The sequence below is a fragment of the Artemia franciscana genome, chromosome 3 (assembly GCF_032884065.1).
Source record: "Artemia franciscana chromosome 3, ASM3288406v1, whole genome shotgun sequence".
NCBI classification, from domain to species: Eukaryota; Metazoa; Arthropoda; class Branchiopoda; order Anostraca; family Artemiidae; genus Artemia; species Artemia franciscana.
The window spans coordinates 13,562,924-13,806,716 of record NC_088865.1 but is presented as its reverse complement, the minus strand read 5'-3'; the positions used below and the strand labels follow the sequence as shown (position 1 = coordinate 13,806,716).

General features: G+C 35.3%; 8 protein-coding genes across 22 annotated transcripts; 6 read left to right on the top strand and 2 right to left on the bottom strand.

The window, feature by feature from the left end:
* Positions 1–484: 484 nt before the first annotated feature.
* LOC136024906 (uncharacterized) lies at positions 485–34,845 on the bottom strand. 4 transcript variants are annotated; one of them, XM_065700464.1, is made up of 8 exons: positions 34,746–34,845; positions 27,653–27,747; positions 25,930–26,000; positions 23,356–23,411; positions 16,589–17,077; positions 10,871–14,765; positions 3,609–7,432; positions 485–719 (listed from the first exon to the last, which is right to left on the bottom strand). In XM_065700464.1, exons 1-7 carry the CDS (start codon positions 34,759–34,761, stop codon positions 3,637–3,639), a joined length of 8,418 nt encoding a protein of 2,805 aa, XP_065556536.1. In that variant the 5' UTR covers positions 34,762–34,845; the 3' UTR covers positions 485–719; positions 3,609–3,636. The 4 variants fall into 4 exon arrangements, with proteins under 4 accessions (XP_065556536.1, XP_065556539.1, XP_065556535.1 ...); XM_065700467.1 differs by having other exon boundaries at positions 34,719–34,843; XM_065700463.1 differs by having other exon boundaries at positions 34,647–34,831.
* A 3,646-nt stretch (positions 34,846–38,491) lies between these two features.
* On the top strand, positions 38,492–240,578 carry LOC136024916 (uncharacterized). Of its 9 annotated transcripts, none has more exons than XM_065700490.1 (8): positions 38,492–38,686; positions 83,806–83,934; positions 129,488–129,674; positions 153,375–153,561; positions 175,120–175,306; positions 211,438–211,624; positions 235,172–235,362; positions 239,379–240,578. In XM_065700490.1, exon 8 carries the CDS (start codon positions 239,505–239,507, stop codon positions 240,036–240,038), a length of 534 nt encoding a protein of 177 aa, XP_065556562.1. In that variant the 5' UTR covers positions 38,492–38,686; positions 83,806–83,934; positions 129,488–129,674; positions 153,375–153,561; positions 175,120–175,306; positions 211,438–211,624; positions 235,172–235,362; positions 239,379–239,504; the 3' UTR covers positions 240,039–240,578. The 9 variants fall into 9 exon arrangements, with proteins under 9 accessions (XP_065556562.1, XP_065556565.1, XP_065556560.1 ...); XM_065700493.1 differs by lacking the exons at positions 38,492–38,686; positions 83,806–83,934 and adding exons at positions 107,064–107,146; positions 149,119–149,188; XM_065700488.1 differs by lacking the exons at positions 38,492–38,686; positions 83,806–83,934 and adding exons at positions 107,065–107,146; positions 234,043–234,112.
* On the top strand, positions 48,292–51,490 carry LOC136024905 (transcription factor IIIB 90 kDa subunit-like). Its single transcript, XM_065700462.1, has one exon. It carries the CDS (start codon positions 48,385–48,387, stop codon positions 50,248–50,250), a length of 1,866 nt encoding a protein of 621 aa, XP_065556534.1. The 5' UTR covers positions 48,292–48,384; the 3' UTR covers positions 50,251–51,490.
* On the bottom strand, positions 57,131–106,865 carry LOC136024911 (uncharacterized). Of its 4 annotated transcripts, XM_065700475.1 has the most exons (9): positions 106,770–106,836; positions 100,340–100,389; positions 93,898–94,117; positions 88,172–88,349; positions 84,001–84,192; positions 77,712–77,875; positions 73,288–73,459; positions 60,517–60,708; positions 57,131–58,298 (listed from the first exon to the last, which is right to left on the bottom strand). In XM_065700475.1, exons 3-9 carry the CDS (start codon positions 94,053–94,055, stop codon positions 57,639–57,641), a joined length of 1,716 nt encoding a protein of 571 aa, XP_065556547.1. In that variant the 5' UTR covers positions 94,056–94,117; positions 100,340–100,389; positions 106,770–106,836; the 3' UTR covers positions 57,131–57,638. The 4 variants fall into 4 exon arrangements, with proteins under 4 accessions (XP_065556547.1, XP_065556546.1, XP_065556549.1 ...); XM_065700474.1 differs by lacking the exon at positions 100,340–100,389 and having other exon boundaries at positions 106,770–106,865; XM_065700477.1 differs by lacking the exon at positions 100,340–100,389 and having other exon boundaries at positions 94,004–94,117; positions 106,770–106,787.
* Positions 131,388–132,767, top strand: LOC136025469 (zinc finger protein OZF-like). Its single transcript, XM_065701501.1, has one exon. It carries the CDS (start codon positions 131,388–131,390, stop codon positions 132,765–132,767), a length of 1,380 nt encoding a protein of 459 aa, XP_065557573.1.
* On the top strand, positions 154,999–156,575 carry LOC136024903 (zinc finger protein OZF-like). The gene has a single exon (XM_065700461.1). It carries the CDS (start codon positions 155,274–155,276, stop codon positions 156,483–156,485), a length of 1,212 nt encoding a protein of 403 aa, XP_065556533.1. The 5' UTR covers positions 154,999–155,273; the 3' UTR covers positions 156,486–156,575.
* Positions 176,850–178,156, top strand: LOC136024914 (zinc finger protein 570-like). Its single transcript, XM_065700484.1, has one exon. It carries the CDS (start codon positions 177,190–177,192, stop codon positions 178,063–178,065), a length of 876 nt encoding a protein of 291 aa, XP_065556556.1. The 5' UTR covers positions 176,850–177,189; the 3' UTR covers positions 178,066–178,156.
* On the top strand, positions 213,253–214,342 carry LOC136024915 (zinc finger protein 239-like). The gene has a single exon (XM_065700485.1). It carries the CDS (start codon positions 213,464–213,466, stop codon positions 214,250–214,252), a length of 789 nt encoding a protein of 262 aa, XP_065556557.1. The 5' UTR covers positions 213,253–213,463; the 3' UTR covers positions 214,253–214,342.
* Positions 240,579–243,793: the final 3,215 nt, after the last annotated feature.

Below are 243,793 nucleotides of genomic sequence, written 5' to 3'. Positions count from 1 at the left end.
GAGGGGGAGGGCACAGGGGCAAATTTCCCTTTACTACTAAAAACGTATGAGCAGGGTTGAATGAGAATGAGTTAGAACAGGGGTTTGATTAAGGGAGGATAATCATCACCGGATGGTCACCAAACCCTTTTGAGGTTTACCAACAGCAAAGATGAGAAAATGAGAATTTGGTCACTGGTCCGTCTTCGTATTATGAAGCAACGTTTATCTGAAGAATTTTCAATCTGCTTTATGGTCTTACTCCACATTCCACTGGGTTGTACCTACATGCCAAAATCAGCAACCTATCCTCACATAATAGCTAGCATCGTGAATTTTGAAAAAACTAACAAAAAGACTACATTATTAAAAATTTGCACTCAACTTGACTCAAATATCAAAAATACGTCCTTAAATTGATATTTGATAGTTAATATTTCCCCAGGAGACCAACTAGTTCTCTATATAAGCTACTTATATTTACATATGATCGTAACTACCAACATCACAGAAAAAACTTTATTTGTCAAAAACAGAAAAAAAAGACAAGGCAAGATATTGACAGGAATAAAGTAAAAACTTCGCTTCCCCCACATTTTTTCAGTTTTAAGAACCACAAGATAATGACAAATTTTGTACACAAATATAGCTTTTTAAACTATTTTGCAAAGAGACGTCAGTCTTCAGACGGTGACAGAATATAAGTTAGTGGCCAAATACGACAATCCTCTGGTTTTATCCTAGAAAAAAAAAATCAAAAAAAATCGGAAGACCCTGTATAAAATAAATAAATAAATTTGGCAAAATTCCATTAATGGCAATAAAACTACAAATATTCGAATTTTTTTCATACTATTAAACACCAAGCTTTTCTATTATTTAATAGTAAATATGAAACTAGTCCCTGGATTTGTACTGACATTTCGTTTGTTAATCCATTTTGACTCACATTTGATCATTACACAAAAAAAGAATGAAGACAACATAAGAGAAGAAAAACGACTCAAAGACTACATTCAGATGTAAGCCCCAGCAGGCCCCCCTCAAATCATCTTGTACATATACATGAGCCTTTTAGTTAGAAATATGTTTAAATACAATTGTAATTTACAAATTAAGATACAGCTAGGAGGGTTCAGGGGTGGGGGCTAAAAACATTTTAACCCTCTTTATTAAAAAATTATTAAACAATTTTATAATTATTTTTCATTATAAACATTTTTCAGACGAAGCGTCAATGTTTGGACAATATCAGACAGATTATGACGGTTATTTGTTAAAAAAAACACAAATTCCCGATGCCGTTTAATTTTTGGTTTTTAATTTTAACATTTCTTTCTGATCCTGACACCTTCACACACAGTATTTTGATTTGAAAGCATTCGAAATTTAAAATATTTTTTAACACTTTGCTGGATGATTCGACAAACTGATTTTACCTTACTAATAGCAAGCCCACCAAAAGGTTAAAAAGGCGGTAATTAAAACATTATATACAGAGCTTATAGACGAAGAACAGCCCTAGTTTTGGTCAAAAAAATGTTTGGTGCTAGGTATTGCAAGGATTATCTGAAGAATGGTGTGAACCTTGATAATGAATTAGAAAAGTTGTTAATGTCTAAACCCCAATTCTATGACAATCTACACGGTAAAACACCTTCGTACCAGAAGTACAAATCAAAATAAGTGAGTTGTAGTAAAAAAAAAAAAAAAAAAAAAAAAAAAAAAAAAAAAAAAAAAAAAAAAAAAAAAAAAAAAAAGTGCTAATTGATTAGTGATGGTTCTTGTACAACCGTGTAAGAAAAGTTTCAATTTCTGGATTTATTAAGTGGACTATTTCACCTTTCGCACCACTCAAAGACCAACAAACCACTAGGATTGTTTAGGTTTTTCCATTTAACTTGAAAGCAAATTCTGTCCTGTGAAAGCTTATCTTCCCATGAATTCGCACCATTTAAGCACCAAGAGGTAACTAAGATTAGTGCCCTTATTTATTCAACTTACAAATCTATGGCTAAATTAACAGACTCGTTAAGTCTAGACGTCAAAATACACCTTTGGAATGATAATTCCATCCTGTCAAAATTGAACTTCCTATTTCTTCGCACCATTAAAATGCTAAAAAGCCACTAAGATAACCCAACGTTGATCTGCTCACTTTATAAATCGACTGCTGAACTAGCAATCTCGTTTAGCCCCTAAAAACTTGAGAGAGAGAGAGAGAAGGGGGGTCAATGAAAATGCGAAAAAGCTATTGTTGAAAAAAGTACCAAAACATTGTATTTTTTTTTTAATCTCAGAGATCGGCAAAAAAATCTTGAGGGAAGGGGAATAGGCCAAATTAACTACAAATCTGAAGTATTTAAACATGACCTTCTGAATTCAAAGCATCATCCTATCAAAATTTACTTACAGACAACCGACATTTGGTATTAAGCCAAAAATGGAACTTAGGTTTGAAAATAGTGCCTTATGCGTACACACACAGAAGGTATGTTGGGATCAAAACTATGAGGAGCGAAAGCTATTTTCCCCTTAGAAGCATAACTTCAACTTGGGTATTAGGTTTGCAATATCAATTTCTACCACTTGAAACTCCTCATAACGTCTTAGAAACATGAATTGAAATCATGTGCATTTTTATGCTTTGATAGTAATAAAATAAATCATTGAATGTATTTGCTTTTAAAATAGCGCTGTCTACGGAGAGATAAATTTCGGCCAAAAGCTTAAAAGGCTCACTATTTATAAATACTGACAGATTAAGAGAGACAGTACTGAATATTATCTTGCTTTTACAAGATCTAGACAAACTCCGGTGCATCTTTGAGCCACACCCTACCTTTTCACAACAACAAAAAGCTGTACACATTTTAAAAATTAAAGACAACATGCTTTCTATCCAAAATAAAAGACGCAGTAATGAACTAATTTTTGATCGGGCGAATTTTCCCGATTCTCAAGATTTTCCGACCCCAATTACTCGTCTCATACCTACAAATTTAGTACGGTACAATACCTTATTCGTAAAGTTATATTTATATTTAAGTGCTCAGTGACTTATATTTGAGATTCCTACGTAGGGTGAAGTTATTGTTTACCTATCATCAAAATGTTATCTTCTAAGCAAAGAAAAGCTGGTAAGGCAAGAGTAGAAATTTAAATTTTACGCAGAAATACGTAGAAAATTGCTAAGGTGTCAAATGTGTCATCAACCAAGTTTTGCACACAATTTCAAATAAAATTTCGGGGAAACAATCGGTCTTTTTTTTTATAATCCACGCAGTTATTAATGATTTCGTTGTAAAATGGCAATGTCATTACATTTACAAGCAGGAAAATAAACACATACAGAAGAAGACAAAAAAGAAGAGAGAGAGGCAGGGAGGGATTGAGGAGGAAGGAGAAAAATGCCTTCACGGGAATTATATTGATCTGAACACATTTAAAATATAAAACATTTGTTTTGAAGCATTTAATTGTATGAGTCGACAAATGGCCTTTACCTTGCTACTCCTCAAAAAGATCCGAAAATTAAAAGGCTTTTATGAACTTCGGTGTAATCCGTCAAAGAGCTTATCGTTGCTTTTATTCTTATGTTCCGTTATTATATTAGAGTAGTTACATACCTTTTTAAGTACTCATTGCGAAGCCAATTCATCTGGTATCATTTTTGAGAGACAAGCGAGATGTGCCATTGGATGAGTCACCCCTTCTCTTTTTCTTTGTCAGTGGGATGTCACTTATATCAGACAATTTGGTGTTGATAGGACTGTTACTAAACTTTTGGTATGGTGTACTTGCTATTGGATTTGGACTGCTTTCAGGACTGTTTAGTTTGTCTAACCACGGAGAGAAGAGTTTCTTTTTGGGCGGCACAAAAGGTACTGACTGGGGGGACGAAAGCGCTAATTTGTTGTTTCTATAATTTCTCTCTTGGTCAATTAAACCCAAATTTCTTCCAGAATTTACATCACGAGATAATCTTCTAGATTTGGTAAGAGAATTTGATTCATTATTTTGCATTGAAGCATAATTTTTTTCCGCCCCTTTCATTGCGCTTTTAATCCTGTCATCTCTATTACGACTTGGAAGAGGCATTGTACAATTTAATCTTTTTGTCAGTCTTGCATTAGCATGAACCTTCAATTTCTTGTACTTAAATAAAACCTTGGCATCAAAACATGGATTTTCAATTCCAATCAACGTACTTTCATCATGAGTCTGAGATCTATTTGGAGAAAATTTTATCAAAGAATTACCACGGCTTTTTGCTTTAGGTTGTTGCTTTTTCAAATTTTTGTTGCTGATACTTTCATCATGAGACAGAGTCTGAGATCTATTTGGAGAAACATCCATTAAAGAACCATCACAGCTACTTACTTCAGCTTTTTGATTTTTTGTGCTGATACTTCCCTCGTAAGACAGAGTCTGATATCTAATTGGAGAAATATCCGTTAAAGAAGCACCACAGCTCCTTGGTTTGGCTTTTTGCTTTTTCCAAGTTTTGTTGCTGACTCTATCATTCAAAGTAGGTTTTACAGCAGCTATTGGCTCTCTTTCAGCATCACCACACTTGCTTACAGTATTTAAACTGTTAACTATCTCTGCTAAAGCTTTTGATCTAGACGAATCATTCACATTGGCTGCTTTGATTACATCATCTATCGCGCATGAATCTTCATTGCAAATATTTGTACATGCTTCTCCTTGGTTTACAATAAAACCATACCTTTGGGCACTTTCATCAGTATTGGTTAGTTGTGAGTCAGAAATCTTACTCTTCTTAGATTTAATCGTAGTCCATTGACTCTCAGATGGGTAAAACTTTGCACGTGAGTTTTGGCTACCATTAAAATTATCAGAGACAATAAATTTACATTCAGCTGATGTTTTATCCGATTTCTCTACAAGTTGAAAATTGCGACTGGGATGGGAATCATAGGTGCCGAGTTCGGATATTTCCCACACTAGCTTTCTGACGACTGACTCTTCAGCCACAGCCTGACTGTTTGTTGATTTAAACCTTTTACTTGTATGACAGTTTCTATTTTTTTTATACTTTTTATTTATCCTTTCTTTTCTTTTGCCATCTTGGATTGTGGATGTAAGATGTTCCAGAGTCAATCGTTCTGTTTTTGACAGATTACCTTTGTTCTTGTTCCTTGAGCAGTCCATATTCCCCTTTTTATCAGATTCAACATTTACAATACCTGACAGTTTATTAATTTTCTTCTTAGAACAAGACAGGTTGGTTGAGACTGTAGTAGAATTGGACCACAAATTACCAGCATCTTCTTCTTCCTTGAAATTGGACGAAAGGGAGGCCTCAGCTGCATCATTGCTATTAACAGAAATTGTAGTCTTATTTTGGTTTTTACTTTTTACCTCCCCAATTTTTCCCGCTTTATTAAATTCTTCCCGAGCCGATAGTGTCTCGACACTCCCCTTTTTCTTCAATATATTAGGGGAGTTAACAACCAGTTCATCCGATGAAAGTAACTTTCGTCTTTTTTTAATCTTTCTTATTTGATTCTTCTTCTTTTGAAGAGACAAACAGTCTGATACACTTTCAGTATTAAACGTCCTTTCCTGGCACTGACGTACGCTCGTTTCATATGACCGTGAAGGAATACAATCATAATCCGTTATGTTAGTGTCGGGCATCAAAGAGCTTGTTTCACACTGAATCGCCTCAGAATGGTCATTTTTCTGCGGCAGCTTTACCAGTTCATTAGAATCTTCCTGATGGAGTAAAGCAATATCAGCTCCAATATGTTTTAAATCATTAGAGATTTCATTGTGTAATGCTCGTTTTTTAGCCCTTTTTCTTTTTTTAATCTGTGACGAAACTTTATCACTTAATGGTCTTCCTTTGTTTTGACACAGGCTAGTGCACAGTTGTATTAACTCTGATGGCTTACGGTTACTATTAATTTCAATTCTTTTGAGAGGCCTTGAGGTTATTTCTGATGGACCATCCTCAAAATCACCATAATTTGACACTATTTCATTAGCACCAGTTTTGTCTTTAATATTATCACATCCCATAGTTTCATAAGCTTCAACTTCTTTGAGACTATTATTAGCAGAAACTTTATTTGCACTTATAATTTCTTTGTCTCCACTTTTAGAACTTGAATCTTCAAACACCTCTACTGAGCTTACAGTAGAAATATTGCATCTGACTCTACCAAAATCATCTTTTTGTCTGCAACTATGTTTAGGCTTAGTTTTAGATACAGAAACATTGTCATCTATAGGAGCAAGTCTTGAAGGGTTTAACATAATGGTTCTTTTAGTTTTTAAATCCTCAGATATCTCAACTGAATTTCCAGCAGAACCGACAGATCCGACACTAACAGAATCAGTTTTTGCTCTAAAACTGTGACTACTTGTAGGCTTCTCTTTAGACATGGACACATCGTAATCTTTTGAAGGAGTTCTTGATATGAAATAGATCTTATCACCTTCACTTTCTGAAGTACTATTACTATCCTTACATAGATCAATGAAAACAATTGAAGAATCATTTTCCTCTCCTATATTATTTACTTTCACAGATTCATCAATATGGATCTGGCTGACATCCTTTCTTTGGTTAGAGTCATTACATGATAGAATGTTGCTAGCGGAAATATTAGCAGGTTCTAAATTACCACTAGTGTCATCAATTACAAGCCTAAGGTCAGGAGTTGTTTCCTCGCACAGAACTATACCAATATTACTACTAATATCTTTGTCAGCCGTAAGCTCAGGACAATAACTAGTTCCTAAATCAGCACCATGGTCTTCAAGCAAGATTTCTGGTTCACAAATATTTTTTGTATTTTTATTAAAGCTAGACTGGTTCTTATTTGCACAGCGTTCTTTCATCTCGGTTGGAGTACATTGTTTATATGCGTGTGATCCAGCTTCATCTTTGCCACACCTTTCTTCCATTTCATATCGATTATCTTCACTGGAAAGGCATACATCAGCTTTAGGGTATTCAGAAAGATTTTTATGATTAGGAACAGTTTTTTCATGTCCAATGGAAGCCTTAGCAAAACTATGGGACTCATCAACACAATTTTTAGGACAGATACTCTTTTTAATTGGATTATAGTCTTCGAGGTGAGTGACGTTGTTTCTATTCTGACCAGACTTGCCCTGATTTGTAGAATCGTCTTCCTCGATGGGTAGATATTTTTCTTTCGATAGAACTTCATCATTGATTGCTAGATTGTTTGGAATATCATCATTATTTTTGTCAATTTCACCTTGGGTAGTTTCAGAGCACGAGAACCTACAGTAAATTCTCTGACCAGACTTGTCCTGATTTATAGAATAATCTCCCTCGTTCGATATATACTCATCTATCGGCAGAGCTTCATTATTTGTCTGGAGATCGTCTGGAGTTTCATCACCATCTTTGTCCTTTTCTCCATGGATAATTTCGAAGCACGAGAACCTACAATAGATAAAATACTCAGACATTGAATACATTTTTTGGAGTTGTAGAGAAAGCGTTAAAAACTAAACTTCCAGCAAGTAGTGCGACAGCTTCCTAGTTAAGTTGCGAACATTACTGTCGTCAATAGCCAGTGAAAGTGCCAAAAAAGGAGGAGGGGAAAATCTATATCCCCTCAAAATAATACAGCGGCTTTAGGACCAAAACATCAAAAGAGGCAAAAAAACGAAAAAAAAAATAAGTGACAATTTTTTGGAATTATAGACAATCGTAAAATCTGCTAGTTCTATGAGAAAACAGTGTCAAAGACCCCTCCCCAACAATCCCAGCGAACCTGTCTTCTTACAACACCCAATAGGCAAGCCTCATAATAACCGTAAAAAGAGAATGAAGAAAGGTAGAAAGAAAGATAAAGAATAGTATTCGACGACATACGCATAGACTCTTTTGAGCAAATTCGTCAATTTATCACGTGAAAAATAAATTGCAGTTACTTCCACTTAGAATTCACATATATATTTAAGCTAAGCAAAGATGAAGACAAACCTACACTACTTTGATTTTGTATATTACTGAAAATTACAAAGAGTTAACTGTTTTTCATTAGCCTTTAAAGGAAGGAGAGAGAGAGAGAGAGAGAGAGAGAGAGAAAGAGAGAAAGAGAGAAAGAGAGAGAGAGAGAGAGAGAGAGAGAGAGAGAGAGAGAGATAGAGAGAATTTTTTGAGCTAGAAGTACGGTGGTATTATCGGTTCAAATCACGGCCTGTCTCACGTAACTTCAAAATTGCAATACCTCTTTGAGAATTTAATGCAAGCAAATAAGGAAACTCCTAGAGGCAACATATCACATTTTAGAAATAGTTTTTTAAGATAGAAAAGATGATTATAAAAAGCAAACATCAACTGCCGTTCCATGGCCACTCCGATAATTAAGAAGAGCCAAGAGCTTATATGGCACTTGTGACGAGGCGAGAAGAGCTAAGAGCCAAGAGATCTTATGGTATGAGCTCTAACAAAATTCTATGAATCAATAGATTGATTTAAAAAGGAAAATAAGAGGCTTAATGCCGGTCAGGATTTAAAATAAGAGCTCTGAGTCACGATGTCCTTCTAAATATCAAAATTCATTAAGATCCGATCACCCACTCATAAGTTATAAATGCCTAATTTTTTCTAATTTTTCCTCTCCCTTTAGCCCCCCCAGATGGTCGAATCTGGGAAAACGACTTAATCAAGTCAAATTGTGCAGCTCCCTGACACACCTATCAATTTTCATCGTCCTAGCACGTCCAGAAGCACCACACTGCTTTGAGAAGCACCAAACTGCTTTAATTGCTTTGAGACACGATATCCTTCTAAATATCAAATTTCATTGAGATCCGATCACCCGTTCGTAAGTTAGAAATACCTCATTTTTTCTAATTTTTCAGAATTAAAACTACCCCAAAGAGAGCGGATCCGTTCCGTTTATGTCAATCATGTATCTAGGACTTGTGCTTATTTTTCCCATCAAGTTTCATCCCGATCCCCCCACTCTAAGTGTTTTCCAAGATTTTAGGTTTCCCCCCTCCCACTCCCCCCAATGTCATCAGATCCGGTCAGGATTTAAAATAAGAGCTCTGAGACACGATATCATTCCAAACATCAAATTTCATTAAGATCCCATCACCCGCTCATAAGTTAAAAATACTTCATTTTTTCTATTTTTGACGAATTAACTGGGCCCCCACTCCCCCCCCCCAGGATGGTCAAATTGGGAAAACGACTATTTCTAATTTAAGCTGGGTTTGTCCCTGATACGCCTGCCAAATTTCATCGTCCTAGCTTACCTGGAAGTGCCTAAAGTAGCAAAACCGGGACCGACAGACCGACAGAATTGGCGATTGCTATATGTCACTTGGTTAATACCAAGTGCCATAAAAAAAGGTTTCAGAATGACTCCTTGGTTTTGAGAACAAAATCTATCAGTTTTACTTTTTCAACGCCTCAATAACTGGAGTTCAGGTTAAAAGTGCAGTTACTAATTATTAGAAACATCAAAGCAGATGATTTGAAGCCTAGAAATAGTTTGTAAGACTTAGATTACATGTTGGCTATTTTAAAAATTTCATTTATATGGAACACAAATAAAAGTCGTTTGACCAATTGAAACTTATCTGGAGATAGGGGAAAATAGCAAGAAATTTGTTATTAGTTAATATATTTAATTTTTATTCTTAGAGTTTATTTACGATGTTATCTTTGATTCTGTTTTGTTTAGCTTAAGGGAATTAGTAGAAAAAATTGAAAAAGAATAGAAAATTGCAGGCATCACTTGACTATTTACGGAAAAGGAAAATATGATTTCCAATGTGACTTCAAATGAAGGGCTATCAAACTTCTCAGCTCCCCATTCAATTTCTTAGTGAAAAGATACCCCCACCCCCCTTGTGGATACAAGTTTTCGGAAACCAGCAACCTAAATGACTAAGGTAATCATTTAAGTTGTTTGTAGTATAGGGGAGGTATATTAGCGGTGAAATAGCGAGGATTAGTCTTAGACGGGTGAGAGATATTAGAGTACATAAGAGGATTTGGACAAGTAAGATAGTACCGGCGATGCATTATGGAGCAGAGGTCTGGGGCTACCGGAAAGGTCCGAAACTTGAGGTGGTTATGATGAGATATTATAAGAGGATGTTAGGACTATGGGATTCGTTTAGTAATTTGGTAATCCAGGGGGATTTAGGGCTAGCATCGCTGCGATCTATGAGGCTAGTGACCATGGTGAGATATTGGGTGAGGATACTGAGTATACAGAAATTTACGGTAGCAAAGGCAGCATACCTAGAGGCGTTGAGACAGAATAGTAAAACATGGCGGCCGGCGGAGATTAAGGATATATTAGATAATTGTGGATTAGGGGGATGGTGGAATGAAGGAAAGGGGATTATGGGTATGGAGGAAATAGTAATAAGGGAGGTACAAGAGAGGTTGAAGAACCAAGAAATCCAGATATGGTGGGAAAGTCTGGATCGTTCAGGGTCGTTAAAATTGTATAGACAGATAAAGGGTAGTTGGGGGAGGAGGTATTTTGGAAGGTTTGGTTAAGTAGAGAGGATTTGAAGGCTTATTTGGATTGGAGGGGAAATGGATTTTTGATTGGTGAGAAAAGAAAGTATCAAGGGAGAAAAGGGGAGACAAATTTCCTGAGTATTAAAAGGATAGCAAGATTTGTAAGGATTGCAGCGGCACATCGGGAGCGTTTTCTTTAAATAGTATTAATTTATTTTAGTTAATTTGTTGTTTGTTTTTTGTTATGTAAATTTCCTATGGCCTACGGGCTTTTTCTGGAATAAATTATCATTATTATTATTATATTATTATAGCAACGCTTAGGAACTAATCCGTTACCCATAAGAAGAAAATTGCCTCTACCCACTTCAAAACATTTCTTACCCATTATCCATGCATAAATCAGGAGTTTCGCTGTCATCTTTACTTTTTTCGTTATCATCTCTGACTGGAACGTTTCTGACTCCCTCGTTGGTTTGGAGAGGAATCTGGGGACTGATTTCTCCGAGGATAACTTGTGATTCTTTGTTCAGATTTTGGAATGCAGAATCATTGCTGTGCTTTGGAGAAAAAGAGAAGTTTCTGGGGGATCTAGCATCTTTCATTTCACTACTGGCACAGGAAAGGGTAAGTGATTTCAAACGTTCATCTTCATGAAAAACTGATGTACGCATATTAACAAAGTTCTGTTCAAAGCTTGATAAAATCCTACATTGCTCGTGAAATTCCACATCACTCTCATTATCTTCACTTTGATTTTCAAAGCAATTTGAAGGTTGGCTAATAGACGTTCTACTATCAGGTACACAGTATTTATCACTAACATTCAATTTAGAAGATTTCAAATTATTTTGATCTTCAAGACCTCTAACACTTCCGTCTTGAGTCAGATGAACTGTGGGTGTTTGGTTTGAGCAAACTAAATATGTCTCATTATTTTCCAAAGCTACAAGAGTTTCTGATTTTTTATCTTTTGAGACCTTATCCGAAGAGTCGTCTATAGCATACGAAGAGCAATCTGGTGATGAACTTTTTGCTAAATTACTAAGAGCAAATAAACTACCTAAAACATTGTTACAGTTCGATGTTGTTCCTTCATAATTTTTATGAAGGTTGCTTACTCCTGTTTGAGTAGAAGTAGCAAAGGGCTCTCCACATAAACTCGAATCAGGAGTAGGCCGCACATAACTTTGGGGAGAAGGACACATAACATAAGCAAGCAAAGGATATTCCAAATTTTCGGACTCCTGGGACTTAATAGGACTCAATCCAATGTCAACTTTTCTTGGGGAACTGTTCAAGGTACTTGGCTCCAATTTCTGGATATTCGGAGTTTCTCCATCAATGGTATTAACTACCCAGGTAGACCCCGTGTGAGAAACAGTAAAGGGCCTCCTCTTATTGGTAATTTTCTTCCTTGCAATCACTTTTCTACCTTTAGCAATTTTAACATTTTTCCTTTTTAATTTTTTTCCATTTCCTATATGACCTTTCTCAAGCTTGTTTTCAACATCACAGCAAATCATTCCTTTTCGCTTCTTTGATGTATTTGGAATATTGCCAGGTAGTTCTAAAAACACATTATTGATCAGTTTGTCATCATTCTTATTTTTCCAAAGACTTCCACTTCCTTCAATACATTCATCATTTTGAAATTCTTGGGAGTTGATAGCATATATAATTTGACTACTTAAGTCCACAGAGCTTATAGTTGAATCAGTACTCTCAAAACAGATTGTTTCTTGTTTTTTCTTCTTGCTATGCATAGTTTTCTTAGATTTAATTCTTCTACAAGCATTAATCGGTTTATGTTGATTCGGGTTAAACTCACGGCTGTGATTATAGTCATATTTATCCTCATTACTATCATCTTCTAAAATCTTCTGAAAATTCATTGTCTTCTTTCTATTACTCCAGGACACGCCTGTTGAAACTCCTTGACATGTTACTCGATGCTGAGCTGGATGTGTAACTTCATTTTCAGAATCAATTTCATCACTCCCATCACCACTTACAAAATAATCATTAAAATTCCTTATTTTGTTCTTGTCTTTGTATTTAAAATGGCTGTCCATACTATTTGAACAACCAATATTCATTATTTTGATATTACTTTCCTTCAGTAATACTTCATCATCAGACTCTTCGGCTCCTTCATCATTAGGTTCTTCTTTTGTGAGCTTACACGAAACACTAGCCAACGATCTTTTATTATTTTTCAATGGTTGAAGAACTTTAGATTTTTCATCGTATTCTTTCCTATCTGTTTTGTGTCGTTTTGCTTTCTTTAACGAATGTTTCCCTTCAGAGGAAATTCTAACTTCAGTCTCAGAACCTTCTTCTTTTGCCGTTTCTTCTAAGAGTTCAAAGAAACTTGATTGCCTTTTTTTCACTTTTCTTCCTGCATTTAGTTTCGTTTCCATACCGACACCTCTACATCTCAGTTCAATGGTTGTGCTCTGCCGGGAGTCTTCAGTGGTATTTTTAATGTCATTTGAAAATCCAAAACCTTTTTCTTTCTTTGTAGTTTTTTTCTCGCATTGTTTAATTACTGAACAACAGCCTGGTTTGTCATTTTTCTTTTCAAGAAGTGCATTAATTCTTTTCAGATGTCTGTTTTTATTGTTCTCACTAATAGATGGTGCCAACTCATTTTCATCTGGACTTTCAAAAATGAAATCAAATACGTCTTTCTTCTTCTTTCCACTTTTCTTCTTTGATTTGTCATTTTTGTTTTCACAATGTGCATCAATTCTGTCCAGATCTCTGACTTTAGTATTTTCACTAACAGATGGAACCAAATCATTTTCATCGTGACTTTCAAAAATGAAATCAAACACATCTCTTTTCTTCTTTGATTTGTCATTTTCTTTTTCGAAACGAACACCAATTCTGTTCAGATCTCTGTCTTTATTATTCTCACTAACAGATGGTACCAAATCATTTTCATCGTGACTTTCAAAAATGAAATCAAATACGTCTCTCTTTTCCTTTACACTTTTCTTCTTTGATTTGTCATTTTCGTTTTCAAAACGAACATCAATTTTGTTCAGATCTCTGTCTTTATTGTTCTCACCTACAGACGGCACCAACTCATTTTCATCAGGACTTTCAAAAATGAAATCAAATACGTCCCTTTTCTTCTTTCCACTTTTCTTCTTTGATTTGTCATTTTTGTTTTCAAAATGTGCATCAATTCTGTCCAGATCTCTGACTTTAGTATTTTCACTAACAGATGGAACCAAATTATTTTCATCGTGACTTTCAAAAATGAAATCAAACACATCTCTTTTCTTCTTTGATTTGTCATTTTCTTTTTCGAAACGAACACCAATTCTGTTCATATCTCTGTCTTTATTATTCTCACTAACAGATGGTACCAACTCATTTTCATCCGGACTTTCAAAAATAAAATCAAATACGTCTCTCTTTTTCTTTACACTTTTCTTCTTTGATTTGTCATTTTCCTTTTCAAAACGAACATCAATTCTGTTCAGATCTCTGTCTTTATTGTTCTCACCTACAGACGGCACCAACTCATTTTCATCAGGACTTTCAAAAATGAAAGCAAATGCGTCTCTTTTCTTCTTTCTGCTGCTTACTCCGAGCTCATCACTATGTGTCATCTTATTACTAGAGCGTTCTAATTCACTTTCCTCAGAACCTTCTAAAATATCCAGGAGCACATCTTTTTTCTTCTTTTTTAGACTAAATTTACCCTCTTTAACGTTTTCATTTTTCTTTTCAGAATGTTTGTTTATCTCTTTCAAATTTATCACTTTCCCTTTCCTCATCTTTTCACTACGGGATCGTTCCAACCTACTTTCACTTGAGTCTGATCTCTGAATTCGGATTTTTAAAATTTCATTAGTTTTCACTTCCTTATCTATACTTTTATCGAGAAATTGAAAAATTTTGCCCTTACTCATACATTTCCTTTTATCTTTTCGAGGAGAACTATTTGTATCACTATCATCTATTATTTCCTTTGCACTATCTACATTTTCACCTCTATTTTCTGGATTTCTGCAGCCTCTCTTCACATCTTGCTCTAACATGTCTAAATCTTCAGACATTCTCTGACTTTCATTGTTTATATTCTCATCGATCTTTTCTTTTCCATTTTCCTTAGATTCTTTCGCATCATCAACTCCGATTTTCATATTTGTGTATTCTGTTGAGTAGTACAACTGTGTTGAGAGACTTTTGTCAAGTTCTCTACTCGTATCTTCAGACATCTCGGTCGTCTGCCCAGCAGAGGTTTCTTGGCCCACAGAAACTAAAAGAGATCCGGTTTAAACAGAGTCTGGAGAATTAAAAAGAGCTAGAGTAGCTTGCATTCATTAAACTCTGCCGCTTAATAAATATTTAAGAGAAGATAAATAAATACAAGAAGAAGTACTAGAAGTGCCTGTACCTAATACTTGAGATAAAGTGAACACAACGCAAGGGTTAAAAAAAAGAGCGAAAGAATTATTTTCAAAAGAATTACGGTTGTAGTTTTTAGCTGTATCGTTTTAAAAAAGAAATTCAAAAAAGTTTTATAACCTGTAATGTAAGTACAATCTTTGCATAATCTTCGTACTGAAATAAGAATGAAGATATTAAAATAGACTAACTAATAACTAATATATGAGCGAAAGAAAATGTTCCACAGTTGTTAAATTATTACAGCGAGATTCAATAACACGCAGCAGAAACGAAGTTTACATTCTGAGACTGAAAAGTAAGTACTCACATCTCGGCAAAACTACCAATACCGACCAGCTCCCAACACCAACTGCACTTTCCAAATCCCTTGCGTACCTCGTTTACAATATTGTTCACAGCTGCTACTTGTTATTTAACATGAATCAATTATTACAAACAAATACATCTCCAATGCTATACGAAGAAGAGATCCAATTCATAGCAAATAAATCATGCATCCAATAACAATAAATTCTTACATCGGAGAAAAATTCATCTTGAATACAAAAGAATCTTAGGAACAGAAAAAGCAAAATGAAATACAAATATTTGGAGATAGACCCATATACAGCTACTAAGTCAAGTTTTTCTTCATGCTAACTTTTTGTTGCCTCATATAAATAAACTTATTTGTTTTTATCCATTTACAAATGGAAATATTACTATTTTGGACATATTTTCAAATAAACCCTTTCAAAACAAATCGCCTATATTCCCTAGAGCTGAGCCGTCTCCAGAAAAACACTGTATGTGATAAGCCTAGTACGAGTTCCAGAACTGAATTAACACTAAAGATTGTTGATTAGTTGTTAAAACCTTAGCCTGAAATGTTCCACAGTAGCAAATTTATCCCCAAATATCTTAAAAACTATGACAAAGACGTAGTTCTTTCTGCATTTTCATCAATACTAACTGATTATATTTTTTGGCATTCTGTTGTCTTGAACGGAAGCCATCGCAGATAATTAATTACAATTCACAATAATCGAGTGCAGGAACATATACTAGTTTTGGGCACTTCATTTTTCTTATTAGATCTTTCAGGACTGAAGGTTCACTAAGAAGAATATTATACCTAAAAAAAAGAAAAAAATAGCTCTGATAACCCCAAACTATTAGAGACAGATCCTTAGGAACCTACGCTTTGAGGAATAAGTGTTTAAATCTTATTTCTTACACCTATCCCAGAACAATCAAAATCCGAGTCATACAACGATTTTCCATCTGTATCCCTTTTGATTTCTATCCCTATCCTTTTTGAAAAAAAAAATCGAAAATGAAACAAAATGAAGAACAGTTTTATGGTCAAAAAGTGAATACAGGTTTTGGGATACCCTTCACCTGCGCAGAAATCAATAACTGACTCCAAATTTTCCATAGATTAATTTTCACCTCCCAGCAATGAGTACACATAGCCCTAAGAATATAGAGATACGTAAGGAAACTCAGGCCCATGCTCCCTTGAAACTTCTACATTTTAGAGGTCTCTCCAATAATTTCTTGATATTCCACTAGTTACCCTTTTTAGAATTTTATTAAGTCATACCCAGTCCCCTTCTCCACCATAATGAATTCCCTCAGAAATTCTCTCCTACATATCCCTGATATAAAAGAAAAACACCAAGTACTTACTATTTCTAGGCACATTAGTAGTTGCGTCTTTGTGACTGGTGGAAACAGGAAACGCCAAGACGGATTCGCGATCCATCAAAGCGACGTCAAATGGAGATGAAGGACACTCAGTTCTTTGGAAGCTACAGTGCTTGTTGTCTTCTTCAACATATCCCTCCTGGCTAAGAAAACCCTCAGAAAGAAGATTTTCAAAAGATTCAACATCTTCTATCTTCCTCGCAGGTTCACTGCTCTCCACCTTCACAAACTCATTACTAACTACCTCATTTACATCTAATTTATTAAGAGCCACTTCAGACATTGACGTAAAAGATGAATTTAAACTGGAACGAGAAGGGATATATCTCAGCTTCATTGGTACGTCTCTTATGAATTGAGAGTCACCGACACGGTATACTTCATCATCTTCATCATCAGTATCACCTAATATACCTGCTTGTTGTACAGTTTCTAGAATTTCATCAGTTATTTCAGTTTCTTCCTCAAAACCTGAAAAGTAAGATAGAATGGGGTAAGTGGGAACAATTTTCTGAACGTACATTATCTAGCTTGCTATCATTGAACAGGTATTCCAACCAAGCGTTATACGTAGTGTGTCCATGGTTCACACTAATTGGGTTAAATAACTGGTAAAAAACTAGCGATACTGACATTTGTAAAAGACAAGTACATTAAAAACAATTTGACAGGGATGATCCTTCGCTGTAAGCAATTTATAAAGAAGCTTAATGCGATTGTTTCAATGTTCACAAACTGTACATATGTTGTTAACGTTCAAAACTTCACGAACTTGTAAGGCTGTTTCAACAATAAGAAAACACACTTCAGTCCTTTATATTTATTTGTTCAATCGAAAGCGTTAGCGATACAAAAAACAACTCATAACTTTAGATAAGGAAAGAAAAAAAAAGAAAGAAACGAAAAACCACAAAGAGATAAAGAAAAAAGGAAGACTGAATAGCATTCATTTATAACTAAAGATCCATGGAAAATAGGTAGGCCATTCCAGTGTTTTCATTTGAGCCCTACAAAATTGAGAACCCCCCCATTTTACCAAACAAAATCTTGTTCTTCGGAATCTCCACGAAAATTAACAGCCCTAAACAGATGAATGTTAACAGAAAATGGATTACGGGGTTCAGTATATTGACGGACATACCGACGGAGCTTGGTAAAAGAAGAAAGGAACTTTTGTCATTAGCATCCAAGCTAAAAACATCTAAAGTGACAGCTGAAAAAGTTGCAGAAACTCGTCTTGTCCAACAAGGCGTCAAAATGTGGCTGGATTTTAAAAAGTCTAAAAATTCACAATGGGCGAAATATCTAGATGAATGCTTCGACCCAGTTAAACTGCCAACTATCCAACCTGAGGAATTAGACTCAGAGTCATAATTGTGTGTGTTCCTTTCATTCATAAGTTTTGTCAGTATAAGTCGATTACCGATTGATTAGATTTCTATGTTGATTTTCCCCCATCCTTGCCAGCAGTCAGATGTTGATTAAGTTGATATATTTGAAAATTTTTCTCCTTCATAAGTAGTTGTCAGTACAAGTTGATTGCCGCTTGCTTACATTTTTCTGTCTAAAATGTGTATTTCAGTGCTTTTTTATTAATCCATGCTGTTCCATTTTCTTTGTTTTTTTTTTCTCTTTCAGAGTTCAAAAAAGTTCCTACATGTGTGTATTTCTCATGGCTGTTGCTTCACTCCAAGATATAGCCCTGTCCCCTGGAAATTATTAGGTAAGTAATAAGTTCCTATTCTTCGTCCCGGGGGCTAATCACTTCTTCATTACCAAAAAATTATAACCGGTTTAAACAATTAGAGAATTCGTTTTTGTATTTACAGAAAGTTTTTGATGAAAAAATGAGTAATGAAGATGATTTGCCGTTATTTAGTGAAAGTAATTTTCCTAGAAGTAAATATGTTGATTTAATAGATTTGACGAAGGGACGCTCTGAATCTCAGTTGTCTGTGCTTCAATTTAACTGTCAAGGATTATATTCGTCGTTTATAGAGCTAACTTCAATGTGCCACTAACTGCAATCCAACATAATTGGATTATGTGAGACATTCCTTACGGGACAAACAGATAGCCTCCTAGATATCCCAGACTATACATAAAAGTTTTTACATAGAAAAGAAGCTCGCAGAGGAGGATTGGCTATTCATGCGAGAAATGAATATGCTGTGCATATTAACAACCAACTGAGCCGGAATGTTGAAGGCATTTTGAATCACTTTTCCTTGAGCTATATAGACCTTCTAAGAAAAAGATATTGATTGGAGATATATATCGCTCACCCTCTGGTTCTGTTTCTGCTTTTATGGATATACTAACTCAGATTTTACAGCTGATAGGAAACCAGAACCAAGATGTGATCATCATGGGTGATTTTAACATTAATCTAGCCTTTCCTCTAGCAGACAGCTCAGTGGATCTTCTCACTGTTATGTCAGGGTCTAATCTTTTTCCCTCAATTACGATTCCAACCAGAGTAACAGAAAATACACACTCACTGATCGACAACATTTTTTCTACATTATATCCGGCGAAGGTATCAATCATCACCAGCGACAGATCTAATCATTTTCCAATGCGCACTATCTTCAACACAGCGAAGATGCCAACTCCACTCGTAAGAACTAACCAGGATCTACAAGTAATTAATCTTAAAGAGGAGAATCTTAAGCTGTTAAATGATGAGTTAAAAAAAAAGTTTCTTGGGACAGTGTCCTAGCAAGTGAAGATGTGAACGAAAGTTTGAAATTTTCCATAATGCGTTTGTAGCTGCATACAAAACATGCTGTTTTAAAGATAAACCAAGAAACCGTGGTAGAAAAAATACACCAATATGTCCATGGGTTACCGAAAGCTTACTCATGTGCATAAATAAGAAAAATAAGTTATGGGCAAATTACAGAAACCACCCAAACCGAGAAAACCTAGAGAGATATGAGACGCATAAGAAATGCTTTCATTCAGTTCTGAGGAAAGCAAACAGAGATTATGTGTACACCAAAATATCGGAAAGTGGAAAAGATGGACAAAAAGTCTGGAAGGTCATTAATTCGATTTTGCCACCAAATGGTAAAAGAGCAGAATTGCCTAACAGACTTTTTGTCAACGGGGAGATTGTTACAGAGCCCACTCAGGTTGCAAAAGAACTCAGTACATTTTTCGCAGGGATAGGAGAAATTACATCTAATTCTGCGAGAAGTCCCCAGAAATCCTACAAACATTACCTTGGCTCAGTATGCAACAAATCAATGGCAATAATTCCTGTGACATCAACTGAAGTAGAGCTAATTGTGAAGACCATGAAAGGCACATCAGCATCTGGATTTGACCGCTCTTAGATACACACGAAAGCCCTGAAAGCAATCCCCCCTTCTATCATAGAGCCATTAACTTATTTGATAAACCTGTCTCTATGAAGTGGTGTTTTCCTTCGATACTAAAAAAAGCAAGACTAATCCCTCTATATAAAGGTGACCCTCAGGACGATCCATCGAATTTAGTCTCACCCAGTCTAGTAGTCAAAGAAATGAAGCAGATGTTCCCCCACACGAGCCCTTCAGCTGCTCAGAAATCAAAAACGCAGTTAAAAGGCTCAAGAATAATAAAGCTGCTGGTATCTGTGGCTTCAGCTCCGAACTGCTGAAATATAGAGGTCCTACAATGTTTCTGTTCCTCAAAACTCTCTTCTCCATAATCTGGCAAACTGAGATAATCCCCAAAGATTGGCATAAGGGTGTCATTATCCCTTATGGAAGAGGATAGGCTCAAATTATGGAAGAGGATACAAGCGACTGCTCAAATTACCGTGAAATAACTCTGCTGTCAGTTCCCAGAAAACTTTTCTCAATGGTCCTGCTGGATCGATGTCAGGATGTTATTTGTAGGATTCGGCGACTGGAGCTTGCGGCTTTTATGTCGGACCGTCCAACCATCGAACAGATTTTCGTGGTCAGCAGATAATAGAAAAAGCTACGGAGTTCCGACGTAAAGCTTTTCTTGCCTTCGTCGACTTCCATGCTGCGTTCGAACCAGTGAACCGAGCAGCTCTTTGGCGGATTCTAGAATCGACTGGCCTCCCTGAGAAATACTACAGACTCTTCAAAGCTCAACACCATAGTACAGAGAGCTGTTTTTAATTTAACGACCGGCACAGCTCGTTCTTCCAAATCATAGTAGGAGTGCGTGAAGGATGTGCAGTGGCCCCAGGGCTCTTCAATGCCATTATAGACCACATAATGAAAAAGGCAACTTCACGTCTCACTTTTGGAGTCAAGTTTGGAGATCACGTCATCTCAGATGCTGATTTTTCCATCCCAACGGACTCCATGGATCAGTTGCTGGAAGCACTTCGGATCTTACGAGAAGAGGCCATAAGCGTAGGACTTCAGATAAACCGGGATAAAGCGAAAATAATGGGTACAGACCTGTTTTTTCCTAGAGTTAATTCTCCAGTAATCCTAGACAGAACAACTAGCATTGAAGTTGTCCAAAAGTTTAACTACCTGCACTTTACAATTTCCTCGGATGGATCGCTTCCCTCAATTTACAAGTAAGGATATCCAAAGCGTAATGTGCTATGGGTAGGCTGAAGCACCATCTTTGGCAGAAACCGAACATCGGTCATTCAAAAAAACTACGGATTTTCAACACCCTCGTTGTTTCTGTAATGCTTTACGGAGCTGAAACATGGCATACACCAACCGCAACACTAAGGCCATCGATGTATTCCAGACAACGAGCCTGAGATGGATCGGAAGTCTAAGATGGTTTGATTTCATGAGTAATGAGAAGCTGCTGCAGCTCACCAAGCAGTCTCGGTTTATTTATTCAAGCACCCGAGCATGCCTTACGATAGTTTGGGAGCCCATTTAAAATGCTCCAACACTTACTCTCAAAGATGATCTTTGACTTTAATCCTACAGATCCCGGTTGGAAGTGACCCCACGGCCAACCGAAGAAGCGATGGTCCAACAGCCCTTCCTAGTTGCTGGCGATGGCAAACATCAGACTGAGCGAAGCAAGGACACTCGCTCTGGACCGGAGCAGATGGAGGAGGCTGATATGACTCTCTACGCCGAGCTGCACCCAGCTGGAGGCCTAAGTCAAGTCACACAAGCACTCTACGAAATAAATGTATTTAACACGTGCAACATTTCTATCCCAGTCACCCCGTCAGTAAGATCAGCATTAAATACTCTACCAGCCAGTAAATAATGCCTGGGAAATTCTACCTGAGTCAGCTAAAGAATATCACTCATTAAGCACGTTCAAAACAATTGATTTTTTTCAAGGTGATTTTGTTCTTATTCATTTTTTACTTGTTATCTTTAGGCGCTACTGAGGTAGATGCTTCTAGGGTGTATTGATGGAGATATACGTCAGAAACATTTATTGCAAAGGGCACCTCACTCTCGTTTAGCTTACAGCATGTAATAAGTAAGGGAAGACAGTTCCTCATTCTTCTTCGATTTAGTGTGTATTTCCTTTGTGTTTTTTTAGTCTCTCTCTCTCTCTCTCTCTCTCTCTCTCTCTCTCTCTCTCTCTCTCTCTCCTTCTCTCTCTCTCTCAGCACAAGATGCCACATGCTTACCTTTCTAAGAAAAAGTTGCCGGGGAATTGTTGAAGCAGAATTGGAAGACTCATTGCGGACCTTCAGCGAACCTAATATTAAATTATCAGATGATCCCGGCTCAAACAATGGGGAATATAACAGCATTTGTGCTAGGAAGCTATCGGAGAAGAGTTTCATAGAGGCTTTGGGCCTACTTCGATCTTCTAATCATGTATATTGAAAATCTATATGTGGTTTCAGCCGAGTAAATTATGCAACATATCTATCTTTGCGTTAAAATTTGCGTTGGGAGGGGTAGATGGTCTGTTCAGGGTGTACTGGCCCATCGAGCTTTTTCAATAAGCAATATTCAAATGCTTGTATGATTTTATTTCACACAATGTGCAGTTATCCTAACTTTCTGCGAAAAATTTGGTGGTAGGTGGGGCTTGGGAGTTGGAGTCACCATGGTCCCATTTTATGTTTCTACTAGTAGGCCTACAGGGTAAATATTTTGCGAAAATCCATTTCAAATAAGGTGCAACATACAAACATTTCTGCAAAGGTTGGTAGGGACAGCGGAGGATGAGGTAATCGAGGTATAAAAATCTCACTTAGTGTCTACAATCATACTGATCTAAAATATTGTATAATATCTTTCTAATAAAAATTTGGCCAGGGAGGAGTGCTACAAGGGCCAAAGTCTCTCCTGCTATTGATCTAGTATTATAAGAACTAGATAACACTTGCATGGTTCTGATTTTAAAACGGTGAAACATAGGTGTAAACTGAATGCAACATACCCGTCATTCTGCTAAAAAGTAGCTGGAATGAGGGGTAAAACCAGGGTTGCGGACGAACACTATCCCTCCGATATTATACACAGAAAATGCTTATCTGATCTTGTTTCAGGACAAGAACGACAAGTAAAAGCCATCCTTTCGAGCCCCAGGCCAAAAGGCCCAGTGCAGCTTTTCCAAAATATGTCAAATTCCTCAATCTTGTTTGAGGAGGTCTCTTAGAGGATTAGATCTTGAGTGGTTCAGATCTCTAACACCATATCGGCGGCATAGAAAACATAAAGCAAAAAAAAAAAAAACAACAACAAAAGTGTTGCTTCCACAATGTATACAAACAATGAATAAAGATTCTCTCTTAATAATAAGCAATACATTATAAAAAAAAAAGAACTTACAGCGCATTGAGGTTATCAGCTTTATAAATTCCTGGGACGTGGTAAGTGTGCGGACTCTAAAAGAAAACAAATATAATGAATCATTGGCAACGTAAAGAAACAAGCAAATTACACATGGCCAGAGATCAACAATGGTCAGACAAGGGTTGGGGGTTCCAAGAAGAAGCCCTGGAAATCAAGTATATAGGAGACATGTTTGGTCTAGACTTGTGTTCCTTACGTTTTACGTCAATAATAGCACTAAAAATTGTAACTATAAACATTGGAAATGTCAGATACTCCTAACTAGATAAAAGATGCCTAAAAAGTCATTATTAAAAAAAGATTATTTGTTTTATATGTTTATGACAGCAACACAAATACACCATAAAATCAATTGGTAGAGTTTAAAATTTTTTAGTTAAAAAAGAAAAAAGGTCTTGTAAGAAAACCTGATCTTGGCTTTAAAAGTGACTATAACCTCCAAATCTTAGAACAAGACATATCAGTAACAGTTTAATAGATGAAGACCAGCTACAAATTAAGAGTCTTAAGTCATTCCCATCTTAACTATTTACCAATTTTTGCAAATATTTGTTTTGATGCACAATGCTCTAATATAGTTGCGACAACTCTCTGCCCACTTCTAAGATCGACCTGTTAAAAGGACCGCAAACAGCAATTTTGGCTGTAATGGTTGATCTGCTCGTGTCTTCTGTCAATCATGGCAATACTAGCCAACGGTTTGGCAATTGGATTTTTGAACATAATGCTAGATATCGTCACTTTGCTGTGGCATCTGTTCGTCATATCTTTTGTTATTTGAAAAGGACAGAGGACGAAGCTGAAGGGTAGACGTTCTACTTTCATTTTGAAAAGACAGGCTATTTCGCAATTAAAAGAAAATGTGAAATTGTTTTTCCATCAACAATTCACAACCTTTTTCAAACCAACAAATGGTCTTCCAACGAAGTACTAAAGCTTTGCTTCAGATCTTTTTTTCTTCCTTTAAGACTTTTCAGAGGAACGTAAATTCTTCCTTTAAGTTTAGTAAAATGCAAAAAAGATAAACTTTATCCTAGAAAGGATGAAGGAAAAAAGGAAGAATAGTAGCCCTGAAATAAAAACAAAGGGAAAAATAAGAAAAAAGGGCACATGCACTTCTAATTTATCATACATTTCTGTCCAACCGCTCCAATGGGGTTAAGCCAACCGCTCCAATGGGGTTGAGCAAACCTCTCCTGCCACATGTTACTCATAGTAGGAACGACGGCTACATTCTTAAATGACTTAAGTCGATGGTCAATTCTGATGCCTTGTTCAGTTTCATCTCTTTTTCTGCCAGGAAAAACTTGGACAAGCCTTTGGAATATGATTTCTTCTTTCTCCCACTACTTTTTGCAAGGAAGTGAAAAACAATTTTTGCTGGTAGAAGTAGGGGCAAAATTTCAGATATCAATCCCAGAACAGAATTCACTTTCCACTCACCTCTAGAAAACTTCAATAGCCATGAGAGGTAACGGTGATGGTTGCCACGAAGCTTATCACAAAACCGACGAAGGTGTTGGAAATCCACAACTCTGTTGAGTGACTGATGTTAGATTTTCGCTTATAGTGACAGTTCAGTTTGTCCAGAGCCATAGACGTCTTCACCATTACAGACAGTAATTCAGGGGTTAGCAATACCTTTCAGGATATTATGGAGCCTAGGTTGTAAAATTTTTTTGGAAACGTTGATGCTCGTGGCACAATCTAGATGAGTGGGAGAACCTACAAAATAACATCCGTTCTAAAGCCAAAAAAAAAATTCAAGAGGTGGTCCTAACTCTGATGTAGTTTATGATGATATTGAAAAGTTTTAACACTTCAACGAAACACTTGCGCAACCAAGTGGTTTTGATGTACCGGCCGTCAACCCAAAAACTTCCACAAAACGCAAAGGCAGTAACACTTTTCAGCATTCCTTGGGGAGGTCTGCACCTCTGGAATTGGCTACACATCTTTAAGATCGATTGAGTTGAATACAGCACGAAAATCATTAAAGGAGAAGAATACCTTCTATTAAAATACCTTTCCCACTAAATGGCAAATTGTAACGAACAAATATATTTTCAAATGGGGATAAATCCGTGTATTAACACAGTGAAAAAAAAAACACAAAAGTCCAGATGTTTCGATCACATATACAGCAATCGTTATCAATAGAATTACTAAAATAACAACTGAAACTAGCATAGTTATATAAAAAAGTAAATAGTTTATCGGGTTATTCGTAAAATAATGAACTTCTGGATTAATCAGAAAATTATTTTCAGAGAGGGTTCACTGAAATAGTTCAATCAAAGCCTTGATTGGTAGATATGTTTACTCGACATGGTTGTTAGACTGGCAAAAATAAAGCTGGTGAAAACAATGGACGTGATAAGCTCGTCAGGCAATACATCACTACTGATACAAAGCCAATAGCACATATCTGAGCACCAATGCCAATTGCTTTACTCAATCTACAGTAAATAATATCCATGCACTTAAAAAAAAACATAACTAAAAATAAGATGAATAAAATTATTTATCAGTACCAATCGTATAACTCACCTGTGCAGCGAATCAATGAGATAGGATAAACAAATATTGATGACCTTTTTGATAAATTGCTGTCGGTTAGCCTAAAAGAAAGAAACAGTTCCAAGTAACATTATTTGATTAAACAAAAACCGATAAAATATTTGGTATAGAAATTTGCATAAAGAGGTAAAACTCAGATACCTTAACGTAGAAGAGGTGCCTACTCTGTCAAAGTAAATCAGAATCTTCTTTCAAAACATGAACTTTTGGCTGAAATTTGATTTTTGATATCCTGAAACCCTTATTTTTGTAATTTTTGTCGACTGAGTTTTATCCTAAAAAGCAGCAGAGGAAAGAGAATTATCTACTGTTTATCAATATTTACACATATTTCTCATACTTCAGCAAGCAAAGTCGAAAATCTGTAATATTAACGATTACAAGAAAATTGTCAGAATGGTAGGCACACCTAATCAGAAAATGTATTCGACTGGAAAGCAAATCCAAGCCAGTTGTGGAGACAGAAGACTTTTCTTGTCATCTTTTTCTTAAAGATGGATTAAATTTTTCTTCATACTCGTGCTAGCTTTTTATCCTGTCATTAGAAAATTTACAAAACATTGTTACTTTCATGTTAAACATATATTATATTATATATATATATATATATATATATATATATATATATATATATATATATATATATATATATATATATATATATATATATATATATATATATATATATATATATATATATATATATTAATAAAGCTGTATACCACTGTATAAGAAAGCTGATAAGAGTGAGTGTCATGATTATCAAGGCAATGGCCTGGTTTCTATAGGCAGAAAATTTCTTAATAAAATGATATTTTTTGACTGAAAGATAGACAATAGACAAAGTGATAAGAGAAGAACAGTTTGGTTTAAGAGAATTGAGAATTCTTTCAGTTATCAAACACCTTTGGTTCTCAGTTTTATAGATTATAAGCAAGTTTTCAATTATTTTGATAAAAGAGCTTTAGCGAGGATCTTATTCTTGTTTGGTATATCAGACAAATATGTTAAAGTGATTAGTGCTACGTAAGAGAATAATACTGCTGCAGTTAATGCAGGAAGTGAGGTTAGCAGCAGATTTTGTATTAAATCGTGAGGTAAGCCGGGTTGTGTTCTATCCCCCTTTATATGGACTTTGTCTTAAAGAGCACAGGAAAGGCAATGGGAGAACATGGAATCAAATGGGAAGGAAAAACCTTCCTGGACTTAGATTATGCTGATGATTTAGGCATCCTAGATGAAAGTGTGAGCAAAATGAATAAACTTTTAGAGGTTTTGCAAGTTCATGCACTAGAATAGGTATGAAAATTAATGTTAAGAAGACCAAGTTGCTATGGCTAGGAATAAGTGAAGATGAAAAGGTTGCGTTGCATATATATATATATATATATATATATATATATATATATATATATATATATATATATATATATATATATATATATAGTTTCTTGAAGAGAGAGATAGAGAGAGAGAGAGAGAAAAAAAACGGGGTAGAGAAGAGTGTTTGGACTTTACTTTTAATGATTTACAGTAGTTTTGTAACTATTACATTAATTGGCTTTATATTACTCATTTACATGGCATATAATATTATTCTCTTAAACAATCCCACGTTTTTGTATAAATCAAGCACTGTATGGATTAATGAACAATGCTGGGTAGTCAGCTAAAGTCATACAAAACCACTTACATTGATTCTGTAGGCATTTTCTGCTTCCAAAATTAGCTTCTTGGCATTTTCAAATTTCTTGCTGCTAGAAGTATGTGCCTTTGTCCAGTTTCCTCCTTAAAAACATATGAATATCAAAGTCTAACTAGATTCACCAAAACGCCTTTTTTCTGTTGTAAACACAAAGACATAAAGAAATCTAGAGACATAGCTGCTACATAATAATAATCATATTAATAAATTTTTTTTCTTTTAATGCACAGGGGGGAGGATTTCACGAAGTGGTGGATTTTTTAAAACACCGAAACCAAATTTCGAACCCAATTCATCATGGCGTATTGAAAGAGTTGTAGGTGAAAACTGTTATAATAGGGAGTGATCAGGAACGTTGTGAGATCTAAACACTACCAGAAGAGCTTGGTATTGGATCCTTTCCAGGTGGTCCTTCTGGTCCAAAGACAGACTGTAAGGCCAAACAAGACAAGCATATTCTACCAGCAGTCTGACAAAAGTAAAAGAAAATACAGAATAGGTGGGGGATTGGGACACCATAACAAGCAGGGATTTTTAAAGAAAGGATACCAAGGTTTGCCTGTTTGATCATCTCTTGTTTTTCCCACATCCGGTTATGTGCAAGATATATTCCCAAGAATTTGATATCCATGTTCCTGAAATATTCTTTTAAGCAATTAGCACTAAATGAGCAATAAGCCCTGAAATTAAATCCCAGGACTAGAGCTGACAATACAAGCAGAAACCAGGGAGCTGGGCAAACAAAATCTCATTTCAGCAGACCAAATTTTGGTTGAGCTTTTGTTGATCTGCAAACTATTTGTACTACATTCTTCTTTGAATTCTGCTAAAAGATCAGGGCTAAACTGGGGCATAGCTTTGGTTGTATATACTATGAACTTAAGAAGCGCAGATAGATTGTCTACATATTTGAATTGGTCATCAATGTTGTCCTTAACATAATCAATTACCACAAGGAAAAGTAAAGCAGTCAATTTGGTGCCCTGAGGGGCTCTACATGTAATCTCTTCCCAGTCAGAGTTAAGATCATGAGGAAAGAGGGCGTAGACTTGCTCATACCAGGAACATAAGAAATCAATAATAAGCAGTAAGATATGTTTATATGCGCCCATTCTTTTAAGATTTGTACCAGCCACAAGGTGCTGAATCAAATCAAATGTTTTCCTGTAATCAACAAGAGCATCCCCAGATTCAAGCCATTGTACAATTATGTGATAAAGCCTAACTAAATACACTGTGGTGGCACACCTTTTTAAACAACGATATTGGTACAGGTCCAGTAGATCTGTGACTTGCAACACAAATTCACAGTAAATAAAGGACTCAGTAACTTTGCTAAGGTATGGCGTGATTGAAATGGTTCTTAACTGATCACAGCTTTTGGGATGCTTTATATTTGGAACAATAAGTACATAAGCTTGTTTCCAAGGCTGGGGAAAAAACTAATAATTGGAACACTGATTAATGAACAAAGTTCAAGGTTTTGCAAGAACTATAGAGCATTTACGCAAATGTTTCACTCACAACTTGCCAGGTTAGGAATCATAGTTATTTTGCAGTTTCTGTATCTCCCTGTAAACTTCGTACTCAGAAACTTGCTTGATTTCATTGTATTTGCAGTCTTCTATCTGAGTATTCAGCTCAACTTCACTCAATGATGGATACGTGGTACAGATTTCAGCAAAGAAAGAATGACATCTTGTGCTGATATTGAAGTCCCATCTGTTTCCAGCAACCATAGCTCACTACAAACAGATTTTCTGGTCATGTTTTATATTGCCAAATGCTCCTTCCGCAAATCACTATCCAGCAGGGGACAATTTTCTTAAAAACATACTTCTTTTTAGCATGTCTACTGACACAAACGATGTGGTTCCATAACTTTTTCGTAGGTGAAATACACCCTGAACTATGTAATTGGCATGATCAATTGCTTCAGGCCTTTCATGATCCATGGCTAGTCAGTTTCAAAAACCAACACTCCTTTAGTGAGGAAAAATTCATGGAACTTTTCGAGCAGCAGGGAGTTGAGCGTTTGAGTGCAGGTAGGGAGGGATTTGGAGTTGAGTGCAGAGAGTTGAGCATATTCCTTCAAATGAGTTACTTGGGCAGTGCTATTGTGCTGCCTATGATTTTGCCTCATAGATACCAAAAACAACACTCTCATCCCAAGGAAAAATTATAAAAGTTGGTTTATAGAGCTATATTAATGTGATACAATTCACATGCAAAATGTTTTTCAAAAATTTAAGTTCTACACAGATCTCCCCACATTTGCAACCTGTACAGATTATTTTTTCACATCAAAAAATCTTGGTGAATTTGCAGTTTACAACACAATTTAGCTAGGATAAAACTTAATATATCACTTGATTTTTTTTTACTCTTTCATAGTTTATTAGTTACTTTTAAGGCAATTTTCATTTGAACCCTTAAAGGCTTAAAACAGCCCATATTCACCAAAAGTATAAAAGTACAGTTTGTAAAAAAAAACTAAATAGGGAGAAAATATTGCCATTTGTAGCTGATTCAGGAAGGGCAACTATTGTTATCCTTAGTCTTAAAAGTAAAATACTATTTAGAAAACAAATTTGCCAACATTTTTAAGGAGCTAGAAACCCATAAAAAATGAAGTAGTTTTGCTGTGATGTCATTTTTTAGGGGTTTCATACAGAGCCCAACTGATATGAATTTTTGAAGTCCAATACCAATACTGATATATTGGTATCACTCCATTACAAATCCAATATAATTTGCCAGTAAATACCTTTCTGAAAAAAAAACTTTACTTAAAGTTTAAATCCTGCACTCTTTGTCAATATTCATACTCCCATGTTTCTCCCTTGTCTATTAAAAACCAAACAACAGCCCTCAATACTTCACTCTAGATTACAAATAATGTAAAAAAGATTTATTTAGAAAGGATTTAGAAAAATATTAAAACCAAATAAAGTTCTCGCCTTGACAGTGCTTAAATAAGTCCAGTATAATTAGGGCAAGTTGTAATATAGAAAGCACAGTGATACTTTTGCATTACATGCCAAACACTCAAGTTTACACTGTGTAAAACTTGAGAACAAACCATTTTCTTTGATAGTTTTTTTTTCAGCTAAGCATGAGACAAGACAAAGGCAAGTGACAGGATAGATTGGAAATAAGTAATTTCAGCTATATTTTTGCAACTTAGTGGGGGTGGTTGTAAAGTATTTGTACAGCTTGAAGTTAGAAAATATTGCTTACTTCATAATATGCAAAATAATTTTACCTATCACAATTTGTATACAGACCTGCTATACTTTACCCCCCCCCCCTTCAAATGTGCAAATATAGAGCTGAAAATTGTTTATAAAGTATTATATTTTCATAATATTTTGTGATATTTTATTAGGACTGAGCATCAAAGAAATAAGTTCTAAGTAAATGAAGCACTTGAGCATAAGACATATGATATACAAATACCAACACAGCTTTTCACCATTTTCAACACTATTGTCAGCATTATACATACAGCATTTTCAGCATTATTGAAACAACTGCAGTTTTTTCACCACTACTCTTACAGACAGTTTTATGGCACTTGGTATTTACCAAGTGACATATAGCAATCACAATTTCTGTCAGTCTGTTGGTCCTGGTTTTGCTAGTTTGGGCATTTCCAGATATGCTAGGACAATGAATTTTGGCATGCGTATCAGGGACTACACCAGGTTAAATTAGAAATAGTCGTTTTCCCAATTCCACTATCTGGGGGGGGAGTGAGGGGGCAGTTGATTTGGAAAAATTAGAAAAATTAGGTATTTTTAACTTAAAAACAGGGGATCCCATCTTAATGAAATTTGATGTTTAGAAGGATATTGGGAAGTTGGGGAAATGGGGGAGTTGGAGGAGGGGGAATTCAGAAAATTAGAAAAATAAGGTATTTTTAACTTAGAAACAAGTGATTTGATCTTAATGAAGTTTGACATTTAGAAGGACCTTGTAACTCAGAACTCTTATTTTAAATCTTGAACAGATCCAGTGTCATAAGGGGGATTGGGGGGAGAACTGGAAATCTTGGAAAATGCTTAGAGTGGAGAGATTGGGATGAAACTTGATGTGAAGATTAAGCAAAAGTCCTAGATACATGATTGACATAACCAGGCCAGATATACTCTCTTTGGGGGAGTTGGTGGGGGGACATAATTTGGTAATTTGGAAAAATTAGAAAAAATGAGGTATTTTAAACTTATGAACAGGCAATTGGAACTTAATGAAATTTGATATTTAGAAGGACCTTGTGTTGCAGAGCTCTTATTTTAAATCCTGACTGGATCTGGTGACATTGGGGGGAGTTGGAGGGGGAAGCTAGAAACCTAGAAAAACACTTAGTGTAGAGATCAGAATGAAACTTGGTGGGATGATTAAGCACATGTCCTAGATACATTATTGATATAAGCAGACCAGATCAACTTTCTTTGGGGGAGTTGGGGGATTTGCCAGTTTGGGCACTTCCAGATAAGCTAGGGCAATGAAAGTTGGCACTCATATCAGGGACCAGACTAGATTAAAGTAGATATAGTCTCTTCCCCAGTTCAACCATTGGGGGGAGGGGAGTGAGAAAACAAGATAGCTGAGAAGAATTTTATTCTCCAATAAAACAAATGATTGTTCTTCTTCAGTATGGCCTTTGGTCTAGGGGTATGATTGTTGCTTAGGGTGTAAGAGGTCTAAGGTTCAACTCCTGAACCACCCTAATTTTTACATGAAGAAGATCCAAAACTAGATATATGATCAATATAGCAATCACTGAAAGTTGCAGGCATATCAGGGACCCAGCCAGATTAATTAAAAAAAGTCAGTTCCCCAATTTGACAATCTGGGGGGAATTGGAAGGACAATTAATTTGGAACAATTTGAAAAAATGAGGTATTTTTAACTTACAAATGGGTTATCAGATCTTAATGACATTTGATATTTAAATCCCAATTGGATCCAGTGACATTGGAGGAAGTTAGAGGGGGAAACTGGAAATCTTGGAAAATGCTTAGAGTGAAGAAATCATAATGAGACTTAGTGGGAAGAAGCTGCTGGCTTCATAATGTTGTTACAAGTGCTATATGAGCTCTTGGCTCTTGTTTTTCTGTCAATTGCAGCCCTGTCAATCTCCTGTTCCTGATCAATATTATCTGCTGACTCTTCTTCCTCACATGTAGAAGTTCCAAGCATGTTATCAAACAGGTAGTTAATCAAACTTGCTGTGCCTACTCTCCTTGTTTGGTTTTCCTCCTTTTTGGTTGCAGTGGCTAACATTGTTTCTTCCAAAGTGTGACTCTTAGTCTTTCTTCTTGTAGCTTTCAGTGTTTACAACCATCTCTTTATTTAGGGGATTGGTACTAATATCTAGGATCCAGGAGTAAAGCAAAAACAAATTCCTTGGTTGAACATTCTTGTACTGAGCATGCGTTATATACATTGCTGCACCTGGTGTATATTGACAACAAGTGTACCTTAATTCAACTTGTCTCCCCTCTCCTGCTCTCTCCACCATGGTCAGATTTAGCTGGTGTCTTAACCCCCAAAGACTGGACAAACAAAATTAACCTTAGAAAATCTGGTGCCAACTTCAGGACAAGTGGTGCATAAAAAACAATCCACAGGTATTCAATATTTTTTTCTAATTCCCAATAATAACACTGGCCCCCATATTGGTTTGGTCCTTTTCTAAGAATTTGGTTGGGTTGGGCCCTAGTTTTGGCCACTTTTCAAAAAATTCAGCAAATTTGTTTTCTTTGCAAAATTTTACAATTACAAAAAGAAATTAAATAATAACATTTCTAAATTAACTACAAACAGCAATTTTCTAAAATCCCCATTCAACAAAACTAAAAATGTGTAAAGTGGGCAGGGTTTTGAAGCTGAGGGAAATGTTGGGATTGGACAGTACAAATGCATAATGACATAAAAACAATATGTAATCATCAGAATCTAGCTATATGTAGTAATTCAAAAAATTAAAATAAAACTAAAAAAAAACTAAAATATCCCCTCTTCAAACTTTTAACAGCACAGAAGCTTGCCCTTGACTAACTGCAATTCCTGAGGAAAATAGGGTTGCAATGATGAAATATCATGACCATGACAAACAAGGCTCATGGACTAATACACTTCACTCTAGCCTATAGGTAATGTTACCTCTAAGCAAAATCAGATGTTGTACAGCCTACTTTTTGTAATATTTAACTAATCACTCTGATTCACCAGTTCAAATTTTGTCACAAGCCAATGTCACAACAGCTAGTATTGTAATTGTTTAGAAACAGCTGGCTAATTTAAACTTGAAAGTGAACCATCTTGGATATTAGCATTAATGGAAGCAAGAGTTTTTCAATTAGCTATCTTTTGACTTTCTACTCTACAGAAATTACCAGTGATGACTTGAATTAGTATTTAAAACATAATTTCATTCATATTCGGCAACCCTACCTTTTCCCTTGGCTTCAAAACCCTGCCCATTTAATGCATTTTTAGTTTGTCCCATGAAGGAGGAGGGTCAAACAGAAATGGATGTGCTTCTAGAATTAGCATTTCTAAGTGCTGTAGTATGGAAACTATGCTGCTTTTCAGCTTAATTTCCAGTTTAGATAGCTTGTGATGAAACTAGTTTTATCCTGAATTAGATTTTGGGGCCTCATTAAAGGCTTGGAACAGAATTTACCCCAGAAACAACTATTGAACTATGAAAGAGCATAAGTGAAGACATTAAGTGTTGTATTCAACTTCATCCTACCTAAATTAGCCTATGCTGTATCTTGAAAAGCAAGGGATATAACATTTACAAAAAAATATTTCTAAAATAACATTTGACAAATCCTAAAATACTTACTTATATCATTTCTCATACCACTCTACTTTAACCCAACTCTTGTGTGCAAATAGAGCCAATAACAACAATTTTACATTTATGGTTTCATTCTAGGCTATATTTCTTGAATAATAGATCTACCTTTAAGCTTGGATATCCTGTACGGTAGAATAGCTGGAACCATAAATTGACACAATATCAAGAAAGATTTACCAAAGTTAATTTAATCCCAAATGTTACCATAATAAATATCCATTTAGCTGATTTTTACAACTTTAAGAAAACTTGCATGTGCTGGATGTGCGTTTTCAGAGTTTGATTGAGCCGCCAAGTTCCATTCTGAGTTGCCTTTTGATTAAAAATTAAAATCAATTTAGTCTAAAAAAAAAACTAAATATATAAATTGCATGGTCTCTTATTGGAAATAGATAGTAATCTACAATATGGGAATTTGCAAGACGTTTGAGGTGGTAATATTAAAGAAGAAAGAGGTATTCGACTATAATATGAAGTGAGAGAGTTGAGAATATGAAAATACAGAAGACTAATTGAATCGTTTCAGCAAATTACTAGAGGAGTAGCAGAAGTGAATACTATGGAGAAGAAAATTAAAAGCTAGCAATATTAGCAAAAAAATTTTGGGCTTGGTTAAAGAAAGAAGAAGTTTACACAATAAGGGTCTCAGTTTTGGACGACAAAACAAAATAAAAGTAAGAAAGTAAAGAAAGCATTAAAGTATGAATTCAGGAGATGTAATGTGGAGGTCATGGGTAGGACTTTCATGAATCTAGAGATGTAACCGAACGTTTTAGTATTCAGATATTTTATTCGCACATTAAGGATTCGAAAAAATGTAGAGTCTGAGCTTGTCCCAGTCAAAGATCAAAACAAGCTTCAATTGATGATGAAGAGTTATAAAAAGACGGGTAGAATTTTCTGAGATGATGTGATTTCCGCTGAAATACCTTATGAAAATGTCGATAAGGGGTTATATGAAATTGTTGTAAAAAATACGATACATGGACCTTGCGGTGCACTGAACGAAAATTCACCATGCATGGCCAAAGGAAGGTGCACAAAGCAATACCCTCGACTTTCAGTACCCAACACAATTACTGGCAATGATGGTTACCCACAATATAGAAGAAGATCTACTGAAGATGCCGGCAAAACAGCAATAATAAAGAAGCGTAATGGTACCACCATCGAATTAGATAACCAGTGTTCAGAAATTTATAACTACACTTCAGTTATTATAGAAGATTTGTGCGTATGTATGGCAAACAAACCTCTTCAGGATTTGGGAATGCCTTCACCTAATCATACCGCTGCTGTTTCTACATGTGTAGAATTGGATCGTGAACAAAGTTACAGTACCAGTGATCTATTGTCGTATGTACAAAATAATCTTTCCAAGTTAACGTCGGAACAAAAAGACATTTATGATACGATAATGCATTGTGTCGATAACAACGTTGGAGAAATTTTCTTTTTGGATGCGCCAGGAGGTAGTGGTAAAACATTTGTGATAAAACTGATTCTGGCATTGCGAGAGATTTCAGGCAAACATTACCTATAATACCTAGATCAACCCTTGCAGACGAAGTGAATGCTTGCCTGAAAAATTCTAATTTATGGGCACACGTAAAAACATTAAAATTAACTACAAATATGCGTGTCCAATTGCAAAACGATGACTCTGGTCAAACATTTTCAGATCAATTGCTGGCAATTGGAAACGGAAAGCTCCCAGTAGACTCAATTTCAGGACGTATACAACTACCTGCTGAATTCTGTAATTTAGTGACGTCCAAAAATGAATTGATTGAAAAAGTATTTCCGAATATTCTAAACAATTATAAAAATAATAAATGGCTAAGTGAAAGAGCGATTCTTGCACCCAAAAATATAGACGTCCACGAAATCAACAATATTGTTTTAACCAAGATTCGAGACAGGGCAGTCCTTTACAAGTCAGTCGACACAGTTTTGGAGCCAGATGAGGCGGTTAATTATCCATCTGAATTTTTAAATTCCGTGGATCTTTTAGGGTTTCCACCATACGTGCTACAACTAAAAATAGGCGTACCAATAATAGTGTTAAGAAATATCAACCCACCAAAGCTTTGCAATGGCACGCGACTCGCCGTAAAAAAAAAAAATGGAAAACGTAATAGAGGCCACAATCTTGACAGGGCCTTTTGGGGGTGAGGCTGTTCTTATTCCTCGCATTCCCATGATTCCAACGGATCTGCCTTTTCAATTTAAAAGATTGCAATTCCCAATTCGATTAGCATTTGCAATCACCATCAACAAAGCTCAAGGTCAATCATTAGAAAAATGTGGTATAGATCTTAATACTGATTGTTTTTCCCATGGACAGTTGTACGTTGCATGTTCGAGGGTCGGTAAACCTGACAATCTATTTATATGCAGCGACAATTGGTCAGCGAAGAATGTTGTATATTCGCAAGTTTTACGCAGTTAATTTGTATTGTATCTATCTATCTATCTATCTATATAAAAACGAGTTGTGTGTATGCATGTTTGATTGTTTTTAAAAAGAGCGTTTGCATATGACGTCATTATAAGTACTTAAGGCTTTGTATATGCACAGACAATGGGAAAGCCAAGAATATTGCATATTCGCAAGTTTTACGTAGTTCAAAACACATATATAAATCTATCTATATTCATAGGTGGCACACAGGGACACAACTACATTGGCGCGTAACGACTTACGCGCGCGGGGGGGCTTGGGGGGGCGAAGCGCCCTCAGAAACTAGGTGTTGGGGTGGCGCAAGGCTCCACCCCAACAGCCAGTATAATATATAATATTACTACAGGAAAATGCCTGTCTTCTTTTTACTTCTTTCGAATAGTGCTACCAGAGCAATAAAGATACGATTTATCAATTGGTAACGTATTTACAGAATAACAAGCGAGAAGTTTCCCCTCGTCGTCAAATATTGGTTTCAGACTTGCATTATCTTTGAGATATTATATCGTTGGAGATATCACTCTTCCATATCTACTGTAATAACACTTGAATCGTTATCGATACTCCGAAGAAATTCTACTTCTCGCTATCATGACAATAATAATATTTTCGTTTTTTTTGCAAGCCAACCCTCCGTGAACCCCCCGATGGAATTTTCTACCTATGTCACTCTATGACTAGACTGTGGCACCCTAAGATACAGTCTTAAGAAGGGTGGAGAGGCTAGAAGGTGTTATGTACCAGCCTTTGTGTGCTACACTGGCGCCAATAGGCACGAAACATTGGAAGTAACACTATTTTGCTTTAGGTTTAAGGATCGATTCTAGTTGAAACAGTTATTTTTTTGTTTGAAATTGTCTGAGAATGCTGTAGGCATTATAATTTACACCAGAGGGTGCCACAGACAAGTAATACAGTGGCACAGGTCGGGAATTGCAATGGAAGGTTGGCTTACGAAAACAAGAACCAATAGATTTAAAGCATGATTCTTAGCAAGAAAATGTCTGAGGAGTGTCTTAGGGAATGATTTCTCGTTCCGGAGGGTATTATGTGTCCCCCTTATTGTGCCACAGTAGCGTAAATTTGCATGGTATATCAGTGTTAGATTACAAATAACTAAAACTGTAGAATTTTTCTTGTTTGTTTCATCTATAATAAAAAGTACCTTTTGCAAATTTATATTAGATTGTGAATGTTTCCAATAGCTGATAAAGTGAGAGGCAAGGGGAAAAACTGCAAATATTTTGTAAACTAAAAAGAAAAAAGAAACTAAAAACTAAAAAGAAAAAAAAATTATTTCATCATATACCAATTCAAAAACGAATGTATATACAGACCGGGACACAGGGAATATAAATGACGACCGGGACACTCAAAGAGAACTTACAGACTTGGACACCGGGGGTGCGTTTGTTTACTTGTCCGATTACTAATCTGATTAATCCAAGCGTTTTTTGAGACACATATGACGTCAGAGGTTAGTCGGATTATCCCCTCAAACGCTCAGGATTACTTGTCCGTGGGCTGGCACTTTATAACCCCCAAATAAAAAGATTATTTGAGGATTGTGACGTCAATGCTATATATTTTTTTAAATGGATAAACATGTGAAATCGTTAAGTCTAGAGAAAAGACAAGGAAACTGTAAATAATAGAAATAATCTTAGCTTTTCAGTGACCTGTAAGTAATATTATGCATATTCCTTAGTATCTAAAGGGTTTTTGGTGTTCTAGGCCTGTCTTGCATAGGCTAAGCTTCATAAGGAGTCAGAAGAAAAGTTTTTTTGTTATTAAAAAGGTTGATTCTTAGGGAGGCAGCTATCACATTGGTGAGTTAGTCAAATGTTATTATATCAAATAGGCCTAGTTTCTAAACCATCCTATAATTTTTAGTTGAAAAAAATTTAGAATGATTAGGCTAATACCTATAGCCTTTTATATAGTCTATATTTGTTGAGATTGCTATTTAAACTGGATTTTTAAGATAAAGTAGGGGTAAAATTTTACTTTAGCTACTTTGAGCTATCTTTGAAAGAGGTTAGGCTAGGAAAATGAAACTTTCAGGGATGTGTCTACAGGCTAAAGTATGTCCCAGGAAGGTATTTTGAAGAACCTACTTCTACTTCTTTTCCCTCTAAAGGGTCCTGAAATTTTTGGGTGCCTTATTTTTTGGTTATCAGTTTCTTTTTCTCTGGCCTTAGTTCTTAATTATTCTGGCCTTAGACAACTCCTGTTGATTGAGTAGAACTTTAAGCCATAACACTGTTTTTTTCTAATTCTAGAAATAATGTTTATGCCACCTCATTATAGGTTAAATTTATGGCTTATATTATTTATTCTCCATGAATTTTTGTTTTATTTGATTTCATTGATGTCAGTTGCTTTCTGTTAAAAATACATTTATTTTTTTACATCAAGCTTCTTCTTTTGTGAAAAAATTTGAACTGTTTTTCTTTTTATATATTGTATAAAATGTAAAGGAATACCTGGCCCTTCATTTCACAGATGCAACTGAAAGTATTTGAGGCATCTTACATCAAAATTCATTTGACACATTTTAATGGTTTTTTTTTAGATGACATAGGACACCATTAAAGTTTTACATTTGCTTTGCTAAAAATTGTCTTAAAAAGTGCCAAGTTTAGAGAGTTATTTTAATATTTTTCTTGCTGATGAGTATAATCGTTTTTAAAATTCCTTCTGTTTAAAGCATTTTAGAGAGATTCTGAGCCAACCATGGGCATATTGTTGTTACAAATGATTTTTCTCAAATGGGCTTGTGGAAAACAAGTAGAACATATAATTTCTATTTTTTTATTATTTCAAGACCAGAATATCACAAAACTAAGCATTAATATTGCTGATTGTACCTTAAGTAAATACAATCCCTGTTGGAGTTTTTTTGATACCTGTTTAAAAATTTATTTGTTTTAATGAAATACATATTGTTTGTGGGACAGCAATGAGCAACTATGACTTGAGTTGTTTTTTTTTTTCAATATTTTCTTTTTTCCAAATAATTTTTGTTCTCTGGTGACATTTGTGTTCCTTCCTAAGTGGCTAGCACTCTAGGTTGAGAATCCTTTATCCAAAGGGCACAGGTTTAATTTCTGGCATTAGCAGTTTATTTGGTTTGGGACAGAGGTCAGTGATGTAACTCTGTAAGTTCAGCCAGAATTGGCCCAAACTTAACAGGTTACCTAGAGAAATCTGGGGTCAGTAAGCAGGAAGGACATGCAAAAGCATAGGATGACTGGCCCCTAGCTTCCTATTGCACTTCCTGTCTAAAGGATTACCTGGTCCTTTACTAGGCTTCTGACTTAGCCATAGGAGCTTTCTTTTAAACCCATTAAATATAAGTACAAAGGAAGAAATGCCAGTAAGGTGGTCCTTTTCAATGAATTTTTGATGTACAGACAACAGTATAGGTCATAAGAATTGGCTGGTGAATGTTTTGCAAGGTTTAAAAAATTTAGGGCAATTGCTCAGGTTGGCAACTGAGCACAAAAGTAAAATTTTGTGAATGGTTTTTCTTTGTGAATGTTATATTTATGTCTTGTCCAGAATTTTAAAGTTAATCTTCATTGTTTTGTTTTAATTTCCATGGCCCTAGGACTTTAGTGTATTAAAACCTACTATGTCCATCCATTTTCTTTTAAACAGAGAGGGGTTCTATGCTTCCTAGCTTCAATAAATTTATATGCAATTTTGAGACCAGGCTTACAAAGTAGGTCAAAACTTGCAAGTGGAACTATGATATGACTAATTAATTTGTAAGAAATGTATATCAATTTAAAGATTTAAAAAATTATGTAGAAAACAAACAAGACAAATAAATAAAAGTATCCCTTTACAACCATTTAATTAAGTTTAACAAATGCAGATCATCCCTAAGATTGAAATGAACAAAGCTTCAATTATGAATCTGTTTTCTTTAAACAGACTGAAGGGACAAACCTCCAAGCTATGACAAATTCAATCTCACTTTTGATCTCTTTCCTTTTCAATAGGAACTTTCTTTGGATTTTTTTCAACCAAGTAAAAACAGTAGGGACATGATCAGGTATAAGTGACCTTCCACTAAGCCTACATACCCAGGGGAAAATTGTGCAGCTATACTAATAATTGGTAAATTTTTTGTTGTTCACATGTTTGATTTACAAATAAAGTGAACATACTCCTTGATGCCTTTTTATATTTTTTACAAACATAATAAGTGCTTCAAGTACAAGTTTTTGAGCTCTTGAAAATGACCAAAGTATACTCAAATAGTTTTTGGGTATAAGAAAGCTTAAAACATTGGTCTCAAACTTACTGTTTCATTATTAATCCATTTTTACATGTTGTATAATCTATGAGCACTGATTTTCCACAATTTAGTTGGATTACTAAATTTTACAATATTATGCTGTATTTCTTCTTCTTTGATGCCAAATTTTCAATTAAGGTATGTGTTTTTGGTCATTTTTGACAAAATAATGTATGTTTTTCACTGCCAAAATTTGTTAGGTTAAGTAAGGTCAAAAAGTGCTTAAACTTGAACTAGCAAAATAAGCAATTATTATATTTGTAAAAAACATACAAAAAGGCATCAAGTGGTATATTCACTTTATTTGTAAATCAAAATATGAACAACAAGAAATTCACCTCTAACATGCCTAATTTGCAAACATATAGCCCAAATTATATATTTCCAATGTTTTCTGCCACCTTTTACTTGTTTATCCAGTTCTTGTTTTGCCACAGTTGCCTCAATTAACAGGCACTAGGGTTGAGGGATGGATTGGCAGAATCAATAGAAAATATGTAATTTCAGCTATAGATTTCCATATTAGGAGGGTTGGGGCTAAAGTAGAGCAGGGCTGCATGTAGAAAGCTATAATTATTATGTAAATTACAAAGAATCATCTTTTTTTTAACAGGTTTTCTTCTATAGGTCTACAGGTCCTTCTCTTGGCTTATACCACATCAAGCATTATATAACCAAAGAAGAATAAGTAGCAAAAAGCTATATATACATAAGCACATGTTATTTAAGAATGACTTCTCTAGTGCTTAACTATGACCCCTTAGTAATATTAACAAGAAACAAGGGTAAAACTGGTGCAAACAGTATTACTGGCTTTCATATAAAGTGAATATACCACTTGATGCCTTCTTTTATGCTATTTACAAATATAATAATTGCTTCTACTGCAAATTCAGATTTAAGCACTTTTTCACCTCTTGACCTCTTAAAAATGACCTATAAATGGAGTCATTCCAAATCTGTAATAGTTTAGAAACAAATTTGGGCTATATATTTGCACATCAGGGGGGTGGGGGTAAAGCATAGCTTATATTATATACGTAAACTAACCATTGCTGTTTTTTTTTAATGTGTTTGTGCACATCAAATTTTAATGAAAAGAGAAATCACCAGTGCAACAGCACACACATAAAAAAATTCAAGCAATGGTTAGTTTACTTATTTAATATATGCTACACTTTACCCCCACCCCCTGATGTGCAAATATATAGCCCAAATTTGTTTCTAAACTATTACGGATTTGTAATGACCCCATATATAGGTCATTTTTAAGAGGTCAAAAAGTGCTTAAATCTGAACTTGCAGTAGAAGCGATTATTATATTTGTAAACAGCATTAAAAAAGGCATCAAGTGGTATATCCACTTTATATGAAAGCCAGTAATACTGTTTGTACCAGTTTTACCCAATGGTAAAACTGGTGCAAACATAAATAGGTAACAGAAAAAGTAAAATTTAGTGTAAATGACTATCAGGAACTGGATACTGGATCAAGGGGGCCAAAAACAGGGCTATATAATTGGAGTTCAAAGAACGTGGTGATTTTTTAGTGAAAAAAAAACACTTCCCTGGCTAATTTAGGACTTTAAATTAATTAGCCTACCAAAATTTTCCTATCCTATGCAATTGAAATAGTTTTCCCTTTTCAGAGCATTAAGACAATTTATCACAATAAAAAATATCCAAAGCATCTTGAATGGAATGACTTAAAAAGGCAAATGACAACCACAATTTGAAATCTTACAATTAAACTTCTGGCCACACAAATTGTATTAGGCTACCCAGCTCTGAAATAATTGCTGAAGGTGTATTTGCCTGTAAAATTGGAAACAGGCCCAAAGTCCCAGCCTCTTCCTTGTCAGAACTTCACATAGCATTAAAACAATAATTGCACGTGACCAATGTTGTTATTATTCGCAATTAATCTTGCCCTTTTAAGTGACACCTGGCCAGACAAGTATTTGTTGCTATCTTTTAGGGGTTAAACCTCGATTAGTAAAAATCCCACTGGACAAGTAAACAAACGCACCCCGGGACACAAATGACGACTGGGACGTGTGTGTCGACTGACGTCATGTTTTGTGTCGACTTACGTCATGTTTGTGTGTCGACTGACGTCATGTTTGTGTGTCGACTGACGTCACGTTTGTCGACTATAAATGACGACTGGGACACACGGACACAACTACAACGGGACGCCGGGGGGCACAGGGGGATATATAAATGACGATGGGGACACAGGGAATGTTTGAATAGCAATCACCATCAACAAAGCTCAAGGGCAATCATTAGAATAATGAGGTATAGATCTGAATACGGATTGTTTTTCCCATGGACAATTATATGTTGCATGTTCAAGATTCGGTAAACCTGACAATCTATTTATATGTACAGACAATGGGACAGCGAAGAATGTTGTATATTCGCAAGTTTTACGTAGTTAAAAACACACACATATATATACTAGTTGGTGGGGGCGCTTCGCCCCCCCCCCCCCAAGCCCCCCCCGCGCGTAAGTTGTTACGCGCCATATTAGTTACGCGCCATTGTAGTTGTGTCCCTATGTCCCACCTGTGAATATAGATATATATATATATATATATATATATATATATATATATATATATATATATATATATATATATATATATATATATGTATATATAATATGTGTATATATGTATATATGTTTTTAACTACGTAAAACTTGCGAATATACAACATTCTTTGCTGTCCCATCGTCTATGCATATAAATAGATTGTCAGGTTTACCGACTCTTGAACATGCAACACATAATGGTCCATGGGAAAACAATTCGTATTCAGATCTATACCTCATGATTCTATTGATTGCCCTTGAGCTTTGTTGATGGTGATTGCTAATCGACCATTTCCTTTGTTGCCGTCGTCATTTATATATCCCCCTGTGCCCCCGGCGTCCCCGTTGTAGTTGTGTCCCTGTGTCCGGGTCGTCATTTATATTCCCTGTGTCCCCGTCGTCATTTGTGTCCCGGTGTCTCAGTCTGTGATTTCTATTTGAGTGTCCCGGGCGTCATTTATATTCGTCAGGATATTGTAGGGCATCGTAGCATCGATGAGTTTAAGCAATTCTTGTCAACTGATTGTTTCGCCTATAAAGAATATTATCTCGAGGTAAGAACTGATCACTGACCACAACGATTGCCACTTTGTTGATAGTTGGGTATCAGGAGGCATCAATTCGATTGCTGTTTTTAAGCAGAAGCACTAAATTATTATTTTTGTGGAAAAGATGATATATATAAATATATATATATATTTTCTTTTTAGTTTTTTTGTAGTTTTTACCTTTTTTAGTTTTTTTCTTCTTTTGTATTAATGCTAAAGCCAAGGTTCAAACCTGGAGCCTCTCGGACCTAGAACCTGAAACATAACGCTTTACCAACTCAGCTACTTCGGCGTGAATACATTCGTTTTAAGCAGCTTCCTCGGGTGTTGCCATTGTAGGTTCTTCAGTCATTTTACACTTAGAAATTTCTCTTTCAACGGTCTTCTTACAATTAAAAATTTGTCTTTGAACGATATTCTTAAATACCTGTGTCCTGGTCATTTATATTGCCTGTGTCCCGGTCGTCATTTGTGTCCCGGTATCCCAGTCTGTAATTTCTCCTTGAGTGTCCCGGTCGTTATTTATATTCCCTCTGTCCCGGTCGTCATTTGTGTCCCGGTCTGTAATTTCTATTTGAGTGTTTTTTCTTTTTTCAGTTTTCTTTTTCTTCTTTATTTTTCAGCTTCACTATGAAATACATATCGCCGAACCTTTATTTTTTTTAACTAAAATCTGGTAGGCATTGATGACCTTATCCAAGTCAAGATCCCAAACCCAATCATCATCGCTATCATTTTCAGTTTTGATATGTTTTGACTCTCGGTGTCCAGGTGGATCTTCATCTAACTGCGCGGTTTTGCGTTCTTAAGCCTCAAGCCTGTTTCCTTGCTGTTCTTTTGATTCCTCGGCACGCTTTCTTTTCTGACTTTCTCTATCAGCAGCAAGTTTTTTGGCATAGACTCTTTGAGCATCTTCATCGGCTTTTGCCATTGTAAGTTCATCAGTCATTTTAAACTTAAACATTAATAGATTTCTACGTGAACATATATGTCTTAAATATCTTTAATGACGTCACCGTCATAGCAAAAATGACGACAACTAACTTCATGACGCCAGTCGACACAGAAACATGACGTCACCTGATCCACAGACAGACAACTTATTTTTATATATATAGATAGATATAATTCTAAAATTGTCAGGTAATTTTCTATTTTGAAATAAAAACTAAAAATTATTGCTCAGACAACATAAATATTTTTGATATTTCCATAATAACTTTAGTGGTTCTGGACTGAAAACTAAATATGCTAATCAAATTGGGAATTGCAATCTTTTAGGTTGAAAAGGCAGATCCATTGGAATCATGAGAATGCGTGGAATAAGAAAAGCCTCACCCTCAAAAGGCCCTGTCAAGATTGTTGCCTCTATCACGTTATAACAGACATAACACGTCATTTGTGTCCCGGTCTGTAGTTTCGTTAGTCGACAAACTTGACGTCAGACGACAAACAACTTCATGACGACATACAGCTCAATCCTTATAATGACGTCAGTCGACAAACATGACGTCAGTCGACACACAAACATGACGTCAGTCGACAGACAGACAAACAACTTATTTTTATATATATATATATATATATATATATATATATATATATATATATATATATATATATCTATATATATAAAAATAAGTTGTCTGTCTGTCTGTGGATCTGTGGATCAGGTGACGTCATGTTTCGGCTGACGTCATGAAATTAGTTGCCGTCATTTTTGCTTTGAAGGTGACGTCATTCAATTTATATAAGACATATGTTCGCGTAGAAATCTATTAATGTTTAAGTTTACAATGACTGATGAAGATGCTCAAAGAGTCTATGGGCACACGTAAAAACATTAAAATTAACTACAAATATGCGTGTCCGATTGCAAAACGATGACTCTGGTCAAACATTTTCAGATCAATTGCTGGCAATGGGAAACGGAAAGCTCCCAGTAGACTCAATTTCAGGACGTATACAACTACCTGCTGATTTCTGTAATTTAGTGACGTCCAAAAATGAATTGATTGAAAAAGTATTTCCGAATATTCTAAAAAATTATAAAAATAATAAATGGCTAAGTGAAAGAGCGATTCTCGCACCCAAAAATATAGACGTCCACGAAATCAACAATATTGTTTTGACCAAGATTCAAGACCAGGCAGTCCTTTACAAGTCAGTCGACACAGTTTTGGAACCAAATGAAGCGGTTAATAATCCATCTGAATTTTTAAATTCCATAGATCTTTCAGGGTTTCCACCACACGTGCTACAACTAAAAATAGGCGTACCAATAATACTTTTAAGAAATATAAACCCACCAAAGCTTTGCAATGGCACTCGACTTGCCGTAAAAAAAACAATGGAAAACCTAATAGAGGCCACAATCCTGACAGGGCCTTTTGAGGGTGAGGCTGTTCTAATTCCTCGCATTCCCATGATTCCAACAGATCTGCCTTTTCAATTTAAAAGATTGCAATTCCCAATTCGATTAGCATTTGCAATCACCATTAACAAAGCTCAAGGTCAATCATTAAAAAAATGTGGTATTGATCTTAATACTGATTGTTTTTCCCATGGACAATTGTACGTTGCATGTTCGAGGGTCGGTAAACCTGACAATCTATTTATATGCAGCGAGAATTGGACAGCGAAGAATGTTGTATATTCGCAAGTTTTACGCAGTTAATTTGTATTTCGGAACCAAATGAAGCGGTTAATTATCCATCTGAATTTTTAAATTCCATAGATCCTTCAGGGTTTCCACCACACGTGCTACAACTAAAAATAGGCGTACCAATAATACTTTTAAGAAATATCAACCCACCAAAGCTTTGCAATGGCACGCGACTTGCCGTAAAAAAAAAACAATGGAAAACCTAATAGAGGCCACAATCTTGACAGGGCCTTATGAGGGTGAGGCTGTTCTTATTCCTCGCATTCCCATGATTCCAACGGATCTGCTTTTTCAATTTAAAAGATTGCAACACAGACAATAGGACAGCGAAGACTGTTGTATATTCACAAGTTTTACGTAGTTAATTTGTATTGTATCTATCTATCTATCTATCTATATAAAAACGAGTTGTGTGTATGCATGTTTGTTTGTTTGTAAAAAGAGCGTTTGCATATGACGTCATTATTAGTACATACGGCTTTGTATATGGACAGACAATGGGAAAGCCAATAATGTTGTATATTCGCAATTTTTACGTAGTTTGAAACACATATATAAATCTATCTATATTCACAGGTGGGACACAGGGACACAACTACAATGGCGCGTAACTAATATTGCGCGTAACGACTTACGCGCACGGGGGGGCTTGGGTGGGCACGAAGCGCCCCACCAACTAGCTGTTGGTGTGGCGCGAAGCGCCACCCCAACAGCTAGTATATATATATATATATATATATATATATATATATATATATATATATATATATATATATATATATATATATATAGATATGTATATCTATATTCACAGGTGGGACACAGGGACATAACTACAATGGCGTGTAACTAATATGGCGCGTAACGACTTACGCGCGCGGGGGGGGCTTGGGGGGCAAGAAGCGCCCCCACCAACTAGGTGTTGGGGTAGCGCGAAGCGCCACCCCAACAGCTAGTTACAAATAATTGACAAGATAAATCATGTGATTTACGTCATATTTATGAGTAAACATGGCTCTTTAAAATCCTAACATCTTAGACTCTTTGTACTTAGTTACGAATCTCTAAGGATATTATGTAAATTGCAAAAATATTTATGGTATCTTATCAAGAATTGCAATTTTTTAGTTAAAACTACAGAAATACCTAAAAATTTTAAAAGAGGTTTTATTTTCAATTAGGTGAAATTCAATAATAGCACTAAATATAGATAAAATATAAAGTATAAAAAAATAGTTCGTAAATATCTGTGAAGAAGAATGATCCAAAACTGTCCCAGTTGTTTGAACGCAAATATTTATTGTGATGAAAAAACTGGAGAATTGGCTTGTGAAGAGTGTGGGACTATAATTGATGATTTTGCCGTTGATGTATCCGTACAATTTGCTGAGAATGCTAAAGGTAGTTCTTCTGCTGAATCCAGATTTGTAGCCCATGACAGAAAAGGAGCAGGTATAGTTCTCTCCCGCCCAATTACGCTTAAAAAAGGAAGAGATCGCATCGAACACATTTCTGCACTCTTACGGATAGATGGTGACAGAAATGTTGTAGATTTTGCTAAATCTATATATCAAGATGCCGTTGATAAAAGATTAACTATAGGTCGATCTGCATTGATTACCGCAGCTGCCTGTGTATATATTGCTGCCAGATATAAAAACAAAGAGCTCATGTTAATAGATTTAGCTGAAAAATGTCAATTAGATACCACCAAAGTATTCCACGTATTTTCAGATATAAGCTTTAACCTTAACTTAAAAGTACCATTCCACGATCCTTGCATATTTGTTACTCGGTTCGCTTACGCCCTGGGATTGGGTCGACAAACCAGCGAAATAATCAAGATATCGTCAATATTCGTAAAACAAATGAAAGCTGACTTCATTACTCTTGGAAGGTATCCAACTGGTATAATTGCTGCCGCACTGATCCTTGCTTGTAGAAGCGTTGGGATAGATAAAAGTGTTGATGATCTGATCAAAGTTGTGAATGTGCACCATACAACAATCAGACGAAGAATGATGGAGTTTGCTCTAACTGAATCTGCCCAACTAACTGCAGAAGAACTTCGAGAAAGGGATGTAAACGGTCAAAATCTACCTGAATCTGATCAGCCACCTTGTGTTGTGAAGCAAAAAATCAAAGCTAGAAGACCTCATCCACCAACCCTATCATCAGATGAAATCAATGCACTGGTTAAAGAAATCAATGGAAAGCTAGATAAAATTAGAGAGCAACACGAACGAAAGATCAAGGCAAGGTACCTGACTGGCAATCTAGATAATCGAAATATGGAAATAGAAACCGAAGAAGTTATTGCGGAGGATGTGGACGCAATTCTGAATGAAGATCCAAATGTTGACGATGAGGAAGAAATAGAACCAATCAGGGAAAGGAAGGAACAAAAACAATTAGAGTATTCATCAACTCTTGTAGGAACTGGTTTTAATAATGAAGAAGCAGATAGGAGCAGATATCCAAAATTTCAAAGGCTCTGGGAATGGGCTCAAAGAGCTGACAAGAAAACATTTGAAATGTGTGCTAAGGACAATGGAGAGCTTGATTTGACTGGAATTGACGATGAGGAATTATCCTATTATCTCTGTGCCGATGAGCAGGAAGTTTCTAATAGGAAGAGATTGTTTTGGAAACCAGAATATGATTCTATCTTAAAAGAAAAAGCTCGGAGAAAGAAATTACGGTTCTCAAAAAATACAAAACGACTGACAAAGCGTACACCAAGAGCAAAACAAAGTGAACTACTCGGCAACACTAGTGCTGAGTCATTTGAGAAAATGGTGAAGAAAACCTCTTTTGGAAAGAAAATTGACAATGAACAGTACGAAAATATTATGAAGTTCTTAAACGAAGGAAAGGAACCAACAAACGAAAATTCAACTGTTACTAACCAGAAAGAATGTGTGAACAAACCAACATCCCCCATAAAACATTTGGAGAAAGTATTTCCAAAAAAGGAAGTCTTTAACTTGGTTGCAGATGACTATTATGTCCAGGAAGGATCTGCGGCAAATCCCGCGTCAGAGGATATTTCCTTAGATGATAGTGATTATTATGAGGAAGAAGAAAATTTTGAAGAGATGGAGCAAACATTTGAAGAATATTGAGTTCCCTTGTTACTTCTTATAAATGATAAATTTTACTCCATTTTATCCTGTTTATTATTTATCGTTTTGCTGTAATTACTTGGGTTAATGTAATATTCATCGATTAGTTTTTCATTTTCTTTTTTACCTAGCTTTAATGCACATGGGCATTTTCTGGTGACGTTGTTAGTCAACATTGTTCATAAGCAATCTGGTCTAGGGAGACATTGTTTATCAACAATCGTATTCTAGCTACCAGCAAAGATTTTGAAAACGAACCGAGTCGGAATTTTGATTGTCAAACTTGTTGGTTAAAGTTAAGCAAGATTTTTCAAGGAAAGCCTAAAATTTATCAAAACATTAAATCTGAAAATAATATGAATTACCGTCGAAACTATAAAAATAATTATTCTGTATCTAAAAAATTGTTCTTGATCCACAATTGTTGATAAGCAATTTTTTCTCGTGACTACTGATATGGCCTTTAGTAAGAAAACTGCACAGCTAGACAAAATTATAAATAATTAAGTCAATATTTCTTTTGTCATATTGAGGCAAGCCCAGACCAATTATTCATAACCGTTTGACCTTTTGGTTGAAGAAACCCAATAAAACGAAGCCTTTATTTTAGCAGTCAAAACAGTGAATCATTATTTGTCTATTTACTGTTTGAAGAGAATATATGATATTGTTTATGATGATGATCCATTAAATTTTTTTTGTACTGAATTGTTATGATCCCTTTATATTAGGAATACGACTACTAATGGAATGTATAAAAGTTTACACAAATAATAATGTGAAAGACTAATACTGTTGTAGATTGACATAAAGCCAAAAAACTTGAAAAATATCTCGCTCTCCCCCTTAATAAAACTAGAAGTGTCCACTGTCTTCCTATTTCTTTTCTGACGTAAAGAACCGCTTTTGCATGACCTTCCTTGTGCCCTGTATACAAATGGCAACATGTCCGTATAAACTCCGAAAAAACATGAAGCTCTAGGAAAAATAAAATCTTCTATATGTATAAAAACGTAGTGTCTGTCCGTCTGTTACACTGTCTTCTATAAAAAAGGAAAAAAAAATTAAGAAGAAAAAGAAAACTAAAAAAGAAGAAAAACATTAAAAAAACTAAAAAAAGGTAAACAACTAAAAAAAACTGAAAAGAAAAAAAAACTAAAAAGAAAAAAAGAAAAAACTAAAAAAAAGAAAGAAACTAAAAAAGAAAAACCAAAAAAGGAGAAAAAAAACAAAAAATAAAGTTGAAAAAGAACACTAAAAAAGAAGAAAAAAACAAAAAAAACTAAAAAAAGGTATAAAATTAAAAAAAAACTAAAAAGAAAAAAAAGAAAAAAACACTAAAAAAAACTAAAAAACTAAAGTAAGATTTTCAAACAAGGCGTTTCCAATAATGTGCTTTTTGGTTTGATGTGACTCTGTTTTTAGTTGATATGGGTTATTTTATTTCTTAGTATGGGATGTGATCGTCTTTGATCAAGAATTTGTTCTTTGTTATAACTAAGTTCCTTCTTTATGGTAAAATTACAAACAATCCTAAGTATGGCAACATACCCTGGACAAGTAACTTTTAAAAATATATTTGTATTATCTCAACTTTTAGTTACTATGTGGTGTAGTTTTTTCTTTAACAGGTTTCGACAATATCTGATGAAACTTACTTAGTCCCCATTTATAATGAACCATGTCGACCCTTCATGTATTTTATTTTAAAGTTATCCCTGATTATTCTAGTTTAAACGTAAAAATCATATTTTGGTTAAAACCCTAAAAAGAAACATTAAACTACACATATCCTTTATGCAAAATTTTTAAAAGATGATTTTATTCTATTATAACTTTTAGTTACTATATGCCATGGTATGTTCTTTATTAGGTTTCACACATTTTCATAACTATGGTATTGATTTCTGCATATATATTGAACTATACATATCCTTTACATAATTTTAGCTACTGTACGTCTTGGTCTATTATTTACTAGGTTTGAACTATTTTAACAACCATGATATGAATGGAACTTAAAGAACCACCATTTACAGGGAACTATACCGATGCTTTTTGTCATTGAAAATCAAATTCCATTTTGATGTTTATATGCAAGATGATGTTAATAACACTCACTACTCAATTTTCATACCAAAATATAGTTTTTGTGATACTTCAATTCAATTTAAAGCAAGTGTTTTGCTAGTTACAAAAGGTACTAGATGTAGAAATTCTCTTTAAAACTATTCCTCAAACAGCTCCATATTAAGTTCCGGTGCCCTACTAGCTGCAGACAAAGCAAACATGAACGAAAAGAGATACCATCAATGCAGATTATCATGCTTACAGCCACTTATTCTTTTTTCAAGATTAAGTCATTTCCTCGTTATTTAAGCCAAGGAATTGTGAATTTCTTGAATAGGGGTTTCAAATAAGGCAATTCTACTAGTGTACTTTATGTTTTGATCTGACTCAATATTTGGGAGCTATTGGCCATCTATTTTATTCTCTGGGACATGATTTTATCTTACTCGGTTTCCAGCTACCACTAAAACCCAGAGACTGTTGAAACTTACATATCCCACTTTTATAATTAACAGTAACAATCTTTTATATAAAAACTTCAGCTTCCTACAACCCTGATATAGATGAAACATAGTGCTTAGATTTAGCGCTGATATACTATTTTAGTTGCTGGTTGATTTCGGAAATTTTATTAAAAGTATTCTTTATTACAGCAAACTCAACTACTTGGTGAATTTCAAGTCTTTTAATTGGTGACTGAGTATCAAAAAAATAATAAAAAAGCTCTTTTGAATAGAGCAAACTCAGCTATTAGGTATATTCCGAGTGTCGTAGTTGCTGATTGAGCTTCCAAAATTTAATAAAGAACTTTTGACTACAATAAGCTGAGGGAATTGACAAATTCCAAGTTTTAGTTTCTGGCTAAGCAACAAATAATTAATAAAATGACTTTTGATTACAACAAATTCAGCTACTTGGTAAATTTCGAGTCTTTGAATTGGTGACTGAGAATTAAAAAAATAATAAAAAAGTACATTCACATACACCAAAATCTGCTAGTAGGCAAATTCCGAGTGTCTTAGTTGCTGACTGATAATCAAAAATTAAATAAAAATCACTTTTGACTACAATAAACTACGTAAGTTGATAGACTCCGAGTGTTTACATGAAAGCTGGATAACAAAACAAGAGCTCATATGGCAATTGTGACGAGGTCGGAAGATCTAAGAGCCAAAAGCTCATATGGTATGAGTTCTAGCAAAATTCTAAGAATGAATAGAGTGCTTTAAAAAGAAAATCAGAGGCTTAATGCCGGTTGGGATTTAAAATAAAAGCTCTGACTCACGAGGTCCTTCTATATATTAAAATTCATTAAGATCCGATCACCCACTCGTAAGTTAAAAATGCCTCTATTTTTCTAATTTTTCCTCTCCCTTCAGCCCCCCAGATGGTCGAATCGGGGAAAACGACTTTATCAAGTCAATTTGTACAGCTCCCTGACACGCCTACCAATTTTCATCGTCCTAGCACGTCCATAAGCACCAAACTCGCCAAAGCACTGAACCCCACCACCTAACTCTCCCAAAGAGAGCAGATCAAGTCCGGTTACGTCAATCACGTATTTACGACATTTATTAGCGTTTTCCAAGATTTCCAGTTTCCCCCTCCAACTTCCCCCAATCTAAACAATTCTGTTCGGAATAAGAGCACTGAGATATGAGTTCCTTCTAAATATTAAATTTCGTTAAGATCCGGTCACCCGTTCTTAAGTTAAAAATACCTCAATTTTTCTAATTTTTCCAAATTAACAACCCCCAGCTCCCCCAAAGAGATCAGATCCGTACTAATTAAGTAAATCTCGTATCTATAACTTGTTTTTATTCTTCCCATCAAGTTTCATCCTGATCTCTCCACTCTAAGCGTTTTCAAGATTTCTGTTTCCCCCCTCGAGCCCTCTATGTCCCAGGATCCGATTCGAATTGAAAATGGAGCATCTGAGACCTAAGATTCTTCTATATATCAAGTTTCATTAAGATCCGGTCACCCATTCGTAAGATACCTCGATTTTCACGTTTTCAAGAATTCCCATTTCCCCCTCCAACTCCCTTCAATGTCACCGGATATGGTCGGGCTTTAAAATGAGAGTTCTAAGGCACAAGATCCTTCTAGATATCAAATTTCATTAAGATCTGATCACCCACTCGTAAGTTGTGAAATACCTCGTTTTTTTCTAATTTTTCCAAATTACCCCACCCCCCCTCAAATCTACAAATGAGAGCGGATCCGGTCCGGTTAAGTCAGTCACGTATCTTGGACTTGTGCTTCTTCTTCCCACCAAGTTTCATCTTGATTATTACACTTTAAGCGTTTTCCGGGATTTCTGGTCCCCCCCCTTAATGAAACTGGATCCGGTCGGGATTTAAAATAAGAGATCAGAGTTTCGAGGTCCTTCTAAATATGAAATTTCATTTAGATACGATCACTCTTCCGTAAGTTAAAAATATCTCATTTTTTCTATTTTTTTTTAGAATTAACCCTCCCCCCCCAATTCCCCCAAAGAGAGCAGATCCATTCCTTGTGCTTATTTTTCCCACCAAGTTTCATCCCGATCCCTCCACTAAGCATTTTCCAAGATTTTAGGTTCTACCCCCCTCCCAACTTCCCCTTCACCGGATCTGGTCATAATTTAAAATAAGAGCTCTGAGACATGATATTCTTCCAAACTTTAAATTTCAATAAGATCCGATCACTCCTTCGTAAGTTAAAAATACATCATTTTTTATAATTTTTCAGAATTAGCCCCCTCCACTCCTCCAAACAGAACAGATCCGTTCCGGTTATGTCAATAACGTATCTGGGACTTCTGCTTATTTTTCCCACCATGTTTCATCCTAATTCCTCCACTCTAAGCGTTTTCCACGATTTTAGGTTCCCCTCTCCAATTCCTCCCAATGTCACCGGATCTAGTCGGGATTTAAAATAACAGCTCTGAGACACGATATCCTTCCAAACATGAAATTTCATTAAGATCCCATCACCCGTTCGTAAGTTATAAATACTTCATTTTTTCCGAATTACCCCCCCCCCCCCAGATGGTCAAATCGGGAAAACGACTATTTATAAATTAATCTGGTCCGGTCCCAAGTGCCATAAAAATCAATAAAAGCACTTCTGACGACCACAAATTCAGCTACTTGATAAATTCTGAGTCTTTTAATTGGTGACTGATTATCAAAAAGTTAATAAAAAAAGCACATTTGCATAGAACAAACTAGGGTAGTAGGTAAATTCCGAGTCTTAGTTGCTGACTGAGTATGCCCTTCGAGGTTGGATATAGATAACCATAAGTTCCCTGTAAAAAAAGCCATAGCAACTGATTCAGTGGGACACATAAGTTTTCCGGTTTACTTTACCCAAGCGATCGTCATAAGAAAAAGACTAGCAGACTTTTACCATCCCATTTGAATTAATATAAATTGGTTTACTAAAGTGTTTATATACCTCTAATTCAGTGAAGGAAGAATACATGCTAATCATGTCCAAGACAGGTATTACTAAAGTCGTCATTCCTCTTATTTAGTGAAGGTTGTATGTACATGTTAATCAAGTTCTGACAGGAATATGTAGGTCATTTACCCGATATGCTGGCTAAGTAAACGGGTTATGCTAATGAGGATCGTGTAGACTCTACAATGACCATACTAATCGCTTTTCAATTTTGTATCCAGTGCTTTCAGGACCCTTCGATAACATTTACGGAGACAGTTTCGAGATATTTCCGGAATTAAGGTTTTTGCTGCTTTTCTGGCAAACCAATATATTTTCATTGATTTTGGGGATTGGAGTTCTTTTTCCAAAGATTTGTCATTTAAACTCTCAAGCTGACCTCTAAAAACTTATGCCCAGTTCTGAGCCATATTATCAGGTAGGGGGAGTGAATAGCGTTTTCACTAATATTACCTTGGTCCTAGAATATGGGGGTAGTACTTTCGAATCGATCAGAGAAAATAAAAAATTCGACCCACTGTCACGTCCCTTAGCACTCTATGTCCTTCCAACAAAACGAGAGGTCATCAGGGAAGAATCCAAAAAAGTTTTGTATATTAGAAGGAGGAAAGGGGCAAGGGTATTTCTAAATTAAAATAAACAAAGACGTAAATGGGAAGGTATTTTACAAAATATACGGATCAAAACTCTCCCTACAATTGGCGATTGCAGAAATTAAATGATCTTACTCAAAGTCTGGTTACTTATAGTAAATGCCGCGGGATTTTACAAAAACAATAAAAAAATTCTAATTGCTCTAGAGATTACGTTTGCATGATTAAAGCCACTTAAATAAGATTACACTATATATGGGCGCCATTTTCAGTAAACCAATGTTAATTTTTCATTTAATTTTTCAAGTTTTAAGCCGACCAAAAATATTTTGGAGGGGACAAACCCCCTCTCCCTCATAGGAGAAAGAATACAACAATTGTTTTGGAGAGGGTATATTCCCAACCCCTTTTCAGAACTTGTAGACGAAAATTTCAAGCCATTTGGAAAAAGATATTGTTACCCTTGTTTGTGTCCTATTTCGGGAGAAGAGGGACCAGTTAATTATTTACAGAGCCTATTAGTCCCCATGGGCCAAGAATTGAAAGATGTAACTTTAGAATCAAACGGAAGAGGAATTTTTGGTATCTTTTCAAACTCCATTTTGGGGCTCTAATGACCCCAAACAGATTTTTTATTCAATACTAGGGTCTCCTGGGCCCGGATACTCAGAGGCTTAAGTTTAAATTAATTTCGTCAAAAAACAAAGCAAAAACAAATGGGCCCTTTCTTAAGAGGTTTGTGCCTAAACCTGTCCAGCATTGATTTATGTAGTTACATTTTCTATTACTTTTACTTTATTGTTGCAAAATAAATAGACAACATGACAGTTTATGAGATTAACATACAAGAAAATAGATTTTCCTTTAGTTGACTTCCTTCAAGTAGACGAGATTGTTCAAAGAGACAATGAAGATTTTAATAGATCCATACTATCAAATTGTCTTAAAGAAATATCCACCGATTTCCGAAGAAAACCCTAAGGATTTTGAGGATATCATTATAGTCTAACTGGATAACAAACACCGTCTCAAATGCTAAATATGGTTAATGACTAGAATACATTTATAATAATCTACTTTCTAAAATTATTGTTGATACCTCGTTTCATTTTGACTTTAAACTTCACTATCATAGAATTTGCTGAGATGGTCAATTACACTGTGACTATGTACGACAACTATGTAGATTTATGGGTGAATGTTGCGGTTGCTATCCAAAATTTTTCACCTTTGGCTCTTTAGTTCTGTGTTGCCACTTACTTTGAAAAATCAACTTCATCACTCCTCTTTAATTTCATTGTCTGACAGCTCATTTTCAAGGTGCTTTGAAGGGCCAGCTACGTCTAAATCGTTTTCCTTAGTCTCAGATATATATTGCAAATTTCCTGAATGATAGCTAGAAGACTGTTCTTTGGTGCACTCACAAGCACCCCCCTCTTCAGCTTTGTACTGAGGCTCACAGCCATGAGAAACAGATGGGGTAGCTTGATCAATTTCTAGCTTTTTAAATTTAGCGTCACTGATCGTGTCAAGCAATGCATCATCATGACTGACAGTTGATCCAGCTTCACGAGAGATTTCCACCTGGGAATCCAGATTGTGGGCAGATTGAATATTAACCCCACCTTTGAAATTTGATACCTTTTGTGTCTTTGAGAAGCTTTTGTTTTTCCTGAGCTCGATTAGACTTAAATTTCCCTTCTTTTTGCTATGCAGATTAATAGTCCTTTGCTTCTGTTCAAGCATCGTAGATTTCGGTGGTATAAATTGTTCAAGAAATCCTTTTTTAGTTTCTGGTGACTGACTTGTCATATCATTTTGACTTATTACTTTATATTCACCTCTAACATCTCGATTATTATCAAGTTCCCATTCTTTGCAAGTCCTTGCTTGCTTGTAAGATTTATAACGTTCTTGGGTAGTTAAAGCTTTTCGAACCTGAAATGAATAAAACGGAATGAGCATAGTCGACTTAAAACATAGCGAAGTGAAATGAATAGCGACTGAAAATCAAACGTTTGATAAAATCAGACGTTGATCAACCTCTTAAAAAGGCTCTGCGGCTATTAATAAAAAAAAAGTAGAGACAGAAATAAATACACTTAATTCGATAAAATTATAGTTTAAGCAACCACCTAAAAAGTCTCTGCGGTTATTGATAAAAAAGGAGGGGAAAAATTTATGATTTTCAATAATAAAATAGAAATTAATAGAAAGTATTCCAGCCAAATTTAGTATTTCCACCAGCTTACTGACAAAAGAAATTATTAATTTTCGCTGAAAGCCACACAATTATCAACAGAATTATTGGAACAAGAGCTGCTGCTGCAAGAAAAAATTGCGCCAAAATATCACATCTCGGGAGTTTTGCAAAACTTAGTTTACAATGGTGTAGGCTCTCACACCTAAATTCTTGCTGTAACAGAATCCATCACAAATTGCACGCCAAGGGTTTTTCCATTGTAAAAAGGAAGGGGAAACTTGAAAATTTAAACAAAGGAGGATAAAAAAATAGCAGCAAATTAACCCTACCCTAATTTAATATTTACACCAGTTTAGTGACGGATGCCATCACTGATCTTCGTTGAAAGTCTCACAATTATTAGCAAAATTCCTCGAACAAGAGCTGCAGCAAAATAACCTCACGGAAATTTACAACTCATGAATTTTGCAAAAATTGAGCTGAAAAAAGTATTGGTTCTCACCACTAAGTTCTTGCCTGAACAGAACTCAGCACAAATCCCCTGCCCCAGTAAACTTGAGCACGCCCATGGTTTCTTCAAGAGAACATTCCCGAAATCACAAGAAAATTGGAAGAGTGAGGTAAAATTATATTTTTATTTCAGATCCCCTTCTCAAAATTTTTATTTGGAGGCTATAAGAAATAAAGCTATTATCATGGGTTACAACATTACTGCATGCCCATGGTTTTTCAAAAAAGCCTTCCCTAATTCACGGGAAAATTGGAAGTGGCAAAACAATATGCTTTTGTTTTGCCCCCCCCCCCCAAATGTCAATTTGGTAGACCTATGAGTGCTATACAGCTTGTGATGCTATTTTTAAACCATGTTATGCCATGAAGCCCCCATGGTCTTTAAGTTTTATAGATAGTTGGAAAAAATAAGGCCCATTGACTTGGGTTGCAATTGTGCACGCAGAGTATAGAATTATACGCCCAATTTGGCGTTATAGATGCGATACTTTTCTAACAAAAGCTGAGAATAACATGCGTAACTAAGCCAGTTTAAATAAAGAATGTTTGTTCAGCAACTGTCGAAAATCTCAGAAACCGCATAATCATCGAGCCAGGAGTGCACTAATAAGGCAGTGTTTCATATATGATTAGATTATATCCCAATAAAGATTACATAGGGGAGGGGGGATGTCTTTCCAGTTGAACACCTTACATATTCAAAAATAAATAACTGCCTTTAATATTTTACTTAAAATGTGCGGGAAACCGCACATTTTACATCCCAATAAGGTTTTGAATCGTCAACAAAGTTGCAAGTCACCAATCGGAGGGGTTTAGAACTTCTATCTTTTTTTTTACTTTACAGGAAAAAGGATTAGCCCCTCCTCTATTTGTCAAACCTTCAATAATAAAGAACAATCGAATAATCGATTCCTTTTTCTCCCTATCTATTCCAACAGCCTAAAACCATTTTAAGCCAGAAAAAGAGTATTGTAAAATTCCCGAATACCAAAAACCCGACTCACATTAGCACATTCTAAGAATAGCTACTTTACTTTAGCCTAGATTGGAATATCTTAGTCGTTTCTGAAGAGAAAAAGGAAAGGACACAGACACAGCTAGGCGTTAATAGTATTACGCTGCGACACTTGAATGGCTTTGCAACACATCAGTCACCAATGATGACAGGGGACTTTCTTAGTTGACCATTCTGTGAAAGCTTATCATGTACCGTGGGGCATCTTACAAAGGAGGAACAGCTACCACAGCACTTGAATGGCTTCGCAATACATCAGTTACCAATGATGACATGGGACTTTATTAGTTCCACGTGGCCGTTCTGTGACCCCTTACCGTGTATCGTGTCATAACAATTATCATAAATAAAATATCATTACGTAACTAGAGGGGTTACTAAGCCAATTGGTATAAAAAATATTTTAGTTTATAATGAAACTATGCCTCAACAGTGTGTGATGCAACTTTTGACGAGCCTTCTTCTTCTATTGGAATAAAACCCGCATCTTGAAAAATTGAATCTTGATCGTGTTTTTCTAATAATTTCCAGTGTTGAGACTTGATTGTTTTGCCAAAATCCTTTACGGCAGTTTTTCTTACTTGTTGCAGCAAATTTTTAACCAATCTCAGCTTGCTCTGAAAAGAAAAATCCAAAAGAACTAACAAGTTTTACGAAAAATAAATAAATAAATTAAAAAACCCACCCCAAACGAACAATCCAAAAGACCATGAAAAACAAGTTCACTAAAATCAGAACTTAAACCAATTAAAACCGGAATGGACCCCGTTTCAAAATATAACATGTTTTAAATAGTTTATATTTGTAAATACATGGTTTGTAAAGCTTAGACAGGGATTTTTTTTGGCAAAATAACTTCCAAAATGTAAAAAAGCCGACTTTGTTATTTGGGTCACCAAACGTAAAGAACTGCTAAAGATAAAAAATCTCAATAAGTGATTAAATAAATGATAGGAACTAAATGTAATAATAAAATTTAAAATAGCACACAAGAATTGGAAAAAAGCTATCATAGATTATTTGAAAAAAAAAACAATCTTCATTTGAACGAAAATCAAAATATTCAGTGTCCTTTTTAAGTGACGAAAGAAACCCCAATACAAAAGGTGCAGCTATCTACTATTTTCGCCACAATACATAAATTTTGACCAAAATTGGATATATGTTCAAAAACATAAATTCTGGAGAAACCAATCGATTCTTCACAGTCTAAAACCTTTAACGGAGGGTTTATAATGCTCCGTTTGAAAATTCTTTTTTTGAATCATAGGTAGCATGAATCATTTTTCCTTTAGGGACATCGCACTAAACAAGAGTTCGTAGACAATATACGAACAATCTTCTAAACTCGTTTGAACCGAAATTAAACATTATATTACCTTAAAGTGAACGTGCTTCAACAGAGCAACATTTTCGGCCACGAAAAAACAATTTTAGCCAATTAGTACCGAAACACAGGGACAAAAAAATAAGAGGCAGCTAATCAGACTGTTTAAAAGGTATAAATACCATCTAATTTCCCCCCACAGAAAAAAAACACAAGTTAAGTTTTAAGATTAACTATATTTTTTTTACCATAAGCAGGCTTCTGGAAATACTCTTCAACCCATGTTTCAGTATTATGAAGTATCTACCTTCACCCCTCACCCTCCAAAGTGCACTGAACTCCGGTTATTTAATAAGACTTTGTGGTTTTCACACATTTCACAGACTCGTGTTTCATGACTTATATCGACTTTATTATATGAGTACAAATGAGCCATGGGGGACTTGAGATAATTCCACAGTAATTCCTCAGGAAGATAGCCAAGAAATATACATACCATTCAATCCCCAGTTAGATATTCTACCTAAATACGATGATAATTCCTATTGCAAATGATGGCATTTAAGTCTTATATAAGAAAGGCTTAATAGAATGAATAGAAAAAAATAACTTAGTCAAGTAAATCCCTTCACAGACACCCGGGGTAAAGTTATCGCTTTCTATATAAACTGTTATCAACGAAACTAGTATCATTTTCATATTCAATTATCTTGATTAACCACAACATTTTCCTCAAAGTTTTACTGAGGAATAAGTGAAATTCGAAAAAAAGTTTATTGAATTACATTCGTAATTTTTTTCAGAAATGCACTAGCAACTGCCGAAATTTATGAAAAAGAATTTTCAAATCTACGACTAACCAACATATAAACACACACACACAAATACATACATATATATATACTAGCAGTTGGGGTGGCGCGAAAGCGCCACCCCAACACCTAGTTGGTGGGGGCGCTTCGCGCCCCCCCCCCCAAGCCCCCCGCGCGCGTAAGTCGTTACGCGCCATATTAGTCACGCGCCATTGTAGTTGTGTCCCTATGTCCCACCTGTGAATATATATATATATATATATATATATATATATATATATGTATATATATATATATATATATATATATATATATATATATATATATATATATATATATATATATATATATATATATATGTTTTTAACTACGTAAAACTTGCGAATATACGACATTCTTTGCTGTCCCATTGTCTGTGCATATAAATAGATTGTCAGATTTACCGACTCTTGAACATGCAACATATAATTCTCAATGGGCAAAACAATCCGTATTCAGATTTATACCTCAAGATTCTAATGATTGCCCTTGAGCTTTGTTGATGGTGATTGCTAATCGAACATTCCCTATGTCCCCGTCGTCATTTATATATCCCCCTGTGCCCCCCGGCGTCCCCGTTGTAGTTGTGTCCCTGTGTCGCGGTCGTCATTTATATTCTTTTTAGTTTTTTTTTGGTTTTTACTTTTTTTTAGTTTTTTTTTTCTTCCCTGTGTCCCGGTCGTCATTTGTGTCCCGGTGTCCCAGTCTTCAATCTCTCTTTGAGTGTCCCGGTCTTTAGTTTTTTTCTGGTTTTTACTTTTTTTTAGTTTTTTTTTCTTTTTTCTTCCCTGTGTCCCGGTCGTCATTTGTGTCCCGGTGTCCCAGTCTGTAATCTCTCTTTGAGTGTCCCGGTCGTCATTTATATTCCCTGTGTCCCGGTCTGTATATACATTAGTTTTTGAATTGGTCTTTTTTTAGTTTTTAGTTTTTTACCTTTTTTTAGTTTGTTTTAGTTATACCTCACGATTCTAATGATTGCCCTTGAGCTTTGATGGTGAGTTGATGGTGATTCCTAATCGAACATTCCCTGTGCCCCTGTCGTCATTTATATATCACCCTGTGCCCCCCGGCGTCCCGGTCGTCATTTGTGTCCCTGTGTCCCGGTCTGTATATACATTCGTTTTTGAATTGGTATATGATGAAATAAATTTTGTGTTTTTTTTTTCCTTTTTTCTTTTTAGTTTTTTTGGTTTTTACCTATTATTTCCTTTTTTCTTTATTTTCTTTTTTACTTTTTTTTTTAATTTTTTTTATTAGTTTTTAGTTTTTTTCTTTTTAGTTTTTTTTTGTAGTTTTTACCTTGTTTTAGTTTTTTTTAGTTTTTTTAGTTTTTTCTTTTTATTTTTTTTTTTGTAGTTTCTTAGACCTAGAACCTGGAACATAACGCGTTACCAACTCAGCTACTCGGGTTTGAATACATTCGTTTTTGAATTGGTTGATGAAATAAATTTTTTGTTTTTAGTTTTTCTTTCTTTTTTTAGTTTTTTTGTAGTTTTTACCTTTTTTAGTTTTTTTTCTTCTTTTGTATTCAGGGTTGAACCTCTCAGATCTACAACCTGAAACATAACGCTCTACCAATATTAGTTAAGCGCCATTGTAGTTGTTTCCCTGTGTCTTTTAGTTTTATTATTGGTTTTACCCCCCTTTTTTTTTTTTTAGCTATTTTAGCTTTTTTCTTTTTAGTCTTTTTTCTTTTTCAGTTTTTAGTTTTTTTAGTTTTTTTATTAGTTTTTAGTTTTTTTTACGTATTAGTTTTGTAGTTTTACGTTTTTTAGTTATTTTAGTTTTTTTTCTTTTTTAGTTTTTAGTTTTTTAACTTTTATTAGTTTTTTTTTAGTATTCTAGCTTTTTTAGTTTTTTTAGTTTTTTTCCTTTTTAGTTTTTTTGTAGTTTTTACCTTTTTTAGTTTTTTTCTTCTTTTGTATTCAAGGTTCGAACCTGGAATCTCTCGAATCTAGAACCTGGAACAACTCAGCTACATCAGCTTGTTTACTTTCGTTTTTGAATTGGTATATGATGAAATAATTCAGACGTCATATGCGGACAGACAGACAGACAGACAGACAGACATAACCCACAAACAACTTATTTTTATATATATAGAATATATATATATATATATATATATATATATATATATATATATATATATATATATATATATATATATATATATATATATATATATATATATATATATATATATATATATATATATATATATATATATATATATATATATATATATATATATATATATATATATATATTTACTAGCTGTTGGGGTGGCGCTTCGCGCCACCCCAACACCTAGATGGTGGGGCGCTTCACGCCCTCCCAAGCCCCCCCCCGCGCGCGTAAGTCGTTACGCGCAATATTAGTTACGCGCCATTGTAGTTGTGTCTCTGTGTCCCACCTGTGATTAGAGATAGATACATATATCATGAAAAGAGAAATCACCAATGCAACAGCACAAACACAAATATATATATATATATATATATATATATATATATATATATATATATATATATATATATATATTTATTATATATATATATATATATATATATATATATATATATATATATATATATATATATATATATATACATATATATATATGTTTTTAACTACGTAAAACATGCGAATATACAACATTCTTCGCTGTCCCATTGTCTGTGCTTATAAATAGATTGTCAGGTTTACTGACTCTTGAACATGCAACATATAATTGTCCATGGGAAAAACAATCCGTATTCAGATCTATACCTCATTATTCTAATGATGTGTCCCTATGTCCCAGTCGTCATTTATATTCCCTGTGTCCCGGTCGTCATTTGTGTCCCGGTGTCCCAGTTTGTAATTTCTCTTTGAGTGTCCTGGTTGTCATTTATATTCCCTGTGTCCCGGTCTGTAATTTCTATTCGAACAATCCCTGTGTCCCGGTCGTCATTTATATATCCCCTCTGTGCCCCCGGCATCCCCATTGTAGTTGTGTCCCTGTCGTCATTTATATTCCCTGTGTCCCGGTCGTGATTTGTGTCCGGGTGTCCCAGTCTGTAATTTTACTTTGAGGTTCCAGGTCGTCATTTATATTCCCTGTGTCCCGGTCGTCATTTGTGTCCCGATGTCCCGGTATATAATTTCATCAGTTGACAAACATGACGTCAGTCGAAAAACAACTTCATGACGCATACAGCTCAATCCTTATAATGACGTCAGTCGACAAACATGACGTCAGTCGACACACAAACATGACGTCACTTGACACATACACACACAGACAACTTATTTTCATGGGCACTACCAGAGCAGCGCGAAACCAAGCTTGCTTCTAAAAGAGAAAGTGAAAAAAGAAGGCGTGCCGAGGAACTACCAGAGCAACATGAAACCAGACTTGCTGCTAAAAGAGAAAGTGAAAAAAGAAGGCATGCCGAAGAGTCACAAGAACAGCAAGAAAAAAGGCTTGCTGCTGATAGAGAAAGTAAGAAAAGAAAGGGTGCCGAGGAATCACAAGAGCAACCTGAAAATTATCGCCTGGCATTCAGGTACAGCCCAGTCGATGATTATAGCTTGAGTAGATGTGTTCAAATCGGGACTATGTCTAAAATTTGTCCCTATTGCAAGGCCTTGAAATTCAATGGTGAAACAATGGGAATGTGTTGCGCCTCAGGAAAAGTTAAACTTCCTCTATTGGCTGCACCACCAGAGCCATTGAACACTTTCCTTACTAGAACTACGTCAGAATCTAAGCGTTTTTTTTATCACTTATCAGAAAATATAACTCATGTTTTCAAATGACGTCGTTTGGTGCCCAAATCGAAAATCCAGATCAATTTATGCCTACTTTCAAAGTAAAAGGGCAAATTTATCATAGAGCAGGGTCCCTCCTACCATTCTCAGGCGAGAATCATACATTTTTGCAATTGTACTTCATCAGTGATAGAAATTCTGAATTGAATGCACGTTGCGAAATTTCTCCCAACGTTGAAAGGACAATCGTTTCCCAATTGCAACATCTTTTCCACGAAAATAATAATTTAGTGCGTCTGTTCAAAACAGCCATCGATTTGATGCCTACTGATACGCATAAAATTGTTATTTCCGCTGACAAAACGCCTCCTGGCCAACATGTGCGTAGATACAATTCTCCAACTATCGACGAAGTGGCAATCGTTATGGTCGGTGATCAGTTTTTACCTCGAGATATTATTCTTCATAATCGAAACGCTCAGTTGGTAAGAATTGCTGAAACTCATCGATGCTACGATGCCCTACAATATCCTATCATTTTTTGGGATGGAGCCGACGGCTATCACTTTTATATTAAATTGATGAATCCAGCCACTAACAAAGAAATGAATAAGAAATTCAGTGCAATGCATTATTATTCCTATAGACTAATGATTCGGCAGGATGAAGACAATTATATTTTAAAATGCCGTCAATTGTTTCACCAATATGTCGTTGATATGTATGCAAAAATTGAATCAGAACGTTTGCTATATATCCACCTGAATCAGACCAAGCTCCGCTCTAAACAATACATTCATTTGCGAGATGCAGTTGTAAATGACGGTAATACAACAAACGTTGGAAGATTAACGACTTTACCTTCGTCATATGCTGGCAGTCCCCGTCATATGCATGAATATGCTCAAGAGGCTATTGCGGATGTTCGTCTCTATGGTCGTCCAGGTTTATTTATTACATTTACATGTAATCAATCTTGGGACGAAATACAGCAGCTTTTACTTCAAGGACAATCGGCGGTTCATAGAAATGACATTACGGCCCGTGTATTCCGGCAAAAGTTGAAATCACTGATAAACTACATAGTAAAACTTGAAGTGTTTGGGTCAGTGCGATGCTGGATGTACTCAGTGGAATGGCAAAAACGAGGTTTGCCACACGCACATATACTAATCTGGCTACATAATAAAATTACTTCTAACGAAATTGATGATGTCATTTCCGCTGAAATACCTGATGAAAATGTCGATAAGGGGTTATATGATATTGTTGTAAAAAATATGATACATGGACCTTGCGGTGCACTGAACGAAAATTCACCATGCATGGCCAAAGGAAGGTGCACAAAGCAACATCCTCGACTTTTAGTATCCAACACAATTACTGGCAATGATGGTTACCCACAATATAGAAGAAGATCTACTGAAGATGGCGGTAAAACAGCAATAATAAAGAAGCGTAACGGTACCACCATCGAAGTAGGTAACCAGTGGGTTGTTCCATATTCCCCATTATTATCAAAAACATTTAATGCACACATAAACGTTGAATACTGTAACTCCGTAAAGGCAATCAAATACATATGTAAATACGTCAGCAAAGGCAGTGACATGGCAGTTTTTGGCTTGCAGTCCGAAATCAAAGATATCGACGAAATCGTACAATATCAGGCTGGAAGATACATAAGCAGTAATGAAGCTGTTTGGCGAATTCTTTCATTTCCGATACATGAACGTAGTCCAGCTGTTGTTCACTTAGCGGTACATTTACAGAATGGTCAACGTGTTTATTTCTCGGAAACCAACGTGCAACAAAGAGCCCTGAATCCACCGGATACAAAGTTAACTGCTTTCTTTTCGCTATGCAAAAATGATTCTTTTACGAAAAACTGCTGTATACTGAAGTGCCTTCGTATTACACGTGGAATACTAAAAATAAAGTATTTGAACGTCGAAAATAAGGGTAAGTCAGTCGACGGCCAACCTACCATCTTCAAAGATACCACGATAGGAAGACTCTATACCGTTCACCCCAATCAACATGAATGCTTCTTTCTACGCCTGCTTTTGGTGAATGTACCCGGTCCGACGTCCTTTGAGTATTTGAGAACTGTAAACGGTACTATACATGGCACTTACTGTAGTGCATGCCAAGCTCTGAATTTATTGGAGAATGACCAACACTGGGATAACTGCATCAATGACGCGTGCAAAACTTCAACTCCAAGTCAAATTCGTGCATTGTTTGGCATCATACTAACAACTTGCTCTCCATCAGCTCCTACAGAGTTATGGGAAAAATATAAATAAAAAATGTCCGAAGATATACTCCATCGTAAACGGTTAGAGACGTCAGATATGACTTTTGATTTTATATAAGAATTTATAACTACACTTTAGTTATTATAGAAGATTTGTGCGTATGTATGGCAAACAAACCTCTTCAGGATTTGGGAATGCCTTCACCTAATCGTACCGATGGTGTTTCGACATGTGTAGAATTGGATCGTGAACAAAGTTACAGTACGAGTGATCTATTGTCGTATGTACAAAATAACATTTCCAAGTTAACGTCGGAACAAAAAGACATTTATGATACGATAATGCATTGTGTCGATAACAACGTTGGAGAAATTTTCTTTTTGGATACGCCAGGAGGTGCTGGTAAAACGTTTGTGATAAAACTGATTCTGGCATCAATTCGATCAAAAAATGATATAGCGTTGGCAATTGCGTCGTCCGGAATAGCCACAACGTTGCTGCCTGGTGGAGGAACTGCTCATTCCGCTTTGATATTGCCTCTAAATTTGCATTCTACAGAAACTCCCACGTGCAATATTTCCAAATCATCTGGGATGGGCAAAGTATTGCAGCAATGCAAACTTATTATTTGGGACGAGTGCACAATGGCACACAAAAAATCGCTCGAGGCTCTGGATCAATGTTTGAAAGATTTGCGAGGGAATTCGAAACCCTTTGGCAGCACATTAATATTGCTTGCGGGAGATTTCAGGCAAATATTACCTATAATACCTAGATCAACCCCTGCAGACGAAACGAATGCTTGCCTGAAAAATTCTAATGTATGGGCACACGTAAAAACATTAAAATTAACTACAAATATGCGTGTCCGATTGCAAAACGATGACTCTGGTCAAACATTTTCAGATCAATTGCTGGCAATTGGAAACGGAAAGCTCCCAGTAGACTCAATTTCAGGACGTATACAACTACCTGCTGAATTCTGTAATTTAGTGACGTCCAAAAATGAATTGATTGAAAAAGTATTTCCGAATATTCTAAACAATTACAAAAATAATAAATGGCTAAGTGAAAGAGCGATTCTTGCACCCAAAAATATAGACGTCCACGAAATCAACAATATTGTTTTGACCAAGATTCGAGACCAGGAAGTCCTTTACAAGTCAGTCGACACAGTTTTGGAACCAAATGAGGCGGTTAATTATCCATCTGAATTTTTAAATTCCGTGGATCTTTCAGGGTTTCCACCACACGTGCTACAACTAAAAATAGGCGTACCAATAATACTGTTAAGAAATATCAACCCACCAAAGCTTTGCAATGGCACGCGACTTGCCGTAAAAAAAACAATGGAAAACGTAATAGACGCCACAATCTTGACAGGGCCTTTTGAGGGTGAGGCTGTTCTTATTCCTCGCATTCCCATGATTCCAACGGATCTGCCTTTTGAATTTAAAAGATTGCAATTCCCAATTCGATTAGCATTTGCAATCACCATCAACAAAGCTCAAGGTCAATCATCAGAAAAATGTGGTATAGATCTTAATACTGATTGTTTTTCCCATGGACAATTGTACGTTGCATGTTCGAGGGTCGGTAAACCTGACAATCTATTTACATGCAGCGACAATTGGACAGCGAAGAATGTTGTATATTCGCAAGTTTTACGCAGTTAATTTGTATTGTATCTATCTATATAAAAACGAGTTGTGTGTATGCATGTTTGTTTGTTTGTAAAAAGAGCGTTCTATCTATCTTGCATATGACGTCATTATAAGTACATAAGGCCTTGTATATGCACAGACAATGGGAAAGCCAAGAATGTTGTATATTCGCAAGTTTTACGTAGTTCAAAACACATATATAAATCTATCTGGCGCGTAACTAATATGGCGCTTAACGACTTATGCGCGCGGGGGGCTTGGGGGGGGGCGAAGCGCCCCCACCCACTAGGTGTTGCGGTGGCGCGAAGCGCCACCCCAACAGCTAGTATATATATCTATATATATATATGTATATATATATATATATATATATATATATATATATATATATATATATATATATATATATATATATATATATCTATGTATATAAAAATAAGTTGTCTGTGTGTGGATCTGTGGATCAGGTGACGTCACCTGAAAAAACTGGATCAGGTGACAAAACTGAAAACTGAAAAAACTAAAAAAAGGCAAAAACTACAAAAAAAACTAAAAACTAATAAAAAAAATAAAAAAGCTAAAAAACTAAAAAAACTAAAAAAAGGCAAAAACTACAAAAAAAACTAAAAACTAATCAACAAAGCACCGGGACACAGGGAGTATAAATGACGACCAGGACATAAGTAAAAAAAAAACTAACAAAACTAAAAAGAAGGTAAAAACTACAAAAAAACTAAAAAGAAAAAAACTAAAAAAAGGCAAAAACTACAAAAAAAACTAAAAACTAATAAAAAAGCTAAAAAACTAAAAAAACTAAAAAAAGGCAAAAACTACAAAAAAAAAAATAAAAACTAATAAAAAAAATAAAAAAGCTAAAAAACTAAAAAAACTAAAAAAACTAAAAAAAGGTAAAAAACTAAAAAAACTAAAAACTAAAAAAAACTAAAAAAAGGAAAAAACTGAAAAATAAGCTAAAATAAAGGTAAAAACCAATAAAAAACTAAAAAAAAAACTGAAAAAACTAAAAAAAGGCAAAAACTACAAAAAAAACTAAAAACTAATAAAAAAAGTAAAAAAGCTAAAAAACTAAAAAAACTAAAAAAACTAAAAAAAGGTAAAAACTAAAAAAAATAAAAAATAAAAAAAAACTAAAAAAAGGAAAAAACTGAAAAATAAGCTAAAATAAAGGTAAAAACCAATAAAAAACTAAAAAAAAAAAGGAAAAAAATAAAAAAAATTTTCATCTAAAAAACTAAAAAAAACTAAAAAAGGTAAAAACTAAAAGAACTAAAAAAGAAAAAAATAAATGACGACACTCAAAGAGAAAGCGACCAGGACAAAAGGAATGTTCGATTAGCAATGAACAAAGCACCGGGACACAGGGAGTATAAATGATGACCAGGACATAAGTAAAAAAAACAAACTAACAAAACTAAAAAGAAGGTAAAAACTACAAAAAAACTAAAAAGAAAAAAAAACTAAAAACTAATAAAAAAACTAAAAAATCTAAAAATCTAAATAAACTAAAAAAGAAAAAAAAAGGGAAAAAAATAAAGGAGAAAAACAAAACTAAAAAACGAATGTATATACAGACCGGGACACCGGGATACAAATGACGACCGGGACACAGGGAATATAAATGACGACCGGGACACAGGGGCACAACTACAACGGGGACACCGGGGGAAACAGGGGGATATAAATGACGACCGGGACACCGGGACAGGGAATGGTCGATTAGCAATCACCATCAACAAAGCTCAAGGGCAATCATTAGAATCATGAGGTATAGATCTGAATACAGATTGTTTTTCCATGGACCATTATATGTTGCATGTTCAAGAGTCGGTAAACCTGACAATCTATTTATATGCAAAGACAATGGGACAGCAAAGAATGTTGTATATTCGCGAGTTTTACGTAGTTAAAACCATATATATATATATATATATATATATATATATATATATATATATATATATATATATATATATATATATCTTCTATATATATATATATATATATAAAAATAAGTTGTCTGTCTGTGGATGTGTGGATCAGGTGACGTCACCTGAAAAAACTGGATCAGGTGACGTCAAAACTGAAAAAACTAAAAAAAGGCAAAAACTACAAAAAAAACTAAAAACTAATAAAAAAAATAAAAAAGCTAAAAAACTAAAAAAACTAAAAAAAGGCAAAAACTACAAAAAAAACTAAAAACTAATAAAAAAGCTAAAAAACTAAAAAAACTAAAAAAAGGCAAAAACTACAAAAAAAACTAAAAACTAATAAAAAAAATAAAAAAGCTAAAAAACTAAAAAAAAACTAAAAAAACTAAAAAAAGGTAAAAAACTAAAAAAACTAAAAACTAAAAAAAAATTAAAAAAAAAGGAAAAAACTGAAAAATAAGCTAAAATAAAGGTAAAAACCAATAAAAAACTAAAAAAAAAACTGAAAAAACTAAAAAAAGGCAAAAACTACAAAAAAAAAACTAAAAACTAATAAAAAAAGTAAAAAAGCTAAAAAACTAAAAAAACTAAAAAAACTAAAAAAAGGTAAAAAACTAAAAAAAAAAAAAAATAAAAAAAAACTAAAAAAAAGGAAAAACTGAAAAATAAGTTAAATAAAGGTAAAAACCAATAAAAAACTAAAAAGAAAAAAAGGAAAAAACTAAAAAAAATTTTCATCTAAAAAACTAAAAAAACTAAAAAAGGTAAAAACTAAAAGAACTAAAAAAGAAAAAAATAAATGACGAAACTCAAAGAGAAAGCGACCAGGACAAAAGGAATGTTCGATTAGCAATCAACAAAGCACCGGGACACAGGGAGTATAAATGACGACCAGGACATAAGTAAAAAAAAAAAACTATCTATATATATAAAAATAAGTTGTCTGTGGATCTGTGGATCGTGGATCAGGTGACGTCACCAGAAAAAACTGGATCAGGTGACGTCAAAACTGAAAAAACTAAAAAAAGGCAAAAACTACAAAAAAAACTAAAAACTAATAAAAAAAATAAAAAAGCTAAAAAACTAAAAAAACTAAAAAAAGGCAAAAGCTACAAAAAAAACTAAAAACTAATAAAAAAGCTAAAAAACTAAAAAAACTAGACAGTTTTGTTTACTATTGAGCGGGATCGCTTCTTATTTACAGGTCTTAACCACAAACTGTTTGATGTAAAAAAGGCCTACATCATCATCATGACTCCGAAAAATGAGTGTACATCATATCTTGCGATTTCCTTTGTGAGCAAGACATTTTATTAAAAAGGCACGCTAATAAAGTTCTATGCTTTCTGTGATTCAATCCTCTTAATCCTATCAGTGAGTATAATTACCTCATTAGCACCTTCACTTTCAGTATTTTCTTGTTCTTCTTGACTTTCTATCTTTTTCAAAATCAAATAAACTTGACAACTTTTTTCTCCAGTAAATAGCTGGACTGCTTTTTCCAAGCTAGTGGTTACTTCATCGAAGTTCCATGCATCCCAACAGCTTATGTTCTCAAACCTGTAAGGATTCACAATATACTACATATCAACACTCTACTTCACAATATGCTACGTCATATCACAATACGTCATTACACCTTATGCCCAGAAGCCTGTAAGGATTTCCAATATACTGCGAATTTTATCGCTAAAACATATCTAAATATATAAAAGTAAGTTGTAACAGCCGAGGAAGCTGCTCAAATAGTTAATTCAAAGAAAAATTTTAGTATAAATCCTACAATGGCAGAAGAAATAGCCGAGGAAGCTGCTCAAAGAGTTAATGCCAAAAGGCTATATATAAATTAAGTTGTTTGTCGACTGACGTCATATTTGTCCACTGACGTCATTATAAGGATTGAACATTATGACATCATGCATGTATTTTATATATTTGTATATGACGTCATTATAAGTATTTAAGAAAGCGTTTCAAAGAGAAATTGTTAGTATAGATCTTAAAATGACAGAAGAAACAGCCGAGGAAGCTGCTCAAATAATTAATTCAAAGAGAAATTTTTGTATAAATCCTACAATGGAAGAAGAAACAGCCGAGGAAGCTGCTCAAAGAGTTAATGCCAAAAGGCTTGCGGCTAAAGAACGCAAAACCGCGCAGTTAGATGAAAATCAACCTGGACAGCGAGAGTCAAAACGCATCAAAACTGAAAATGATAGCGATGATGTTTGGGTTTGGGATTTTGACTTGGATAAGGTCATCAATGCCTACCAGATTTTAGTTAAAAAACAAAGGTTCGGCGATATGTATTTCATAGTGACGAAAGACAAGCCAAGGTAAAACAAACCAAACAACTTGAAAGTGATACCGATGATAAAAAAAAAACGAGGTTGAAAGGACTATCGTTTCCCAGTTGCAACATCTTTTCCACAAAAATAATAATTTAGTGCTTCTGTTCAAAACAGCAATCGAATTGATGCCTACTGACACGCAACTATCAACGAAGTGGCAATTGTTATGGTCGGTGATCAGTTCTTACCTCGAGATAATATTCTTTATAGGCGAAACAATCAGTTGACAAGAATTACTTAAACTCATCGATGCTACGATGCCCTACAATATCCTATCATTTTTTGGGATGGAGCCGACGGCTATCACTTTAATATTAAATTGATAAATCCTGCCACAAACAAATAAACGGATATGAAATGCAGCGCAATGAAATATTATGCCTATAGATTAATGATTCGTCATTTATTACATTTATATATAATCCATATTGGGATTAGATACAACAGCTTTTACATCTTGGACAATCGCCGGTTCATACACATGACATTACGGCCCGTGTCTTCCGGCAAAAGTTGCTCTCCTTCATCTCCTACAGTTATGGGAGAAATACAAATCGCAAATGGCCGAGAATATACGTCACCGAATACGGCTAGAAAGGTCAGATATGACCTTGGACTTTACAACAGAAATTTATAACTGCACTTTAGTTATGAATGAAGATTTGTGCTTATCTATTGCAAACAAACTTCTCAAGCATTTGGGAATGCCTTCACCTAATCGTACTGCTTCTATTTCTACATGTGTAGAATGGGATCGTGAACAAAGTTACAACACAATTGATCTATTGTCGTATGCTACAGACCGAGACACCGGGACACAAGCAATATAAATGACGACCGGGACAAATTACGAACCGGGACACAAATGACAAGCGGGTCACAGGGAATATAAATGACGACCGGGACAAAGGGACACAACTACAACGGGGACGCCGGAAGGGCACATGGGGGATATATAAATGACGACGGGGACACAGGAATATTCGATTAGCAATTACCATCAACAAAGCCCAAGGGCAATCATTAGAAAAATGCGGTATAGATCTGAATACGGATTGTTTTCCCATGGACAATTATATGTTGCATGTTCAAGAGTCGGTAAACCTGACAATTATTTGTATGCACAGACAATGGGACAGCGAAGAATATTGTATATTCGCAAGTTTTAAGTAGTCAAAAACATATGTTGGTGCCCTCCAACTAGGTGTTATAAATTTCAGAAATGATGCTGATGATAAGCATCATCATCCCAGGGGCACGATGTGGACAAGGGTAATGGTCCTCCTCTAGTTTTCGGAAAATATCCTTTCCGGTCTTGAAAATAGCCCTTTTTGGCATTTTCTTTTGAAACTGAAAGAATAACAAAATTATTCTCTCCCCATATTTTGAAAAATATACATTCTCTTCTTCCATACATTTTCATAAATTAGCACCCTGGTACCCTATATACAAACAATTCCAAATTATACAGGTAAAACAAGGTTTCGGCTTTAGTTCATCCAAAGTGATGTTCCTATTGGCTACTTAATTATATAGCAATTAAGTTGCAAATAATATTTCTTTTTTCTTCTTTTTTTATAATTTATTATCGACTTAACTAAAATCTGAACTTACATTTTCTTTGCAGAGGAAATAGAAAAAGGAGATATAAGACTTGAAATCCAAACAAAAGTCCCTGCTGGTGAAACTGCATAAGGTTAATCCAGTTCATCTTTTAGTTGTCCTTGTTTAGTACCACCTGCTTGCTTATCTTTGGTATACAGCCGATTGGTTCGTCACTTTTTGACGCATGATAAAATTCTGTTCTACAGATTTAGAGATATAACAGAGGTTCATCACGTGTGTTCAAGTAGGAGGTTTAACCTAGCACCTAACCTTAAGAGTCCCAAGTCCAAGCTTGGCAAGCTTAATCATTTAAATGGGAATTAGAAAATGTTGATCAATTTAAATCGGAGTTGCATATGGAGCTCAGCGGCACACGTTTGAAAAATATTATTTAAACATAATTTTGTTTTCTTTGTGTTGTGTAAAATTTTTTACTTTAATTGTTATTGAAGAAGTAAAACCAATTAACAAAAAAGAGATAAATTAAGAGCTTCAAAATTGAAGTACGGGTAGCCTTGTGTCTCTCAATTCTCAAGAGACCGTCGACTGTCAAAAACCCTTCAAATAGCACTTATTCATTAGTGGAAGTAGCAGGTTAGTTATACCAGCTTGTCAATTTGGTCTGTTAAGGTGTAGCATAAAATGGCAGACAGTAACAACGGCAATCCAACGGATAAAATTAACCCTTGACTGGGCTGCCCACTTAATTCAACAATCTGTCTTGGCTTTTTTCTACAATGGGCCATGACTTCCACTTTTCGCACAACTATTCCCTCGATTGTTAAATTCAAAAATCAACGGATGTCATGAAACGATTCTTTTTGGCAAAAAACTTGTAAAAATTTCAGGTAGCAGAAAATATTCTATGGGACTGTTCGGAAACAGGAAAATACATCGAAAAATGTTACATCGAAAAATGTTTTTTTTCTAAAAGCCATAGGCTATCCTTCATAGAGTACACTTGCGAAAAAGAGCTAAACATTTTCTATGATTTCTAAGCAATTAGAGGAAACAGAGCAAAATACTAGCAAACATTTTGTAGCATCTTTAAGAAGCTACGGCCTGATTTTAAAAGCGGTATCTTCCGCCAATGAATACTTGAGTACTTTTTAAATATAAATTTTAAATTTTAACATGGGATTTTCGAGTTCCATCATTTCACTTAATCACGGCCTTAAGGTCATGAAATGTAATGTTTTGTATTTGCTTGGTTGTTTGTTTTGTTGATTAATTTTTCTATGTTTAGTCAAATAAATTAATGTGCTACTACTATCCCCTAAACCTGTTTGAAATTGAAATTAATAAAGAAAATTCGCCACATAAAAAAATAACTTTGGAGATTCAAAATCACAAGATTTGCAAAAAACTCATTTCATTCAATTTCAAAGTCCTTAGCTAAAATATATAAAACAGTTCATGGTAAGGAACTGTAGTAAGGAGCGACCCGGCTCAACAGTAAAGGAAACGATAAATAATTTTGATACTAATAGATATATAAAAAGAATCGGATTTTTATGCTGATCTTAAATATATAAGTTTCATCAAGTTTAATTATACCTATCAAAATTTAAGAGCCTGAGAAGTAATTACTGTTTTAAAAAGTAGAGTTGAGAGAAAGAGTCGAACTTTAGCGTAAAGAGCGAGGCATTGAGGAGGGAACAGCCCCTTTCACATACGGAGTAATTTCTGTTCGTTTTAATGTCACTCCTTACTTTCAGTTAAAAGAACTTGTTTTTTTTATTAAGTAATTAAAAAAAAGCATTACCATATAAACATCAACATACCTTTTAAAAAGTCAGACAAATAATGAATATCGACTACTGAAAAAAAAATAAAGAAGAAATAAAAAAAAAACTCACTTGGGAGATGCCAAAAACTCCACAAAGTTTTTGCTCAAAAATTCATGACAGTCACATTCAATACCTTTCACAAGATGTCGTACTGAGTCGGTCCAAGAAGTAGTGGGTAAACTTGTTTCGATTATATTGCATGACCTGACGACATCAAAGACACTCCTAAAAGTCTTCAAAGAGAATATTACTTCTAGATCATGCCATAGATACATGGGCACCAAATTAAAGAGGTGGTGGTGGAGGGGGTTAGAAATATCCCTGAAGTACTGGTGCTTTTGAATATTTTGGGTAAAATTCTAGGTAATTAACTTCTTGCTATCTCGAAAAGGGTTTAGGTTAGGAAAATGAAACTTTCAGGGATGAATCTACAGACTAAAGTATGTCCCGGGAAGGTGTTTTAAAGTACCCACCTCCACTCCTTCTCCCTCTAGAAGGCTGTGAAATGTGCCTACATGACAGGTCTATACCTATTGAAATATTGACAAAACAACATTTTACCTTAATTTTCAGTTACTAATTGCTTTTTCTCCACTCCTCCCTCTAGTGGGCCCTGACCTTTGATGACCTTTAAAAATATGTGTGTTATAAAAGTGAAACCTTGCAGAATAGATCTTCTGCTTAATTGAAGTACAACAAAACTGTTTTCAGCTTCATAACTTTGCTCAATTCCATTTTATAAGGTTTTAAAGATATGCAGATACATTTCCTAAATTTTGAAAAAAGTCATTGATATGGCTCAAAATTCTACTCGAATAACAGGAATTGCATGACCTGACGACATCAAAGACACTCCTAAAAGTCTTCAGAACTAAAGGCAGAGTAAAAGCAACTAGTAACTGAAAATTAAAGTAAAACGTGGTTTTGTCAAAATTTCAAAAGGTATAGACCTGTCATGTAGGCAAATTTCAGGGCCCTCTAGAGGGAGAAAGAGTGGAGGTGGGTACTTCAAAATACCTTCCCGGGACATACTTTAGCCTGTAGAACCATCCCTGAAAGTTTCATTTTCCTAACCTAAACACTTTCCAAGATAGCAAGAAGTCAATTAACTAGAATTTTACCTATTTTTGTTGTTTCTCAAAAACTACAATGTTTACTTAGATAACAACAAGATGTCATTGCACTAGAAAAAAGGCAACTCAGATCCCCTTCGAAGGAAGAAAAAACTGTACTCTTGCATGCATAAATTATAAAATGAATTGTAACAACAACCAATTAAAGAGGAATTGAAAACAACAGCCTTAAAATATAACAGAACTAAAAATGACATGCTTCTACGCTACTTTTATTTATCCATTAATCGTTATTTTTGGATGTAAAATCATTTGAAAGCACTCCCCCAAATAACTAATTATTTATTTCACTTTTTCACATTGAGTTCAGAATTTATTTCACTTTTCAGCAGCTGAAAGCATTTCCCCTAATTTCCAATTATTTATTTGGCTTTTCAGAATGAAAAAACACATTAATGACGATCAAATTCAGAAGCACATAGTCTTCTATTTGATAAAATATTCTATGTTTAGTGGTTATTTAAACTAGTTAGCCTACTAATTGCAGCAAATGATAGCTATATAGTATTTCTTTTTTTTTAATTAAGAAAGATAATCCAAAAAATTTTATATGGAAAGAATTCAACAATACAGTTTACTTGTTCCAACGACTAATTCGTTCATATAAAAACTTTTTGGCTGGTAAAATTGAACAAACATTGCTGAATTCACCAATTATGGTTTCAGATATATATGTGAGAATTATATGAAAGAAGAGCTTTATTATTGCATCCTTTCACCTGCATCCACTAAGGGGCTTATCAGATTCATTCAGGTGACAGACTATTGACTGCTGGATTGATTAACTGCTGATGAGATCAGTTAGGGCTTGTTTCAATTCTGATCCAGGTGCGCCTTCGCATCTGTGAACTTATTGTTTTACGGACGATCTATAATAGCTTTTTACCAGAGGCGCCATTTGGGCCAAATCTTGGGGTGGGCATGGGGCATTTGACAGAACTTGAGACTTTTATTATGAATCTAACCTACTTTCAAAGTTTACAATGATTAATAGCAAATAGCGTAATTACCCCAAGGGTCGTCAGGTAATTACGCTCTTTTGGCTAATAAGCGTGCAGTTAGTTCAAATCATTTGAACAGAATGGATTATGTTGGACATAATGGATAATTATGGCCGGAATAGGGCCTTTGTGGTGGAAGCTTGGGCCCCCCTGGAAAATCTGGGGTGGGCATTTGCCCACCCCTGACCCCCCACCAAATGGCGCCTCTGCTTTTTACTCCTCTGCTATGTCAGAGCCCCACCACGATTACACCTATTAAAAGAAAGCTAAGATTTATCAGTAATAGGTATTTGTCCTTGATTTTGACGCCAAACTTGCACTAAAGAAGCGAAGAATCAAAACCGAAAAAGATTGGTATGAAAAAGTTGTACCAACATCAATATGCTTCCTACTATGGCTAACGAAATTCTTACGTTATTACTACTATTACTTACGTCATATACGTGCTGAAGAAGTTGAAAGCTAAAATCTTCTATATATATAAAAATAAGTTGTCTGTCTGTCTGTGGATCAGGTGACGTCATGTTTCTGTGTTGATTGACGTCATGAAATTAGTTGTCGTCATTTTTGCTTTGACGGTGACGTCATTAATGGTATTTAAGACATGCGTTCACGGAAAAATGTTTAATTGTAAAATGACTGAAGAACCTACAATGGCAACAGCCGAGGAAGCTGCTCAAAGAGTCTATGCCAAAAAACTTGCTGCTGATAGAGAAAGTAAGAAAAGAAAGCGTGCCGAGGAATCACAAGAACAGCAAGAAAACAGGCTTGCAGCTGATAGAGAAAGTAAGAAAAGAAAGCGTGCCGAGGAATCACAAGAACAGCAAGAAAACAGGCTTGCGGCTAAAGAACGCAAAACCGCGCAGTTAGATGAAAATCCACCTGGAAAGCGAGAGTCAAAACATATCAAAACTGAAAATGATAGCGATGATAATTGGGTTTGGGATTTTGACTTGGATAAGGTCATCAATGCCTACCAGATTTAAGTTAAAAAACAAAGGTTCGGCGATATGTACTTCATAGTGACGCTGAAAAATAAAGAAGAAAAAAAACTGAAAAAATGTAAAAAACTAAAAAAAAATAAAAAGAAAAAACACTCAAAGATAAATTACAGACCGGGACACAAATGACGACCGACACAGAGGGAATATAAATGACGACCAGGAACCTCAAAGAAAAATTACAGACTGGGACACCCGGACACAAATCACGACCGGGAATATAAATGACGACCGGGACGCAGGGACACAACTACAACGGGGACGCCGGGGGCACAGGCGGGATATATAATTGACGACTGAGACACAGGGATTGTTTGAATAGAAATTACAGACCGGGACACCGGGACACAAATGACGACCGGGACACTGGGACACAGGGAACATAAATGACGACCGGGACACTCAAAGAGAAAATACAAACTGGGACACCAGGACACAAATGACGACCGGGACACAGGGAATATAAATGCTATTTATATGCACAGACAATGGGACAGCGAAGAATGTTGTATATTCGCATGTTTTACGTAGTTAAAAATATATATTTATATCTATCTCTATTCACAGGTGGGACACAGGGACACAGCTACAATGGCACGTAACTAATATGGCGCGTAACAACTTACGCGCGCGGGGGGGCTTGGGGGGGCGCGAAGCGCCCCACCAACTAGGTGTTGGGGTGGCGCGAAGCGCCACCCCAACAGCTAGTTAAAAATAATTAGCGTAAAAATTCGTACCAACACCAATATACTCCCTACTATTGCTTATGAAATGTTTACGTCATTACTACTATTGTTTAAGTCATATTACACTACAGAAGCGACAAACTAAAATGGTCCTTATTATTCCTTACGAATTGTTTACGTCTTTACTACCATTGCTTGCGTCATATTTGCACAAAGAAACGTAAAATACGAATAGAAAAACTGGCGTGAGAAGCTTGTACCGATACCAATATGCTCCCTACTGCAGCTTTACTATACATATAAAGGATATTTACGTGATTTTGAACTAAACCAAACCAACTATGAGCATGTAGATTTTCAAAAAGGTGACAAAAAAATATCTCAAGAATTATCATTGACACTTTTAAAGGAGCTAAAACGATTGGAAATTAAAAGCTCTAGTGCCCTTTTTAAGATTCAAAAGGGATTGGAGGGCAAGCGACCCTCCTCCCAAGCAAATTCATTTTTCAAACACATCCGGTCATAATTTTGAGAATCCATTTTGATCAGAAGAGTAGAACAATTACGTAACTATGTCTCTAGGGATATTTGGTATAACAACGCACCACAATTATGCAATTGGCCCATCGTGCTTTAAAACTAAATGTTGCTTTAAAACTGATTCAAAATGCACTGTGTGTATGGTTGCCAATAAGACACCTCAGAGATATATCGCGAACGACTGGGGTATTAAGATGAAACTTTCGGGGCATTACTATTACTAATTCTGCTCTTACAACTTAAATAAATCAAAAGAATGTAAGTGTATCCAGGTTTTCAAAGAGCATAAATAGGATTTTTCGGGAACGATATTAAGTTTTATTTTTCAGGTCAACTAGAGGAGGTATATAGCTAAATTAAACAATATTATTTGCGTCAGGATTAAAAATTGTTGAAAAAGTTTCTCCAACATAAAAAAAGCTAGCAAAACTATGGATTTTTATAGAAAAAATTCTCATAGCTCGATTTGAGTTTGACTCAATTATATTTTGTAATTTCTGTTCCTTGTGGGTTTCATTTATTTATTAATAGTGGTTTGTGGTAGTTTTACGCTTGGAAGATTATTTTGACCCTATTTCTGCTGATTTTTTGTTCGGAGAGCTCTTTACTTTTCTTTGAAAAACTTGCTTCGTGGAATTTTTTTTTCAAATTAATTATTAGTAATGACAGATGGTGCAGTGAAGATCTTAAAAGGAGAATAGCCAAGGCCGGGATGTTTGTTTTTTTTGATAGTTGAATTTTTTTTAGAAAAACCGGAAAATAAGTGTGCTCACCAAGATTAGAATATTTGAAGCTGCGGTGATGACCTTGGTCAAGTATGTTTCCGAAGCCTGGGTGCTCCAATAACCGGAGGAATTTTTGCTTGATGTTTTCAAGAGAAATTGCATATGGATCGTTTCGGGTACCCGATTGACAGCCGGTATTTCAAACAGTAGGCTGCACAAAAAGTGTGGTTCAATCCTACTTTCTAGGGCTATAATAAGAGAACGGTTGAGATGGCTAGGGCACGTTTTGCGGATGATAGATTAACAAAGATTTTCCCTGTCCACCGATCGTCTAGGGCCAAATGGAAAGCAAATCGTCCCCGTTTAGGTTATGATTATGTCTTAAGGAAAGATTTAAGGGAAAAGGCAACTACCTGGGAGGGTGTAAAGAGGGAGGCTTTGAATAGAGTGGGATGGGAGGAGCGTGCATAGCTATGTTGGCCTTAGGTGGTTTGGTGCTGCAGAAAGTTGTCAGTAGATGTAGTAGTATTGTTTACGAATACTAGGCATTTGCATCTCTTTCCATTTTCATCTATTAAATATGAAAACTACTGTTCGAAGATTCCGCATTTTCTATTTTCAAAAAGCTTTGCCTTAAATCTCAACTTTGATTGGTAAAGATGATTGATTGGCTTAACTTTGACTGGTTAAATTTGACATAATTGGTGCTGAAGTCAAGCGTAATTTCAATTCGGTCTACATATGACTTTCGTGTTGCTTCCGTGTTACGGAAGAAAATAGTAATCACAATTATTTCTTATCTGTAGGAATGTTGTGATAGCACAATAGATAAAACCACGCATGGAGATTATGGGGATAGTGGATCCATCCTTCCTGTTGCTAGGGATTGTATATCGAGGAGTGGCGATCTTTGGGCGATATCGGTGCTTCCTCTTGAGCACAAAAATTCGGGTATTCTCCAAATATCTCCGAAACAAAATTTAGTTTTCCAAAATCTTCCCTAAAATTAATGCTCATAAATACTCAAATGCTAACAAGAAATTCAGATAGCTAATTTTCCTCAACTTCATTTTCTAGGAACATTTTTAGAGCCTGACTTTCTGGGGGGAAATTCGAGAAACTCTCTAATCTTTCAATGAGATTGAAACATGAGTTGATTACAACCAAGAAAAGAACATGGCTTTACCCTGTGTTGGATTTATGCAAGTAAGTGCTGCGATGAGTTGTTAGTAGTGTTAGTATTTAAGAAAAAGAAAAAGGAAAAAAACTTACTAGGTTTGAACTTATATGTTCTTTAACTTTTAATTTAACCTCTTGAGGCAGAGACGCAAAGTGCTTCGATACAGCTAACTTCCCTAGATTCTTGACAACCCACACTACACAACGCTTTTGAAGCTCTTTCATGTCAAATGTGAAAACCAAAGGCATGCATTGCAGACCAGCGGTACTACAATCAGAGCAAGGCTGAAAAAGAAATTCTTCATCAAGTAAACTCAATTGTACTTAATGACATTAGAAGTCAAAATATGATATAGACCCTCCTAAGCCTAAACCTACTATCCACACAATAGTTTAATTTTGAATTAAAAATTGAGCCCCCCCCCTTCCTTATTAACCCGACAAGGGGAGCGTAAAAACGTAATCAGAAATTTTCTATGCTTTATGAGATACAAACTAGCAACTACAGATGTAAAACATATTCTATTAGTTGTAGCAGTAGGGAAATGTTCTTATTTTAGTTTATTTCTTACCCGAAACCTATTATAGACATGATAGGATGAAAAAACCAAGAATCTATGTCTAGCAGAAAAGAGAGTGGCAACAATGGGAAGATAACAGAGTTCAGCATACCTGTTGGCAAATACACGCATCCCCATCTATTTCTTTCGTTCCAAAAATGAAGAAAAAATCACTATTTAGCAAATTTCTTGAAAACATGGCAGGTCAAGATACTAGATTTTGATAGAGGGATAAATTCCCTTCCAATCAGTCAAAAGACTCTTCAATGTAAATTTTTTACCTAATCATACATTTGAGTTATTCATCGTTATGTGACCTGAAAAACTTACAGATTTACAGCTTACCTGCAAAATCTAAGCAAACTGTATCGCTTGGTTCAGTCGATTTATCTTGTTACTTTTGGTTACAAGATGATTTATCTAATAGCTACCTTATTTAGTTTCCATGATATTTACCTGTTCGTTTAAAGTTTGACTCTTTCTCTCAAATCTTCTTTTTAAAACAGTAAAACACTTTAGCGTAAAGAGCAAGGCGTTGATGAGGAAGCAGCCCCTTTCATATACGAAGTAATTTCTGTTCGTTTTAAGTTTTAATGTCGCTCCTTACTTTCAGTTGAAAAAACTTGCTTTTTTTATTTAATTTCTGAACGTTTTGAATTAATGCATGTTTTGATTTTGGCTCTCCGCAGAGGAATAATTAAAACGAAATTTGCATATTCTTTGTTTTTTTTTGCTAAATGGCTTTCTCATAATTTTGATAAAAAAAGAGCGAGGGAGGAGCCCTAGTTGCTTTCCAATTTTTTGGTTAATTAAAAAGGCAACTAGAACTTTAAATTTTTTGCGAATCTTTTTATTAGTAAAAGATATAATTTTGTCCCAATTCATTAAGAATGACCCCTGAATCACAAAAGCCGTAGAATAAATAGTTGACATTACTAAAAATACTTTAGCGTAAAGAACGAGGTATTAGGAAGAGGTGAGCCCCTCATATGGGTAATAATTTCTGTTCGTTTTAAGTTTTAATGCTGCCCCTTACTTCCAGCTGAAAAAACTTTTTCATATTTATTTTGTCATTGTTTTTTTTAAGTAATGCTAGTAAATCCTGCGCTCCCTTCATGGAAATTTTCTTCCCCCATGACAAATTCCTCGATGGAAAGCTCCCCCAGAATATCCCCCTCTTCTCAACCCCTCCCCCCAACCAAAAAATCCTCCTGAAAACGCCTATACACTTCCCAATAACCATTACTATATGTAAGCACTGGTAAAAGTTTGTAACTTGTAGCCCCTCCCACGGGGACTGTGGGGGAGTAAGTCGTCTCCAAAGACATAGTTATAAGGTTTTTCGACTACGCTGAATAAAATGGCTATCTCATCCGTTGACTTTGGGAAAATAATCAGCGTGGGAGGGGGCCTAGGTGCCCTCCAATTTTTTTGGTCACTTAAAAATGGCACTAGAACTTTTCATCCCCGTTAGAATGAGCCCTCTCGCAACATTCTAGGACAACTGGGTCAATACGATTACACCTGGGGAAAAAAAACAAATAAACACGCATCCGTGATCTGCCTTCTGGCAAAAAATACAAAATTCCACATTTTTGTAGATAGGAGCTTGTTAAACTTCTACAGTAGGGTTCTCTGATACGTTGAATCTGATGGTGTAATTTTCCTTAAGATTCTATTACTTTTAGGGGGTGTTTTCCCCTATTTTCTAAAATGAGGAAAACTTTCTCAGGCTCGTAGCTTTTGATAGATAAGACTAAACTTGATGAAACTTATATATTTGAAATAAGCATTATAATGCGATTCTTTTGATGTAGCTACTGATATCAAAATTCCGTTTTTTAGAGTTTTGGTTACTATTGAGCCGAGTCACTCCTTACTACAGTTCGTTACCACGAACTGTTTGATCAACGACAAAAAATGCGATTTTTTCCCACTAGACAGTATTTTTTAAACTTTAATTTTTGGTTACTGTGGGCCCTGGTTTGTTCTTTGCTAGATTGCAGCTACCGCTGCAACCATGATTCGTCATTAATTTACTAGTAATCATCATTATAGGCTTATAAATTGGCTGTTTGCCCAAAAAAGTTTTTAGTTATTCTCTTGTGGTCTTCTCTTCAAAAAATGAATCAGTTAATAAACATTTTTGGCATGAATTTCAAATTTAAAGAAATCTTGACGCAAATACAGCCACTATTGTTAAAAACAATCAGCACCCATTGACAAATAAAAAAAGAATTCCATTCAAAAATTCAAAGCTAAAAAAAATTTAGAAAAACTTTTATGCTTTGATTTCTATTACGGAAGTTTTTCTGGCGTCCCTCTTGCAAGAGATAATAATTCCGAATCGTCTCTGGTCAGTTGGACTGTTTCATTTGAAGTAGGATTTCTGTTTAATAATTACCTCTTAAATACGCATATTGTGAAGTTACTAACGTGATTACAACACAGAAACTGGAGGAGTAGGAAGGATTTTACTGAGTAACTCAAGTTTCTTTTCATGATAGTTTATAGACTGAAAACAGTAATTTTTCTCTGCTTGCATGATTTCAATTTAAACTGACCACAAATTTTTAACCAATGGGATCGACCAATTTATCCAGCAATTGTTGATGGACAGGTTTTCCTTGGACCGCTAATATGCTTTACTGATGAGAAGATTAATTGACGAAGCCTAAAGAGTCGATTCGTTGATTAATAATCATGATTCAATTTCCCTTTGTTGAACAGCAGAAAAAAAAAGGTTATGGAGCCTATCCAAGAGCTTTTTTTTTGTCTTGTTGGCGTTTTAACGGCCAGATGTTTGTTTGCAAAAAATGTCCTAGGTTAACTAACAGCAAAGGTCGAATAACATTGATCAGTTGAGCGTGATCATTGAGGTGCCCGAAGGAATCTAAGGAAAAGGGTTAAACGTCTCCAACACCCAGCGATGTCTGTTAGATTGTATTTAAGAGCTTTCGGTCGGGAGAAACAATGGTTATGCCGTGATGTTTCCCTTGCCTATTAACTTCTTCCGAATAATTTTAAACCCCCCAAAAACAAGATTTCGGACAGGTTCATGAGCATGCATATACGTATATGTAGAAAAGGGCGGAGATGGTTGTCACCAAAATAGGGTCTCCAGTCTCCGAGCCGGTCCATGCCTTACAGATCTTAAACTTGGGAGCTAATATTGGGAGCTAACGGCATATGAAGTAAGGATAGTCACCCAGTAATTCCCGCACAACAGAAAAATTAATAAATGAAATAGATAGAAAATGGTTCTTTTAGTTTAAATGTGGTAAAGCAACTATGGATATTTTCGAGCAAAAATAAATGTTTTGCTCTGACGAATTTACATTTTTGAATTTTGGGGAGGAGAGGAGTAGAGAAAAAAATACTTTTCCGAAGTTTCCTTCCGTCTATACTGCTAACTTGTATGTTAGTAGAGTATTAGTTTTTCAATGAGGTTACTGTTACTCTAGATAGACGGAGGTAAAATCATAGCACTTCAGGCATATATATTTTGTTCTTTAGCAACTCCATCATATACATTACTTTATTGATCATCGAAAGTACCGAAATTAATGATCGGCAAGATCAGTTTTAAATATATTTAAATATCTTGGGAAGCAGAACTAGCAAGTTGCTACCCCCACTTCAGATCCAAGGAGAATCAACCAAAGTAACGAAGAGTCGACTTTAGTTTTACCAGTGTGAGATACCTTGTGAAATCCATGAAATATTTTGCGAACAATGAATCCTTCTATATATACTTCAAATTTGTCATCTCCTACAAGGTCAGCGAAAAGCATCAGTTCTGTAAAGTTTTCATAGGGAATTTCCAGTAGTTTCTCTCCTGATAGAAAGGCTGAGTAAATCAACAGTGTTTTTGAAGAAAACCTAGAGGAAAAAGAAGCTTTTAGTGAGTAGACGTTAAACGAAGACTTTGTTCATGCTCATCCTACCTTGTCAGTGACTAACTCTTCGGCTTTTTAAATTAGTTCCATTTTCCCGTCAATTTTCTAGTGATTTATATTGGAAATTTTCTTTTTCGCACTTATGATGAATTCTCCCCCCACCCTCTCAAGATGACATCTTCAATTACTAATAATTTTTTTTACGGATGATTGGCTCTTCTATGCCTAGTAGCGAAGGCCTTAAGGGTTTTTTCACTGGATTGGTAGTGTTTCTGTATATTTATCTGTTCTCAATTCAGTTAGATTTGGATATGTTTTCTTTCGTGTATTCGAAAGCATTATAAAGTTACAGTTGAGGCAACAAAAAAAAAAAAAAGAAGTCAAGCTTTTGTAGGTTTTACGACAAAAGTCAAATAGAGACATGGCTTTAATAAGTTCCTTTTTCATTTTTTTTTTAGTGTATTTTTGAAAAATTTGTCAACTCATTTAGTTTTTCTGGTGTAAGCGACAAACCTGCATGTGATTATTTATTTGTTTTGTTTTTATGATGCTTGTTTCCTCTGACTTTTGCTTTAGTCTTTGCTAGTTGATATACACAATGAGCGGTTTTTTCCGTTAATTTTTTTTTTTAAATTGTCCTTAATAGCAAAAAAAAACTTGACATATTTTTTCTTGATGGTCTTTTTTACCAATAAACTTTAACTCATAGATACACACGACCCTCTTCCATCCAATCTATTCAAAGTCTCCCTTTTTATACACTACAAAGAAGTTCCCTTTTCCCTTAAATAATTCCTTGCGACATTTTCCTAACACATTTGAGGAGGACCTTATAATGGTGTACCACATCGGGACATCATTGAAAAGCCTAATTCCTGGCTAAATTTAATCTCCATTGACCTTCAGAAAGAATTTAACCTTGTTAAAGACAATATTTTAGTTAAGAAACTTGTCAGCGAGTTCAATATTGATCCCTTACTGGTGAAATTGGTCACCTCCTTCTTAACAAATAGATCGCAGATTGTCAAATACCAGAATCATTATTAAAATCCTCTCCCTGTCCACAATGACATACCCCAAGGTACCCTTCTGGGTCCCCTCCTTTTTTCAGTCATGACTAACAGACTCGCGAAGGCATTTTCTGACCCATGGAAATTTGTTGATGACCTAACGGTTGTTTAAACTAAATAAGCGAGTTTTAATAAGCAACCCTGTGAAATTTAAGAAATTTAATAACCCAAGAAATTTAATAAGCGACCCTATGAGCATCCTCAATAAAATTGGAGATGAGGCCTTGGACTTAGACATAACAGTAAAACCCTCTTAGTCCATGATAATGCCGATTGGTTTCCTCAAATCCTCGCCCTGTTTTCTTAATCCTATTCCTCCTGAAATTTCTTTGTCCTCGTTTAAACTAAAACGCGTAACAATTTCTTCAAATTTAAAGTGAGATATCCACGTTAAGGACATAGTCCATTTTGTTAGCGTGTCTATCGCCCTTTTTAAGCTCCAATATAAATTTAACGTCCCCTACCCTCTCCTCAAGGACAGACACGTCTTTTGTACGCCCACATCTCGAATTTGCTTGTCCAATATGGTACCATTGTATCTCTCACGAAGAATCGGAAAAAGATGGCTCAATCCAAAAAACAGGCTTACAAATAATTTTCGAGGAAGGCAAGGTACCTTACTCTCTGCTCCTAAGAAAATCTAGTTTGGAAACCCTTGAGCGAAGGAGGGTTTCGTTGTACCTCCGTTTTTCAAAAATGCAATAACAAACCCTTCGACGGCAAGTATTTTCCCAAATGTCACTCCCCATCCAGATTACAGCCGACTTGATCTTTTTGTGAGCCCATCTCTATTTTGTCCCCCATTCGCTGCGTTACTCCCAGATCTGAAAAAAAACTTTCCCCCTATATATATTAGGAAAAATGAACAAAATATCCCACTAGTTTCTCCCTTCTGTTTCTCTCTTTTTTTATTGGCTGAGGGTGCTGCCAAGACTGTTGCACTTATTTGCTTGTTCCCCCCTCTGTTATTTTAGTTTTCCTTTTAAATTTATATATTTTATATTATGTTCTCTTTTTTTGTGTTTATTCACTCATTCTTGTCCTCCCTTTTGACCAGTTTTTATCTCTTATCTCTTACTGACTTTACGCAGTTTAATCATAGACACTTTTTTAGTTTTCCTGTATAATATATATATATATATATATATATATATATATATATATATATATATATATATATATATATATATATATATATTTATATATTGTTCTTTTTTGTATTTATTTGCTTATTCTGTCCCCTTCCCTTTTTTAATGACCCTTTTGATTTTTTTCTGACTTGTATTTGTTTAAGTTTGGTTTGGCCCGTTTTTATCTTTGTAACCTTTTAATTGACTTATTACAATTTAATTATTGAACCATAAATAGTTATTCATAATGATTTTTCTTTTTTGTTGTTGTTTTTTTTTGCATTTTTGCCAGTTTTAGTGCAACTATGTCTTTGTCGACTCCGAAGTCAACAAATCATCTTATCTAATCTTTTTATTATCTTTTTATTCTAATTCTTTTTATCTAATCTTATCTTATTCATGCAGATTGTCAAAGGGACGCATAAGCAATTCCCCAAAAACTGTATACGGAAATAAGTTGATTCTTTCAGCGTGTAGATACTTGATACTTGAATACTCTCTTGTGATGGAAAACAAACTGCTCTTGAGTTAGAACTAGGTGTAATAATTGTAACTCTGTTGATTATTGGATCCAATGAAATGCCATATTTTTGGAGTGCTTCCACCCCCAAAGCACACGGAAAAAGTAGTCGCTTGCATACAATTGTTCTAGCAACAGTTTATGTGTTCTCTATACTAATTCTAGAGGGCATTCCCGTAAAATGGCAAGTTTTTGACCTCTGACTGAAATAAGACTATTGCAACAGCCATTTAGTCGATTTTGTATATTACTTGGAAATTCCCTGAAAATTTCATCGATAACCAGCGAAGTCAACACTCCAATGTCGAAAATTTAGGTCAGAATCTTTTAAACACTCAAATTTAAAAAAAAATACAATGGCTATATCTCTTTACAACACTCTAAGCTATTCAGGCGTCTAGAGAAAGATGTACTCTGATCGACTGTTACAGACTTTGTCCTTGAGAGCTATTATCTACCTGGTTTGCTAGCAAACATTTTCGAATAAGACGTTCTCTTCCCTTTCCTGGAAGATTCTCACTAGGCTTTGGTGTCACCTTTTATTTGGCCTACTGCTGCTTATATTCCTTGAGATTCGAGTTTGAGATGCACTTCTTCTAGCAAAATTTTGACTTCTATTACGAATCATGCTACGTTATTCTAACGCACTATAATTAGGCTTCCTTCTAGACATTTACTCATAACTCACGTCTCCAAATCTGACAATTTTTTCCCTTTACCACCTTTGAGATTATTTGGGCTTCAAGTGATATTTTTTTATAGCAGCTAAAAAATTGTTATTGCTTTGTCGATTTGAATTTCCCTCTCTACAAGGACTACGGGTTCCCAGAAATTTTCAAGTTTTATTAAGAGTATTAACCTAACGGAATTTTTAGGCAATCCTCGCGTAAATACTTGCAATAGAATTTTTGGACTGTTTCATTGGCTCAACTTTTACCTTGCTACAAATACACAGATCTGTAGATTTTAGCAATATATTTGCGGGTACTCATGGATGAATTAAAAGTGATTATCTCCCTTCAATCTACTTCTTTGATTAATTTTGTTTTAAAACGTCTATTAACCTGTCCATTCTCTATAGGAGACTCCACCAAGAATTAGAAATAATTAAAGAGGATCTACTGCAAGCAATATCGAGTCAGAAAGTAGGGAAAAGAAACCACAGGAAAGAAAATAAGGATTGAAGACATAATAGAAGCTGGTAAAGAAAATTTAACTTGCCAAGGACAACAATAATGAAAACTAATTCTTTAAATTGATTATGTAGAAACGTTCACAATCATAAACATTGTAGAAAAATAGTAAAACCGGTATTTTAATTTCCAATGAAGAACATCTGCAATTTTCATTTTTTTTTTTTTTAAAGCGCCCACCGATTTTAAATTTAAAGAACGCATGTTAAAAATCAGAACGTAATGAACAAAAATGTTGTCAAGGAGGCCTAGTCGTAACTTTCTTGATTAATGTAGCAGAAGGAAACACAGCCATTATTTAGCAGTAAACTGGGTTAAAATCCAGTGATTGGTTGATAACATCTAAGGCTAATTCCACAGTCGTGTTAACAAATAGAAATTGAAAAGAAGTTCATGCATCATGGAATAGCTAAAACTCAAAACTAGGCATTAATTTGTTTATTATTGAGATTATACAGCCCTCAAATTATTAGTTGTGGACTTTCCTAAAAGAGTATCTTTTTGGAAACACTAAATATCCTATTTTGCCATGTACTGGTTACAAATATTGGCTCCAAAAGCATGACTTTTATTGCTAAACTTGCAATAAAATACTTGGTAAACAAATATTTAATTTATAACTTCAGAAACCAACTGGAAGAAGTAAATACATGACATATTTAAGTGAGAGAAAGACAGGTTGAAATCCCCCTTTGGCTAGCGGTAGATACAAGATAAATAATTAAGAGTTCTCAGTGGAGGATAGGTTTGAAATATCGCGCAATGGAAAACTCAATACATGTCTCAATTATTTATTCTCAGGTTTCTGCAACATCTATCACATTTTAGGTGCATAAATGGTTATAAATTGACTGAATGAGTTTCTTTATGTCGTTCTTCATGGTTTATCTTCTGAATGGAAATTGAACTAAAAAAAAAAAAAAAAAAAAAAAAAAAAAAAAAAAAAAAAAAAAAAAAAAAAAAAAAAAAAAAAACATGGAAAATCCACATTTTCAGGTATGGATAGACCTAAGATAGAGCCAGGTGGAAAAAATATTTTCATTTTGATTTGATTGATACTCTAAAGGTTTTAGGAATGAAGGCTAATTCTTACACTATTACTGAAACTAAATAATATCCAAAAATATAGAAATAAACAAAATAAACTGAATAGTTAGTTTACAAACAAAGACTGATGAAGTCTTTTCTAAAAGATATTGTCAAGCTAAAATTATATTTAAGATGTATATTTAAGCCAACTACTCTTAATTTTAATATTTCGTCACCTGCATATAATCACTAGATTTGTATGACATGATTCACTGTATTAAATGGAGATGGTCATACAAAAGCCGTGGACAGAGAAGAGACATTTTTACCATAATTTAGACGGATAACACTATTTCCGTCTGAAAGCAGGAGGAGGACAAAACGCTCTTTGCTTAGCTTCCATTAGGTTTGACATCTACCCAATGTGCTCTAAACAAGGACGCAGGAGTATATCACAAATCGATGCCAATAGAGGACGTAGTAGATTTCAAGAATGTTTGCATCTAGCTGTCCGTAAGAATACAAAATTAGCAATTTACCACAATTTAGACGACTTAGTGGAAAAAAAGAAGAAAAAGGGCACTTTTACCCTTTGAGTTTTACAGTTCCCGTAGTTGCTTCAAGCCAATCACCAGAAAGCATAGCAGAAAAAAATGGCGATATTATCAATGCATCTTTTGCAATCTTTACGGTACCATCGTCAACTTCCACTGTCACGAGCTGGGCCTCAAGAGGGAGTCCGGTCATGATCCACAATAAATGATTAAGTCACCGTGGGCTAAGAATCTTCTTCTGCTCTAACAATTGATCTGAAATGTAAGAAAGACATTAGTTCATCGGTAAATTAGGAAAAAAACAAAATAAATAGAGTTAAGTGAGACCTTGTAATGAAATTACAAAAATTGATATAAACAAGAGATAATTTTTTTACAATGTGAAAGTGAAGGAAGTCCTTCTTTCTAAGTCCTTCTGGCCAGAAGGACTTAGAAAAAATAAAACAAGGATAGAAAAGTTATTAGAAATCAAGTGCTCACAGCGTTGTAAATGAGTTTGTGAAATATGGTGGTTGTCAAACAGATTCTAACAACCTAACCTAAGAGCAAAATTAGATTAGAGCAAAGTTAGGTTTGATTAGAGATTGTTGAGATGTTGAACTTAAAGACACTATGTGCATCCCAGTTAGTAAAGGGTGTAGCTGCAATATTTTAGGAAAGGTGAAGGTTAATAAGTTTAATACACTAGGAAATGAGATAAGATACTCAACTAAATCAAAAGACACCATATGTAGTCAGGTTGTAAAAACTGTTTGTCTACTATATATCAGAATAGATGAGGCCATTAGGTTGAAATCTTCAGAGTTGAGAGGTATGTTAAATTTAATAAAAACTCAACAATGTGCATCCCGATTGTCAAAGGTGTGTAAGTACAATATCTGAGAATCAATTTATTAATGGTATTTAGTTGAAACTTTCAGGAGATGATTGTGTGCGTAAAAATTTCGGAGCATGTTCAAGGGAATTTTTAGCTCAGTCAAAGGATACTATGTACATCCAAAGTTGAACTCTCAAAAATTAAAATGAATATTGAAGTCAAACTCAAAATGAACAAGAATTACAACAACAGGGTTTCGAACATTTCGCCCTCCTCCTCCCTTGTCCACAAAATTCTAAAACTTATCAAGTCATTTGTGCTTTTCTGGAAACAAATTATGTTACAAACATTTTCTTTTACATTTACAACACTGAAAAAAATCGAAGCGAAATAAAATTTTAAATTATTGAATTTCTAGGAATTTTTTGCTAGGAATGTTTGTGCTGGGAATGTGCTTCTATGAATGTTTGTATTGTTGTTTGGCTAGTGCCAGTTACTGCATTGACGGTAAGCGAAGAAATCGAGAGTATTCTTAGAGTTGATGCTACAAGCAAGGGCGCCTGTCAACCAACTCACCTTAACAAAGCTGATAAAATCAGAAGAATTTTCACTCGAGATTCAGTTCAATGCTGCTGCTCTGAAATTAATGAATAAGAAAGTAACTAACAGTCATAGCTACTTCTCTCTTTGGTAAGTTTCTCATTATGTGCATCAAAGTGGATATTTGGACCAATAATTCTTTATCCTTTCATTTACCTACTTTCTCTTTTCACTATTTCTAACCTTTAGGTTGAGTCTTTGGATTTTCCACAACCGAATCTTAAGCAGACTCAAGACTCTTAAGTTATTTTATTTATTAAATTTTTTTTATAGATTTCTTCTTTAAGAGATTGTCTCAAGGGACACTTGGTCAGTCTTTGTGTCTTAAAGATTTCTAAGCCAGTGACCAAATGATTATTTTTTTCATGTGTTCACTGTAGCTTTATTTATGATGATCAATCCTTCCCCATGTATTCTAAATTATCTCAATGGAACTGAATCGTGTGAAAAGTGATAGAGCATTCTAGTGCAGATTACTTTCAGGAACTGGTGCGAGGCTTACAATTATTAAATGAAAAAAAAATAGTTTTTTTAACTGTAAGTAAGGAGCGACATTAAAACTTATAACGAACAGAAATTATTCAGTATATGAAATGGGTTGTCCGCTCTTCAACGTCTCGCTCTTTACGCTAAAGCTTTTAATTGTTTTAAAAAGTAGAATTGTGGCAAAGAGTCAAACTTTAGCGTAAAGAGCGAGACGTTGAAGAGCGGAAAACCCATTTCATATACTGAATAATTTCTGTTCGTTTTAAGTTTTAATGTCGCTCCTTACTTACAGTTAAAAAAACTAGTTTTTTTTCATTTAATTTCTGAACGTTTTTGAATTAATACATGTTTGATTTTGGCTCTCCACCATAGGACTAGTCCAATCTTATTGAATTTTTTGTATTGAATCAGATTAACAGATTATTAAAATGAAATTTGCATATTAATTCCTTTTTTGGCTAAATTGCTTTCTCTTAGCTTTGATCAGACGATTTTGAGAAATAAGGGGTGGGGAAGGAGGCCTAGTTGCCCTCCAATTTTTCGGTTACATAAAAAGGCACTTTTAGTTTGTAACTAACGTTTCTATTACTGTTTATTACTGTTTTAAAATGTAGAGTTAAGAGAAAAAGTCAAACTTTAGCGTAAAGAGCGGGTGTTGAGGAGGAAAAGCCCCTTTCATATACGGAGTAATTTCTGTTCGTTTTAAGTTTTACTGTCACTCCTTACTTGCAGTTAAAAAAACTTGTTTTTTTTATTTAATTATCGAAAAGCGCTTGCATTGCTATACACTAGTTTTTGCGACCATTCAATACTTTTCCTATCTGGTATTTCCCCTATTCTGAAAAAAAGACAAGATCTGGCTGAATTGTGTATATTATATTTCCGTCATTGTAAGTTTCTGTTTCATTTACCCCGGTCTTATAGGAAAAAGAAAATAATTCGGTATTTCTGGGCTTCTGACATTATTACTCCTTTGCGGAAGTTAGGCTCAAAATTGGAAAAGGATTATATTTTTTCTCTGGGCCCCTTCCACCTCTTAAGTCGTTTATTTTCCCGTTAGTCTTCACCTGTTTTCGCTTTATAGTTGTGTTATCTCTTAGCAGTTCTTTCGTTAGTTGAGTTATGGTTGTGGTATATATGTTTTATCGCTCGTAAAGTTGTGTTATTTTCAAATTATACTCCATAATAGAGAGGCTCCGAACACCCAGCATTGTATATTAAGCTCTGAACTTGACGTTTTTTTCTAACGTGACCAGATTAGTCCTGCGCCCTTTTCATTGAATTTTTCTTCCCCCATGACATATTTCTCCAAGGAAAGATCCTCCCATATAGCCCCCTCCCCTCAACCCTACCCCCAAAACCAAAAAAATCCCCCTGAAAACGTCTGTACACTTCCCAATAACCATTATTATATGTAAACACTGGTCGAAGGTTGTAACTTGCAGCCCCTCCTCCAGGGACTGTGGGGGAGTAAGTCATCCCCAAAGACATAGTTATTATGTTGAACAAAATGGCTATCTCAAAATTTTGATCCGTTGACTTTGGGGAAAAAATGAGCGTGGGAGGGGGCCTAGATGCCCTCCAATTGTTTTGGTCACTTAAAAAGGGCACTAGAACTTTTCATTTCCGTTAGAATGAGCCCTCTTGTGACATTCTAGGACCACTTGGTCGATACGATGACCCCTGGAAAAAAAAAAACAAACAAACAAACAAACAAATAAACACGCACCTGTGATTTGTCTTCTGGCAAAAAATACAAAATTCCACATTTTTGTAGATAGGAGCTTGAAACTTCTACAGTAGGGTTCTCTAATACGCTGAATCTGATGGTGTCATTTTCGTTAAGATCCTATGACTTTTAGGGGGTGTTTCCCCCTATTTTCCTAAATAAGGTAAATTTTCTCAGGCTCGTAACTTTTGATGGGTAAGACCAAACTTGATGAAACTTATATATTTAAAATCAGCATTCAAATTCGATTCTTTTGATGTAGCTATTGATATCAAAATTCAATTTTTTAGAGTTTTGGTTAGTATTGAGCCGGATCGCTCCTTACTACAGTTCGTTACCACGAACTCTTTGATGAACAGACTCTAAAAAATTACGATGAAATATTTCAAGGTGTGCTGCTTCAATGCAAAGTTTGAGGCATTACTGCCAATTATCTTAATTACGAAGCATTTATTGTCTCTAATTTATTTTAATATCGACTTTTGTTATCTAGTATATTTATCTACATTTAAAAGCCATAATAAGCCAATAGAGATTTTACGATATATAGCCCTGAAAATCCTAAAACTTTTTATTCCATCAACTATCGCACTTCCAAACAAGTTCATCGGTAAATTAGGAAAAATAAATGGTACCTTTGCATACTTATTTATAAATACTTCAGGTTCTCAACAATTTACATTTGGAGAAATTCTGTTCAAGTTTAAATATGACATCAAGAAATTACTGTCATATTACCTTAACCAAATTTTTTTCTTTCAATTACAATATATACATAATCATAATATTCGGCCAAAAAATTAGTATCTACATTAACAAGTATCATACTCAGAGATCTGAATTCAATGCGTTAGTGTTGATAGATCAGTGCTGGGATGCTCAGAAATAATAATTTACTTCTATCTTTTTCAATTAAAAGCATCTTAAATTCTATTTAGTTGAAAATAACTTATTTAGTTCATGTTCTGGCCTTATGCGTGGCGTTTGTCAAACAGTTCGTGGAAACGAGCTGTAGTAAGGAGCGACCCGGCTCAATAGTAAACGAAACTTGGATGCTAAAAGATATATCAAAAGAATCAGATTTTTATGCTGATTTTAAACATAAAAGTTTCATCAAATTTAGTCTTTGTCATCAAAAGTTACGAGCCTGAGAAAATTTGCCTTATTTTGGAAAATAGGGGGAAACACCCCCTAAAAGTCATAGGATCTTAACGAAAATCACACCATCACATTCAACGTATGAGAGAACCCTATAGAAAAAAACTCCAAGGTCCAATCTACAAAAATCTGGAATTTCGTATTTTTTGCCAGAAGACAGATCATGGGTGCGTGTTTATTTGTTTTTTGTTGTTTTTTTTTTCCCAGGGGTCATCGTATCGACCGAGTGATCCAGAGTGTTGCAAGGGGGCTCATTCAAGAGGAAATGAAAAGTTCTCGTTTCCTTTTTAAGTGACCAAAAAAATTGGAGGGCACCTGGGCCCCCTCCCACGCTCATTTTTTTCCCAAAGTCAACGGATCAAAATTTTCAGATAGCCATTTTATTCCGCATAGTCATTAACCACAATAACTATGTCTTTGGGGATGACGTACTCCCCCACAGTCCCTGGGGGAGGAGCTGCAAGTTACAAACTTTGACCAATGTTTTACATACAGTAAATGTTATTGAGAAGTGTGCCGACGTTTTCAGGGGGATTTTTTTGGTTTGGGTGTGGGGTTGAGGGGAGGGGGCTATGTGGAAGGATCTTTCCTTGGAGGAATATTTCATGGGGGAAGAGATATTCAATGAAAAGGGAGCAGGATTTTCTACCATTGCTATTTGAAAAAAAAACAATGAAAATATAAACATGAAAAAGTTTTTTCAATTGAAAGTAAGGAGTAGCATTAAGACTTAAAACGAACAGAGATTAATACGCATACAAGGGGTTCTAAAAATACTTTAGCATAAAGAGCGAGGTATTTAGGAGGAGATAAATACTTTGCTCTTTATGCTAAAGTATTTTTAGTAATTTCAACTATTTATTCTAGGGCCTTTCTGATTCAGGGGTCATTATTAAAGAATTGGGACAAAACTTAAGATTTAGTGAGAAGAGCGAGGCATTGACGAGGGGACAAAACCCCTCATATACATAATCAAAAATATAATTTTTAGTAAGAAATATTTTTTACTAATAAAAACGTTCGTTAAAAATTAAAAGTTCTAGTTGCCTTTTTAAGTAGCCGAAAAATTGGAGGGCAACTAGGCCTCCTTCCCCAACCCTTATTTCTCGAAGTCGTCTGATCAAAACTAAGAGAAAGCCATTTAGCCAAAAAAAAAGTAATATGCAAATTTCATTTTAATAATTTATGTACGGAGAGCCAAAATAAAACATGCATTAATTCAAAAAACGTTCAGAAATTAAATACAAAAAAACTAGTTTTTTTTTAACTGAAAGTAAGGAGCGACATTAAAACTTAAAATGAACAGAAATTACTCCGTATATAAAATGGGTTGTCCCCTCCGCAATCCCTCGCTCTTTAAGCTAAAGTTTGACTCTTTGCCACAATTCTACTTTTTAAAACAATTAAAAACTTTAGCGTAAAGAGCGGGGGATGGCGGAGGGGACAATCCATTTCATATACGGAGTAATTTCTGTTCGTTTTAAGTTTTAATGTCGCTCCTTACTTTCAGTTAGAAAAAAATAGTTTTTTTAATTTAATCTTTAACAAAGGGTGAACCATCGCATTTCAACATGCAGTAAAGAAGTTAGGGCCAAGACTAGGAACCATTTAGATGGGACAGATCGATCCAAATTTTTGGTAAAAAAGCGTTTTCACGGCCAGAAAAACAATAGGAATTTTGTAATACCTCTATTTTAATCGGTTGGAAGACTAGAACGAAGAAGCGGCGACCAGTTGCTTTAAAAATAAAGAAAAGAAATTAGTACGGAAACAAACATAAAATGTCATGTATTTAGTAGTTTGTTATTATAAAAACAATAACACTCCTTCGATTAGGTATGATAAGTGCGATTGTTGCTACAATTATTTGCACAAAGCCTTCGCCAAAAAAGTTTAAGAACAACCAGAACAAAAGACGGTGTAATAGTATAATCATGTTCACTGCCTACTTTTTATGTTTCTGGAAGCTGAACAAGCATTGTTTGGGTCCAAAATCTTAGATCTGACTTACATTGTACTTTGCACGCTGTGATTAGTAACAGGACGAACAGATCACACATTTGAACACTTCTCTGCACAAAGCTGCACCTACGAGTCTGCCACTAGTCATCGTCAGAACGCATGATGGCCTTTTCAAAGTTTTGACCAAGTTTTTCTTTAAGAACACGGTTCTAGGGCCTAAACAGATTCTCGTGATCGTGACCAAAGGCCAGACTTCTGGGTACAAATCCCCTTTCCGTTTAAACCGACTCCTGGACAGATCCGCAATTCTTGCTTTAATCTCTAAAACACTGGACAAATGGAGCGGAAAATGGCTAAGATTTTCTACATTTGCATGGATTACTGCTAAAATCACTATCAATTTATACAACGAATTCTTCTAATTTTCGGTTCCAGTCGGTCAAATCTTGGTGGATTTTTCTCATTTTCAAGCTGAGTTCAATTCACTATCTTAAAGTCAACAATCTCGTCGACAATCTCCCTCGGTTGCTTTTGATTCTAAGCCATTCAGCTCAAAGAGTTGACAGAGACTCGCAAAGTAGATATAATTTGTATTTCCTCCCAGCGAACGGCACAAATTCTCTTTCAAGAGAGTGACGGGAGACGTTTTTTCTTTATCGCTCCTGAGACAACAGTTTGGAAACACGGAATCAAGTGTAAATCCTTCTATGTCGACGAGGAAAACCAAATCAAATTGTACAGACGACGACTAATGCCAAAGAAAGTAAATCAAACATGGTTTTAATATGGCATCAATCAGTTGAGACAGCCAAATTAGCTTTTTGACCGAATTGATAGCTGCAAGATCAAGCCAATACTAATATTTTAGGGACAAAACAAGAGCTTAGGCAGTCTTCTGAGTTTTGGATTTTTTTCTTTTTTTCTTCATAGAAACTCACCAGTAACTGGTGGGTGTTTTGAGCCCGTTTTTAGAAAAAAAGATAGGCCTATTCTATCAGATTTTAAAACCAAATCAATTTCAGAAACAAGAGAGACAAACTATAACACTCCTAGAGACTAACAGAGATTCCTGTCCAATTTAATTTGGTAAATCTTTCACTCACCCTGGAAAAGGTAAAACAACAGGGGAACTTGATCAAAAACCAGGAACAGCTGCCTTCTTTGACGGAAATTACTTGCTTCAACTGGTGAATTATTTCCGTGAGCAGAGTTTCAAAATTGCTGACCATAGTGACCGTTTTCTGGTTTCCAAGCAAGTGAGTATGACAAGTAGAAGTCGAACTTCTCTAAAGACGCTGGACGACGAAGGTATGGCGATGGTACAACGTGACCCAGGACTAAGAAAAACGAACCTTTAACTGATCTATAGAAACTTCAGTTAAAGGAAAATGAACCCAACTAGTCTATGATTACCTTTCCTGTAGACGAAAAAGAAAGATCTAAACACCCTAAACACCAAAACCATTTTGTCAAGACATGGCACAGCAAATATCCTAGCCTTGAGTACAGCAATACGAAAGATCATACTTACTGCTTTGTTTCCAAGAGGGGCGGAAAGAGATAAGAGAGATGCAACATTTTCAGAAGGCGTACGTTCATGGTACAAAATACGAAGTAAAGGTGATAAGCCAGGTTTACTTGCATTCCAATTTGAGTCAAAAAGTCATAAAGCTTCAGTCTCAGGTCTTGTTACCTTTACCTGGCCTAAGGCTTCACTTCCATATTTATACGACAAAGAAAAGTGGTGCAAAGATACTGAAGCAGAGAGAGAGAGAGGGAAATAAAAAAAAGTCGTAAAAAAGTTGATGGGTGTCACTATCACATTTGGGGATCAAGGATTTGCCTATCAAGGAAAATACCATGACTGAGACTAATTGATCGAGGTTGTCAATTTGCTGGGACATCATAATGATGAGATGGCACAATAGCTAAAGTGTCGAAAAAAAAAGCTATAGATGCTACTACTTATCTCACCTGCTTCTAACAAAACGATTTTATAGACCTGGTAGGCGAGGAAGTCTTGATAAAGTTTATCGACGAAGTAAAGCGATTGGAATTCTACAATATCTTAACTGATACTACACCAGCTGTGAGCCACGAGAAGGGACTGGTTGTCGGGGTCACAAAAGTACATTCATACCAATATTTAAAGGAACGGCTCCTTTTCCTTCTTGATTACCCCTCCAAAAAAGGAGCTGACATAGCTACAAAAATCTTTAAAGTTCCGTAAGAATGTGAACTAGATTTAGAAAAGTTAGCATACCAGTCGTATGACTTTGCAAGCAATATGTAAGGAAGGTTTGAAGGAGTTCAATCCTGTACTTCATGTCTGATTGAGAATGAAATAACATATATTCATTGCCTGACTTATCGAGGCAACATTATTATCGAATATTGTTACAAGGAAAGCGTTTTGACCTAAAATATGTTTGACATGATGCAATAACTGTATGCTTCCTTAACAAGTGTTTCAAAGAGGTTCAACCTTTATCAACCAGCTACTGGGTCTGTAGAAGGGGAGCTTAGCCTCGAATGACTGTCAAAGAAGAGGTGGTCGGCAATATGTGAGTTACTAGATGAGGTTTAGAGCATGCTTCCTGGAACAGTTAAGTCTCTTGCGTGACACAGCAGATTCAGAGAATTTGGACACTTAAACAAGAGTAAAATCGCAGTCACTTCTGTCAACAATGTTGCGTCTAGACTTCGTTGCTGAGCTGATTTTCATGAGGAAAATAATGTGCCAGACCAAGGCCTTAATAAGAGATGATTTGGATATTTTATCAGCATTGCAGTACATGAAAGCAAGTTGTTCTTTACCTGAAGATCTGCTCTATCCCAGCAACATACAGCTTATTAGTTAAGTTAAAGCTTCTCTACAGATATAAACAGCACTGTTTTCTCTCATTGACCATTCTGGGCATTCTGAATAAGTCGACATTCCGTGTCTGACGGACAAAGTGATTTTGAATCGGAATTCAAAAGAACTTACCACCTGCATTGCCTTCCAAGTAAATTTCGTAAAGAAGGTGTGAGAACAGAAGCCCCAAAAAATGGGGGCAGGACCGGCTATTATACCACAGAATTCAAAATGACAGGGGCTTTATATATTAAAGAGCTGCAGGAATCGTCTGAAGAAGTTCAGCAGCTTCTTCTGTCAATCTTTCAGTGTTTAACCAAGCTAGACTCTTCAAAATGCAGTGAGTTTGAGGCAGCCAACACAAAAAAAGACATAGCTGCTGAGCTAGAGTCATCATCACCCAATAATCAGAGGAAAGTGAAGAGAAAAAGGTGTATCTATCTTCAATACTTGTTCCTTTGTAATCAGTTAGTTTTTATGTATTAGAATTCTTTATTGAATAAAGCTAAGTCTGATAAATTTTACATGCCATAGTTTTAATTTAGCTTCTGTGTCCGCATTTGCCAGGAGTCTTGACGATTTTGTCAGCCCATTCTTTAAATCCCTATCCAAACTCCAAACCTGGCTACACTTACATTCACAGCCCCCTCGGTAAGGAATGTAAATTGTGCAATTTGTCTATTTTTTTTTAAATAGGATTTATCAATTGGAAAGGGGGGAATGTGCGATCCTGGATGAGCCAGAAAAAAGCTGAGAGTATGAAGACAAAGTTTCCAGAAATATTGAGGGGTACGTTGAGCTGAATGAAAAGAAACTATTTGCATTAAAGTTATCAAAAAGGCATATCTGCAATAGCTTAGGAACAGGTAGTGGTATTAACTTTCACTGCCACTATTGCTACTACCCCTTTTTTAGCTGAAAGTAAGACTGGTTGCAATTCCAACTGTGAGTACTTGCAACTGTGACTGCCTTCCACCTGCTACTGCACATACTTTAACTGCTGTCAGGGAATGTTGAGGGGTTTGTTGAAATTTTAAACTTTGATGTTGTAAAACTTGAAACTTTAGTAGCCTAATCAAAAACTATCAGGAACTAACTAAAAAAAAATACTCAAAAAGTTTTCAAATTCAAGTAAAGACCCATATTAAACTTAAGAACAGCAGATTTTCATTTCAATAATAATTTAAACTCAAAACGACTAGAAGTTAATATTAAAGAATAAATGAAACCCAAAACTAACAAAAATTAAATAAATAATCATAGGAAACATCAAATAACAAATACTAATATAAAGGAAAAAATAAATGTGATTTATTTAATCATTTATATTAGTCACATACCTGTTATCAATGCGTTTGCTATGATTGTTTTTTCAATTTCTCTTTGGGTTTCTTGTCCTCTTTAATAGTAATTTCTGGTCGTTTAAGTTTAAATTGGGCTATTATAGACATTTATTTCAATTGGTCTATGTTTAATATAGCTCTTTACTTTTTTTTGAAAAACTTTTTTTTTAGTTAATCAGTACAAAAACCTCAAGAATTCTTTGATAGAAGCTCTGGGGGATAATATAAGCCCTTTCTGCAGAATGACCATTGTTGTACATACTTGTAATGAATAGCTTCAATCTAAAAAACAAAACCATGATAGATAAACTTTTTGTATTTTCTTTTAAATCTTTGAGTAATTTATAGTAAAACATTTTTATACATTGCTAGGCGCCAAAAAGTTGGAAGTTTACTTGTCCAACTTTGGACACTGTGACATCAATATGTGTGTCCCTTAGTAGGTCCCTAAATAACATACTTGAACTAAAGTAGTATCATTGCTTTAGGATTTAAGCTTGAAGTGGCTATGCCTTGCTTCAAATCATGAAAAGAAAAATTCAAGGAATTTTGACTTTAGCTTGCAAACTGAGAGACAAACATAACATTTTATCCATTAAGTATTACTCCTATATATATATATATATATATATATATATATATATATATATATATATATATATATATAAATATATATATATATATATATATATATATATATATATATATATATATATATATATATATATATATATATATATATATATATATATATATATATATATATATATATATATATATATATATATATATATATATATATATATATATATATATATATATATATATATATATATATATATATATATATATATATATATATATATATATATATATATATATATATATATATATATATATATATATCGTTAATGTTAAAATCACTTAGCCCTTATTCAAACCTCCCCGCCCCCCCAAAAAAAACAATATCAGCTTGGCAGCATGTATATTTTTGCACTAATTTCCCAACAAAAGCTAGTTGTGCATTAGCATTACAAAAAAGTATCAATTATAAGAAACGGGAAACAAAAGGCAAATTTCTGTATATAGCCTAGGCCTGTATCCAAGGGAGGCAGGGATGTAATTGACGACAATAGAAGCAATTAAATTTGGAAAGACACCTGATGGTAAATTTATGACAGTTCATATAACTGACTTACCAATAAATTGCGTATACTGCACAATGCCTTTTTTTTATGTTCTTACCAAAATAATAATCGGTTCTACCGCAAATTCAAATTTAAGCATTTTTTGACCTAACCTTATTATAAATAACTGAAAAAATGAACTGAAAAATATAGATTATTCCGTCAAAAATGAACGATAAATCATACTTGAAAATTCGTCATTTTTAATAGCTAAAAAGTGCTTAAATTTGAATTTCCGGTAGAAGCGATTATTATATTCATAAAGAACATAAGAAAAGGTATCGAGTGGTATGTTTAGTTTGTTGGTAAGTCAGTTATATGAAATGTCATAAATTTACCCAGCTGATTGGCAAATAAAATAGAATGTTTATCTTTCAGCCTTCAAATCATCAAAAAACTCAAAAATCAGTAAATTTGAAATCATAGAACCGGTAAGAATACATTCTACATGGCCCATATAGTCATTAAATTGACAATACATTCATTGTTCACTAACCAGCTACTCAACGCAGTTTCTCAGACATTTCATGTCATTTAATACAAGGTCTCTAGCCCAGACGTAATCTCATTGACCGTCAGATGAAAAAGTTTGCTTAAAAATCTGCCAGAGTAGACATGCAACAGTGGCAACAATGTTAATTTATCCATATTAATATTTCTTAGCCCTTCACAACCAAATGCACTAAAATAAACAGCAAGTCAATTTAAAATGCCACATAAAAATAAATTAGATTAGGGAAACCCAGCAAATAAACTATATAATCTTACACTCTTTCCTGTTCAATAAGCACTTTACAGTTTAATTAAGAAATTTCAGTGTTGCCGAGAACTTATTTTAATCGAAAATGACAGAAGAGAATGACCCTGCATCTTCCATTAAACAAAAAGGCCGTAATACATAAGCAAAATAGAAAATCAAATTCATATATGAAAAATAATACTTTTTCTAATTTAATATTTCTGAAAATTTAACAGAGAAAACTTTAAATATATCTCATATTTAAGAATATTTGTTATATTTAAGAATATGACATGCCTAAAACTCTTAGAATTATATGTTCTTCAAATTCCTTATGGCAAACAAAATCAAACCAAGAGAATGCATGTTTGTTGCTTCCCGGAAAGGTAGACTTAAATTAGCCTAGGTAAACATATAGCTAATAATATTTCTTAAGTAGAGGGGTTGAATAAATCCCTATCAGTCCTTGGTTTCTCCCAGCTGAAATTTAGTTTTTAAAAAAGCCTTGTCAAAACTAAGATAAGCCTCCATAGTTCAAGCATCCCTAGAAACAAGTTGGTTTTCTTTAATATATATTTATCTTTATGGTACTATATGGTTGATTTTGGAGTTTTCACAGTCATTTCTGCTTGATTTGAGAGAATCTCTGATTTTGGGTAAAAATTTTGTTGTTCATATTATTGACCTTACAAATAGGCCTAAATTGAATATAGCCTACTGCTAGATGCCATTTTGGTAAAATTGGAGCAAACAGTATTACTGTCTTTCATATAAAGTGCATATACAAATCGATGCCTTTTTCTATGCTCTTTACAAATATAATAATCACTTCTACCAGAAATTCATATTTAAGCACTTTTTGACCTCCTAAAAATGACCTATATATGGGGTCATTACAAATATTTAATAGCTTAGAAACAAATTTGGGCTAAATATTTTTGTACATCAAGGGTTTGGTGTGGGTAAAGCATTTTAATATTAAATACGTAAACAAACCATTGCTGTATTTTTTAACTTTTTGTTATGTGTTATTGGTGTTGCACTGGTGATTTCTCTTCTCATTAAAATTTGATGTGCACAAACACATAAAAAAAAATGGATTGTGCTTGGTGCCTAGCTGACTGACTGTATTTCAAACAGTAGGTTATATGAAAAATCTGGTTCAATCTTGATTTCTTGGGCTATTATGAATGAAAGGTTAAGATGTGGGTCACATTCTGCAGATGAAGGATTACAGATTGCCAAATATTGTTGTTTTTGGCCAACCATCTGGGGCTAGATGGAAAGCAGGAAGTCCTTGTCTAGAGTGGGAGGATGTTGTATATAAAGATTTAAGGGAAATCAGAACTTCCTGGGTGGGTGTAAAGAGACAGGTCTTGAATAGATTGGGCTGGAGGAGGAGGATGCCTAGCTGTGTTTGCCTCATGCAGCTTGGCACTGTGGTGAGTTATTATTATTAGTAGTATTAGAAGTGTTTTTACTGCAATTCTACTATTTTTTGCCCCCAACCCCCCTAATGTTCCAATATAACCAATTGTCCAAAATACATATTTTCTAATGTTTGTGTTTCTGAATTTCACCATAGTTGATTCATTTTACAGTTACACAGTCTGAAACAAGAGTGATACATGACAAACTGCATTGGAAATATATAATTTTTGCTGCATATTTGCACATTGTTAGGGTTTGGAGAAAAGTAAACTAGAATTGCAGTCAGAATGCATTGACTACAAAGTGACCTCATATTATGAACTAAGAATTGTCTTCTTAAGATGTTAAAAATCGGGCCAGTAAAAGCCATAATGTACAGAAAATGTAGTGTTCCTCTCCCTTTTCCAGCTAACAAAATAACACCATTACAATAAACCTCCTTTGGCACCCCAGATTTAAAATCAGGCCAGTAAGAGCCAATACGCAAAAACAATATAGTGTTCCACTCCCCTTTCCAGCTAGCAAAAGAACACAATTACAACAAATGTCATTTTGTACCCCAAATGTAAAATCAGGCCAATATGAGCCAATATGCAAAAAATGTAGTGTTCCACTCCCTTTTCCAGCTATCAAAAGAATACCATTACGACAAACACCATTTTGTACCCCAGATGTAAAATTGGGCCAGCATGAGCCAATATACAAAAATGTAGGGTTCCACTCGTCTTTCCAGTTAAAAAAAAAATATCATTACGACAAACGCCATTTTGTATATTAGATGCTGATTTGCAGTAGTTTTTTTCTTGTGAGGAAAAAGTTTTTTTTTATTAATCAAACAGTTTGTGGTAACAAACTGTAGTAAGGAGCAACCTGGCTCAATAGTAAACGAAACCCTAAAAAACGGAATTTTGATACTAAAATATACATAAAAAAAATTAGATTTCATGCTGATTTTAAATATATAAGTTTCATCAAATTTAGTCTTTGTCATCAAAAGTTACAAGCCTGAGAAAATTTGCCTTATTTTGGAAAATAGGGAGAAACACCCCCTAAAAGTCATAGGATCTTAACGATACCGTTGCATTGGGCGTATCAGAGAACCCTATAGCAAAAATTTCAAGGTCTTATCTACAAAAATGTGGAATTTCGTATTTTTTGCCAGAAGACAAATCACGGTTACATGTTTATTTGTTTTGTTTTTTTCCAAGGGTCATCATATCGACCAAGTGGTCCTAGAATGTCGCAAGAGGTCTCATTCTAACGGAAATGAAAAGTTCTAGTGCCCTTTTTAAGTGACCAAAAAAATTGGAGGGCACCTAGGCCCCCTCCCACGCTCATTTTTTCTCCAAAGTCAACAGATCAAAATTTTGAGATAGCCATTTTGTTCTGTATAGTCAAAAACAATAATAGCTATGTCTATGGGAATGACTTACTCCCCCAGAGTCTCTGGGGGAGGGGCTGCAAGTTACAAACTTCGACCAGTGTTTACATATAATAATGGTTATTGGGAAGTGTACAGACGTTTTCAGGGGGATTTTTTTGGTTTTGGGGGTAGGGTTGAGGGGAGGGGGCTATGTGGGAGGATCTTTCCTTGGAGAAATATGTCATGGGGGAACAGAAATTCAATGAAAAGGGCACAGGATTTTCTAAAATTACTATATAAAAAACAATGAAAAAATAAACATGGAAAAGTTTTTTCAGTTGAAAGTAAGAAGTAGCATTGAAACTTAAAACGAAGAGAGATTATTATGCATATGAGGGGTTCTAAAAATACTTTAGCATAAAGAGCGAGGTATTTAGGAGGAGATAAATACCTTGCTCTTTATGCTATAGTATTTTTAGTAATTTCAACTATTTATTCTACAGCAGTCATTCTTAAAGAATTGGGACAAAACTTATGATTTAGTGTAAAGAACGAGGTATTAACGAAGGTACAAACCCCCTCATATACATAATAAAAATTAAAGAATATAAAAGTTTGCTATGTAAGTTAATTCTTAAGTTACGTATATTTTTTACTAATAAAAAAATTGGCTAAAAATTAAAATCTATAGTTGCCTTTTTATGCAACCGAAAAATTGCAGGGCAACTAGTCCTCCTTCCCCACCCCTTATTTCTCAAAATGGTCTGATCAAAACTAAGAGAAAGTCATTTAGCCAAAAAAGGAATTAATATGCAAATTTCATTTTAATAATTTATGTGTGGAGAGCCAAAATCAAACATGCATTAATTCAAAAACGTACAGAAATTACATAAAAAAACTAGTTTTTTTTAACTGAAAGTAAGGAGCGACATTAAAACTTAAAACGAACAGAAATTACTCTGTATATGAAATGGGTTGTCCCCTCTGCAATCCTTCACTCTTTACACTAAAATTTGACTCTTTGCCACAATTCTGCTTTTTAAAACAATTAAAAGCTTTAGCGTAAAGAACGAAGGATTGCAGAGGGGACAACCCATTTCATATACGGAGTAATTTTTGTTCGTTTTAAGTTTTAATGTCACTCCTTACTTTCAGTTAAAAAAACTAGTTTTTTTTATTTAATTAAACAATGAGATGATGCTGTCAACACAACTAAAATTCAACCCATGAGCTTCAACTTGCTAGGTCAGATACTTAAGACACAGATAATCACACATAGTGAAAAGAAAAAAAGGACAATTTCTACGCTTTGCAAAAATTTACTAGGCTTGAAACTGAATCAAATTAGGAAGCCGCGGTTGTCCCCATGATTTAAAATCGTACAGCTAAATAGATTTTGCAAGTGAAAGTAGTTTGATTTTGGAAGATAAATTTTTTAGCCACAAAATATTATGAGAAAGAAAGGTTCCCCTCCCCCTCTACCTGTGGAGTCTTAACGGTAGTGGGTGGTAAACTGGAGTAGCACGATCTGTATAATCATATCTGACTGATTTTTGTGCCCACAATTTTATTTAGCACAAGAGTACTTTACAAGAGCAATCTTTTGAGTCGCAATGGCCCGATTTTAAATTAGGAGTACAAAATGGTGTTTGTCATTGGTACAAACACCATTTTGTCGCAATTACAAACACAATGGTGTTTGTCGCAATGGTGTGCGCTTGATAGATGCTAACAAAAGAATACCATTACGACAAAAGCCATTTGTTACCCCCAATTTAAAATAGGGCCAGTGTGAGCACAGAAAATGTAGTGTTCCACTCCCCTTTCTAGCTAACAAAAGCATACGTTTGCAACAAATACCAATTTGTTCTCCAAATTTCAAACAGGGAAAGTTTGAGTCAATATACACAGAAAATGTAGTGTTCCACTCCCTTTTCCATCTATCAAAAGCATACTATTGCGACAAACACCATTTTGTACTCAAAATTTAAAATCGGGCTAACAAAGGCTATAAAAAAAAAATACCATTACGACAAAAGCCATTTTGTGCCCCCAATTTGAGATCGGGCCAGTTAAGACCCCCAATTATATATGCTAATCAATTCTGTCATAGATACAAACCTCCCTTTTCTGGTGCACTAAAACTTACCCAGACTATATCAATTCGTTCAATTATCTCATTTAGTATCCAGTTTTAGCCTAATAATTTTAATATTACTGAAAACCTCAGTTATCAAACTTTTAACAGTTTGAAAATATACTGGTTTCATTTTTGGTAAATTATTTTTTCTTATTGTTTAGATTGGAAGAAAGTGAACATATCACTTAGTGCCCTTTTAAGCTCTCTAAATATAAGCATACCTTCTAGGGAAAGTTCAATTTTGAGCCCTGTAAGGTAACATGTTACGTTTTCAATAGTTTTTAGACTATTATGAAGTATCAAAGTTAATTAGATGTAAGAATTAGGTTTTAAATGAGCTTTTCAAAAACTATGATGCTTCAGTGCCCAGGTGGCAGATAGAGAAATGCTGTAAGTTATGTAGTGTTTTCATAGGAGACAAGGACCAATTGGGGACCCTGTTCCTAGGGGTTCACAATAGAAATTGGAGAACTCATGCCCAGGGGGTTGTGAATAAAGGTAGAGTTAAATTTCCTGTGAATTACATACCTTCTTCTGGTAATGGGTTAAATTGAATTGTTGCACAAAACACCATCATGGGAGGATTTTCTACAGAAGGACAAATGCAGCATGGCATAAGATACAAATCTATGAAAAACAGCTTCTGTAAAGACCTTAACCCTGTTGAGGTACCTTGCAGTCAAACCTATTCGTACTTGAGGAGTGGCATTCCTCAAGGAAATTATAGCCTAGAAACAACTCAGCTTACACATGGAAATCTGATTAATGGATAATTGTTCTTGGCTGGGTCTGTTTTTGTGGGCATTTTTGGGCCAAAAAACCTCTTTCCTACTAATTTATCTGCTGTAGATTGCCTCCTCATAGTAATCTATCATTTGTAGGCATGAATATATAATAGGCTGGAGATCTTCTGCACTGGATTTTGACTCTTGTTGATAGAACAGCATCACCAAGTACTAAAACCATATTGTGACCAAGGTGGGCCCAAGGTTGTAAAAAGCTTCAATTCAAACGGAGATCCCAGGGATTTTTTGCTGTCCAGTTTGGATCCAGCTAAAGTGATTTGGTGTAGATCTGAGAAGATGTGTTGATCTCCTTCCTGTACTGGTTCTAGGACTATTGATTTTCCAGGGGCCAAAATAATGATTTAAAGAATATGAAATTGTAACTTGGAATGTTACAATGTTAAGAAGTAACTATTGTTTTGAGATTTTGACACATCAAACTGGACTTAATAGGAGTTTCAGAAACTCATATCCTAGGTGCGGGAATTAGGAAATATGAAATTAGGTAATATGGAATTTTTTTTTTACTCTGGCAGGAAGGATGAAGTATACAGACAAGGACTAGTGCTCATGATGAATAAGGAAGCTGCTAAGTCCTGTTTTGGTTTTTGACTATTAATAATAGAATACAAGTCACTTATTTTGTGACTTAAAAGTGCAGGGTATTAGTCATAGTAGTATATGCCCCTATAGAACAAACTAATGGAGGTAATAGGGGCTGTTGAAATTTACTTATAGTCACTTGAATGCAGAAACAGGGTCCCAGGTAGAAATATGTTGTTTATGTTACAAGATTTTAATGCCCAGGCTGTTAGAAAGAGGGATAGATGGTACACTAGTCTAGGTAAATTGGTGTAGGAAAAGAAAACAGTGATGGCAACTGGATGCTGCTATTTTCATTATTTATCAACACCAAAATACAGTAAGCTTTATCAAGCTTGTTGCACTAAACATATTAAAAAAAAGTTATGACAATGCTGACAATATTATGCACACATACAAAAGTATGAAAAAAATACACACTATGAAAACATAAAGGTCACAAAACAACTTCCATAAAAAAAAAAAAAAATTCTAAAATGGATTGTGGTAAGACCTAGTATAGAAATCTGTAGAGGCCAAACTACTTTTATTTTAATCCAAAATATAGTAAGCTATAATCTTGTTCCAACAAATATAACAACAACTACAGCAAACACTGACAAATAATATTATAAAGGATTTAAAAATGATTTACTGTGAAAATGTGTTTCTACTAGTTTTGTTTTGAATGTATTTATATTATCTGTTAGAAATGTTTCAGGTGGAAGGTCATTCAATGACTTTCAGATTTGTGCTTTTGTGCTGGGCAATGCTGTGATTTTGTGCTGGGACAGAGTCTGTAGGTATAACAATCTAGTAATACCCAATGCAGTGTTTGTATGTAAAATGGCCTTTAAGTTAACATGGTATTCATATGATGGCAAAACAGCTAACCTTATTGATTCTAAACTGATGACTAGGAAGATCAATACATGATATTAGGATATATAGGAGTGCTGTTATTGATGTTAAAAGTAAAGATCACTATCTAGTGGTGTCTAGGGTTAATTTAAAACTGAAATATCTATGAGATGTGTTTTTTTTTAATTAAGTTCTATTTGAGTATAATTACACAATGAAAGATTATTTCAAAAAAATAAATCTATTTGTAGAAAGTATATCCTTTACTTATTTTTCGACATAATTGTCAAGTTTGTTCAAACACTTATCATACCTCTCAACCAATTTTAAAATACCCTCTTGGTAAAAACTTGCTCCCAGCTCCAATAACAAAGACTTTATTTCCATTTTCATGTCATTGTCATCACTGTAAGGGTTGCCAATGAAGTATTATTTGAGGTGGAGAAACAGATGGCAATCACTTGGTGCAAGATCAGGACTATAGATTTGGTAGTCTAAAACTTCCTAGCCAAAATTGTACACCAAATTAAAGGTTTGAACTGCAGTTTGAGGTTTTGCATTGTTTAGAAGAAGAACCATTCCTTTTGTAAGCATGTTACGTCTTTTTTAATTGCTCTGCATATCTTTCTAAGGGTTTGACAGTATACCTCTGCATTGATATTGGTTCCTCATTGCATGAAGCTGACCAACAAAACACCATGTCTATCCCAAAACACCAACGCCATGATTTTGTGCTGGAACAGAGTCTGTTTGGCCTTCACATTTACAGGGGCTTTTGTGTTTCTTCATTCCATGTTTGCCCACTCAAATCTTTGGTTTATGTGGTCCTCTGTTAGAAGTTTTGGGACCTAACAGATCCACAGTTCCAAAGACTGTAGGGTTTTGGAAACAACATTGTAGTAAAGCACTGACCTCGAAACATTAGAAAATTCATTTGGCAGACTAGTTATGGTGAAGCACCTATACTCAGGAATTCTTGCTTCAACTGATGCCACCCATTTGTCTGTTGGAAGGGGACTCGAGTGGACATAATCTTAGATGTTGTCATGGCCATTGTTGTCACAGCAAACCAGGATAGAGCTATAGGAAAAGATATAGAAGAAAAATGAAAAGTTTGCGACACCCTGGATTTATTTTGTTATCAAGAATTAGTGACAGTACTAAAGTAATTACAAATTATAAGGCCTCAGGTGTTGATAGCGTGTTTAATTAGTATCTTAAATATGGTGTCAATGAGGTTAGATGTAAGTTACTGAAGATTATTTATGTGATTTTTGAAAAAGGGGAAGTATCTAGTAATTTTAGGAAAACCCCAATTAAATCCATTTATGAGAAATGTGATAAGAGTGAGTGTGGTGAGTTACTTAGTTTGATGACACTTTCTAGACTTTAAGATGCTCTAGGCAAAGTTTAAAGGGATTAAAATTGCAGTTATAGGTAGGGTACGGGTTGTGGCAATCAAATTTACAGTCTTGGTCATTAATTTGGAATTGCCTTAGTCATCAAATACCTTTACTTCTCTGTTTTATTGATAATGAGCAAGAGTTTGATTCGGCTGATAGAAGAGCCATAATGAAGGTTTTATCCTTTTGTGGTATACCATTCAATTATGTTATATATTTGTATGGTGTATGGTATACATTTATGTCATTAGTACAGAAAAATGTCTTTAACGTAGTTTATGCTGATTATTCAAGCCTGCTAGATGAAAGTGTGAGAAAATGAATGAACTAAAATAGGTCTAAAAATTAATGTTAAGAAGACTAAGCTGCTAAGTCTAGGAATAAGCAAAAGTGAAAAGATGACGTTGGTTAATAAAAAGATCAATCAAGAGGGCAGGCTCCCTTACCTTGGTAGTATTATTATTAAAGCCAGTGGTTGCCTTGAAGATTTTAAAAATAGAATACCCAAGGCTCATGGTGTTTTTAACACGTTGAAGAAAATTTGGAAGAATAGGAATGTAATTATGTGAACCAAGATTAGAATATTGGATGTTACTGTGATGACAGTGGTCAAATATGGCTCTGAAGCTTGGGCACTCCAAAAGACGGAGCAAGATCTGCTAGATTTTCTCCAGAGAACTTGTCTGCAGATTGTTTTGGGTGCTCAGCCGACTGACAATATTTCAGTCAATGGGCTCTATGAAAAATGTGATTCAATCCTGCTTTCTAGAGCTTTCGCCAGAGAAAGATTGATAAAGGAGCATGAGAGCTATCACGTTCTGTAGATGAAGGAGGACAGATTGCTAAAGATTGTCTTTTTTGCCCAACCATCTAGAGCTCAATTGAAAGCTGGATTTAGAGAGATACTTAGGAAATTGGGAACTTCTCTTGTGGGTGTAAAGAAGGAGGTTTTGAATAGATTGGGGTGGAGGAGTAGTATGCATAGTTGTGTTGGCCTAAGGTGGCTTGGTGCTTTAGTGAGCTGATAGTAGTAGTAGTCAAGGGTTCAAAATGGAATTTGTCCCAGAAGCTTTTATTATATTTAAAAAGACCACAAAAAAGCATTAAATGATGTATGTGTTTTCTCTTTAGGTAAATTATATGGAAAAGTATAAATATACCTCATTTTCATGACATGTCAGGAACCAAAAAGAAATCCTGATATGCTTATTCTGGCCTTTTCTAAATGACTGGTTCTTTCTATCGACAAAATTTTTCTATCTAGACAAGTGGTTGCAAAATACAGTTAAGATAAAGACAATTAAAAGTAGCTAAAAAGTGGTGAAAGAGGATAATTTGGGATTCAATGTCCTATCAGTAAAGATTCAGAATAAAATCTTTTTCTAATTAGAAAGTTTCATGTGGTATTCTTTTTATCCAATATTCAGCACAATCACTCAGGCTAAACTTGATATATCTGAGACCAAACACAGTAGGCTTACAACAGATCAGTCATAGGCAGCACAATGACACTGTGTAATTAAAGATTAAAGTTCGCTTGACATGTTATTTATTAAGAATTTTTTTTTCAGTAAGGGACTTAGTACAGAAGTTGCCTTAGAAACTTCAGAAGGGGTTTGATTGATTAAAAATACCAGTGGCCTTTTTAAGAGTCAAAAGTGACTAAAGTCCCCTGATAACCCTTTTGATCAGCAAATTTTAAAGGTACAATAATGATGTCCCTATGGGTGACAATCCCCCTGCCCACAGCTCTTGGAGGAAGGGCTATATATTAAGCTGTTTGGCCATTGTTTACATATAGTACCATATTTCTTTAAAAAAAATCTGGGTCTAGCGGTTGGTAATTGTAAAAATATTTGTATATATTTTAACAAGGGATTATATCCATTCAAAAACCTTGAAAAAGAAAACCAAAAGTTTGAAGCTTAGTATATATCATTGTTAGGAATCAGAGTTGCTTTAATAATCAAATATTCTTGGAAAAATTTTAGTATGAAAAGACTACAATCTGTCTATAGTTAGAAGACAAGCATCAATGAGAATCCATATAAAGAAACATGCCGAGTGCCGGGGCTCAAATATCTGAATAATTAAAATTATTAATTAGCTTTAATAATCAAATAACTTTTAAAAGATTTGGTATGAAAAGACATTAAGTTGCATTAAGAGAAAAAACTGGTAATCGCAAAAATATTTGTATATATTTTAACAAGGGATTATAACAATTCATAAACGTTAAAAACCTGTTGCATCCTTATATGAGAAAGCAAATCTACTTTTTGCCTCGCTGCTTACGGTAAGAGGCGAAAACAAGGCCAGAGGAGGTTATTGAGATTTTTCGTTGGTCAGAGATGCAACAATGGGACACTTCTTTTATTTTTTGTTTATTTAATAATAAAGTAAGGAGCTACAGGAGTTACATTAAGAGTAAAAAATGAACAGAAGTTGTTCCGTATATGAGGAAGCAAACCTCCACCTATTGCCTCGCTGTTTATGCTAAAAGGTGAAACCAAAACAATAGGAGTTTTTTGAGATTTTTTATGAGATAGAGTTTATTTTCCTTAATTAAATTCTAATGCCATGGGAAAGAACGTCTATTGAATGTCACCTTTTCAAAGATATTTGATTATTAAAGCACCTTTGATTTCTAACAACAATATCTACTAAGCATCAAACATTATTTTTTCTTAAGGTTTTTGAATTGTTGTAATCCCTTGTAAAAAAAAATTAAAAATACTTTTACAATGCCGAAAAGCTTCATTTCTTTTTCTTATGTACCTATTTTGGGGTAGATGCTTGAACGAATTTTGCGTAAACATAACATTGATACTTGTTTCCAATCAGTGGGACTATTAGGTACTTTCCTTAATCCTGGGAAGGATTTTACCCGGGGAGATTTAGTTAGTGGGATGTATAAAATTCCTTGTTCTTGTGGAAGGTTTTATATTGGTAATAGAACTTATCAACAAATTTTGAGAGGTTTATTGAGCGTCGCAACTAAATAAAAAAAAAATCCTTAAATTAAGAAAGCCTCCTGAAAGTTTTGTTTCGGCTCTCGCTGAACAAACATTCTTTCATAGTGAAGATTTTACACTATTTGAAGAGGCTGCAGCCATTTCTAATGATAGGGTTTTTTTTTCAGTGGGCTAGGGAGGCTATAGAAATTAAAAATTATATGTTTGCTACTCTTTCAATAGAGACACTGTGAATTTAAATATTGACCCAATTTATGATTGTCTTTCGGTAAAAGAACCAATAGTCAATAAGGGAATTAAATTTTACATATTCAATAGTTAACTTTGTCTCAATTTTCATAACTTTACCTCAATTGCTTTGATGTTATCATTGGGGTAACTCGAATAGCTTCTTTTCCCAACGTGAATCAGTAGCGACAATTTTATTTATTACTTTTGTTGGTGGTTTTATTTGTTTTTAGTTTAGTGTTTTTTTCTTTTTATCTTGTGGTGAGGATGCCTAGTTTATATACAGGCCAAATATTCGTGTTATTTCAGTCTTTCATCTGTTTCTCTCTATTGGGCTCAGTCTTGTTTGAGGCTTATTTTTTGTTGAGTTTTACATCTCTTGGTTGTTTATAAAACCATCGGTTTCTTGTAGTTTTTATAGGCCCATAACGGTAGCTTGTACTTTTAGCAAGCTTTTTGAACACCTCCTACTACCTTATAGTCAGAGCGCCAGATTCTGTATCGTGCACCCACCCATGCCGGAAGGTACAAAAATTCTGAGGACGGATCCTAGGGTAGTCGACCATGCTGAAAACGAATATCGTAGGGCGCATGTTCGCCATTGGGGCGTTTCTGAGACATAGGCCAAATTTAGCCTTTAACTAAGTGTGACGATTCAGGATTTTTTTGCGACTTATTAGGATGAGGAATCTGGCGTAATGTTATATCAATCGAAAGAAGAGATCTAGATCTACAAGAATATGATTTTTAAATTGAAAAAAAAAACTATTTTTTTCTCTATTTACTATCTATCTAGTTTCAAAGTAAGTGTTTGCAGTTTAAAATAAATAATTTTTTGTAGTGCCACTGAAATGATCACTAGCTGTATCGTGAAAAGGGAAATAATTTTTTTTTCTTCCAAGGGTAGGAATACTTTAAACTTCCTAACAGTATAAAATTTTTAACTTTTACTTAAAATAAAAATAGGTTTAAAAAAATGTTGACTAAAGATGTGTTTTTTTGTTGTTTTAGAATGGACGAATATGTTTTCTGGGGTACTAAGGCGTCTGCAATTACCTTTTTGGGACCTGATTTGCCACTTATACGACTGAGATATTTACTACATGAAAGAATTCTGCTTTAGATGGATTCAGTCGGTGCACTGGAGTTTTCTTACTCGGCCTGCCCGTGAAATTGGGTAATAGTAACTGATTAGGGACCTGTTGTAATTAAAAGTAAAAGGTATCAAATAAAACTTTCAAAAATATTCCTCATTTTCTTCTTCCAAGAATTCAGATGGGGCAAGGTCAGACTCCCTGCATGCCCTCCTCGTTTCACAGCAGGAGCATAAGCTGCAGCATCCTTTCATTTTTGAGCAGCTACAGTCTTTCCTGGATCTTCCACTTTTGCATCAGCAGTAAGCTTCCAGGCTTGATGCTTCTTTACAGCTTGAGACGACCGCATCTACTCCCCCTTCAGCCATCTTCCATCCATGGAGGAGTGGATCTTTAATGCTCGGCCGAGCCTGTACTGACGACAAGATCGTCCATGTAGTGAATATGGCTCTTCGTATGCGTGGTGCGAAGGTGTCGTCAGAAGGTGGCAGTCTTCTCACATCTTGTTTCTGGCACCAAATGTAAGCCCTTACACTGGCCAGTGAATTGAATCCAGCCTGTTTACCGTACATTTCGATGACCAGGGATTTTGATAGGTTGTAAACTTCTCTAAACGCGTCGACTGAAAGCTTCCCTTCTGTATCCTTGATCCGCTCCGTCACTGACACCGTTTTCGAGGCAAAAGTTGGAGACGCCGCGGTGTTCAAGAAAGAAGCTGTCCTGACGCCGAAGAAAAAGTTCATTGTGTCACACCCTGACAAAAAGTGCACGAACGGTAACATAATCTGCTCCTCTTTGGACAAGTGGAATCCATCCGTCTGCTCGTGTACTGGGATAATGTAAGTCAGGAACTTCAAAAAAAGTTAGCTCTGTCCTTCAGCTTGAAGCTCTTCAAAAAATGAACACAGGCCACTGCCACGTCTGAGTCGTTGGCATGCACACGATACTACAAACGTAACGACTAGCGTGCTTGGCATGTGTCATAAGGTGTTGGTCAGCCTCTTTGTGGCTTGAGGACAAGCATTCCTTGTAGTCACAGTCTTCTGGTAAAGTTGGACTGCAGCAACGCTTGACCAGAGACACTTTGAATCTCTCCTTGAACCCACCTGAGAGAAAAATTTTGAGTGCGTTCGGAAGCTGATCACCCATCTGCTCCCAGGTCTCATACAAAATTTCGAGGAGTCGGGTTTTAGACGCTGAGCTTGCAATTAAGGCATCCATTCTTCAATTGTGCTAAGAGCGGAAATCTGGAGATTTTTCCCTTTCTCTCGTCGGTGTCTGCCTGCTGATTTCAAGGAGATCGACTCTCCGGTGACCGTGAGCTTCCCAAACAGCCCGTTGTACCGATCTGCGACAATATGGAATCAGGAATACCCACTGGAAGATCATTCAGCAACAGTAGAAGCAATCTTTCCGCAAAATATTTGACTGTTTCAAACCTGTCAGGCGGATATGACCTCATCTTGGACATTAGGTTAATGATGTGACTGTAGCTTTCCTTTTTTTTTTCTTAGCCAGTTCAACAGCACAGCTTTGTTCCGCGTACTCATTTTCCGGACAGAGGATGTCTTGGTTGATTGTTGTGGAAGATGTTCAAAAATTGATGGAGGGAAAAGAAGAATCTTTTTTGTGAGGATCTTTGCAACTGCTTTCTCCTTTTCTTCACCGTAGCTCAACTGAGCAGTAATGATTCTCTTCAAGGCTGTTGCTTCAGAGCTCAGGAGATTGGTTCTAGGGACACCCTTCACTTTCTGAGTTTTTCTCTCTGAAGGGAGGTTCGGAGTGCAACCTTTTTCTTTTTTACCTGTTGTTTTTTCCTTTTTTTTCCTTTTTTTTACGCAAGTAATATCAGAAACAATCTTCTCATCGTCCACAACTCCTGAAGTCACAATATTCACTAGGTCGGAGTCCACTCTGCTGAACTGATTGCCACGTGTAGTGAAAATGTCTCGAACTCTATCTTGCGAAAGTTGTAATCGCATTTTCGTCGACTGATTGTCTTCGTGATGTTTCAATGTTTTTGTGGATACGTTGACTACTTGCAGGAAACCATTGCTGATGGCAGCAGAAATCGGTAAGGTAAGAATCCAAGCTTCAGTCTGTCTCTCATCCATTTGTTCTCCTATTATTCCGGCCGTCGTCTTTGCATCCTTGTTCACTGTACATTCCTGTATCTGATCGAACAAGGTGGCCATGAACCTGGTGTGCGTTCTCTTCACTGCGAAGTATCCTTTCATGAACTTCTTGTGGACATCAGAAAAGGCTTATGGTAAACTTCGTATGTCTGATAGGTGCTTTATGAGACATATTGTATACTGAGGATGGTCAGCCGCCGCCAAGTATGGCGACATCCGAGCAGTTGCTGTCAAATGAGACTCCCAGTCATAGTCTCGTTGAGCATGGTAGAATTGCATCACTATTTCAAGTATTTTTAAGAACTGCCGCCAGAAAGCAAACTTGGGCGACGCATTTCGCAGGGTGTCGAAGGCATTCATTATGGGAGGCAAAGTGATTAAGGTATCGTTCTTCCTGAAGTGCAGTTCGCACCTTAGCACCGTTTGCCAATGAAGTCCTGAATAACTCAATGGCACTACCCAGCTGATCCAGATGGGATAAGTCTTCTTATGCTTCGGAGTAATACTCTTCCCAGGACTCCCAGTAGAGGGCTAGCAAGATCTTGTACAGTATGAAGTAGGCATTGATAGCTTGGTACTAGCCTTTCCCTTGTCGCAAGTACCAGGAAGCACCAACTTTGCCTGCACTATAATCTCTTTGAGTCCGGAGTTGTCCATTATCTTACCAACTGCCTTGAGATAGTTGAGCAGGAGGTGGAAGCCTCCCATCCGTAGGATTACGTTTTTGAAGTCATCCGGGTATTTACTTTTCACTCCCTGTGCTAGCTGACAAATGAAGAGATTTTGCGTGACCACCGTATCGTCACATCCGACAGCTTTACTTGTCGCCATGAACGTTCGTAGAGATTTGTCGACTGTTGCATGGTTGTTTGGTGCTTCATGAAGGAAAGGGAAGTAAAATACGTTGCTTTTAGGAACATTTTCCTTCGAGACTTCGAGACCATTTTCCTTCGAGAGTGTATATCATTATGAAATGATACATTAGATTCATAACCAACTTTTGTTCTTAAAACACACATTTCATCTCTGGAACATGTATTGCATTATTTTTTTAGAGTAAACACAGGTCAAAAAATATGCATCAACTGGTCAGAGGTACAGCATAGATCATGTACCTTTGGCCACTTTGTGTTGTAATTTTGACTACTTTCATAAATAAGTACAAAAACGAGCAGAAACACATTTACTACTTGTTCTCCAGCCAGTATCAATTATTCTAGATTATATATTGACAAATCAATTTCAAATCACAGATGTTCCATTTGACAAGCAGTCCCATGGGTTTTCACTAGAACTGGAAGTTCCAACACTAAATCTGATTGGTCAGTGTAACATGCCTTTTGTTCAGTCCTTATAAATCTAAAGGAGTCATTATCATCTAGTTTCTTGTGATATTTAATTTTGTAAATTACTTTCATTAAGTCTCTTACTTCTGCAAAAAAATTTACACTCCTTTTGCCAGCCAACTTTACAACACCAAAAGTGCTTATAGAATTTCTATTTCTTTCAATTTTTTTTTTTTTGATCTTCCAAATTTGTGTCATATTCTTCATTATCATCCATCAGCAAATGAGTATTTGGGTCAGAATCACACGTTGAATTTACCTGTAGTAATTGTGTTTTTTTTTGTTTTTTTATCTTGGCCTACCCGACTCACTTTTCTTTTTCAGCTTCTGCTTATCAATTTCTTCTGCTTAGCTTATTAATCAACTTCCCGCTAGGTAGCAGGTTACTAAACAAAATTCCTATTATCGGGTACACTCGCTAAAAAAGTTGTAGACTCCCCAGATACAATAATTTAAACTTTTTTTTCTTAGCTCAATGTGTTCGGAATTAAACGGGCTTTCTTTTTAATATAAAAAAAATACTTTATCTTGAAAATGTTTCGAGTTTTTAGCTTTTCTGTTAAAAATCTGTTGACCAAAATCTTTTTTTTTAAACTGCAGTAAAAAGTATACTATTTTTTTACTTTTTTTACAAAAAAAAAATCATGTTCATGTAGCCCCAAGTCCCTTCTTTCTATTTATGTAAGAGTACGCTGGTTTTGACCAATCTTATCTGTAAAAAAAAAATTAGAATCGTCGAGCCCCATTATATGCCAAATTTAGTATTTTTGGCCTATGTCTCAGAAACACCCCAACTTTGAACATGCGCCCTACGATATTCTGGTCGACTACCATGGGATCCACCCTTAACATTTTTGTACCTTTCGGCATGGGAACTAATCGAAATAAGCAAGTACAGCGCTTTGACTATTATTAAATAAAAAAAAAAACTATTTTTTTTAGCTGAAAGTAAGGAGCGACATTAAAACTTAAAACGAACAGAAATTACTCCGTATATGAAATGAGTTGTCCCCTCCGCAATCCTTCGCTCTTTACCCTAAAGCTTTTAATTGTTTTAAAAAGTTTGTGGCAAAGAGTCAAACTTTAGCGTAAAGAGCGAGGGATTAGGGAGGGGACAACCCATTTCATATACGGAGTAATTTCTGTTCGTTTTAAGTTTTAATGTCGCTCCTTACTTTCAGCTAAAAAAATTATTTTTTTTTAATTTAATTTCTGAACGTTTTTGAATTAATGCATGTTTGGTTTTGGCTCTCCGCACATAAATTATTAAAATGAAATTTGTATATTAATTCTTTTTTTGGCTAAATGGCTTTCTCTTAGTTTTGATCAGACGATTTTGAGAAATAAGGGGTGGAGAAGGAGGCCTAGTTGCCCTCCAATTTTTCGGTTACTTAAAAAGGCAACTAGAACTTTTAATTTTTAACGAACGTTTTTATTAGTAAAAAATATACGCAACTTAAGAATTAACTTACGTAACAAACTTTCATAACCTTATATTTTTATTATGTATACGAGGGGGTTTGTACCCTCGTTAATACCTCGCTCTTTACACTAAATCGTAAGTTTTGTCCCAATTCTTTAAGAATGACCCCTGAATCAGAAAGGCCGTAGAATAAATAGTTGAAATTACTAAAAATACTTTAGCATAAAGAGCAAGGTATTTATCTCCTCCTAAATACCTCGCTCTTTATGCTAAAGTATTTTTAAAACCCCTCAAATGCGTAATAATCTCTGTTCGTTTTAAGTTTCAATGCTACTTCTTCCTTTCATTTGAAAAAAACGTTTTCATGTTTATTTTTCATTGTTTTCTTATAGTAATGCTAGAGAATCCTGCGCCCTTGTCATTGAATTTTTCTTCCCCCATGACAGATTTCTCCAAGGAAAGATCCTCCAACATAGCCCCCTCTCCTCAGCCCCACCCCCAAACAAAATAAAATCCCCCTGAAAACGTCTGTACACTTCCCAGTAACCATTACTATATGTAAACACTGGTCAAAGTTTGTAACTTGCAACCCCTCCCCCAGGGATTGTGGGGGAGTAAGTCATCCCCAAAGACATAGTTATTATGGTTTTCGACTAAGCTGAACAAAATGGCTATCTCAAAATTTTGATCCGTTGACTTTGGGAAAAAATGAGCGTGGGAGGGTGCCTAGATGCCCTCCAATTTTTTTGTCTCTTAAAAAGGGCACTAGAACTTTTCATTTCCGTTAGAATGAGCCCTCTTGCGACATTCTAGGACCACTTTGTCGATACGATGACCCCTGGGAAAAAAAAACAACAACAAAAAAACAAAAAATAAACACGCACCCGTGATTTGTCTTCTGGCAAAAAAATACAAAATTCCACATTTTTGTAGATAGGAGCTTGAAACTTCTACTGTAGGGTTCTCTGATACGCTGAATCTGATGGTGTCATTTTCGTTAAGATCCTACGACTTTTAGGGGGTGTTTCGCCCTATTTTTCTAAATAAAGCAAATTTTCTCAGGCTCGTAACTTTTGCTTGAAAAGACTAAACTTGATGAAACTTATATATTTAAAATCAGCATTAAAATGCAATTCTTTTGATGTAGCTATTGATATCAAAATTCAATTTTTTAGAGTTTTGGTTACTATTGAGCCGGGTCACTCCTTATTCGTTACCACGAACTGTTTGATATCACTAAGCTTTGTTTAAATGATTATAATCAATTCGGTTTTAGATCTAGGCTAGGCTGTCAGCGTGCTTTGACTTCTTTATTAATTAAATAAAAGAAAACTAATTTTCTTAGCTGAAAGTAAGGAGCGACATTAAAACTTAAAACGAACAGAAATTACTCCGTATATAAAATGGGTTGTCCCCTCCGCAATCCCTCGCTCTTTACGCTAAAGCTTTTATTTGTTTTAAAAAGTAGAATTGTGGCAAAGAGTCAAACTTTAGCGTAAAGAGCGAAGGATTGCGGAGGGGACAACCCATTTTATATACGGAGTAATTTCTGTTCGTTTTAAGTTTTAATGTCGCTCCTTACTTTCAGCTAAGAAAATTAGTTTTTTTTTATTTAATTTCTGAACGTTTTTGAATTAATGCATGTTTGGTTTTGGCTCTCCGCACATAAATTATTAAAATGAAATTTGTATATTAATTCTTTTTTTTGGCTAAATGGCTTTCTCTTAGTTTTTATCAGACGATTTTGAGAAATAAGGGGTGGAGAAGGGGTCCTAGTTGCCCTCCAATTTTTCGGTTACTTAAAAATGCAACTAGAACTTTTAATTTTTAACGAACGTTTTTACTAGTAAAAAATATACGTAACTTATAAATTAGCAACTTACGTAACAAACTTTCATAATCTTATATTTTTATTATGTATACAAGGGGGTTTGTATCCTCGTTAATACCTCGCTCTTTTCACTAAATCTTAAGTTTTGTCCCAGTTCTTTAAGAATGACCCCTGAATCAGAAAGGCCGTAGAGTAAATAGTTGAAATTACTAAAAATACTTTAACATAAAGAGCGAGGTATTTATCTCCTCCTAAATACCTCGCTCTTTATGCTAAAGTATTTTTAGAGCCCCTCATATGTGTTATAATCTCTGTTCGTTTTAAGTTTCAATGCTACTCCTTCCTTTCATTTGAAAAAACGTTTTCATGTTTATTTTTCATTGTTTTCTTATAGTAATGCTAGAAAATCATGCGCCCTTTTCCTTGAATTTTTTTCCCCCATGACAGATTCCTCCAAGGAAAGATCCTCCAACATAGCCCCCTCCCCTCAGCCCCACCCCCCAAAACAAAATAAAATCCCCCTGAAAACGTCTGTACACTTCCCAATAACCATTACTATATTTAAACACTGGTCAAAGTTTGTAACTTGCAGCCCCTCCCCCAGGGATTGTGGGGGAGTAAATCATCGCCAAATACATAGTTATTATGGTTTTCGACTATGCCGATCAAAATGGCTATCTCAAAATTTTGATCCGTTGACTTTGGGAAAAAATGAGCGTGGGAGGGGGCCTAGATGCCCTCCAATATTTTTGGTCACATAAAAAGGGCACTAGAACTTTTCATTTCCGTTAGAATGAGCCCTCTTGCGACATTCTAGGACCTCTTGGTCGATACGATGACCCCTGGGAAAAAAAACAACAAAAAACAAACAAATAAACACGCACCTGTGATTTGTCTTCTGGCAAAAAAATACAAAATTCCACACTTTTGTAGATAGGAGCTTGAAACTTTTACACTAGGGTTCTCTGATACGCTGAATCTGATGGTGTGATTTTCGTTAAGATTTTATGACTTTTAGGGTGTGTTTCCCCCTATTTTCTTAAATAAGGCAAATTTTCTCAGGCTCGTAATTTTTGATGGGTAAGACTAAACTTGATGAAACTTATATATTTAAAATCAGCATTAAAATGCGATTCTTTTGGTGTAGTTATTTTTATCAAAATTCCATTTTTTTGAGTTTTGGTTACTATTGAGCCGGGTCGCTCCTTACTACAGTTCGTTACCACGAACTGTTTGAAAGATGTCCATCGAACTCGTCGCCTACTTCATTTTGCAACCTAGCCGTGTCTAAAGCATTTGACAGTCTTTGTCATACTAAAGCATGGACAGCATTATGCCAGAGAGGAGTAAATCCGTCGTGTGCTTCGTTTTTGGTATTCCCGTTCTTACCTTCGCCTTAAGTCATTAGATAATCCTTAGTTTGGTCATATCCCTGTTCGTTGCAGTGTAAGACAAGGGCGAGTTCTTTCTCCGTATATTTTTAATGCTTGTATTGAAAATGTATTATCAAAAATATCGACTACATGCCTATTAGGACCATCTGATATCTCGTATCTGGCTTATGCAGAAGACCTTCTGATTAGTCAAACTGAGTCTGGTCTTGCCCGTTCAGTGATTTCAGTTACTTTTGCTTCCCAGGATATCGGCCTTAACCTAAATAAAAAAAAACAGGCAACATTAAAACTTAAAACGAACAGAAAATACTCTGTGTATGTAAGGGAATGTTCCCTTCTCAACGCCCCGCTCTATACTCTAAAGTTTTTTACTCTTTGGTAAAGTAGAATTGAAAGAAAGAGTCAAACATTAGCGTAAAGTGTGGGTCGTTGAGAAGGGAAGATCCCCTTTCGCACACGGAGTAATTTCTGTTCGTTTTAAGTTTTAATGTCGCTCCTTACTTTCAGTTAAAAAAACTTGTTTTTTTTAATTTAATTTCTGGACATTTTTGAGTTAATGCATGTTTTGATCTTGGCTCTTTGCATATAAATCATTAAAACGAAATTTGCATATTGATTTTTTTTTGGCTAAATAGCTTTCTCATAGTTTTCATTGGAAGATTTTGAAAAAAAAGAGCGAGGGAGGATGCATAGTTGCCCTCCAATTTTTTGATTACTTAAAAAGGCAACTAGAACTTTTAATTAATTACGAACGTTTTCATTAGTAAAAAATATACATAACTTACGAATTAACTTACGTAACGAACTTCTATATTCGTATGTTTTTATTGTATATATGAGGGGGTTCACCCCTCGTCGATACATCGCTCTTTACACTAAAGCTACCCCTAAATCACAAAGGCCGTAGAATAAATAGTTAAAATTACTAAAAATACTTAAGCGTAAAGAGCGAGGTATTACGAGGAGGTAAGCCCATCAAATGCGTAATAATTTTTGTTTGTTTTAACTTTCAGTAGTTTCAGTAGAAAAAACTTTTTAAATTTATTTTTCATTGTTTTTGTAAATAATCCTAGAAAATCCTGCGCAAATTTTCTCAAGACTAATCTTGATGAAACTCATATATTTAAAATCAGCATTAAAATGCGATTCTTTTGATGTAACTATTGGTATCAAAATTCAATTTTTTAGAGTTTTGGTTACTATTGAGCCAGGTCGCTCCTTACTACAGTTCGTTACCACGAACTGTTTGATATTGACAAGTGCGAGTTTCTTGTTTTCAACTCTAATAATTGTTCAGAATCACTATATTGCGATGGGTTTAGTATTCCCTATGTTAAATCGTGTCGTTGGCTTGGTATAACAGTTTGCGATTCTATGAATGCTCTCCGGTCTCGTGCTGTCAAAGATATTTAGTGATAAGCTGAGGCTCGGTTGCTCTAAGATTGTGGCAAATCGTGGACACTATAAGAGAAGAGCGAAATCTTTTTTAAGTGGACTTTAATGATCAGCCATTTTTTTTTTCTTATGAGCATCCTGAAAAAACAAGAAAACTTCCAGGTTCTAACAGGAAAAGAAACCTTCATGGTTCTAGTTTTGGTAGTAGATTATGTCTGTTACATTTACCTTCTTGGCATGATAAAAATGAAATAAAAGTTAAATTAATATTTTTACGAGAATAAACAATAATTATAAATCAAATAAACATATGTAACAAACTATTTTTCTTCCTGGCCAAACTTAGCCTTTGATATTTTAGGCCCTACGAATAGAGATATGCAAGATGGTGGGACAGAAAAAACTCTATTAACCCATGGAATCGGATAAATCTCACTCCTGAACAATTTAAGGAATTGGAAGAAGTGTTCGAAGAGACTCGCTTTCCAGATTCCGAAACTATAAGTGAATTAAGTGTGCAGCTTAATCAAAGTAAAACACGGATCCAAGTAAGCTTAATCTTATCTTACTGTTTTTTAGATATATTGTAATTGTATCTTTGTGGATGTATTTAGATATATCCATGCCATCTTATTTATTATCAGATTCATTTACACGTAATAGCCTTTTGTGGGGCGAATATTGTCCTTAATTAATACCTTAATTAAAAGTCCCTGTAGTTATTTTAGTCAACATTTTAAGTCTTGTATTAAGAACGACTCCTGAAACACAATGGCCGCTTAATTAGAACAATAAAAACTTTTTAAAATCATTAAAAAACTTTACCATGAAGAATAAGGTACTTAGGAGGGGTAAAACCCCCCTCATACACTTATAATCTTACACAACTTTTAATCTTACACAACATGTTTTCTTAGGAGACAGAAACATCACTGGAAAAACAGGAACAGAAAAATAAAAATGTGTTATTATTATTATTAATCAGAATTGGTTCCTTGCACAGGGTTGGTTTTAAGGTTTTGTAGATACGACAAAGCAATTTTGACATCATTCTCATTCTCCCTTCACCCTTCATTCTCCTACTGTTGAAAAAAAACGAACAGGTAAATATCATGGAAACCAAATAAGGTAGCTATTAGATAAATCATCTTGTAACCAAAAGTAACAAGATAAATCCACTGAACCAAGCTATATAGTTTGCTTAGATTTTGCAGGTAAGCTGTAAATCTGTAAGTTTTTCAGATCATATAACGATGAATAACTCAAATGTATGATTAGGTAAAAATTTTACATTGAAGGGTCTTTTGACTGATTGGAAGGGATTTTGTCCCTCTATCAAAAACTAGTATCTTGACCTGCCATGTTTTCATGAAATTTACTAAATAGTGATTTTTCTTCATTTTTGGACCTAAAGAAATAGATGGGGATGCGTGTATTTGCCAACAGGTATGCGGAACTCCATTATCTTCCCATTGTTGCCACTCTCTTTTCTGCTAGACATAGATTCTTGGTTTTGTAATCCTATTATGGCCATAATAGGTTTTGGGTGAGAAATAAACTAAAATAAGAACATTTCCCTTCTACTACAACTAATACAATATGTTTTTACATCTGTAGTTACTAGGTTGTATCTCATAAAGCATAGAAAAATTCTGATTACGTTTTTACGCTCCCCTTGTCGGGTTAATAAGGAAGGGGGGGGGGTCAATTTTTAATTCAAAATTAAACTATTGTGTAGATAGTAGGTTTTGGCATAGGAGGGTCTATATCATATTTTGACTTCTAATGTCATTAAGTCTAATGTCTATTGTAGTTATATATATATATATATATATATATATATATATATATATATATATATATATATATATATATATATATATATATAATATATATATTTGGGTAAAGTTGACATCTTAAGATTTTCTGGCCTAAAAATCGATCTATATAGGTCACGAGTTTCAGAAAATTCGTCCAGAGCCTTAATTTTTGGGGAAAAGATATGTGAATGACGTCATTATTGTATACATCAGTATCTTAATGACTTCATCCACTAATATAAAAGGCTGCATTCATATTACATCCCTAAATGACGTCACATGAAATTTCTTACCATAATCTATTTCAGTGACGTCATTCATAGCATAAAAACAAGCGTTGTCTAGGAAGATCCATCAGTCTACTTTTGAAAAGCAAGTAGTAATATAAGTATTCTAATAACAAGTACAAGTATAAACAGCCAGCATTATACCTTTAGTGATATGGCACTAAGTTTTGGAAACTTTGATCTTGACCCAGATTCCCAGCTTATGACTGGAGTGACCGATTTTACATACCAAGAAGACTTACAACTGGACTGCCAAAAACAAATTCCTTTGAAGCACAGATTGGCTAGGCATATGAGAACTCAAAATGGAAAAAAATACTATGAATGTGAAGAATGCAAAAAGAAATTTTCTTTCAAGTCCAATTTGGCTGTGCATATGAGAATTCACAGTGGAGAAAAACCGTATGAATGTGAAACATGCAAAAGTAAATTTTCTACCAAGTCCCATTTGGCTGTGCATATGAGAATTCACAGTGGTGAAAAACCATATGAATGTGAAACATGCAAAAAGAAATTTTCTGCCAAGTGCAATTTGCCTGCGCATATGAGAATTCACAGTGGTGAAAAACCATATGAATGTGAAATATGCAAAAAGAAATTTTCTGCCAAGTGCAATTTGCCTGCGCATATGAGAATTCACAGTGGTGAAAAACCATATGAATGTGAAACATGCAAAAGAAAATTTTCTGACAAGTCCAATTTGGCTGTGCATATGAGAATTCACAGTGGAGAAAAACCGTATGAATGTGAAACATGCAAAAGTAAATTTTCTATCAAGTCCCATTTGGCTGTGCATATGAGAATTCACAGTGGTGAAAAACCATATGAATGTGAAACATGCAAAAGGAAATTTTCTATTAAGAACAATTTAACTAGGCATATGAAAACCCACGCTGATGAAAAACCATATGAATGTGAAACATGCAAAAGGAAATTTTCTACCAAGACCCATTTGGCTTTGCATATGAGAATTCACAGTGGTGAAAAACCATATGAATGTGAAACATGCAAAAAGAAATTTTCTGCCAAGTGCAATTTGCCTGCGCATATGAGAATTCACAGTGGTGAAAAACCATATGAATGTGAAACATGCAAAAAGAAATTTTCTATCAAGTCCCATTTGGCTGTGCATATGAGAATTCACAATGGTGAAAAACCATATGAATGTGAAACATGCAAAAGAAAATTTTCTGACAAGTCCAATTTGGCTGTGCATATGAGAATTCACAGTGGAGAAAAACCGTATGAATGTGAAACATGCAAAAGTAAATTTTCTATCAAGTCCCATTTGGCTGTGCATATGAGAATTCACAGTGGTGAAAAACCATATGAATGTGAAACATGCAAAAGGAAATTTTCTACCAAGACCCATTTGGCTTTGCATATGAGAATTCACAGTGGTGAAAAACCATATGAATGTGAAACATGCAAAAGGAAATTTTCTATTAAGAACAATTTAACTAGGCATATGAAAACCCACGCTGATGAAAAACCATATGAATTTGAAGAATTAAAAAGTGATACGAGGTGTTAGCCCTACTGATTGCTCTTTTTTTTTTCAAAATTGGCATTTGATTGATTTAAATTTCTGTTTGTTTTAAGTTTTAATAAAATTTCATAATTTAACCTTCGTTCGTCTTTGGATTTAATGTAGCTCCGCTTTTATTTGATTTTTTTCTATAATTACTCAATAATATATGAGCCTGAAAAACACGCCAACCTTTTCAAAAAGAGGGAGAAACCCTCCAAAAAAATATAATGATCTCGCCAATGTCTACTATTCTGCCTAGTAAAGAGAGGACCTCGACACATAGTACCCTATAATCAATTGTTTTGACAATATATCGAATCGAAATCAAGTCACCATTAGAATCGCCTCTGGCTCGGAAAAGATAAATATATATTCTAGAAAAAGAATATATATTCGGAGAAAAATAAATACAAGTCCTAGATAAGTCATTGACATAACCGGAACGGATCTGCTCTCTTTGGGGGAGTTGGGGGGAGGGGTTAATTCTGAAAAATTAGAAAAATGAGGTATTTTCAAATTACGAAGGAGTGATCGGACCTTAATGAAATTTGATATTTGGAAGGATATCATGTCTCAGAGCTTTTATTTTAAGTCCTGACCGGATCCGGTGAGACCGAAGTCGGAAGGGCGGTACCTAAAATCTGGGATAATTCTTAGAGTGGAGGGATAAGGATGAAACTCGGTGGAAAAAATAAGTACAAGTCCTAGATACGGGATTGGTCATATCCTAAACGGATCTGCTCTTTTTGGAGGAGTTGGGGGGGGGGGGTTAATTCTTAAAAATTAGAAAAAATGAGGTGTTTTTAACTTACGAAAGAGTGACCGTATCTTAATGAAATTTCATACTTAGAAGGACCTCGAAACTCAGATCTCTTCTTTTAAATCCTGACCGGATCCAGTGTCATTAGGGGGGGGGGGATCTTGGAAAACGCTTAAAGCGGAGAGATCAGGATGAAACTTGGTGGGAAGAATAAGCACAAGTCCAAGATAGGTGACTGACATAACCAGACAGGATCCGCTTTCTTTGGCGGAGTTGGGGGGGGGGACATAATGTGAGAAAATGCTGCCTGATCTGCTTTCAGTGACTTGACATTCATTATAGGGAATTGCACTAATATAGTTATGGTCAGAATTGTGAAAATCAGTCGGAATTTCAAAGGGACACGCCCACCACAGAAGTTACTGTTTTTGCTCCTGTCCAGTATGAATCGGTCAGTTTTTGTAGTTTGAACACAATATTAAATTTTTTTACTACCTACATCTTAAATTTCTTCATAACTGTATCTAAATATTTCTTTCTAGTCTGGGTTGAGGCATTGGAAGTTTCGCCACCATTTTTGCATTAGAATGGTTACTTCTCCTATTTTAGTATTTGGATATGTCTCAAGGGAATTTATGCAGGATACAGCTCTAACAACTAAGCCGTTCTTTATTAGCTGATCCCTCCGCAATCCCTCGCTCTTTACGCTAAAGTTTGACTCTGCTACAATTCTACTTTTAAAACAATTAAAAATTGTAGCCTAAAGAGCGAGGCGTTGAGGAGGGGACAACCCATTTCATATACGGAGTAATTTCTGTTCGTTTTAAGCTTTAATGTTGCTCCTTACTTTCAGTTAAAAAAACTAGTTTTTTATGGCACTTGGTATTAACCAAGTGACATATAGCAATCGCAAATTCTGTCGGTCTGTCGGTCCCGGTTTTGCTACTTTAGGCACTTCCAGGTAAGCTATGACGGTGAAATTTGGCAGGCATATCAGGGACCGGACCAGATTAAATGAGAAACAAGCGTTTTCCCGATTTGACCATCTGGTGGGGAGTGGGGGGCCTGTTAATTCGGAAAAAATAGAAAAATTGAAGTATTTTTAACTTACGAACGGTTGATTAGATCATAATAAAATTTGATATTTAGAATGATATCGTGTCTCAGAGCTCTTATTTTAAATCCCGACTGTATCTGGTGACATTGGGGGGGGGGAGTTGGGAAGGGGAACCTAAAATCTTGGAAAACACTTAGAGTGGAGGGATCGGGATGAAACTTGGTGGGAAAAATAAACACAAGTCCTAGATACATGATTGACATAACTCTCTTTGGGGTAGTTGGGGGGGGGGGGGTAATTCTGAAAAATTAGAAAAAATGAGGTATTTTTAACTTACGAACAGGTGATCGGATCGCAATGAAATTTGATATTTAGAAGGAAATCATGTCTGAGAGCTTGGGATTAAACTTGGTGGGAAAAATAAGCACAAGTACTAGATACATGATTGACATAACCGGAACGGATCCGCTCTCGTTGGGGTAGTTGGGGGGGGGGTAATTCTGAAAAATTAGAAAAAATGATGTATTTTTAACTTACGACGGAGTGATCGGATCTTCATGAAACTTCATATTTAGAAGGACTTCATAACTCAGATCTCTTATTTTAAATCTCAACTGGGTCCAGATTTTTTTGGGGGGGGGTAGTTGGGGGGGACCGGAAATATTAGAAAATACTTAAATGCGGAGAGATCAGGATGGAACTGGATGGGAAGAATAAAAACCTGTCTAAGATACGTGACTTACATAACCGGACTAGATCTGCTCTCTTTGGTGGAGTTGGGGGGGGGGGGTAATTTGAAAATTGACGTATATTTAACTTACGAGAGGGTGACCAGATCTTAATGAAAATTGATATCTAGAAGGATCTTGTGCTTTTAATTTTAAATTCCGACCAGATTCTTTGACATTTGGGGGAGTTGGAGGGGGAAATCGGAATTCTTGGAAAACGTGAAAATTGGGGTATTTGTATCTTACGAATAGGCGATCGGATATTTGTGAAATTTGATGTTTAGAAGGAATTCACGTCTCAGAGCTCTTATTTCAAATCCCGACCAGATCTTTTGACATTGGGGGGAGCTTGAGGGGGAAATCTTGGAAAATACTTGGAGTGGAGGAATCGGGATGAAGCTTGGTGGATAGAATAAGTAAGTGTCCTTGATACGTGATTGACGTAACCGTACTGGCCTCACTCTTTTTGGGGGAGTTGGGGGGAGGGGTTCAGTGATTTGGCGAGTTTGGTGCTTCTGGACTTGCTAGGACGATGAAAATTGGTAGGCGTGTCAGGGAGCTGCACAAATTGACTTGATAAAGTCGTTTTCCCAGATTCGACCATCTGGGGGGCTAAAGGGAGAGGAAAAATAAAAAAAAATTAGTTATTTGTAACCTACGAGTGGGTTATCGGATCTTAATGAATTTTGATATTTAGAAGGACATTGTGACTCAGAGCTTTTATTTTGAATCCTGACCGGCATTAAGCCTCTGACTTTCCTTTTAAATCAATCTATTGATTCTTAGGATTTTGTTAGAGGTCATACCATATGAGCTCTTGTCTCTTAGCTCTTCTTGCGTCGTCACAAGTGCCATATGAGCTCTTAGCTCTTGTTTTATTTAATAGTTTAAAGAAGGTTACCAAATAAGTCGTAATTGATTGAGGTTATTGTTCATTATTTATATAGTCTAAGCCTCGCCATCACCGTGGCCCCTTCCTTTACTGTTCAAAACAATATTTCAAAGAATAAAAGCTATATCATATAAAGATTACATTGTCAAATTAAAAGAAAACAACAAGAAAAGGCTCTTAGGACAAACAACTTCTATTACTGCTTGCTTAAGAAAAAGCTTCTTTCTACTAAGAATAAGACTATCTAAGATAGACTATCATCAAGAAGTGAAATTAATCATTTTTATACAACTCTGAAAAAGTTCCGCTGGCTTTGCCTCTCGTACAGACTACCTGCCTTGGCTGTTACCCAATTTTACGGACAGGCAGAGTAAGACAACTCCAATGCGCCGACTGAATCCATCTGTGAAGCAGAATTCTTTTATGTAGTAAATAGCTCAGTCGTATTACTGGCAAATCAGGTCCCAAAAAGGTAATTGCAGACGCCTTAGTACACCAGAAAACATATTCGTCCATTCTATTAAAAAAAAAAAAATTTAGTCGACATTTTTTAAACTTATTTTTAAGTAAAAGTTAAAATTTTTAAACAGTTAGGAATTTGAAGTATTCCTACCATTTGAAGACAAAAAAATATTAGCCTATGTCCCTTTTCACGATACGGCTAGTGATCATTTCAGTTACACTACAAAAAAAAATCGCAGAGCTTTTAAAAATAAAAATAGTTTATATGTTTTTAGCTCAAATTGTACGGAATTGAATGCACTTTCTTTTCGAATTTGAAAAAAAAAAATTGTTACCTTGAAGAAATTTCGAGTTTTTAGCTTTTCTTTGAGATATTTGTTGAATTTTACAGCACTTATTTTGAAACTGCAGTAAATAGAGAAAAAAATAGTGTTTTTTTTTCAATTTAAAAATCATGTTCTTATAGATCTAGATCTCTTCTTTTGATTGATATAACATTACGCCAGATTCCTCTTCCCAATAAGTCGCAAAAAAATCCTGAATCACACTTATTTATAGGCTAAATTTGGCGTTTTTGGCCTATGTCTCAGAAACGCCCCAACGGCGAACATGCGCCCTACGATATTCGTTTTCAGCATGGTCGACTACCCTTAGATCCGTCCTGTTAGATCCGTTCCGGCATGGGTCGGTGTACGATACAGAATCTGGCGCTCTGACTATTATACATATTCCAATAATTTCTTATTACTAGTTGCCAGAGTCCACTTAAAGATCGTTAAAAACGTCTTAAATCCAAACAGGTCTAAATAGACGTACACATTTTGACTCGCATCGATATAAATTCTCATCATTATAGCGAATTGCACAGTTATGGTCAAGGTCGGAATTGTCAAAATCAGTCAGAATTCCAAAGCGACACGTCCATCTTAGAAGTTACTGTTTTGTTCGTGTAACGGAACCATGCATTCAGTGCATTGAAGGAAATACCATATAAAACAAAAGATGACGATTTCCGATGCCTTCTCCGAAATTTATGGTGCTTATTGTGGCGAGAAAATTATTTAGACCCTTTCTAGACAGATCTTAAATCCAAACAGGTCTAATTAGACGTACACAATTTGGACTCACATCGATATAATAATAATCATAATAATAATTTATCTGTCACCCACTTCACAAAACAGAGGTTAAGTGGAGTAGATACAAAAGAAAAACAGCAAAAGTAAAACCAGAAACAAATTTAAACACATAAAGAAAAAAGACGGATAAAGCGATGAAAACATCCTAGCCTATAAAGCGCTTCAATAGCTAGCTTGGCAGATAATTTTTCTAAAACATCAGTAATATCTGTTGCACAATACTTTTTAGCCAGTTTTGTATTCCGGTAAGAACGAGGTAGATATAAAAGAAATTTGCAGTACCGGTAATAATTTATACGAATACGTTTTAAACCACCAGTCAACAGAAGTGACCTAATACCAGAACAGAAGAGTGCAGAATGATAACAAAAATTTGAGTAAAGCCGAGTTAACGCTCTTCTTCTATAGTGTCCACGATTTGCCACAATCTTAGAGCAACCGAGCCTCAGCTTATCACTAAATAATATGAAAAAAACTTCGTTTTCTTAAAGAGTTAAAGAGGCTGCGTCCCAAAGTCGAACCTTAAAACGTACAGGAATTAGAAGAGGCAGTTGGGGGGCTGCCGCCCCCCAAACCCCCAGCTTTTAAAGACTCTTTTGTACAGGTTTTTTTTTTGGGGGGGGGGGGGACTTCATTGTTACTAATTACTAGTTTCGGCGCAATGGTTCTCCTGTTCTCTTGTGTTTAACATTTTTCGAAGTTATTCCATTATTCATTCATTTCAATTTTTTGTTAATTAAAAGAGGGCCTTTCCGAAGCCAAGAGCTGGGGGTTAGCAAAAAAACAAAAAACCTGTACAAAAGAGTCTTTAAAAGCTGGGGGTTTGGGGGGCGGCAGCCCCCCAACTGCCTCTTCTAATTCCTGTACGTTTTAAGGTTCGACTTTGGGACGCAGCCTCTTTAACTCTTTAAGAAAACGAAGTTTTTTTCATATTATTTCTGTACGTTTTTCTACAATCCATGGTGGATGTAATTTAATAATTCCTGTACTCCTCGTACAGGAATTAGGAGAGGAACTTGGGTGGCTGCCGCCCCCCCCCGCTTTTAAATCATTGTATAAAATAGAAAAAAAATAGATAGAATGACCGAAATGTTTCTTTTGCTCATAAGAAGCTAATATTCTGTTATCTCTCAAATGATAAGCTGTCCAGGTGTTATCAAAAATTTTTCTGGAATGGAGCTGGATTTTTATGATGCTTGCAGTCATTCTCGCCGTGCCGAGCTGATTATTTTGATGTACTTGAATGTTGATATTCGTAACTTTTAAGAATTTCAAAAATTAACATGGGACTATTAGACTATTAGGACTATAAGAAGACTATTAGGAGAGGCAAACCCCCCGCTTTTAAAGACTCTTTTGTACATGTTTAATTTTTTTTCATATTAATTCTGTACGTTTTTCTACAATCCATGGTGGATGTAATTTAATAATTCCTGTACTCCTCGTACATGAATTAGGAGAGGAACCCCCCCCCCGCTTTTAAATCATTGTATAAAATAGAAAAAAAAATAGATAGAATGACCGAAATGTTTCTTTTGCTCATAAGAAGCTAATATTCTGTTATCTCTCAAATGATAAGCTGTCCAGGTGTTATCAAAATTTTTTTGATGTTGTGAAAAAAAACCGCCCGTAAGGGACTTGAACCCTTGACCCGAGGATTAAAAGTCTCACGCTCTACCAACTGAGCTAATAACTTGCATGTGTGTAAATATAACTTCTCAATAGATTTTAAAAATTTCAAATTAACATGGGCTCTTATGGAGAGAAATCCGTTAATTTAAATAGCTAATGGGTGGTTTCTGGAAAACAGGGAAGGAGTTATCGGATCAAGCTGAAATTTCGCGGATAAGCTCCTGGGCCGTAGGGGACCTTAACTTGTGAATTTCAGCCCGATCGGACAACGTTAAAAGGGGTGGGGGGGAGTTGGAGGGTCGAAACTTCCGGGGGGTTAAGATTTTCCTACGAAACTTTCATGGGCACTTACTCGGAGAATTCCTCATCGAATGAGTCTTCGTACACCCAGATCCGATGTCGGATGTGACCTGTAGGCGTGGCGAAAAAGAAAGTAAATGAATTTTAAGTGGCTATGCGTGGTTTCTGGAAAACAGGGAAGGAGTTATCGGATCAAGCTGAAATTTCGCGGATAAGCTCCTGGGCCCTAGGGGACCTTAACTTGTGAATTTCAGCCCGATCGGACAACGTTAAAGGGGGGCTTGGGTTGACAGGTCGAAACTTTCGGCCAGATTTTCCCCATGAAGAAAAAGTTGGAGGGGGATGAAATTTTGCAGGTTTCTTAGTTGGAGCTCGGGCTACGAAATGCATCCCTCCCCATCCGTCTGCGACCACTGGAACCGAAGATCGCTTAACATTGTCGTGTGCCGCCTCTTTATAGAGGCACGAGTGTGCCTCCTTGATATCTTTGACAGCACGAGACTGGAGAGCATTCATAGAATCGCAAACTGTTATACCAAGCCAACGACACGATTTAACACGAGGAATACTAAACCTATCGCAGTATAGTGATTCTGAACAATTATTACCGTTGAAAACAAGAAACTCGCACTTGTCAATATCAAACAGTTCGTGGTAATGAACTGTAGTAAGGAGCGACCCGGCTCAATAGTAACCGAAACTCTAAAAAATGGAATTTGTATACCAATAGTTACATCAAAAGAATCGCATTTTAATGCTTATTTTAAATATATAAGTTTCATCAAGATTAGTCTTGAGAAAATTGGCGTTATTGCAGAAAATATGGGATCCCCCCTAAAAGTCATACAATCTTAACGAAAATCACACCATCAGATTCAGCGTATCAGAGAACCTTTTTGTAGAAGTTTCAAGCTCCTATCTGCAAAAATGTGGAATTTCGCATTTTTTGCCAGAAGACAAATCACGGATGCGTGTTTATTTTATTTTTTTTCTTTTCCAGGAGTGATCGTATCGACTAAGTGGCCCTATAATGTCGCAAGAGGGCTCTTTCTAACGGAAACTAAAAGTTATAGTGCCCTTATTAAGTAACCCAAAAATTGGAGGGTACCTAGGCCTCCTTCCACGCTCATTTTTCTACAAAGTCACCGGATAAGAATTCTGAGATTGCCATTTTATTCACCATCGTCGAAAAACCTAATAACTATGTCTTTGGGGACGACTTTCTCCCCCGCAGTCCCCGTGGGAGGGGCTTCAAGTTACGAACTTAGACCTGTGTTTACATATAGCAATGGTTACCGGGAAGTGTACAGATATTTTCAGGGAAATTTTTTGGTTTAGGGGGAGAGATTTGAGGGGAGGGGGGGGTTACGTGAGAGGATCTTTCCATGAAGGAACTCTCATAGGGGAAGACTTTCAATGAAGGGGGCGCAGGATTTTCTAGCATTATTTAAAAAAAACAATGAAAAAATAAATTTAAAAAGTTTTTTCTACTGAAAGTGAGGAGCAGTATTACAAGTTAAAACGAACAGAAATTATTAAGCATTTCGTGGACTTACCTCCTCGTAATACCTCGCTCTTTACGCTTAAGTATTTTTAGTAATTTCAAATGTTTATTCTATGGCCTTTGTGATTCAGGGGTCATTCTTAAGGAGTTGGGACAAAATTTAAGCTTTAGTGTAAAGAGCGAGGTATCGACGCAATAAAAATATATGCAATAAAAACATACGAATATAGAAGTTCGATACGTAAGTTAATTCGTAAGCTACGTATATTTTTTATTAATGAAAACGTTCGTAATTAATTAAAAGTTCTAGTTGCCTTTTTAAGTAATCAAAAAATTGGAGGGCATCTAGGCTTCCTCCCTCGCTCCTTTTTTCTCAAAATCTTCCGATTAAAGCTATTAAAAAGCCATTTAGCCAAAAAAAAAAAATCAATATGCAAATTTCGTTTTAATTATTTATATGCGGAGAGCCAAGATCAAAACATGAATTAATTTAAAAAGTACAGAAATTAAATAAAAAAAAACAAGTTTTTTTTAAACTGAAAGTAAGGAGCGACATTAAAACTTTAAAACAGAAAACTTTAAAACGACATTAAAACAGAAAGTACTCCGTATATGAAAGGGGATGTTCCCTTCTCAATCCCCCGCTCTTTACGCTAAAGTTTGACTCTCATTTTCAATTCTACTTTACTGAAGAGTAAAAAACTTTGGAGTAAAGAGCGGGGCGTTCAGAAGTTGTATAAAAATGATTGATTTCACTTCTTGATGATAGTCTATCATCCATCCTAGAGCAAAACTAAGGCCAATCGATTTCGGGCCATGCCCCATCTAGGCAATTCTAGGATCCTGATGTCCCGCACTCGTAACATTTAAATTTGTTATTAAAAATTTTACGCATGCTCACCTGATGGGAGCTTAAAAGACTATTAACTTATTATCTTTTTTGGGGTCGTCCCCTAGCTATAATTTATGCGAGTAAAAAATATTGTCTGAATATGACGCCTTTTTATACTATCATGTATCTTTTTTGCTCTGTAAATGAATTCAAATGTGATGTCTCATGAATTTAAAAGTTCTGCCCATGACCCACCAAAACATTGTCATGCCCCACAGGTGGGGCCTGTTTTCTACGTTGGGAATCATGTGCAGAGAGTAAGGGTAATTCATAAGGGTTATTCAAATTGTCTGTCAGTTCTTTGAGCCATTGGAAGGCAATTGGAGACTAAAAATGATTCAAAGATTTATGACCGACCATGTCCACAGGACTTGCAGGCAAGTGGGTGACTGACATTGTTCATATGATATGAGTTTTTGTTCCTGGGAAACCTTGCCTACACTTAAATTGTATCAGTGGTGACTAAGATTTTTGGGTTAATTCTTGAAGGACAATGTCTACTGGACTTCTAGGCAAAGAAGAGAAAGTTGCAATCTTTTACATTTTATTTTTTATGTTGTTTGGCAGTGATGGTTTATGTTTAAAAAGAAGTATTTTGCCTGTTGCCATGACCCTTTCGCTTTTTACCAAAAATATCTATCTAGCTAGCCTACCTATATTTTCAGTTATTTTATTGTTAGTAGAAACAAGCATTTTTTTTAAGCAAGCAGTAATAGAGGTCGTTTGTCTTAAGAACATGTGTTTGTTGTTTTCTTTTAATTTCACAATGTAACCTTTATATGATAAAGCTTTTATTCTTTGAAATATTGTTTTGAAGGGTAAAGGAAGGGGCCTCGGTGATGGTGAGGCTTAGACTATATAAATAATGAACAATAACCTCCATCAATTACGACTTATTTGGTTACCTCCTTTAAACTATTAAGTAAAAACACTAGTTTTTTTAAACTGAAAGTAAGGAGCGACTTTAAAACTTAAAACGAGCAGAAATTACTCCGTATATGAAATGAGTTGTCCCCTCCTCAACGCCTCGCTCTTTTCGCTAAAGTTTTTAATTGTTTAAAAAAGTAGAATTGTGGCAAAGAGTCAAACTTTAGCGAAAAGAGCGAGGGATTGCGGAGGGGACAACCCATTTCATATACGGAGTAATTTCTGTTCGTTTTAAGTCTTAATGGCGCTCCTAACTTTCAGTTAAAAAAACTAGTTTTTTTTTATTTAATTTCTGAACGTTTTTGAATTAATTCATGTTTGATTTTGGCTCTCCTCACATAAATTATTAAAATGAAATTTGCATATTAATTCTTTTTGTGGCTAACTGACTTTCTCTTAGTTTTGATCAGACGATTTTTAGAAATAAGGGGTGGGGAAGGAGGCCTAGTTGCCCTTCAATATTTCGGTTTCTTAAAAAAGCAACTATAACTTTTAATTTTTAACGAAGGTTTTTATTAGTAAAGAATATACGTAACTTAAGAATTAACTTACGTAACAAACTTTTACATTGTAATATCTTATTATGTATATGAGGGGTTTGTCCCCTCGTTAATACCTCGCTCTTTACACTGAATCTTAAGTTTTGTCCCAATTCTTTAAGAATGACCCCTGAATCAGAAAGGCCGTGGAATAAATAGTGTAAATTACTAAAAATACTTAAGCATAAAGAGCGAGGTATTTATCTCCTCCTAAATACCTCGTTCTATATGCTAAAGAAATTTAATAAGCGACCCTATGCGTATCCTCAGTAAAATTGGAGATGAGGCCTTGGACTAAGACATGACAGTAAAACCCTCTTAGTCCATGATAATGCCGATTGGTTTCCTCAAGTCCTCGCCCTGTTTTGTTAAACCTATTCCTTCTGAAATTTCTTTGTCCTCGTTTAAACTATAACGCGTAACAATTTCTTCAAATTTAAAGTGAGATATCCACGTTAAGGACATAGTCAATTTTGCTAACGTGTCTATCGCCCTCTTTAAGCTCCTATATAAATTTAACGTCCCCTTCCACTCCTTAAGGACTGACACGTCTTTTGTCGCCCGCATCTCGAATTTGCTTGTCCAATTTGGTACCATTGTATCTCTCACGAAGAATCGGAAAAAGATGGCTCAATCCAAAAAAAGCCTTACAAATAATTTTCGACGAAGGCAAGGTACCTTACTCTCTGCTCCTTAGGAAATCTAGTTTGGAAACCCTTGAGCGAAAGAGGGTTTCGTTGTACCTCCGTTTTTCTGAGGGTGCTGCCAAGACTGTTGCACTTATTTGCTTGTTCTCCCCTCTGTTTTTTTACTTTCCCTTTTAATTTATATATATTTTATATTATGCTCTCTTTTTTTTTGTGTTTATTCACTCATTCTTGTCCTCCCTTTTGACCAGTTTTTATCTCTTATCTCTTTATCTTTTACTGACTTTACGCAGTTTAATCATAGACACTTTTTTAGTTTTCCTGGTATATATATATATATATATATATATATATATATATATATATATATATATATATATATATATATATATATATATATATATATTGTTCTTTTTTATATTTATTTGCTTATTTTGTCCCCCCTTCCCTTTTTTAATGACCCTTTTGATTTTTTTCTGACTTGTATTTGTTTAAGTTTGGTTTGACTCGTTTTTATCTTAGTAGCCTTTTAATTGACTTATTACAATTTAATTATTGAACCATAAATAATTATTCATAATGATTTTTCTTTTTTGTTGTTTTTTGTTTTTTTGCATTTTTGCCAGTTTTAGTGCAACTATGTAATTTGTTGACTCCGAAGTCAACAAATCATCTTATCTAATCTTTGTATTATCTTTTATCTTTATCTTTTATATTAACTTTATCTTTTTATTCTAATTCTTTTATCTAATCTTATCTTAGTCATGGTGGTGGGGTGTTATTACATAGGGTGGGGGAGCCTAAAATGATGGAAAACGCTTAGATTGGAGGGATCGGGATGAAACTTGGTGGAAAAAATAAGCAGAAGCCTTAGATACGCGATTGACATAATTGGAAAGGATCTGCTCTATTGGGGGGGGGGGGGTATTCTGAAAAATTTGAAAAAATGTCGTATTTTTAACTTCCGAAGGAGTGATCGGATGTTCATGAAACTTCATATTTAGAAGGACCACGTAACTCAGGTCTCTTATTTCAAATCTCAACCGGATCCAGCGTAATTGGGGGGGGGCAGTTGGGGGGAACTCGAAATCTTAGAAAATACTTAAAGTGGTGAGATCAGGATGAAACTGGATGGGATGAGTAAAAATCTGTCTAAGGTACATGATTGACATAAACGGAACGGATCCGCTCTCTTTGGGGTAGTTAGGGGGGGGGGTTATTTCTGAAAAATTAGAAAAAATGAGGTATTTTTAACTTACGAACGGATGATCGTATCTCAATGAAATTTGATATTTAGAAGGATATCGTGTCTCAGAGCTCTAATTTAGATCCCAACCGAATCTGGTGACATTGGGGGGGGGGGTTGGGAGGGGGAAAGCTAAAACTTGGAAAACACTTAGAGTGGAGGGATCGGGATGAAACTTGGTGGGAAAAATAAGCACAAGTCCTAGATACATGATTGACATAACTGGAACGGATCCGCTCTCTTTGGGGTAGTTGGGGGAGGGGCTAATTCTGAAAAATTAGAAAAAATTAGGTATTTTTAACTTACGGACGGGTAATCGGATCTCAATGAAATTTGATATTTAGAAGGATATCGTGTCTCAAAGCTCTTATTTTAAATCCTGACCGGATCTGGTGACATTGGGGGAAGTTTGGGATGGGGAATCTAAAATCATGAAAAATGCTTAGATTGAAGGGTCTTACATACCTGATTTACATAATTGGAACGGATCCGCTCTATTGGGGGGGGGGGGTCAATTCTGAAAAATAAGAAAAATTACGTATTTTTAACTTACGAAGGAATGATCGGATCTTCATGACACTTCATCTTTAGAAGGACCTCGTAACTCAGATCTCTTATTTTAAATCTCAACCGGATCAAGCGTAATTGAGGGGGGGGCAGTTGGGGGGACCGGAAATCTTAGAAAATACTTAAAGCGGTGAGATTAGGATGAAACTGGATGGGAAGAATAGAAACCTGTCTAAGATACGTGACTGACATAACTGGATCGGATCTGCTCTCTTTGGTGGAAGTGGGGGGGGGGGTAATTTTAAAAATTGAGGGGTGACCAGATCTTAATGAAATTTGATATTTAGAAGGATCTTGTGCTTTAAAACTCTAATTTTAAATTCCAACCAGATCCTGTGACATTGGGGGGAGTTGGAGGGGGAAACCGGAATTCTTGGAAAACGTGAAAATTGGGGTATTTTTATCTTACGAATAAATAATAGGATCTTAATGAAATTTGATTTTTAGAAGGAATTCATGTCTCAGAGCTCTTATTTCAAATCCCGACCAGATCTTTTGACATTGGGGGGGGGAGTTGGAGGGGGAAATCTTGGAAAAACACTTGGAGTGGAGGAATCGGGATGAAGCTTGGTGGATAGAATAAACAAATGTCCTTGATACGTGATTGACAGAATCGTACTGGATTCGCTCTTTTTGGAGGAGTTTGGGGGGGAGGGGTTCAGTGATTTGGCGAGTTTGGTGGTTCTGGACGTGCTAGGAAGATGAAAATTGGTAGGCGTGTCAGGGAGCTGCACAATTTGACTTGATAAAGTCGTTTTCCCAGATTCGACCATTTGGGGGCTAAAGGGAGAGGAAAAATTTGAAAAAGTTTGGTATTTATAACTTACGAGTGGGTGATTGGATCTTAATGAATTTTGATATTTAGAAGGACATCGTGACTCAGAGCTCTTATTTTAATTCCTGACCGGCATTAACCCTCTTATTTTCCTTTTTAAGGCCATGTATATATCCATAGAATTTTGTTAGAGCTCATACCATATGATCTCTTGGCTCTTAGCTCTTCTCGCCTCGTCACAAGTGTCATATGAGCTCTTAGCTCTTGTTACATCGGTAGTTACTAGGTTGTAAGAAATAATTGTGATTACTATTTTCTTCCGTAACACGAAAGTCACATGTGGACCGAATTGTAATTACGCTTGACTTCAGCACCAATTATGTCAAATTTAACCAATCAAATTTAAGCCAATCAATCATCTTTACCAATCAAAGTTTAGATTTAAGGCAAAGTTTTTTGAAAATAGTAAATGCAGAATCTTCGAACAGTACTTTTCATATTTAATAGATGAAAATGGAAAGAGATGCAAATGCCTAGTATTCGTAAACAATACTACTACTTCTACTGACAACTTTCTGCAGCACCAAACCACCTAAGGCCAACATAGCTATGCACGCTCCTCCCATCCCTCTCTATTCAAAGCTTCCCTCTTTACAACCTCCCAGGAAGTTGCCTTTTCCCTTAAAGATTTCCTTAAGACATAATCATAACCTAAACGGGGACGATCTGCTTTCCATTTGGCCCTAGACGGTCGGTGGACAGGGAAAATCTTTGTTAATCTATCATCCGCAAAACGTGCCCTAGCCATCTCAACCGTTCTCTTATTATAGCCCTAGAAAGTAGGATTGAACCACACTTTTTGTGCAGCCTACTGTTTGAAATACCGGCTTTCAAATATCACTTTTTTTTTATTTTATTAAACCATACACACAGTGCATTTTGAATCACTTTTAAAGCACAATGGGCCAATTGCATAATTGTGGTGCGTTGTTATACCAAATATCCCTAGAGACATAGTTACGTAATTGTTCTACTCTTCTGATCAAAATGGATTCTCAAAATTATGACCGGATATGTTTGGAAAATGAATTTGCTTGGGAGGAGGGTCGCTTGCCCTCCAATCCCTTTTGAATCTTAAAAAGGGCACTAGAGCTTTTAATTTCCAATCGAATTAGCTCCTTTAAAAGTGTCAATGATAATTTCAGCTATTCTAGAGCAGCACCGCCTATGATATTACTTAAATGCTCTTTTGAAAACCGGCATACATATAGTTTTTTTGTTTAATTGAAACTCCCCCTAAACGTTCCCCAAAAGTTTCACCTTATTATCCTTAGCGTCATTATTTACAGTAACTGTAGTGGCATTATTAATAGTATGCTCTTAGTGCCTTCTGGCTAGTTCAAAATACGCCACAACATATTCTTAAAAGTCTAACTTAATAATTTAAGCTTTTCTTGAGATATTTCTTTGTCACCTTTTTGAAAATCTACATGCTCATAGTTGGTTTGGTTTAGTTCAAAATCACGTAAATATCCTTAATATGTATAGTAAAGCTGTAGTAGGGAGCATATTGGTGTCGGTACAAGCTTCTCAAGCCAGTTTTTCTATTCTTATTTTACGTTTCTTTGTGCAAATATGACGCAAGCAATGGTAGTAAAGACGTAAATAAAAGTAGCGTAGAAGCATGTCATTTTTAGTTCTGTTATATTTTAAGGCTGTTGTTTTTAATGCCTCTTCAATTGGTTGTAGTTACAATTCATTTTTTAATTTATGCATGCAAGAGTACAGTTTTTTCTTTCTTCGAAGGGGATCTGAGTTGCCTTTTTTCAGTGCAATGACATCTCGTTGTTATCTAAGTGAACATTGTAGTTTTTGAGAAACAACAAGAATATGTAAAATTCTATTTAATTGACTTCTTGCTATCTTGTAAAAGGGTTAGGTTAGGAAAATGAAACTTTCAGGTATGGGTCTACAGGCTAAAGTATGTCCTGGGAAGGCATTTTAAAGTACCCACCTCCACTCCTTCTCCCTCTAGAGGGCCCTGAAATTTGCCTTCATGACAGGTCTATACCTATTGAAATTTTGACAAAACAACATTTTACTTTAATTTTCAGTTACTAGTTGCTTTTTCTCTGCCTTTAGTTCTGAAAATGCAATTCCTGTTATTTGAGTTGAAAATGGAATTGAGCAAAGTTATGAAGCTGAAAACAATTTTGTTGTACTTCAATCTATGATCTATTTTGGTCTATTTTGCAAGGTTTCACTTTTATAACACATATTTTTAAAGGTCATCAAAGGTCAGAGCCCTCTAGAGGGAGAAGGAGTGGAGAAAAAGCAACTAGTAACTGGAAATTAAGGTAAAATGTTGTTTTGTCAATATTCCAATAGTTATAGACAGACCTGTTCTGTAGGCACATTTCACAGCCCTCTAGAGGGAGAAGGATTTTGATTGGTATAATTAAACTTGATGAAACTTATATATTTAAGATCAGCATAAAAATCTGATTCTTTTGATATATCTATTAGTATCAAAATTATTTATCGTTTCCTTTACTGTTGAGCCGGGTCGCTCCTTACTACAGTTCCTTACCATGAACTGTTTTATATATTTTAGCTAAGGACTTTGAAATTGAATGTCATGAGTTTTGTGCAAATTTTGTGATTTTGAATCTCCAAAGCTATTTTTTATGTGGTAAATTTTCTCTATTAATTTCAATTTCAAACAGGTTTAGGGGATAGTAGTAGCACAATAGTATATTTGACTAAACATATAAAAATTAATCAACAAAACAAACAACCAAGCACATACAAAACTTTACATTTCATGACCTTAAGGCCGTGATTAAGTAAACTGATGGAACTCGAAAATCCCATGTTAAAATTTAAAATTTATATTTAAAAAGTACTCAAGTATTCATTGGCGGAAGATACCGCTTTTAATATCAGACCGTAGCTTCTTAAAGATGCTACAAATTGTTTGCTAGGATTTTGCTCTATTTCCTCTAATTGCTTAGAAATCATAGAAAATGTTTAGCTCTTTTTCGCAAGTGTACTCTTTGAAGGATATGGCTTTTAGAACAAAAACCATTTTTCGATGTATTTTCCTATTTCCGAACAGTCCCATAGAATATTTTCTGCTACCTGAAATTTTAGAAGTTTTTTGCCAGAAAGAATCGTTTCAGATGGACCAACAGACCAAATTGACAAGCTGGTATAATAAACCTGCTATTTCCACTAATGAATTAAGTGCTTTTTGAAGGTTTTTTTTACAGTCGACGGTCTCTAGAGAATAGAGACAGAAGGCTACCCGAACTTCAATTTTGAAGCTCGATGTTTTCAAGTTCACTTAATCACGGCCTTAATTTATCTCTTTTTTGTTAATTGGTTTTACTTCTTCAATAACAGTTAAAATAAAATTTTTCACACAACACAAAGAAAACAATATTATGTTTAAATAATATTTTGCAAAGGTGTGCCACTGAGCTCCATATGCAACTCCGATTTAAATTGATCAACATTTTCTAATTCCCATTTAAATGGAATAAGCTTGTCAAGCTTGGACTTAGGACTCTTAAGGTTAGGTGCTAGGTTAAACCTCCTACTTGAAGACAGGTGATGAACCTCTGTTATATCTCTAAATCTGTAGAACAGAATTTTATTATGCGTCAAAAAGTGAAGGACCAATCAGCTGTATACCAAAGATAATCAAGCAGGTTGTACTAAACAAGGACAACTAAAAGATGAACTGGATTAACCTTATGTAGTTTCACCAGCAGGGACTTTTGTTTGGATTTCAAGTCTTATATCTCCTTTTTCTATTTCCTCTGAAAAGAAAATGTAAGTTCAGATTTTAGTTAAGTCGATAATAAATTATAAAAAAAGACGAAAAAGAAATATTATTTGCACCTTAATTGCTATATAATTCAGTAGCCAATAGGAATATCACTTTGGATGAACTAAAGCCGAAACCTTGTTGTAGCTGTATAATTTGGAATTGTTTGTATATAGGGTACCAGGGTGCTAGTTTATGAAAATGTATGGAAGAAGAGAATGTACATTTTTCAAAGTATGGGGAGGGAGTAATTTTGTTATTCTTTCAGTTTCAAAAGAAAATGCCAAAAAGGGTTATTTTCAAGACCGGAAAGGATTTTTTCCGAAAACTCTTGGTCGATACGATGACCCCTGGGAAAAAAAAACAAAAAACAAAAAAATAAACACGCACCTGTGATTTGTCTTCTGGCAAAAAATACAAAATTCCACACTTTTGTAGATAGGAGCTTGAAACTTTTACACTAGGGTTCTCTGATACGCTGAATCTGATGGTGTGATTTTCGTTAAGATTTTATGACTTTTAGGGTGTGTTTCCCCCTATTTTCTTAAATAAGGCAAATTTTCTCAGGCTCGTAACTTTTGATGGGTAAGACTAAACTTGATGAAACTTATATATTTAAAATCAGCATTAAAATGCGATTCTTTTGGTGTAGTTATTGGTATCAAAATTCCATTTTTTTGAGTTTTGGTTACTATTGAGCCGGGTCGCTCCTTACTACAGTTCGTTACCACGAACTGTTTGAAAGATGTCCATCGAACTCGTCGCCTACTTCATTTTGCAACCTAGCCTTGTCTAAAGCATTTGACAGTCTTTGTCATACTAAAGCATGGACAGCATTATGCCAGAGAGGAGTAAATCCGTCGTGTGCTTCGTTTTTGGTATTCCCGTTCTTACCTTCGCCTTAAGTCATTAGATAATCCTTAGTTTGGTCATATCCCTGTTCGTTGCAGTGTAAGACAAGGGCGAGTTCTTTCTCCGTATATTTTTAATGCTTTTATTGAAAATGTATTATCAAAAATATTGACTACATGCCTATTAGGACCATCTGATATCTCGTATCTGGCTTATGCAGAAGACCTTCTGATTAGTCAAACTGAGTCTGGTCTTGCCCGCTCAGTGATTTCAGTTACTTTTGCTTCCCAGGATATCGGCCTTTACCTAAATTAAAAAAAAAAACAGTTTTTTTTTAACTGAGAGTAAGGAGCAACATTAAAACTTAAAACGAACAGAAAATACTCTGTGTATGTAAGGGAATGTTCCCTTCTTAACGCCCCGCTCTATACTCTAAAGTTTTTTACTCTTTGGTAAAGTAGAATTGAAAGAAAGAGTCAAACATTAGCGTAAAGTGCGGGTCGTTGAGAAGGGAAGATCCCCTTTCGCACACGGAGTAATTTCTGTTCGTTTTAAGTTTTAATGTCGCTCCTTACTTTCAGTTAAAAAAACTTATTTTTTTTTATTTAATTTCTGGACATTTTTGAATTAATGCATGTTTTGATCTTGGCTCTCTGCATATAAATCATTAAAACGAAATTTGCATATTGATTTTTTTTTTGGCTAAATAGCTTTCTCATAGTTTTCATTGGAAGATTTTGAAAAAAAAGAGCGAGGGAGGATGCATAGTTGCCCTCCAATTTTTTGATTACTTAAAAAGGCAACTAGAACTTTTAATTAATTACGAACGTTTTCATTAGTAAAAAATATACATAACTTACGAATTAACTTACGTAACGAACTTCTATATTCGTATGTTTTTATTGTATATATGAGGGGGTTCACCCCTCGTCGATACATCGCTCTTTACACTAAAGCTTAAATTTTGTCCCAATTCCTTAAGAATGACCCCTGAATCACAAAGGCCGTAGAATAAATAGTTGAAATTACTAAAAATACTTAAGCGTAAAGAGCGAGGTATTACGAGGAGGTAAGCCCATCAAATGCGTAATAATTTTTGTTTGTTTTAACTTTCAGTAGTTTCAGTAGAAAAAACTTTTTAAATTTATTTTTCATTGTTTTTGTAAATAATCCTAGAAAATCCTGCGCAAATTTTCTCAAGACTAATCTTGATGAAACTCATATATTTAAAATCAGCATTAAAATGCGATTCTTTTGATGTAACTATTGGTATCAAAATTCAATTTTTTAGAGTTTTGGTTACTATTGAGCCTGGTCGCTCCTTACTACAGTTCGTTACCACGAACTGTTTGATATTGACAAGTGCGAGTTTCTTGTTTTCAACTCTAATAATTGTTCAGAATCACTATATTGCGATGGGTTTAGTATTCCCTATGTTAAATCGTGTCGTTGGCTTGGTATAACAGTTTGCGATTCTATGAATGCTCTCCGGTCTCGTGCTGTCAAAGATATTTAGTGATAAGCTGAGGCTCGGTTGCTCTAAGATTGTGGCAAATCGTGGACACTATAAGAGAAGAGCGAAATCTTTTTTAAGTGGACTTTAATGATCAGCCATTTTTTTTTTCTTATGAGCATCCTGAAAAAACAAGAAAACTTCCAGGTTCTAACAGGAAAAGAAACCTTCATGGTTCTAGTTTTGGTAGTAGATTATGTCTGTTACATTTACCTTCTTGGCATGATAAAAATGAAATAAAAGTTAAATTAATATTTTTACGAGAATAAACAATAATTATAAATCAAATAAACATATGTAACAAACTATTTTTCTTCCTGGCCAAACTTAGCCTTTGATATTTTAGGCCCTACGAATAGAGATATGCAAGATGGTGGGACAGAAAAAACTCTATTAACCCATGGAATCGGATAAATCTCACTCCTGAACAATTTAAGGAATTGGAAGAAGTGTTCGAAGAGACTCGCTTTCCAGATTCCGAAACTATAAGTGAATTAAGTGTGCAGCTTAATCAAAGTAAAACACGGATCCAAGTAAGCTTAATCTTATCTTACTGTTTTTTAGATATATTGTAATTGTATCTTTGTGGATGTATTTAGATATATCCATGCCATCTTATTTATTATCAGATTCATTTACACGTAATAGCCTTTTGTGGGGCGAATATTGTCCTTAATTAATACCTTAATTAAAAGTCCCTGTAGTTATTTTAGTCAACATTTTGAGTCTTGTATTAAGAACGACTCCTGAAACACAATGGCCGCTTAATTAAAACAATAAAAACTTTTGAAAATCATTAAAAAACTTTACCATGAAGAATAAGGTACTTAGGAGGGGTAAAACCCCCCTCATGCACTTATAATCTTACACAACTTTTAATCTTACACAACATGTTTTCTTAGGAGACAGAAACATCACTGGAAAAACAGGAACAGAAAAATAAAAATGTGTTATTATTATTATTAATCAGAATTGGTTCCTTGCACAGGGTTGGTTTTAAGGTTTTGTAGATACGACAAAGCAATTTTGACATCATTCTCATTCTCCCTTCACCCTTCATTCTCCTACTGTTGAAAAAAAACGAACAGGTAAATATCATGGAAACCAAATAAGGTAGCTATTAGATAAATCATCTTGTAACCAAAAGTAACAAGATAAATCCACTGAACCAAGCTATATAGTTTGCTTAGATTTTGCAGGTAAGCTGTAAATCTGTAAGTTTTTCAGATCATATAACGATGAATAACTCAAATGTATGATTAGGTAAAAATTTTACATTGAAGGGTCTTTTGACTGATTGGAAGGGATTTTGTCCCTCTATCAAAAACTAGTATCTTGACCTGCCATGTTTTCATGAAATTTACTAAATAGTGATTTTTCTTCATTTTTGGACCTAAAGAAATAGATGGGGATGCGTGTATTTGCCAACAGGTATGCGGAACTCCATTATCTTCCCATTGTTGCCACTCTCTTTTCTGCTAGACATAGATTCTTGGTTTTGTAATCCTATTATGGCCATAATAGGTTTTGGGTGAGAAATAAACTAAAATAAGAACATTTCCGTTCTACTACAACTAATACAATATGTTTTTACATCTGTAGTTACTAGGTTGTATCTCATAAAGCATAGAAAAATTCTGATTACGTTTTTACGCTCCCCTTGTCGGGTTAATAAGGAAGGGGGGGGGTCAATTTTTAATTCAAAATTAAACTATTGTGTAGATAGTAGGTTTTGGCATAGGAGGGTCTATATCATATTTTGACTTCTAATATCATTAAGTCTAATGTCTATTGTAGTATATATATATATATATATATATATATATATATATATATATATATATATATATATATATATATATATATATATATATATATATATTTGGGTAAAGTTGACATCTTAAGATTTTCTGGCCTAAAAATCGATCTATATAGGTCGCGAGTTTCAGAAAATTCGTCCAGAGCCTTAATTTTTGGGGAAAAGATATGTGAATGACGTCATTATTGTATACATCAGTATCTTAATGACTTCATCCACTAATATAAAAGGCTGCATTCATATTACATCCCTAAATGACGTCACATGAAATTTCTTACCATAATCTATTTCAGTGACGTCATTCATAGCATAAAAACAAGCGTTGTCTAGGAAGATCCATCAGTCTACTTTTGAAAAGCAAGTAGTAATATAAGTATTCTAATAACAAGTACAAGTATAAACAGCCAGCATTATACCTTTAGTGATATGGCACTAAGTTTTGGAAACTTTGATCTTGACCCAGATTCCCAGCTTATGACTGGAGTGACCGATTTTACATACCAAGAAGACTTACAACTGGACTGCCAAAAACAAATTCCTTTGAAGCACAGATTGGCTAGGCATATGAGAACTCAAAATGGAAAAAAATACTATGAATGTGAAGAATGCAAAAGTAAATTTTCTACCAAGTCCCATTTGGCTGTGCATATGAGAATTCACAGTGGTGAAAAACCATATGAATGTGAAACATGCAAAAAGAAATTTTCTGCCAAGTGCAATTTGCCTGCGCATATGAGAATTCACAGTGGTGAAAAACCATATGAATGTGAAACATGCAAAAGAAAATTTTCTGACAAGTCCAATTTGGCTGTGCATATGAGAATTCACAGTGGAGAAAAACCGTATGAATGTGAAACATGCAAAAGTAAATTTTCTATCAAGTCCCATTTGGCTGTGCATATGAGAATTCACAGTGGTGAAAAACCATATGAATGTGAAACATGCAAAAGGAAATTTTCTATTAAGAACAATTTAACTAGGCATATGAAAACCCACGCTGATGAAAAACCATATGAATGTGAAACATGCAAAAGGAAATTTTCTACCAAGACCCATTTGGCTTTGCATATGAGAATTCACAGTGGTGAAAAACCATATGAATGTGAAACATGCAAAAAGAAATTTTCTGCCAAGTGCAATTTGCCTGCGCATATGAGAATTCACAGTGGTGAAAAACCATATGAATGTGAAACATGCAAAAAGAAATTTTCTATCAAGTCCCATTTGGCTGTGCATATGAGAATTCACAATGGTGAAAAACCATATGAATGTGAAACATGCAAAAGAAAATTTTCTGACAAGTCCAATTTGGCTGTGCATATGAGAATTCACAGTGGAGAAAAACCGTATGAATGTGAAACATGCAAAAGTAAATTTTCTATCAAGTCCCATTTGGCTGTGCATATGAGAATTCACAGTGGTGAAAAACCATATGAATGTGAAACATGCAAAAGGAAATTTTCTACCAAGACCCATTTGGCTTTGCATATGAGAATTCACAGTGGTGAAAAACCATATGAATGTGAAACATGCAAAAGGAAATTTTCTATTAAGAACAATTTAACTAGGCATATGAAAACCCACGCTGATGAAAAACCATATGAATTTGAAGAATTAAAAAGTGATACGAGGTGTTAGCCCTACTGATTGCTCTTTTTTTTCAAAATTGGCATTTGATTGATTTAAATTTCTGTTTGTTTTAAGTTTTAATAAAATTTCATAATTTAACCTTCGTTCGTCTTTGGATTTAATGTAGCTCCGCTTTTATTTGATTTTTTTCTATAATTACTCAATAATATATGAGCCTGAAAAACACGCCAACCTTTTCAAAAAGAGGGAGAAACCCTCCAAAAAAATATAATGATCTCGCCAATGTCTACTATTCTGCCTAGTAAAGAGAGGACCTCGACACATAGTACCCTATAATCAATTGTTTTGACAATATATCGAATCGAAATCAAGTCACCATTAGAATCGCCTCTGGCTCGGAAAAGATAAATATATATTCTAGAAAAAGAATATATATTCGGAGAAAAATAAATACAAGTCCTAGATAAGTCATTGACATAACCGGAACGGATCCGCTCTCTTTGGGGGAGTTGGGGGGAGGGGTTGATTCTGAAAAATTAGAAAAATGAGGTATTTTCAAATTACGAAGGAGTGATCGGACCTTAATGAAATTTGATATTTGGAAGGATATCATGTCTCAGAGCTTTTATTTTAAGTCCTGACCGGATCCGGTGAGACCGAAGTCGGAAGGGCGGTACCTAAAATCTGGGATAATTCTTAGAGTGGAGGGATAAGGATGAAACTCGGTGGAAAAAATAAGTACAAGTCCTAGATACGGGATTGGTCATATCCTAAACGGATCTGCTCTTTTTGGAGGAGTTGGGAGGGGGGGTTAATTCTTAAAAATTAGAAAAAATGAGGTGTTTTTAACTTACGAAAGAGTGACCGTATCTTAATGAAATTTCATACTTAGAAGGACCTCGAAACTCAGATCTCTTCTTTTAAATCCTGACCGGATCCAGTGTCATTAGGGGGGGGGGATCTTGGAAAACGCTTAAAGCGGAGAGATCAGGATGAAACTTGGTGGGAAGAATAAGCACAAGTCCGAGATAGGTGACTGACATAACCAGACAGGATCCGCTTTCTTTGGCGGAGTTGGGGGGGGGACATAATGTGAGAAAATGCTGCCTGATCTGCTTTCAGTGACTTGACATTCATTATAGGGAATTGCACTAATATAGTTATGGTCAGAATTGTGAAAATCAGTCGGAATTTCAAAGGGACACGCCCACCACAGAAGTTACTGTTTTTGCTCCTGTCCAGTATGAATCGGTCAGTTTTTGTAGTTTGAACACAATATTAAATTTTTTTACTACCTACATCTTAAATTTCTTCATAACTGTATCTAAATATTTCTTTCTAGTCTGGGTTGAGGCATTGGAAGTTTCGCCACCATTTTTGCATTAGAATGGTTACTTCTCCTATTTTAGTATTTGGATATGTCTCAAGGGAATTTATGCAGGATACAGCTCTAACAACTAAGCCGTTCTTTATTAGCTGATCCCTCCGCAATCCCTCGCTCTTTACGCTAAAGTTTGACTCTGCTACAATTCTACTTTTAAAACAATTAAAAATTGTAGCCTAAAGAGCGAGGCGTTGAGGAGGGGACAACCCATTTCATATACGGAGTAATTTCTGTTCGTTTTAAGCTTTAATGTTGCTCCTTACTTTCAGTTAAAAAAACTAGTTTTTTTATGGCACTTGGTATTAACCAAGTGACATATAGCAATCGCAAATTCTGTCGGTCTGTCGGTCCCGGTTTTGCTACTTTAGGCACTTCCAGGTAAGCTATGACGGTGAAATTTGGCAGGCATATCAGGGACCGGACCAGATTAAATGAGAAATAAGCGTTTTCCCGATTTGACCATCTGGTGGGGAGTGGGGGGCCTGTTAATTCGGAAAAAATAGAAAAATTGAAGTATTTTTAACTTACGAACGGTTGATTAGATCATAATAAAATTTGATATTTAGAATGATATCGTGTCTCAGAGCTCTTATTTTAAATCCCGACTGTATCTGGTGACATTGGGGGGGGGGAGTTGGGAAGGGGAACCTAAAATCTTGGAAAACACTTAGAGTGGAGGGATCGGGATGAAACTTGGTGGGAAAAATAAACACAAGTCCTAGATACATGATTGACATAACTCTCTTTGGGGTAGTTGGGGGGGGGGGGGTAATTCTGAAAAATTAGAAAAAATGAGGTATTTTTAACTTACGAACAGGTGATCGGATCGCAATGAAATTTGATATTTAGAAGGAAATCATGTCTGAGAGCTTGGGATTAAACTTGGTGGGAAAAATAAGCACAAGTACTAGATACATGATTGACATAACCGGAACGGATCCGCTCTCGTTGGGGTAGTTGGGGGGGAGGGGTAATTCTGAAAAATTAGAAAAAATGATGTATTTTTAACTTACGACGGAGTGGTCGGATCTTCATGAAACTTCATATTTAGAAGGACTTCATAACTCAGATCTCTTATTTTAAATCTCAACTGGGTCCAGATTTTTTTTGGGGGGGTAGTTGGGGGGGACCGGAAATATTAGAAAATACTTAAATGCGGAGAGATCAGGATGGAACTGGATGGGAAGAATAAAAACCTGTCTAAGATACGTGACTTACATAACCGGACCAGATCTGCTCTCTTTGGTGGAGTTGGGGGGGGGGTAATTTGAAAATTGACGTATATTTAACTTACGAGAGGGTGACCAGATCTTAATGAAAATTGATATCTAGAAGGATCTTGTGCTTTTAATTTTAAATTCCGACCAGATTCTTTGACATTTGGGGGAGTTGGAGGGGGAAACCGGAATTCTTGGAAAACGTGAAAATTGGGGTATTTGTATCTTACGAATAGGCGATCGGATATTTGTGAAATTTGATGTTTAGAAGGAATTCACGTCTCAGAGCTCTTATTTCAAATCCCGACCAGATCTTTTGACATTGGGGGGAGCTTGAGGGGGAAATCTTGGAAAATACTTGGAGTGGAGGAATCGGGATGAAGCTTGGTGGATAGAATAAGTAAGTGTCCTTGATACGTGATTGACGTAACCGTACTGGCCTCACTCTTTTTGGGGGAGTTGGGGGGAGGGGTTCAGTGATTTGGCGAGTTTGGTGCTTCTGGACTTGCTAGGACGATGAAAATTGGTAGGCGTGTCAGGGAGCTGCACAAATTGACTTGATAAAGTCGTTTTCCCAGATTCGATCATCTGGGGGGCTAAAGGGAGAGGAAAAATAAAAAAAAATTAGTTATTTGTAACCTACGAGTGGGTTATCGGATCTTAATGAATTTTGATATTTAGAAGGACATTGTGACTCAGAGCTTTTATTTTGAATCCTGACCGGCATTAAGCCTCTGACTTTCCTTTTAAATCAATCTATTGATTCTTAGGATTTTGTTAGAGGTCATACCATATGAGCTCTTGTCTCTTAGCTCTTCTTGCGTCGTCACAAGTGCCATATGAGCTCTTAGCTCTTGTTTTATTTAATAGTTTAAAGAAGGTTACCAAATAAGTCGTAATTGATTGAGGTTATTGTTCATTATTTATATAGTCTAAGCCTCGCCATCACCGTGGCCCCTTCCTTTACTGTTCAAAACAATATTTCAAAGAATAAAAGCTATATCATATAAAGATTACATTGTCAAATTAAAAGAAAACAACAAGCAAAGGCTCTTAGGACAAACAACTTCTATTACTGCTTGCTTAAGAAAAAGCTTCTTTCTACTAAGAATAAGACTATCTAAGATAGACTATCATCAAGAAGTGAAATTAATCATTTTTATACAACTCTGAAAAAGTTCCGCTGGCTTTGCCTCTCGTACAGACTACCTGCCACCAACTACCCAGTTTTAAAATATATGTAATTTTACAATGTATGTAAAAATACAGACTACCCAATTTTACGGACAGGCAGAGTAAGACAACTCCAATGCGCCGACTGAATCCATCTGTGAAGCAGAATTCTTTTATGTAGTAAATAGCTCAGTCGTATTACTGGCAAATCAGGTCCCAAAAAGGTAATTGCAGACGCCTTAGTACACCAGAAAACATATTCGTCCATTCTATTAAAAAAAAAAAAATTTAGTCGACATTTTTTAAACTTATTTTTAAGTAAAAGTTAAAATTTTTAAACAGTTAGGAGTTTGAAGTATTCCTACCATTTGAAGACAAAAAAATATTAGCCTATGTCCCTTTTCACGATACGGCTAGTGATCATTTCAGTTGCACTACAAAAAAAAATCGCAGAGCTTTTAAAAATAAATTTAGTTTATATGTTTTTAGCTCAAATTGTACGGAATTGAATGCACTTTCTTTTCGAATTTGAAAAAAAAAATTGTTACCTTGAAGAAATTTCGAGTTTTTAGCTTTTCTTTGAGATATTTGTTGAATTTTACAGCACTTATTTTGAAACTGCAGTAAATAGAGAAAAAAATAGTGTTTTTTTTCAATTTAAAAATCATGTTCTTATAGATCTAGATCTCTTCTTTTGATTGATATAACATTACGCCAGATTCCTCTTCCCAATAAGTCGCAAAAAAATCCTGAATCACACTTATTTATAGGCTAAATTTGGCGTTTTTGGCCTATGTCTCAGAAACGCCCCAACGGCGAACATGCGCCCTACGATATTCGTTTTCAGCATGGTCGACTACCCTTAGATCCGTCCTGTTAGATCCGTTCCGGCATGGGTCGGTGTACGATACAGAATCTGGCGCTCTGACTATTATACATATTCCAATAATTTCTTATTACTAGTTGCCAGAGTCCACTTAAAGATCGTTAAAAACGTCTTAAATCCAAACAGGTCTAAATAGACGTACACATTTTGACTCGCATCGATATAAATTCTCATCATTATAGCGAATTGCACAGTTATGGTCAAGGTCGGAATTGTCAAAATCAGTCAGAATTCCAAAGCGACACGTCCACCTTAGAAGTTACTGTTTTGTTCGTGTAACGGAACCATGCATTCAGTGCATTGAAGGAAATACCATATAAAACAAAAGATGACGATTTCCGATGCCTTCTCCGAAATTTATGGTGCTTATTGTGGCGAGAAAATTATTTAGACCCTTTCTAGACAGATCTTAAATCCAAACAGGTCTAATTAGACGTACACAATTTGGACTCACATCGATATAATAATAATAATAATAATTTATCTGTCACCCACTTCACAAAACAGAGGTTAAGTGGAGTAGATACAAAAGAAAAACAGCAAAAGTAAAACCAGAAACAAATTTAAACACATAAAGAAAAAAGACGGATAAAGCGATGAAAACATCCTAGCCTATAAAGCGCTTCAATAGCTAGCTTGGCAGATAATTTTTCTAAAACATCAGTAATATCTGTCGCACAATACTTTTTAGCCAGTTTTGTATTCCGGTAAGAACGAGGTAGATATAAAAGAAATTTGCAGTACCGGTAATAATTTATACGAATACGTTTTAAACCACCAGTCAACAGAAGTGACCTAATACCAGAACAGAAGAGTGCAGAATGATAACAAAAATTTGAGTAAAGCCGAGTTAACGCTCTTCTTCTATAGTGTCCACGATTTGCCACAGTCTTAGAGCAACCGAGCCTCAGCTTATCACTAAATATCTTTGACAGCACGAGACTGGAGAGCATTCATAGAATCGCAAACTGTTATACCAAGCCAACGACACGATTTAACACGAGGAATACTAAACCTATCGCAGTATAGTGATTCTGAACAATTATTACCGTTGAAAACAAGAAACTCGCACTTGTCAATATCAAACAGTTCGTGGTAACGAACTGTAGTAAGGAGCGACCTGGCTCAATAGTAACCGAAACTCTAAAAAATGGAATTTGTATACCAATAGTTACATCAAAAGAATCGCATTTTAATGCTTATTTTAAATATATAAGTTTCATCAAGATTAGTCTTGAGAAAATTGGCGTTATTGCAGAAAATATGGGATCCCCCCTAAAAGTCATACAATCTTAACGAAAATCACACCATCAGATTCAGCGTATCAGAGAACCTTTTTGTAGAAGTTTCAAGCTCCTATCTACAAAAATGTGGAATTTCGCATTTTTTGCCAGAAGACAAATCACGGATGCGTGTTTATTTTATTTTTTTTCTTTTCCAGGAGTGATCGTATCGACTAAGTGGCCCTATAATGTCGCAAGAGGGCTCTTTCTAACGGAAACTAAAAGTTATAGTGCCCTTATTAAGTAACCCAAAAATTGGAGGGCACCTAGGCCTCCTTCCACGCTCATTTTTCTACAAAGTCACCGGATAAGAATTCTGAGATTGCCATTTTATTCACCATCGTCGAAAAACCTAATAACTATGTCTTTGGGGACGACTTTCTCCCCCGCAGTCCCCGTGGGAGGGGCTTCAAGTTACGAACTTAGACCTGTGTTTACATATAGCAATGGTTACCGGGAAGTGTACAGATATTTTCAGGGAAATTTTTTGGTTTAGGGGGAGAGATTTGAGGGGAGGGGGGGGGGTTACGTGAGAGGATCTTTCCATGAAGGAACTCTCATAGGGGAAGACTTTCAATGAAGGGGGCGCAGGATTTTCTAGCATTATTTAAAAAAAACAATGAAAAAATAAATTTAAAAAGTTTTTTCTACTGAAAGTGAGGAGCAGTATTACAAGTTAAAACGAACAGAAATTATTAAGCATTTCGTGGACTTACCTCCTCGTAATACCTCGCTCTTTACGCTTAAGTATTTTTAGTAATTTCAAATATTTATTCTATGGCCTTTGTGATTCAGGGGTCATTCTTAAGGAGTTGGGACAAAATTTAAGCTTTAGTGTAAAGAGCGAGGTATCGACGCAATAAAAATATATGCAATAAAAACATACGAATATAGAAGTTCGATACGTAAGTTAATTCGTAAGTTACGTATATTTTTTATTAATGAAAACGTTCGTAATTAATTAAAAGTTCTAGTTGCCTTTTTAAGTAATCAAAAAATTGGAGGGCATCTAGGCTTCCTCCCTCGCTCCTTTTTTCTCAAAATCTTCCGATTAAAGCTATTAAAAAGCCATTTAGCCAAAAAAAAAAAATCAATATGCAAATTTCGTTTTAATTATTTATATGCGGAGAGCCAAGATCAAAACATGAATTAATTTAAAAAGTACAGAAATTAAATAAAAAAAAACAAGTTTTTTTTAAACTGAAAGTAAGGAGCGACATTAAAACTTTAAAACAGAAAACTTTAAAACGACATTAAAACAGAAAGTACTCCGTATATGAAAGGGGATGTTCCCTTCTCAATCCCCCGCTCTTTACGCTAAAGTTTGACTCTCATTTTCAATTCTACTTTACTGAAGAGTAAAAAACTTTGGAGTAAAGAGCGGGGCGTTCAGAAGTTGTATAAAAATGATTGATTTCACTTCTTGATGATAGTCTATCATCCATCCTAGAGCAAAACTAAGGCCAATCGATTTCGGGCCATGCCCCATCTAGGCAATTCTAGGATCCTGATGTCCCGCACTCGTAACATTTAAAGTTTGTTATTAAAAATTTTACGCATGCTCACCTGATGGGAGTTTAAAAGACTATTAACTTATTATCTTTTTTGGGGTCGTCCCCTAGCTATAATTTATGCGAGTAAAAAATATTGTCTGAATATGACGCCTTTTTATACTATCATGTATCTTTTTTGCTCTGTAAATGAATTCAAATGTGATGTCTCATGAATTTAAAAGTTCTGCCCATGACCCACCAAAACATTGTCATGCCCCACAGGTGGGGCCTGTGCTCTACGTTGGGAATCATGTGCATAGAGTAAGGGTAATTCATAAGGGTTATTCAAATTGTCTGTCAGTTCTTTGAGCCATTGGAAGGCAATTGGAGACTAAAAATGATTCAAAGATTTATGACCGACCATGTCCACAGGACTTGCAGGCAAGTGGGTGACTGACATTGTTCATATGATATGAGTTTTTGTTCCTGGGAAACCTTGCCTACACTTAAATTGTATCAGTGGTGACTAAGATTTTTGGGTTAATTCTTGAAGGACAATGTCTACTGGACTTCTAGGCAAAGAAGAAAAAGTTGCAATCTTTTATATTTTATTTTTTATGTTGTTTGGCAGTGATGGTTTATGTTTAAAAAGAAGTATTTTGCCTGTTGCCATGACCCTTTCGCTTTTTACCAAAAATATCTATCTAGCTAGCCTACCTATATTTTCAGTTATTTTATTGTTAGTAGAAACAAGCATTTTTTTTAAGCAAGCAGTAATAGAGGTCGTTTGTCTTAAGAACATGTGTTTGTTGTTTTCTTTTAATTTCACAATGTAACCTTTATATGATAAAGCTTTTATTCTTTGAAATATTGTTTTGAAGGGTAAAGGAAGGGGCCTCGGTGATGGTGAGGCTTAGACTATATAAATAATGAACAATAACCTCCATCAATTACGACTTATTTGGTTACCTCCTTTAAACTATTAAGTAAAAACACTAGTTTTTTTAAACTGAAAGTAAGGAGCGACTTTAAAACTTAAAACGAGCAGAAATTACTCCGTATATGAAATGAGTTGTCCCCTCCTCAACGCCTCGCTCTTTTCGCTAAAGTTTTTAATTGTTTAAAAAAGTAGAATTGTGGCAAAGAGTCAAACTTTAGCGAAAAGAGCGAGGGATTGCGGAGGGGACAACCCATTTCATATACGGAGTAATTTCTGTTCGTTTTAAGTCTTAATGGCGCTCCTAACTTTCAGTTAAAAAAACTAGTTTTTTTTTATTTAATTTCTGAACGTTTTTGAATTAATTCATGTTTGATTTTGGCTCTCCTCACATAAATTATTAAAATGAAATTTGCATATTAATTCTTTTTGTGGCTAACTGACTTTCTCTTAGTTTTGATCAGACGATTTTTAGAAATAAGGGGTGGGGAAGGAGGCCTAGTTGCCCTTCAATATTTCGGTTTCTTAAAAAAGCAACTATAACTTTTAATTTTTAACGAAGGTTTTTATTAGTAAAGAATATACGTAACTTAAGAATTAACTTACGTAACAAACTTTTACATTGTAATATCTTATTATGTATATGAGGGGTTTGTCCCCTCGTTAATACCTCGCTCTTTACACTGAATCTTAAGTTTTGTCCCAATTCTTTAAGAATGACCCCTGAATCAGAAAGGCCGTGGAATAAATAGTGTAAATTACTAAAAATACTTAAGCATAAAGAGCGAGGTATTTATCTCCTCCTAAATACCTCGTTCTATATGCTAAAGAAATTTAATAAGCGACCCTATGCGTATCCTCAGTAAAATTGGAGATGAGGCCTTGGACTAAGACATGACAGTAAAACCCTCTTAGTCCATGATAATGCCGATTGGTTTCCTCAAGTCCTCGCCCTGTTTTGTTAAACCTATTCCTTCTGAAATTTCTTTGTCCTCGTTTAAACTATAACGCGTAACAATTTCTTCAAATTTAAAGTGAGATATCCACGTTAAGGACATAGTCAATTTTGCTAACGTGTCTATCGCCCTCTTTAAGCTCCTATATAAATTTAACGTCCCCTTCCACTCCTTAAGGACTGACACGTCTTTTGTCGCCCGCATCTCGAATTTGCTTGTCCAATTTGGTACCATTGTATCTCTCACGAAGAATCGGAAAAAGATGGCTCAATCCAAAAAAAGCCTTACAAATAATTTTCGACGAAGGCAAGGTACCTTACTCTCTGCTCCTTAGGAAATCTAGTTTGGAAACCCTTGAGCGAAAGAGGGTTTCGTTGTACCTCCGTTTTTCTGAGGGTGCTGCCAAGACTGTTGCACTTATTTGCTTGTTCTCCCCTCTGTTTTTTTACTTTCCCTTTTAATTTATATATATTTTATATTATGCTCTCTTTTTTTTGTGTTTATTCACTCATTCTTGTCCTCCCTTTTGACCAGTTTTTATCTCTTATCTCTTTATCTTTTACTGACTTTACGCAGTTTAATCATAGACACTTTTTTAGTTTTCCTGGTATATATATATATATATATATATATATATATATATATATATATATATATATATTGTTCTTTTTTGTATTTATTTGCTTATTTTGTCCCCCCTTCCCTTTTTTAATGACCCTTTTGATTTTTTTCTGACTTGTATTTGTTTAAGTTTGGTTTGACTCGTTTTTATCTTAGTAGCCTTTTAATTGACTTATTACAATTTAATTATTGAACCATAAATAATTATTCATAATGATTTTTCTTTTTTGTTGTTTTTTTTTTTTTGCATTTTTGCCAGTTTTAGTGCAACTATGTAATTTGTTGACTCCGAAGTCAACAAATTATCTTATCTAATCTTTGTATTATCTTTTATCTTTATCTTTTATATTAACTTTATCTTTTTATTCTAATTCTTTTATCTAATCTTATCTTAGTCATGGTGGTGGGGTGTTATTATATAGGGTGGGGGAGCCTAAAATGATGGAAAACGCTTAGATTGGAGGGATCGGGATGAAACTTGGTGGAAAAAATAAGCAGAAGCCTTAGATACGCGATTAACATAATTGGAAAGGATCTGCTCTATTGGGGGGGGGGGGGGTATTCTGAAAAATTTGAAAAAATGTCGTATTTTTAACTTCCGAAGGAGTGATCGGATGTTCATGAAACTTCATATTTAGAAGGACCACGTAACTCAGGTCTCTTATTTCAAATCTCAACCGGATCCAGCGTAATTGGGGGGGGGGGCAGTTGGGGGGAACTGGAAATCTTAGAAAATACTTAAAGTGGTGAGATCAGGATGAAACTGGATGGGAAGAGTAAAAATCTGTCTAAGATACATGATTGACATAAACGGAACGGATCCGCTCTCTTTGGGGTAGTTGGGGGGGGGGGGTTATTTCTGAAAAATTAGAAAAAATGAGGTATTTTTAACTTACGAACGGATGATCGTATCTCAATGAAATTTGATATTTAGAAGGATATCGTGTCTCAGAGCTCTAATTTAGATCCCAACCGAATCTGGTGACATTGGGGGGGGGGAGTTGGGAGGGGGAAAGCTAAAACTTGGAAAACACTTAGAGTGGAGGGATCGGGATGAAACTTGGTGGGAAAAATAAGCACAAGTCCTAGATACATGATTGACATAACTGGAACGGATCCGCTCTCTTTGGGGTAGTTGGGGGAGGGGCTAATTCTGAAAAATTAGAAAAAATGAGGTATTTTTAACTTACGGACGGGTAATCGGATCTCAATGAAATTTGATATTTAGAAGGATATCGTGTCTCAAAGCTCTTATTTTAAATCCTGACCGGATCTGGTGACATTGGGGGAAGTTTGGGATGGGGAATCTAAAATCATGAAAAATGCTTAGATTGAAGGGTCTTACATACCTGATTTACATAATTGGAACGGATCCGCTCTATTGGGGGGGGGGGGGGGTCAATTCTGAAAAATAAGAAAAATTACGTATTTTTAACTTACGAAGGAATGATCGGATCTTCATGACACTTCATCTTTAGAAGGACCTCGTAACTCAGATCTCTTATTTTAAATCTCAACCGGATCAAGCGTAATTGAGGGGGGGGGCAGTTGGGGGGACCGGAAATCTTAGAAAATACTTAAAGCGGTGAGATCAGGATGAAACTGGATGGGAAGAATAGAAACCTGTCTAAGATACGTGACTGACATAACTGGATCGGATCTGCTCTCTTTGGTGGAAGTGGGGGGGGGGTAATTTTAAAAATTGAGGTATTTTTAACTTACGAAAGGGTGACCAGATCTTAATGAAATTTGATATTTAGAAGGATCTTGTGCTTTAAAACTCTAATTTTAAATTCCAACCAGATCCTGTGACATTGGGGGGAGTTGGAGGGGGAAACCGGAATTCTTGGAAAACGTGAAAATTGGGGTATTTTTATCTTACGAATAAATAATAGGATCTTAATGAAATTTGATTTTTAGAAGGAATTCATGTCTCAGAGCTCTTATTTCAAATCCCGACCAGATCTTTTGACATTGGGGGGGAGTTGGAGGGGGAAATCTTGGAAAAACACTTGGAGTGGAGGAATCGGGATGAAGCTTGGTGGATAGAATAAACAAATGTCCTTGATACGTGATTGACAGAATCGTACTGGATTCGCTCTTTTTGGAGGAGTTTGGGGGGGAGGGGTTCAGTGATTTGGCGAGTTTGGTGGTTCTGGACGTGCTAGGAAGATGAAAATTGGTAGGCGTGTCAGGGAGCTGCACAATTTGACTTGATAAAGTCTTTTTCCCAGATTCGACCATCTGGGGGGCTAAAGGGAGAGGAAAAATTTGAAAAAATTTGGTATTTATAACTTACGAGTGGGTGATTGGATCTTAATGAATTTTGATATTTAGAAGGACATCGTGACTCAGAGCTCTTATTTTAATTCCTGACCGGCATTAACCCTCTTATTTTCCTTTTTAAGGCCATGTATATTTCTCGCCTCGTCACAAGTGTCATATGAGCTCTTAGCTCTTGTTACATCGGTAGTTACTAGGTTGTAAGAAATAATTGTGATTACTATTTTCTTCCGTAACACGAAAGCAACACGAAAGTCACATGTGGACCGAATTGTAATTACGCTTGACTTCAGCACCAATTATGTCAAATTTAACCAATCAAATTTAAGCCAATCAATCATCTTTACCAATCAAAGTTTAGATTTAAGGCAAAGTTTTTTGAAAATAGTAAATGCAGAATCTTCGAACAGTACTTTTCATATTTAATAGATAAAAATGGAAAGAGATGCAAATGCCTAGTATTCGTAAACAATACTACTACTTCTACTGACAACTTTCTGCAGCACCAAACCACCTAAGGCCAACATAGCTATGCACGCTCCTCCCATCCCTCTCTATTCAAAGCTTCCCTCTTTACAACCTCCCAGGAAGTTGCCTTTTCCCTTAAAGATTTCCTTAAGACATAATCATAACCTAAACGGGGACGATCTGCTTTCCATTTGGCCCTAGACGGTCGGTGGACAGGGAAAATCTTTGTTAATCTATCATCCGCAAAACGTGCCCTAGCCATCTCAACCGTTCTCTTATTATAGCCCTAGAAAGTAGGATTGAACCACACTTTTTGTGCAGCCTACTGTTTGAAATACCGGCTTTCAAATATCACTTTTTTTTTATTTTATTAAACCATACACACAGTGCATTTTGAATCACTTTTAAAGCACAATGGGCCAATTGCATAATTGTGGTGCGTTGTTATACCAAATATCCCTAGAGACATAGTTACGTAATTGTTCTACTCTTCTGATCAAAATGGATTCTCAAAATTATGACCGGATATGTTTGGAAAATGAATTTGCTTGGGAGGAGGGTCGCTTGCCCTCCAATCCCTTTTGAATCTTAAAAAGGGCACTAGAGCTTTTAATTTCCAATCGAATTAGCTCCTTTAAAAGTGTCAATGATAATTTCAGCTATTCTAGAGCAGCACCGCCTATGATATTACTTAAATGCTCTTTTGAAAACCGGCATACATATAGTTTTTTTGTTTAATTGAAACTCCCCCTAAACGTTCCCCAAAAGTTTCACCTTATTATCCTTAGCGTCATTATTTACAGTAACTGTAGTGGCATTATTAATAGTATGCTCTTAGTGCCTTCTGGCTAGTTCAAAATACGCCACAACATATTCTTAAAAGTCTAACTTAATAATTTAAGCTTTTCTTGAGATATTTCTTTGTCACCTTTTTGAAAATCTACATGCTCATAGTTGGTTTGGTTTAGTTCAAAATCACGTAAATATCCTTAATATGTATAGTAAAGCTGTAGTAGGGAGCATATTGGTGTCGGTACAAGCTTCTCAAGCCAGTTTTTCTATTCTTATTTTACGTTTCTTTGTGCAAATATGACGCAAGCAATGGTAGTAAAGACGTAAATAAAAGTAGCGTAGAAGCATGTCATTTTTAGTTCTGTTATATTTTAAGGCTGTTGTTTTTAATGCCTCTTCAATTGGTTGTAGTTACAATTCATTTTTTAATTTATGCATGCAAGAGTACAGTTTTTTCTTTCTTCGAAGGGGATCTGAGTTGCCTTTTTTCAGTGCAATGACATCTCGTTGTTATCTAAGTGAACATTGTAGTTTTTGAGAAACAACAAGAATATGTAAAATTCTATTTAATTGACTTCTTGCTATCTTGGAAAAGGGTTAGGTTAGGAAAATGAAACTTTCAGGTATGGGTCTACAGGCTAAAGTATGTCCTGGGAAGGCATTTTAAAGTACCCACCTCCACTCCTTCTCCCTCTAGAGGGCCCTGAAATTTGCCTTCATGACAGGTCTATACCTATTGAAATTTTGACAAAACAACATTTTACTTTAATTTTCAGTTACTAGTTGCTTTTTCTCTGCCTTTAGTTCTGAAAATGCAATTCCTGTTATTTGAGTTGAAAATGGAATTGAGCAAAGTTATGAAGCTGAAAACAATTTTGTTGTACTTCAATCTATGATCTATTTTGGTCTATTTTGCAAGGTTTCACTTTTATAACACATATTTTTAAAGGTCATCAAAGGTCAGAGCCCTCTAGAGGGAGAAGGAGTGGAGAAAAAGCAACTAGTAACTGGAAATTAAGGTAAAATGTTGTTTTGTCAATATTCCAATAGTTATAGACAGACCTGTTCTGTAGGCACATTTCACAGCCCTCTAGAGGGAGAAGGATTTTGATTGGTATAATTAAACTTGATGAAACTTATATATTTAAGATCAGCATAAAAATCTGATTCTTTTGATATATCTATTAGTATCAAAATTATTTATCGTTTCCTTTACTGTTGAGCCGGGTCGCTCCTTACTACAGTTCCTTACCATGAACTGTTTTATATATTTTAGCTAAGGACTTTGAAATTGAATGTCATGAGTTTTGTGCAAATTTTGTGATTTTGAATCTCCAAAGCTATTTTTATGTGGTAAATTTTCTCTATTAATTTCAATTTCAAACAGGTTTAGGGGATAGTAGTAGCACAATAGTATATTTGACTAAACATATAAAAATTAATCAACAAAACAAACAACCAAGCACATACAAAACTTTACATTTCATGACCTTAAGGCCGTGATTAAGTAAACTGATGGAACTCGAAAATCCCATGTTAAAATTTAAAATTTATATTTAAAAAGTACTCAAGTATTCATTGGCGGAAGATACCGCTTTTAATATCAGACCGTAGCTTCTTAAAGATGCTACAAATTGTTTGCTAGGATTTTGCTCTATTTCCTCTAATTGCTTAGAAATCATAGAAAATGTTTAGCTCTTTTTCGCAAGTGTACTCTTTGAAGGATATGGCTTTTAGAACAAAAACCATTTTTCGATGTATTTTCCTATTTCCGAACAGTCCCATAGAATATTTTCTGCTACCTGAAATTTTAGAAGTTTTTTGCCAGAAAGAATCGTTTCAGATGGACCAACAGACCAAATTGACAAGCTGGTATAATAAACCTGCTATTTCCACTAATGAATTAAGTGCTTTTTGAAGGTTTTTTTTACAGTCGACGGTCTCTAGAGAATAGAGACAGAAGGCTACCCGAACTTCAATTTTGAAGCTCGATGTTTTCAAGTTCACTTAATCACGGCCTTAATTTATCTCTTTTTTGTTAATTGGTTTTACTTCTTCAATAACAGTTAAAATAAAATTTTTCACACAACACAAAGAAAACAATATTATGTTTAAATAATATTTTGCAAAGGTGTGCCACTGAGCTCCATATGCAACTCCGATTTAAATTGATCAACATTTTCTAATTCCCATTTAAATGGAATAAGCTTGTCAAGCTTGGACTTAGGACTCTTAAGGTTAGGTGCTAGGTTAAACCTCCTACTTGAAGACAGGTGATGAACCTCTGTTATATCTCTAAATCTGTAGAACAGAATTTTATTATGCGTCAAAAAGTGAAGGACCAATCAGCTGTATACCAAAGATAATCAAGCAGGTTGTACTAAACAAGGACAACTAAAAGATGAACTGGATTAACCTTATGTAGTTTCACCAGCAGGGACTTTTGTTTGGATTTCAAGTCTTATATCTCCTTTTTCTATTTCCTCTGAAAAGAAAATGTAAGTTCAGATTTTAGTTAAGTCGATAATAAATTATAAAAAAAGACGAAAAAGAAATATTATTTGCACCTTAATTGCTATATAATTCAGTAGCCAATAGGAATATCACTTTGGATGAACTAAAGCCGAAACCTTGTTGTAGTTGTATAATTTGGAATTGTTTGTATATAGGGTACCAGGGTGCTAGTTTATGAAAATGTATGGAAGAAGAGAATGTACATTTTTAAAAGTATGGGGAGGGAGTAATTTTGTTATTCTTTCAGTTTCAAAAGAAAATGCCAAAAAGGGTTATTTTCAAGACCGGAAAGGATTTTTTCCGAAAACTCTTGGTCGATACGATGACCCCTGGAAAAAAAAAACAAAAAACAAAAAAATAAACACGCACCTGTGATTTGTCTTCTGGCAAAAAATACAAAATTCCACACTTTTGTAGATAGGAGCTTGAAACTTTTACACTAGGGTTCTCTGATACGCTGAATCTGATGGTGTGATTTTCGTTAAGATTTTATGACTTTTAGGGTGTGTTTCCCCCTATTTTCTTAAATAAGGCAAATTTTCTCAGGCTCGTAACTTTTGATGGGTAAGACTAAACTTGATGAAACTTATATATTTAAAATCAGCATTAAAATGCGATTCTTTTGGTGTAGTTATTGGTATCAAAATTCCATTTTTTTGAGTTTTGGTTACTATTGAGCCGGGTCGCTCCTTACTACAGTTCGTTACCACGAACTGTTTGAAAGATGTCCATCGAACTCGTCGCCTACTTCATTTTGCAACCTAGCCTTGTCTAAAGCATTTGACAGTCTTTGTCATACTAAAGCATGGACAGCATTATGCCAGAGAGGAGTAAATCCGTCGTGTGCTTCGTTTTTGGTATTCCCGTTCTTACCTTCGCCTTAAGTCATTAGATAATCCTTAGTTTGGTCATATCCCTGTTCGTTGCAGTGTAAGACAAGGGCGAGTTCTTTCTCCGTATATTTTTAATGCTTGTATTGAAAATGTATTATCAAAAATATTGACTACATGCCTATTAGGACCATCTGATATCTCGTATCTGGCTTATGCAGAAGACCTTCTGATTAGTCAAACTGAGTCTGGTCTTGCCCGTTCAGTGATTTCAGTTACTTTTGCTTCCCAGGATATCGGCCTTTACCTAAATTAAAAAAAAACAGTTTTTTTTTAACTGAGAGTAAGGAGCAACATTAAAACTTAAAACGAACAGAAAATACTCTGTGTATGTAAGGGAATGTTCCCTTCTCAACGCCCCGCTCTATACTCTAAAGTTTTTTACTCTTTGGTAAAGTAGAATTGAAAGAAAGAGTCAAACATTAGCGTAAAGTGCGGGTCGTTGAGAAGGGAAGATCCCCTTTCGCACACGGAGTAATTTCTGTTCGTTTTAAGTTTTAATGTCGCTCCTTACTTTCAGTTAAAAAAACTTGTTTTTTTTTATTTAATTTCTAGACATTTTTGAATTAATGCATGTTTTGATCTTGGCTCTCTGCATATAAATCATTAAAACGAAATTTGCATATTGATTTTTTTTTGGCTAAATAGCTTTCTCATAGTTTTCATTGGAAGATTTTGAAAAAAAAGAGCGAGGGAGGATGCATAGTTGCCCTCCAATTTTTTGATTACTTAAAAAGGCAACTAGAACTTTTAATTAATTACGAACGTTTTCATTAGTAAAAAATATACATAACTTACGTAACGAACTTCTATATTCGTATGTTTTTATTGTATATATGAGGGGGTTCACCCCTCGTCGATACATCGCTCTTTACACTAAAGCTTAAATTTTGTCCCAATTCCTTAAGAATGACCCCTGAATCACAAAGGCCGTAGAATAAATAGTTGAAATTACTAAAAATACTTAAGCGTAAAGAGCGAGGTATTACGAGGAGGTAAGCCCATCAAATGCGTAATAATTTTTGTTTGTTTTAACTTTCAGTAGTTTCAGTAGAAAAAACTTTTTAAATTTATTTTTCATTGTTTTTGTAAATAATCCTAGAAAATCCTGCGCAAATTTTCTCAAGACTAATCTTGATGAAACTCATATATTTAAAATCAGCATTAAAATGCGATTCTTTTGATGTAACTATTGGTATCAAAATTCAATTTTTTAGAGTTTTGGTTACTATTGAGCCTGGTCGCTCCTTACTACAGTTCGTTACCACGAACTGTTTGATATTGACAAGTGCGAGTTTCTTGTTTTCAACTCTAATAATTGTTCAGAATCACTATATTGCGATGGGTTTAGTATTCCCTATGTTAAATCGTGTCGTTGGCTTGGTATAACAGTTTGCGATTCTATGAATGCTCTCCGGTCTCGTGCTGTCAAAGATATTTAGTGATAAGCTGAGGCTCGGTTGCTCTAAGATTGTGGCAAATCGTGGACACTATAAGAGAAGAGCGAAATCTTTTTTAAGTGGACTTTAATGATCAGCCATTTTTTTTTTCTTATGAGCATCCTGAAAAAACAAGAAAACTTCCAGGTTCTAACAGGAAAAGAAACCTTCATGGTTCTAGTTTTGGTAGTAGATTATGTCTGTTACATTTACCTTCTTGGCATGATAAAAATGAAATAAAAGTTAAATTAATATTTTTACGAGAATAAACAATAATTATAAATCAAATAAACCTATGTAACAAACTGTTTTTCTTCCTGGCCAAACTTAGCCTTTGATATTTTAGGCCCTACGAATAGAGATATGCAAGATGGTGGGACAGAAAAAACTCTATTAACCCATGGAATCGGATAAATCTCACTCCTGAACAATTTAGGGAATTGGAAGAAGTGTTCGAAGAGACTCGCTTTCCAGATTCCGAAACTATAAGTGAATTAAGTGTGCAGCTTAATCAAAGTAAAACACGGATCCAAGTAAGCTTAATCTTATCTTACTGTTTTTTAGATATATTGTAATTGTATCTTTGTGGATGTATTTAGATATATCCATGCCATCTTATTTATTATCAGATTCATTTACACGTAATAGCCTTTTGTGGGGCGAATATTGTCCTTAATTAATACCTTAATTAAAAGTCCCTGTAGTTATTTTAGTCAACATTTTGAGTCTTGTATTAAGAACGACTCCTGAAACACAATGGCCGCTTAATTAGAACAATAAAAACTTTTTAAAATCATTAAAAAACTTTACCATGAAGAATAAGGTACTTAGGAGGGGTAAAACCCCCCTCATACACTTATAATCTTACACAACTTTTAATCTTACACAACATGTTTTCTTAGGAGACAGAAACATCACTGGAAAAACAGGAACAGAAAAATAAAAATGTGTTATTATTATTATTAATCAGAATTGGTTCCTTGCACAGGGTTGGTTTTAAGGTTTTGTAGATACGACAAAGCAATTTTGATATCATTCTCATTCTCCCTTCACCCTTCATTCTCCTACTGTTGAAAAAAAACGAACAGGTAAATATCATGGAAACCAAATAAGGTAGCTATTAGATAAATCATCTTGTAACCAAAAGTAACAAGATAAATCCACTGAACCAAGCTATATAGTTTGCTTAGATTTTGCAGGTAAGCTGTAAATCTGTAAGTTTTTCAGATCATATAACGATGAATAACTCAAATGTATGATTAGGTAAAAATTTTACATTGAAGGGTCGTTTGACTGATTGGAAGGGATTTTGTCCCTCTATCAAAAACTAGTATCTTGACCTGCCATGTTTTCATGAAATTTACTAAATAGTGATTTTTCTTCATTTTTGGACCTAAAGAAATAGATGGGGATGCGTGTATTTGCCAACAGGTATGCGGAACTCCATTATCTTCCCATTGTTGCCACTCTCTTTTCTGCTAGACATAGATTCTTGGTTTTGTAATCCTATTATGGCCATAATAGGTTTTGGGTGAGAAATAAACTAAAATAAGAACATTTCCCTTCTACTACAACTAATACAATATGTTTTTACATCTGTAGTTACTAGGTTGTATCTCATAAAGCATAGAAAAATTCTGATTACGTTTTTACGCTCCCCTTGTCGGGTTAATAAGGAAGGGGGGGGGGGGTCAATTTTTAATTCAAAATTAAACTATTATGTAGATAGTAGGTTTTGGCATAGGAGGGTCTATATCATATTTTGACTTCTAATATCATTAAGTCTAATGTCTATTGTAGTTAATATATATATATATATATATATATATATATATATATATATATATATATATATATATATATATATATATATATATATATATATATATATATATATATATATATATATATATATATATATATATATATATATATATATATATATATATATATATATATATATATATATATATATATATATATATATATATATATATATATATATATATATATATATATATATATATATATATATATATATATATATATATATTTGGGTAAAGTTGACATCTTAAGATTTTCTGGCCTAAAAATCGATCTATATAGGTCACGAGTTTCAGAAAATTCGTCCAGAGCCTTAATTTTTGGGGAAAAGATATGTGAATGACGTCATTATTGTATACATCAGTATCTTAATGACTTCATCCACTAATATAAAAGGCTGCATTCATATTACATCCCTAAATGACGTCACATGAAATTTCTTACCATAATCTATTTCAGTGACGTCATTCATAGCATAAAAACAAGCGTTGTCTAGGAAGATCCATCAGTCTACTTTTGAAAAGCAAGTAGTAATATAAGTATTCTAATAACAAGTACAAGTATAAACAGCCAGCATTATACCTTTAGTGATATGGCACTAAGTTTTGGAAACTTTGATCTTGACCCAGATTCCCAGCTTATGACTGGAATGACCGATTTTACATACCAAGAAGACTTACAACTGGACTGCCAAAAACAAATTCCTTTGAAGCACAGATTGGCTAGGCATATGAGAACTCAAAATGGAAAAAAATACTATGAATGTGAAGAATGCAAAAAGAAATTTTCTTTCAAGTCCAATTTGGCTGTGCATATGAGAATTCACAGTGGAGAAAAACCGTATGAATGTGAAACATGCAAAAGTAAATTTTCTACCAAGTCCCATTTGGCTGTGCATATGAGAACTCACAGTGGTGAAAAACCATATGAATGTGAAACATGCAAAAAGAAATTTTCTGCCAAGTGGAATTTGCCTGCGCATATGAGAATTCACAGTGGTGAAAAACCATATGAATGTGAAATATGCAGAAAGAAATTTTCTATCAAGTCCCATTTGGCTGTGCATATGAGAATTCACAATGGTGAAACACCATATGAATGTGAAACATGCAAAAGAAAATTTTCTGACAAGTCCAATTTGGCTGTGCATATGAGAATTCACAGTGGAGAAAAACCGTATGAATGTGAAACATGCAAAAGTAAATTTTCTATCAAGTCCCATTTGGCTGTGCATATGAGAATTCACAGTGGTGAAAAACCATATGAATGTGAAACATGCAAAAGGAAATTTTCTACCAAGACCCATTTGGCTTTGCATATGAGAATTCACAGTGGTGAAAAACCATATGAATGTGAAACATGCAAAAGGAAATTTTCTATTAAGAACAATTTAACTAGGCATATGAAAACCCACGCTGATGAAAAACCATATGAATTTGAAGAATTAAAAAGTGATACGAGGTGTTAGCCCTACTGATTGCTCTTTTTTTTTCAAAATTGGCATTTGATTGATTTAAATTTCTGTTTGTTTTAAGTTTTAATAAAATTTCATAATTTAACCTTCGTTCGTCTTTGGATTTAATGTAGCTCCGCTTTTATTTGATTTTTTTCTATAATTACTCAATAATATATGAGCCTGAAAAACACGCCAACCTTTTCAAAAAGAGGGAGAAACCCTCCAAAAAAATATAATGATCTCGCCAATGTCTACTATTCTGCCTAGTAAAGAGAGGACCTCGACACATAGTACCCTATAATCAATTGTTTTGACAATATATCGAATCGAAATCAAGTCACCATTAGAATCGCCTCTGGCTCGGAAAAGATAAATATATATTCTAGAAAAAGAATATATATTCGGAGAAAAATAAATACAAGTCCTAGATAAGTCATTGACATAACCGGAACGGATCCGCTCTCTTTGGGGGAGTTGGGGGGTGGGGTTGATTCTGAAAAATTAGAAAAATGAGGTATTTTCAAATTACGAAGGAGTGATCGGACCTTAATGAAATTTAATATTTGGAAGGATATCATGTCTCAGAGCTTTTATTTTAAGTCCTGACCGGATCCGGTGAGACCGAAGTCGGAAGGGCGGTACCTAAAATCTGGGATAATTCTTAGAGTGGAGGGATAAGGATGAAACTCGGTGGAAAAAATAAGTACAAGTCCTAGATACGGGATTGGTCATATCCTAAACGGATCTGCTCTTTTTGGAGGAGTTGGGGGGGGTTAATTCTTAAAAATTAGAAAAAATGAGGTGTTTTTAACTTACGAAAGAGTGACCGTATCTTAATGAAATTTCATACTTAGAAGGACCTCGAAACTTCTTTTAAATCCTGACCGGATCCAGTGTCATTAGGGGGGGGGGGATCTTGGAAAACGCTTAAAGCGGAGAGATCAGGATGAAACTTGGTGGGAAGAATAAGCACAAGTCCGAGATAGGTGACTGACATAACCAGACAGGATCCGCTTTCTTTGGCGGAGTTGGGGGGGGGGGACATAATGTGAGAAAATGCTGCCTGATCTGCTTTCAGTGACTTGACATTCATTATAGGGAATTGCACTAATATAGTTATGGTCAGAATTGTGAAAATCAGTCGGAATTTCAAAGGGACACGCCCACCACAGAAGTTACTGTTTTTGCTCCTGTCCAGTATGAATCGGTCAGTTTTTGTAGTTTGAACACAATATTAAATTTTTTTACTACCTACATCTTAAATTTCTTCATAACTGTATCTAAATATTTCTTTCTAGTCTGGGTTGAGACATTGGAAGTTTCGCCACCATTTTTGCATTAGAATGGTTACTTCTCCTATTTTAGTATTTGGATATGTCTCAAGGGAATTTATGCAGGATACAGCTCTAACAACTAAGCCGTTCTTTATTAGCTGATCCCTCCGCAATCCCTCGCTCTTTACGCTAAAGTTTGACTCTGCTACAATTCTACTTTTAAAACAATTAAAAATTGTAGCCTAAAGAGCGAGGCGTTGAGGAGGGGACAACCCATTTCATATACGGAGTAATTTCTGTTCGTTTTAAGCTTTAATGTTGCTCCTTACTTTCAGTTAAAAAAACTAGTTTTTTTATGGCACTTGGTATTAACCAAGTGACATATAGCAATCGCAAATTCTGTCGGTCTGTCGGTCCCGGTTTTGCTACTTTAGGCACTTCCAGGTAAGCTATGACGGTGAAATTTGGCAGGCATATCAGGGACCGGACCAGATTAAATGAGAAATAAGCGTTTTCCCGATTTGACCATCTGGTGGGGAGTGGGGGGCCTGTTAATTCGGAAAAAATAGAAAAATTGAAGTATTTTTAACTTACGAACGGTTGATTAGATCATAATAAAATTTGATATTTAGAATGATATCGTGTCTCAGAGCTCTTATTTTAAATCCCGACTGTATCTGGTGACATTGGGGGGGGGAGTTGGGAAGGGGAACCTAAAATCTTGGAAAACACTTAGAGTGGAGGGATCGGGATGAAACTTGGTGGGAAAAATAAACACAAGTCCTAGATACATGATTGACATAACTCTCTTTGGGGTAGTTGGGGGGGGGGGGGTAATTCTGAAAAATTAGAAAAAATGAGGTATTTTTAACTTACGAACAGGTGATCGGATCGCAATGAAATTTGATATTTAGAAGGAAATCATGTCTGAGAGCTTGGGATTAAACTTGGTGGGAAAAATAAGCACAAGTACTAGATACATGATTGACATAACCGGAACGGATCCGCTCTCGTTGGGGTAGTTGGGGGGGGTAATTCTGAAAAATTAGAAAAAATGATGTATTTTTAACTTACGACGGAGTGATCGGATCTTCATGAAACTTCATATTTAGAAGGACTTCATAACTCAGATCTCTTATTTTAAATCTCAACTGGGTCCAGATTTTTTTTGGGGGGGGGGTAGTTGGGGGGGACCGGAAATATTAGAAAATACTTAAATGCGGAGAGATCAGGATGGAACTGGATGGGAAGAATAAAAACCTGTCTAAGATACGTGACTTACATAACCGGACCAGATCTGCTCTCTTTGGTGGAGTTGGGGGGGGGGGGTAATTTGAAAATTGACGTATATTTAACTTACGAAAGGGTGACCAGATCTTAATGAAAATTGATATCTAGAAGGATCTTGTGCTTTTAATTTTAAATTCCGACCAGATTCTTTGACATTTGGGGGAGTTGGAGGGGGAAACCGGAATTCTTGGAAAACGTGAAAATTGGGGTATTTGTATCTTACGAATAGGCGATCGGATATTTGTGAAATTTGATGTTTAGAAGGAATTCACGTCTCAGAGCTCTTATTTCAAATCCCGACCAGATCTTTTGACATTGGGGGGAGCTTGAGGGGGAAATCTTGGAAAATACTTGGAGTGGAGGAATCGGGATGAAGCTTGGTGGATAGAATAAGTAAGTGTCCTTGATACGTGATTGACGTAACCGTACTGGCCTCACTCTTTTTGGGGGAGTTGGGGGGAGGGGTTCAGTGATTTGGCGAGTTTGGTGCTTCTGGACTTGCTAGGACGATGAAAATTGGTAGGCGTGTCAGGGAGCTGCACAAATTGACTTGATAAAGTCGTTTTCCCAGATTCGACCATCTGGGGGGCTAAAGGGAGAGGAAAAATAAAAAAAAATTAGTTATTTGTAACCTACGAGTGGGTTATCGGATCTTAATGAATTTTGATATTTAGAAGGACATTGTGACTCAGAGCTTTTATTTTGAATCCTGACCGGCATTAAGCCTCTGACTTTCCTTTTAAATCAATCTATTGATTCTTAGGATTTTGTTAGAGGTCATACCATATGAGCTCTTGTCTCTTAGCTCTTCTTGCGTCGTCACAAGTGCCATATGAGCTCTTAGCTCTTGTTTTATTTAATAGTTTAAAGAAGGTTACCAAATAAGTCGTAATTGATTGAGGTTATTGTTCATTATTTATATAGTCTAAGCCTCGCCATCACCGTGGCCCCTTCCTTTACTGTTCAAAACAATATTTCAAAGAATAAAAGCTATATCATATAAAGATTACATTGTCAAATTAAAAGAAAACAACAAGCAAAGGCTCTTAGGACAAACAACTTCTATTACTGCTTGCTTAAGAAAAAGCTTCTTTCTACTAAGAATAAGACTATCTAAGATAGACTATCATCAAGAAGTGAAATTAATCATTTTTATACAACTCTGAAAAAGTTCCGCTGGCTTTGCCTCTCGTACAGACTACCTGCCACCAACTACCCAGTTTTAAAATATATGTAATTTTACAATGTATGTAAAAATACAGACTACCCAATTTTACGGACAGGCAGAGTAAGACAACTCCAATGCGCCGACTGAATCCATCTGTGAAGCAGAATTCTTTTATGTAGTAAATAGCTCAGTCGTATTACTGGCAAATCAGGTCCCAAAAAGGTAATTGCAGACGCCTTAGTACACCAGAAAACATATTCGTCCATTCTATTAAAAAAAAAAAAATTTAGTCGACATTTTTTAAACTTATTTTTAAGTAAAAGTTAAAATTTTTAAACAGTTAGGAGTTTGAAGTATTCCTACCATTTGAAGACAAAAAAATATTAGCCTATGTCCCTTTTCACGATACGGCTAGTGATCATTTCAGTTACACTACAAAAAAAAATCGCAGAGCTTTTAAAAATAAAAATAGTTTATATGTTTTTAGCTCAAATTGTACGGAATTGAATGCACTTTCTTTTCGAATTTGAAAAAAAAAATTGTTACCTTGAAGAAATTTCGAGTTTTTAGCTTTTCTTTGAGATATTTGTTGAATTTTACAGCACTTATTTTGAAACTGCAGTAAATAGAGAAAAAAATAGTGTTTTTTTTTTCAATTTAAAAATCATGTTCTTATAGATCTAGATCTCTTCTTTTGATTGATATAACATTACGCCAGATTCCTCTTCCCAATAAGTCGCAAAAAAATCCTGAATCACACTTATTTATAGGCTAAATTTGGCGTTTTTGGCCTATGTCTCAGAAACGCCCCAACGGCGAACATGCGCCCTACGATATTCGTTTTCAGCATGGTCGACTACCCTTAGATCCGTCCTGTTAGATCCGTTCCGGCATGGGTCGGTGTACGATACAGAATCTGGCGCTCTGACTATTATACATATTCCAATAATTTCTTATTACTAGTTGCCAGAGTCCACTTAAAGATCGTTAAAAACGTCTTAAATCCAAACAGGTCTAAATAGACGTACACATTTTGACTCGCATCGATATAAATTCTCATCATTATAGCGAATTGCACAGTTATGGTCAAGGTCGGAATTGTCAAAATCAGTCAGAATTCCAAAGCGACACGTCCACCTTAGAAGTTACTGTTTTGTTCGTGTAACGGAACCATGCATTCAGTGCATTGAAGGAAATACCATATAAAACAAAAGATGACGATTTCCGATGCCTTCTCCGAAATTTATGGTGCTTATTGTGGCGAGAAAATTATTTAGACCCTTTCTAGACAGATCTTAAATCCAAACAGGTCTAATTAGACGTACACAATTTGGACTCACATCGATATAATAATAATAATAATAATAATTTATCTGTCACCCACTTCACAAAACAGAGGTTAAGTGGAGTAGATACAAAAGAAAAACAGCAAAAGTAAAACCAGAAACAAATTTAAACACATAAAGAAAAAAGACGGATAAAGCGATGAAAACATCCTAGCCTATAAAGCGCTTCAATAGCTAGCTTGGCAGATAATTTTTCTAAAACATCAGTAATATCTGTCGCACAATACTTTTTAGCCAGTTTTGTATTCCGGTAAGAACGAGGTAGATATAAAAGAAATTTGCAGTACCGGTAATAATTTATACGAATACGTTTTAAACCACCAGTCAACAGAAGTGACCTAATACCAGAACAGAAGAGTGCAGAATGATAACAAAAATTTGAGTAAAGCCGAGTTAACGCTCTTCTTCTATAGTGTCCACGATTTGCCACAATCTTAGAGCAACCGAGCCTCAGCTTATCACTAAATATCTTTGACAGCACGAGACTGGAGAGCATTCATAGAATCGCAAACTGTTATACCAAGCCAACGACACGATTTAACACGAGGAATACTAAACCTATCGCAGTATAGTGATTCTGAACAATTATTACCGTTGAAAACAAGAAACTCGCACTTGTCAATATCAAACAGTTCGTGGTAATGAACTGTAGTAAGGAGCGACCCGGCTCAATAGTAACCGAAACTCTAAAAAATGGAATTTGTATACCAATAGTTACATCAAAAGAATCGCATTTTAATGCTTATTTTAAATATATAAGTTTCATCAAGATTAGTCTTGAGAAAATTGGCGTTATTGCAGAAAATATGGGATCCCCCCTAAAAGTCATACAATCTTAACGAAAATCACACCATCAGATTCAGCGTATCAGAGAACCTTTTTGTAGAAGTTTCAAGCTCCTATCTACAAAAATGTGGAATTTCGCATTTTTTGCCAGAAGACAAATCACGGATGCGTGTTTATTTTATTTTTTTTTCTTTTCCAGGAGTGATCGTATCGACTAAGTGGCCCTATAATGTCGCAAGAGGGCTCTTTCTAACGGAAACTAAAAGTTATAGTGCCCTTATTAAGTAACCCAAAAATTGGAGGGCACCTAGGCCTCCTTCCACGCTCATTTTTCTACAAAGTCACCGGATAAGAATTCTGAGATTGCCATTTTATTCACCATCGTCGAAAAACCTAATAACTATGTCTTTGGGGACGACTTTCTCCCCCGCAGTCCCCGTGGAGAGGGGCTTCAAGTTACGAACTTAGACCTGTGTTTACATATAGCAATGGTTACCGGGAAGTGTACAGATATTTTCAGGGAAATTTTTTGGTTTAGGGGGAGAGATTTGAGGGGAGGGGGGGGGGTTACGTGAGAGGATCTTTCCATGAAGGAACTCTCATAGGGGAAGACTTTCAATGAAGGGGGCGCAGGATTTTCTAGCATTATTTAAAAAAAACAATGAAAAAATAAATTTAAAAAGTTTTTTCTACTGAAAGTGAGGAGCAGTATTACAAGTTAAAACGAACAGAAATTATTAAGCATTTCGTGGACTTACCTCCTCGTAATACCTCGCTCTTTACGCTTAAGTATTTTTAGTAATTTCAAATATTTATTCTATGGCCTTTGTGATTCAGGGGTCATTCTTAAGGAGTTGGGACAAAATTTAAGCTTTAGTGTAAAGAGCGAGGTATCGACGCAATAAAAATATATGCAATAAAAACATACGAATATAGAAGTTCGATACGCAAGTTAATTCGTAAGTTACGTATATTTTTTATTAATGAAAACGTTCGTAATTAATTAAAAGTTCTAGTTGCCTTTTTAAGTAATCGAAAAATTGGAGGGCATCTAGGCTTCCTCCCTCGCTCCTTTTTTCTCAAAATCTTCCGATTAAAGCTATGAAAAAGCCATTTAGCCAAAAAAAAAGCAATATGCAAATTTCGTTTTAATTATTTATATGCGGAGAGCCAAGATCAAAACATGAATTAATTTAAAAAGTACAGAAATTAAATAAAAAAAACAAGTTTTTTTTAAACTGAAAGTAAGGAGCGACATTAAAACTTTAAAACAGAAAAATTAAATTAAATTTCTTTAGCATATAGAACGAGGTATTTAGGAGGAGATAAATACCTCGCTCTTTATGCTTAAGTATTTTTAGTAATTTACACTATTTATTCCACGGCCTTTCTGATTCAGGGGTCATTCTTAAAGAATTGGGACAAAACTTAAGATTCAGTGTAAAGAGCGAGGTATTAACGAGGGGACAAACCCCTCATATACATAATAAGATATTACAATGTAAAAGTTTGTTACGTAAGTTAATTCTTAAGTTACGTATATTCTTTACTAATAAAAACCTTCGTTAAAAATTAAAAGTTCTAGTTGCTTTTTTAAGAAACCGAAAAATTGAAGGGCAACTAGGCCTCCTTCCCCACCCCTTATTTCTAAAAATCGTCTGATCAAAACTAAGAGAAAGCCAGTTAGCCACCAAAAGAATTAATTAATAAAATAAGAGATCTGAGTTATGAAGTCCTTCTAAATATGAAGTTTCATGAAGATCCGATCACTCCGTCGTAAGTTAAAAATACATCATTTTTTCTAATTTTTCAGAATTACCCCCCCCCCAACTACCCGTAACCGTACTGGCCTCACTCTTTTTGGGGGAGTTGGGGGGAGGGGTTCAGTGATTTGGCGAGTTTGGTGCTTCTGGACTTGCTAGGACGATGAAAATTGGTAGGCGTGTCAGGGAGCTGCACAAATTGACTTGATAAAGTCGTTTTCCCAGATTCGACCATCTGGGGGGCTAATGGGAGAGGAAAAATAAAAAAAAATTAGTTATTTATAACCTACGAGTGGGTTATCGGATCTTAATGAATTTTGATATTTAGAAGGACATTGTGACTCAGAGCTTTTATTTTGAATCCTGACCGGCATTAAGCCTCTGACTTTCCTTTTAAATCAATCTATTGATTCTTAGGATTTTGTTAGAGGTCATACCATATGAGCTCTTGTCTCTTATCTCTTCTTGCGTCGTCACAAGTGCCATATGAGCTCTTAGCTCTTGTTTTATTTAATAGTTTAAAGAAGGTAACCAAATAAGTCGTAATTGATTGAGGTTATTGTTCATTATTTATATAGTCTAAGCCTCGCCATCACCGTGGCCCCTTCCTTTACTGTTCAAAACAATATTTCAAAGAATAAAAGCTATATCATATAAAGATTACATTGTCAAATTAAAAGAAAACAACAAGCAAAGGCTCTTAGGACAAACAACTTCTATTACTGCTTGCTTAAGAAAAAGCTTCTTTCTACTAAGAATAAGACTATCTAAGATAGACTATCATCAAGAAGTGAAATTAATCATTTTTATACAACTCTGAAAAAGTTCCGCTGGCTTTGCCTCTCGTACAGACTACCTGCCTTGGCTGTTACCCAATTTTACGGACAGGCAGAGTAAGACAACTCCAATGCGCCGACTGAATCCATCTGTGAAGCAGAATTCTTTTATGTAGTAAATAGCTCAGTCGTATTACTGGCAAATCAGGTCCCAAAAAGGTAATTGCAGACGCCTTAGTACACCAGAAAACATATTCGTCCATTCTATTAAAAAAAAAAAAAAATTTAGTCGACATTTTTTAAACTTATTTTTAAGTAAAAGTTAAAATTTTTAAACAGTTAGGAGTTTGAAGTATTCCTACCATTTGAAGACAAAAAAATATTAGCCTATGTCCCTTTTCACGATACGGCTAGTGATCATTTCAGTTACACTACAAAAAAAAATCGCAGAGCTTTTAAAAATAAATTTAGTTTATATGTTTTTAGCTCAAATTGTACGGAATTGAATGCACTTTCTTTTCGAATTTGAAAAAAAAAATTGTTACCTTGAAGAAATTTCGAGTTTTTAGCTTTTCTTTGAGATATTTGTTGAATTTTACAGCACTTATTTTGAAACTGCAGTAAATAGAGAAAAAAATAGTGTTTTTTTTCAATTTAAAAATCATGTTCTTATAGATCTAGATCTCTTCTTTTGATTGATATAACATTACGCCAGATTCCTCTTCCCAATAAGTCGCAAAAAAATCCTGAATCACACTTATTTATAGGCTAAATTTGGCGTTTTTGGCCTATGTCTCAGAAACGCCCCAACGGCGAACATGTGCCCTACGATATTCGTTTTCAGCATGGTCGACTACCCTTAGATCCGTCCTGTTAGATCCGTTCCGGCATGGGTCGGTGTACGATACAGAATCTGGCGCTCTGACTATTATACATATTCCAATAATTTCTTATTACTAGTTGCCAGAGTCCACTTAAAGATCGTTAAAAACGCCTTAAATCCAAACAGGTCTAAATAGACGTACACATTTTGACTCGCATCGATATAAATTCTCATCATTATAGCGAATTGCACAGTTATGGTCAAGGTCGGAATTGTCAAAATCAGTCAGAATTCCAAAGCGACACGTCCACCTTAGAAGTTACTGTTTTGTTCGTGTAACGGAACCATGCATTCAGTGCATTGAAGGAAATACCATATAAAACAAAAGATGACGATTTCCGATGCCTTCTCCGAAATTTATGGTGCTTATTGTGGCGAGAAAATTATTTAGACCCTTTCTAGACAGATCTTAAATCCAAACAGGTCTAATTAGACGTACACAATTTGGACTCACATCGATATAATAATAATAATAATAATAATTTATCTGTCACCCACTTCACAAAACAGAGGTTAAGTGGAGTAGATACAAAAGAAAAACAGCAAAAGTAAAACCAGAAACAAATTTAAATACATAAAGAAATAAGACGGATAAAGCGATGAAAACATCCTAGCCTATAAAGCGCTTCAATAGCTAGCTTGGCAGATAATTTTTCTAAAACATCAGTAATATCTGTCGCACAATACTTTTTAGCCAGTTCTGTATTCCGGTAAGAACGAGGTAGATATAAAAGAAATTTGCAGTACCGGTAATAATTTATACGAATACGTTTTAAACCGCTAGTCAACAGAAGTGACCTAATACCAGAACAGAAGAGTGCAGAATGATAACAAAAATTTGAGTAAAGCCGAGTTAACGCTCTTCTTCTATAGTGTCCACGATTTGCCACAATCTTAGAGCAACCGAGCCTCAGCTTATCACTAAATATCTTTGACAGCACGAGACTGGAGAGCATTCATAGAATCGCAAACTGTTATACCAAGCCAACGACACGATTTAACACGAGGAATACTAAACCTATCGCAGTATAGTGATTCTGAACAATTATTACCGTTGAAAACAAGAAACTCGCACTTGTCAATATCAAACAGTTCGTGGTAATGAACTGTAGTAAGGAGCGACCCGGCTCAATAGTAACCGAAACTCTAAAAAATGGAATTTGTATACCAATAGTTACATCAAAAGAATCGCATTTTAATGCTTATTTTAAATATATAAGTTTCATCAAGATTAGTCTTGAGAAAATTGGCGTTATTGCAGAAAATATGGGATCCCCCCTAAAAGTCATACAATCTTAACGAAAATCACACCATCAGATTCAGCGTATCAGAGAACCTTTTTGTAGAAGTTTCAAGCTCCTATCTACAAAAATTTGGAATTTCGCATTTTTTGCCAGAAGACAAATCACGGATGCGTGTTTATTTTATTTTTTTTTTTTCTTTTCCAGGAGTGATCGTATCGACTAAGTGGCCCTATAATGTCGCAAGAGGGCTCTTTCTAACGGAAACTAAAAGTTATAGTGCCCTTATTAAGTAACCCAAAAATTGGAGGGCACCTAGGCCTCCTTCCACGCTCATTTTTCTACAAAGTCACCGGATAAGAATTCTGAGATTGCCATTTTATTCACCATCGTCGAAAAACCTAATAACTATGTCTTTGGGGACGACTTTCTCCCCCGCAGTCCCCGTGGGAGGGGCTTCAAGTTACGAACTTAGACCTGTGTTTACATATAGCAATGGTTACCGGGAAGTGTACAGATATTTTCAGGAAAATTTTTTGGTTTAGGGGGAGAGATTTGAGGGGAGGGGGGGGGGGGGGTTACGTGAGAGGATCTTTCCATGAAGGAACTCTCATAGGGGAAGACTCAATGAAGGGGGCGCAGGATTTTCTAGCATTATTTAAAAAAAACAATGAAAAAATAAATTTAAAAAGTTTTTTCTACTGAAAGTGAGGAGCAGTATTACAAGTTAAAACGAACAGAAATTATTAAGCATTTCGTGGACTTACCTCCTCGTAATACCTCGCTCTTTACGCTTAAGTATTTTTAGTAATTTCAAATATTTATTCTATAGCCTTTGTGATTCAGGGGTCATTCTTAAGGAGTTGGGACAAAATTTAAGCTTTAGTGTAAAGAGCGAGGTATCGACGCAATAAAAATATATGCAATAAAAACATACGAATATAGAAGTTCGATACGCAAGTTAATTCGTAAGTTGCGTATATTTTTTATTAATGAAAACGTTCGTAATTAATTAAAAGTTCTAGTTGCCTTTTTAAGTAATCAAAAAATTGGAGGGCATCTAGGCTTCCTCCCTCGCTCCTTTTTTCTCAAAATCTTCCGATTAAAGCTATGAAAAAGCCATTTAGCCAAAAAAAAAAAAAAAATCAATATGCAAATTTCGTTTTAATTATTTATATGCGGAGAGCCAAGATCAAAACATGAATTAATTTAAAAAGTACAGAAATTAAATAAAAAAAAAACAAGTTTTTTTAAACTGAAAGTAAGGAGCGACATTAAAACTTTAAAACAGAAAACTTTAAAACGACATTAAAACAGAAAGTACTCCGTATATGAAAGGGGATGTTCCCTTCTCAATCCCCCGCTCTTTACGCTAAAGTTTGACTCTCATTTTCAATTCTACTTTACTGAAGAGTAAAAAACTTTGGAGTAAAGAGCGGGGCGTTCAGAAGTTGTATAAAAAATGATTGATTTCACTTCTTGATGATAGTCTATCATCCATCCTAGAGCAAAACTAAGGCCAATCGATTTCGGGCCATGCCCCATCTAGGCAATTCTAGGATCCTGATGTCCCGCACTCGTAACATTTAAAGTTTGTTATTAAAAATTTTACGCATGCTCACCTGATGGGAGCTTAAAAGACTATTAACTTATTATCTTTTTTGGGGTCGTCCCCTAGCTATAATTTATGCGAGTAAAAAATATTGTCTGAATATGACGCCTTTTTATACTATCATGTATCTTTTTTGCTCTGTAAATGAATTCAAATGTGATGTCTCATGAATTTAAAAGTTCTGCCCATGACCCACCAAAACATTGTCATGCCCCACAGGTGGGGCCTATGCTCTACGTTGGGAATCATGTGCATAGAGTAAGGGTAATTCATAAGGGTTATTCAAATTGTCTGTCAGTTCTTTGAGTCATTGGAAGGCAATTGGAGACTAAAAATGATTCAAAGATTTATGACCGACCATGTCCACAGGACTTGCAGGCAAGTGGGTGACTGACATTGTTCATATGATATGAGTTTTTGTTCCTGGGAAACCTTGCCTACACTTAAATTGTATCAGTGGTGACCAAGATTTTTGGGTTAATTCTTGAAGGACAATGTCTACTGGACTTCTAGGCAAAGAAGAAAAAGTTGCAATCTTTTATATTTTATTTTTTGTGTTGTTTGGCAGTGATGGTTTATGTTTAAAAAGAACTATTTTGCCTGTTGCCATGACCCTTTCGCTTTTTACCAAAAATATCTATCTAGCTACCTATATTTTCAGTTATTTTATTGTTAGTAGAAACAAGCATTTTTTTTAAGCAAGCAGTAATAGAGGTCGTTTGTCTTAAGAACATGTGTTTGTTGTTTTCTTTTAATTTCACAATGTAACCTTTATATGATAAAGCTTTTATTCTTTGAAATATTGTTTTGAAGGGTAAAGGAAGGGGCCTCGGTGATGGTGAGGCTTAGACTATATAAATAATGAACAATAACCTCCATCAATTACGACTTATTTGGTTACCTCCTTTAAACTATTAAGTAAAAACACTAGTTTTTTTAAACTGAAAGTTAGGAGCGACTTTAAAACTTAAAACGAGCAGAAATTACTCCGTATATGAAATGAGTTGTCCCCTCCTCAACGCCTCGCTCTTTTCGCTAAAGTTTTTAATTGTTTAAAAAAGTAGAATTGTGGCAAAGAGTCAAAGCGAAAAGAGCGAGGGATTGCGGAGGGGACAACCCATTTCATATACGGAGTAATTTCTGTTCGTTTTAAGTCTTAATGGCGCTCCTTACTTTCAGTTAAAAAAACTAGTTTTTTTTTATTTAATTTCTGAACGTTTTTGAATTAATTCATGTTTGATTTTGGCTCTCCTCACATAAATTATTAAAATGAAATTTGCATATTAATTCTTTTGGTGGCTAACTGGCTTTCTCTTAGTTTTGATCAGACGATTTTTAGAAATAAGGGGTGGGTTTCTTAAAAAAGCAACTAGAACTTTTAATTTTTAACGAAGGTTTTTATTAGTAAAGAATTTACGTAACTTAAGACTTAACTTACGTAACATACTTTTACATTGTAATATCTTATTATGTATATGAGGGGTTTGTCCCCTCGTTAATACCTCGCTCTTTACACTGAATCTTAAGTTTTGTCCCAATTCTTTAAGAATGACCCCTGAATCAGAAAGGCCGTGGAATAAATAGTGTAAATTACTAAAAATACTTAAGCATAAAGAGCGAGGTATTTATCTCCTCCTAAATACCTCGTTCTATATGCTAAAGAAATTTAATAAGCGACCCTATGAGTATCCTCAGTAAAATTGGAGATGAGGCCTTGGACTAAGACATGACAGTAAAACCCTCTTAGTCCATGATAATGCCGATTGGTTTCCTCAAGTCCTCGCCCTGTTTTGTTAAACCTATTCCTTCTGAAATTTCTTTGTCCTCGTTTAAACTATAACGCGTAACAATTTCTTCAAATTTAAAGTGAGATATCCACGTTAAGGACATAGTCAATTTTGCTAACGTGTCTATCACCCTCTTTAAGCTCCTATATAAATTTAACGTCCCCTTCCACTCCTTAAGGACTGACACGTATTTTGTCGCCCGCATCTCGAATTTGCTTGTCCAATTTGGTACCATTGTATCTCTCACGAAGAATCGGAAAAAGATGGCTCAATCCAAAAAAAGCCTTACAAATAATTTTCGACGAAGGCAAGGTACCTTACTCTCTGCTCCTTAGGAAATCTAGTTTGGAAATCCTTGAGCGAAAGAGGGTTTCGTTGTACCTCCGTTTTTCTGAGGGTGCTGCCAAGACTGTTGCACTTATTTGCTTGTTCTCCCCTCTATTTTTTTACTTTCCCTTTTAATTTATATATATTTTATATTATGCTCTCTTTTTTTTGTGTTTATTCACTCATTCTTGTCCTCCCTTTTGAGGGAGGACATATCATATGAACAATGTCAGTCACCCACTTGCCTGCAAGTCCTGTGGACATGGTCGGTCATAAATCTTTGAATCATTTTTAGTCTCCATTTGCCTTCCAATGACTCAAAGAACTGACAGACAATTTGAATAACCCTTATGAATTACCCTTACTCTATGCACATGATTCCCAACGTAGAGCATAGGCCCCACCTGTGGGGCATGACAATGTTTTGGTGGGTCATGGGCAGAACTTTTAAATTCATGAGATATCACATTTGAATTCATTTACAGAGCAAAAAAGATACATGATAGTATAAAAAGGCGTCATATTCAGACAATATTTTTTACTCGCATAAATTATAGCAAGGGGACGACCCCAAAAAAGATAATAAGTTAATAGTCTTTTAAGCTCCCATCAGGTGAGCATGCGTAAAATTTTTAATAACAAACTTTAAATGTTACGAGTGCGGGACATCAGGATCCTAGAATTGCCTAGATGGGGCATGGCCCGAAATCGATTGGCCTTAGTTTTGCTCTAGGATGGATGATAGACTATCATCAAGAAGTGAAATCAATCATTTTTATACAACTTCTGAACGCCCCGCTCTTTACTCCAAAGTTTTTTACTCTTCAGTAAAGTAGAATTGAAAATGAGAGTCAAACTTTAGCGTAAAGAGCGGGGGATTGAGAAGGGAACATCCCCTTTCATATACGGAGTACTTTCTGTTTTAATGTCGTTTTAAAGTTTTCTGTTTTAAAGTTTTAATGTCGCTCCTTACTTTCAGTTTAAAAAAAACTTGTTTTTTTTTATTTAATTTCTGTACTTTTTAAATTAATTCATGTTTTGATCTTGGCTCTCCGCATATAAATAATTAAAACGAAATTTGCATATTGCTTTTGCTAAATGGCTTTTTCATAGCTTTAATCGGAAGATTTTGAGAAAAAAGGAGCGAGGGAGGAAGCCTAGATGCCCTCCAATTTTTCGATTACTTAAAAAGGCAACTAGAACTTTTAATTAATTACGAACGTTTTCATTAATAAAAAATATACGTAACTTACGAATTAACTTGCGTATCGAACTTCTATATTCGTATGTTTTTATTGCATATATTTTTATTGCGTCGATACCTCGCTCTTTACACTAAAGCTTAAATTTTGTCCCAACAAAATTCTGATTCAGGTCTGACATTGGGGGAATTTTGGGATGGGAATCTAAAATCATGAAAAATGCTTAGATTGAAGGGTCTTACATACCTGATTTACATAATTGGAACGGATCCGCTCTATTGGGGGGGGGGGGGGTCAATTCTGAAAAATAAGAAAAATTACGTATTTTTAACTTACGAAGGAGTGATCGGATCTTCATGACACTTCATCTTTAGAAGGACCTCGTAACTCAGATCTCTTATTTTAAATCTCAACCGGATCAAGCGTAATTGAGGGGGGGGGGCAGTTGGGGGGACCGGAAATCTTAGAAAATACTTAAAGCGGTGAGATCAGGATGAAACTGGATGGGAAGAATAGAAACCTGTCTAAGATACGTGACTGACATAACTGGATCGGATCTGCTCTCTTTGGTGGAAGTGGGGGGGGGGGTAATTTTAAAAATTGAGGTATTTGTAACTTACGAAAGGGTGACCAGATCTTAATGAAATTTGATATTTAGAAGGATCTTGTGCTTTAAAACTCTAATTTTAAATTCCAACCAGATCCTGTGACATTGGGGGGAGTTGGAGGGGGAAACTGGAATTCTTGGAAAACGTGAAAATTGGGGTAATTTTTATCTTACGAATAAATAATAGGATCTTAATGAAATTTGATTTTTAGAAGGAATTCATGTCTCAGAGCTCTTATTTCAAATCCCGACCACATCTTTTGACATTGGGGGGGAGTTGGAGGGGGAAATCTTGGAAAAACACTTGGAGTGGAGGAATCGGGATGAAGCTTGGTGGATAGAATAAACAAATGTCCTTGATACGTGATTGACAGAATCGTACTGGATTCGCTCTTTTTGGAGGAGTTTGGGGGGGAGGGGCTCAGTGATTTGGCGAGTTTGGTGGTTCTGGACGTGCTAGGAAGATGAAAAATTGGTAGGCGTGTCAGGGAGCTGCACAATTTGACTTGATAAAGTCGTTTTCCCAGATTCGACCATCTGGGGGGCTAAAGGGAGAGGAAAAATTTGAAAAAATTTGGTATTTATAACTTACGAGTGGGTGATTGGATCTTAATGAATTTTGATATTTAGAAGGACATCGTGACTCAGAGCTCTTATTTTAATTCCTGACCGGCATTAACCCTCTTATTTTCCTTTTTAAGGCCATGTATATATCCATAGAATTTTGTTAGAGCTCATACCATATGATCTCTTGGCTCTTAGCTCTTCTCGCCTCGTCACAAGTGTCATATGAGCTCTTAGCTCTTGTTACATCGGTAGTTACTAGGTTGTAAGAAATAATTGTGATTACTATTTTCTTCCGTAACACGAAAGCAACACGAAAGTCACATGTGGACCGAATTGTAATTACGCTTGACTTCAGCACCAATTATGTCAAATTTTCAAAATTGGCATTTGATTGATTTAAATTTCTGTTTGTTTTAAGTTTTAATAAAATTTCATAATTTAACCTTCGTTCGTCTTTGGATTTAATGTAGCTCCGCTTTTATTTGATTTTTTTCTATAATTACTCAATAATATATGAGCCTGAAAAACACGCCAACCTTTTCAAAAAGAGGGAGAAACCCTCCAAAAAAATATAATGATCTCGCCAATGTCTACTATTCTGCCTAGTAAAGAGAGGACCTCGACACATAGTACCCTATAATCAATTGTTTTGACAATATATCGAATCGAAATCAAGTCACCATTAGAATCGCCTCTGGCTCGGAAAAGATAAATATATATTCTAGAAAAAGAATATATATTCGGAGAAAAATAAATACAAGTCCTAGATAAGTCATTGACATAACCGGAACGGATCCGCTCTCTTTGGGGGAGTTGGGGGGTGGGGTTGATTCTGAAAAATTAGAAAAATGAGGTATTTTCAAATTACGAAGTAGTGATCGGACCTTAATGAAATTTAATATTTGGAAGGATATCATGTCTCAGAGCTTTTATTTTAAGTCCTGACCGGATCCGGTGAGACCGAAGTCGGAAGGGCGGTACCTAAAATCTGGGATAATTCTTAGAGTGGAGGGATAAGGATGAAACTCGGTGGAAAAAATAAGTACAAGTCCTAGATACGGGATTGGTCATATCCTAAACGGATCTGCTCTTTTTGGAGGAGTTGGGGGGGGGGTTAATTCTTAAAAATTAGAAAAAATGAGGTGTTTTTAACTTACGAAAGAGTGACCGTATCTTAATGAAATTTCATACTTAGAAGGACCTCGAAACTTCTTTTAAATCCTGACCGGATCCAGTGTCATTAGGGGGGGGGGGATCTTGGAAAACGCTTAAAGCGGAGAGATCAGGATGAAACTTGGTGGGAAGAATAAGCACAAGTCCGAGATAGGTGACTGACATAACCAGACAGGATCCGCTTTCTTTGGCGGAGTTGGGGGGGGGGGGACATAATGTGAGAAAATGCTGCCTGATCTGCTTTCGGTGACTTGACATTCATTATAGGGAGTTGCACTAATATAGTTATGGTCAGAATTGTGAAAATCAGTCGGAATTTCAAAGGGACACGCCCACCACAGAAGTTACTGTTTTTGCTCCTGTCCAGTATGAATCGGTCAGTTTTTGTAGTTTGAACACAATATTAAATTTTTTTACTACCTACATCTTAAATTTCTTCATAACTGTATCTAAATATTTCTTTCTAGTCTGGGTTGAGACATTGGAAGTTTCGCCACCATTTTTGCATTAGAATGGTTACTTCTCCTATTTTAGTATTTGGATATGTCTCAAGGGAATTTATGCAGGATACAGCTCTAACAACTAAGCCGTTCTTTATTAGCTGATCCCTCCGCAATCCCTCGCTCTTTACGCTAAAGTTTGACTCTGCTACAATTCTACTTTTAAAACAATTAAAAATTGTAGCCTAAAGAGCGAGGCGTTGAGGAGGGGACAACCCATTTCATATACGGAGTAATTTCTGTTCGTTTTAAGTTTTAATGTCGCTCCTTACTTTCAGTTAAAAAAACTAGTTTTTTTTATGGCAATTGGTATTAACCAAGTGACATATAGCAATCGCAAATTCTGTCGGTCTGTCGGTCCCGGTTTTGCTACTTTAGGCACTTCCAGGTAAGCTATGACGGTGAAATTTGGCAGGCATATCAGGGACCGGACCAGATTAAATGAGAAATAAGCGTTTTCCCGATTTGACCATCTGGTGGGGAGTGGGGGGCCTGTTAATTCGGAAAAAATAGAAAAATTGAAGTATTTTTAACTTACGAACGGTTGATTAGATCATAATAAAATTTGATATTTAGAATGATATCGTGTCTCAGAGCTCTTATTTTAAATCCCGACTGTATCTGGTGATATTGGGGGGGGAGTTGGGAAGGGGAACCTAAAATCTTGGAAAACACTTAGAGTGGAGGGATCGGGATGAAACTTGGTGGGAAAAATAAACACAAGTCCTAGATACATGATTGACATAAATCTCTTTGGGGTAGTTGGGGGGGGGGGGGTAATTCTGAAAAATTAGAAAAAATGAGGTATTTTTAACTTACGAACAGGTGATCGGATCGCAATGAAATTTGATATTTAGAAGGAAATCATGTCTGAGAGCTTGGGATTAAACTTGGTGGGAAAAATAAGCACAAGTACTAGATACATGATTGACATAACCGGAACGGATCCGCTCTCGTTGGGGTAGTTGGGGGGGGGGGTAATTCTGAAAAATTAGAAAAAATGATGTATTTTTAACTTACTTCGGAGTGATCGGATCTTCATGAAACTTCATATTTAGAAGGACTTCATAACTCAGATCTCTTATTTTAAATCTCAACTGGGTCCAGATTTTTTTTGTTGGGGGGGGGTAGTTGGGGGGGACCGGAAATATTAGAAAATACTTAAATGCGGAGAGATCAGGATGGAACTGGATGGGAAGAATAAAAACCTGTCTAAGATACGTGACTTACATAACCGGACCAGATCTGCTCTCTTTGGTGGAGTTGGGGGGGGGGGTAATTTGAAAATTGACGTATATTTAACTTACGAAAGGGTGACCAGATCTTAATGAAAATTGATATCTAGAAGGATCTTGTGCTTTTAATTTTAAATTCCGACCAGATTCTTTGACATTTGGGGGAGTTGGAGGGGGAAACCGGAATTCTTGGAAAACGTGAAAATTGGGGTATTTGTATCTTACGAATAGGCGATCGGATATTTGTGAAATTTGATGTTTAGAAGGAATTCACGTCTCAGAGCTCTTATTTCAAATCCCGACCAGATCTTTTGACATTGGGGGGAGCTTGAGGGGGAAATTTTGGAAAATACTTGGAGTGGAGGAATCGGGATGAAGCTTGGTGGATAGAATAAGTAAGTGTCCTTGATACGTGATTGACGTAACCGTACTGGCCTCACTCTTTTTGGGGGAGTTGGGGGGAGGGGCTCAGTGATTTGGCGAGTTTGGTGCTTCTGGACTTGCTAGGACGATGAAAATTGGTAGGCGTGTCAGGGAGCTGCACAAATTGACTTGATAAAGTCGTTTTCCCAGATTCGACCATCTGGGGGGCTAAAGGGAGAGGAAAAATAAAAAAAAAATTAGTTATTTGTAACCTACGAGTGGGTTATCGGATCTTAATGAATTTTGATATTTAGAAGGACATTGTGACTCAGAGCTTTTATTTTGAATCCTGACCGGCATTAAGCCTCTGACTTTCCTTTTAAATCAATCTATTGATTCTTAGGATTTTGTTAGAGGTCATACCATATGAGCTCTTGTCTCTTAGCTCTTCTTGCGTCGTCACAAGTGCCATATGAGCACTTAGCTCTTGTTTTATTTAATAGTTTAAAGAAGGTTACCAAATAAGTCGTAATTGATTGAGGTTATTGTTCATTATTTATATAGTCTAAGCCTCGCCATCACCGTGGCCCCTTCCTTTACTGTTCAAAACAATATTTCAAAGAATAAAAGCTATATCATATAAAGATTACATTGTCAAATTAAAAGAAAACAACAAGCAAAGGCTCTTAGGACAAACAACTTCTATTACTGCTTGCTTAAGAAAAAGCTTCTTTCTACTAAGAATAAGACTATCTAAGATAGACTATCATCAAGAAGTGAAATTAATCATTTTTATACAACTCTGAAAAAGTTCCGCTGGCTTTGCCTCTCGTACAGACTACCTGCCACCAACTACCCAGTTTTAAAATATATGTAATTTTACAATGTATGTAAAAATACAGACTACCCAATTTTACGGACAGGCAGAGTAAGACAACTCCAATGCGCCGACTGAATCCATCTGTGAAGCAGAATTCTTTTATGTAGTAAATAGCTCAGTCGTATTACTGGCAAATCAGGTCCCAAAAAGGTAATTGCAGACGCCTTAGTACACCAGAAAACATATTCGTCCATTCTATTAAAAAAAAAAAAAAAATTAGTGGACATTTTTTAAACTTATTTTTAAGTAAAAGTTAAAATTTTTAAACAGTTAGGAGTTTGAAGTATTCCTACCATTTGAAGACAAAAAAATATAAGCCTATGTCCCTTTTCACGATACGGCTAGTGATCATTTCAGTTACACTACAAAAAAAAATCGCAGAGCTTTTAAAAATAAAAATAGTTTATATGTTTTTAGCTCAAATTGTACGGAATTGAATGCACTTTCTTTTCGAATTTGAAAAAAAAAATTGTTACCTTGAAGAAATTTCGAGTTTTTAGCTTTTCTTTGAGATATTTGTTGAATTTTACAGCACTTATTTTGAAACTGCAGTAAATAGAGAAAAAAATAGTGTTTTTTTTTTCAATTTAAAAATCATGTTCTTATAGATCTAGATCTCTTCTTTTGATTGATATAACATTACGCCAGATTCCTCTTCCCAATAAGTCGCAAAAAATCCTGAATCACACTTATTTATAGGCTAAATTTGGCGTTTTTGGCCTATGTCTCAGAAACGCCCCAACGGCGAACATGCGCCCTACGATATTCGTTTTCAGCATGGTCGACTACCCTTAGATCCGTCCTGTTAGATCCGTTCCGGCATGGGTCGGTGTACGATACAGAATCTGGTGCTCTGACTATTATACATATTCCAATAATTTCTTATTACTAGTTGCCAGAGTCCACTTAAAGATCGTTAAAAACGTCTTAAATCCAAACAGGTCTAAATAGACGTACACATTTTGACTCGCATCGATATAAATTCTCATCATTATAGCGAATTGCACAGTTATGGTCAAGGTCGGAATTGTCAAAATCAGTCAGAATTCCAAAGCGACACGTCCACCTTAGAAGTTACTGTTTTGTCCGTGTAACGGAACCATGCATTCAGTGCATTGAAGGAAATACCATATAAAACAAAAGATGACGATTTCCGATGCCTTCTCCGAAATTTATGGTGCTTATTGTGGCGAGAAAATTATTTAGACCCTTTCTAGACAGATCTTAAATCCAAACAGGGCTAATTAGACGTACACAATTTGGACTCTCATCGATATAATAATAATAATAATAATAATTTATCTGTCATCCACTTCACAAAACAGAGGTTAAGTGGAGTAGATACAAAAGAAAAACAGCAAAAGTAAAACCAGAAACAAATTTAAACACATAAAGAAAAAAGACGGATAAAGCGATGAAAACATCCTAGCCTATAAAGCGCTTCAATAGCTAGCTTGGCAGATAATTTTTCTAAAACATCAGTAATATCTGTCGCACAATACTTTTTAGCCAGTTTTGTATTCCGGTAAGAACGAGGTAGATATAAAAGAAATTTGCAGTACCGGTAATAATTTATACGAATACGTTTTAAACCACCAGTCAACAGAAGTGACCTAATACCAGAACAGAAGAGTGCAGAATGATAACAAAAATTTGAGTAAAGCCGAGTTAACGCTCTTCTTCTATAGTGTCCACGATTTGCCACAATCTTAGAGCAACCGAGCCTCAGCTTATCACTAAATATCTTTGACAGCACGAGACTGGAGAGCATTCATAGAATCGCAAACTGTTATACCAAGCCAACGACACGATTTAACACGAGGAATACTAAACCTATCGCAGTATAGTGATTCTGAACAATTATTACCGTTGAAAACAAGAAACTCGCACTTGTCAATATCAAACAGTTCGTGGTAATGAACTGTAGTAAGGAGCGACCCGGCTCAATAGTAACCGAAACTCTAAAAAATGGAATTTGTATACCAATAGTTACATCAAAAGAATCGCATTTTAATGCTTATTTTTAATATATAAGTTTCATCAAGATTAGTCTTGAGAAAATTGGCGTTATTGCAGAAAATATGGGATCCCCCCTAAAAGTCATACAATCTTAACGAAAATCACACCATTAAATTCAGCGTATCAGAGAACCTTTTTGTAGAAGTTTCAAGCTCCTATCTACAAAAATGTGGAATTTCGCATTTTTTGCCAGAAGACAAATCACGGATGCGTGTTTATTTTATTTTTTTTTCTTTTCCAGGAGTGATCGTATCGACTAAGTGGCCCTATAATGTCGCAAGAGGGCTCTTTCTAACGGAAACTAAAAGTTATAGTGCCCTTATTAAGTAACCCAAAAATTGGAGGGCACCTAGGCCTCCTTCCACGCTCATTTTTCTACAAAGTCACCGGATAAGAATTCTGAGATTGCCATTTTATTCACCATCGTCGAAAAACCTAATAACTATGTCTTTGGGGACGACTTTCTCCCCCGCAGTCCCTGTGGGAGGGGCTTCAAGTTACGAACTTAGACCTGTGTTTACATATAGCAATGGTTACCGGGAAGTGTACAGATATTTTCAGGGAAATTTTTTGGTTTAGGGGGAGAGATTTGAGGGGAGGGGGGGGGGGTTACGTGAGAGGATCTTTCCATGAAGGAACTCTCATAGGGGAAGACTTTCAATGAAGGGGGCGCAGGATTTTCTAGCATTATTTAAAAAAAACAATGAAAAAATAAATTTAAAAAGTTTTTTCTACTGAAAGTGAGGAGCAGTATTACAAGTTAAAACGAACAGAAATTATTAAGCATTTCGTGGACTTACCTCCTCTTAATACCTCGCTCTTTACGCTTAAGTATTTTTAGTAATTTCAAATATTTATTCTATGGCCTTTGTGATTCAGGGGTCATTCTTAAGGAGTTGGGACAAAATTTAAGCTTTAGTGTAAAGAGCGAGGTATCGACGCAATAAAAATATATGCAATAAAAACATACGAATATAGAAGTTCGATACGCAAGTTAATTCGTAAGTTACGTATATTTTTTATTAATGAAAACGTTCGTAATTAATTAAAAGTTCTAGTTGCCTTTTTAAGTAATCGAAAAATTGGAGGGCATCTAGGCTTCCTCCCTCGCTCCTTTTTTCTCAAAATCTTCCGATTAAAGCTATGAAAAAGCCATTTAGCCAAAAAAAAAAAAAAGGAATATGCAAATTTCGTTTTAATTATTTATATGCGGAGAGCCAAGATCAAAACATGAATTAATTTAAAAAGTACAGAAATTAAATAAAAAAAAACAAGTTTTTTTTAAACTGAAAGTAAGGAGCGACATTAAAACTTTAAAACAGAAAACTTTAAAACGACATTAAAACAGAAAGTACTCCGTATATGAAAGGGGATGTTCCCTTCTCAATCCCCCGCTCTTTACGCTAAAGTTTGACTCTCATTTTCAATTCTACTTTACTGAAGAGTAAAAAACTTTGGAGTAAAGAGCGGGGCGTTCAGAAGTTGTATAAAAATGATTGATTTCACTTCTTGATGATAGTCTATCATCCATCCTAGAGCAAAACTAAGGCCAATCGATTTCGGGCCATGCCCCATCTAGGCAATTCTAGGATCCTGATGTCCCGCACTCGTAACATTTAAAGTTTGTTATTAAAAATTTTACGCATGCTCACCTGATGGGAGCTTAAAAGACCATTAACTTATTATCTTTTTTGGGGTCGTCCCCTAGCTATAATTTATGCGAGTATAAAATATTGTCTGAATATGACGCCTTTTTATACTATCATGTATCTTTTTTGCTCTGTAAATGAATTCAAATGTGATGTCTCATGAATTTAAAAGTTCTGCCCGTGACCCACCAAAACATTGTCATGCCCCACAGGTGGGGCCTATGCTCTACGTTGGGAATCATGTGCATAGAGTAAGGGTAATTCATAAGGGTTATTCAAATTGTCTGTCAGTTCTTTGAGTCATTGGAAGGCAATTGGAGACTAAAAATGATTCAAAGATTTATGACCGACCATGTCCACAGGACTTGCAGGCAAGTGGGTGACTGACATTGTTCATATGATATGAGTTTTTGTTCCTGGGAAACCTTGCCTACACTTAAATTGTATCAGTGGTGACCAAGATTTTTGGGTTAATTCTTGAAGGACAATGTCTACTGGACTTCTAGGCAAAGAAGAAAAAGTTGCAATCTTTTATATTTTATTTTTTATGTTGTTTGGCAGTGATGGTTTATGTTTAAAAAGAACTATTTTGCCTGTTGCCATGACCCTTTCGCTTTTTACCAAAAATATCTATCTAGCTACCTATATTTTCAGTTATTTTATTGTTAGTAGAAACAAGCATTTTTTTTAAGCAAGCAGTAATAGAGGTCGTTTGTCTTAAGAACATGTGTTTGTTGTTTGTTTGTTGTTCATTTGTTCAGTTATTTTATCAAACAGTTCGTGGTAACGAACTGTAGTAAGGAGCGACCCGGCTCAATAGTAACCAAAACTCTAAAAAATGGAATTTTGATACCAATAGCTATATCAAAAGAATCGCATTTCAATGCTGGTTTTAAATATATAAGTTTCATCAAGTTTAGTCTTACCCATCAAACGTTACGAGCCTGAGAAAATTTGCGTTATTTTAGAAAATAGGGGGAAACGCCCCCTAAAAGTCATAGAATCTTAACGAAAATCACGCCATCAGATTCAGCGTATCAGAGAACTCTATTGTAGAAGTTTCGAGCTTTTATCTACAAAAATGTGGAATTTTGCATTTTTTGCCAGAAGGTAGATCACGGATGCGTGTTTATTTGTTTTTTTGTTTTTTTGTTTGTTTTTTTTTTTTCCCAGGGGTGATCGTATCGACCCAGTTGTCCTAGAATGTTGCAAGAGGGCTCATTCTAACGGAAATGAAAAGTTCTAGTGCCCTTTTTAAGTGACCGAAAAAATTGGAGGGCACCTAGGCCCCCTCCCACGCTAATTATTTTCCCAAAGTCAACGGATCAAAATTCTGAGATAGCCATTTTATTCACCGTAGTCGAAAAACCTTATAACTATGTCTTTGGGGACGACTTACTCCCCCACAGTCCCCGTGGGAGGGGCAACAAGTTACAAACTTTGACCTGTGCTTACATATAGTAATGGTTATTGGGAAGTATACAGGCGTTTTCAGGAGGATTTTTTTGGTTTGGGGGAGGGGTTGAGAAGAGGGGGATATGCTGGGGGAACTTTCCTTCGAGAATTTGTAATGGGAGAAGAAAATTTCCATGAAGGGAGAGCAGGATTTACTAGCATTATTTGGTAGGTCAGTTTAGATATAAAAGTTTAAATATTTCAACTTTGGGCCAATCTATGGCGAACATACAGATGGAAGCTCCAAAAATCACCCCGAAAATTGACCACATGCCTGAAATTAGATTGTGCATATTAAAATGTGCATATTTGTTCAGTTGAACATCACTTTCATGATGCCCCGGAAATTTCACCTTGACACGTTAAGCCGTTCCAAAAATATTGTTGATGTGTGCATTTGACACCCTTTTCATCTTAATACTCTAAGCTTTACATGTGAAATTAGCTACACTTTGATTTATGATAATATTTGCTTGTGTTAATTTTGAGATGATTATTGATCTTAATTTTTTTACTTAATTATTACTAACAATTAATAATTAATTATTCATGAATTAATTATTGTGGAGAGACAAAATAAAACATGCATTAATTCAAAAACGTTCAGAAATTAAATAAAAGAAAAATTAAACGGAAAGTAAGGAGCGACATTAAAACTTAAAGCGAACAAAATTATTCCGTAAAGGAAAGAGGTTGTCCCCTGCGCAACTCCTCACTCTTTACACTAAAGTATTTTTTTAATTTAAAAAGTACAGCTGGAAAATAATAACATGCATTACTTCAAAAACGTTCAGAAATTAAATAAAAAAAACAAGTTTTTTAAACTGCAAGTAAGGAGCGACAGTAAAACTTAAAACGAACAGAAATTACTTCGTATATGAAAGAGGCTGCTTCCTCATCAACGCCCCGCTCTTTACGCTAAAGTTTGACTCTTTCTCTCAATTCTTCTTTCTAAAACAGTAAAAAACTTTAGCGTAAAGAGCGGGGCGTTGATGAGGAAGCAGCCTCTTTCATATACGAAGTAATTTCTGTTCGTTTAAGTTTTAATGTCGCTCCTTACTTTCAGTTGAAAAAACTTGTTTTTTTTATTTAATTGTTAGTAGAAACAAGCATTTTTTTTAAGCAAGCAGTAATAGAGGTCGTTTGTCTTAAGAACATGTGTTTGTTGTTTTCTTTTAATTTCACAATGTAACCTTTATATGATAAAGCTTTTATTCTTTGAAATATTGTTTTGAAGGGTAAAGGAAGGGGCCTCGGTGATGGTGAGGCTTAGACTATATAAATAATGAACAATAACCTCCATCAATTACGACTTATTTGGTTACCTCCTTTAAACTATTAAGTAAAAACACTAGTTTTTTTAAACTGAAAGTAAGGAGCGACTTTAAAACTTAAAACGAGCAGAAATTACTCCGTATATGAAATGAGTTGTCCCCTCCTCAACGCCTCGCTCTTTTCGCTAAAATTTTTAATTGTTTAAAAAAGTAGAATTGTGGCAAAGAGTCAAACTTTAGCGAAAAGAGCGAGGGATTGCGGAGGGGACAACCCATTTCATATACGGAGTAATTTCTGTTCGTTTTAAGTCTTAATGGCGCTCCTTACTTTCAGTTAAAAAAACTAGTTTTTTTTTATTTAATTTCTGAACGTTTTTGAATTAATTCATGTTTGATTTTGGCTCTCCTCACATAAATTATTAAAATGAAATTTGCATATTAATTCTTTTTGTGGCTAACTGGCTTTCTCTTAGTTTTGATCAGACGATTTTTAGAAATAAGGGGTGGGGAAGGAGGCCTAGTTGCCCTTCAATTTTTCGGTTTCTTAAAAAAGCAACTAGAACTTTTAATTTTTAACGAAGGTTTTTATTAGTAAAGAATATACGTAACTTAAGAATTAACTTATGTAACAAACTTTTACATTGTAATATCTTATTATGTATATGAGGGGTTTGTCCCCTCGTTAATACCTCGCTCTTTACACTGAATCTTAAGTTTTGTCCCAATTCTTTAAGAATGACCCCTGAATCAGAAAGGCCGTGGAATAAATAGTGTAAATTACTAAAAATACTTAAGCATAAAGAGCGAGGTATTTATCTCCTCCTAAATACCTCGTTCTATATGCTAAAGAAATTTAATAAGCGACCCTATGAGTATCCTCAGTAAAATTGGAGATGAGGCCTTGGACTAAGACATGACAGTAAAACCCTCTTAGTCCATGATAATGCCGATTGGTTTCCTCAAGTCCTCGCCCTGTTTTGTTAAACCTATTCCTTCTGAAATTTCTTTGTCCTCGTTTAAACTATAACGCGTAACAATTTCTTCAAATTTAAAGTGAGATATCCACGTTAAGGACATAGTCAATTTTGCTAACGTGTCTATCACCCTCTTTAAGCTCCTATATAAATTTAACGTCCCCTTCCACTCCTTAAGGACTGACACGTCTTTTGTCGCCCGCATCTCGAATTTGCTTGTCCAATTTGGTACCATTGTATCTCTCACGAAGAATCGGAAAAAGATGGCTCAATCCAAAAAAAGCCTTACAAATAATTTTCGACGAAGGCAAGGTACCTTACTCTCTGCTCCTTAGGAAATCTAGTTTGGAAACCCTTGAGCGAAAGAGGGTTTCGTTGTACCTCCGTTTTTTCTGAGGGTGCTGCCAAGACTGTTGCACTTATTTGCTTGTTCTCCCCTCTGTTTTTTTACTTTCCCTTTTAATTTATATATATTTTATATTATGCTCTCTTTTTTTTGTGTTTATTCACTCATTCTTGTCCTCCCTTTTGACCAGTTTTTATCTCTTATCTCTTTATCTTTTACTGACTTTACGCAGTTTAATCATAGACACTTTTTTAGTTTTCCTGGTAATATATATATATATATATATATATATATATATATATATATATATATATATATATATATATATATATATATATATATATATATATATATATATATATATATATATATTGTTCTTTTTGTATTTATTTGCTTATTTTGTCCCCCCTTCCCTTTTTTAATGACCCTTTTGAATTTTTTCTGACTGGTATTTGTTTAAGTTTGGTTTGACTCGTTTTTATCTTAGTAGCCTTTTAATTGACTTATTACAATTTAATTTTTGAACCATAAATAATTATTCATAATGATTTTTCTTTTTTGTTGTTTTTTGTTTTTTTGCATTTTTGCCAGTTTTAGTGCAACTATGTAATTTGTTGACTCCGAAGTCAACAAATCATCTTATCTAATCTTTGTATTATCTTTTATCTTTATCTTTTATATTAACTCTATCTTTTTATTCTAATTCTTTTAACTAATTTTATCTTAGTCATGGTGGTGGGGTGTTATTATATAGGGTGGGGGAGCCTAAAATGATGGAAAACGCTTAGATTGGAGGGATCGGGATGAAACTTGGTGGAAAAAATAAGCAGAAGCCTTAGATACGCGATTAACATAATTGGAAAGGATCTGCTCTATTGGGGGGGGGGGTATCCTGAAAAATTTGAAAAAATGTCGTATTTTTAACTTCCGAAGGAGTGATCGGATGTTCATGAAACTTCATATTTAGAAGGACACGTAACTCAGGTCTCTTATTTCAAATCTCAACCGGATCCAGCGTAATTGGGGGGGGGCAGTTGGGGGGAACTGGAAATCTTAGAAAATACTTAAAGTGGTGAGATCAGGATGAAACTGGATGGGAAGAGTAAAAATCTGTCTAAGATACATGATTGACATAAACGGAACGGATCCGCTCTCTTTGGGGTAGTTGGGGGGGGGGGGGTTATTTCTGAAAAATTAGAAAAAATGAGGTATTTTTAACTTACGAACGGATGATCGTATCTCAATGAAATTTGATATTTAGAAGGATATCGTGTCTCAGAGCTCTAATTTAGATCCCAACCGAATCTGGTGACATTGGGGGGGGGGAGTTGGGAGGGGGAAAGCTAAAACTTGGAAAACACTTAGAGTGGAGGGATCGGGATGAAACTTGGTGGGGAAAATAAGCAAAAGTCCTAGATACATGATTGAAATAACTGGAACGGATCCGCTCTCTTTGGGGTAGTTGGGGGAGGGGCCAATTCTGAAAAATTAGAAAAATGAGGTATTTTTAACTTACGGACGGGTAATCGGATCTCAATGAAATTTGATATTTAGAAGGATATCGTGTCTCAAAGCTCTTATTTTAAATCCTGACCGGATCTGGTGACATTGGGGGAATTTTGGGATGGGAATCTAAAATCATGAAAAATGCTTAGATTGAAGGGTCTTACATACCTGATTTACATAATTGGAACGGATCCGCTCTATTGGGGGGGGGGGTCAATCTGAAAAATAAGAAAAATTACGTATTTTTAACTTACGAAGGAGTGATCGGATCTTCATGACACTTCATCTTTAGAAGGACCTCGTAACTCAGATCTCTTATTTTAAATCTCAACCGGATCAAGCGTAATTGAGGGGGGGGGGCAGTTGGGGGGACTGGAAATCTTAGATAATACTTAAAGCGGTGAGATCAGGATGAAACTGGATGGGAAGAATAGAAACCTGTCTAAGATACGTGACTGACATAACTGGATCGGATCTGCTCTCTTTGGTGGAAGTGGGGGGGGGGGGGGGTAATTTTAAAAATTGAGGTATTTGTAACTTACGAAAGGGTGACCAGATCTTAATGAAATTTGATATTTAGAAGGATCTTGTGCTTTAAAACTCTAATTTTAAATTCCAACCAGATCCTGTGACATTGGGGGGAGTTGGAGGGGGAAACCGGAATTCTTGGAAAACGTGAAATTGGGGTATTTTTATCTTACGAATAAATAATAGGATCTTAATGAAATTTGATTTTTAGAAGGAATTCATGTCTCAGAGCTCTTATTTCAAATCCCGACCAGATCTTTTGACAATGGGGGGGAGTTGGAGGGGGAAATCTTGGAAAAACACTTGGAGTGGAGGAATCGGGATGAAGCTTGGTGGATAGAATAAACAAATGTCCTTGATACGTGATTGACAGAATCGTACTGGATTCGCTCTTTTTGGAGGAGTTTGGGGGGGAGGGGCTCAGTGATTTGGCGAGTTTGGTGGTTCTGGACGTGCTAGGAAGATGAAAATTGGTAGGCGTGTCAGGGAGCTGCACAATTTGACTTGATAAAGTCGTTTTCCCAGATTCGACTATCTGGGGGGCTAAAGGGAGAGGAAAAATTTGGTATTTATAACTTACGAGTGGGTGATTGGATCTTAATGAATTTTGATATTTAGAAGGACATCGTGATTCAGAGCTCTTATTTTAATTCCTGACCGGCATTAACCCTCTTATTTTCCTTTTTAAGGCCATGTATATATCCATAGAATTTTGTTAGAGCTCATACCATATGATCTCTTGGCTCTTAGCTCTTCTCGCCTCGTCACAAGTGTCATATGAGCTCTTAGCTCTTGTTACATCGGTAGTTACTAGGTTGTAAGAAATAATTGTGATTACTATTTTCTTCCGTAACACGAAAGTCACATGTGGACCGAATTGTAATTACGCTTGACTTCAGCACCAATTCTGTCAAATTTAACCAATCAAATTTAAGCCAATCAATCATCTTTACCAATCAAAGTTTAGATTTAAGGCAAAGTTTTTTGAAAATAGTAAATGCAGAATCTTCGAACAGTACTTTTCATATTTAATAGATGAAAATGGAAAGAGATGCAAATGCCTAGTATTCGTAAACAATACTACTACTTCTACTGACAACTTTCTGCAGCACCAAACCACCTAAGGCCAACATAGCTATGCACGCTCCTCCCATCCCTCTCTATTCAAAGCTTCCCTCTTTACAACCTCCCAGGAAGTTGCCTTTTCCCTTAAAGATTTCCTTAAGACATAATCATAACCTAAACGGGGACGATCTGCTTTCCATTTGGCCCTAGACGGTCGGTGGACAGGGAAAATCTTTGTTAATCTATCATCCGCAAAACGTGCCCTAGCCATCTCAACCGTTCTCTTATTATAGCCCTAGAAAGTAGGATTGAACCACACTTTTTGTGCAGCCTACTGTTTGAAATACCGGCTTTCAAACAGTAAAGTTTTTTACTCTTTGGTAAAGTAGAATTGAAAGAAAGAGTCAAACATTAGCGTAAAGTGCGGGTCGTTGAGAAGGGAAGATCCCCTTTCGCACACGGAGTAATTTCTGTTCGTTTTAAGTTTTAATGTCGCTCCTTACTTTCAGTTAAAAAAACTTGTTTTTTTTTATTTAATTTCTGGACATTTTTGAATTAATGCATGTTTTGATCTTGGCTCTGCATATAAATCATTAAAACGAAATTTGCATATTGATTTTTTTTTTTTTGGCTAAATAGCTTTCTCATATTTTTCATTGGAAGATTTTGAAAAAAAAAGAGCGAGGGAGGATGCATAGTTGCCCTCCAATTTTTTGATTACTTAAAAAGGCAACTAGAACTTTTAATTAATTACGAACGTTTTCATTAGTAAAAAATATACATAACTTACGAATTAACTTACGTAACGAACTTCTATATTCGTATGTTTTTATTGTATATATGAGGGGGTTCACCCCTCGTCGATACATCGCTCTTTACACTAAAGCTTAAATTTTGTCCCAATTCCTTAAGAATGACCCCTGAATCACAAAGGCCGTAGAATAAATAGTTGAAATTACTAAAAATACTTAAGCGTAAAGAGCGAGGTATTACGAGGAGGTAAGCCCATCAAATGCGTAATAATTTTTGTTTGTTTAACTTTCAGTAGTTTCAGTAGAAAAAACTTTTTAAATTTATTTTTCATTGTTTTTGTAAATAATCCTAGAAAATCCTGCGCAAATTTTCTCAAGACTAATCTTGATGAAACTCATATATTTAAAATCAGCATTAAAATGCGATTCTTTTGATGTAACTATTGGTATCAAAATTCAATTTTTTAGAGTTTTGGTTACTATTGAGCCTGGTCGCTCCTTACTACAGTTCGTTACCACGAACTGTTTGATATTGACAAGTGCGAGTTTCTTGTTTTCAACTCTAATAATTGTTCAGAATCACTATATTGCGATGGGTTTAGTATTCCCTATGTTAAATCGTGTCGTTGGCTTGGTATAACAGTTTGCGATTCTATGAATGCTCTCCGGTCTCGTGCTGTCAAAGATATTTAGTGATAAGCTGAGGCTCGGTTGCTCTAAGATTGTGGTAAATCGTGGACACTATAAGAGAAGAGCGAAATCTTTTTTAAGTGGACTTTAATGATCAGCCATTTTTTTTTTCTGATGAGCATCCTGAAAAAACAAGAAAACTTCCAGGTTCTAACAGGAAAAGAAACCTTCATGGTTCTAGTTTTGGTAGTAGATTATGTCTGTTACATTTACCTTCTTGGCATGATAAAAATGAAATAAAAGTTAAATTAATATTTTTACGAGAATAAACAATAATTATAAATCAAATAAACATATGTAACGAACTATTTTTCTTCCTGGCCAAACTTAGCCTTTGATATTTTAGGCCCTACGAATAGAGATATGCAAGATGGTGGGACAGAAAAAACTCTATTAACCCATGGAATCGGATAAATCTCACTCCTGGACAATTTAAGGAATTGGAAGAAGTGTTCGAAGAGACTCGCTTTCCAGATTCCGAAACTATAAGTGAATTAAGTGTGCAGCTTAATCAAAGTAAAACACGGATCCAAGTAAGCTTAATCTTATCTTACTGTTTTTTAGATATATTGTAATTGTATCTTTGTGGATGTATATAGATATATCCATGCCATCTTATTTATTATCAGATTCATTTACACGTAATAGCCTTTTGTGGGGCGAATATTGTCCTTAATTAATACCTTAATTAAAAGTCCCTGTAATTATTTTAGTCAACATTTTGAGTCTTGTATTAAGAACGACTCCTGAAACACAATGGCCGCTTAATTAGAACAATAAAAACTTTTTAAAATCATTAAAAAACTTTACCATGAAGAATAAGGTACTTAGGAGGGGTAAAACCCCCCTCATACACTTATAATCTTACACAACTTTTAATCTTACACAACATGTTTTCTTAGGAGACAGAAACATCACTGGAAAAACAGGAACAGAAAAATAAAAATGTGTTATTATTATTATTAATCAGAATTGGTTCCTTGCACAGGGTTGGTTTTAAGGTTTTGTAGATACGACAAAGCAATTTTGACATCATTCTCATTCTCCATTCACCCTTCATTCTCCTACTGTTGAAAAAAAACGAACAGGTAAATATCATGGAAACCAAATAAGGTAGCTGTTAGATAAATCATCTTGTAACCAAAAGTAACAAGATAAATCCACTGAACCAAGCTATATAGTTTGCTTAGATTTTGCAGGTAAGCTGTAAATCTGTAAGTTTTTCAGATCATATAACGATGAATAACTCAAATGTATGATTAGGTAAAAATTTTACATTGAAGGGTCTTTTGACTGATTGGAAGGGATTTTGTCCCTCTATCAAAAACTAGTATCTTGACCTGCCATGTTTTCATGAAATTTACTAAATAGTGATTTTTCTTCATTTTTGGACCTAAAGAAATAGATGGGGATGCGTGTATTTGCCAACAGGTATGCGGAACTCCATTATCTTCCCATTGTTGCCACTCTCTTTTCTGCTAGACATAGATTCTTGGTTTTGTAATCCTATTATGGCCATAATAGGTTTTGGGTGAGAAATAAACTAAAATAAGAACATTTCCCTTCTACTACAACTAATACAATATGTTTTTACATCTGTAGTTACTAGGTTGTATCTCATAAAGCATAGAAAAATTCTGATTACGTTTTTACGGTCCCCTTGTCGGGTTAATAAGGAAGGGGGGGGGGGGTCAATTTTTAATTCAAAATTAAACTATTGTGTAGATAGTAGGTTTTGGCATAGGAGGGTCTATATCATATTTTGACATCTAATGTCATTAAGTCTAATGTCTATTGTAGTTAATATATATATATATAATATATATATATATATATATATATATATATATATATATACGTATATATATATATATATATATTTATATATATATATAATATATATATATATATATATATATACATATATATATATATATATATATATATATATATATATATATATATATATATACATATATATATATATATATATATATATATATATATATTTGGGTAAAGTTGACAACTTAAGATTTTCTGGCCTAAAAATCGATCTATATATGTCACGAGTTTCAGAAAATTCGTCCAGAGCCTTAATTTTTGGGGAAAAGATATGTGAATGGCGTCATTATTGTATACATCAGTATCTTAATGACTTCATCCACTAATATAAAAGGCTGCATTCATATTACATCCCTAAATGACGTCACATGAAATTTCTTACCATAATCTATTTCAGTGACGTCATTCATAGCATAAAAACAAGCGTTGTCTAGGAAGATCCATCAGTCTACTTTTGAAAAGCAAGTAGTAATATAAGTATTCTAATAACAAGTACAAGTATAAACAGCCAGCATTATACCTTTAGTGATATGGCACTAAGTTTTGGAAACTTTGATCTTGACCCAGATTCCCAGCTTATGACTGGAGTGACCGATTTTACATACCAAGAAGACTTACAACTGGACTGCCAAAAACAAATTCCTTTGAAGCACAGATTGGCTAGGCATATGAGAACTCAAAATGGAAAAAAATACTATGAATGTGAAGAATGCAAAAAGAAATTTTCTTTGTCCAATTTGGCTGTGCATATGAGAATTCACAGTGGAGAAAAACCGTATGAATGTGAAACATGCAAAAGTAAATTTTCTACCAAGTCCCATTTGGCTGTGCATATGAGAATTCACAGTGGTGAAAAACCATATGAATGTGAAACATGCAAAAAGAAATTTTCTGCCAAGTCCAATTTGCCTGCGCATATGACAATTCACAGTGGTGAAAAACCATATGAATGTGAAACATGCAAAAAGAAATTTTCTATCAAGTCCCATTTGGCTGTGCATATGAGAATTCACAATGGTGAAAAACCATATGAATGTGAAACATGCAAAAGAAAATTTTCTGACAAGTCCAATTTGGCTGTGCATATGAGAATTCACAGTGGAGAAAAACCGTATGAATGTGAAACATGCAAAAGTAAATTTTCTATCAAGTCCCATTTGGCTGTGCATATGAGAATTCACAGTGGTGAAAAACCATATGAATGTGAAACATGCAAAAGGAAATTTTCTATGAAAAACAATTTAACTAGGCATATGAAAACCCACGCTGATGAAAAACCATATGAATTTGAAGAATTAAAAAGTGATACGAGGTGTTAGCCCTACTGATTGCTCTTTTTTTTCAAAATTGGCATTTGATTGATTTAAATTTCTGTTTGTTTTAAGTTTTAATAAAATTTCATAATTTAACCTTCGTTCGTCTTTGGATTTAATGTAGCTCCGCTTTTATTTGATTTTTTTCTATAATTACTCAATAATATATGAGCCTGAAAAACACGCCAACCTTCTCAAAAAGAGGGAGAAACCCTCCAAAAAAATATAATGATCTCGCCAATGTCTACTATTCTGCCTAGTAAAGAGAGAACCTCGACACATAGTACCCTATAATCAATTGTTTTGACAATATATCGAATCGAAATCAAGTCACCATTAGAATCGCCTCTGGCTCGGAAAAGACAAATATATATTCTAGAAAAAGAATATATATTCGGATAAAAATAAATACAAGTCCTAGATAAGTCATTGACACAACCGGAACGGATCCGCTCTCTTTGGGGGGGTTGGGGGGAGGGGTTAATTCTGAAAAATTAGAAAAATGAGGTATTTTCAAATTACGAAGGAGTGATCGGACCTTAATGAAATTTGATATTTGGAAGGATATCATGTCTCAGAGCTTTTATTTTAAGTCCTGACCGGATCCGGTGAGACCGAAGTCGGAAGGGCGGTACCTAAAATCTGGGATAATTCTTAGAATGGAGGGATAAGGATGGAACTCGGTGGAAAAAATAAGTACAAGTCCTAGATACGGGATTGGTCATATCCTAAACGGATCTGCTCTTTTTGGAGGAGTTGGGGGGGGGGGGGTTAATTCTTAAAAATTAGAAAAAATGAGGTGTTTTTAACTTACGAAAGAGTGACCGTATCTTAATGAAATTTCATACTTAGAAGGACCTCGAAACTCAGATCTCTTCTTTTAAATCCTGACCGGATCCAGTGTCATTAGGGGGGGGGGATCTTGGAAAACGCTTAAAGCGGAGAGATCAGGATGAAACTTGGTGGGAAGAATAAGCACAAGTCCAAGATACATGATTGACATAACTCTCTTTGGGGTAGTTGGGGGGGGGGGGGGTAATTCTGAAAAATTAGAAAAAATGAGGTATTTTTAACTTACGAACAGATGATCGGATCGCAATGAAATTTGATATTTAGAAGGAAATCATGTCTGAGACCTTGGGATTAAACTCGGTGGGAAAAATAAGCACAAGTACTAGATACATGATTGACATAACCGGAACGGATCCGCTCTCTTTGGGGTAGTTGTGGGGGGGGGGGGGTAATTCTGAAAAATTAGAAAAAATGATGTATTTTTAACTTACGACGGAGTGATCGGATCTTCATGAAACTTCATATTTAGAAGGACTTCATAACTCAGATCTCTTATTTTAAATCTCAACTGGGTCCAGATTTTGGGGGGGGGGGTAGTTGTGGGGGGACCGGAAATATTAGAAAATACTTAAAAGCGGAGAGATCAGGATGGAACTGGATGGGAAGAATAAAAACCTGTCTAAGATACGTGACTTACATAACCGGACCAGATCTGCTCTCTTTGGTGGAGTTGGGGGGGGGGGGTAATTTTGAAAATTGACGTATATTTAACTTACGAAAGGGTGACCAGATCTTAATGAAATTTGATATCTAGAAGGATCTTGTGCTTTTAATTTTAAATTCCGACCAGATTCTGTGACATTTGGGGGAGTTGGAGGGGGAAACCGGAATTCTTGGAAAACGTGAAAATTGGGTTATTTGTATCTTACGAATAGGCGATCGGATATTAGTGAAATTTGATATTTAGAAGGAATTCATGTCTCAGAGCTCTTATTTCAAATCCCGACCAGATCTTTTGACATTGGGGGGAGCTTGAGGGGAAATCTTGGAAATACTTGGAGTGGAGAATCGGGATGAAGCTTGGTGTATAGAATAAGTAAATGTCCTTGATACGTGATTGACGTAACCGTACAGGCCTCACTCTTTTGGGGGAGTTGGGGGGAGGGGTTCAGTGATTGGCGAGTTTAGTGCTTCTGGACTTGCTAGGACGATGAAAATTGGTAGGCGTGTCAGGGAGCTGCACAAATTGACTTGATAAAGTCGTTTTCCCCAGATTCGACCATCTGGGGGCTAAAGGGAGAGGAAAAATTAAAAAAAATTAGTTATTATAACCTACGAGTGGGTTATCGGATCTTAATGAATTTTGATATTTAGAAGGACATTGTGACTCAGAGCTTTTATTTTGAATCCTGACCGGCATTAAGCCTCTGACTTTCCTTTTAAATCAATCTATTGATTCCTTAGGATTTTGTTAGAGGTCATACCATATGAGCTCTTGGCTCTTAGCTCTTCTTGCGTCGTCACAAGTGCCATATGAGCTCTTAGCTCTTGTTTATTTAATAGTTTAAGAAGGTTACCAATAAGTCGTAATTGATTGAGGTTATTGTTCATTATTTATATAGTCTAAGCCTCACCATCACCGTGGCCCCTTCCCTTACTGTTCAAAACAATATTTCAAAGAATAAAAGCTATATCATATAAAGATTACATTGTCAAATTAAAAGAAAACAACAAGCAAAGGTTCTTAGGTACAAACAACTTCTATTACTGCTTGCTTAAGAAAAGCTTCTTTCTACTAAGAATAAAAGAACTGAAACTATAGGTAGCTAGATAGATAGTTTTGGTAAAAAGCGAAAGGTTCATGACAACAGGCAAAATACTTCTTTTTAAACATAAACCATCAATGCCAGAACACATAAAAAATAAAATAGAAAAGATTGCAACTTTTTCTTCTTTGCCTAGAAGCCCAGTAGATATTGTCCTTCAAGAGTTAACCCAAAAATTTGGTCACCACTGATACAATTTAAATGTAGGCAAGGTTTTTCAGTAGGAAAAACTCATATCATATGAACAATATCAGTCACCCACTTGCCTGTAAGTCCTGTGGACATGGTTGGTCATAAATCTTTGAATCATTTTTAGTCTCCAATTGCCTTCCAATGGCTCAAAGAACTGACAGACCATTTGAATAACCCTTATAAATTACCCTTACTCTATGTACATGATTCCCAACGTAGAGCACAGGCCCCACCTGTGGGGCATGACAATGTTTTGGTGGGTCATGGGCAGAACTTTTAAATTCATGCCGACATCACATTTAAATTCACTTACAGAGCAAAAAAGACGCATGATAGTATAAAAAGACGTCATATTCAGACAATATTTTTCATTCGCATAAATTATGCCTAGGGGACGACCCCAAAAAAGATGATAAGCTAATAGCCTTTTAAACTCCCATCAGGTGAGCATGCGTAAAATTTTTAATAACAAACTTTAAATATTACGAGTGGAGGACATCAGGATCCTAGAATTGCCTAGATGGGCATGGCCCGAAATCGATTGGCCTTAGTTTTGCCCTAGGATGGATGATAGACTATCATCAAGAAGTGAAATTAATCATTTTTATACAACTCTTAAAAAGTTCCGCTGGCTTTGCCTCTCGTACAGACTACCTGCCTTGGCTGTTACCCAATTTTACGGACAGGCAGAGTAAGACAACTCCAATGCGCCGACTGAATCCATCTGTGAAGCAGAATTCTTTTATGTAGTAAATAGCTCAGTCGTATTACTGGCAAATCAGGTCCCAAAAAGGTAATTGCAGACGCCTTAGTACACCAGAAAACATATTCGTCCATTCTATTAAAAAAAAAAAATTTTTTTAGTCGAGATTTTTTAAACTTATTTTTAAGTAAAAGTTAAAATTTTTAAACAGTTAGGAAGTTTGAAGTATTCCTACCATTTGAAGACAAAATAATATTAGCCTATGTCCCTTTTCACGATACGGCTAGTGATCATTTCAGTTACACTACAAAAAAAAATCGCAGAGCTTTAAAAAATAAAAATAGTTTATATGTTTTTAGCTCAAATTGTACGGAATTGAATGCACTTTCTTTGAGATGTTTGTTGAATTTTACAGCACTTATTTTGAAACTGCAGTAAATAGAGAAAAAAATAGTGTTTTTTTTTCAATTTAAAAATCATGTTCTTATAGATCTAGATCTCTTCTTTCGATTGATATAACATTACGCCAGATTCCTCTTCCCAATAAGTCGCAAAAAAAATCCTGAATCACACTTAGTTTTTAATTGTTTTAAAAAGTATAATTATGGCAAAGAGTCAAACTTTAGTGTAAAGAGCGAGGGATTGCGGAGGGGACAACTCATTTCATATACGGAGTAATTTCTGTTCGTTTTAAGTTTTAATGTCGCTCCTTACTTTCAGCTAAAAAATTAGATTTTTTTATTTAATTTCTGAACGTTTTTGAATTTATGCATGTTTGGTTTTGGCTCTCCGCACATAAATTATTAAAATGAAATTTGTATATTAATTCTTTTTTTGGCTAAATGGCTTTCTCTTAGTTTTGATCAGACGATTTTGAGAAATAAGGGATGGAGAAGGAGGCCTAGTTGCCTTCCAATTTTTCGGTTACTTAAAAGGCAACTAGAACTTTTAATTTTTAACGAACGTTTTTATTAGTAAAAAATACACGTAACTTAAGAATTAACTTACGTAACAAACTTTCATAACCTTATATTTTTATTATGTATATGAGGGGGTTTATAACCTCTTTAATACCTCGCTCTTTACTCTAAATCGTAAGTTTTGTCCTAATTCTTTAAGAATGACCCCTGAATCAGAAAGGCCGTAGAATAAATAGTTGAAATTACTAAAAATACTTTTGCATAAAGAGCAAGGTATTTATCTTCTCCTAAATACCTGGCTCTTTATGCTAAAGTATTTTTAGAACCCCTCATATGCGTAATAGTCTCTGTTCGTTTTAAGTTTCAATGCTACTTCTTCCTTTCATTTGGAAAAACGTTTTCATGTTTATTTTTCATTGTTTTCTTGTAGTAATGCTAGAAAATCCTGCGCCCTTTTCATTGAATTTTTCTTCCCCCATGACAGATTCCTCCAAGCAAAGATCCTCCAACATAGCCCCCTCTTCTCAGTCCCACCCCCACACAAAATAAAATCCCCCTGAAAACGTCTTTACACTTCCCAAGTTTTTCTCACAGTTACTTCGTTATGCAAGGATTTGTAGTAATTATATTGATTTTAAAAATAGATGTAAAATCTTAAGCCAAAAATTGATATCAAGAGGTTTTTCTGCAAATAAATTAACTTGGCAATTTAAAAAATTTAGTTTTCATTATACCGAACTTTTAAATAAATATCAAAAGAATTATCTAGAAATACTTAAAGAAATTTTTAACTAATTTCGGAGGTTCGAGAAATGTTGTCACAGCGCCATTTATTTTGAATTGTGTTTCTAATTGAGCGGATTTTTTAAAAAATTAGCCACATGGTAAAGATGAATTCTATAATTGTTTAGTTCATTCAGGTTTTTTGCAATGTGTTAATATTTGTGATTTGGTAAAATTTATAATATTTAGTTTACCTATTGTTGCTAAAGGGAGGGATATATTAACAGGATAAGCTTGTTTTGGTTTTACTTGGTTGTTTTACATTTGCTGTTTTTTTTTTCATAGGCATGTATTTTGGGGGTGATACCTGACGCGGGGATGCCATGGATATTCTGTGGTAGCCACAACACTGTGCTGGGTAGAGAATTTAGAGTGGCGAAACCCTATATAGGCCAGTGTATTCTCCTGATGAGCCCTTATGTTGGGTGTTGCCTCTGAATTATTTGTCTATATTATTTTTTCTATTGTTCGGTAAATGACGACTTATACTTATTGACGACATGACTGCCTGTCCATGGATTATTCTTTATGGTTGATTGTGTGTGGCTATGCTGTTTGACCTATGTGATTGTATGGATGAGTAGGGTTAAAGCCTCATTCAAGTGCTGGTCTATATTAATCACTAATTTAGGAAAACAGTCTTCCTTTTCTCCTTCTGTCTCTTTTTTTTTTTTTTTTTTTTTTTTTTTTTTTTTTTTTTTTTTTTTTTTGTGTGTGTGTGTTTGTGCTGTAGCATTGGTGATTTCTCTTTTCATGATATATTAAATAAAAAAAACTAGTTTTTTAACTGAAAGTAAGGAGCGACATTAAAACTTAAAACGAACAGAAATTACTCCGTATATGAAATGGGTTGTCCCCTCCGCAGTCCCTCGCTCTTTACGCTAAAGTTTGACTCTTTGCCACAATTCTACTTTTTAAAACAATTAAAAACTTTAGCGTAAAGAGCGTGGGACTGCGGAGGGGACAACCCATTTCATATACGGAGTAATTTCTGTTCGTTTTAAGTTTTAATGTCGCTCCTTACTTTCAGTTAAAAAAACTAGTTTTTTTTATTTAATTTCTGAACGTTTTTGAATTAATGCATGTTTGATTTTGGCTCTCCGCACATAAATTATTGAAATGAAATTAGTATATTAATTTTTTTTTTGGCTAAATGGCTTTCTCTTAGTTTTGATCAGACGATTTTGAGAAATAAGGGGTGGGGAAGGAGGCCTAGCTGCCCTCCAATTTTTCGGTTACTTAAAAAGGCTACTAGAACTTTTAATATTCAACGAACGTTTTTATTAGTAAAAAATATACGTAACTTAAGAATTAACTTACGTAACAAACTTTTATATTCTTATATTTTTATTATGTGTACGAGGGGGTTTGTACCCTCGTTAATACCTCGCTCTTTACACTAAATCGTAAGTTTTGTCCCAATTCTTTAAGAATGACCCCTGAATCAAAAAGGCCGTAGAATAAATAGTTGAAATCACTAAAAATATTTTAGCATCAAGAGCGAGGTATCTATCTCCTCCTAAATACCTCGCTCTTTATGCTAAAGTATTTTTAGAACCCCTCATATGCGTAATAATCTCTGTTCGTTTTAAATTTCAATGCTATTCCTTACTTTCATTTGAAAAAACGTTTTCATGTTTATTTTTTCATTGTTTTTTTTATAGTAATGCTAGAAAATCCTGCGCCCTTTTCATTGAATTTTTCTTCCCCCGTGACATATTCCTCAAAGGAAAGATCCTCCCACAAAGCCCTCTCCCATCAACCCCACCCCCCAAACCAAAAAATCCCCATGAAAACGTCTGTACACTTCCCAATAACCATTACTATATGTAAACACTGGTCAAAGTTTGTAACTTGCAGCCCCTCCCTCAGGGATTGTGGGGGAGTAAGTCATTCCCAAAGACATAGTTATTATGGTTTTCGACTATGTTGAACAAAACGGCTATCTTAAAATTATAATCTGTTGACTTTTGGAAAAAAATGAGCATGGGAGGGGGCCTATTTGCCCTCCAATTTTTTGGTCACTTAAAAAGGGCACTAGAACTTTTCATTTCCGTTAGAATGAGCCCTCTCGCGACATCCTAGGACCACTTGGTCGATAAGATGACCCCTGGGAAAAAAACAAAAAAAAAAAACAAACAAATAAATAAACACGCACCCGTGATTTGTCTTCTGGCAAAAAATACAAAATTCCACATTTTTTAGATAGGAGCTTGAAATTTTTGCTATAGAGTTCTCTGATATACCGAATGCGATAGTGTGATTTTCGTTATGATTCTGTGACTTTTAATGGATGTTTCCCCCTTTTTTCCAAAATAGGGCAAATTTTCTCAGGCTCGTAACTTTTGATGACAAAGACTAAATTAATTGAAACTTAATATTTAGAATCAGCGTAAAAATTCGAATCTTTTGATGTATCTTTTAGCATCAAAATTCCGTTTTTTAGAGTTTCGTTTACTATTGAGCCGGGTCGCCCCTTACTACAGTTCCTTACCACGAAGTGTTTGAAAAGAAAATAATTCGGTATTTCGGGGCTTCTGACATTATTACTCCTTTGCGGAAGTTAGGCTCAAAATTGAAAAAGGATTATATTTTTTCTCTGGGCCCCTTCCACCTCTTAGTTCGTTTATTTTCCCGTTAGTTTTCACCTGTTTTCGCTTTATAGTTGTGTTATCTCTTAGCAGTTCTTTCGTTAGTTGAGTTATGGTTGTGGTATACATGTTTTATCGCTCGTATAGTTGTGTTATTTTCAAATTATACTCCATAATAGAGAGGCTCCGAACACCCAGCATTGTATATTAAGCTCTTAATTTGACATTTTTTTCTAACGTGACCAGATTCGTCCTGCGCCCTTTTCATTGAATTTTCTTCCCCCATGGCATATTTCTCCAAGGAAAGATCCTCCCACATAGCCCCCTCCCTCAACCCTACCCCCAAAACCAAAAAAATCCCCCTGAAAACGTCTGTACACTTTCCAATAACCATTATTATATGTAAACACTGGTTGAAGTTTGTAACTTGCAACCCCTCCCCCAGGGGCTGTGGGGGAGCAAGTCATCCCCAAAAACATAGTTATTATGATTTGCGACTATGCTAAACAAAATGGCTATCTCAAAATTTTGATCCGTTGACTTTGGGAAAAAATGAGCGTGGGAGGGGGCCTAGATGCCCTCCAATTTTTTTGGTCACTTAAAAAGGGCACTAGAACTTTTCATTTCCGTTAGAATGAGCCCTCTTGCGACATTCTAGGACCACTTGGTCGATACGATGACCCCTGGGAAAAAAAAAAACAAAAAAAAAAAAAAAAAACAAATAAACACGCACCCGTGATTTGTCTTCGGGCAAAAAATGCAAAATTCCACATTTTTGTAGATAGGAGCTTGAAACTTCTACAGTAGGGTTCTCTGATACGCTGAATCTGATGGTGTCATTTTCATTAAGATCCTACGACTTTTAGGGGGTGTTTCCCCCTATTTTCCTAAATAAGGCAAATTTTCTCAGGCTCGTAACTTTTGATGGCTAAGACTAAACTTGATGAAACTTATATATTTAAAATCAGCATTAAAATGCGATTCTTTTGATGTAGCTATTGATATCAAAATTCAATTTTTTAGAGTTTTGGTTACTATTGAGCCGGATCGCTCCTTACTATAGTTCGTTACCACGAACTGTTTGATAAACACTGGTCAAAGTTTGTAATTTGCAGCCCCTCCCCCAGGGATTATGGGGAGTAAGTCATCCCCTAAGACATAGTTATTAAGGTTTTTGACTATGCTGAACAAAATGGCTATCTCAAAATCTTGATCTGTTGACTTTCGGAAAAAAATGAGCGTGGGAGGAGGCCTAGATGCCCTCCAATTTTTTGGTCACTTAAAAAGAGCACTAGAACTTTTCATTTCCGTTAGAATGAGCCCTCTTGTGACATTCTAGGACCCCTTGGTCGATACGATGACCCCTGGGAAAAAAAACAAAAAAAAAACAAACAAATAAACACGCAGCCGTGATTTGTCTTCTGGCAAAAAATACAAAATTCCACATTTTTGTAGATAGGAGCTTGAAACTTCTACAATAGGGTTATCTGATACGCTGAATCTGATGGTGTCATTTTCGTTAAGATCCTACGACTTTTAGGGGGTGTTTCCCCCTATTTTCCTAAATAAATTTCATTTTTTAGAGTTTTGGTTACTATTGAGCCGGGTCGCTCCTTACTACAGTTCGTTACCACGAACTGTTTGACTGTTTTGTTCTTGTAACGGAACCATGCATTCGGTGCATTGAAGGAAATACCATATAAAACAAAAGATGACGATTTCCAGTGCCTTCTCCGAAATTTATGGTGCTTATTGTGGCGAGAAAATTATTTAGACCCTTTCTAGACAGATCTTAAATCCAAACAGGTCTAATTAGACGTACACATTTTGACTCGCATCGATATAAATTCTCATCATTATAGGGAATTGCACAGTTATGGTCAAGGTCGGAATTGTCAAAAGCGCTTCAATAGCTAGCTTGGCAGATAATTTTTCTAAAACATCAGTAATATCTGTCGCACAATACTTTTTAGCCAGTTTTGTATTCCGGTAAGAACGAGGTAGATATAAAAGAAATTTGCAGTACCGGTAATAATTTATACGAATACGTTTTAAACCACCAGTCAACAGAAGTGACCTAATACCAGAACAGAAGAGTGCAGAATGATAACAAAAATTTGAGTAAAGCCGAGTTAACGCTCTTCTCCTATAGTGTCCACGATTTGCCACAATCTTAGAGCAACCGAGCCTCAGCTTATCACTAAATATCTTTGACAGCACGAGACTGGAGAGCATTCATAGAATCGCAAACTGTTATACCAAGCCAACGACACGATTTAACACGAGGAATACTAAACCTATCGCAGTATAGTGATTCTGAACAATTATTACCGTTGAAAACAAGAAACTCGCACTTGTCAATATCAAACAGTTCGTGGTAACGAACTGTAGTAAGGAGCGACCCGGCTCAATAGTAACCGAAACTCTAAAAAATGGAATTTGTATACCAATAGTTACATCAAAAGAATCGCATTTTAATGCTTATTTAAATATATAAGTTTCATCAAGATTAGTCTTGAGAAAATTGGCGTTATTGCAGAAAATATGGGAACCCCCCTAAAAGTCATACAATCTTAACGAAAATCACACCATCAGATTCAGCGTATCAGAGAACCTTTTTGTAGAAGTTTCAAGCTCCTATCTACAAAAATGTGGAATTTTTTTTTCCCAGGAGTGATCGTATCGACTAAGTGGTCCTAGAATGTCGCAAGAGGGCTCTTTCTAACGGAAACTATAAGTTATAGTGCCCTTATTAAGTAACCCAAAAAATTGGAGGGCACCTAGGCCTCCTTCCAAGCTCATTTTTCTCCAAAGTCACCGCATAAGAATTCTGAGATTGCCATTTTATTCACCATCGTCGAAAAACCTAATAACTATGTCTTTGGGGACGACTTTCTCCCCCGCAGTCCCCGTGGGAGGGGCTTCAAGTTACGAACTTAGACCTGTGTTTACATATTGCAATGGTTACCGGGAAGTATACAGATGTTTTCAGGGACATTTTTTGGTTTAGGGGGGGAGAGTTGAGGGGAGGGGGGGTTACGTGGGAGGATCTTTCCATGAAGGAACTCTCATAGGGGAAGACTTTCAATGAAGGGGGCGCAGGATTTTCTAGCATTATTTAAAAAACAATGAAAAAATAAATTTAAAAAGTTTTTTCTACTGAAAGTGAGGAGCAGTATTACAAGTTAAAACGAACAGAAATTATTAAGCATTTCGTGGACTTACCTCCTCGTAATACCTCGCTCTTTACGCTTAAGTATTTTTAGTAATTTCAAATATTTATTCTATGGCCTTTGTGATTCAGGGGTCATTCTTAAGGAGTTGGGACAAAATTTAAGCTTTAGTGTAAAGAGCGAGGTATCGACGCAATAAAAATATATGCAATAAAAACATACGAATATAGAAGTTCGTTACGTAAGTTAATTCGTAAGTTACGTATATTTTTTACTAATGAAAACGTTCGTAATTAATTAAAAGTTCTAGTTGCCTTTTTAAGTAATCAAAAAATTGGAGGGCATCTAGGCTTCCTCCCTCGCTCCTTTTTTCTCAAAATCTTTCGATTAAAACTATGAAAAAGCCATTTAGCCAAAAAAAAAAAAATCAATATGCAAATTTCGTTTTAATTATTTATATGCGGAGAGCCAAGATCAAAACATGAATTAATTTAAAAATGTAAAAACCTTGCCTACACTTAAATTTTATCAGTGGTGACCAAGATTTTTGGGTTAATTCTTGAAGGACAATGTCTACTGGACTTCTAGGCAAAGAAGAAAAAGTTGCAATCTTTTCTATTATATTTTTTATGTGCTTTGGCAGTGATGGTTTATGTTTAAAAAGAAGTATTTTGCCTGTTGCCATGACCCTTTCGCTTTTTACCAAAAATATCTATCTAGCTACCTATATTTTCAGTTATTTTATTCTTAGTAGAAACAAGCATTTTTTTTAAGCAAGCAGTAATAGAGGTCGTTTGTCTTAAGAACATGTGTTTGTTGTTTTCTTTTAATTTCACAATGTAACCTTTATATGATAAAGCTTTTATTCTTTGAAATATTGTTTTGAAGGGTAAAGGAAGGGGCCTCGGTGATGGTGAGGCTTAGACTATATAAATAATGAACGATAACCTCCATCAATTACGACTTATTTGGTTACCTCCTTTAAACTATTAAGTAAAAAACACTAGTTTTTTTAAACTGAAAGTAAGGAGCGACTTTAAAACTTAAAACGAGCAGAAATTACTCCGTATATGAAATGAGTTGTCCCCTCCTCAACGCCTCGCTCTTTTCGCTAAAGTTTTTAATTGTTTAAAAAAGTAGAATTGTAGCAAAGAGTCAAACTTTAGCGAAAAGTGCGAGGGATTGCGGAGGGGACAACCCATTTCATATACGGAGTAATTTCTGTTCGTTTTAAGTCTTAATGGCGCTCCTTACTTTCAGTTAAAAAAACTAGTTTTTTTTATTTAATTTCTGAACGTTTTTGAATTAATTCATGTTTGATTTTGGCTCTCCTCACATAAATTATTAAAATGAACTTTGCATATTAATTCTTTTTGTGGCTAACTGGCTTTCTCTTAGTTTTGATCAGACGATTTTTAGAAATAAGGGATGGGGAAGGAGGCCTAGTTGCCCTTCAATTTTTCTGTTTCTTAAAAAAGCAACTAGAACTTTTAATTTTTAACGAAGGTTTTTATTAGTAAAAAATATACGTAACTTAAGAATAAACTTACGTAACAAACTTTTACATTGTAGTATCTTATTATGTATATGAGGGGTTTATCCCCTCGTTAATACCTCGCTCTTTACACTAAATCTTAAGTTTTGTCCCAATTCTTTAAGAATGACCCCTGAATCAGAAAGGCCGTGGAATAAATGGTGTAAATTACTAAAAATACTTAAGCATAAAGAGCGAGGTATTTATCTCCTCCTAAATACCTCGTTCTATATGCTAAAGAAATTTAATAAGCGACCCTATGAGTATCCTCAGTAAAATTGGAGATGAGGCCTTGGACTAAGACATGACAGTAAAACCCTCTTAGTCCATGGTAATGCCGATTGGTTTCCTCAAGTCCTCGCCCTTTTTTGTTAAACCTATTCCTTCTGAAATTTCTTTGTCCTCGTTTAAACTATAACGCGTAACAATTTCTTCAAATTTAAGGTCAGTTCAACGTTAAGGACATAGTCAATTTTGCTAACGTGTCTATCGCCCTCTTTAAGCTCCTATATAAATTTAACGTCCCCTTCCACTCCTTAAGGACTGACACGTCTTTTGTCGCCCACATCTCGAATTTGCTTGTCCAATTTGGTACCATTGTATCTCTCACGAAGAATCGGAAAAAGAAGGCTCAATCCAAAAAAAGCCTTACAAATAATTTTCGACGAAGGCAAGGTACCTTACTCTCTGCTCCTTTGGAAATCTAGTTTGGAAACCCTTGAGCGAAGGAGAGTTTTGTTGTACCTCCGTTTTTCAAAAAAATGTAATAACAAACCCTTCGACGGCAAGTATTTTCCCCAAATGTCACTCCCCATCCAGATTAAAGCCGACTTGAGCTTTTTCTGAGTCCATCCCTATTTTGTCCCCCATTCGATGCGTTACTCCCAGATCTGAAAAAAACTTTCCCCCATATATCATAGGAAAAATGAATAAAATATCCCACTAGTTTCTCCCTTCTGTTTCTCTCTTTTTATTATTGGCTGATGGTGCTGCCAAGACTGTTTTACTTATTTGCTTGTTCTCCCCTCTGTTTTTTTTAGTTTCCCTTTTAATTTATATATATTTTATATTATGCTCTCTTTTTTTTTGTGTTTATTCACTGATTCTTGTCCTCCCTTTTGACCAGTTTTTATCTCTTATCTCTTTATCTTTTACTGACTTTACGCAGTTTAATCATAGACACTTTTTTAGTTTTCCTGGTATACTATATATATATATATATATATATATATATATATATATATATATATATATATATATATATAGTATTTATTTGCTTATTTTGTCCCCCCCCCCTTCCCTTTTTTAATGACCCTTTTGATTTTTTTCTGACTTGTATTTGTTTAAGTTTGGTTTGACCCGTTTTTATCTTTGTAGCCTTTTAATTGACTTATTACAATTTAATTATTGAACCATAAATAATTATTCATAATGATTTTTCTTCTTTTTTTTTTTTTTTTTTTGTATTTTTGCCAGTTTTAGTGCAACTATGTAATTTGTCGACTCCGAAGTCAACAAATCATCTTATCTAATATTTTATTATCTTTTATCTTTATCTTTTATATTATATTTATCTTTTTATTCTAATTCTTTTATCTAATCTTATCTTATTCATGGTGTTGGGGTGTTATTATATTGGGTGGGGGAGCCTAAAATGATAGAAAACGCTTAGATTGGAGGGATTGGGATGAAACTTGGTGGAAAAAATATGCAGAAGCCTTAGATACGCGATTAACATAATTGGAAAGGATCTGCTCTATTTGGGGGGGGGGGATTATTCTGAAAAATTACGTATTTTTAACTTCCGAAGGAGTGATCGGATGTTCATGAAACTTCATATTTAGAAGGACCACGTAACTCAGATCTCTTATTTCAAATCTCAACCAGATCCAGCGTAATTGGGGGGGGGGAGTTGGGGGGAACCGGAAATCTTAGAAAATACTTAAAGCGGTGAGATCAGGATGAAACTGGATGGGAAGAATAAAAATCTGTCTAAGATACATGATTGACATAAACGGAACGGATCCGCTCTCTTTGGGGTAGTTGGGGGGGGGGGCTATTTCTGAAAAATTAGAAAATTTGAGGTATTCTTAACTTACGAACGGGTTATCGGATCTCAATGAAATTTGATATTTAGAAGGATATCGTGTCTCAGAGCTCTAATTTAGATCCCAACCGGATCTGGTGACATTGGGCGTGGGGAGTTGGGAGGGGAAAACCGAAACTTGGAAAACACTTAGAGTGAAGGGATCGGGATGAAACTTGGTGGGAAAAATAAGCACAAGTCCTAGATACAAGATTGACATAACTGGAACGGATCCGCTCTCTTTGGGGTAGTTGGGGGAGGGGCTAATTCTGAAAAATCAGAAAAAATTAGGTATTTTTAACTTACGAACGGGTAATCGGATCTCGATGAAATTTGATATTTAGAAGGATATCGTGTCTCAAAGCTCTTATTTTAAATCTTGACCGGATCTGGTGACATTGGGGGAAGTTTGGGGTGGGGAACCTAAAATCATGGAAAACACTTAGATTGAAGGGTCTTACATACGTGATTTACATAATTGGAACAGATCCGCTCTATTGGGGGAGGGTCAATTCTGAAAAATAAGAAAAAATTACGTATTTTTAACTTACGAAGGAGTGATCGGATCTTCATGATACTTCATCTTTAGAAGGACCTTGTAACTCAGATCTCTTATTTTAAATCTCAACCGGATCAAGCGTAATTGGGGGGGGGCAGTTGGGGGGACCGGAAATCTTAGAAAATACTTAAAGCGGTGAGATCAGGATTAAACTGGATGGGAAGAATAGAAACCTGTCTAAGATACGTGACTGACGTAACCGGACCGGATCTGCTCTCTTTGGTGGAATTGGGGGGGGGGGTAATTTTGAAAATTGAGGTATTTGTAACTTACGAAAGGGTGACCAGATCTTAATGAAATTTGATATTTAGAAGGATCTTGTGCTTTAAAGTTCTAATTTTAAATTCCGACCAGATCCTGTGACATTGGGGGGAGTTGGAGGGGGAAACCGGAATTCTTGGAAAACGTGAAAGTTGGGGTATTTTTATCTTACGAATAGATGATCGGATCTCAATGAAATTTGATTTTTAGAAGGAATTCATGTCTCAGAGCTCTTATTTCAAATCCCGACCAGATTTTTTGACATTGGGGGGAGTTGGAGGGGGATATCTTGGAAAAACACTTGGAGTGGAGAAATCAGGATGAAGCTTGGTGGATAGAATAAACAAATGTCCTTGATACGTGATTGACAGAATCGTACTGGATTCGCTCTCTTTGGAGGAGTTGGGGGGAGGGGTTCAGTGATTTGGCGAGTTTGGTGCTTCTGGACGTGCTAGGACGATGAAAATTGGTAGGCGTGTCAGGGAGCTGCACAATTTGACTTGATAAAGTCGTTTTCCCAGATTCGACCATCTGGGGGGCTAAAGGGAGAGGAAAAATTCGAAAAAATTAGGTATTTATAACTTACGAGTGGGTGATTGGATCTTAATGAATTTTGATATTTAGAAGGAGATCGTAACTCAGAGCTCTTATTTTAAATCCTGACCGGCATTAAGCCTCTTATTTTCCTTTTTAAGTCCATGTATATATTCATAGAATTTTGTTAGAGCTTATACCATATGATCTGTTGGCTCTTAGCTCTTCTCGCCTCGTCACAAGTGCCATATGAGCTCTTAGCTCTTGTTACATCGGTAGTTACTAGGTTGTATCTCATAAAGCATTGAAAAATTCTGATTACGTTTTTACGCTTCCCTTGTCGGGTTAATAAGGAAGGGGGTGGGTCACTTTTTAATTCAAAATTAAACTATTGTGTGGATAGTAGGTTTTGGCATAGGAGGGTCTATATCATATTTTGACTTCTAATGTCATGAAGTACAATTGAGTTTATTTGATGAAGAATTGTTTTTCAGCCTTGCTCTGATTGTAGTACCGCTGGTCTACAATGTATGCCTTTGGTTTTCACATTTGACATGAAAGAGTTTCAAAAGCGTTGTGTAGTGTGGGTTGTCAAGAATCTAGGGAAGTTACCTGTATCGAAGCACTTTGCGTCTTTACCTCAGGAGGTTAAACTAAAACTAACACTACTAACAACTAATCGCAGCCCTTACTTGCCTAAATCTAACACAGGGCAAAGCTATGTTCTTTTCTTGGCTGTAATCAACTCATGTTCCACTCTCCTTGAAAGATTAGAAAGTTTCTAGAATGTTCCCCCCAAAAAGTCAGGCTCTCCAAATTTTCCTAGAAAATGAAGTTGAGGAAAATTAACTATCTGAATTTCTTGTTAGCATTTGAGTATTTATGAGCATTAATTTTAGGGAAGATTTCGGAAAACTAAATTTTGTGTCGGCGATATTTGGAGAATACCCGAATTTTTGTGCTCAAGAGGAAGCACCGATATCGCCCAAAGATCGCCACTCCTCGATATACCATCCCTAGCAACAGGAAGGATGGATCCAATATCCCCATAATCTCCATGCGTGGTTTTATCTATTGTGCTATCACAACATTCCTACAGATAAGAAATAATTCTGATTACTATTTTCTTCCGTAACACGAAAGCAACACGAAAGTCGCATGTGGACCGAATTGAAATTACGCTTGACTTCAGCACCAATTATGTCAAATTTAACCAATCAAAGTTAAGCCAATCAATCATGTTTACCAATCAAAGTTTAGATTTAAGGCAAAGTTTTTTGAGAATAGTAAATGCGGAATCTTCGAACGGTAGTTTTCATATCTAATAGATGAAAATGGAAAGAGATGCAAATGCCTAGTATTCGTAAACAATACTACTACTTCTACTGACAACTTTCTGCAGCACCAAACCACCTAAGGCCAACATAGCTATGCACGCTCCTCCCATCCCTCTCTATTCAAAGCTTCCCTCTTTACACCCTCCCAGGAAGTTGCCTTTTCCCTTAAAGATTTTCTTAAGACATAATCATAACCTAAACGGGGACGATCTGCTTTCCATTTGGCCCTAGACGGTCGGTGTACAGGGAAAATCTTTGTTAATCTATCATCCGCAAAACGTGCCCTAGCCATCTCAACCGTTCTCTTATCATAGCCCTAGAAAGTAGGATTGAACCACACTTTTTGTGCATTCTACTGTTTGAAATACCGGCTTTCAGTCGGGTACCCGAAACGATCCATATGCAATTTCTCTTGAAAACATCAAGCAAAACTTCCTCCGGTTATTGGAGCACCCAGGCTTCGGAAATATAATTGACCAAGGTCATCACCGCAGCTTCAGATATTCTAATCTTGGTGAATACACTTATTTTCCGGTTTTTCTAATCTTTTTTCAACTAACAAAAAAAAACATCCCGGCCTTGGCTATTCTCCTTTTAACATCTTCACTGCACCATCCGTCATTACTAATAATTAATTTGAAAAAAAAATTCCACGAAGTAAGTTTTTCAAAGAAAAGTAAAGAGCTCCCCGAACAAAAAATCAGCAGAAATATGGTCAAAATAATCTTCCAAGCGTAGAACTACCACAAACCACTATTAATGAATAAATGAAACCTACAACGAACAGAAACTACAAAATATAACTGAGTCAAACTAAAATCGAGTTGAGAGAATTTTTGCTTTAAAGTTTAGCTTGCTTTTTTTATGTTGGAGAAACTTTTTCAACAATTTTTAATCCTGTCGCAAATAATATTATTTAATTTAGCTATATACCTCCTCTAGTTGACCTGAAAAATAGAACTTAATATCGTTCCCGAAAAATCCTATTTATGCTCTTTGAAAACCTGGATACACTTACATTCTTTTGATTTATTTAAGTTGTAAGAGCAGAATTAGTGATAGTAATACCCCGAAAGTTTCATCTTAATACCCCAGTCGTTTGCGATATATCTCTGAGGTGTCTTATTGGATTTATTAAACCATACACACAGTGCATTTTGAATCAGTTTTAAAGCACAATTGGCCAATTGCATAATTGTGGTGCGTTGTTATACCAAATATCCCTAGAGACATAGTTACGTAATTGTTCTACTCTTCTGATCAAAATGGATTCTCAAAATTATGACCGGATGTGTTTGGAAAATGAATTTGCTTGGGAGGAGGGCCGCTTGCCTCCAATCCCTTTTGAATCTTAAAAAGGGCACTAGAGCTTTTAATTTCCAATCGAATTAGCTCCTTTAAAAGTGTCAATGATAATTTCAGCTATTCTAGAGCAGCACCGCCTATGATATTACTTAAATGCTCTTTTGAAAACCGGCATACATATAGTTTTTTTGTTTAATTGAAACTCCCCCTAAACGTTCCCCAAAAGTTTCACCTTATTATCCTTAGCGTCATTATTTACAGTAACTGTAGTGGCATTATTAATAGTATGCTCTTAGTGCCTTCTGGCTAGTTCAAAATACGCCACAACATATTCTTAAAAGTCTAACTTAATAATTTAAGCTTTTCTTGAGATATTTCTTTGTCACCTTTTTGAAAATCTACATGCTCATAGTTGGTTTGGTTTAGTTCAAAATCACGTAAATATCCTTAATATGTATAGTAAAGCTGTAGTAGGGAGCATATTGGTGTCGGTACAAGCTTCTCAGGCCAGTTTTTCTATTCTTATTCTACGTTTCTTTGTGCAAATATGACGCAAGCAATGGTAGTAAAGACGTAAATAAAAGTAGCGTAGAAGCATGTCATTTTTAGTTCTGTTATATTTTAAGGCTGTTGTTTTTAATGCCTCTTCAATTGGTTGTAGTTACAATTCATTTTTTAATTTATGCATGCAAGAGTACAGTTTTTTCTTTCTTCGAAGGGGATCTGAGTTGCCTTTTTTCTAGTGCAATGACATATCGTTGTTATCTAAGTAAACATTGTAGTTTTTGAGAAACAACAAAAATAGGTAAAATTCTAGTTAATTGACTTCTTGCTATGTTGGAAAAGGTTTAGGTTAGGAAAATGAAACTTTCAAGGATGGGTCTACAGGCCAAAGTATGTCCTGGGAAGGCATTTTAAAGTACCCCTCTCCACTCCTTCTCCCTCTAGAGGGCCCTGAAATTTGCCTACATGACAGGTCAATACCTATTGAAATTTTGACAAAACAACATTTTACTTTAATTTTCAGTTACTAGTTGCTTTTTCTCTGCCTTTAGTTCTGAAAATGCAATTCCTGTTATTTGAGTTGAAAATGGAATGGAGCAAAGTTATGAAGCTGAAAACAATTTTGTTGTACTTCAATCTATGATCTATTTTGGTCTATTTTGCAAGGTTTCACTTTTATAACACATATTTTTAAAGGTCATCAAAGGTCAGAGCCCTCTAGAGGGAGAAGGAATGGAGAAAAAGCAACTAGTAACTGGAAATTAAGGTAAAATGTTGTTTTGTCAATATTTCAATAGGTATAGATAGACCTGTTCTGTAGGCACATTTCACAGCCCTTTAGAGGGCTGCTTATGGTAAAAAAAAAAATGTAGTTAATCTTATAACTTAACTTGTGATTTTTTTTGTGGGGGGGGGGGGAGTGTAGATGCTATTTATACCTTTTAAACAGTCTGATTAGCTGCCTCTTATTTTTTTTGTCCCTGTGTTTCGGTACTAATTGGCTAAAATTGTTTTTTCGTGGCCGAAAATGTTGCTCTGTTGAAGCACGTTCACTTTAAGGTAATATAATGTTTAATTTTGGTTCAAACGAGCTTAGAAGATTGTTCTTATATTGTCTAAGAACTCTTGTTTAGTGCGATGTCCCTAAAGGAAAAATGATTCATGCTACCTATGATTCAAAAAAAGAATTTTCAAACAGAGCATTATAAACCCTCCGTTAAAGGTTTTTGACTGTGACGAATCGATTGGTTTTTCCAGAATTTATGTTTTTGAACATTTATCCAATTTTGTTCAAAATTTATGTATTGTGGCGAAAATTAGTAGATAACTGCACCTTTTGTATTGGGCTTTCTTTCGTCACTTAAAAAGGACACTGAATATTTTGATTTTCGTTCAAATGAAGGTTGTTTTTTTTTCAAATAATCTATGACAGCTTTTTTTTCAATTTATGTGTGCTATTTTAAATTTTTTTATGACGTTTAGTTCCTATCATTTATTTAATCACTTATTGAGATTTTTTATCTTTAGCAGTTCTTTACGTATGGTGACCCAAAAAAACAAAGTCGGTTTTTTTACATTTTGGAAGTTATTTTGCCAAAAAAAATCGCTGTCTAAGCCTTACAAACCATGTATTTACAAATATAAACTATTTAAAACATGTTATATTTTGAAACGTGGTCCATTCTGGTTTTAATTGGTTTAAGTTCTGATTATAGTGAACTTATTTTTCATGCTCTTTTGGGTTGTTCGTTTGGGGTGGGATTTTATTTATTTATTTATTTATTTTTTGTAAAACATGTTAGTTCTTATGGATTTTTCTTTTCAGAGCAAGCTGAGATTGGTTAAAAATTTGCTGCAACAAGTAAGAAAACCGCCATAAAGGATTTTGGCAAAACAGTCAAGTCTCAACACTGGAAATTATTAGAAAGATACGATCAAGATTCAATTTTTCAAGATGCGGGTTTCTTTCTAATAGAAGAAGAAGGCTCGTCAAAAGTTGCATCACATACTATTGAGGCATAGTTTCTTTATAAACTAAATTATTTTTTATACCAATTGGCTTAGTAACCCCTCTAGTTACGTGATGATATTTTATTTATGTAATTGTTATTCACGGTACACGTTAAGGGGTCACAGAACGGCCACGTGGAACTAATAAAGTACCATGTCATCATTGGTAACTGATGTATTGTGAAGTCATTCAAGTGCCGTGGTAGCTGTTCCTCCTTTGTAAGATGCCCCACGGTACATGATAAGCTTTCTCAGAATGTTCAACTAAGAAGGTACCCTGTCATCATTGGTGACTGATGTGTTGCAAAGCCATTCAAGTGTGGCAGCGTAATGCTATGGTAGCGCATTAACGCCTAACTCGATGGTGTCTGCGTCCTTTCCTTTTTCTCTTCAGAAACGACTAAGATATTCCAATCTAGGCTAAAGTAAAGTAGCTATTCTTAGAATGTACTAATGTAAGTCGGGTTGTTGGTCTTCTGGAATTTTACAATACTCTTTTTCTGGCTTAAAATGATTTTAGGCTGTTGGAATAGATAGGGAGAAAAAGGAATCGATTATTCGATTGTTCTTTATTATTGAAGGTTTGACAAATGGATGAGGGGCTAATCCTTTTTCCAGTAAAGTAAAAAAAGATAGAAGCTAAACCCCTCCAATTGGTGACTTGCAACTTTGTTGACGATTCAAAACCTTATTGGGATGTAAAATGTACGGTTCCCCATAGTGTCTGTTCGTTCAAGTCACTTCTTTCACTTCTATTCTTCCCAATATTAATTTACTCCAAATTCATAGAAGTCAAATAGGACTTCTTTACTAATTCACGTATGGTGGGTCCTTCAAGAAGGGCAATAGTTTTTACATTAAAACAATCAAAGCGTCAAAATCCTGACCCCTTGCAATAGCTAAAAAGATTGACGTAATTATTTTCTTTTGAATATATAATAAGTTCAAGTGAAAAGAGACCCCCCCTCCTCTAATTAATGTTTATGTTGATGTAACCCCCTTCTTTCACTTCTAATCTTCCAATTAATGAGTTAATCAGACTTCCTAGTAGTCAAGTGTATCGTGGATGTTTGAGGACGGTCTTCCCATATTATTACATCCTCCGTAGGCTTAAAGGGTGGGACTTTTTTACTAAGTCACGCGTGCCGCTCTCTATAAGAAGGTGGCAGGATAAACATGACCCAAGGCTCCTGTTTGTCCCATCTTTGACGTTGGGAAGCCTCAACAGTTACAGGACTGTGGAAGGAAGCTACTACAGTTTGATTGAAATGTATTTAAGAAGGGGGTCCAATACTTGGTGAAAGAATAACTGGTAGTTGTTACTGTTTTTGTATATTTGTTTTTTTTTTCCGGCGAGTCTCGCAATCAACCTCTTTTCTATAAAGTAAATAGGCAGGAATAATGGGACCGAACTTCTCATTAAAATAATTATAATGGGGATCTACTGTTTAAACTTAGTTAGCTAATTAAGGGTTCCTTAAGAATAGCAATCTGAAGTGCTAGGGAACTTAATTAAGACTGGGCTTTTTCAACCAAGGACAGAATCAGGGGTTTAGAGAAAGACGTTGGTCTTCGCAGACTGGGAAAGCTTGAAACTCATCAAAGTTGTTCGTCCGATTGTCATTAACAAAGAATCCCCTTTTCTCAGAGGTGATCCTACAAATGATTTCCTCCTGCCATTTGATGAATCTGTTCCAGCTCTCTATGTCAAAATCAGCCAATCTCATTGTTTCTTTTTCTACTCTACACGTCTTCATTTATGTCTTCGTCTTTCTTTTGTATAAAGAAATACATAAAATTCAACTGACCTTGCTATTAGAGTACACCTTTACATGTTTTATGTCTAAATGAAACAATCTTTAATCTATAATTCCTCCACTGTGTGTTTCTTGGATATAGAACTACGTCTTGACAGAGGCCTCACCTCTGCATTGAAAAATTTTAGGTATACTATTCCTACTGCTACCAAAAACTACCGGCAGTGTCAAGCCACCTTTGGCCAACACAGCTACGGACGCTCCTCCTCTCTATCTTCCATTTAGAATACAGATCCTCAGTAAACTACCTACTGGAATTTTAGTATGCCGATCCTTGGCTTCAAGGGTCAAATTCACGGTTTGCACCCAGCTGCACTTTCAAAATGAAGAAACATTACTGCATTTACGTTGAATACACAAGGGAAATGAAACAAAAATACCTGCTATGAAGGTTATTACGTCTGTTCAGCTTGGCCGGGTTAAATTTTGTTGCGGTTCTTACATGTTTTTTGTGCAGAAACAAACTGGGTTTAAAACCCCTCCTTGAATAAATTAGCCTATAATTTGGGCCAAAAGACAACAATTTGGAATATGGGGGCCCTTCGTTGGACATTAAAAACCAATCAGATTGTCAAAATGATGGCCCCTCGCAAAAAGTAAAATATTAAAGGCAGTTATTTATTTTTGAATATGTAAGGTGTTCAACTGAAAGGCATCCCCTCTCCCCTATGTAATCTTTATTGGGATATAATCTAATCATATATGAAACACTGCCTTATTAGTGCACTCCTGGCTCAATGATTATGCGATCTCTGAGATGTTTCGACAGTTGCTGAACAAACATTCTTTATTTAAACTGATTTAATTACGCTTGTTATTCTCAGCATTTGTTAGAAAAGTATCGCATCTATAACGCCAAATTAGGCGTATAATACTGCACTGTGCGTGCATAATTGCAACCCAAGTCAATGGACCTTATTTCTTCCAACTATCTATAAAACTTAAAGACCATGGGGGCTTCATGGCATAACATGGTTTAAAAATAGCATCACAAGCTGTATAGCACTCATAGGTCTACCAAATTGACATTTTAGGGGGGGGGGGCAAAACAAAAGCATATTTTTTGCCACTCTTCCAATTTCCCCGTGAATTAGGGAAGGCTTTTTTGAAAAACCATGGGCATGCATTAATGTTGTAACCCATGCTAATAGCTTTATTTCTTATAGCCTCCAAATAAAATTTGAGAAGGGGATCTGAAATAAAAATATAATTTTACCTCACTCTTCCAATTTTCCTGTGATTTCGGGAATGTTCTCTTGAAGAAACCTTGGGCGTGCTCAAGTTTACTGGGGAAGGGGATTTCTGCTGAGTTTTGTTCAGGCAAGAACTTAGTGGTGAGAACCAATACTTTTTTCAGCTCAATTTTTGCAAACCATGGGCGTGCTCAAGTTTACTGGGGCAGGGGATTTCTGCTGAGTTCTGTTCAGGCAAGAACTTAGTGGTGAGAACCAATACCTTTTTAAGCTCAATTTTTGCAAAATTCATGAGTTGTAAATTTCCGTGAGGTTATTTTGCTGCAGCTCTTGTTCGAGGAATTTTGCTAATAATTGTGAGACTTTCAACGAAGATCAGTGATGGCATCCATCACTAAACTGGTGTAAATATTAAATTAGGGTAGGGTTGATTTGCTGCTATTTTTTATCCTCCTTTGTTTAAATTTTCAAGTTTCCCCTTCCTTTTTACAATGGAAAAACCCTTGGCGTGCAATTTGTGATGGATTCTGTTACAGCAAGAATTTAGGTGTGAGAGCCTACACCATTGTAAACTAAGTTTTGCAAAACTCCCGAGATGTGATATTTTGGCGCAATTTTTTTTTGCAGCAGCAGCTCTTGTTCCAATAATTCTGTTGATAATTGTGTGGCTTTCAGCGAATATTAATAATTTATATTGTCAGTAAGCTGGTGGAAATACTAAATTTGGCTGGAATACTTTCTATTAGTTTCTATTTTATTATTGAAAATCATAAATTTTCCCCCTCCTTTTTTATCAATAACCGCAGAGACTTTTTAGGAGGTTGCTTAAAGTATAATTTTATCGAATTGAGTGTATTTATTTCAGTCTCTACTTTTTTTATCAATAGCCGCAGAGCCTTTTTAAGAGGTTGATCAACGTCTGATTTTATCAAACGTTTGATTTTCAGTCGCTATTAATTTCACTTCGCTATGTTTTAAGTCGACTATGCTCATTCCGTTTTATTCATTTCAGGTTCGAAAAGCTTTAACTACCCAAGAACGTTATAAATCTTACAAGCAAGCAAGGACTTGCAAAGAATGGGAACTTGATAATAATCGAGATGTTAGAGGTGAATATAAAGTAATAAGTCAAAATGATATGACAAGTCAGTCACCAGAAACTAAAAAAGGATTTCTTGAACAATTTATACCACCGAAATCTACGATGCTTGAACAGAAGCAAAGGACTATTAATCTGCATAGCAAAAAGAAGGGAAATTTAAGTCTAATCGAGCTCAGGAAAAACAAAAGCTTCTCAAAGACACAAAAGGTATCAAATTTCAAAGGTGGGGTTAATATTCAATCTGCCCACAATCTGGATCCCGAGATGGAAACCTTTCGTGAAGCTGGATCAACTGTCAGTCATGATGATGCATTGCTTGACACGATCAGTGACGCTAAATTTAAAGAGCTAGAAATTGATCAAGCTACCCCACCTGTTTCTCATGGCTGTGAGCCTCAGTACAAAGCTGAAGAGGGGGGTGCTTGTGAGTGCACCAAAGAACAGTCTTCTAGCTATCATTCAGGAAATTTGCAATATATATCTGAGACTAAGGAGAACGATTTAGACGTAGCTGGCCCTTCGAAGCACCTTGAAAATGAGCTGTCAGACAATGAAATTAAAGAGGAGTGATGAATTTGGTTTTTCAAAGTAAGTGACACACACAACTAACAACCCAAAGAGTTAGTTTTCACAACTCAAGAGCCAAAGGTGAAAAATTTTGGATAGCAACCGCAACATTCACCCATAAATCTACATAGTTGTCGTACATAGTCACAGTGTAATTGACCATCTCAGCAAATTCTGTGATAGTGAAGTTTAAACTCAAAATGAAACGAGGTACCAACAATAATTTTAGAAAGTAGATTATTATAAATGTATTCTAGTTATTAACCATATTTAGCATTTGAGACGGTGTTTGTTATCCAGTTAGACTATAATCATATCCTCAAAATCCTAAGGGTTTTCTTCGGAAATCGGTGGATATTTCTATAAGACAATTTGATAGTATGGATCTATTAAAATCTTTATCGTCTCTTTGAACAATCTCGTCTACTTGAAGGAAGTCAACTAAAGGAAAATCCATTTTCTTGTATGTTAATCTCATAAACTGTAATGTTGTCTATATATCTCATATTTATTTTGTGATAATAAAGTAAAAGTAATAGAAAATGTAACTACATAAGTCAATGCTGGACAGGCTTAGGCGCAAACCTCTTAAGAAAGGGCCCATGTGTTTTTGTTTTGTTTTTTGACGAAATTAATTTAAACTTAAGCCTCTGAGTATCCGGGCCCAGGAGACCCTAGTATTGAATAAAAAATCTGTTTTTGGTCATTAGAGCCCCAAAACGGAGTTAGAAAAGATACCAAAAATTCCTCTTTCGTTTGATTCTAAAGTTACATATTTCAATTCTTGGCCCATGGGGACTAATAGGCTCCGTAAATAATTAACTGGTCCCTCTTCTCCCGAAATAGGACACAAACAAGGTTAACAATATCTTTTTCCAAATGGCTTGAAATTTTTGTCTACAAGTTCTGAAAACGGGTTGGGAACATACCCTCTCCAAAACAATTGTTGTATTCTTTCTCCTATGAGGGAGAGGGGGCTTGTCCCCTCCAAAAATTTTTTTGATCGGCTTAAAACTTGTAACGAAAAATTTTTAGGACGCCAAAAAAAAAAAAGAAAGACAAAAAAAATATTGGTACCGGATTTTTTATTTATTTATTTATTTAGTGCTTTACAACCGTAAGTCACCGGGCCAAAGGAACTGTAATGCTTTGGATAATCTTAGGGCCTTAACCAAGGTTAACCTACTCAATAACAAAAATTGGATGGGCTTATATGAACCCTTAAAATGTGGAGGGAGGTAAAAAACGAGTTAAAATTTCTTTGATCAACTTGGACATTGAAGCTTCTGGGCTAAGGGAAAAGAATTAATTGGATTAGCCTGGAAAAGCGCCGAAAAACCTTTTTCCAAATGGTCTCAAAACTGTATTCTTAAGTGCCTGAGCTAAGGGGTACAAATTTGAAAAAAATAATTTGACTGTGTTACTGAAACGTCCTCAAGTCCTGAAAAGCAAATGACGACATTAAATGAAAAATTAACATTGGTTTACTGAAAATGGTGCCCATATATAGTGTAATCTTTTTTAAGTGGCTTTAATCATGCAAAGTTAATCTCTAGAGCAATTGGAATTTTTTATTGTTTTTGTAAAACCCCGCGGCATTTACTATAAGTAACCAGACTTTGAGTAAGATCTTTTAGTCTCTGCAATTGCCAATTGTACGGAGAGTTTTGACCCGTATAGTTTGTAAAATACCTCCCCATTTACGTCTTTGTTTATTTTTAATTTAGAAATACCCTTGCCCCTTTCCTCCTTCTAATATATAAAACTTTTTTGGATTCTTCCCTGATCTGAGGTGACCTCTCGTTTTGTTGGAAGGGCATAGAGTGCTAAGGGACGTGACAGTGGGTCGAATATTTTATTTTCTCTGATCGATTCGAAAGTACCTACCCCCATATTCTAGGACCAAGGTACCCTACCTGATAATGTGGCTCAGAACTGGGCAGAATTTTTTCTAGGTCAGCTTGAGAGTTTAAATGACAAATCTTTGGAAAAAGAACTCCAATCCCCAAAATCAATGAAAATATATTGGTTGGCCAGAAAAGCAGCAAAAACCTTAATTCCGGAAATATCTCGAAACTATCTCCGTAAATGTTATCGAAGGGTCCTGAAAGCACTGGATACAAAATTGAAAAGCGATTAGTATGGTCATTGTAGAGTCTACACGATCCTCATTAGCATAACCCGTTTACTTAGCCAGCATATCGGGTAAATGACCTACATATTCCTGTCAGAACTTGATTAACATATATACAACCTTCACTGAATAAGAGGAATGACAATTTTAGTAATACCTGTCTTGGACACGATTAGCATGTATTTTTCCTTCACTGAATTAGAGGTATAAACACTTTAGTAAACCAATTTATATTAATTCAAATGGGATGGTAAAAGTCTGCTAGTCTTTTTCTTATGACGATCGCTTGGGTAAAGTAAACCGGAAAACTTATGTGTCCCACTGAATCAATTGCTATGGCTTTTTTTTTACAGGGAACTTATGGTTATCTATATCCAACCTCGAAGGGTGTACTCAGTCAGCAACTAAGACTCGGAATTTGCCTACTACCCTAGTTTGTTCTGTGCAAATGTGCTTTTTTATTAACTTTTTGATAATCAGTCACCAATTAAAAGACTCAGAATTTATCAAGTAGCTGAATTTGTGGTCGTCAGAAGTGCTTTTATTGATGTTTATGGTACTTGGGACCGGGCCAGATTAATTTATAAATAGTCGTTTTCCCGATTTTACTATCTGGGGGGGGGGACGGTTAATTCGGGAAAATGAAATATTTATAACTTAGGAACGGGTGATGAGATCTTAATGAAATTTGATGTTTGGAAGGATATCGTGTTTCAGAGCTGTTATTTTAAATCCCGACTAGATCCGGTGACGTTGGGGGGAAATGGAGGGGGGAACCTAAAATCGTGGAAAACGCTTAGAGTGGAGGAATCAGGATGAAACATGGTGGGAAAAATAAGCAGAAGTCCCAGATACGTTATTGACATAACCGGAACGGATCTTTTCTGTTTGGAGGAGTGGGGGGGGGGGGCGAATCCTGAAAAATTAGAAAAAATGAGGAGTTTTTAACTTACGAAGGAGTGATCGGATCTTACTGAAATTTAAAGTTTGGAAGAATATCATGTCTCAGAGCTCTTATTTTAAATTCTGACCAGATCCGGTGAAGGGGAAGTTGGGAGGGGGTGGAACCTAAAATCTTGGAAAATGCTTAGTGGAGGGATCGGGATGAAACTTGGTGGGGAACATAAGCACAAGTCCTAGATACGAGATTAACATAACCGGAACGGATCTGCTCTCTTTGGGGGAATTGGGAGGGAGGGTTAATTCAAAAAAAAAAATAGAAAAAATAACACATTTTTAACTTACGAAAGAGTGATCGTATCTAAAGGAAATTTCATATTTAAAAGGACCTCTAAACTCTGATCTCTTATTTTAAAACCCGACCGGATCCAGTTTCATTAGGGGGGGGGACCGGAAATCTTGGAAAATGCTTAAAGCGGAATGATCGGGATGAAACTTGGTGGGAAGAAGAAGCACAAGTCCAAGATACGTGACTGACATAACTGGACCGGATCCGCTCTCATTGGTGGATTTAAGGGGGGGTTAATTTGGAAAAATTAGAAAAAACGAGGTATTTGTAACTTACGAGTGGGTGATCAGATCTTAATGAATTTTAATATATAGAAGGACCTCGTGGACCTCGTCAGAGCTTTTATTTTAAATCCCAATCGGCATTAAGCCTCTG

Bases quoted from the DNA above. Each gene is read 5' to 3' on its own strand.
- LOC136024906 (XM_065700463.1), bottom strand. From the start codon at position 34,689: ATGGTTCCAGCTATTCTACCGTACAGGATATCCAAGCTTAAAG. The intron at 14,766-16,588 runs GTAAGTACTTGG...GATCTCTTTTAG, and splicing joins TACTAATGTGCCTAGAAATA to TTTCTGTGGGCCAAGAAACC. The intron at 7,433-10,870 runs GTAAGAAATGTT...TATCTATTGTAG, and splicing joins GATTTATGCATGGATAATGG to GTTCTCGTGCTTCGAAATTA.
- LOC136024905 (XM_065700462.1), top strand. From the start codon at position 48,385: ATGATCCAAAACTGTCCCAGTTGTTTGAACGCAAATATTTATTGTGAT.
- LOC136024911 (XM_065700474.1), bottom strand. From the start codon at position 94,055: ATGACCGGACTCCCTCTTGAGGCCCAGCTCGTGACAGTGGAAGTTGAC. The intron at 73,460-77,711 runs GTGAGTTTTTTT...GAATCCTTACAG, and splicing joins GAGTTTTTGGCATCTCCCAA to GTTTGAGAACATAAGCTGTT. The intron at 58,299-60,516 runs GCATAGTTTCAT...TATTCATTTCAG, and splicing joins TTGCATCACACACTGTTGAG to GTTCGAAAAGCTTTAACTAC.
- LOC136025469 (XM_065701501.1), top strand. From the start codon at position 131,388: ATGGCACTAAGTTTTGGAAACTTTGATCTTGACCCAGATTCCCAGCTT.
- LOC136024903 (XM_065700461.1), top strand. From the start codon at position 155,274: ATGGCACTAAGTTTTGGAAACTTTGATCTTGACCCAGATTCCCAGCTT.
- LOC136024914 (XM_065700484.1), top strand. From the start codon at position 177,190: ATGGCACTAAGTTTTGGAAACTTTGATCTTGACCCAGATTCCCAGCTT.
- LOC136024915 (XM_065700485.1), top strand. From the start codon at position 213,464: ATGGCACTAAGTTTTGGAAACTTTGATCTTGACCCAGATTCCCAGCTT.
- LOC136024916 (XM_065700490.1), top strand. From the start codon at position 239,505: ATGACAAGTCAGTCACCAGAAACTAAAAAAGGATTTCTTGAACAATTT.